This window comes from Panonychus citri, unplaced genomic scaffold (assembly GCF_014898815.1).
Source record: "Panonychus citri isolate SS breed McGregor unplaced genomic scaffold, ASM1489881v1 Contig00028, whole genome shotgun sequence".
NCBI lineage: Eukaryota > Metazoa > Arthropoda > Arachnida > Trombidiformes > Tetranychidae > Panonychus > Panonychus citri.
In genome coordinates, this window is record NW_026515433.1 from 1,965,753 (window position 1) to 2,250,578 (window position 284,826).

At 31.0% G+C, this 284,826-nt stretch overlaps 43 protein-coding genes, 1 long non-coding RNA gene and 1 other non-coding gene across 71 annotated transcripts in view; 20 read left to right on the forward strand and 25 right to left on the reverse strand.

Annotated features, from left to right (window-relative positions):
* Positions 1–1,103: 1,103 nt before the first annotated feature.
* On the reverse strand, positions 1,104–3,815 carry LOC128397039 (MFS-type transporter SLC18B1-like). Its single transcript, XM_053357704.1, is given in 13 exon segments — positions 1,104–1,459; positions 1,528–1,621; positions 1,679–1,753; positions 1,880–1,975; positions 2,104–2,297; positions 2,369–2,508; positions 2,587–2,677; positions 2,745–2,813; positions 2,872–2,999; positions 3,002–3,018; positions 3,097–3,170; positions 3,234–3,329; positions 3,414–3,815. Coding segments are annotated over 13 exon segments (1,476 nt in total). The 5' UTR covers positions 3,648–3,815; the 3' UTR covers positions 1,104–1,291.
* A 2,746-nt stretch (positions 3,816–6,561) lies between these two features.
* On the forward strand, positions 6,562–10,803 carry LOC128396990 (uncharacterized). Its single transcript, XM_053357653.1, has 3 exons — positions 6,562–7,634; positions 7,734–8,402; positions 8,516–10,803. Exons 1-3 carry the CDS (start codon positions 7,214–7,216, stop codon positions 10,597–10,599), a joined length of 3,174 nt encoding a protein of 1,057 aa, XP_053213628.1. The 5' UTR covers positions 6,562–7,213; the 3' UTR covers positions 10,600–10,803.
* Positions 10,804–11,370: 567 nt separating this feature from the next.
* Positions 11,371–14,284, forward strand: LOC128396885 (uncharacterized). The gene is made up of 3 exons (XM_053357533.1): positions 11,371–11,603; positions 11,666–12,318; positions 12,386–14,284. The coding sequence occupies exons 2-3, from the start codon at positions 11,730–11,732 to the stop codon at positions 13,168–13,170; spliced, it is 1,374 nt and encodes a 457-aa protein (XP_053213508.1). The 5' UTR covers positions 11,371–11,603; positions 11,666–11,729; the 3' UTR covers positions 13,171–14,284.
* A 1,239-nt stretch (positions 14,285–15,523) lies between these two features.
* On the reverse strand, positions 15,524–16,638 carry LOC128396887 (uncharacterized). Its single transcript, XR_008326860.1, has 2 exons — positions 16,503–16,638; positions 15,524–16,168 (listed from the first exon to the last, which is right to left on the reverse strand). It is a non-coding gene; the product is annotated as an uncharacterized LOC128396887 (long non-coding RNA).
* Positions 16,639–16,697: 59 nt separating this feature from the next.
* LOC128396886 (motile sperm domain-containing protein 2-like) lies at positions 16,698–19,827 on the forward strand. 6 transcript variants are annotated; one of them, XM_053357539.1, is made up of 6 exons: positions 16,698–16,839; positions 17,322–17,409; positions 17,596–17,661; positions 17,787–17,892; positions 18,208–18,952; positions 19,439–19,827. In XM_053357539.1, exons 5-6 carry the CDS (start codon positions 18,229–18,231, stop codon positions 19,555–19,557), a joined length of 843 nt encoding a protein of 280 aa, XP_053213514.1. In that variant the 5' UTR covers positions 16,698–16,839; positions 17,322–17,409; positions 17,596–17,661; positions 17,787–17,892; positions 18,208–18,228; the 3' UTR covers positions 19,558–19,827. The 6 variants fall into 6 exon arrangements, with proteins under 6 accessions (XP_053213514.1, XP_053213511.1, XP_053213513.1 ...); XM_053357538.1 differs by having other exon boundaries at positions 16,791–17,143; XM_053357536.1 differs by lacking the exon at positions 17,596–17,661.
* Positions 19,828–23,967: 4,140 nt separating this feature from the next.
* On the forward strand, positions 23,968–24,955 carry LOC128396992 (uncharacterized). Its single transcript, XM_053357655.1, has one exon. The coding sequence runs from the start codon at positions 23,983–23,985 to the stop codon at positions 24,913–24,915; it is 933 nt and encodes a 310-aa protein (XP_053213630.1). The 5' UTR covers positions 23,968–23,982; the 3' UTR covers positions 24,916–24,955.
* Positions 24,956–25,621: 666 nt separating this feature from the next.
* Positions 25,622–27,315, forward strand: LOC128396991 (poly(ADP-ribose) glycohydrolase-like). The gene is made up of 2 exons (XM_053357654.1): positions 25,622–26,286; positions 26,337–27,315. The coding sequence occupies exons 1-2, from the start codon at positions 25,721–25,723 to the stop codon at positions 27,274–27,276; spliced, it is 1,506 nt and encodes a 501-aa protein (XP_053213629.1). The 5' UTR covers positions 25,622–25,720; the 3' UTR covers positions 27,277–27,315.
* A 792-nt stretch (positions 27,316–28,107) lies between these two features.
* LOC128397084 (osmotic avoidance abnormal protein 3-like) lies at positions 28,108–32,951 on the forward strand. The gene is given in 7 exon segments (XM_053357758.1): positions 28,108–29,142; positions 29,218–29,373; positions 29,764–30,655; positions 30,746–31,582; positions 31,585–31,821; positions 32,041–32,544; positions 32,661–32,951. Coding segments are annotated over 7 exon segments (2,730 nt in total). The 5' UTR covers positions 28,108–29,067; the 3' UTR covers positions 32,690–32,951.
* Positions 32,952–33,005: 54 nt separating this feature from the next.
* LOC128397090 (minor histocompatibility antigen H13-like) lies at positions 33,006–35,039 on the reverse strand. Of its 2 annotated transcripts, XM_053357767.1 has the most exons (4): positions 34,902–35,039; positions 33,882–34,500; positions 33,505–33,809; positions 33,006–33,412 (listed from the first exon to the last, which is right to left on the reverse strand). In XM_053357767.1, the coding sequence occupies exons 2-4, from the start codon at positions 34,458–34,460 to the stop codon at positions 33,127–33,129; spliced, it is 1,170 nt and encodes a 389-aa protein (XP_053213742.1). In that variant the 5' UTR covers positions 34,461–34,500; positions 34,902–35,039; the 3' UTR covers positions 33,006–33,126. The 2 variants fall into 2 exon arrangements, with proteins under 2 accessions (XP_053213742.1, XP_053213741.1); XM_053357766.1 differs by lacking the exon at positions 34,902–35,039 and having other exon boundaries at positions 33,882–34,748.
* Positions 35,040–35,141: 102 nt separating this feature from the next.
* LOC128397094 (phosphoribosyl pyrophosphate synthase-associated protein 2-like) lies at positions 35,142–36,606 on the forward strand. The gene is made up of 2 exons (XM_053357771.1): positions 35,142–35,330; positions 35,461–36,606. Exons 1-2 carry the CDS (start codon positions 35,144–35,146, stop codon positions 36,345–36,347), a joined length of 1,074 nt encoding a protein of 357 aa, XP_053213746.1. The 5' UTR covers positions 35,142–35,143; the 3' UTR covers positions 36,348–36,606.
* Positions 36,607–36,968: 362 nt separating this feature from the next.
* On the forward strand, positions 36,969–73,677 carry LOC128397080 (Ca(2+)/calmodulin-responsive adenylate cyclase-like). The gene is made up of 9 exons (XM_053357750.1): positions 36,969–39,805; positions 39,950–40,233; positions 66,535–66,619; positions 66,706–66,801; positions 67,068–67,327; positions 68,595–68,715; positions 68,800–68,919; positions 68,992–69,138; positions 69,279–73,677. The coding sequence occupies exons 1-9, from the start codon at positions 38,186–38,188 to the stop codon at positions 73,227–73,229; spliced, it is 6,684 nt and encodes a 2,227-aa protein (XP_053213725.1). The 5' UTR covers positions 36,969–38,185; the 3' UTR covers positions 73,230–73,677.
* Positions 60,268–61,389, reverse strand: LOC128397098 (uncharacterized). The gene has a single exon (XM_053357778.1). The coding sequence runs from the start codon at positions 61,184–61,186 to the stop codon at positions 60,344–60,346; it is 843 nt and encodes a 280-aa protein (XP_053213753.1). The 5' UTR covers positions 61,187–61,389; the 3' UTR covers positions 60,268–60,343.
* Positions 73,678–74,497: 820 nt separating the features above from the next.
* LOC128397110 (syntaxin-8-like) lies at positions 74,498–75,579 on the forward strand. Its single transcript, XM_053357789.1, has 2 exons — positions 74,498–74,693; positions 74,784–75,579. Exon 2 carries the CDS (start codon positions 74,942–74,944, stop codon positions 75,305–75,307), a length of 366 nt encoding a protein of 121 aa, XP_053213764.1. The 5' UTR covers positions 74,498–74,693; positions 74,784–74,941; the 3' UTR covers positions 75,308–75,579.
* Positions 75,580–76,539: 960 nt separating this feature from the next.
* LOC128397107 (nucleolin-like) lies at positions 76,540–78,046 on the reverse strand. Its single transcript, XM_053357786.1, has 2 exons — positions 77,888–78,046; positions 76,540–77,532 (listed from the first exon to the last, which is right to left on the reverse strand). Exons 1-2 carry the CDS (start codon positions 77,918–77,920, stop codon positions 77,080–77,082), a joined length of 486 nt encoding a protein of 161 aa, XP_053213761.1. The 5' UTR covers positions 77,921–78,046; the 3' UTR covers positions 76,540–77,079.
* A 1,675-nt stretch (positions 78,047–79,721) lies between these two features.
* On the forward strand, positions 79,722–81,438 carry LOC128397096 (nitric oxide synthase-interacting protein homolog). Of its 2 annotated transcripts, XM_053357775.1 has the most exons (5): positions 79,722–80,224; positions 80,339–80,667; positions 80,767–80,807; positions 80,881–80,951; positions 81,027–81,438. In XM_053357775.1, the coding sequence occupies exons 1-5, from the start codon at positions 80,049–80,051 to the stop codon at positions 81,202–81,204; spliced, it is 795 nt and encodes a 264-aa protein (XP_053213750.1). In that variant the 5' UTR covers positions 79,722–80,048; the 3' UTR covers positions 81,205–81,438. The 2 variants fall into 2 exon arrangements, with proteins under 2 accessions (XP_053213750.1, XP_053213749.1); XM_053357774.1 differs by having other exon boundaries at positions 79,724–80,224; positions 80,339–80,807.
* LOC128397104 (apolipoprotein D-like) lies at positions 81,372–82,349 on the reverse strand. The gene is made up of 5 exons (XM_053357783.1): positions 82,162–82,349; positions 81,962–82,092; positions 81,818–81,900; positions 81,638–81,733; positions 81,372–81,550 (listed from the first exon to the last, which is right to left on the reverse strand). The coding sequence occupies exons 1-5, from the start codon at positions 82,273–82,275 to the stop codon at positions 81,420–81,422; spliced, it is 555 nt and encodes a 184-aa protein (XP_053213758.1). The 5' UTR covers positions 82,276–82,349; the 3' UTR covers positions 81,372–81,419.
* Positions 82,350–83,991: 1,642 nt separating this feature from the next.
* Positions 83,992–167,494, reverse strand: LOC128397103 (apolipoprotein D-like). Its single transcript, XM_053357782.1, has 6 exons — positions 167,483–167,494; positions 84,780–84,926; positions 84,580–84,710; positions 84,436–84,518; positions 84,245–84,340; positions 83,992–84,170 (listed from the first exon to the last, which is right to left on the reverse strand). The coding sequence occupies exons 2-6, from the start codon at positions 84,891–84,893 to the stop codon at positions 84,040–84,042; spliced, it is 555 nt and encodes a 184-aa protein (XP_053213757.1). The 5' UTR covers positions 84,894–84,926; positions 167,483–167,494; the 3' UTR covers positions 83,992–84,039.
* On the reverse strand, positions 85,200–87,178 carry LOC128397091 (UDP-galactose transporter senju-like). The gene is made up of 2 exons (XM_053357768.1): positions 86,610–87,178; positions 85,200–86,347 (listed from the first exon to the last, which is right to left on the reverse strand). Exons 1-2 carry the CDS (start codon positions 86,701–86,703, stop codon positions 85,299–85,301), a joined length of 1,143 nt encoding a protein of 380 aa, XP_053213743.1. The 5' UTR covers positions 86,704–87,178; the 3' UTR covers positions 85,200–85,298.
* Positions 87,480–89,391, reverse strand: LOC128397095 (syntaxin-17-like). The gene is made up of 4 exons (XM_053357772.1): positions 88,655–89,391; positions 88,145–88,564; positions 87,991–88,077; positions 87,480–87,920 (listed from the first exon to the last, which is right to left on the reverse strand). The coding sequence occupies exons 1-4, from the start codon at positions 88,772–88,774 to the stop codon at positions 87,651–87,653; spliced, it is 897 nt and encodes a 298-aa protein (XP_053213747.1). The 5' UTR covers positions 88,775–89,391; the 3' UTR covers positions 87,480–87,650.
* Positions 89,537–91,231, reverse strand: LOC128397108 (brain protein I3-like). The gene is made up of 3 exons (XM_053357787.1): positions 90,566–91,231; positions 90,265–90,470; positions 89,537–90,007 (listed from the first exon to the last, which is right to left on the reverse strand). The coding sequence occupies exons 1-3, from the start codon at positions 90,666–90,668 to the stop codon at positions 89,879–89,881; spliced, it is 438 nt and encodes a 145-aa protein (XP_053213762.1). The 5' UTR covers positions 90,669–91,231; the 3' UTR covers positions 89,537–89,878.
* LOC128397099 (AN1-type zinc finger protein 2A-like) lies at positions 91,956–93,622 on the reverse strand. The gene is given in 3 exon segments (XM_053357779.1): positions 91,956–92,690; positions 92,692–93,050; positions 93,141–93,622. Coding segments are annotated over 3 exon segments (765 nt in total). The 5' UTR covers positions 93,196–93,622; the 3' UTR covers positions 91,956–92,339.
* On the reverse strand, positions 93,783–97,910 carry LOC128397097 (band 7 protein AGAP004871-like). 2 transcript variants are annotated; one of them, XM_053357777.1, is made up of 5 exons: positions 97,469–97,910; positions 96,078–96,541; positions 95,929–95,984; positions 95,763–95,841; positions 93,783–94,563 (listed from the first exon to the last, which is right to left on the reverse strand). In XM_053357777.1, the coding sequence occupies exons 1-5, from the start codon at positions 97,509–97,511 to the stop codon at positions 94,375–94,377; spliced, it is 831 nt and encodes a 276-aa protein (XP_053213752.1). In that variant the 5' UTR covers positions 97,512–97,910; the 3' UTR covers positions 93,783–94,374. The 2 variants fall into 2 exon arrangements, with proteins under 2 accessions (XP_053213752.1, XP_053213751.1); XM_053357776.1 differs by lacking the exon at positions 93,783–94,563 and adding an exon at positions 94,846–95,468 and having other exon boundaries at positions 97,469–97,805.
* LOC128397092 (uncharacterized) lies at positions 98,761–101,294 on the forward strand. 2 transcript variants are annotated; one of them, XM_053357770.1, is made up of 3 exons: positions 98,761–98,856; positions 99,301–100,209; positions 100,734–101,294. In XM_053357770.1, exons 2-3 carry the CDS (start codon positions 99,525–99,527, stop codon positions 101,156–101,158), a joined length of 1,110 nt encoding a protein of 369 aa, XP_053213745.1. In that variant the 5' UTR covers positions 98,761–98,856; positions 99,301–99,524; the 3' UTR covers positions 101,159–101,294. The 2 variants fall into 2 exon arrangements, with proteins under 2 accessions (XP_053213745.1, XP_053213744.1); XM_053357769.1 differs by lacking the exon at positions 98,761–98,856 and adding an exon at positions 99,121–99,172.
* Positions 101,344–102,324, reverse strand: LOC128397105 (uncharacterized). The gene is made up of 2 exons (XM_053357784.1): positions 102,101–102,324; positions 101,344–102,020 (listed from the first exon to the last, which is right to left on the reverse strand). Exons 1-2 carry the CDS (start codon positions 102,147–102,149, stop codon positions 101,542–101,544), a joined length of 528 nt encoding a protein of 175 aa, XP_053213759.1. The 5' UTR covers positions 102,150–102,324; the 3' UTR covers positions 101,344–101,541.
* Positions 102,589–102,660, reverse strand: Trnac-gca (transfer RNA cysteine (anticodon GCA)). The gene has a single exon. It is a non-coding gene; the product is annotated as a tRNA-Cys (tRNA).
* Positions 102,785–105,367, reverse strand: LOC128397112 (protein SERAC1-like). The gene is made up of 4 exons (XM_053357791.1): positions 104,854–105,367; positions 104,512–104,743; positions 103,278–104,424; positions 102,785–103,190 (listed from the first exon to the last, which is right to left on the reverse strand). The coding sequence occupies exons 1-4, from the start codon at positions 104,919–104,921 to the stop codon at positions 102,865–102,867; spliced, it is 1,773 nt and encodes a 590-aa protein (XP_053213766.1). The 5' UTR covers positions 104,922–105,367; the 3' UTR covers positions 102,785–102,864.
* On the forward strand, positions 105,489–108,384 carry LOC128397085 (polyhomeotic-proximal chromatin protein-like). The gene is made up of 3 exons (XM_053357759.1): positions 105,489–107,435; positions 107,533–107,646; positions 107,725–108,384. Exons 1-3 carry the CDS (start codon positions 105,603–105,605, stop codon positions 107,935–107,937), a joined length of 2,160 nt encoding a protein of 719 aa, XP_053213734.1. The 5' UTR covers positions 105,489–105,602; the 3' UTR covers positions 107,938–108,384.
* LOC128397100 (GTP:AMP phosphotransferase AK3, mitochondrial-like) lies at positions 108,235–110,055 on the reverse strand. The gene is made up of 3 exons (XM_053357780.1): positions 109,824–110,055; positions 109,182–109,596; positions 108,235–109,008 (listed from the first exon to the last, which is right to left on the reverse strand). Exons 1-3 carry the CDS (start codon positions 109,981–109,983, stop codon positions 108,906–108,908), a joined length of 678 nt encoding a protein of 225 aa, XP_053213755.1. The 5' UTR covers positions 109,984–110,055; the 3' UTR covers positions 108,235–108,905.
* On the forward strand, positions 116,016–120,513 carry LOC128397111 (sodium-dependent serotonin transporter-like). The gene is made up of 12 exons (XM_053357790.1): positions 116,016–116,759; positions 117,072–117,203; positions 117,772–118,297; positions 118,374–118,641; positions 118,710–118,749; positions 118,831–119,019; positions 119,084–119,196; positions 119,264–119,386; positions 119,462–119,576; positions 119,659–119,759; positions 119,836–120,012; positions 120,125–120,513. Exons 1-12 carry the CDS (start codon positions 116,165–116,167, stop codon positions 120,314–120,316), a joined length of 2,571 nt encoding a protein of 856 aa, XP_053213765.1. The 5' UTR covers positions 116,016–116,164; the 3' UTR covers positions 120,317–120,513.
* LOC128397086 (dual specificity protein kinase splA-like) lies at positions 120,552–123,892 on the reverse strand. Its single transcript, XM_053357760.1, has 3 exons — positions 121,637–123,892; positions 121,425–121,538; positions 120,552–121,328 (listed from the first exon to the last, which is right to left on the reverse strand). The coding sequence occupies exons 1-3, from the start codon at positions 123,422–123,424 to the stop codon at positions 121,116–121,118; spliced, it is 2,115 nt and encodes a 704-aa protein (XP_053213735.1). The 5' UTR covers positions 123,425–123,892; the 3' UTR covers positions 120,552–121,115.
* Positions 131,876–133,636, forward strand: LOC128397088 (ribonuclease P protein subunit p40-like). The gene has a single exon (XM_053357763.1). It carries the CDS (start codon positions 131,990–131,992, stop codon positions 133,361–133,363), a length of 1,374 nt encoding a protein of 457 aa, XP_053213738.1. The 5' UTR covers positions 131,876–131,989; the 3' UTR covers positions 133,364–133,636.
* Positions 133,621–136,367, reverse strand: LOC128397101 (zinc finger protein with KRAB and SCAN domains 3-like). Its single transcript, XM_053357781.1, has 4 exons — positions 135,717–136,367; positions 135,059–135,202; positions 134,682–134,866; positions 133,621–134,500 (listed from the first exon to the last, which is right to left on the reverse strand). The coding sequence occupies exons 1-4, from the start codon at positions 135,901–135,903 to the stop codon at positions 134,339–134,341; spliced, it is 678 nt and encodes a 225-aa protein (XP_053213756.1). The 5' UTR covers positions 135,904–136,367; the 3' UTR covers positions 133,621–134,338.
* Positions 137,475–145,521, reverse strand: LOC128397083 (serine-rich adhesin for platelets-like). Its single transcript, XM_053357757.1, is given in 5 exon segments — positions 137,475–142,277; positions 142,280–142,529; positions 142,851–143,024; positions 143,894–144,168; positions 145,364–145,521. Coding segments are annotated over 3 exon segments (4,587 nt in total). The 5' UTR covers positions 142,968–143,024; positions 143,894–144,168; positions 145,364–145,521; the 3' UTR covers positions 137,475–138,057.
* LOC128397082 (serine-rich adhesin for platelets-like) lies at positions 147,086–153,880 on the forward strand. 3 transcript variants are annotated; one of them, XM_053357754.1, is made up of 3 exons: positions 147,086–147,478; positions 148,339–148,494; positions 148,800–153,880. In XM_053357754.1, the coding sequence occupies exons 2-3, from the start codon at positions 148,378–148,380 to the stop codon at positions 153,294–153,296; spliced, it is 4,614 nt and encodes a 1,537-aa protein (XP_053213729.1). In that variant the 5' UTR covers positions 147,086–147,478; positions 148,339–148,377; the 3' UTR covers positions 153,297–153,880. The 3 variants fall into 3 exon arrangements, with proteins under 3 accessions (XP_053213729.1, XP_053213731.1, XP_053213730.1); XM_053357756.1 differs by having other exon boundaries at positions 148,368–148,494; XM_053357755.1 differs by lacking the exon at positions 147,086–147,478 and adding an exon at positions 147,817–148,105.
* Positions 153,418–154,953, reverse strand: LOC128397109 (baculoviral IAP repeat-containing protein 5-like). The gene is made up of 3 exons (XM_053357788.1): positions 154,725–154,953; positions 154,353–154,580; positions 153,418–154,062 (listed from the first exon to the last, which is right to left on the reverse strand). Exons 1-3 carry the CDS (start codon positions 154,824–154,826, stop codon positions 153,955–153,957), a joined length of 438 nt encoding a protein of 145 aa, XP_053213763.1. The 5' UTR covers positions 154,827–154,953; the 3' UTR covers positions 153,418–153,954.
* Positions 155,975–164,935, forward strand: LOC128397081 (kinesin-like protein KIF21A). Of its 2 annotated transcripts, XM_053357751.1 has the most exons (6): positions 155,975–159,797; positions 160,525–160,695; positions 161,611–161,730; positions 161,950–162,270; positions 162,503–163,159; positions 163,712–164,935. In XM_053357751.1, exons 1-6 carry the CDS (start codon positions 156,268–156,270, stop codon positions 163,785–163,787), a joined length of 4,875 nt encoding a protein of 1,624 aa, XP_053213726.1. In that variant the 5' UTR covers positions 155,975–156,267; the 3' UTR covers positions 163,788–164,935. The 2 variants fall into 2 exon arrangements, with proteins under 2 accessions (XP_053213726.1, XP_053213727.1); XM_053357752.1 differs by lacking the exon at positions 160,525–160,695.
* Positions 167,495–167,752: 258 nt separating the features above from the next.
* Positions 167,753–176,192, reverse strand: LOC128397038 (G-protein coupled receptor-associated protein LMBRD2-like). Its single transcript, XM_053357703.1, is given in 8 exon segments — positions 167,753–169,552; positions 169,633–169,668; positions 169,671–169,852; positions 170,952–171,391; positions 173,329–173,938; positions 174,015–174,148; positions 174,227–175,504; positions 175,572–176,192. Coding segments are annotated over 8 exon segments (3,534 nt in total). The 5' UTR covers positions 175,746–176,192; the 3' UTR covers positions 167,753–168,872.
* Positions 176,193–178,249: 2,057 nt separating this feature from the next.
* On the reverse strand, positions 178,250–181,629 carry LOC128397089 (aspartate aminotransferase, cytoplasmic-like). 2 transcript variants are annotated; one of them, XM_053357764.1, is made up of 6 exons: positions 181,268–181,629; positions 179,948–180,238; positions 179,366–179,734; positions 179,132–179,297; positions 178,931–179,073; positions 178,250–178,864 (listed from the first exon to the last, which is right to left on the reverse strand). In XM_053357764.1, the coding sequence occupies exons 1-6, from the start codon at positions 181,374–181,376 to the stop codon at positions 178,731–178,733; spliced, it is 1,212 nt and encodes a 403-aa protein (XP_053213739.1). In that variant the 5' UTR covers positions 181,377–181,629; the 3' UTR covers positions 178,250–178,730. The 2 variants fall into 2 exon arrangements, with proteins under 2 accessions (XP_053213739.1, XP_053213740.1); XM_053357765.1 differs by lacking the exon at positions 181,268–181,629 and adding an exon at positions 180,499–180,704.
* A 2,079-nt stretch (positions 181,630–183,708) lies between these two features.
* Positions 183,709–185,325, reverse strand: LOC128397087 (putative E3 ubiquitin-protein ligase UBR7). The gene has a single exon (XM_053357762.1). The coding sequence runs from the start codon at positions 185,242–185,244 to the stop codon at positions 183,778–183,780; it is 1,467 nt and encodes a 488-aa protein (XP_053213737.1). The 5' UTR covers positions 185,245–185,325; the 3' UTR covers positions 183,709–183,777.
* A 12,355-nt stretch (positions 185,326–197,680) lies between these two features.
* On the forward strand, positions 197,681–202,131 carry LOC128397219 (major facilitator superfamily domain-containing protein 1-like). 2 transcript variants are annotated; one of them, XM_053357914.1, is made up of 7 exons: positions 197,694–198,858; positions 198,941–199,048; positions 199,171–199,864; positions 199,937–200,361; positions 200,449–200,551; positions 201,416–201,551; positions 201,635–202,131. In XM_053357914.1, the coding sequence occupies exons 1-7, from the start codon at positions 198,837–198,839 to the stop codon at positions 201,695–201,697; spliced, it is 1,551 nt and encodes a 516-aa protein (XP_053213889.1). In that variant the 5' UTR covers positions 197,694–198,836; the 3' UTR covers positions 201,698–202,131. The 2 variants fall into 2 exon arrangements, with proteins under 2 accessions (XP_053213890.1, XP_053213889.1); XM_053357915.1 differs by lacking the exons at positions 201,416–201,551; positions 201,635–202,131 and adding an exon at positions 201,264–201,409 and having other exon boundaries at positions 197,681–198,858.
* A 1,094-nt stretch (positions 202,132–203,225) lies between these two features.
* LOC128397217 (alpha-catulin-like) lies at positions 203,226–217,082 on the reverse strand. 8 transcript variants are annotated; one of them, XM_053357905.1, is made up of 12 exons: positions 216,976–217,082; positions 216,587–216,809; positions 215,484–216,203; positions 209,767–210,009; positions 209,448–209,626; positions 207,739–207,858; positions 207,140–207,541; positions 206,605–206,808; positions 206,305–206,391; positions 204,802–205,860; positions 204,415–204,621; positions 203,226–203,637 (listed from the first exon to the last, which is right to left on the reverse strand). In XM_053357905.1, the coding sequence occupies exons 4-12, from the start codon at positions 209,948–209,950 to the stop codon at positions 203,491–203,493; spliced, it is 2,589 nt and encodes an 862-aa protein (XP_053213880.1). In that variant the 5' UTR covers positions 209,951–210,009; positions 215,484–216,203; positions 216,587–216,809; positions 216,976–217,082; the 3' UTR covers positions 203,226–203,490. The 8 variants fall into 8 exon arrangements, with proteins under 8 accessions (XP_053213880.1, XP_053213882.1, XP_053213879.1 ...); XM_053357907.1 differs by lacking the exon at positions 216,976–217,082 and having other exon boundaries at positions 215,484–215,521; positions 215,705–216,203; positions 216,587–216,889; XM_053357904.1 differs by lacking the exon at positions 216,976–217,082 and having other exon boundaries at positions 216,587–216,889.
* On the forward strand, positions 217,058–219,177 carry LOC128397220 (transcription elongation factor B polypeptide 3-like). Of its 2 annotated transcripts, none has more exons than XM_053357917.1 (2): positions 217,058–217,205; positions 217,516–219,177. In XM_053357917.1, exon 2 carries the CDS (start codon positions 217,547–217,549, stop codon positions 218,588–218,590), a length of 1,044 nt encoding a protein of 347 aa, XP_053213892.1. In that variant the 5' UTR covers positions 217,058–217,205; positions 217,516–217,546; the 3' UTR covers positions 218,591–219,177. The 2 variants fall into 2 exon arrangements, with proteins under 2 accessions (XP_053213892.1, XP_053213891.1); XM_053357916.1 differs by having other exon boundaries at positions 217,064–217,205; positions 217,282–219,177.
* A 261-nt stretch (positions 219,178–219,438) lies between these two features.
* LOC128397218 (carotenoid-cleaving dioxygenase, mitochondrial-like) lies at positions 219,439–225,055 on the reverse strand. The gene is made up of 8 exons (XM_053357913.1): positions 224,901–225,055; positions 224,299–224,606; positions 221,465–222,210; positions 221,082–221,378; positions 220,901–220,997; positions 220,516–220,622; positions 220,316–220,424; positions 219,439–220,244 (listed from the first exon to the last, which is right to left on the reverse strand). Exons 2-8 carry the CDS (start codon positions 224,588–224,590, stop codon positions 220,054–220,056), a joined length of 1,839 nt encoding a protein of 612 aa, XP_053213888.1. The 5' UTR covers positions 224,591–224,606; positions 224,901–225,055; the 3' UTR covers positions 219,439–220,053.
* A 1,921-nt stretch (positions 225,056–226,976) lies between these two features.
* On the forward strand, positions 226,977–247,289 carry LOC128397316 (unconventional myosin-IXb-like). Its single transcript, XM_053358031.1, has 8 exons — positions 226,977–228,275; positions 228,370–228,540; positions 229,054–230,540; positions 240,456–244,487; positions 244,588–244,711; positions 244,834–244,934; positions 245,012–245,193; positions 245,291–247,289. Exons 1-8 carry the CDS (start codon positions 227,748–227,750, stop codon positions 245,518–245,520), a joined length of 6,855 nt encoding a protein of 2,284 aa, XP_053214006.1. The 5' UTR covers positions 226,977–227,747; the 3' UTR covers positions 245,521–247,289.
* Positions 247,290–248,290: 1,001 nt separating this feature from the next.
* The window catches only part of LOC128396867 (putative polypeptide N-acetylgalactosaminyltransferase 9), a 45,684-nt gene continuing 9,148 nt past the window's right edge, over positions 248,291–284,826 (forward strand). Inside the window, exons 1-4 of one of the 5 annotated variants that reach the window (XM_053357504.1) lie at positions 248,291–249,179; positions 267,453–267,552; positions 267,618–268,180; positions 269,107–269,330. In XM_053357504.1, the coding sequence (XP_053213479.1) occupies positions 267,731–268,180; positions 269,107–269,330 (674 nt within the window). In that variant the 5' untranslated portion in view covers positions 248,291–249,179; positions 267,453–267,552; positions 267,618–267,730. Of the gene's footprint in view, positions 249,180–261,261; positions 261,674–267,335; positions 268,181–269,106; positions 269,331–284,826 lie in introns of those variants that run through there. The other 4 variants (XM_053357507.1, XM_053357502.1, XM_053357503.1 and 1 more) reach the window with 4 other exon arrangements.

Here is a 284,826-nt window from a genome sequence, read left to right on the forward strand (position 1 = left end):
AACAATTAGGTTAACTACTTGCTAGTATTTAATTGATTTGAGGTTTAAAAACAACCAGAAATAAACCAGAAATAAATGACAATCAGTAAATTGTTGGAAACAGGATTACCTTGTAATTACAATCAATTATATTTCCCTAGAAGAGGAAAATTTTAATTGTTGATTATAAACGATAATCACTGATGATGAAGATAATAAATTGGTGTATTTAAATTGTCAAAATTAACGGTTAATGTGGTCAAGTAGATAGAGTAACAATTAACTAATAGAACATGATTATAATCCTAATTAGCATGAGAACCATTTGATTCAAATCAATTTTGATTTAGTTAAAATTAAACCAAATTTATGATAAGGATGAAGGTTTTTCTCAATCTCCTCTGTGTTAATTGTAAACAATAAACGTACACAATTAACTTGTTGTTGATTGAGCCAAAAACGCAATGGAAACCACAATTTGGCAACCCTTTACCCTTAGCTTACGATGATAAGTTAAATTGTTGATTGTTTTGTATCAATTATATTTAAATTGTTGATTGACAGTTTGTTTTAAATGTGTTCATCTTTTGGCAACAGTTAACATTGAAAATTGGATAGTTAAATGTTAACACATGGGATTGTTCAAGTTGATTGCTTTCTTTATGTAATTTTGTTTACACTTTGCTTGATCTTGTTTCTTAATTGCTCAATGACCAAGAATCAAGGTTATAAATCATCAGCGCAAACATGATCAACACAATCAACAGTAACATCACCAACAATCAACCATCATTTTCACTGGAAGTGTAATAACATTTTCCAATTTTCTGGCCTTCGTCTTGGTGAGTTTATCTTTCTACTGATAATATATAACATCAAGTACATCACATGGATCATTTTTAACTAATTAATTAGTTTCTTAAGATTAATGTGGATTAGCTGGAAAAAGAATAGTAAAAACTTTCCAAATCTTTAACTGTACGATTAATGTGTTGGCTTAAACTTGTATCAATGATGAACAATTAAAGTTTCATCATTTGATCACCAGAACAGAATGATGATGAAATTAATGATTATCCCTTTGAGATTATCCTTGAGGATAATGATGAAGATGAAGTTGATAGTTTTTGGTGATTTGAATAATTTACTAGATTAATAGTCAATCGAAATCATGATTTAATACAAGTTGATGAAATTTTCTATTCGAAAATGAAGACTTGAAACTAATTTTCTTTTCGTGTCTTCGATGTACATTTTGTTTGTCGAGATTTGTTGACAATTAGATTGAAACTCGATTTCTCCAGTTATGAGTTTATTTCTGTTCCTTGATTGTATTTCCAGTAACGTCGTTGCTTTTGACTCTCTGTATATTCTGGTGTTGGGTTGATGCTAATCGTTGGACAACCACTCGGGCTGTTGCCACTTTGACTACAGCGTAGGGTCGCTTATGGAAGGCCATTGTCAGTAAGACCAAAACCAACTGATTCGAAATTAATTTAATTACAATTAGGATACAATTTAATATGTATTAGCGATAAATTAACTTACCGCAACCACACACATCACGACTATGAAAACACAGGCTTCGGCAAAGGTGAAAATTTCAATTAATTGTCCACCAGCGATTGGACCTATTGCAGTTCTGTTAGTAGTTATTAGCAAATTGTTTATAAGTAATTATTTAATTTTGATTGCTTACCCTAATGAAAAGGTGGATACAAATATACTGCTGATTATTGATCCAGCTCCAGAATCATCTTTCATATCCGATAAGCTGAAGTTGAAGAAAATAAAATGATACAAATTAATTTTTCGCATTGGAAAATGAGAAAATACGGAAATCGACCGATAATCTGATTGAATTAATTTCTTCAATTCCAATTTAGGTGTTGAAACTTACTCCTTTTCTCTCATTGATTGGGTGAAATTAGAGATGAGACAAATAGATGCGCCAATACCGAAAAGCATTTGACAAATGACGACCAAGGTAACAGAACTTTATACAAAATATAATCAGATGATTAGAAATTCTGAGAATTTTAAATTGACTGTTAATTATCAATCAACGTGCATTTGTCATTTACGCTAAAAGACAAATACAATCGAGACTTGATAATTACTTACGGAGGTACTGGAAGTGGATACATGGGCCCCACGAATATGTATGAAAGAATCACCAGAATTAAACCGATAATACTGAAGAAAGTTGCGTCTTTTATTTTCGGCATTATTATTCCAACGATCCATGTAGATACACCATAGAAAAGGCCGTTGACCAAGAAGATGAGACCAACGGTCGACGATCGTAGGTTAGCAAACTGAGGATAAAAGGGAAAAACAATCGAATTGGATTTACGATGACGATTCGAGAGATTATGATTCAATTTACATTTCGAAGATGAGGTTCCAATGCAACTTCGGAAAATCCTACGATTGTGGTTAGTACAAGTGTCACCAGAATATTGATAAAAATTCTGAAATTTGATAGAATATCTAGAATTCCAACTTTTCCTTTACTTGTTTCGGTTCCTAATCATACAGAATTTATAGAACGTGATAAATATAATCTGATTAGAAATTAAAGGTAAATTACATTGATAAAATTACCTTTTGATTCAGGACAGAGAAAGTAAATCATTGGGAAAGAGATAAACATGAGACCTCCTGAGACGAAAAATGGTAAATCAAAACCACCAAACTAATCAAATGAAATTATCAGAATCAGATTAATCTGAGTGAGAAAATTATCACCTTGATATTATTACCTCATAAAGAACACCACCAATTAAAGGTCCGATTATCATACCAATACCATAGCTCATTTCCAATAGACCCTAAGAAATGTGATGACAACAATTAAATCTCTATGACAATTTAGATCATGAAACTCACAAAAACTTGAGAAATATGATCAGGAAAGAAAATCGGAATCGCTGCATACATGCCAGCGATCAATCCTGCCATTCCGACTGAGCCGAACCCACGAACTAGACCACATGATATAGCGAAAGGATTACCTGGGGCATCCAGTATAAACCACTAGAATCGATAAAGAAAAATTGAAAAGATACTTTTAATAGTTCAATTGTTATCGAAAATATTATTATTAAATATTACCCGAAGCAAACAACTCCAACCGAGGCGATAATAGAGCCGCATAGTAGCGTCGGCCTAAGTCCGAGTTTTGGAAGCTATGGTTTAATATATGAATTAGATTAAATCGCCTCTGAAATCAAAGAGATTAAGAGTCTTACCAAAACGCCAACGACCGGACACAAGAAAAATGAGATAATCTCTTGGACAGAAAATAGGAACCCATAAACCGATGGAGATAATCCTTTCTCTTCAGCCTGATCAGAAATTGAGAGATTAAAGAAAACGAGAGTTCATTTAGCTTCAGGGTTATTACAGTTGATTGTCTTTAATTAACTCACCTCTTTAGGGAAAAATGGAGCTAAACATGAATAGACACAACCGGTCATTATATTCACGTAAGCGTAAGTGGCGATCAGAGCGTAATCTCTTCTGTTTAAACTTCGCTGACCAACTGATTCTTCAGGTAATTTATCGTATTTGATGTTTTCAACTGATTCCAAATTATTTGAACGATTCTCGACTATGGAAACATCCATCTCGAAAGAATTGGCTCCAACCCGTTCACTGACCATGATGATGAAACGAAGTAAAATTCAGTTAATGGAGATGATGATTGACCAAACATAAAGATGGAATAGGAAAAAGTGATATCCAAATTACTACTTAAATTGCTGTGATTAACACACTTAACTCTATGTAATATTTACTATCAACAGTGAACTAAATAAACTACACTGAAAATTGAATTTATATCAACGTCTCGTCTTTATCTCTCATCGTGTCACCTTCTTCCACCTCCATGGCCATCGTCAGGAGCTACACTATCATCTCGAGAACAATAAATTCATATAAAATCATCTACAATCTAATCTACGATTGTAAATTACCTCAGGTGAATCGAAACGCTTGCAAATCAAGTAATCTGAACATAATATTAATATTCGTTCAAATGCTCTTAGCTTATTACAGTTAATGAGACCAATTTACGTTACCTGATCTCTTCATTTATTTGTGATAATAATCCGGTGATAACAATTAACCTTAAAAATGATGTCGAATCGAGAGTTAATATCTAGCTGATTTTTGATTGTTGATTGTAACTGTTGATGATGAAATTTAATGAAAATCAAGTAAATCTAAATGTTTACACAGATTCCCTACTGTTTTTAGCCACTTAAATTGTTTTAATGCTCATTCAAGCAAATAGTTAAAACTGGTAACCAACAACAGCAACAATTAACCAAACAACAGACTCACTAACAAACCAATAAGCTAATAACTGATTCCTAACTAACTTTGGTTAATATTTAATGTTTGGTAATCAAATCAACTTTAATTGCAATTAAGATTATGCAAAAAAAGAGAGAGAGAATGAGAAAGTAGAGAGGAAGAAGATGAAAAAGAAAATGAAAAGAAATAAAAAAAAAGAAACTCAAGTTAACCAGGACCAAGAAAATGGACCAAAGGTCAAGGAGAAAAATGAATGAAAGTAAAACTTTGACAAAGAGCAAATGGACAATAAAGTATTTAGAATATGAGTGACCATTGGTCAGGACATTGGACTTTTTTTTTCTTTCTCTTCCATCTATCGGATTGTTAACATTGTACTCGAATAATATGGAAATTACAATAATGATAATAAGAAGAAGATGAAGTGAAGATGGAGAATAATTTGAATTATTACTTTTTATTATTCTCCATCCTCATCCTTATCCTCATCTTCCTTTCACTCTCACTCTATTTTTTCATCTTCATTATCAACAAATCAAATTGCTTAAGGTCCATTTACTTTGCTTATTGTCCATCATCATCATCATCATAATAATCATCATAATCAACTACATCTTAATCATGAGCATCAACATAATAATGATGATCATCATTTTGTATTGACTTTATTGTTGATGATTGACATTAAATTGTTAAAATGATAAGTGATGATTAGTAATAAATTGATGTTTAACAATTTGATACAAATGTTGAGGAATCATTTTGTGGTTAATTAAATTACTCTAGTAATCATATTAATTTCTTTTTAACCAACTATTAGTCGTTATTGTAAACAAGATGTGATTACTATTTTGATTAGTCGATCAATTGACCTCTAATTGAATGAGAACTGGTAATAAATAATTAAATCATCTCATTGACACTAAATCAACAAACTAAACCAGTTTCACCTAAATTTAGATCACAATCACCAAAACATCAAATGGCAATAACACTCAGAGAGCAATTAACATTTAAACTATCTAGTTAGCAATTAATTCCGATCAACCATTGAAAGGTTATCGAATCCTATCAGTCGAACCTACCCCACCTTCATCTCTCTCTCTCTCTCTGCAAATACAATTTCCGATAAATTATTTCCGATTCGATTGATTTTCATCCTGATGAACCAGAATTTCCTCTTGAACCCTTTCAATTTCCCTCATGAACAAATAAACAATTTAAATTGTATCATTTTCCACCCTTCTCCTTATCCATCCTCCACCATTCTTGTATCTTCACCAATCTCAATTTCAATCATACAACATGTTCAATTGTAGTGAGTGAGCATCTCTGTTCACTTATCTCTCTCTCTCTCTCAACACCCACTATTTTTTACACACTCCACTCTCTTCATCTCCTCCCCCGAGGGTATTTGAAACATTTTTTTCTCTGATGAAACTTTGGATCGATATTCAAATGAGCTTAAAACTCCCACTTTGATAACTAACATGTTCTCAGTTGGTTGATCATTGAAAGAGTAAAATTAATGATGATTAGTTTGATTGTTTCCTTAGATAATGATTTAAATCGGTGTTGTTACAATTTCGAGACCGATTCAGTTTCCTAAATATTAACAAGATATCAAGTTAATTAGATTAAAGTAAATACTAGTTAACTTTTATTTCTCATAAAAGTTGAATAATAACAATGAAAATGATATATGATGATGATGAGAAGGAGGAGGAAGAAGAAGAGGAAAAGGAGAGAGATAAAGGATGGAGATGATGTCTCATCATCATCAATGGTGATTTACCATCTCTTGAAGGGATGAAGATAATGAGGAAGATGATGAGAAAAGGAAGAGACAAAAACAGAAGCAAAAAAGAGAGACCGAGAGAGAGAGAGAGAAGACAAAATCAAATGAGAAGCCACAAATAGCTTTTCAACTGTAGCACTAAGATGATGAAGATGATGAAGATGATGAGGATGATGATGGAAAAAAGAAAGAGATTTCCTCTTATCTCCATCCTCTTTCTTTTTTCATGTTCACAATTTTTGTTTTTCTCACAATAGATTCACTATCAAAATCTTTGTCAAAAAATCTCAAAGTTTCTCATACGAACTCAATTAATTGATTAACCCAAACAATTAGAACAATTAATTTCTCTCTCTCTCTCTTCAATTCTCTGTCTTTTTTATCTTCTCTTTCTTTCCTTTCCTCTGTCTTCTTTTCTTTGGCTCCCTCTTGTTTCTATGTTAGTTTTTTTCTCTTCTTCTCATTTGTAATGTGACTTTTTCCAAACGATTTTGCTCTTGTTTTCATTTAGATTTTAATTTCTTTTTCTCTTAATTGTTATTGTGAATTTGATTAATCACTCGTTGACTTTTTCATCGTATTCAGATAATCACTTGAATTGATTGATGATTAAATTGTGATCTTTTCCATTGGAATCAAAATGTAATCAAATGAATGTGAATCTTTTTGCTTTTTGTCAACATTGAAAATGCGTAAACATCAGTAACGTTTTTCTGGTTTATCATTTATCTTGTCTCATAATTTAATTATCTCCCTTTTCCTATGTTATTTAATTGTTTTATTTTCCATTAATTGTCACCAATTCAACCTGACATTATACTATTTTCACCAATTCCAATTCCAATCCAAACACTACCTTAATCTTGTTTATCTTGACAATTTTATCTTTTATTATATTGATTGTTTTCTGATATTGACTTTTTTTGGTGACGATTTCCCATCTATGTGATGTAATTAACTCTGCTGACTAATTGTGATATTTTAAATCTCTACCTTCTAGTTTACAATTAACATGCTCATGTGATGATCAATTGAGAATCAATTTCAATTACAATTGACTCACAAAATTAATGTCTTTGTGATCTTCAATCTAATTGACCCATTGAGAAAATGTTACTTCCTGGTACACAGGTTAACCTAAGGATCTCCTTTACTTTAATTATCCTGACAATTTATGGATTTAATTGTGTTAATTGTTGCAGTGAATTGTTTGTTAATCATTTGGGTACAACAACAAAAGATATGTCAATAGAAGAAGGAGATTCAATGGAAATCAATTGTACTCTATTCACATCGTCAATGGATCTTCCCGATGGTAGAAACGTTCAAATCAATTCTAAAATGTTATTCTTTAAATATAATGGATCAAGAATTGACTCTTCAAGGATTCAAATTGTTGACAATTTAACAATTGGATTTAAAATATTATCAACAACAACCTCCGAGAACGGTTATTATATGTGCTATTTGGACACTGGTGAAATTAATGTTAAACCCAAAGCAATTTGTGCAACTTATGTTTCAATTTCTCGTAAGTTGAACAATTAATTTATTACCCCCACTGATTAACTAGTTAACACAATTAAATGTCATCTTTTAATGATTATTATTTTATTATCATATCATTTAGGGCCACCAAGTGTTGATGATAATTTCAATCTTAATTGTCTTGGTTATGATTTGAAAAATTTAACTTGTTCATGGGATCTTGAGGATTATAATATCGCCACTAAATATGATTTAAGTATCGTAATTGCTGATAATTTGACCTATTCTAATTGTCCCAATCGAAAGGATAAAAATATTTGTACATTTAGTACAAAGGACGAATCACCTTACCTGATTTCTGATAAAAATTTACGATTTCGTTTGGATGTAAGCAACAAATATGGATCGATCTCCAAAATCTATCAAATAGATCACTATTCAAACGTGATTCTCAGTCCAATCGTCAACGTTTATCCAAATTATATCGGTTCAGGGTTCGCATATATTAATTGGGACCCACCGAACAGTATAATTCATGATGATTACCTAACCAGTATCACTGAATATCAACTCAAGGTTTATCCAGTTAAACGTGATAACTTATCAGTGGAATACAATATTTATTATGATAAAGTGATTCAAGCCAAATATGCACAATCAATTTTAATTAAACAATCACGATATTATAATATAACAAATTTGATTCCATTTACAAGATACAACATTGAGATTCGTTGTCGATTCAAAACCAATGTCGCTTCAGGCCAATGGAGTGACGCTACTTTGGGTTCCATTGAAACTCGACCTGATGGTAAATATAAATTTCTAACTATTGATCATTTATATACATCTAAATGATTACATGGTGACCTTTAAATTTTCTTGGAAATGTTTATTGATTGATTATTACCTTTTCTATTACAGTGCCTTACTTATATCCAATCTTACAACCAGGAGGATTTGAATTGGTTGAGAAAGATTCTCATAAACAAGATGTGGTCATTTACTTTAATAAAGTGGACAAGATAAATATAAATGGACCAAATTTCACTTATGTCATTAAGATTATCCCGTTAAGTGTTATTACCAATACTTCATTGGATTCGATTCAATCATCAGCATTGTCATTATCTTATTCATCGCCAAGTTATTCACAATCATCAATGATTAGCTCTGAATTGGTGGGCAATGTTGGTCAAAAATTATCGCCATCGAAACCTTGTAAATTGTCACTTTCGGTGAAAACGGAAAAGCCGATAATTGAACATGTGCCTGAGGGTGAATTTGATAGTTGTACCTTTGAAAATTTGAATACTTCCTTTGACTATAAGATTGAAATGCTTTCCTACAATTCACTTGGATTTTCATCTGGTTCCAGTGTCATGATAGTTCCTGGTAATTCAATGAATAAAATTCATCCCGGAGTCGATCAATTTTATGCAATTAACTGGAGTGGTGATAATTATACACTCTTTTGGAAAGTTTCATCAACTAAATCAATCAAACGATTCACAATCTTTTGGTGTGAAGTAATTGACGATTTACCTCAATGTGACTTTAATCTTGATTATATTCACATACCTGAAAATGAAACATCAACTCACCTTGAGATCAATTTGACCGAAGTGAAATTTGGTATCTCCGTTATCGATTATAACTATGGACTATCAAGTGGCATCAAATGGGCAAATTGTATCGAGAATGATGGTCCATATTTAAAGGTCAAAAATCGTTTCAAGCGATTCAACATAGTTTCAGATGGATCAAATTCTATTAGAGTAACTTGGAAACTCGATTGTCCAGCATTAGGACATTTTATCGATCATTATGAGATCAGTTATTGTCAAATGGATTCTCCATGTATCAAGACATTTACGAATAACAACATTTCCCGTTCATCGTACGAATACACTATCGAAGATCTTAAATCGAGTACAGTTTATAATGTTACCATTCGAGCGGTGACCATTCGAGGAGAGATTTTGGAAAGTCCAACGATAACCGTTGAGACGAAAATCAATATATTTTCTTTCGCGTTTGGAGTACTCGTCATGGTGATAGGAATTCTTGTAACCCTATTAATGGTTTACTCTCTATTCCTTTGCACAATTAAAAAACGAAAAGACGAACGAGCATTGAAAGAATCAGTTGATTCCAATTGGATTCCCAAAATGCCGTCACGATTAAAAGGAGATGCAAACATTTTACTTAACCCATTGGCTCGAGAGACTCGAAATGAATACGAAAACAAAGAGTACATGAATAGCGGATCGAATACTAATCTAAACAAATTAAACACCAAAGGATTTAATTCGAGATTCGATCAACAATTAACAAAAGATTGTAAAAACAACGTGTTCATTTTATCGACAATCAGTGGGAATAATCAGCTGACCGATATAATCCCATGTACAGCATCATCTTCATCTTCATCTGTATCACCGTCATCATCTTCATCTTCATCAATTACCGGAGAACCGGATGAAGGATTAGAATTAACTTGTTCCATTGGTAATAATGAGAAAATTGTTGCAAATAGGAAGAGTTTAATTAAATCATTTTCTTCTGTATCATCGACATCATCTCGACGGATGAGATGTCGCAAATTATCTGATGGTGGTGGATGTGATTCGGAAGATTCTGGTTATTCAACTAAATTGTCAGATAAAACTGTTTACTATGAAGGTGATAAATTTACGATGGAGGGTTTGATTAAATCAATTGATGAAAATTCACCTTATATTGTTGTACCTGAAGATAAAAGCTCAGGTATGACAGTTGACAAAGTCATCCATTCATCAGCTGATTCAAATGTAAATAACAACGATTATGTAACAGTTAATTATAGTCTTTCTGATTCTGATTTAAGTTATGATCAAACAAATGATGGAACAGCAATAACAATCAACAATGATGACTATCGACTATCAATTAATGATTACCTTCAATCTGATGATGATGAGCCAGTTGATATTAATACAGTTTCCAATGGTTACGTTTATGCTTAACAATTAGTTAATTAATATCCATTCTATCAAATCGTATTATTGTAAAATCTCAATTCCCAATGATTCAAATTCACTTGTCAAATATTTTCACCCAAAAAAAATGATTCTCTCAATTTCCTTCTTGAATCTAAATCAAATATTTTGTATCATCTTTTAATCAAATTTGATTCCCTTTCAATCAATTTAAATCCAATTGAAATTCAATCTCAACGCTTCTTGTACCAAATTTATTTTCTGTAAAAAAAATCTAATCATCTGATTGTTTTCCCATTGAAATTGGAAATCGTTTCGATTACAATTAAAGAGCTAAAATTACCAAATGAATCAATTAATTAGCTAACGAACTGATTTGAATTGATACAAATCAACACAAAACTTGTCCCAAAAGTTTTTGCTCGAAAGTCGAAAAAAAGTTATTCGTTAGCGATAAAATCGAAACCAGTTCAAGGTCATTCCATGGACGAAAAGTTCTTGGCCTCAGAAATCAAGTATCTCGATTAACTAATGAGAGATTCTAATAATAACCACAATTAATAGATGAAGTTATCAACGAGCAACTTTTCATATCTAATCATTAATTAGTCACTTATAATAATTGTTTTCTAAAACAATTAATTTCTCTGCTTATCTTCAGCTAAATTGATTCTCCTTTGATTTAATTGTTACAAACTTGTATCTAATATCTAATTGTTTCATTTAGCATCAATATTATGATTATTGTTGATTTCTATCAGATAGTTAATCTAATTTATTGTTTTTCTATTGTTTTTGCTGACGATTCATGATCTTAATCAGATTTTCCTTCAATCACTATTAATTTAACCAACAGATTTAACCCTAATTCATAGTAATGAGGATGGTTAACTTTTTTCGTGTTAAAGAAACTGTGAGATTAGTGTTAATTGTTTGTTGGTTAGTTAACTGTTCACAATTTATCCAATGTGATGACGATGTTTCCAACGATGATCAAATTCAAACCGCAATTCCCAATGTTAGTCCACCTTGTGAGTATAACAATTGATTGATTCCTGTTTCAATTGACACTAATCCAATTGTTTTCTATTAGATGTTTACACTTTCGGTGATAATTTCACGTTTAGTTGTTCAGGTTATTGTTTCAAAACTTTCACATGTTATTGGGATTTTCAGGTTACAACCCTGAGGCAGTTTATGATTTACACATGACATCAGTTGAAAATTCATCATATTCATCGTGTTTCAACTTAACGGAAAAAGATCATTGTACGTTTGACTTAATTAAGTTGAGCTCGAATTACGTTAATGAAAATAGATTCAGATTTCGTTTGGATGTGATTGATAGATTTGGAACAATTTCCAAATTCTTTGCTTATGATCATTATGCAAATGTTGTTCTATGTCAAGTCACCGAAGTGAAAATCGTCGAACTCGGTACAAGATTCGTTTACCTTACGTGGAAACCTCCGATGGAAATATACACTAGATATTATCTTTCGAAATCAATCACTTATCAACTGGACATTTACCAAATCGAAAACGATCAGAAAACAATTGGCTCTACTTCCAATAAGGTTAAATATCTAAGATCGGCTCAACTAATCGGTGCGACCGATTTTAAGATAATAAATTTAATCCAATCGACAAAATATCGAATTGATATTCGTTGTCAACTCACTTCTAATTCTCATGTTAATCGTTTGGGAGAAAAGGTTACGGTTGATATAATAACAAAGACCGATGGTAATTATCACCTAATTAAGATCATTAATTAGCCGTTTAAATTAATCATCTTTTACCCTTTTCTCAGCTTTCTCGATAAACATTCCCAATTTATACCCTGAAGTATTCGAGTTAATCAAAAAGGAAGATGATCTATTGGATGTTGTCGTTTATTTGGACAGAGTTGACTTGACCCCTGACCTCCAACCCAAATATGAAAAAATAATGATCAAAGTATCACCAATGTTGATCAGTTCGAAAATTAAAATCCCTGTGAATGTTGTACCAGTTGGCCAACCGAAAAAAATACCTGATTTAAAGCCATGGAACTTGAGTTCGATTTCCATCCCCGATTCTTACTATTTCGACGATAAATACGCTGAAAAGTCCAACAGGTCACAAAAAATAACACGAGTAAAACCTGCGATGACTATTTTACCCTGTCGACCATCATTGACGACGAAATCAAATCAGATACACTATTTGAAAGCCTCTGAAATTGATTTCACCAGTTGTATCATTGAAAATTTGAACACTATCACTGACTACCAAATGCAATTAGTTGCTTACAATTCAATCGAGCCCACAATTGGACCAATAATCTCCAAAATTCCCGCTCATTCATTGGATAAAATTCATCCTGGTGTTGATCAGTTCTATGCAATTGATTGGGGTCACCACAATTATACTCTTGAGTGGACAGTCCCATCGATTCAACAAGTTGCAAAATATACAATTTGTTTGTGTGAAGTTTCAAATTTAAACTTTCAATGTGATGGTCGAATTGAAACTTTTGATTTACCAGGAAATCAAACATCATTAGAGTTAACAATCAATAAAGACTACAAATTGTACAATTTGGTATCGGGGTGACCGATCTAACCTATGAACTAGCGAGTGGAATTAAATGGGCTCAGTGTATTGAAAGTGCTTTGGACATACGAGTTGATAATCGGTTTAAACGATTTGATTTAATTCCAATTGGATCAAAGTCTATTAAGGCTATTTGGCAACTCGACTGTCCAGCATTAGATTATTTTATCGATCACTATGAGATACATTATTGTCCAATCGATTTCTCGTGTTCAGAGAAATTGAAAATAATCCCAGTTAATAAATCGACCCTCGAATATATTATCGATCTGGATTCGAGAACTTTTTATAACTTTACTATTCGTGGAGTGACTTCTAATGGTGACAATTTGGAAAGTCCAACAATAACTTTCCAAACTGAATTCGAAGTGATTCCTCCCGCTATGCTCACTATTTTCTCGATTTCGCTAATTTCGTTAATTGTCATTTTTTCTTACACTTTGATTGTAATCAAAAGACGTCAAGTTGAACGGAAGTTGAAAGAAAACGTCGATTCCAATTGGATTCCCAAAATGCCGCCACGATTAAAAGGAGATGCAAACATTTTACTCGATACTTTGTATGAGATGAACACGATAAGTGCCAATAATCATTGTGATAACGAAACAATCAGCCAACAATTAACTAAAGAAAATGTAATTGCAACGATTAATGTGGACACTCAATCAAGTTCATCTTCATTAGATTACGAACTCGAAGGTTCAAGAATCAGAACTCGAAAAATATCTGATTATGTTGAATGTGATTCTCATGATTCTGGTTATTCAATTAACAAATTGTCGAGTAAAAATCAAGCTGATCAAATGGATGAACCAATTGATCAATATTCACCTTATATTGTTATACCCGAAGACTCAAAATCAGTTAATTGTGATCAATCGGATTCAGATTTGAGTTACAATTATCAAGATGATTCTCAACAATCAACTAATTATGACCCATCTTATCAGATCATTTGATTGACTCATTTTCTCGTGTATATTGTGTAAATCTCAGCGATTTTTTTAATTGTAATTAGTTAACTACTCTTCTTATCTGTTGCTATTTCTTTAATTGTAAAATTAATTTCCATCAATTATTATTACAATCAAATTAAAAGATATTTATATTTATATAGCTCTCAAGGATTCTGTTTATAATAATTTTCCTTAATCACAATGTAGCTAATTGTTAATCGATATTGGTAATTACATCATTTCAATTGGTTAATTAACCGGTGGAATTGGTTACATGATGATTATCAAGCATTTGGATAAATTGTTGGTTCAATTTTTGCTTAATTTAGTTTAATGGTCAATCAATTATAGCCTTGTTCTTATGGTTAATGGTTAGTTTACTTTAATCATGATGATTAACTAATTGTGAACAATTTCAAGGTAAATTAATCATCACCGCTAAGTATGAGTTAATAAAATTAACAGAAACTTATAAAAATCTTATAACAATTTAGATGTAAAATTTAAATACCTAAATGATTTCATGTTAAATTGTTAGCAGGTTAATTGTTGGTTAGAATTTTTTCCTTCTCTATTAATAGAAAAAAAAATTTAGCTTAATCGCTAAATTTGATTAACGGTTAAAAGTTCATTGTCACAAGTTAACTGTTACAATTTAATTTCCGTTGACAATTTAACGGTCAATTGTTACCGTTTAATTTGATTCAATCTGGTCACAATTAACTCGATGGTTAATATGGTGATTTATCCTCATTTTAGATTATTAATTATTATAAACCAATCTATTTATGGCTTGATTTAATTGTGGATGATTTTGATTTGAGAAAATGTTCAAAAGTGATTGTCTCAAGGTTTCCAATGTTGTTTATTTCATTTGTTGTTGTTATTTTAAATTGTTGTTTTCGATGATCAAAAAAAGAGAATTAAGTTAACAATTTAACTAAATCAACGATTAACCTTGAAATAATAATTACTATTAAAACAGCAGATTATTGACACAATATAACAACTGAAAAAGGAAATTTAGTTAAATTGTCAACAATCACAATGAGAATAGAAAAAAAATAATCGCCATAAACATGACAATCAGGCGAAACTTGTTTAGTTAATGACATGTAAATAAATTAAGGTTCCATTGATTAACCACCACGATCACCAGCACAACCAATCAATAGAAATCAATCAATGAACAAAGAACAATTAATTTTAATCAACCAGCAAATATTGGAATAAGAAAACAATCACGAAGAAGAAAAAAACCCGAAAAGATTTCCAAGTAATTAGAAGTTAACTCAAAGAAAAGAAAACACATTGACCATAGAAAAACACGTAAATAGAAAAAAAAAGTGTAACAATTAAAGAAATTACGATAAAATTAACTGATCAGAGAGAAACAATTAAAGAAATTAAAATAAATCAATTGACCGGCAAAAAGAAAAACAATCAATATCTTTAATATCTATGCTCGTTTACAGAGTGTCATGTCAACTACATGACTGAGTGAGTTCTGGTCTCACCCTCTTGAGGTCATGTTGTTCCACCTCATGTAATCATTTATATCCACTTGCAAAACATTTTGGGCTTCCACCATGGAGTTTACAGTTACAATTATTTCTAATAGTTTCGTTTTCTTGTTTTGCTATTGAGTAGTTTTCGTTTCTTTTCATTTCCATTATTCCATTTATATGGCCATCCATGAGTATTCTATCATTAGGTGATTCCATGTTGAGTTTCTTTTGCAGCATTCGAATCCTATTCTTTTTCTCTGATTGGATCTCTGAATCTTTACACTATCATCACGGATCTTTTCTGGAATTTTTCAATTGTGTAGATTATTTTCCTTCCTGTTGGTGGTCTTTGCCATCGATTGATTAACCATAACCAGGCGGTTGTTTTGATTTCGTGGCAATATGGTATCCTTTCTTATCAGTGTATCAGCCGATTGAGAATTATATTTCGATCTATTAGAACATTAGAGATCCCTCGCTGTATCTTTTAAGAAGTTCAGATCAAGGAGAATAGATTTCTCCAAAATAATATTGCTTTTCATAAGTGAAAATCAGTAAATTAGAGACTATGAAAAAGCAATGTAAAATAACATTGCTTTTCATGAGTGAAAATCAATGAATTAGAGATTAAGAAAAGCAATGCAAAATAACATTGCTTTTCCTGGACGAATAATAACAGGGAAATACTCGCAGAAACATGGATAACTGGTTGTGGTTATCCATGGCTATTGTGGTCTTTAACCGTATATTTTCATCCATTTCTGGAGTAGTATCGTTTAAAATTCGGTTAAATATCGTTTAATTAGCGTTTGTGTATCGTTTGTGTATGCAAAACAAGCATGGCTTCTTTGGAGGGAGGGGTACTTACTTTTCTTTTCACTTCACTAATAACGTAAATATTATTTCGACTTTATTTTATTGTTTTTACGTTGAGGATACACTTAGAAATTATATTTTTCACTTTTAATAAATCATTTCCACTTATTAATAACAAAATTTAATTCATTAATTATGATGAAAAAAAAAAGAGATTATCTTTTTCTATCTAATCTCTGATCTAAAGTATCCGATACAAAAGAGATTCGGTCAATTAATTTTCGATGATTTTTTGTCCGGTCAATGTTAATTTCCAATTGTTTACGTAATTGATTTTCATTTGTTTTCTTTTGCAATTTTCTTTTCTAATTAGTGATTAGTGATTACAGGTGAGACAATTAAGAGAAAGGAAAAGTTGCCTTAAAAAGAAAGATCCAGATAAAAGTGAGAGAGGGAGAGAAATGATAACGAAATAGATCACATTTTCCTGGTCCCTTCTCTCATTGGAAAGAAGGTCAAGTCTCATCCTCCATCTTGTTAATTCACTTTTACTTTTTAATTTCTATTCCTCCTCCTCCTCCCTCTCCACCTTATACCTTTCTCCTTCAAAAGTATCTCTTTAATTGTGATAAAATATTAATTATATTTGATGACGATAATCAAAAACGTGTATTTAGTGTTCTCGTGTTAATGGTAAACCGTGATTTTATTTTTCTCTCTCTCTCTCTCTCACTCACTCTAAAAAAGAATCAATTTAGCCTTAAACTTGTACCTGTTTTTGGTTGCAATCATTTGTATTGATTATCGGTGATTCCATTTAATTGTTGTTGTTTATTGTGTTTTAATTTTTCTTCTTTTATTGCTGTTTCAGTTCCAAACGGAGGAGGTCACACATAGAAGTTAACCAATTAATCCCTCGGAAATTACTTCTCGCATCAATCATTTCCATTCTTCACCAGGTATTCTATTTCCATTTCGGTGGCTTTTCCCTCCCATTTCCAGTGATTTCTTTACATTTTCTCGCTTCTTAGTCATCGTCTTTGTTTTCTCTTTTCTCCTTTCGTTTTTTTCTCCAATAACTCCCTCTCTTCTTCTCACTTTTCTTCCCTGAATTTTCTATTAAATCGATCATTGAACATTCTCAGGTAACCAAAACTACCAAGTTCCAACTGTCCATTTCTAATATTGGAAAATCTTCTCAAATCCCATTGGTAACCATTCCAATTCTGTTTATTGTTACCTTGGTGTTTCTTGTGATCATTACACTAAATTAATTACGTTGATTAATTTTTTTGATTCTCTTTTTACCTGATCAACCTTTTTCATTCTATGTTAGGTTAATTATCTGTGTGCTAATCAACTTTACCCTACGAAAGGAAAACAATCCCCTGCAATCCAAAGTTTCAATTGAATCATTTCAAATTATTAACAAAACCTGAAAGGTATGTACAATATTTTGATTATATTTATATTTACAATCAACTAATTGTTGCATTAAAAACGCGCCACAGTTAATTAGCAATTCTTCCTTCTGTTTATAGCCTCAAGTAAACAAAACCTTTATTATTTTAATTAATTTTGATTATTTCTGAAATTGGTTCATATTTCCCTTTCCCTGTTTTCTACTGACTAATTTAGACTTAATTTTTTTCTTCTCACCATCAATGATTAACCTCAATTTCCAGATCTTTCATTGGAAATCATTGATTGCAAATGAACATTTAATCAATTTAAATTTCAATCTTTTCATTGATCAGGTTAACGGAAAATTTTTCAAGATGATTCGAGAACGATTAACTGAACCCATTGATAAAAATGCTCTTGACCAATTGAAGAAACATTTTTTCGAGAGAGTAGCCAATGAACCAGATCAATATGATCCAATTGATCTTGAAAGAATCGAGAAAGATGATTGGTGGGTTTATCGTTTCTTAGCCGGTAATTTACTTAATCATGAAACTGCTCTTGAAGCAATGATTGAATCAATGAAATGGCGTAAATCTCATGGTTTCCGTTCATTTAAAATGAACTATTTTCCTGATATGTTTTTCAAAACTGGAGCTTTATTTCAATATGAAACCGATAAACAGGGTCGCCCATCGTTGATCCTACGAATTAAATTTGTCCGTAAGATAAAGGACATTCAAAGTGCCATAGAACAATTTGTTGACCATGTCCTTTGGTCAATCGATGAAGATTCCAATGGAAATGGATGGATTTTAATATTTGACTTTAAAGATGCAGGACTACAAAATGCTGATTTCGATTTGCTTCATTATTTGATTAACGATTTAAAGATTCATTTCCCATTGGGTATTGATGCCGTTCTGGTTGTTGATCTTCCCTGGATTCTAAAAGCTTTCTGGTCAATGGTGAAAACATGGATTCCCAATGAAGGCGGTGATTTGGTTCAATTTACTACACGGAAAAAGTTGAAAGATCATTTTGACGAATCAAATTTACCTGATTTTCTAGATGGTAAATGTAAACGCCCTTACAAAGGTAATGTTGACACTTTGCTGATTTTTTTTATCATTTTATAATCTATCAAACAATCAATTGTCACTCTATTTGATTTTCTTTCATCAATAATATTTACAAACAATTAACTTTCTTGATTAGCTAACAATATGTATTTTCCCATTGGTGAGCTTAGAAAATCGTTGACAACCAATTTAAATTGTAACCAGTAAATATTAATCAAGTTTCCGTTAATTGTTATTAGAAGAAATTATTTCACTAATTTGGTTTAATTTTTTCTTCTTTTCCTCCAACATTTGCAAACTTTTCAATTCGATGATTTATTTATCATGAATCATTATCAACGTTACTGTTACTGTGTAACCATTTAAACACAATTAACGTGTCAATTTGTATATTCAATACACGATAATTGATTGTTAACATTAACTGATTATTAACTATTTTCTGATGATTTACTAACTTTTTTAAAACTTTTTTTTTCGTATATTTTTCCTCTATTTTCAGGTGATCGTATGGTTCCTAATGGTTCCCCTGATGTTTATCATTTCGGTTCCAAGGTTATGAATGTACCTGCCAATAAGATTGAAAGTATTGTTAAAATTTATGAATCAATTATGACTTGATGATTAGACAAACGGGAGAAACTCAATCAACAATCAATTTCCAACAATCGATTTTATGTAAATCTCATTTTCCTATTTTTATTCTGTTATATTGTTTACCAATTTTTATAATTCTTTCAATTGAATCTCAATGACCTTATCTCTTTCTCTATCTATCTTTCTCTCTCTTTTTCTTAATGACTGACAATCAGTCTTAATTGTAGTGATTAAGAGAGAGAAAGATAGACAATCAAAAAGATTTACAAAATAACAATTTTATCCTGAAAATAATTCATCGGATTAATCAACTTTACCATAATCAACGGTTACAATATTTGTAATAAACCGCGACAACAACAACAATTAATATTATTTTTTCACTTAATTGTGATGAAAAAAAAAATCAAAATCTCAATTGAGCAAAATATATTTTCACGGTTCTTTTAATTGTTGAGCCTGTTAATTGTGATTGTAATCATTTCAATTACTCACAATAGATTGTAACTACTGTCAACATTAGGTCAGTAGATTGACCAGTGTTTAAGACCAACTCAATAGTGATTAATTTAATTCTGTTGATGAATTTTTCTCAACAATCAATAGATGATTAACTTGATGATAAATCTTTCCCTTAATCTACTAACCTTAATCTTGACCTTTTTTTTTAAATTCAACAACTTTACCTTTGTCTGGACATTGATTGACCTCTAATTTCGTTATCGTATTAATTTTAACCTCTAATTAACTTACCTAATGATGGTAATTAAGGCTTAACAATTTTCCATCTCATTATTATCATAAGTAATTGGATCAATCACTTATAACTGTCAAGAGATATTTCAATCAACAACAACGATTTAGAAACAATCAAAATTTTCAAAATCGTTTCAAATTGTTACAAATTTTACCGAACAACAATAGAAAGGATTAACCAAGAGGCTTAATTATATGATTAAATGGTCCACCACAATTAAAATACTCACATACAAACCTCTAGATGGCAATACTAACAATACCCAATTTAATTGTTCACCCATCGGAATTGTAAATAGAGTCTGACCTCTAATTTAATTACAGCCGAGCTGCGGCCCTTTCGGTCGTCTACATGACCAAGAATCTTCAAGTTCGAGGGGTCATGCTAATCGACCGTTTGAGATTAGTTGTTTTTGTCGAAACGATTTACAATTTCATCAACAAGAGCACTTTTTGCATTTTTCATTGAATAAACAAATATTTTTGTCCAGGTAAATGTACAGTTAATCTCATATTTTAACTAAACAGGTGAGTAAATCAATAGATGTCACTAGTCTTTAAAGAGATGTGATTGGTGAAAATAAATTAGAAAATGTGTTATCTAATTTCGTATGGGAAGGGTTGAGGACGAAACTAAATATCGATTTATGTATAAGAGTATGATATTATATCTGAACATCACTAATTGTAAACATTGATTAATAAACGTTGATTGAGTTGAATCGTTATCGCTGTTTAAGTTGTTTGTTACGTGAATAATTTTACGTTGTGTTGAATTCAGTTGATTATCATGATCAATAAAGAGCCTGATTGTTGTGAACCATTGGGTGAATTAAAGCCTGGTCCAGATAAGACAATTTTCTATCAATTACCATGGACATCCGATGATAATCAACCGAAAAAAGTTAAATCAGATCAATCAAATCCACTTTTACGCCCATCAAGTGATTATGTTCAAATGCCTTTCGATCAGAAATCTCAATGGACTCGAATAGTTGATCTGTTAAATTCAACTCTAAATGGAAATGGTATCAAAAACTTTGAGCAATTAGGCGAATTGCTCAAATCAATTAACCCTTCATTGGAAAATTGTTCACTCAATTTCCTCAAAAAGGTGATTGATAAGATGAATTTCATTGAGAAGACTCAATTTTATGTAACTTTACCTTCATTTTATCATCAACCTTGAAATTAACTGATTTGATTGAAGCCGATTCCACTTAAACAGAAAGTTAATCATTCTTTGTTTTCAATCAACAACAATTAGTATCGATTCTTGCTAATTGTTTCCTTGGTACATTGACAAACCAGCCAATTCCAAATTGATCATTTCACATTAAGAGTAAGTTTTATCCTAATGTCTAACGAAACATATTAACATTCAATGTTCAGTTTATTTTCAGGTCGGTCAGCATATAAATTTCAAGCCGAAAAGTTGAAATGTATCTTGAACTATTTTCATCGAGTTGCGATTAACCCACCGAGGGGAACGGTTACCTTTCGACGACAATATTTGGCCCCAGAACGAACTCCTGATTGGTCAAGTTCAGCGAAGACTTTGAAAAAGTTTATCGTTTGTCCAAATGGGACAATTGAAAACGATGGACGGGGAATGCTTCAAGTTGATTTCGCTGATGAATATATCGGTGGTTTAACGCTTACATGGAATGCTCCAAGAAGAGATTCGATTTGCGATCAATCCCGTTAATTGTTTCGATGCTTTTACTGAGAAAATGTTGGACAATGAGGCAGTCGTTATCATCGGCGCTGAACGATTTAACAGCTATTCAGGATACTCTGATACTTTTAAATTCGCAGGCGATTTTAATGATACAACACCAATGGACTCATGGGGGCGTCGGTACACTAGAGTTGTAGCGATAGACGCTATTAATTTCGGTTACGATGATTTGATTCAAGATCAATATTCGAAAAGTTTATCGATAGAGAACTAGTTAAATCTTTCACTGGTTTCATGGAAAGGGACATTCAAGAGTCAATCGATGTGCTGTCGCAACGGGAAATTGGGGCTGTGGTGTTTTCAGGTGATCCTAAATTGAAATGCTTAATCCAGTGGATCGCCGCATCGATGGCCCTTCGAGATGTTGTTTATCACTTTTAGTGATCGCCGATTATCAAATATGAAAGACACTATCTCTCATCGAAGCTAAGAAACTGACCACTGGTCAATTGTACAATTATCTTATTGAATATGGACAATATATTGAATCTGCATTCAATAAGATTAACTACAGTCAGTGTCTTTGATTCATCAGGAAAAATACAAAACAATTGAATCTGTAATTTGATAAATTAAAATTAACCAAAACAATTAATTTTTGTTCCAAGTGATTTAGCTTTATGTTAATACAACTACAGATACTAATTACACTAGGAACAAAGGTAATTAACTGATTACATGAAATAGGTCCATGGATTTATTTTGACATATAGTCTAATCTCCGGGTACGGAAATCATCAACTTTCAATTCCTCTTTGTCGAGAACCTCAAGTTCCTGTTCATTATCAGGAGAATTCTCATCCTTATCCTCATGCACATTTCCTATTAATCTCCAAAGGAACCATTGAATTACATTCCTCGATCTCTTTCACATTTCGGTTATTCTGTTGATCGTTGCCTGCACGAAGATGCTCAAAGAGTCCGAAAGAGAAGGTAAATTACCCATTCGTTCATTAATCTACATAGTAAAAGTGTTCGAGAAAAGTTCTGATAACCAAATTTACTATCCATACGTTAGATACCAAAGTGAACGAAGTTTTAATTAGCCGCCTGTAAGCAGCGATTTCAAACCATTAACCTTGAAATTCAAGGCTCGAATGACCATTAGCCGGTACATCGATTATCAGATTGGCTAAAATAAACTGGGTTCTTAATTATTGTATTAAATCGAGCACCATAATTAAAATGCTCACATATCAACCTCTAGATGGCAATACTAATTTATCTAATTAAATTGCTTACCGGGATTGTAAACATTGAATATTACTAGTTGATTAAGTTTCATCGTTACAACTGTTTAAATTGTTTGTTTCTGTGAGTGATTTTTGTTAAATTAAGTTGGTTATCATGATCAACAAAGAGCCTGATTGTTGTGAACCATTGGGTGAATTAAAGCCTGGTCTAGATAAGACAATTTTCTATCAATTACCATGGACATCCGATGATAATCAACCGAAAAAAGTTAAATCAGATCAATCAAATCCACTTTTACGCCCATCAAGTGATTATGTTCAAATGCCTTTCGATCAGAAATCTCAATGGACTCGAATAGTTGATCTGTTAAATTCAACTCTAAATGGAAATGGTATCAAAAGCTTTGAGCAATTAGGCGAATTGCTTAAGTCAATTAACCCTTCATTGGAAAATTGTTCACTCAATTTCCTCAAAAAGGTGATTGATAAGATGAATTTCAATGAGAAGACTCAATTTTATGATGTAACTTTACCTTTCATTTTATCATCAACCTTGAAATTAACTGATTTGATTGTGAAGCCGATTCCACTTCTTAAACAGAAAGTTAATCATTCGTTGTTTTTCAATCAACAACAATTAGTATCGATTCTTGCTAATTGTTTCCTTGGTACATTTGACAAACCAGCCAATTCCAATTGAATCATTTCATTTCAAGAGTAAGTTTTATCCTAATGTCTAACGAAACATATTAACATTCAATGTTCAGTTTATTTTCAGGTCGGTCAGCGTATAAATTTCAAGCCGAAAAGTTGAAATGTATCTTGAACTATTTTCATCGAGTTGCGATTAACCCACCGAGGGGAACGGTTACCTTTCGACGACAATATTTGGCCCCAGAACGAACTCCTGATTGGTCAAGTTCAGCGAAGACTTTGAAAAAGTTTATCGTTTGTCCAAATGGGACAATTGAAAACGATGGACGGGGAATGCTTCAAGTTGATTTCGCTGATGAATATATCGGTGGTTTAACGCTTACTTATGGAATGCTCCAAGAAGAGATTCGATTTGCGATCAATCCCGAGTTAATTGTTTCGATGCTTTTTACTGAGAAAATGTTGGACAATGAGGCAGTCGTTATCATCGGCGCTGAACGATTTAACAGCTATTCAGGATACTCTGATACTTTTAAATTCGCAGGCGATTTTAATGATACAACACCAATGGACTCATGGGGGCGTCGGTACACTAGAGTTGTAGCGATAGACGCTATTAATTTCGGTTACGATGATTTGATTCAAGATCAATATTCGAAAAAGTTTATCGATAGAGAACTAGTTAAATCTTTCACTGGTTTCATGGAAACTGAGGACATTCAAGAGTCCAATCGATGTGCTGTCGCAACGGGAAATTGGGGCTGTGGTGTTTTTCGAGGTGATCCTAAATTGAAATGCTTAATCCAGTGGATCGCCGCATCGATGGCCCTTCGAGATGTTGTTTACATCACTTTTAGTGATCGCCGATTATCAAATATGAAAGACACTATCTCTCAACTCGAAGCTAAGAAACTGACCACTGGTCAATTGTACAATTATCTTATTGAATATGGACAATATATTGAATCTCTGCATTCAATAAGATTAACTACAGTCAGTGTCTTTGAATTCATCAGGGAAAAAATACAAAACAATTGAATCTGTAATTTGATAAATTAAAATTAACCAAAACAATTAATTTTTGTTCCAAGTGATTTAGCTTTATGTTAATACAACTACCCAGATACTAATTACACACTTAGGAACAAAGGTAATTAACTGATTACATGAAATGGGTCCATGGATTTATTTTTGACATATAGTCTAATCTCCGGGTACGGGAAATCATCAACTTTCAATTCCTCTTTGTCGAGAACCTCAAGTTCCTGTTCATTATCAGGAGAATTCTCATCCTTATCCTCATGCACACATTTCCTATTAATCTCCCAAAGGAACCATTGAATTACAAAATTCCTCGATCTCTTTCACATTTCGGTTATTCTGTTGATCGTTGCTTGCACGAAGATGCTCAAAGAGTCCGAAAGAGAAGGTAAATTACCCATTCGTTCATTAATCTACATAGTAAAAGTGTTCGAGAAAAGTTCTGATAACCAAATTTACTATCCATACGTTAGATACCAAAGTGAACGAAGTTTTAATTAGCCGCCTGTAAGCAGCGATTTCAAACCATTAACCTTGAAATTCAAGGGTCGAATGACCATTAGCCAGTACACCGATTATCAGAGTGGCTAAAATAAATTGGTTGCTTAATTATTGTATTAAATCGAGCACCATAATTAAAATGCTCACATATCAACCTCTAGATGGCAATACTAATTTATCTAATTAAATTGCTTACCGGGATTGTAAACATTGACTATTAATAGTTGATTAAGTTTCATCGTTACAACTGTTTAAATTGTTTGTTTCTGCGAGTGATTTTTGTTAAATTAAGTTGATTATCATGATCAACAAAGAGCCTGATTGTTGTGAACCATTAGGTGAATTAAAGCCTGGTCCAGATAAGACAATTTTCTATCAATTACCATGGACATCCGATGACAATCAACCGAAAAAAGTTAAATCAGATCAATCAAATCCACTTTTACGCCCATCAAGTGATTATGTTCAAATGCCTTTCGATCAGAAATCTCAATGGAATCGAATAGTTGATCTGTTAAATTCAACTCTAAATGGAAATGGTATCAAAAGCTTTGAGCAATTAGGCGAATTGCTTAAGTCAATTAACCCTTCATTGGAAAAATGTTCACTCAATATCCTTAATCAAGTGATTGATCAAATGAATTTCAACGAGAAGACTCAATTTTATGATGTAACTTTACCTTTCATTTTATCATCAACCTTGAAATTAACTGATTTGATTGTGAAGCCGATTCCACTTCTTAAACAGAAAGTTAATCATTCTTTGTTTTTCAATCAACAACAATTAGTATCGATTCTTGCTAATTGTTTCCTTGGTACATTTACCAAACCAACCAATTCCAAATTGAATCATTTCACATTTCAAGAGTAAGTTCTATCCAAACGTCTAACGAAACATATTAACGTTCAATCTCTAGGCTGTTTTCAGGTTCGTCTTCCGTCAAACGCAAAGCCGAAAAGTTGAAATGTATCCTAAATTATTTTCATCGAGTTGCGATTAACCCACCGAGGGGAACGGTTACCTTTCGACGACAATATTTGGCCCCAGAACGAACTCCTAACTGGTCAAGATCGGCGAAATGTTTGAAAAAGTTGGTTGTTAGTCCAAACGGGACAATTGAACACGATGGACGGGGAATGCTTCAAGTGGATTTCGCTCATAAATTGATCGGTGGTAAAACGCTCACTTATGGAATGGTTCAAGAAGAGGTTCGATTTGTAATCAATCCCGAATTAATCGTTTCGATGCTTTTTACTGAGAAAATGTTGGACAATGAGGCAGTCGTTATCATCGGCACTGAACAATTCAACAATTATTCAGGATATTCTGATACTTTTAAATTCGCAGGCGATTTTAACGATTCAACACCAGTAGACTCGTGGGGTCGTCGGTACACTAGAATCATGGCTATGGACGCTCTTTATTTCGCTGTTGATAAGGTTCAAACTCAATATTCGAAAAAGTTTATCGACAGAGAACTAGTTAAATCTTTCACTGGTTTCATGGAAACTGAGGAAATTCAAGAGTCCAATCGATGTGCTGTCGCAACGGGAAATTGGGGCTGTGGTGTTTATCGAGGCGACCCTCAGGTGAAATGCTTAATCCAGTGGATCGCCGCATCGATGGCCCTTCGAGATGTTGTTTACTTCACTTTTGGTGATCGCCGATTAGCAAATATGAAAGACACTATCTCTCAACTCGAAGCTAAGAAACTGACCACTGGTCAATTGTACAATTATCTTATTGAATATGGACAATATATTGAATCTCTGCCTCCGTTTAACAAACAAACCAGAACAGGGCCAACAACAATTAGTGTATTTGAATTCATTGGGAAAAAAATACAAAACAATTAAATTTGTAATTTGATCAATTAAAATTAACCATAACAATTAGTTTTTGTTTGTTCCAATTGATTTAACTTTATACAATTACCCTGATAATTACACAATTCAGGTCATGAAATGAGGTGATTAACCGATTGTTGTTTTCAAAAAATGATCTCTCAAAATTAACTAATCAATTTGAATTGCTAACTGATCACTGAATCTAATTAATCTAAATTGTTAGAGTGAATTGTTGTTTATCAACCATTATAATAATATCTTTATTAATCTAAATCTTAACTCTTAATCTTAATCTAAATGGTAACTTTTTTAATCTAATTAAGGTTTTTACCTTAATCATTAAGAGACTTCATCAATCTTTGATGATGATCATTGAAACTAAATACCAGCAATCAATAAATTGTAAAATATTAATAATCGTTAATGATCATAGTTGTAGTTTTAACCTTGACAATTTATCGAATCAGTAGAAATATTTTTTAATCGATTTTAATTGAAATTAAAAAAACTCATTCTTTTACAATAACAATCAAAACAATTAAGAGATAATCATAAAAATGAAAAACTTTTCAATCCAATTTGAATGTTAACAGTTAAGAGATTGACTGAATTGGTTACAATTAGGTAATTAATCAAATACCCTGAGGCGATGAAGCTCACAAAGTATCAACAATTATAAGGTAAAAGAGGCTAATTAAACAATTAGAATGATAATAAGTTAATCAACAGAATCACAAGAGTGACAATTAAGGCGAAAAGATGAACATTTACAGAAAGAATTTGTTTTTTCTCATCAATCTGATTCTCCATTTCCAATTTTTCTCTGATTATTTCGATTCACGAACTATTATTATTATTATTTCTCCATGATGATCATGATGATAATGTTACCTGATCGATGGAAGAGAAAAGAAAAAAGAAAAAAGAAAACGAAAAAACCTTGGAAGAGAAATTAAGTAACTATTAGCAACGAATAGAATTGGAATAGAAAAGGTGAAGAAAATAATTCTAACCAAATGATCCATGTTAAAGGTAAGATTGATTCTTTTTACTAATTGTTACAAATTAAAGAATTTAAATTGTTCAACTCACAATCGACCAGAACAATCAGTTAATTGTCATCGTCCAATCAAATGATCCAATTCAATTATTTTCGCCAACAATTTCTCTTTGTTTTCTATTCTCAGTGTTGATCTTTGTTTTCTTATTCTTTTCTCTGAGTTAATTGTTTCATCAATTCTTTAATTGTGTCTATGTGATTTAATTTTATTCTTTTCTTCAACTAAATCTTGTCTTTCGACTGTTGTTCCAGTTAATCTTCGGGTGTCACCAGAATATTCTGGGTTAATAGATTGTTTCCTTTTCCCTGTTGCTTTGATTTCTATTTTCGATCAATCAATCAACTCTAATTGTTAATTCTCTTGTTTTTCTTATTCTTTTTTATCAATTTTCTAAACCATTATCATTATCCTTTTCTCATCTTCCTCCCGAAGAGTTTAATCATCTCACTGGTCATCTGATTATATCAATTTGTTGATTGGTCACTTTTGTTCCTATTGACCATTTCAATTGTTGATCATAACTGTTTATTGTTTGGACATTTGTCTTTCTTTGCCAATTTCAACCAGGAAATAATTGGATTATCGCTGGTAAACAATCATGATTGATTATCTGCCTGTGATTTGTGTCCACAGAGGGTGAAAGTGTTAATCCATTTGTTGATTATCTCAAATTAACTTAATTCGTTTTATAATCTTTTACATCTTAATGTGTCCAACTGAAGACCTTCAGAAATGAATCATGTCTTCAGAATCTGTCAAAGTAATTGTCCGATGTCGACCTCTAAATCAGAGGGAAAAAGACTTAAAATGCAAGGTAATTAACTAATTGTTACGATTGATTTCTCTCTCTCTCTCATTCTAACCAATTAATCTCCCATTCTTAATCCAGATAATTGTCCAAATGAATCCCTCATTGGCCCAATGTAGTATAATCAATCCCAATGATCCCGAAGCCCTTCCCAAGCCGTTTACCTTTGATGGCGCTTATTTTATTGATTCAACAACTGAACAAATTTACAATGAAATTGTATTTCCAATCGTTGAGGTGAGTAATTAACTCAGTTAATCTTAATCACTCTAATCACCCTTTCCAATTAATCCAAATCAATAGATTCCAAACACCATAGACTATTTAAAATTCAATCTACACTTAATTAGTTCAGCTAATAAAATATAACCATTATTACAATAGATCTAATTTCTTATCGATTATTTGAAACTAAATTGAGTTAATAGATTTCCGAATGTTAATTAATCCAGTTAAATGTTTTACATTTGAAATGACGTAAATTCAACAAGCATATTAATCATGAAATAGTAAACACGAAATCTGAAAGTTTTTTTTTCATATATTCTAATAAGTGATTAAGTTATTTCAAGTTGACTGTGAATAGTTAATTGTTTGTAATTAAAATTGATTCTTTTGTGCCCTTAGAGTGTTACCGAAGGTTATAATGGGACTGTATTCGCTTATGGACAAACTGGTTGTGGTAAATCATTTACCATGCAAGGGATTACGACGCCTTCGAGTCAGAAGGGAATAATACCAAGAGCGTTTGAACATATCTTTGAGGCCATTTCGGCGACCGATCATACAAAATTCTTGGTTCATGCTTCATATCTTGAGATTTATAATGAAGAGATTCGTGATCTTCTTGGTGTTGATTCAAAGAAAAAGTTGGACCTAAAAGAAGCCCCAGATTCGGGTGTATTTGTCCAAGGATTATCTTGTCACCCGGTTCACGATGTGAGACAATGTGAACAATTGATGGAATTGGGGTGGAAAAATCGTTCCGTTGGTGCGACTCTTATGAATGCCGATTCCTCTCGATCTCATTCAATATTTAGTGTACAATTGGAACGGATGGAGACCGGAGAAATGGCCGAATTTGATTCAACCATTCGAAAAGGAAAATTGAATCTAGTCGATTTAGCTGGAAGCGAAAGACAGGCCAAAACGGGAGCCACTGGTGATCGATTGAAAGAAGCGACCAAGATCAATTTATCTCTATCGGCTTTAGGTAATGTCATCTCGGCGCTGGTCGATGGTAAATGTAAACATATTCCTTACCGAGATTCCAAATTAACCCGATTACTTCAAGATTCGCTGGGAGGTAATACAAAGACTCTGATGGTCGCCTGTCTCTCACCAGCGGACAATAATTACGACGAAACCTTAAGTACATTGAGATATGCTAATCGTGCCAAGAACATTCAAAATAAACCAACAATTAACGAAGATCCAAAAGATGCTTTGTTACGCCAATACCAGGACGAAATCCAAAGACTCAAGTCTCTCTTATCGACATCCTCAGTTTCGGAAATAAGTAAGCAGATAATTAATTGTTCATTTGAAATGATATTCGATCAATAATCGAAATGATTTGTTTGTGTTTTCTTTTTCAAACATCTCATAGGTTCTAATGTAATCGATAATGAATTACTCGATAAGATGAAACATGAATATGACCTGAAGATGCAAGAATTGGTTGAGAAACACAAAGAGGAACAGGAAAGAAACGCTCAACTAAAAAACGATATGAACAAATTGAAAGAAACGATGGAATCGAGAATGGCCGAAGAGCAAAATCGTGGGACAATTAACGGAGAAACGGGTGACCTGATTGATGATGTTCCACTTGAAATGAATGGACCAATGGTCTCACCGGTCTCTGACCTGGATCGAGAAAGAGGTAACATCGCACAAATTCAAGCGGAAACGTTAGAGAGGATTCAGGCCTTGCAGGAACGAATGGTCGGCGGTGAGAAGGCCAATGATCCGGAATTGAAAGAGAAACGAACGAAGAGGAAAAAGATAGCCGAAAGACGAATGATGGCCATTTCGGACGCTCTTAAAAAGGTCGACGACGATGATCAACTGTTGCTCAAAGCTTATGGTGATATAACGGAAGAGCTTAGAGCTCGAACCGCTCTACTGAAACGGGCGAAGAGGAAAATTTCAACGCTCGAAAGTGAAGTAAAAGATTTACAAGGTGAATTCGAAACGGAACGGACAGACTATTTGGAGACAATTCGCCGACAGGATCAGCAGATCAAATTGTTTTCTCAATTGTTGGATAAAATTCAACCCGCCGTTCGAAAGGACTGTAACTATGCCAACATCGAGAAAGTAAAAAGCGAAAGTGTTTGGGATGAAGATCTTCAGAAATGGCGGTTACCCGATTGTTATATCGTTCGAACTAAACTTCCCCCGCCACCGGGATCGACGCCAGGACTTATCGGTGGTACATTAGGTCCGGGAGAATTCAGCCAGGCGGTCGAGAGAAGCCGCTTTTCTCTCGGTCAACTTCACCAGGTCGAAGTTTCTCTTCGAATAATGTTGACGATATAATCGACGAAGAGAAAGAATCTCTTTCAGATTTTCGATTGTTACAAAAACTCGAACAAGGAGCTGAAGAAAATATCGCCGCGAATTATTTTAAGCCCAAACGAAGAGAAGAATTGTTGAATAATGTTCGAAAAGCGACAAATCGTAAGTTTCAGTTTCTTTTCTAATTTTCGCTTTTTCATTTTCTCTTTTCTTTCGCTTCAATTGTCTTTGTTTCTCTTTAATTAGTCACAATTTGTCGTTTAATTGGCTTTTAATTGCATGGATTTTGCTTCTTTTTTTCGTTATTTTGTTTTGTTCGTATTCACTTTCGCTTTGTTGTCTTGGGATAGAAATTTTTTCTTACAAATATTAGTTTCACAGTCACCGGAGTTCTCAATGGAATCAGGCCAAATCGATTAACTGGTTTACTATCACAATCGAATTCAGTTAACAATCTATCAAATGGAAACTTGATTAGCAATAGTCAAGAAAATTTATCAAATGGTTTAAAACCGATTGGTAATTTTGGTAAATCAGTTACTACTTCATTTAATCATCAACAATCATCTTCGCCTTTATCTTCATCACCCGTCACGATTAACGATCAACAATCACCAGTAACATTTCTGAACTCTCCCATGTTATCACCACCGACGATATTAACATCATCACCATTAAATAATCATGCAACAATTAAGAAAACGGTTTCTTCTGTGGTGAGTACAAATGTTAATATTAATCCGCCGATTCGACAATTAAGTAAATCACTTCCGTCCACTCGTAATGGCAAAGAAGACGATTTTTCCAATGGTGGATCTTTAAGTGCTGGTGAATTACCAAGGCGTCCATTTAGATTACAATCAATTAGAGTGGAAAGAAAAGAAGGTAAATTAGTTAATTGTTGCGAAATTATTCCATCATATTGATCTATTTTTCCATTAAAGCTAATTATTGATTTTTCTTTTTTTCTATCCTCCTTTCTATCTGATCAATAAATTCAGATCAAATCAACGGAATTTCAATGATGTGAAAATTGGGCAACAATTAGCAGATTAAATTATCGTTAATCTATTGATATTTTAAAGACTGTTTGCTGAATTAACTACTAATTTGTTACCTGTTATCCATAATTAGTTCCCAATTCACCCTAAACAATTTATATTATTTTGAACAATTGTATCAATATTTTTAACAATCATTAATAAATGATTGTTGCTAATAAATACTGATTGAAAAAGAAAATGATTTTACATTTTTAAACCACAAACAAGAGACAATTTGATTGTTTGGATAGTTTGAGTAGATTTATGTGTAATTTACCCGGGGAAAAAATAATTCTCATGAAATTATTTGTTCAAAGATCATACATCAATAAATTAACATTTTTTTGATGGTAGATGTTAATTTAATTAAATAGACGTAACCCATAAATCCAATGGTAAAAATAATAATTCTTTGTTTAGTTGATTAACTGTCCTTTTTGTCTTTAGAATTGGTTTTTGAGGATTTTTTTCCGCTCTCTTTGACTTTCTTTTCCTCCTCTTCAGCGTGATCTTGATAGGTGAACATTGATTTGAGATCTCCCTTGATTAGGGCAACCGCTAATGGACTGAGGACACAGGCGGGTACGAGGTACAGAAGAGCGGGCTGGGCATGATTGTAAACTGTCATCACGACGATGGTCAAGATCAAACCTAAAATGTAGGCGATGAAGGCTGTCCAGAAGTAAAGCTTTGAACCTTTTCTTTTAAGACTGTAGACAGAAAAAAATGAACAATAAGATTTGAATCATGATTATCAAATCAAGAAGACAATTGATTGAGAGGGATGAATGATTTTTCTAACCTGACATCAAATCGCAACAGAAGAGCAATAAAGATACCGGGAACAACGATATCACCGAGACCAAGCATTGCGAAATGTTTTCCAAGAAAACCGGCCTCAATAAAATCTTGAGGGAACATGAGTTTGATTGGAGCTTCGAAAGATTGAGCTACGGTGACCATAACATCAGTTCCAAAGACCCAGAAAACGTCATAGAAGAAAAGACCAATCAATAGGATGCAACCGTTTCCGATTTTGTTCAATGAGAGAAGCTCAATTCCACTGCAAGCAAAAGCAATTCCGAACAAATTGTTTGCAAGCCAATGCTGATAGAGGAAAAAAAAGAAAGATTAATGATCAAACTATTAATTGTTGAATTGGAAAAGTGTGTTAGTTACCTTTTTCATGAAATACCAGACACCGATAATACTGGAAACAATGAAAGCAAAAATGTCGAGAGTGTTAAATTGGAAGTCAATTAAATCTAACGGTTTCTTGTCAGTTTTTTCCTTCTTTGTGAAAGTAAGATGATAATCAATCTTTCCTACTGGACCATCGAGAATTTTGTTAAAAATGGGCATCAGTAAGGTTGTCAAAGCAATAATTCCAAGAGAAAAGAAATAAATACTGAGAAGATAGTTAACATATTCCTTTGAGAAAATGGTTATAACCAAATAGAGACCACCAAGAGTACCAGAGGCAATAATTGGAAAAGTCATAGCGTCTTTTTTGGACATAATATCCGGTCGGATACCCGTTTCTTCATAAGCTTTTTTCTGCTTCTGGTGGAATTTAATTGATCGAAAAGAACCATAGAAAATGGGTAAAACAGCCATTACAACAAGTGACACATAAGCAACGGTTCTTCCCTCAGTTGTAGCTTTGAATTTACTAGCAGCAGAACCAGCACCAGTTACCGAATCATTGGAAGCTTGTGAAATGATGAAATCTTTATAATAACTACTAAGATAATCCATGATTGATTAGTTGACCAAAAAGTTGAATAAATATGTTGTACTAAAAAAAAAGAGAAAAAGGGAGATTAGAAAGGGAAAATGAACCAAAAATACTGAGAAGAAACAAAAGAAGAAAAAAATGAAACAAAAGACACAAAAGACACAGAGACAGTTAAAAGAAAAAGACTCCGAAAGAAAAGAATATGATTTGTCAATTAGTTCACTAATTCATTAATGATGTGGATTAGTTAATTGTGATCACAACATGAGAATTAAAAAGAAAAGCAAATTAAACTTATGCAACGTCCACATAGCGACTCAGTTGCTAAGCAAAAAAAGGGAAGATCAACTAATTACGGAGAAAAAGATTTAAAAAAAGCGCAAGAAAATTGAAACTTAAATTGTTATCACAATTTGATCGGAACAATTATTTTTCCTTGGATCACTTTTTGTTTAACTTACGAACAATTAGATTAATTTCTGTTGATTTAATCTTTTTACTTCTTCTCAATAGATTAACAGTGAGAAGTGAATTGTTATTTTCCTTTGGGCAATTTAAATTATGTAAACAATTGAAGGAAAAGTCAAGGTGGTCGCCACTGTTGCTCTTCTTGTGGGTTTGTTGTTTTCTTGTCTTTTTGATGATTAAAAAGTGAGAGGAAAATATTAGTGTTTTTATTTACTTACAATTTAAATTATTAATTATGTCTCGATCAAATCCTGATTTTGTTCTACTTTCTGGTAATAGTCATCCAGATTTTTCTCAGAAAATTGCTGCCAGATTGAATGTTAAATTAAATAATTGTTCTGTTTACCATACATCAAATAGAGAGACTTTAGTTGATATCACTGATAGTGTCCGAGGTCGTGATATTTACATTATTCAAACAGGTAAAAAATGATTAATATTAATGGTTGATTATGATAAATAGATTAAATTACCTTTTTCTATTCGATTTGGGATTTGCCATTTTCACTTTTTTCATCTCACATTTTTCCCTCCTTGTGTTTAAATCCATAGGTACCAAAGATGTAAACAATAATATAATGGAGCTTCTTATCATGGCCTATGCGTGTAAAACATCATCAGCTAAGAATATTGTTGGTGTAATTCCTTATTTACCTTATTCTAAACAGAGTAAAATGAAGAAACGTGGTTGTATTGTTACCAAATTGTTAGCCAAAATGATATGTAAAGCAGGATTCACCCAATTGATAACAATTGATCTTCATCAGAAAGAGGTTCAGGGTTTCTTTGATATTCCTGTTGATAATTTACGAGCTTCACCCTTTCTTTTACAATACATTCAAGATTCTATTCCTGATTATAAAAATGCTGTGATAGTGGCTAAAGATCCAGGATCAGCCAAAAAGGCTACATCATATGCTGAACGTCTTCGTCTGGGAATTGCTGTTCTTCATGGTGAACCACAGAAAACCGCTGAATCCGATGAAGTTGATGGAAGATATTCACCACCCACTGTGGAACCTGCACCCAAACCATTAGATCCTGGTCTCGATATTATGCCGGCTTTGGCTTCTAAAGAGAAACCACCGATGACCGTAGTTGGTGATGTTTCTGGACGAATCGCTATCATGGTTGAAGATATGATTGATGATGTTGTCTCTTATGTTGCTGCTGCTGAATGTTTAAGAGAAAAGGGAGCAACTAGAATATATGTTCTAGCCTCACATGGTATTCTATCAAGTGATGCACCAAAATTAATTGAAGATTCGCCCATTGATGAGGTTGTTGTCACAAACACAGTTCCACATGAGATACAAAAGATGCAATGTCGTAAGATTAAGACTGTTGACATTTCAGCTCTTCTTGCTGAAGCCATTAGAAGAATTCACAATAAGGAATCAATGTCATACTTATTCCGAAATGTTACCCTTGAAGATTAACTTGTTACTCCTGTTGTAACCAACCAATGGGTTAAATATTTCAATCAATCAATCAATCAATCAAAAAAAAAACAAACAAACTAACAAAAAGCGATTTCAATCGGACCTCGATTCATATTAATCGGAAACCATGTTACTTGTAATTTCAATCACAATTAAATTACCAAAAGATCTTGTCTCCCTCTTTTCTCTTTTTCCAAACAAAACAATTTCGTTATTCAAAATAAAATTAACCACGAAAAGACCAAGAAAAACAAAATTGACTCCAAACATTTTCCAATAAACGAACAACAAAAAACAAACAAAAACTAAATCAAAATTCTCACAAAATTTATGAAAACACAAAATACGATCGAAATTTCATCAAATTGTTCAGAATTTAATTGCGAAAAAGTTAACCAACGATCAATTTGATCTTCGAAAAACAATCAATAGAATTAATTTAATTCAATTGAATTAAATTCTCTTCGTTGCCTAGCAACCGAAAATTCTAAGGGAAAGTTAACTAATTACGAATGGAAAAAGAATAGAACAAAATTGAGATACGAAAAATGCGCAAGAAGATAAACTTGAATTTCTATCATCAACTTATCATCTTTTCCTTTTCTTTTATCAAAACAAAATCATCTTTTTCTTCATCAGAACAACAACAACATAACAAGTGATCAGTTTTCTTTTACTTTCTCTCTCAACTTCCAATTCTAATGAAACATGTTCTCTCTCTCAATGAAATTCTCTCTCAACATAAATCAACATGAACAATTATTTTTCTACTCTTTTTGATTGTTACAATTTACATTCTTCTACCTTGGTGTGAACTTTAATTTTCGTTTCTTATCAACGCTCACATTTTATCTTCTTTCTCTTCATCTCTTTTCTCCTTCTCATCATCATCATCCTTTTCTCTCTCTCTGCTTCTTACTTTGTGTCTCTTTCTCTGTGTCTGCCTGTCTGTCTATCATCTCTTGTAGTTTCTCCTTTTTTGGTTAAGGTTAGCCCATCATCTCAATTTGGGTTTTCTCTTCCCTCTCTCACTCACTCACTCACACAGTCACTTTCTCTCTCTTCTCTTCTCTTTCATCCTGCTCTCTTTGTGTACCTCAATTTCTTGTGATCTTTTCTTCATCTTCAATTTACCCTCATCTTGGTGATAACAAATTTCTAATCTAATTTTTCACTCGAATAATTAACATGCTGGTCAATTTAAACTTCTCAATTACTTATTGAGAATCAAATCCAAGGAGTAGAAACAATGTTACAAGTTTACAATTTAATGGAAAGTGAACCAAAGCCTTTTCCCTCTTGTTTTCCATTGTCAACTTTAATTGGCAAAATTACATTATTATTCTTCAAGTGAAGTGTTGATTATTTTCTGTTGTATTATTATTTTTCTCTTTATTTTGAATCTTCCTCATCTCTACCATAAGAAAGAAGAAGGTGAAGAGAACAGACAAACAAAAAACCAAAACAAAGAAATTTCAATTCACCACCAAGAAGAAATAATTTCCAATCACTTTATTCTGCCCTTCATCATAATCTTCATCATCTTTCATCGTGATTTTTGCCTCTTTTCCCTGTTATTCTTTTTACTACTGTTTAATTGTTGGAACTTGGAACAAAAGCATCAATTATTCGGTAAATTATCTACTTGCAACACTTCGCAATAATAATAATTACTCTTCTATCTTAATCTGCAATAAACACACACACACCATACAAAAGGAGTATATAAATTGTATATAAAGATCTACTCATCAAAAAGTCAAGCATAAAAAAGACAAAGGAATAAGAATAAAAGGAAAAGTAAAGGATTCATCCAGGATCGACAATAAATCACCATGGATCATTCAGTGAAAGCAATGACAAATAATCACCGTAAAGTTGCCTTTTCCCGATTATTGAATCGTGATCGTTTTGAAAACTCTGAACTTGAATCACTTTATCAGAGATACATTTTTAAGCTCAATCAATCATCAATTCTAAGTGTTCTACTTTTATTCTCTTTATTAACCTTTACTTTATCCATCCTTGAATTTTACTTTTACAAGAAAATTACCGTTATCGGTTTCTTTTGTGCTCTTCAGTGTATTACCTTTGTTGGTTTGTTCATTTTAAGTCACACCAAAGCCATGGAAGATGATCATCTGATTAGTGTTTGTTATACAATTATCACCGCTTGTTTACTCTTCTGTCTTCTCTATGCACCCATAGATATTAAACTACGACATCCCTGGTTAGGTAATTCTTGGTGGGATCGAGGTCATAATGCTGCCGAAGGCGTTTGGCAAATAGTTCTAGTTGTTTTCATTGTTTACACTTTGTTACCCATTAAAACCCGATACGCAGTTCTAATTGGGATTTTACTGCCTTCTGTTCATATGGTCATTGTAATTCTGATGGCCAATACATTTATCGAGTATAAAATTCAAGCTCTTTGGGCTAATGGTTTAATATTTACCTGTGTTAATATGGTTGGATTGTTTGTTAATCACCTGATGGAACATGCTGGACGAAAGGCTTTTCTTAACACTCGTAATTGTATCAGTGCTCGTTTGGAGATGGAAGATGAGAATGAAAAATTGGAAAGGTTACTTCTTAGTGTTTTACCTCAACATGTAGCCATGGAAATGAAAGCCGATATTTTGGCCCCCAAAGAATCTGGACAATTTCATAAAATTTACATTCAAAAGCATGAAAATGTTAGCATTTTATTTGCTGATATTGTTGGTTTTACTGTTCTAGCATCACATTGTAATGCGTCTGATCTTGTCCGTTTATTGAACGAGTTATTTGGACGCTTCGATCAACTAGCAAATGATAATCATTGTTTAAGAATTAAAATTCTTGGAGATTGTTATTATTGTGTTTCTGGTTTACCTGATCCAAGGTCAGATCATGCTCATTGTGCCGTTGAAATGGGACTAGATATGATCGATGCAATTGCATCGGTTGTTGAAGCAACTGACGTACAATTAAACATGAGGGTTGGTATTCACACAGGTAGAGTTTTGTGCGGTGTTATTGGCCTGAGAAAGTGGCAATACGATGTTTGGTCTAACGATGTTACCCTAGCTAATGCAATGGAAGCCGCCGGTGAACCAGGTAGAGTTCACATCACCCAATCAACTTATGATTGTCTACACAATGAATATGAAGTAGAACCTGCTGCTGGATCAGATAGAAATCCAACTTTAAGGAAACACAATGTCGTCACTTATTTCATTGTACCATCGCAACAACGGCGTAAACCATTACTTTTCAACACTCTTCAAGTTCGCCATCTTGCTGGAACTGCGAGCCGTCGGAAGTTGTCTTTCAAAAATGTTTCCAGTGTTCTTGTTCAGTTACTTCATTCAATCAAATTCAATGTTGACGTTCCCTTTTCAAACATGGCTATGGTATCATCAGGAAATATGCAAAATGAATCAACTCTGGATGATCAATTATCCAACAAAAAGGTATCAATTTGTTTTCATTTTCTGTTATGAAAGAGAGAGAGAGACAATAAATCATCATTCAACCTTCGTCAGAAATTATCATGAGCATGAAACGAAAACTTTCTAATTTCTTGTAATTTTCTTTTCTTTTTTGCCTGTGCACAGCAAAAAATGACAGATAAACTCCGGAAACCATTTAAAAAGCGTCACTCAGCAACTCATCATCAGGCAACCAATCGTGTTAACAAATATCTATCTCAAGCAATCGAAGCTCGAAGTGTAGACCGAGAAAAGTCAACAAACGTCAATTGGTTTACATTATGTTTCAAAGACAGAATAAAAGAGAGACAATATCATGAAAACAAAGACCATGGATTCGGGATGTCACTATCATGTGCACTTGCAATTCTCATCATGTTAACCGCTGTTCAAGTTGTCATCCTCCCCAGGTAAGTCTACCATTTAATTGTCACCATTTGCCCAGTTTTTATACGCATACATTTATGTACAAATAACACGCATTCAAATGTTACCTAGTTTTCAAAAGAAAGGAAAGTTATTAATGATTTAGGAAAGAAAAGTGGGAGGGAAAAGAGGAAAAGGATGAGAACGTTTGTAAGAGAGTATATTTTGTAAATCCTTTTCTTCCAGTCCTTTGGTTGCCAAAATCATGGATGCATGAAATGGGGGTGGATTTTCAGGAGATGGGGTTGAAGGTAATAATAAATTGCAAATATAAATATACGTACAAATGAACAACAGGAATTCATCTTGAAAATGAAGAGACAGTTCCCTGTTTTCAGAGTAGGATTTATATTCATTCTGAAACTTGTGAGATTGAAGGAGAGAAAAGGTTTTACCTGATCCTTAAAAATTCAGCAAATCTAAATGGCTGCAAAGTAGTTGATGATGATGACGATGATGATGATGATGATGATAAATAAAGAGGATGTTAATATATAATAATATGTTAAGGGAGGCTGAGAAAATCTTCTGATTTGGATTAACTTGATTCTAAAGTTACAGAGTTAGAAAGAAATTAGAATGAAAGTGAGAAAAAAAAAGAAATACGAGAAAATTGTTATTCGAATGAAAATTTTCTTATAAGAAGATCTAACATGGAAATAAGATTTCCAAAGAAAATAACAATTTCGCTGATAATTTTTACATTTTCTTCTTATAACATTAATGCATGAAGAAACATCAACTTATGAACTTTCACTTTAATGCAATTCAGATGCATATACATGTTCCTCTTTTCATGATTCTATGAATCATATAATTCTGATCGAGAAAAAAGTTCTAAACATTAAAGCCAAATCTGATGTTAGGTGGAAAAAGGTTGTATAATCCAAATGGTTGAGTCCTTTTTGTTTACTTGATAATAGTGGATTCGGATTGAGTTAATCTCACTCATTTGTCTTTGATAATGAAACTTGAAATGATTAACCATCTATACATTGATTTAATGTTGATGACATTAAATTGTCTCAAGTTTGTTACTTGTCTCATGTGTGTTGTGTGTCCTATTTACTCTTGTTTAATCAATAACATCATTATCGTTAATAACTATCACCATTTTCATCATTATCATTATCAAAGTACACAATTGATTTCCGTCCGGTTGATAAAATTATCATTAAATAAAATGATTTAACTTTGAACCTAATTTCCAGAGTCTATGATAATTTAATGATTATTATTATAATCAGGATGTAACTCATGTTACTGATGATCAATCTGATGATAGTGACTTTAATGATGACTCAATTCAGAGTAAATATCCTTAAGGTTAATAGATTTCATTTAATGAAAATAGTGATGAAACTTTTGCTATAACTTTTCAAGAATTAATTTCATTCAATGAGTAGATCAATTTTTGAATAACTGAACTTTTCCATGCCCTTTACTTTTTGAAAATCCACTTTTCATACCGAGAGAGATTGAAATTTACTTTTCACTTTGTTCATCATTATCATGTAACATTTTCACAAATTCTCAATGGAAATACTATTTCTATTTGAGAAAAGAAAAAAAAAACTTTCACCATGATAATATACTTTGCCTGAGTATTTTGAATACTCACTTGAAATATCATAATGATTTACCGATTTGGTTGAACGATTGAAAAATAATATCATCCTAATCAGATTGTATCAGTTATTTTTACTTAAAATCATAAGAAATATTCAAAAATAATAATAATAATAACATTCAACATTAGTAATCATGTTTACGTCATTTTTCATGATAAATGTTCATCTCTGATTCTGAACTTGTCATCTCATGATACATAAATATTACACTGAACTTAACATGTTACATATATTGTTTATATTTGCATCTCAAGGACTGAAAAATTATGATAAAAATACATAACGATATTATATTGATATTGATAATTATTATTTTAATTATCATTATTCAGGATATTACAATCTTAGTGTAAAAATTGATGGAAAATAATTAACTTAGCTAATGACGATTTTTATCATTTCCTTTGATAAATTTCATCATGAATAATAATAAATTACTTCACCTTTAGTGTGTTAATTAGCTATCACCTAAGCTTTTCAATAATGTATATTATTTGTTGAATGTGTTTTGTTTTATTAATTAATTCTGTTTATTTAAATTATCAATATAATCCAGATGGTTAATCAATTAACTAATATTATCTCCAATCAATAGCAATCATTTTGCTGATTTACTTCAACACCATGAATTGGGTTTAATATTCAATCATTTTTAACTCATCATGTAAATCATAATTTCATGTTGTTGTTGTTGTTGTTGTTGTTTATCATTTTAACTGTAGTTTACCCTTCAGATTATACATGTTAATCTTATTGTAAAACGATATTTACCCATTTACATGTAACTACCTTTTTATCATCATCATCATGTTTTCATCTTCTTACCTTTATCAATTCTCTACCTTTCAATACTTTTGAATATTACTTCATTTTCACTCTTTATACTCGATTTCATCTTCTCTCATTTCTAACACTTTTTTTCTCATCTTTATCCTACACTCAATGAATTCAGAATTCTCTGACATGATACACTGATACAGAATCACTGAAAGAGTCATCAATCTTGTTGTTTCTCTAACTATTCCATCACTGATTTTTTTTCTTTTCTTACCTCAGAACTTACTCTTCTTCCTCTTTTTTCAGCACCAAATCGATGAATCTTAACACCTTATTTATTCTATTCTTGTTTCTTTCTTTTTTCGAAAAATACAACTTTTTTCTTCTTGATATTTTTCCCTCCTCCTTTTTCTTATCATCCACTTCATTATCATCTTCTTCACCACCACCAGAATCATCCACTTGTTTTGTTCTATCTTGGTTTTATCTTTTTCTTTTCCAGTTAAAATTATGTACTTTCTCTCTCTCTCTCTGTTCGAGTTTCATATTTGATCTGAAATCTTCAGAGATGAAACCAACAGAATCAGATTCCATTGAGAAAACGATAAGAGTGAAAAAAAACAAGAATCAAAGTAAACTAAGAGGAGGATAAGGATGAGGATAAAAAGAAGATTAAAGACTCGAGATTGAGATTATATGAAAAGTTTAGTGAAGAGAAACAAGAAAAAATAATCATCAAATAGATGTACGGAAAGTCCGTAAAATTTACTAGATAATCAAAGTAATTATTTTCATCTATTAGTTTGGGTGAAAATAAAGCAGAACCAGAAACAGTTACAAAATGATAATTATCATTTTGTCTACGTCATTTTAGCCCTGATTATCCTCAGATTTTTGCTAAGTCCATGCCTTCAACCAAAGGCAATAACATTGAAAAAAATAACCTCATCCGCTGTTACTGCTAATTTTAGCCTCTTTTTATCTTCCTTTTTCATTTTCTGCTTTTCGCATCCTCATCCTCATCATTAAAGCTCCATGGCCAGAAAGACACAAATAAATTATCAATATGTATGTGAAAATGATAGGCAAAGATTAACACAGAGACTCTAATCTCTCTCTCTCTCTCTGTCCCATAGTAACCATTACATTGTTTCAATTAATTATGCAAGTAGCTCAACTAATACAATTACAGAGGCTAATCTCATGACTCTTTTATAATTATTGCACACCAGAATAATCTGTTTTAAGTCAATTGTAATTGATCAGTTAATTACAATTGTTTTCACCAATTTGGTTAAAAAAAATCAACAAAGAGAAAAATCTTCCATCGAATTGGAGATTTGATCAACCCAAAACCTACACGAAATAAACAAGTTAGATGTTAATCAGAATAAAATGAAAATGCGAAGACGAAAAAAAAGTAAAAAAAAGCATCAAAATGTGCATGATGATGATGAAGAGAAAAAAATGAAGATAAATCAAGATGAAGAGATTGGAATTACATAGAGAAGAAAAAATTGAAGTACAAAAACAATCAAATCTATGGTAAAATGAGGAAGCAAAAAATTCACTAGACTATAAATCCATCGGTTAATGGATACATGGTATTCATCTAGTTTGTTATTCATTCAGTTTTTTTCCTCTTAGTTATTATCATTGAGATTCCATAGGAAAGATATCGTTACAAGTTCCATCAGTCATCCCTTTGGTAAATCATGTGGTCTTGACATTGATTCACTAATATAATATACGATTAATTTAATTGTGATTCCTCCCAATGAATATCTCACATTTATTGAATTAATATTATCGTTTGGGATGAAGTTAATCTTAAAATGAATTGACGATTGTAAGAGTAACAACAAATGATAATCAATAACACACATAAATATATTAGTTAAAGATAATAATATTAACCTTGGCCTTTTCTTATATATATGTGGCCTTGTTAATATAATATAATAGCATCTTGATGACGATGATAATAATAATGAAGATAAGAAGATGATGCTTAATGATTATCATGATAATCTTGAAAAGGCTCAATGATGCAGCTATGGAAAAAAGAGCGATATTTTCTCATGCATTTTCCATGTAATAATATTCCTTCTTGACAATTTTCTCTATCCATCTTTTGCTTCTGTTAACTTGTTCATCTTTCTCTTCGTCATCATTTTCCATCCTCTTTATCATCACCATCACCATCATCTCTCTCTCTCTCCTTTTCACTCTGTTTACTGATGAAGAGCAACGATCGATATGGTGAGACACTTGTAACAATGTGACTTATCCCTATCGATTATCATTACGAAGACTCACTCACTCACTCTAGTCCTTTGATTTTGATGTAAAGGTCACACTATTTCCTTATCCTTTTTATATTCCCTAATCTCTTCATCTCCCTCCTCTCTCTCTCTCCCACTATCTCCACCCTCTTCCATCACTCTTGCACCTCTTAAACCAAGGCACTAATCGTTACTACATTCCAGTTATAATCAACAAAGTTACTAGACAAAAGTTAGCTAACCATAACCATGATGTGGATCCTTTTGTTTGATAACTTTTTCTGCTTAGTTGAAATTAATGTGAATTCCGAGCTATATTATATCACAAGAAGAGCTACTTTCCTAATGAGATACAATATTTCATCCAATCAATTTCTTAACTCAAGTATCCACTCGTTGAAACTTCTCACTGGGAATCATCATCTTCATCTTCATCTTCATCATCATTATCTTCATTTCAAAGTCGCTAAAATTTAATTTGCTTCCTTCCAATATCACTACAATTTATTAATTTCCCTTCTGATTTATTTTTTTTTCTTCGACTTCAACTTTTTCTTTTCCATCATTTTACTTGATAAATGTTCAACTTTTAATTACGTTCGCACTTTTTTTTATAGCAATTAAACATTTTATTTTATATTTACTCTTTAACTCTCCCCTCATAGTTAATATAACTTACCTGTCACCAAATTTAATGATTCTTAGCAATTTAGGCAATTAATTGGGAGATTTATTGATTATTTAATTTACTATGTAGTCTTATTGAAAATATTTTAATTTCAATCGTTTATACTTGAATTTTACTTTTTGATGACAATTATAATTAATTGTGCTGCGAATTGCAATAACCAATTTACACCCTATTGTGATTTGCATTTGAATAATAATCAACGTTAATATCTAGTAATTAATTAGAGCCATCTATCTTTTCATTCGAAAATTTTAATTATCAACAATTACAATCAAATGATTAGAGAAGCAGAAATAGCAATAATCTTAATTAAAAGTAAAGTTAACCCTTAAATTAAATGTCGATTGTTAATTCATAACAGAAATTTCAATTCAGTTAATCAACTTGAGTTTAAATTTACAATTATCGTTTAGATTTTTTAACGAAAATCAATTGAAATCAATAAGATCACAAATCGCCCTGTAAATTTCAATGAACAATCAATTCATAGTAATATAAGAATCTTGAAACGTTTAGTTAATTGTGTTTGGGGTGTAGTAGTCAAGCCTCTGAAAAGAGGTCGATGGATGGACAGCCGTCGACGGCGTAAGTCCCTTTAATCCACGAAAATTCCTGTCAGGTCGCTCTCCCTCATTCACATTTTGCTCTCAATTAACTTAATCATTACGAATATTTTTTTTTGTTATCCCTTCGAGTTACATAATTGCTAATTGATTAAATCCTATTAAGTAAAGTACAGTGTATTTACTAATTACAATACTTTATTGACGGTCTAACAATTACTTTAATTGTATTCTCAAAGTAATCGTAAATTGCTATGAGCAATTAACACCTAATTTTAATTACTACGTATGTGATGATGATATTTTTCTCTCTTTCTCTGTCTTCATTTTCCTCTTCTTTTCCAAATTCCTTTCTCTTCGCATCTCTCTATTTCCTTTTCCTCCCTTTCACACCTTTTCCTTTCTTCTTCTTTTTCTCTCTTTCTCTAAATTCCTTTTCTCCTTTCGTTTTTCCTTTCTACCTTCTTTCTTTTTCTGTCTTTTTCCTTTCTCTTCTTTCTCGCTCTTTCTTCAATCATTTTACCTGAAGGAACTGATAACAACAAAATTACCATTTTGTTTAGTGCTTTTTGTTGTTACTTATTTAATTAATTTATTTAATTGGTTAATGAATTTCTTCAAATTGATTTGAACAATTTAAAGTAAAATGATTGATTCATTTTTCTCTTTCTTTTTTTCCTCCTCCTCCAATTGTCTCTGTTCTTACCACAACTGGTGCCAGCTGTGGTGGACATTCTGTCCCTTCCATTTATTATTCTAAATAGGTTAACACCAGGTAGCCTGATGTTAACCTATTGTTATTAATAAAATATCAATAAATATAATATTAAATTAGTTCGAAGTAGTTCCATTAGTATTTAATTACTAAACCTCAGCCGTCATAACCTTAGCCATTAAACCTCAGTCGTTATAAACTTAGCCATCAAACCTCAGCCACAAGAATATTAGCCGACTTAATCGCCGAATCTTAACAGACTAATCTTAATCAATTGAATCTCAGCCATTGAATCTCAGCCATCGAGTCTTAACTACAAGAATCCCAGTTATTTAATAGTCAGAAATCATATTAATTCAATTATAATTATTGTTAATAACCTTCAACCGTTAAACTTGATTGAAATTCATCATCATCACCAGAATCTCATCACCAGAATCTCATCACCAGAATCTCATCACCAGAATTTCATTACTAGAATCTTTATCACCTCATCGAACTAACCAGGTAGCCTGATTAGTCATCTTTATTTATCTTTATATTATATTTTATAAAAGGTTACTTAATTAATAAGGTTACAATTCTGTTAGAAAATCAATTATGAATATACAATAATTAATTTAATAGTTAATCAGAAAATTAATTTAGGAAACAACAACAATTAAAGTTAGACCATTAATTATCGGAAATCGTTAATAGTTAACTCAGTAAAATTACAGGAAATCAAATCAATTAACCAATTTAATAGTAATCAGTTAGTTAAGATTCACAGGGTAATTAAATAAATCAATTAGTATAAAGTTCCCATGAGAATCAATTTCATCGATTAGATCAAGAAAATTCGACATCAGTATAAAATCAAAAGTAAATCAATTAGAATCCTCAGAGTTAAATTTTCATTTGACTACTCAAGTTCACCTTATTAATTAATTAATCTTCTTTTCTTTTAATTTGTGTTCAATTGATTTCCATCAATTCTTTTCTTTTAATTTGTGTTCAATTGATTTTCATCAATTCTTTTCTTTTAATTTGTGTTCAATTGATTTTCATCAATTTCTTTCTATTAATCCGTATTCTTATATTTTCTTCTTCTTTATTATATCTTAATCTCTTTATTGTTCACCCTCAATTATAAATCAATTATTAACTTGTGTACCCTTCTAAACATTTTATAAAATTATTACCATTAAACTTTAATTTGCCATATTTAAAACCGTCACAAAAACAAACGTGACAATTGGTGGCAGCGGTGGGATCCGCTTAGTGAAGTTATGGCAAATTCTAATCAACTCATCGAAATGTCAACCTTCCACAATAAAACCAGTGAAAATGATTCAACTCCTACTTATCGAGGTGCAACTAAACAATTTCTCCGCTTCTTTTCGGGTAGCCCGAAAGATCGAGAAGAACTCGATAGTTGGTTAGTTGAATATGATCGAAAAGCAACTCAACTCAAGTGGGATGACGAAGATAAATTCGCCGCTTTTGGATCGTTTCTCTCTTGTTCCGCAAAAATTTGGTATGATGGCTACATGGCCCCAGGAATCGAAGGAGCTCCATCAACTTGGTCTGATCTGAAGAAAAAGTTTAAAGATAAGTTTGCCCTTCCCAATTTTCATAATTATATTTGGTCACAGGTTATTCATATGAAACAAAATTCAGATGAATCAGCTGAGTCTTACATAACAAAGAAAGATGCTCTCTGTCGAAAAATTGCCCTTAAAAACGAAGATAAATTTATGCTAATCGTGGATGGTTTACTTCCGAATTTACAATCGTCAGTTAAAAATGTGCTCATTTCTCGACCTGCTACAAATATCGAAGAATTGTGTAAGATTATTGAGCTTTGTGAAGAAAGTTTACGCTCTCCACCCGTTATAGCTCATCAAACTGTTACATTCAGCACTCCAACTATCGAAAATCCAATACAACCAGATGTCTCGACAATTTTAGAAGAATTGAATAAACTTCGAGAAGAAATAGCTAAATTGAAAAATACCTCTAATCAATCATTCGAACGAAGATCAAGTTTTAATCGAAGTAATAATCGTAACTTTAATGGCCAAGTTAATTATAATAATGATAATAGGGATCGTACCGTTGTTGGTTGTCGTTATTGTAAAGAAAACGATCATGTTATTCAAGATTGTCCCAAATTGGCAAGACAGAGAGAACGTCAACAATATGAACAACAACAACAATATCATTATCAACAACAACCAAGTCAACAACGAAATCAAAATCAGCAACAAGATTTTAATTATCACCAGAATCAATCTCAAAATCAAAATTCTTACTTCCAACGTAATCGGTTTGTGCCAAATCAACCGGGTAGCCCGATTGATCGACCACAACCGAAAACACCCCCAAGATCTGTTTCACCTAAACCATCTACATCAGCTGCATTTACTTCTAATTGTATTCATCACCCGTCTCAATCATCTACACCCTTGAGTTGGCAAGTTGGTAAATTAATTGAAACAACTGTTTTAATGAATGGAAAACCAATTAAATCTGTTATTGATCCTGGTGCAATGATAACAATAATTGATAAAGAAACATTTAATAAATTAGACACACCTCTACAACCTTACGAAGGTCCAATTTCAGCCGCTTCTTGTAACATCATGAAACCTCTTGGTCAATGTGAAGTCACTATCACTTTTGAATCTGGTAGAAAACAATCAACTGTTACAATTTTACTATGGTTGTCGAATCATTAGCTGGATCAATTTCCGCTTTAATTGGTCAGAACGCTAACACACTGCTAAAGTATTGGTCGATACTTATCGTGGATCATCCTTTAGATAATTGTCCAGATACTATTCATGCTGCTGAAGATACAGTTGTCCCTGCTCGATCTCGTTGTTTCATTGTTGTTGTCCCTGGACGAAAGAAACGAGTCAAAATGGAAATTATCTCATTCAAACTCCAGTTTCTTGGGACCGAAAAGATAAAACAGTTTTGGCTAATGCAATTGTTAATTATAAAAATCAACCATGTTTAACTGAAATTTGCAACTTTACTGACAATGATGTCGAGGTCAAATTTGGCTCAATTCTGGAACATTCGAAACTGTGGATAAAAGTCCAATAATCGACATGAATGATGATCATCAAGGTATTCTCTCTAAACAGATCTTTGAGAAAGATGATGATCTCACTATCGACATTGATGTCTTTGGTTCTGATTTCGATAAGATTAAAATTGGAAGTAACCTTGATGAGAATCAAATCTACAAATTAAAGAAACTTTTGGTTCATTACAAAAAAGTTTTTGCCTTAACAGCTGATGATATTGGTTTAACCAATAAATTTGTTCATTCAATCGACACTGGAAACGAACCTCCAATATCTGTCTCTCCATACCGACAATCTTCAGAAAAACGAGAAATAACTAATAAATTAGTTAACGAACTTCAAGAAATCAACATCATCTCTCCATCATCATCACCCTGGGCCTCACCGATCGTTCTCGTCAAAAAGAAAACAGGAGATTGAGATTTTGTTGATTACAGGAAACTAAATTCAGTTACTAAACGAGATCATTATCTCTCCCAAATATTATCGATGCTTTAGATTATTTACAAGGTGCTCGTTACTTTTCAAGTTTAGATCTTAAATCAGGTTATTATCAAATTGGATTAGATCCAAATGATAAAGAAAAAGTGTCATCACCACCGATGGTCTTTATGAGTTCAATGTCATGCCTTTTGGTTTATCTAACGCCCTGCTACTTTCAACGTTGTATGGATGTTGTTCTTTCAGGACTCAAATATAATTCTTGTTTAGTTTATTTAGATGATATTTTAGTCTTCAGTTCAAACTTTGATCAACATTTAGTTCGATTAGAATTAATTTTCCAACGTTTAATTCAAGCTAACCTCAAATTAAACATGTCAAAGAGTCTCTTTGCTTTACCTGAAGTTACCTACTTAGGATTCAAGATTACTAAAGAAGGTCAATTTCCTGAACAGAAAAAGTTAGATGCAGTTAGAGATTTTCCAACACCAACTAAATTAAAAGATGTTAGGGCATTTATTGCCTTCTGTTCCTATTACAGAAAATTCATAAAAAACTTTGCCACTTTAGCCAAACCCTTAACCAGGTTAACAAAAAATGATGTAGGTTTTCATTGGGGATCAGAAGAACAGAAAGCTTTCGACACTTTGAAATCAGCATTAATTAATCCACCAGTTTTAGCTCATTACAATTCTAAATTAGAAATAGAAATTCGACTGATGCTTCAGGTCAAGGATTAGGTGCAGTTATCGTTCAGAAATATCCTGAAGGTTGGAAACCAATTGCTTATGCTTCACGTCAACTTTCTAAATGTGAAAGTAATTATTCGATTTCAGAATTAGAATGTTGTGCCATAGTTTTCGCTCTCGAAAAATTTAAACCTTATGTAGATCACCAACACTTTACCGTAGTAACTGATCATTGTTCTCTGTGTTTCTTGAAAAATAAACGTAAACTCCCTCCTCGCCTGATGAGATGGACTTTGTTCTTAGAAGAGTTCGACTTTAAGATTGTTTACAAAAGTGGTAAATGTCATCAAGATGCTGATTGTCTAAGTCGATACCCTGTCGAAGAACCTGATGATTGTGAAGATAAAATAGAACAAAGGATCAATGTTTTATCAGTCGCTTTAAATACACACAATTTCCAAGAAAAACAACAAGATGACCGATTTTGCTCTTCAATAATTAATCAACTAAACAATTTTCTCAAGTTAAGCAAAAATCGACAACGAAGATTGAGTAAATACAAAATCGTTGGAAATGTTCTTTATCGAATCGTCTGGTCTCCTGAAGGTGATGTTGACTTAATTGTTGTACCAAAATCGTTGAGAAATGCAGTTTGTACTCTACATCACGACTCAGTCTTCGCCGGTCATCCTGGTGTTTCGAAAACTTATAATCGAATTAAAACTCATTACTTTTGGCCTGGAATGAATAAAGAGATAACAAACTATGTCAACAGTTGCATCAAATGTCAGACTCGGAAATCACCTTTCATTAAAACTCCCGGTCTGATTAGTCCACTACCTTTAACTGAAAAACCTTTCGACAGAGTGGGGATCGATGTATTAGGCCCTTTTCCAAGAGCTCATGGTAAAGAATATATAATAGTTGCAATCGATTATTATTCAAAGTGGGTTGAAGCTCAAGCCGTTAGTAGTTATACTGCTGAAATCACAGCTAAGTTTCTTATAACTAATATCTTCTGCCGTCATGGATCTCCAAAAACTTTACTATCAGATCAAGGAACTAATTTCACAAGTAAACTACTTGAACAAGTTAACTACATCCTGGCCATCAAACATAATTTCACTACCGCCTATCATCCTCAATGTAATGGACAAGTTGAACGAGTCAATTCAATCATCGCCACCATGTTGTCAATGTATGTCAATAAATACCACTCCGATTGGGATGAATATTTACCTTTCGTCATTTTCGCTTATAATACTAATCAACAAGCCAGTACCAAATTTGCACCATTTAAAATCCTCTACGGTCGTGATCCATTGTTACCAACAGAAATTGAACTGCCTCTTCTTTATCGTTACGATCAAGATGAAATTGTCGAGTGTGTTTGGCCTAAAATCCAAGAAATGGTAAAAACGAATTTACAAGAGGCTCAAAGTAAATACGCTCAAAATTATAATAACAACAGAGTACCAGTTGAATACTCTGAAGGTGACAAAGTATTGGTCCGTTTTCCCCATACTTTACCTGGCTTAGCAAATAAACTGCTTCATAAATCACATGGTCCTTTCATCGTCATAAAAAGAAAAACTCCATTGACATATCAAGTTCAAGGAACTGGGACAGATAGAAGGAGAATGACTGTCAACATTGAGAGGTTGAAACCTTTCATCGAAAGAAATGAAATGATCGATAATACCAATGTTAGTGATATTGGTGGTGCCGACAATCCAACGACTTTAGATAATAATCATACTTCAATAAATCCAGACATCAATGAAAATGCCTCAACAATCCCTGACATCGATGAAAATGCCTCAACAATCCCTGACATCGATGAAAATGCCTCAACAATCCCTGACATCGATGAAAATGCTTCAACAATTTCTGATAATGACAAAAACGATTCTGAAATCCCTATTGACATAAGAGAAAAATCTAACTGTTCAAATTCCGACCATAAATCTTCATCAACGATCGACGGCATTTCCATGTATCCAGTCTTAAAGAAAGTTAGTTTCAAAGAAAACGATGATATCGTTCCAATCGATGATTCTTCGTGGATTACAATTGATGATAGTATAAAAACAAAATCTTCTACAGTTGTTCCGGGTGGCCCGAAACAATCAAAGAAGAAACCAAAAGACATGAACATAGATTTCGAAAAGTTGATTCGAGATTGGGAGAGTAATGTTGGACCAAGACAAAGTAGTCCAATCAATCATAATCCTCCATCACCTTCTTTTGTTACTCCCCAATCAACACTAAATCAACAATTAACTCCAAAAGCGCCAACAAAAAAATCAACTGGTCTTCATTATACTTATCCAAAAGCGGTAGAAAAGACACCACCAAGTGAAAGAAGAGTTGAAAGAATTTGTGATCTAAAAAGACAAGTCGAAGCCATTCGTTTCGAAAAAGTTAGATCACCAAATAAAAATCCAACAACAACCAATTTAATATCTTCATTAATTGTCATCTCTTCATTGATAATTCAATCTCATGCTAATTTCAATTTAGTAAAACCGATAGTTTGGAGACCATCAAATCGAGACATCACGTCAATGGAAGGTGAAATTTTGACACGATTATATTTGAATAATACTTGTTCCATCATCGCAGATAAACTCAATCTAACCGAGTTGAACAGAGTATCGTTTACAAATTGGTGTGATAATAGTTTCGAACGGAATATCATGCAACCAATAAAAGAAAATTGTAGACATAAAAACTTAATGGAAAAGAGAAAGAAAAGAGAAATCTTTACAATTTTAGCTATTAGTGCTGCTCTTTTTGCTGGAATCGGTGCTCTTGGTTTATCCATTCACAATACAATACAGGATGGTAACCATAACGAAATTATGTCCAAATTAACTACAAACCAGAACAAGGCTCAAGAAGCGATAAATAAATTGGAAGAACGTGTTAATTCATTAATCGATAAAGTTGATAATCAAACTGTTCGTTTAAATACATTTGAAAGGACCTCTCTTCTCGTTTCTCTTACAACCGCAGATTTAGCCGCCCAGTATAGTATAAATCAAGTCCAATTAATCGATGTTTTCGAAAATTGGAAAGATAAAACAATTAGTGCCCAATTATTTAGTCTTTTCAATCTCACTCAACATGATATTCAACTCTATCCGAGACGCTTAATGACTCCAATTAAATGCATCCTCAACCCATATGAAAATTACATTGACCTACTAATCCATGGTCATAAATTAAATCCTGATTATCTTATCATGGAAGCAGATCCATTCATCCTCAAAAAATCAACTAATGATTGTCTATTTTATAAAGGCCCAAAAACAGTGTTGTATAACTTGAAGTCAAATCACATTTGCGATACATATAGTTATGCTTATTCTGGCCCATTACAATTACGACACGATTTTGAATGTAAACAAAAAATGGTTCCGGAAAAAGATACAAATTTTTGGAAAACTTCACAATGCCCAAATCTCAATAATGGAGAAAGTTTACTTCAAGTGAAGATCTCAGAAGAAAAGAGATTTGTTTATTGTTTTGGACATGATATCAAACTAAATAATATCTCTCATAAATGTCCTGCATGGGTTTTCAGTCATTCACTTAATTTACCTCTACAAATCGATAATCATTCATTCCCTTACTTCACCCTAAAATATGTTAAATCAAACATCATTGACCCAAAACATTATGATTGGATTGATCAACAAGTTTTTGCTGGAATTGACCATTCAGAATTATTGCCTAAACTTGAAATAACTAAATTTAACCCACTTCAAGAAGATAGCCATTCTAAGTGGATGATTTTATCATCAATCTTAATCTCATTTATCTTAATCTATTTCTCAATTTGTCTTTTTAAGAAAATTCAACTTCGTTTTCTCTACACTCGACCTGGATTAATTCAGCCAGATCTAGTAAACGAGGAAATCGAAATGGAAGAAAAGGATTCTGAATTCCCTAAAACTAATGAAAATATAAAAGGAATATTAATCCCAAATTAACATTTTAACCAAAATTTATTAATCATTACTAACTAACTAAAATTCATAACTAATTTACCTTCATTCTCATCTACACCTTTATCATCCTCATCATCATCACCATCATCATCTTCAGTTAATTAATCATTTTAATTATATTTTAATCACAATCTTTTTTCTTTTTTTCTCTCTCCTTTATCGTTTAGAAAATGAATCCAAAAAAACGATTAACTTTCACAGAATATAAATTACGCAAAACGATTCCTCAAAATCTAACTACGATTATTGAGAGAATAGATCTCGATTCAGAATCAATCATCGAATATGAAACACCGAAGAATTCTAGATTTCAACTTAATTCTACAAACACCAGCTTCAATGTAATTCCATCGACATCTACAATGTCCACTGTTACTTCAAATTTGGATAAAACCATCAAAGAAAGAGAAGATCTTCGTCGAGAACGTTGGAATTTCATTCCAAATGCTTCTAATCAACCTGACTTACGAAAAGATGAAATATCAATATTCAATTTCTCAAAAACAATCAAAGTTCATTCAGATATGAGATTTTGGATGTCAATTTTTAATGAACATGGAGTAATGAGGATGGGACAAAGACAAAAATTTAATCTACATTCTTCCCGATTTGAAATCTACCTTGGGAGAGAGTCTTTGTTTACCATAATCATCATCCTTTCGAACGATCCAGATGAATATAACAGAGGATGTAGAATTTTAAAATCCATGGCGATAAAATCTGGTTATTATCAAGAATTACCGTGTGACTATTGTTCAATCTGCTATTCTATCCAACATAGTACAAGAAATTGTACATCATGTTCCTTTTGTCATCAACCTTCGCACTTGGCTATAAATTGTGTAAAATATCAACAAAGTAAACGACCTGGAAGTAAATTCGTAAATCCGGAATTAGTTATAAATAACATGGTAACCAGTGATAACCCGAAATTTAAAAACAAAGCAACTCCAGTGGTTAAGAGGCACATCAAAAAAGATTTGAATTTAGGTGTTGCTTTCAGAAATCCAGGACAAGTCATGATGGCAGGTATTTTAAGTCCCGATAAAGTTATTCTCAAACCAATTGGTGATCCTCCATTACAAACTGTTGCACTTGATTGTGAAGGTTGTTCCAGATACAATGGATCGGAAGAGAAAAATACAGTTAGTCGACTATGTTTGGTTGGTTACATCGATGCGACGTTAAGAGTTAATAATCTCTATTATACTTGTGTCAAACAACATAATATGAGCCGATATAATCTGAGTTATGGTGGTGTAGCTCCTCCCGAGTTATTAAAAGGTGAAGAACTTGGAGCAGTACAAAATAAATTACTACGAATCCTCACTGGTAAACGATTAATTCTTCACCATGGTGATACTGATCTCACTCTCTGTGGCCTTAATCAAAAAGATTTAGAAGAAAATTATAAATGTAAAATAGTTTTCTTAAGTGAACTTTTCCGAGATTCAAAAGGACAACATTTTGCTCTGGCTAAACTCTATCATTTCCTTGCTCCAAATGCACAAGATATTCAACAACCAGGAGCAATGCCAGGAGGTAACCATAATCCAGAAAAGGATGCAAGGGCAACATTAAAATGTTATCTAAAATGGCTAAATCATCCTCATCGAGACCTACTAACATCTAAAGGTGACCTGATTCGTGAATTGATCAATGAAGGAAAATCCATAAATGATTTCGATAAAATTCTAAAAACAACAACTTGGAATGGTGAATGGGAATGGGAACAAAAATTATCTTGGGACGGCAAATGGAACTGGGAATAATCTAACGAATTGTCAAAAGAAACAAATATGCTAATAAAGACTGAGGACAGTCTTTTTCCCCCAGACCGGCCAATTGTGATGATGATATTTTTCTCTCTCTCTCTTTCTCTGTCTTCATTTTCCTCTCTTTCTTTTCCAAATTCTTCTCTCTTTCGCATCTCTCTCATTTCTTTTCTCCCTTCCACACCTTTTTCCTTTCTTCTTTCTCTCTCTTTCTAAATTCCTTTTCTCCTTTCGTTTTTCCTTTCTACCTTCTTTCTTTTTCTGTCTTTTTTCCTTTCTCTTTCTTTCTCGCTCTTTCTTCAATCATTTTACCTGAAGGTTGGGAACCGATAACAACAAAATTACCATTTTTGTTTAGTGCTTTCTTTTTTGTTGTTACTTATTTAATTAATTTATTTAATTGGTTAATGAATTTCTTCAAATTGATTTGAACAATTTAAAGGTAAAATGATTGATTCATTTTTTCTCTTTTCTTTTTTTTTTCCTCCTCCTCCAATTGTTCCTGTTCTTACCACAACTGTCAGCTGGTGGACATTCTGTCCCTTCCATTTAATATTATTCTAAATAGGTTAACACCAGGTAGCCTGATGTTAACCTATTGTTAATAAAAAATATCAATAAATATAATATTAAATTAGTTCGAAGTAGTTCCATTAGTAATTTCAATTACTAAACCTCAGCCGTCATAACCTTAGCCATTAAACCTCAGTCGTTATAAACTTAGCCATCAAACCTCAGCCACAAGAATATTAGCCGCCGACTCTTAATCGCCGAATCTTAACAGACTAATCTTAATCAATTGAATCTCAGCCATTGAATCTCAGCCATCGAGTCTTAACTACAAGAATCCCAGTTATTTAATAGTCAGAAATCATATTAATTCAATTATAATTATTGTTAATAACCTTCAACCGTTAAACTTGATTGAAATTCATCATCATCACCAGAATCTCATCACCAGAATCTCATCACCAGAATCTCATCACCAGAATTTCATTACTAGAATCTTTATCACCTCATCGAACTAACCAGGTAGCCTGATTAGTCATCTTTATTTATCTTTATATTATATTTTATGTAAAAGGTTACTTAATTAATAAGGTTACAATTCTCAGGTTAGAAAATCAATTATGAATATACAATAATTAATTTAATAGTTAATCAGAAAATTAATTTAGGAAACAACAACAATTAAAGTTAGACCATTAATTATCGGAAATCGTTAATAGTTAACTCAGTAAAATTACAGGAAATCAAATCAATTAACCAATTTAATAGTAATCAGTTAGTTAAGATTCACAGGGTAATTAAATAAATCAATTAGTATAAAGTTCCCATGAGAATCAATTTCATCGATTAGATCAAGAAAATTCGACATCAGTATAAAATCAAAAGTAAATCAATTAGAATCCTCAGAGTTAAATTTCATTTGACTACTCAAGTTCACCTTATTAATTAATTAATCTTCTTTCTTTAATTTGTGTTCAATTGATTTTCATCAATTTTCTTTAATTTGTGTTCAATTGATTTTCATCAATTCTTTTCTTTTAATTTGTGTTCAATTGATTTTCATCAATTTCTTTCTATTAATCCGTATTCTTATATTTTCTTCTTCTTTATTATATCTTAATCTCTTTATTGTTCACCCTCAATTATAAATCAATTATTAACTTGTGTACCCTTCTAAACATTTTATAAAATTATTACCATTAAACTTTAATTTGCCATATTTAAAACCGTCACAAAAACAAACGTGACATAAAGTACAGTGTATTTACTAATTACAATACTTTATTGACGGTCTAACAATTACTTTAATTGTATTCTCAAAGTAATCGTAAATTGCTATGAGCAATTAACACCTAATTTTAATTACTACGCAAATAAACAGGTATTATTAGTTGATTAGTCGAGGTTTCTATTGGTAAGAGCCATCTACATTTAAATTTACTAACATTTAATTATCAATAATTACAATCTAATGATAAATATATTGTGAAAATGATGCAAACCATTATTACTAAATTGTAATTAAAGGACAATTTAACGAGAAAAAAAAATTAATCGACTCAAGTAAACAGAAAATCTTAGCCGGTAAATTGGTTTACGTTTCATCGATTAATTTCCATCATCACTTTCAATCGACAATCAATTGAAAAAAGTCAATTAAATAGTTGAACTGTAAATTTGTCTCAACAGTAAATCCAATACTTAATATACCAAGTTAACAATTAACTCTAATTGTGTTTGAGGGTGATGTTGGGGTAGCCTCTCTGAACCACTGAATTAAGTGCGTTCAGTTTTCACTAGTTGAATGACAGTGAATTCAAATTTAAATGGCCAAAACAAAACACCCACTCTCCTCATTCACATTTTTTTTTTCGTCAACAATTAGACTGAACAATCAAAAATAGCTCATCTAAATGGTCACAATTAACTTTTTTTTCCATTCACAACAAAAAGATGTCCCTTTATTTATGTATTCCAGTCTAACCCAATGAATCGAATCATTTGATGAATGAAAGTAACAGAAAATACAATTACCTTTATCAATTTAAATTAACCATTAATCCGAATTCTGATCACGATTCTGGTTAATAAAAAGGCGTAGATACAGAATATCAAGTTTTCTCTATGTTTTTTCTTCTTATTCGTTTTCCATTTTCTTTATATTAATAATAATAACTCTCACTAATCGTAATCATGACGATAATAATAGATTATTAATCTTATCCCTTTGAATAAAATATTATTATGAATGAATTTTATTCAACAATCAGGATCTTTGAGTAAAACACACACCTAACAGTTACTTTTTATATAATAAGAAAAACTTACCTGTCAATTTTTTTTCTTATTCCATTTCTTTCTGAGATAACCTTTCATCTCTATCCTGATTTTTAATGGTAATTCTAACAATATATCAACTAATATCATGTTATCATTATATTTGACACAGAACTTTATGTTTATACTTTGAGAGTTATCGTTTGATTGATATTGGATTAATTCATATACTTTCACCACAAATTGAACGCAATTTGCACGATTCAGAATCTCAAGAACTTTCAAGTTTCAACCTTTCACCTTCAGTTCACATATTAATAATCATTATTTTTCCATGATAAATGACAGGTAAACTTTTCATCTAAAACTGTTAACTAATCAAGATAATATTTACTTTAATTATCATCTCAAGAATACTAATCATAATTAGTGCATCATTATTACCGTTATTTTATCATCTTTTCAACCTTGACCCAAGTAGTAAGATTAATTATGCCTGAGGTTAGATGGATGAATTGACTAATTAAGTAAACTAGCGAAAAGAGTTAATTGTCATTCAAAAAGCAAGTAGATTTTAACCTAAAACTTTATCGATTTAGAAAATTGATTGGCCCAAATTGATTATAAAACAATTAAAACTTTTATTAAGAAATTAAATCAGGATTGATACCAAAAGTAATCGAACCTGAAAAACTGTTACCATTATCAATTAAGTTGAGTAAAGTTTCATTTCCATGATTTTTGTAAACCCAATCATCTTCATTAAGGGTAAGAGGTTGATTGTTACTCGAATAAGAATTAACTAATTTAAGTTGATCGGTTAATTTAGGGTCAAAAAATATTTGACCAACATAAGTGATTTCATTTTTCTCGGTTGTATTTTTGTGAAAAACTTCAACGTGCATATGTAAACAACGTCCAGTATACCAACCAGGGACAATCGTCTCAAAGGTAACTTGACCATTGGAATCGGAGATTTGATAACCTCGACCGAATCTTTCATTATTAATTGAAGCGGGTCGACCTAAATCAGCCATTCCATTGTCCCCGGGACCACCATTATTGAGTTGTCCAAATCCACCCGGTCCATTTGGGCCAAAAGGTCCTTCAGGTCCAATAATGGGTAAACTTTTCGGGAAAAGTTCAACTCCAGAGTAAACACCAAGAGCGTTTGATTGCCAAACATGAACGTACATATTTTCCAGGGGATTACAATCATTGGAATTGATTAATTTAATTGTCAATTTCAATGGAAGACCAACTTGACCATCGGTAATATCAGATCTTAGTAAATCACTTGACAAAAAATAAGGTCCTTCAGTGTTAAATGGTGAGAGGACACATGAATGTTGATTGACTTCCCGTTTAAACTTTGCACAATTGACCACAGTCCGATCATGATTCAAATAATTACCAGGCCTATGGTGATCAGAAAAGGTTACATCAAGTATGGACAATAAAACATAAATGAAAACAAAATTATCCATGAAAACAGATTAAGTGTTTATAGCGAAACTTGATTACATTTAATTGTTCAATTGTGAATAATTATATCAAGAAAGATCTCTAAATAATTAAATGATTAGCTAAAACAATCGTTGAGTTTACAGAATTTGACTAATTAACTAATATTCAGGTCAATCGATCATTGTCATGATGATTTTAATAATTATCTTGTTGAGTTAACTTTACAATTAGTTTGCAATTTACCAGGAAAATACATTTAATCAGCTGATCTGTTTTAATGTATTTTCCTTTTATGTTATTTTTTCTCTCTCATAAATAATAGTTTCAAGATTTTCACATGAAATTTGATAAGTTGAGCTGAATTCTGGACTAGAATTTAAATGGTCATTATATATCCTTTTGGATTATCATCTCTGGTGTGTAAAGATTATACATACTAACTCACTGAACTTTTGTTCAAATCATCATGAAGACACAGGTTCCCAATGTTACCTTTGTTTCTGATGGTGTGTATTTTTGTCAACCTTGTATCATTTTCCATGTAATATTTTCAGTCTCTTTGTTTCTCAATTCAATCTCATCTCAATCTTTTATTTTATCCATGATTGGTTTGAATTCGTACCAAAGGAATTGAATTGACATGAATTCTGTGATTGAATTTTTGCTTCTCTCGAATTGAATAAGTTACAAGAGTTCCTCAAATGAACTTACTCCCTATGTTGATAAAGATTGATTGTTCCCATTGCAATGGAAAATGGTGGAAACATAGTAACCCAACACTACCACCCTCACAACCCACCCCACCAACCCACCTTATCCCTCTACCCTCTTCCTTCAAATATAAGAAAATAACTGTTATTTTATCAATAGTGGAGAAAATAGTAAATCGACTTAATCGATTTCCTCGAACCTGTTTTGTTGATATTTACCATTCAACTGAAACACTAGACAGTTTGAAACTTTTTTTTCTCATCTCTTTGAAACTCTTATCAACATCATCTCAAGAATATCACCAATTGGGCATGATAAATAAAAAAAATATATCGAACTGAGAAATATAATAACAATTGATATGTTCAATTGTCTTTAATCTTTTCCATCTTTCTTATTTTCTTGGCTTTGTTTAAATTGTTAAGAAATTGTTAATCATTATCATGATAATCATATTGTTGTGACGATGATTAATTCTCAATTGTTGGCCTCATCTACAATAAACATAATAATATATTTATCAACGATGATTGTGTTATGTTTCTTGGCTTCGAGTCAAGATCATTTTCCCTTGTTAAAAATGATTGAGCATTTTTATTAACAGAGGTTACTGATTCTATCCTCAGTCCTATCTGATTATGATGAATTGAAATGATTACTGTATTTAACTACCATAGAGATGAAGTATTTCCTTTATCCAACAATTTCCTCGACAGAGAAAGAGACAGAAAATTATCTCCTATTGATTAATATTGATAATCATTTAATGTTATTATTTCAAGGTTGACAAGATTCACTTCTAACTATTTACAGAATATAAACTTGATTAACTTACTATGAATTATCCGAGTCAAAGTTAATCTTTTATTTACTCAATTTTATCCAATATTTTAATCAACATGATTAAACTAACTAATATATACTTTCACTCAACATCTTTTAATCTTATAATCTGATATCATAATCGTTGGGTTTTCGTTGGTTAATTTTTAACGATATTCACAATCGATTACGACGAAAATTGTTCTAGAACTTTTTTCTTTCAAATTTTCTCCTGTTTTTGTTTATAATCACCAAATGAATTTGAACATAATGATTGTAATTATCATTAGCAGTTGTTCATCACCATTATTATCATTGTTGTCATTATATTATTATAACGATTTCTATGTTCATTGATGTTTTCTTTTTCCTCATTCTCTTCATCCTTTTTTTATTATCATTTATTAGTTTCTTTCATCATCATGATGATGGTTATTATCATGATAACAGAAAAGGTCACCTTCTTATATATGTTAATCAATTTCGAGTAACATGTTAATTGTGATAACAATAAGATGAATAGTTGTTGATTGTTGAACCATTGAAGATTCATTTGATTATCGATTTGTCGTTTCTTATAAGTTAAACATGGAAATAAAAACAATATAAATTGCAATAGAATCAAATTAAATAACATGATTAGAATTATAATAATATGAAATTGTTGATTATTCTCCTATTCTCCTTGATTGTTGATTGAATACTCTGACAATTACGATGATAATATTATGTTTAGACAACGACAACAACGCCTACTCCAGCATAGTATTAATTGTTGAACAATCAACAAATTTGATCAAAACCAATAGGCGAAAATTGTTGAATATCATCATTATCAATGTCTATGGATTCACAGCCCAACCTTTAATAAGATGAGCTGTCATTAGTTAGTCATTTAAATTGTTAACTCAAGTATTACCTTAATTGCTCAAGTGAATTTAATTTTTTTTTCTTCAAAAAAAAAACTAAAATTTAATCATTTGAATCATTATAATGAAGATGATTAATATTGAGATTTTTTCCCCGAATCATACTCATGTGGGCGATTGTTGTTATTACTTGATTGCGATTTGTTGATTAACTTGATATCTATTAATACCATTTAATTAATTGTTAATCCAAATGATTTAATGCTAATAATGTGTAACAGACAATTATCCTCTTCTCTGTTCAAGTTGATTAATCATTATCAAGGATATAATTAACGTAACGACAATATACTTGAATGATTATCAACATCTGAAATATAAGAAAAACAAAAAAAAATAAACAACCAAGTAAGTGTTATTGAGACAATTGTTGACTATTAATATTAAACTTGACCATCTCTCTCTTGGTCATCTTCATCTACAGGACAATCATTAAATTATCTCATTGATTGATTGACTTTTCCCTCTGTGTTCATGTTGGTATATTAATGGTAACAATAATTGTCTCGATTGTTACTATTGTCTTTTTTTTGTTGTATTTCTTATCCTGTGTTTCAATTTCATTCCTTGTTGAGCAATACAAATTGAACATATAAATGATTAACTAATTGTTCAAGTTACCATTAAGAGTGGAGATAGTTGCTCATTCTTGAAATTAGTTTCTTCCATCAGATGATTTAGAGATGAGGATTCATCTTCCAATTGAAAATCTCCCAAAGAAACTTTGTAAAACAATCAATAGCATCATAACCTCTTGATTTTAATTATAATTATAATTGATAATTTAATCAGATAATTATCACACTAGGTTAGTGTGGTCTCATGAATTACCAATTAACTTTTGAATTTTTCTCTTTTCGAGTTCAATTATCCATAATTATTCATATTTCATGAATACTTTTATCTCCACCCACCATGACCCTCCCTCTCCCTCTGGTTTCCTGAATTTATCAACATTTTGTCAAACTTTTTTTTCTTCTTCCTCTCTTGACTTTAATATCATCATTATCAACCGTTTATTCATGTTGATCAATCATCAGAATGATGAAATTTTCATCAGATTCAACGAAAAATTAGCCCACAGTTTGATTGATTGTTGGCCTGATTATTTCTGATTCTAAGGTAAAAACTTCACTTGCAAGGTAAAGACAAAAAAAGAGCCATTTTTTCATCAGTTATCATTTTCATCTTCATCTCAACTAACCAAAATTGTAATAAATTACATGTAACTGACCTCTGTCCATCCCTCGATAGTTTTACCTGGTTTACCTTGCGTAGGCGATATAGTCACATCCTCTTTGGAAATGTGATTCTTGTTTACATCATGAATTCATCTTAATTTGATTGAAATTTTGGGCTTAAAAAGAAAACTCTTCTTCCATTTAATCAACTACAATCAGAGGAAATTAATAATCACTATAAACACATAATATCATTGATCCTTTTTTATCCTTGTTGATAAAGATAAACGTCTCATAATCATGATGATTATGATTCTCATAATACAGTTACATTTACATTCACTCGAATTTGATTGAATTTCTGACATTAATCTTTCATAGAATAATGTTCAGTACATTATCATGAAGTTCACTAGGGACTCAAATCTTTTCCATGTCAAAAAGAAAGGGTAGATTTATTTTCACTTGATATTTAAAATTCTGAAATAGATATTAAATTAAAATGATTAAATATGAAAATATTATGTTATAAGCAAAATGTTAAACTAATCTGAACGCATAATAGTTAATTGATTACTTTGCCTAAATGTAATGCATATGTAAACAGTAGTATTCATATTGTATGATGATGGATTTAAATTCATTTCAATCATCACAACTTTATCCATCTTAATTTGTGGAGGATATCAATTGTTATTTTCTTTGGTTTTTCATGAAATTTTCAGGGTAAGGTGAATATTATTTTATTCTCATGGTGTTGGGTTATTGTTTGCTCGTTTTCTGTTGATTTCATGGGGATTGGGACTATTATTTACTGAATATCCATCAATATATTGATTTTGATTCAGATTAGGTTCATGTTTCTTGATTCTATTTCATAATGTCCAAAGGTTTTTGGTGAAATAACTTTGATCAGCAAGTGATGGTTAAGTGATGTAATAAGATGGAAGTGTAAGTAAGCAGAAATGTTCAGATTGAATCCATCAGCGATTCCATGTCACGAATTGCATTTTTTGTGTATTTTTTGCCAATTTCAGACAAAATGAGCTACATTTTATTGTCATTATCATCTCTCTCTCTCTCTTTTTCTCATCATGGTAAAGTTATCATCTAACTCAGACTCAACTTATCACGTCTAATTCAATGTTTCATTTACTGTTACATGTTATCCTGTTTATTGCACCAAACCCATGGTAACCTCACGGTGTTTGGGTGAAGTCTTTTTCATTTTGGTTTACCTTTTTTTTTCATTAACTAATCATGATTAGTTGATCATCGGCGTGACAATGCAAAGAGTCAAAGGTTGATTGAAATTGTTAATTTCAACTTGATTGATTAACTCGACACACCTTGGAGCTGTTATTATCATTTACAATATCCTGTCCTTCATATAACATTGTTAATTGAATCCTAGATGATTATGAGATATTGAGACAATGTTAAATTGTTTCATTTAATTACACTGGTTTATTTTACCTTGACAATTTACTGATTGTCATTTTCACCTACATGAAAAAACTGTTTCTCATGTTTACATAATAACCAAACTTTGATTTATCTGATATTTAAATAAATTGTTGATTTATCTATTGATTACCAATCAATTTTAAACTTTAATAATGTGATGTTTTTGTACATAAAAGTTAATTGTTTGACTTATTGCAAAGTTTAATTGATTAATTACTGATGAAAATTTTTTGTTTCTTTTTTTTCCAATACACACAGAACCGTAATGTTGATTTTCCTATTTGTTGCTGCCTTCATTTGGCTCGCAACTTTATTAATTATGATGTTGGCTGCACGATTAAGGGTAAAGTATATTGATTATCACCTCTAATTGTCATAAGTCATGATTAACTAATTAGTTAATTAATCAAATTATTTTCTATTTACCAGTGTATGCGAAAAGATATAGCCAAATATTTCCTAATGAGATTGGGAATCATGATATTTACCGTTGTGATAATTTACGCTGTTGCACAAGTTAATGTGGTAAGCAATTGAACAGTAATCATAATTAAATCAATCACTAATCATTAACCCAAAAGTAAATTGTATCCAAGATGATAGATCAACTCAAATGATTAAATTAACTTTGTTTTTCTCACATCACAATAAGTTTAACATTTACTTTTGTCGAAATGTTTATTGGATTTGTTGTTGTTCTGTGTTAATGTTATCGCATTGAGTTAACATTTTATCAAATTAAATTTGATTCAATTCTATTAATTGTTATTCTCTCTCTTTCTTTATTACAGTTTTCCTGTCTAGAGGAGCCTCGATGTGATATCAACTCAACGATCGCAATTCCTAAGCCATTTATGCAAGATCATCGAATCTGCCCTCTCCCCCAATATATTGTTCTAAGCTGTGTTATTGCATTTCTACCATTGGTTGTATTCCTAAGACTTCCAGTTCTACTTAAAGGAGCATTGATAATTCCAATGGCTGCTGTTTTCTTATTAGTAATTGAATTAACTCACACTCAGTTATTCACTTGTTACGATTTAAGGGTTGGGTGAGTAACTATAATAATAGAAGCACGTTAATTATGAACGATAATGATCTTGAGGTTGGTTTTCGTTAATTAATCTTATATCTAATTCTTATCTGTATTCAGATTTACATGTTGTTACTTTTGAAAAGATTCAATTTGTTGTTGTTCAGTTTTCTCTCTTCATGTTTTTATCATGTTATGGTTTCCTTTTTGGTGAAAATTTCATTTACGAATTTGTGATTCTATGAGTAAACTGAATTAAGATTAAAGGAAGAGGGAGAAATGTTATCATTCCTATGACTTTCCTGTTTTTCCTTTCATCATTTTACTCTCTATCATGAAGATGAGGATGGAGATGGAGATGATGTTGATGAGCCAAACTAAACCTCTTTGTATTTATACCTAATATTAGCTCTCAAAGTGAAATCAAATACTCCAAAAATTGTCTTTCTTTAAGTTTCTCTTACTTATCTTGCAGTTTTCATATGTCAGAGCATCTTTATCTTCATCATCATCATCATCATCATCATCCTCTTTTTTATCATCAAGTTCATCATCTTATCCTCTCTCCCTCTCCCTCTCTCTTTTACTTTTTTTTCTCAATCTATTTCACTTGATGAGATGAACAGTTAAGCTTGTATTGGTTTTTCAATTAAAATTTAAAAATCTCCTGTTAATATAATTTAATTTGATATGATACATGAATTGATTAACATAATTACTTGAAACATGTTTAATAGCAATTTAAATTGTCTCATCAGTTAACTATTGAACTTTTCAGGTATCATCTGAGAATTTGAGATTTTATCATTGGAAAAGTATATTATTTAAATTGATTATAATAATATTCATCTTATCGACAAGTTTCATCGTAGTTTTTTTTATTGAGATGATTATTATCATTTCCATAGGAAATAATTTCTCTCACTGGAAAATTAATTTTCATTCAGTTGAATTAAAACTTTTATCTATTTGATTCATCAAATGATTATAACTTATTTGATTTTCTCACCGTTGATTTAATTCACTTTTGATTATAAATCACTTTATATTGATTATAATTATATATATTCATTGATTGTTACCATCATTCACAAGCTAATGAGTTTATTTCAATGATTAGTTTATTGGTTGAAATATAATATAATATAATCAATTGAATATTGATTATCAATTGTTGAGACAAAGATTTATCAGAGATAAATACATGATTAACTGGCCATGTTTAATTGCATTAATCTTTTGGAAGATTTTCTTTTAATTAGTACTAATTGTTTATCGTTTTCAGATCAATCATACCCATGGATATTGTTGGTATCGTTGTGATTATTATCTTTTCAATTGCTGTTCTTATTCATGGGCGACAAGTTGAGTGGACATCAAGACTTGATTTCCTCTGGAATGCTCAGGTAAATCAGCGTTAATTGTTACTCAATTAAAGGTAGAAAAGTCTTGTTTACTAATTATCTTAATTTCCTTGATTTTTATCACAGGCTAATGAGGAAAAAATTGAAATGCATGAATTACAAGATAGCAATCGACGGATTTTATTCAATTTATTACCTGCTCATGTGGCTACTCATTTTCTTGATAATCAATTACGTAATAATATGGTAAGATAATTAAATTATTCAATTATCACTGGACAATTTATTTAATATAATTTTGTGATCAATTTCCAACAGGAGCTTTATAGTCATTCATATAATAAAATAGGAGTTATGTTTGCATCGATTCCCAATTTTCATGAGTTTTACGTTGAAATGGATGGAAATAATCAAGGGGTTGAGTGCCTTCGTTTACTCAATGAGATTATTGCTGATTTTGATGAGGTTTGTTGACAATTTATCATCATTTATCTTCCGTCTTTTATGTTCATTGTTTTCCTAATGAGAAAATAATAGTAATAAAATGAAATAAAACTAATTGAATTTCCTATCCTCGATTTTTTTTCTCTCTGCTTTCGATTTAGATATTGAAAAAAGATTCTTATCGAAGTATTGACAAGATTAAAACTGTTGGTTCTACTTATATGGCCGCCGTTGGTCTGATACCTGAACACCGAATACCTGATAAAGATGATGCGATTGCCGCTGAATACATGAGCCTATTAGTTGATGTTGTTTTCGACATGAAAGATAAACTTAAGGATATTAATGAAAACTCATATAATAATTTTATGCTTCGAGTGGGTCTCAATGTTGGCCCAGTTGTGGCCGGTGTTATTGGAGCTCGAAAACCTCAATATGATATTTGGGGTAATACAGTTAATGTCGCAAGTCGTATGGATTCAACAAGTTTACCTAATCACACTCAATGTACTGAGGATGTTTACATGTTACTTAAAGATTATCCTTACACCTTTCAATGTCGTGGAACTGTTAATGTTAAAGGAAAAGGCGAAATGACCACATACTTTTTGATTGACCGTCAACGATTTGGTTACAATGGTCGAGCCAATTACCTTCCTCAGGTGTCTAATTTTGATAATGAAAATGGTTCGGGTACCAATAATAATAATAACAATAATAATTCAAGTAGTGGACGAGAGACTAGTGAAAATGGTTCAATGTCCAGAGCAATTAAATCAGGGCGACATGGATTCAATGGACATGAATCAATAAATCAATCCAATGGTCCACGTCCACTGGTCGGAACCGGGGGTTCAGATGATCAACAACAAGGAAATAATGATGTTAATACTCAAGCGAAAATGTTGTTACCCGGTGGACAATCAGGAAAATACTCAATTGAAAATAATAGCAACTCTAATTCAAGGAAACAAAGTCAACAACAGCTACAAGGTGCATCTACATCGTCCATGGATGAAATTGATTCTCTACAATTTGCCGCTATAGCGAATCTTAATCAAGAACTAATTAACCGAACCAAGGCTAATCTCAGTCTATTTAAAAGGCCTTTACCTAATCTTCCACCCACAATTGAAGAATCTCCTAAAAGTGATATGATTTCATCTGAAACTTCATCTCCAATGCTCAAAACTCACCCAAATTTGTGGGAAAATCAACAAAGACACTCTATTGATATTGGACCATCGTCTTCGAAAAATGTTCCAACCACATCTTCTAATCATCATCATCCATCATCAAATGGTTCATCTTCCCAATCGGCCAGAAAACTTAACACAACAACAATTCACAATCAAACCTATGGGGACTCATTTGACTTAACAGAACTTAATTTACTTAATCCAAATCGTCTTCAGGGTGAAAAACCCGATGTGACAATAATTAACATGCCAAATGAATTGTCATTACACAACCATAAACCTTTTGCTCGTCCATCTTCCGGTGATGGATCTTCATTTTATCAGATATCATCTTCCTCATCTTCATCTGAGACTTCATTATCTCCCTCTTCATCTCCTTCTTCAAGTTTATTTAATCGAGGTGATAATCCAGATGATTCTGAACATTGTACTACTAATTGTAGCGATGAAGAAGATGTAAATCCTTCCAATAATCGCCTTTCTAATGATTCGAGTAACTTGAAATGGGTTTATCCCAATGATGTTAATCGGCAAGAAATCAATGCTCATGAAGGAGAGGAAATAGATGTAGATGATTATGATTACGAAGATGATGAAACTGGAAGATTAACTCGAGACGAATCTTCATATTCAATTGATTGTAATCCATCTCAATCAATTTCTTTCAATTCTAAACCTAGGATGGATTCTTCATGTCAAACTGACCCTTCGTTTCTTGTATCAAGTCATTCTCGTCATCATCAACAGCATTCCCAACAACACCCAAACCATTATCATCATAATCATCATCATCAACAATCAAATCATCATCCGAGAAATTCACTTGATTTTACTGGTTCTCTTCATGATTCTAAATCATCTCGACCATCAAAAGAATTAAATACAAATAGTGGTAGACGTCGATCGAAAGCTAATAAAAGATCAGACAATCGTCGAACTGGAACTGCAGTCGGTGGAGTGTCCAGTCTATGGAAAAACGATAAGAAAGATGGACTAGCACCTTTGCTGGGGAAAAAATATTCGAGCCACGAGATGAACCCTAACGATACCGTTACCGATACCGACAATGAGGAAAATGATTTAGAGTCAGATGAATATGGATTAGATAATAATATCGGTTATGCTAAACCAAATCCAATTTCTAAGGTCAATTCCGAAGGCTCCAATTATCAATTACGAAACTCATCTAAGTTACGAAAAGGATCTTTACCTGATTTCAAAAGTACCAATAAGCCGATCGCTAGTAACCATTTTGATAATAGTGTTAAATCAAATCGTCCAAAGATGCATTCATTTGATTATTTTGATGAGCCAAGTTCATCAAAATCTCATCATAATGCTAGAGATTTAAGTCCATTAATTGACCATCATTCACCTGAATATAATAATAAAGAGGATGGTGATGATGATTACAATTTATCTGAATCTGGAGCTGTTGGATTTACTAATCAACCTGACGGACATTCACAAATTGTTGCCCAAATGATTAAACCTGATTTATTTGAACATTTAACTCATCATATGCCAGAGAAATCACTTTATTCTGTTAATTATATTGGAGAAAAGGGTAAATCATTCAATGTTGATAGTTTAATCAACTCTCCAGTTAACTCACCAAAATTAATGGAATCAGGAGCTGTTAAAAAACAATTTTCAATCGAGGATCTTAATGACATCTCAACGACAAGTAATTCGTATCAAAGTGAGCTAATTAATCTTGATTCGAGTCCGAAGATAAGAAAACCATTGGCTTATCGATTTATGGTTAATCATCAATACCAGGAAGATGATAATTCAAATTCAAGAAGTGACCGGACACTTGGCAATGAAGATGATAATACAGCCTCTCGAACATCAAATTTAACTACCAAAGAATCAGAATTGGAATTATTAGATTCTGAATTTACTTCTGCCCTTGATGCCCATCAAGAGACTGAATTTGATGTTGATGATGAGGAGAAGACTCAAGGAGAAAATGTCGTTAGTGATAACGAAAGTGGTGAAATTGATGAAGATGAAGCTCCAGATGATGAGCCAGGACTTGATGTTGACGAATCAGAAAATAGGGCGAACGTTAATTGTAATATTGATCTTGGAGATGAATGTGAAGGAGATGATGAAGATGATGATAATCATTTACGACAAGTTGACAATTTACTTTTAACTCGAACCAATGAGATACGTAAACAAAATGCTGAAGCAGCGAGTGATGCTGATGATGAGAATGATGATCGAAATGAGATTAACAATGGACGTCGATTGGGACGAATCAATAATAAGCCTGGAATTGGGATAAACAATATTCCATCACTTCCGGTAATTAATGATGGCCCTGGAATCATGAGTGACGCTAATTCAGTTTGTAATGATGCTGGAAATGAAGGTGACATTGATGATACAAGTTTATCTTCACGAGCAAGTTCAAGGATTTTCAATGAATGTGATCAATGTTTTGAAAATAATTATCAATCTGATTCGGAAAACAATCAACAACAACTCCAACAACAAGAACCAGATCAACATAATTGTATCGTGATTCCTAGTCCAATGTTAAATCACCGAGATGTTTATGATTGTGAGGCTTCAAGTGATTTCGAGATTAATTATTTTAATGATAACAATTTACCGTATGCAAATCAATCATCTCTTGGTGGACAATTAGGAGATGGACCTCAATTAAATAAGCAATTGGTTGCAATTAGTAACGATAATAGAGCAAATAATTTACTCAACTGTCTTTCAGAATCAAATACAACAGCTAATTGTAATAATTTACTGATGAACAATTATGACCCAGATAATGATGATCATTTTAATCAACTGGAATATGGTAAATTAAATGGTCAACCATCACAACTGGAGGAGCAAAAGTATTCACCAAATCATAACGATAATAAAACTCAAGTTGATTAAGTTGATCATATTAATACTTTGTACAGAATCACTTGATCATCATCTTCCCTTTTAATCACCAAAATTGTGATTTATCATCATACTCACCAAGAAATGTTCATCAATGTGCCAATCAAGTTGAAGTAATTTAACAATTAGCTTAACGGAAATCTAAGGTCTAAAACAAATTCATTCTAATCATCATTATAACTTCATCTCAAACGATAGTTTAAATCATTATATTTATAATTGTCATTGTCATTTGATTCTCATCAATCAATTTTTTTATTCCAAAACCTTTTTGTTTGCAAGAAAAAAAAACTCAAACAATTAGCATAACAAACAAATGTAACAAAAACTGTTTAATCAAATGATTGCAACAACAATTTGTGAATCATTGCCTGAACATCAATAAGACTGAATAAACATACACAATTAATAAATTGCCTAAAGGTAAATTGAAACCTAATTGACTCGTTTTCCATGATTGAACATAATCTTGACTCAGATTAGATTCGTGGTTCAAATCTGCGCGTCAAAATTATGACACAAATTTTCATTCGATTGACTTTTTAGAAACGAAATCTAATAGAATTAGTATTCAGATGTAATTAAATGTTCGATAAGCTAATGCCGTGATTATCGTTCGTGAAGGTTTGAAAATTTGTGACGGGAATCGAGAGCTCGAAAAGATTGCCCAAGACCTCAGTTAGGCCTCTACGGGGATGAAGTACCAGTTGCAAAATGAGTATCGACAACGATAGAGCGAGGATCAATTATAGCTTTCGACTTTTGAACTTAGCACCGAAAGAAATGAGAAGGATAATTAACTCAATTACAAAAGTTTCTCATTACATTAATGATAATTGTAACAAAGAGTAAGGAGCAATTACTCTTTGATTGTAATAATTAAGAAAATTGTCCCAAGGGGCGAAATGTATCTTAACAATTTACTTATGATTACGATCCAGACAATGATGGTCATTTTAATCAACTGAAATATGATCAATTAAATGGTCAACCATCACAATTGCAAAAGTATTCACCAAATCATAACGATAATAAAACTCAAGTTGATTAATATTTCTGTTTGTTTAATCAAATGATTGTAACAAAAATTTACGATTCATTACCAGAATGACAATAAAACTGAATAGATATCGTTAATTGTGAGACAATCAAGCGCTTCGGGCTGAATGAATTTCGCGCCAACAAATGCGAAAGAGAAATAATTTCCCTTACCTTTTCTCTTTCTTCTTCTCTGTCTGAGATTATCTGATCAAATCGATCACTTTTGTTTACTTTTTACTTTGAGAATTTTTTTAATCAATTTCTTAATCATTTCTTTGCTCTTATTTTGATTAATTTTTATTTGTTAATGGACATTTTATATTAATCAAAGTTTCTTAATACGAGTAACAATAAAGTCTCATAACTGTTTGTAACAATTGTGGTTGATAAAGAGGTTTGTTTATGTGACATTAGGTGAGTTTTTTTGTCTTTGTCAGAAATTTTTTTCTACCTTTAATTGTTATGATTAATTCTTATCAATTTATATCCAATTTGTGTTGATAGGTGAATAATTGAAATGCTTTGCATGGTGTTGAATTGTCTCCCATACTGACAGTTTTGGAGTAATCAAAGTATCTGTTGTTGAAGTTGTTAAAGATCAGCTGATCACTTTTTTTTTGGTCTTTGTGTTTTGTATTCAAATATAAACGCGATAAGTTAAAATGGCCTGGAATAGACCTGGAGGTTCAACGAATAATTGGCTCGATGACGTTGAAGCTACGGCCAGTTCATCGGTTGATGATTATGTTTCTATTCAAAGACAGGCCATTCGGGAACAGGACAAAGGATTGGACACTTTGGCCGATATAATTTCTAGACAAAAGTCTATGGCAGCAGGAATTGCAACTGAAATCGATGTTCACAATGAAATTCTTGATGATATTACCGATGCCATGGAAGATACTAATGTACGATTGGTTCGGAATACTCGTAACATCGCCAAGATATCTCGTAAATCGGATACATGCTGTTATTGGGTCATAATTGTCCTTCTTCTTATCGCCATAATTGTTATCTCTTGTCTCTAATTTTTACCAAATTGATCCTTTTCTCCTCACTAATCAAGTCTTTTCGTTACTTTCTATCAAAGAGTTTATTTTCGGTAAATTATATTCAAATCAATGCGACCATCCAAGTCAAGAAAATCATCATAATCCAATCATTTTTTTACTTCATTCAGTGTTTTCCAATTCTGATCAACTGTTTGAGACTCTAGACCTTAATTTTTATTGACTAATTTCTAACTGTAATCATGTTCCGTTATTCAATCACTATAAACACATGATTATAACCTCAAAAAGTTTCAATTTTCTGTCTTCCGTCAAATTACCGCTACAAATTATTCTACATGATTTTTGTTAATTCTAATCAAAATTCTATCATGTGTGCGATAATTATAACACATCTTTTAATTATTATTCCACAACTGAATTGTTAGTTGAGAGTTTCTGATTACATTCAGATAATATTTCTAATTTCTCAGCAGAATCATTCATTTAATGGCCAATAGCTTCATTTTGACATTCGAAACCCGAACGTCATAACCACTATCGATATGATCTGTTAGGTGATCACAAAGATGATCAAGATGACAATTTACTTTTAACTCGAACCAATAAGATACGTAAACAAAATGCTTCGAGTGATGATGAGAATGATGATCGAAATGAGATTAACAACGAAAGTCGATCGGGACGAATCAATAATAAGCCTGGAATTGGGATAAACAATATTCCATCACTTCCGTTAATTAATTATGGTCTTCCTAGAATGATGAAAGATCCTAATTAACAACTTGTTAAATGAGATCGGTGATATGTTACTAATCAAATTAGAGAATCGAGAATTGATCAAAAATCTTTAATTCAGTTTGTTAATCTCTTTTTGATCCTGTTCTCATTTACAATTAAGTCTAACACCAATTTCCAACTCAATCAATAGAGAAAAAACAATTAAAATAATTTCTCGAAAATCTCAAGCCAATTCTGATTCGATGCCGAGAAAAGTTGGAAAACTTTTGCCATTGGAAGAGTTGAACCAATTTGATTTCGATTAGATTTAAATCGTTAACTGTTTTTCTTTGGAACAATTAAAAAATATCTAACTGGATATCGAATAAGATGAATGTAAGAAAATAAGAAAACAAGTTGATCAGATAATCTAATTAGATATTAATTGTGAGCTGATTGTCTATTAGATATCGTTGCTTGTGAGAAAGTCAAGTGGTTTGGGTTAATTAAATTTGAAAGTAGTCAAAGTGTAAGAAGATACCAGATCTTTTAATTTTGTAATTATAACTGGTTGATAATAATTTACAAGAAAGAAAAGGTCCAATTTGATTAACAGGCGAAAATGGGGAAAAATTAAAGGTACAATTTGATTTTGAATGTTGTTGTGTTGTCTACTTTTGGTGAGATGGTTTGGCTTTGAATGTACTGTTTAAGGTTAATTTTAAATAGAAATGAGGAAAATCTGCAGAATTTGGTGATAATTATCAAGTTAATCCAGTTAGAAAGAGACATGAGAAGAATGTGGATAATTAAATGGATAAGTGTCGAAATTGGCTCTCATGTCACTGATGAGACGTATAAGTTAAAAGTATGAAGAGTCTGGTTTCCGAAAGAAAATGAGAAATAAGGTGAATGTGATTTTCTCTAATGAAGAGGTTGAGGGTTAAAAAAGATGGATTGAAAGAGAAAAGAAAAAAAAGCTCCGAAGATGAGAGATGAAAATTTCAATGGCTGATGTTTGTTATGACTTGAGAAAAGATGAAGTTAATCAGTTAATATTAATCTTCTCCTCATTCATCTTCTTTGTCTTGAGCTTTATCATCGTCTTTATTTTCTTCCTCTGACTCTTTTACCGCGTCTTCTTTGGCTGCTTTTTTACTTGGTCTACCAGCTCTTCGAGCTGTTGGGGCTGATGCTGCTTTCTTTTTGGGCGCTGGTTTAGCCTTTGGTCGACCTCGTTTACTTTTAGATTGTTCTTCTTCTTCTTCATCATCAGTTGACGCAGCTCTTTTTCGTTCAGTTTTGGCGCTACTCTTTTCACTGTTTGCTTTTGGTTTTCCTCGACCACCTCTCTTGGGTTTACCATCATATTCCTCATTTTCAGCCTTCTTTGCGCCTAAAGCTTGTTCTTTCATAGCATTAACAGCAGCAGTGGCCGCTTTCCTTTGACTTGTTCGACTTCGAACTGGTTCTACCACATCAACAGGTTTCTCATTAGAAACCTCATTGTCTTGCTTTTCAATCTATTGTTGAAATAACAAAAAATATCCAAGAATAAAAATTCAAATTACAACGGGCGAAAATAAAAAATGAAAGAAAAAATAACATGAAGAACAGGCAAAGGGAAAAAGAAAAAAGAATAAAATAACCATGAGAGAGAAAGAGAGAGACACAGAGAACGAGAAAGATGAAGAGATAGGAGCGAGTAAGAGGAACAGTAAAAAAAAGACAGAGACACATAGAAAAGATAGAAAAAATAGAAATGAAAGGCAGAGAGGGAAAAGAAAATGAGAGAAGCATGAATACAAATAAAATGTCAAACTTGCGAATCGAGGGAATAAATAGAATTCCAATTGATTAAATTAAACTGTGACTTACCTCGTCTCCTTTTACAGAATTTGTCAAAGCCATGATGATGTTGGAATTAGAAATTTAATTTAATTAAACAAATGAAGAACAATTCAATTCAATTGTGAATTATAACCAAAGAACCAGAATGAGATTGAGAAAACCAGAGATACTTTACTCTTGAGTATCGATACTCCATCTTCGATACTCGATACTTTGTGATGGAGCTTTCGATGTTTCCACCTCGTTCAACGGAGAGCGAAACAAGTTCAGTTCGAGAATTTCAATGGTTTGAGATTCCTTTAATTGCCATCCAATGTTCTCCACATAATTAATTCAATCAGTAAATTCCAAGTAACACTCACTTGCACGATAATATCGATACTATTTTTCGAGTACAATACTTTCGATCAATTTTCATTCCAACCAATCGGGAAGCGCGATTTCAGTGGCTCCATCTGGTTGAGGTTCTTTTAGATTCTTTCAAAATATTCACCGGGAAAAGTTGAACAATCAGAATGAAACACTTCGAGAGCTTTTATTTAATTGTCAACCGAATTGCAATTGATTGATAATTATTCTAATTAATAGATTAGTAAGATATTGAAAGACTAAAAATTCACGACGATTAACTAATTCAATTGTAGTAGTGAACATTTTTGTAAGTTTTCACAATGAGTTTTCAGGTGAAGTAATCAACTAATCAACTAATCAACTTTGATGACTTGTAATTAATTGTTGTTTATTTATTTCAACCAATTAACAATTGGAACAATCAATCAGCTGCAATTTAGTTTGATATTGTTTCTCATTCTATTATCATTTTGTAAATTACAAAACGATTAATCAATTGATTGGAAAAGTTGATTATAATTACATTGTCTTCATAGATTGATTAGTCTAATAATTTCAACAGAATTAAAGTTAATTGTCTTTACAATTAAAGATTTATTTACATGGCCATTCAGAGTCTCGAATGACAATTTATATTGATAAAATGGAAACTGTAAAATAAATGTCTAGTTAATTACTGTTATCAATTAAATCCACTGTCATTAACCAGAAATAATTAACTGTCGATATTTGTGACATTTAAGATCAATTAATTAACCATCTTAATTGATAAAGTGGATTAGTTTACACACACGAGATCAAATTGATATTCAAATGATTAGTTAAATTTTTGTTTTATTCCTTTATCAGTGAATACAATTAACTAATTGTCAGTCCACTAAAGATCATATAAAAAGATATCATCAAGAAGCTCTTGTTGGTCACTTGGTTGGTCAGTTTGGTCATTTTTCACTGAGAAAATGGATAAGCACCAATTATATGAATAAATTAAAATACAAGGAACTAGAATAATCCAAAGTAACAATTTTGTCACTCGAATCACGAGTCGGACAGTCCGACAGAAAATCGTGAACTGCCAAAGGACGAAGGCCAGAACAGTACAAACGAAAATAATGACCGGAATCCCGAAGAACGGAAACATAACAACAATTAAGAGTAAACACAATTTAAGAATCATATCTAAATCAATAAAGAAAATCACCTTACCAATAATCTTAAACAGTTAATTGTAACCAAGTAACAATCAATACCTGATCAATATTCAAAACGATTAAGTAACGATTTTAAATTCCAACTCATTTTAAATTATTGATCAAATTTCCTCGATTCGATTGTTAATCTTTTGGCACAAAGTTCACATCAAATGTTAAAAATCATCGTAATCACATTTCTCATTAGTTCATCTTTCATCATTCTCCAACAATTAGAATCAAATTAATTGTTTCCATTTGAATTTGGTTATTTTTCCCTCGCAATTCAAACAGCTGAAGTTGAAGAAAAATTTTCAATCCAATTGACTCTTTTGATTTCATTTGATTGTTTTGTTTTTTCTTCTTTTTTACAATTTTCTCAATTAATTTAATTGTTTATCTGTGTGTTTGTTTGGTTTGATTGCAAATGATTAAGAATAACATCAATGTCTGATCATATTGTTTTCTTTTGGTTGCTCGTTGCTGCTTCATTTTTATTCTTAATCTTGGTCTATCTTATTCATCAACAATTTGTCGGAATTTTATCACCGACGGATCATATCATCAAATAGAACTTTTTTTTCTCGATAATTCGCCTTCTCTTCTTATTTAATTTGGACCTTTTTCTACATATTATAGTTAATTAGATGACTCGACATGCGAGGAACAACACAGCCTCTGCCTGTTACACTTACCATGAACGGCAAAGAGACACGGCGAACAGTGGGTATGGAACAATCCGAGAGCGATTAGCTAAGGACTCAATTGGTGATTTCGATGCTTGTTGTTTGACACTACAACCCTGTCGAAATCCAGTTGTCACGTAAGGCCTGAAAATCCAAATTTCAATCGTCAAGATATTTCTTTAAGTCTTACCATTTTACGAAATTTTTTTGCTGTCTTCCCTTTTTTGCTTTGTTTACCTTTTCTATATCAGCCCAAATGGATATTTATTTGACAAAGAAGCCATTTTGGAATATATAATCCATAAGAAGGCTGAAAATGCTCGGAAATTGAAACAATATGAGAAGGAAAGGAAACGCCAAGAAATGGAAATGGCTGAACTTGCCGACGCCGAAGAGCAAACAAAGGCTGAGAAATTCATCAACATGGAAAGAGGTTTAATCAATCCAAACAAATCTAATCCTAAAAGAGATTTAAATCAACCTGGAACATCAGAAGAGAAATCCGTTTCCAATATGGCCGCTGGTTTAGAGAAAAAGTTACCAAGCTTTTGGATTCCATCGTTAACACCCAAAGATGAAGGTAAAGAATCAGTTAAACCACCAGACACAACAATTACCTGTCCAATGAGCGGTAAACCATTGAAAGCCAAGGATCTAATTCCAGTTAAATTTATTCCAGTTGACCCTAATTTAACTCGAGAACAACTGATCACCAAACAGGTAAAATGATTAAGAAAATAGAAAATTCAATTCGAATTTGTGATCATTCATTTTCTCATCTTTTTCTTTTCAGGAGCGATATTTATGTCCGGTAACTCGAGATGTTCTCGGTAATTCTGTTCCATGTGCCGTTCTCAGAACATCGTGAGTTTCTTGTCGATAGCAATTATGGTCTTCTATTTTTCACCGGTGATTTTAATGTTTGATTTTCTTTTTCAGGGGAAGTGTTGTAACCATGGATTGTATTGTGAAAATTATTCGAAAAGATATGATTGATCCAACCAATGGAAAACCTCTTAAGGATAAAGATATTATTCCACTTCAAAGAGGCGGAACTGGTTATTCGAGTACAAATAATCTCGAATCGAAGATCCAAAAGCCCGTAATGCAAGCATAGATTGTACACCAACATTTCGTCCTCAATTGTAAATCATTTGAAAATCTCCTAAAACACAAAACAATTAAACTGAGATTGGAACGATAATCCAATCTTGTTAATCCTCAACCATTTCAATACTCGATGTAATATTGAACAACTTCCGGATAATTATTAGAATACATGAATTGATAGTTATTAATTTTATTCAGAATATTATTATTTCAGATTGTTAATTACATGGAATCACAATTAGTTTGATCAGTTTCATACATTTGATTAACTCCAATGTCGTATAAAGTTTTTTCCAATGCACTTCTTACACTGGAATCAATGGTTCGCTCTCGAGATAAAACATATCCAAGGACTGAATTAATTGTGAAAGATGAAAGATTTTGAAAAGAAATTAAGTTAATTGTTAGCTAATGAAACTTTGATCAATTAATTTACTTACAAACTTGAACATATTGAGAAATTTGATAACAACAAGCGACAGCAGCATAGTTTTCATAATCAGTATCGACAATCCAATAAGATGCTGGAGGTAATTCTAATTACAATTAACAATTATCAGTGATTAATTTGAGTTGATTTTTAAACGAAAATATTAATATAAATATTTATTGGTACTTACGAGGATCTAGAAAAACGGCAAAGTAATTAGGAATATTTGGCAGAATTTGAGTAGCGATTAAAGTTGTTGCTGTTTCATGTCCACTGATGGAGAGAGAAATTAGTTAATCAATATGATATTATGATCACAATTAAATTGACTTACGTATTATCGATTCCAGAATTGGTAATGTTGATTCCACCAACTGAATTAAGAACATAATTAGCAGTGTTACATCTTACTCCATCTTCGTGGGGAGTTTGTGATCGTTCAATTTCATACCAATTACCAAGATACTAAAAGGATAATTAGAACCGCAATCACAATTAGTAAATTTGGATAGTCAAGGTTAACAATTAACTTACCTTGTTAACCTTAAATCCTTTTTTAGGTGGGTATGGACTCGGACAACCTGGACCTTTAATTATAAGGGCGAAACTTGAAGAGACAATTAAAAGTACAACGGCGATAACTTTCATTTTTAATTCTTTAATTAACTACTGATTGACTTTCACTAATTAACAGTCAATTGGTTGGTGGTTTTTTCCATCGAAATGCAATTGCTTATATACAACTAATCGAAGAACTAAATATGATCGAAACTTGTTCTCATTTTTGAAATTGAATATTATTAATTTCCACTTGAAAAATCAACTAATCAACAACTAAGAACTAATCAAATTGCCAATTGCGATTGAATCGTAATCTCCCTCCCATGATAACTCAATTCCAGTGAAAAATGATAATTGATCAGATTCAATATCTTAGCACAATTGTGATGATTTATTAGATTAGAGAAACAACAAATGTTAATTGTTTATGATTACATTAAATTTAGATATTGTGAATACTGTTATTTATAGTCTTTTGATTGGTTCATCTTCACCCGATTGTTCAGTTCAGCGTAACTAAAATTTTATCGTCCATTAGATGATCAGTATTGGAATCATCCAAATATCCAAATCACCATTAACTTTAACATCTATGGTTCAACGAACGGCGAGCGAGTGAGGACTCAGGAAGTAACAGATTCTTATTTGAAAATTCGAAATCGTTTAATTATTCTAGTAGGCACATCTAAAAAATATTCATAAATGCATTGGAATAATTCAATGTAATTATATGCGATTTTAGATTTTCCAATCGTCGCTGTTGTCGTCCGTTCAACGGAGTCCGCTGCGTCCTAGATGTTAAAGTTAATGGCGACTTGGGCTTTTGTTGATTGGCTTTTGTTTTCTAGGAGCAATTATTCTGGTTAAATGATTTACAATAAGAAAATTCAAATTTTGAGAAAATTATACAAACAACCAAACCAAACATCCAAACAACGTCGATCAAAAACTATCGGGTGACCGAAAATAAGTGAGCATCTCAAGAATGATAGGTCCTAGAATAAAGTTTCAAACGTCATTGAAAGCGCCATTGATCAAATATAAATGAGTAATTTTTTCAAAATTTTCGAAGCTCAAATGCAACTGTGGTTCTTATTAAAAGGCCGAAATCGCGATTTTCTCTATGAGAAATTTATAATGGGAAAGTTAAAGAGCAATTTTCGTTGATTTCGGCCATGTTGGATCTCAATAACCTTACTTCAGATAATGATGAGCTTAGGTATATAAGATAAAGGGTAAAAAAGTATAACTTTTGACCAAAAATTTTGAGTCCAAAGTCAACCGTTCGCTTTTCAGGCCACTCGATTTCTCGAGAACCGTGCGTTCTATAAAAAAAGCCGAACATTTTTGGACTCAGCGTCAAATTTACTTTCTTAAATGTATAGAAACATGAGTCCAAAACTTAAGGTTCGTGAGATGCTCACTCATTTTCGGTCACCCGATACATTACAATAATTAAATGACCAATTTAAAATTTTCAAAGGTTTAAATAATCTTAGGAACCAAAGGAAGAAGGCAAATTATTAATTAATTTTACAAATCTTGTTAGAATTTTGTAATTAAAATCAAGTTTGTATTACTTCAAAAGAAAGAGTGGATGAAAGAAAAAAGAATAATAATAAATAATTAATTATTACTGATCATATTAGTTGGGATGCGACCGACTGATTTATTCAACCGAGATAGAAAAATTCATACAATTAAACTGAAATTGGAACGATAATCCAATCTTGTTAATCCTCAACCATTTCGATACTCGATGTAATATTGAACAACTTCCGGATAATTATTAGAATACATGAATTGATAGTTATTAATTTTATTCAGAATATTATTATTTCAGATTGTTAATTACATGGAATCACAATTAGTTTGATCAGTTTCATACATTTGATTAACTCCAATGTCGTATAAAGTTTTTTCCAATGCACTTCTTACACTGGAATCAATGGTTCGCTCTCGAGACAAAACATATCCAAGGACTGAATTAAAGATCAAACATTTTGAAAAGAAATTAAGTTAATTATTAGTAACTTTGATCAATTAATTTACTTACAAATTTGAACATCTTGAGTGATTTGGTAACAACAAGCGACAGCAGAATAGTTTTCATAATCGGTATCGACAATCCAATAAGTTGCTGGAGGTAATTCTGGTTACAATTAACAATTAAGAGTTATTAAAATCAGTTGATTTTCTAGTTCCAAACAATGGAAATGATAATCAATTGTAATCCATAGTACTTACGAGGAGCAAGAATGACGGAAAAGTAATTAGGAATATCAGCTCGAACTTGGGAAGCGACTAAGGCGATTGCTGTTTCATGTCCACTGATGGAGAGAGAAATTAGTTAATCAATATGATATTATGATCAAAATTAAATTGACTTACGTATTATCGATTCCAGAATTGGTAATGTTGATTCCACCAACTGAATTAAGAACATAATTAGCAGTGTTACATCTTACTCCATCTTCGTGGGGAGTTTGTGATCGTTCAATTTCATACCAATTACCAAGATACTAAAAGGATAATTAGAATCACAATCACAATCAGTAAATTTGGATAGTCAAGGTGAACAATTAACTTACCTTGTTGACATCAAATCCTTTTGTTGGTGGATATGGACTTGGACAGCCTGAACCTTTAATGGTAAAGGCAGCACTTGAAGAGACAATTAAAAGTACAACGGCGATAACTTTCATTTTTAATTCTTTAATTAACTACTGATTGACTTTCACTTTAAATTGATTGATAGTTTTTTCAACGAAATGCAATCATTTATATACAATAAATTAACGAACTAAATATGATCGAAACTTGTTCTCAGTTTTACCTTGATTGTTATTAAATTTCCACTTGGAAAATCAACTAATCACCGATTGAGAACTAATCAAATTAAGTCAATGATAATCTCTCTCTCTCTCTCTCTCTCTCTCTCTCTCTCTCTCTCTCTCTCTCTCTCTCTCTGATGATAATTTAATTACAATGAAAAATAACAATTGATCAGATTTAATATTTTTATGATGATTTATTAGATAAGAGAAACAAAAACAACAATTAATACGAATTAAATTACAACAATATAATTGTTTATGATTATATTAGATTTAGACAATGTGAATATTGTTATTATTTTTAGCCTTTTGATTAACTAGTTCATCTTCATCGAGATTTTTTAATTCAGTGTAATTGATATTTTTATTGTCTATTGAATGGTGAGTTTTTGAATGTGATTTGATTGATGAATCCTGATGATGTGGACTTAAATTAAGTTTAATTGGATGTTTAAACTGTAAATAAATGGCATAGAATATAATTCCAATGGAAATTGCTGTATAAATATCAATTGGAATGGAAAATAATATCCAACACAGGCAAGCGATTAGAATCAATTCAATTGCGGAGGCAAAGGTTTTCAGGATCGAATTAAGTTTCTTCAAGAAAATACTAGTAACGATACCGGAAGCAGCATTATTGATTATCACAATGATCACAGTTGGTTTGAGTAGAGAGACGAAAGAATCAAGATTGGGATACTTTGATTCGGTGCCATCGAAATAGATTAAAGCGACAATATTGCAAATAATTGAATCGATGTACATGAAAATATTGTGCATTCCAATGTTCAATTGAGCTCCGGTGATTTTAAGCAAATATTCATTGAAAACACCGGCGACACAGGAACAGCTGAGCTGAAAGAGTAGAAGAAGTAAATTCTGAAGAAAATGGCTCAATGTTATTGGATTTGACTGATTTGATCCATGAGATCCTAAATTTTTGATTACACATCCAGTGGTTAAGACAATCAATGAGAACCATTGCCATTTGGTTAACTTTTGACGAAAAATACTTTGATAGATAATTCCAGTAAGTACAACTCTAAATTGTAATAATAAATTGTATGTTGTTGGATCAAAATTACGAAGATTAATATAAGTTAAATTGTTGTAACTGCAGTAGAGTAACGATGGGATAAAATAGAGAGCCAAAAGTTTTATATTGCTTTTCAGATCAATGGTAAAATCTTTGATTGAGCTATTTTTCAAGTACCAACAAATTGATGTGATTAATTTAACAAATTCGGTTACCAGAACTGCTCCAATTGTACTGTAATCATAAGTATTGTCCGATGTTTGCGATGATTTCATGAGAATACCTGAGGAAAAGAGAGAGAAAAAACAAAAGCAATTATTAGTAATCACATAGAGAAATCATTCATTTAATCAGCCATTCAATTGGGTTATTCCTTCAATGGATAAATTAGTAGAATTTAATTTTCTATTAGTAGATTTGTATCTCTACCAAATTGGTCTACTCATTGACAATTGAATGGGAATCTCCATTGAGTCACTTGGATTTTCAATACTCCACTGGACAGGGAAAGGTAGAAACAACTGATTAACAGAATATTTAATTACCTTGAAATACAAAGAGCACAATGTAGGCAATGAATGTAATTGTAGTTCCATGATCAGGGAAAGTTTGATTAAGATTTTTACAGAAACGCTTCATGGTGACAAAAACAATTCTCTCTCCAACCCAAAGACTTCAATCAGGTACCATATTCACAACCTTATTAGATTATTAGCTCACTTATTTCTCTTTGTTTAATCAGGATCACAGATTAGTGAGAAACAAGATGAGTGTAAAAGGTAATAAGAATTAATTAAATAGAATAGAAAACATTTACATGTTCTATGTAATTTCCATTGAATTAATTTTCAATAGAAAATGAAATGTTTACATTGTAAGAGAGTAACATTGAATTTCTAAGAAAAGATCACAATAACAATTAGATGATCGAAAGATAATCTTCACCTCAAGTAGAAGATTAACAAGTGAACATGATCACAATTAACAGAACAATTAGGTTAATACAATGAGAATTAAATTAGAATATCAGAGACATTGTTTACTTTTTTCTCTTCTCTGGTTTGATGAAAAAAAGAAAATGAATTTTCCGCTTTTCTTTTTTTCCATCACGTGACTTATTCGAACTCCACCCCTGCGAATTAGTAAATTGTTCACAATTAACATCTAATTGTGAGGTAATTTCTCATCAATTATTGTTCTATTTTCTTGTGTTAAATTTTATTACAATCGATTTAATTTTGATTCGACTTGGAATTGTATCAATTTCGTCTGTTTGGTTTGATCGAAATAAAAACTTTTGATTCGATTTTTTGATTTTACGATTTTATGGATTAAATAAATTTAATGAAATTTTGATTGCTAAGAATATCAATTAATTTTAAGGTAAAAAGTGAAATTTAAGTACAGTATTCACACTAATTTTATGAAATTGTTATTATGGAAAATAATTGTTTTTTTCTTCTTTAAATTGAATGGATACAATTGATTTTAAATTAACGTTAATAACAATTGAAACTGTGAAATTAAACAACATGATTAAGTGTTTAGATAGAGAATTAATCACAAGGAACATAAATAGAGTCAATTTATTTCTGTTTTCTGTCATTTGATTCAATTCTCTTGCTGTTAACACTTTCAACAACAGAATCGGATTCAGCTAAACAAGAATCCGCTTCAGAAATTGTCTTTGAATTAACTTTTTGGATTAGCTTTCCTCCTCCATAGCCCACTGCAGCCGACCCGATGGCCGCTAGGATGCCCACTTTTAGACCCATTATCGCTCCGACAGGACCACCGACACATCCTGCGACAACCGCACTCGTTACAGGGACAAATGCCCTTTTAAGTTTCGCAGCCTGAGGATGAAAAAAAGGGTTAAAAATCAAATTAAACGATTGAATTACAATTAAAGGTGCTTATCCGAACCTTGGACAAATCTCTTGTTCCCTGAGCCATGCTGACCAGAGCAGTTTCAATGTTTGCCTCGATATTGTCAATGGTTTCATCTTGTTCCTAAATCGTGAATGGATAGAAATTGTAAGGATTACAATTGATTGAACAAAGGAAAAAATTAACTTACCGTAACCAAATTAGCAAAAGTTCTCATGGTTTCATCGAGATCACGAATGTCTCTTTGTAATTGTAAATACGAGTCACAGATCCGCTTCTTGTTTTTTATATCTTCAATTAGCTCATGTTGTAGCATTAATTGTTCCGATTGATTGTCAGATATAACAGGAGTTTCTTCAGTATTTAAGTCATTTGGTGCAGTATTTATGATCACTTTACGATCAATTAGATTGGCAAAAGATTCTTTCGAATGTGAAACTCTTAATTTAAGCATTTGAACCTCGTTGTAAAGATGTCCAGCCTCAGGTAAATCGATCCAAGTGGATTCAAAATTTTGTAGATCTTTAAGCAGAATGTCCAATTTTTTCATAGTATTACTACTTTTAAATGTTTCCTTTCGTAATAATCGAGCATCTCCAACAATATCAATCTAATTGAGAACAAAGAAGAAGAAAAAACAAAATGTAATTCAAATTAGCAGAATAGAAAATGAGAAGAAAACAAAGAGAATACAAATTACCTTCTCAAATTTTCGAGAATGTTCATCCAGTATATTGATTGTCGATTCAATGGCTTCATTAAAATCGTTAAGTTTCTTCTTAATTAGTGTAATTGATGAAATTGATTTGACTTGAGTCATGATTCATCCAGAGAATCACAAACAAACCATAGGCCTTTTATATAGGGAAAATAAAGCGTCGAGATCCAAGTGAGTGTAATTGTCTGTTTGTCTTTTTAACAATCAAATTAGAATCTCCAATAAAACAGTAAACCAATGGTTGCAGAACAATTAAAGAAAGTGTTACAATTAATATTAATCAGCTGGTTAATAAAGATCTATAATAAACCATAATGAAAAGAATTACAATTGATAGAAAAATTTTGATTTTCTATTGAGAAAATGACAAATTCAATGGATTAGATTAACTGATTTAGATTAGGAGAGGCACAAATTGACATGACAAAGGCACAATTAGAGATGATGATGTGATCAAGGTGAGAATAACAAATGAGTTAATTGTTAATTAAAAAGAAAATTTCACAAACCAAGTAAATTGAATTTCAAGAGATAAACAAAAAGAAAACAAAATAAATGGTAAACAAGGAAAGAGAAAGAAAAACAAAGCGAAAATCAGCTGATCGAAAATAACATTTCTCTTTAATGGAAATGTAATCCGATGATTCATCTAATTGTTTATTCTTCTCATATTTTCTATTTGATCAATTTTAATTCTTCTCGTGATAATTAATCTAATATTTTCCAATTTCCTTTGGATTAATTTACATAATTTGTTTTCTTCACAAGAAAAAAACAAAAATTGTTTACTTATTATTTTCACTTTATTTCAAATTGGAAACAATTAGATGGTAATTAGATTGTGATCATTTCTTTCAATTTAGATTAATTGGTCTCAGCGATTTAATTGATTGATTGACTTTAAAATTGAGAAATGAAATCGATTTACATGTAAGGTCACAACTTGGAGTTGGAGAGATTGATGATGATGAATATGAGGATGAGAGGGAACAAAAATACACCATTTTATACAGAATTTAAATTGGAGAATAGAAAAAAAGTGTTTGAGAAGAACATTAATTTATGATGATGATGATGATGAGAAATTTCATGAGTTGAGATATCGAATGGACATTTCTTGGGTTGATGGTTGGTCAAGAGTGTTTGTTGCTGCCGTTGAGGTAATGGACAATTCTGAGATTGGTTTTAAGCACTTGGGTTTTGAGATCAGCCGAAGGTTAATCCACATTGATCACATCGTTTTCGAGCTGACATAAGACAACATAAGACTCCAATTGGAAACCAGCATAAAGCAAGAACCCAACATAGGAATGGAAAATCAGTAATCAGTGTGCCCTGAAAGTGAATAGAAGAAAACAAAACAAAAAGAGAAGACAATTAGTGATAGATGACAAAAGAAACAAAATCCATTGAAATTAGTCTAATTTGTTGGAAAAATTTGTCAGGCCTTGAAAAGGTTTATAGAGTTTGACTATTTGTTGGTTATTGACAATAAATATAAATCAAAGGGAACAACTCAATCAACTGGAATCAATTAATGTTAATGGTCGTATAAATTGTTAATCGTAATGATCAACTATCTGTTAGCATACTTGACATATTGGACAGACATCGTTCATCATGATAGGAAGATTTAAATTAGGTTGCTGGTTAGTTGTTGTAGCATTTGGTGTTGATAGATTAGCGGGTGACCTCAAATAGTTGGTAGACTGTCTTGGTATAGATGATAATGGAACCGAAGTACCAGGAATTGCAGATCGGTTTTCCAAGTAGGGTGGTGGAGGGCCTGAGCTAATTGCTAGAGAGAGAGAGAGAGAAAAAAAAAATCAACCGAAAGAGAAGATTAAACAAAGAAAATAGCAAAGGTTATTTAGAATAGAAAATTTTTCAAACCTTCTAAATAGCTTGGAGGTGGCTTATCGTTTCCATACAGATCATCATAACTTGGAGCATTAGCTGAGCCTCCAGGAGCTGTGGTGGATGAAGGATTCATCATTAAGTTGATAGAATAAATATAAATTTAGAATAGAAAATAATGGTCAAATTGGAGCACATTAATTGCGATATAAATAAAACAAAATGGATGTCACTTGATGGTAAATATCAATTAGTGGAAAAGTGTTGCTACATCAACAGAGTAAAAGTCACCACTAAACTGGAGTAAATTGTTTAACAGAATAACAATATTTGCTTGGCAATAATATTAAACAGGAACAATTAAAAGTGAAAGGCCTTCAACAAATGACTACAATTAAATTTAAATACGATGAAACAAATAAAGGAGAGAGAGAGAGAGAGAAAAGCTAAACAAAAACAAGAGAAAAATAGAAAAGTGTAAAAATCAATCTGATTGTTTATCTTCAATTAAATGAATGTTGATGTTTAAAGAATCACAATAAACAATTAAATAAATGAACAGATAACATCATAGATGATAGATGATAATTGTCACCATTAAATGGACACCAATTAATTGTAATTACGAACACAATTTAGAAAGAAATATTTTCACTCCAAAGTGTTGATTCTGTTGATGAACCAGCTGAGAGAGAGAGAGAGAGACAAAAGTGAGAATGAGAATTGAGCATCTCCATTGACTCACTTTGCTCCCTCAAGAAGCAGCTCCTTTATGGGGAGTCGACTCACCTTTGAATGATTAAGAGCAATTAACAATCAAGTTAATCAATCAAGATAATTCAGTTATATCAAAGTCGAAACAATTAAGGTAAACAAATGATTCATTTTGTTCAGAGGAAAAACAATTAACTTTTATCAATTAAAAAGTTTGTTTCTTTTGTAAATTGATTAACTTTAATTTCTCGATTTTTTTTTCTCTCTTTTACAATTAACTAATTCTCATGTTTCCCATCATGTTAATTGTTTGATTTTCTTGTGTGTTGATATGGAATTGAAATTGAAACAGTGGAAATATTAACTTCCAATTGAATCAATTTTGTTTCCGTCCAAATGGTTTACTGATCATCGCCATTAGTTAATTGTCTTTACAATTGAATTTAAAAGTTATCGTCTTGTTATTAAATCGAGAGTAAAATTTATCAAATCTTCAAGTTCTGTATCAGAATCGTTTAATTAAAGAGTATTGAGAATAGACTTTTATTTCAAGAATTTCCAACGGTTAATTAACTTAATTAAAACTGAATTAAGGTGAAGTTTTCGTCTATCGTTGAGAAATTAAGGAAATAGGGAAATTGTGATTGACTTTTTTGGAACAGAAAATTAAATCAATCGGTGAATTATTTCAAAATAAAGTAAAGAACAAATGTTTTCATGTTGATCAATTTTCGTTGAAACTAATCGTTCATTTTCAGGTTTAATCAATAATCTTGATTTGAGTTGATTATTGTAAGTTTGTTACACTTTTAGATCAGTTAGTTACTTAGTTACAATGAGAATTACCAATAAATAATATAACTGAAAAGATTAAATTGCTTGATTGTCATAGATTATGTGGTAATAATAATGGATTAAAATTGTAATGATTAAATAAATTTTCCAAGAAAAGGTGCAATTAGTTGAGATAGAAAATAGGTAAAGAATAGAAATTAGAACATTCAACAAAATCATTCGCTACAATTTAGTTTGAATCATTTCCTTTGTACAATTGTATCATTATCGATAATGAAATTGACCACGATCATTGTCAATTCTATGTGACTGAACATTTGTCTTTGCTTCGAGCGAAATCACTGGTTTCATTGGTTCGATTCGATCTGGTTGATCCTCTTAACGCTGCTCTTGATGATTGATCGTTGAGAGATTGTTGTAGGGCCCAAGCTAATGCTTCGTCCTCAGTATAATCACCTTGAACTGATTTAACTCTTGAAGATGATTTCTGTTGATTAGCAATACCACTGGTACGATTTTCACTATGTCCAAATGTACTATTTGTTACACTAGAAGTGGCCGCTTGTATACGACGTAAAGCGGCCTCACCAGATTTCGATAAGTTACTCCAATTACTCCAATTTCCGGTATTAGATCCATTTGGTTTATTCTCTCCTTGTTGTACACTTATGATCCAATGGATTACGATGTTTAAGACAGAAATTTTTCCTACACACATCACAGGTAATCGGAATTAATTCCTTCTTTTTACATTTCTCGAAAGAACATCGATTCTTGTAAATGGTTGATCGTTTTCTAACTGCTCTACCATCCTGACATTCATCTTCAATATGAGAATTGACCCTTATATCCGGTGATTCACCTTTTCGCAATGGAACAGGTTGATTACATAATGGACAAACGGGAACTTGATTATCTCTCTGGAATGAATTGGGACACGAATGACTTTCGTATGGATAATGAGTGATACAAAAGACCTTATTACATGAGTCACAAACAACAGGTAGAAAATCTGAAAAGAATGAAGAAAATAAAGAAAAGGTTAAAATGACATTCACCAAACTATCGGTCAAGAGATGAAAATATCACAACAATTACTTACCAAGTTGCTTGCAATTTGGATTGGAACAATTTTTACCCAAATCAGGAAACTCCATGATTGAAATGAGCTAACCAGTTGGATAGTAAGTTATATTTATACCTTTGGAATCAATTATTCAAGAGAATAATCTAGAATAGAAAATGTTGAATAGCAAGATTATGAAATGTCACTTGATGAAATAGTTGAAAATTGTTGCACCGAGAACAGAGTAATGACTTTGAAACATTGATTCCAATCCAAGGATTCAACTAATCGAAATAACCACCAATCAACTTAAACAAAGGAATTCCAAGACCTTCGAGAATCATCAAAATTTATATTCGATTAAAAAATAAATAAAAGTAAAGGTGAGAAAAGAATCAATATTTTTCTGATTTAGGCCCAACGAAATTCAAAGAATCACAATAAACAAATGAAAACATTTTAGAATTTGGATCATTTGGATTACCATTAAATGGACACAATTTAAAATTCTAATTACTTTTAACCCAATTTAGAAAATTATTTAAATTGTTGATTCTGTTGATTCATTAATCAGCTGAGAGAAAGAAACACAAAAAGAAAGAAAAAAAATTCTCTTTCTTTTTTGTTCCAAATGAGAGTAGTGAGAATAGACTTTTGCTATTTTAAGAGAAACTTTATTGAAACGAAAATAGTTACAATTTAAATTTCTAAAGTTCTATTAACTGATTAAGAAGCAAATTTGAAGAATAGCAAAGGATGAAATTAACAATTTGTTGATTGTAAGATTTAAATAAAAGGATGTTGAGAGTTGAACTAATTGTTGAATCAAATTGACGACTGGTTGTCCATTTGGTAGAGACAAAGTTTGTTCAAGTTGAACATGATGATCAAAATCGTCACCACAATCAACTAAATTGCAATAAATTGGTTCACTACTAATTGTTGTATTAATAATAGGATGAGAATTCATTTTATCTTCATCAGTCTCTCTCATTTTACCAATTGATTGTTGATACTTGGTAGAAATAAAATTCACAAAGACAACTCTTTCTCCAAGTGAAAAGATGTCAAGAGAAGACAATTAACAATCAAGAAGAACACTGACATTTGATTGATTACAATTAAATGATGAAATAGTAAAACAATCAAGTAATTAAAGGAAATAAATTGTTGTCAGTTTGTGAGGAGAACATTTTGTAAATAGAATTTTTTTTCTTTCGCCTCTTATGTTTTCTTATTCGATAAAAGTTTCGAACTTTTTTCTATTGTTTCATCTTCTTGTCGAACCTAAACTTAAATCTATTGGAACGGGAAAAATGATCGTCGAATTTTTTTCGGTACAAATCGAAGCTAATGTTTGAAGATATCGTAATTGTATCGCCGAACCGGAAGAGGCGAGCATATTACCTGCATCTCTTAAAGCTCGAGATGATTTCTGTTCACCTTCCGCCGCGATTACCTGGACAAAAAAGTAGCAATTAGTAAATTTGGTCAACAATTAGTCTCTTTGATCAACACAATCAATCAATTCAATCTACATCGAAAGTTTCACCTCAATAACCTTTAACCTCGAAAACTTTTCTTTCACTTAAACTGTCAACTCTTTTTCCTTATGTTTATTTTTGTCTTAATTGTTGGATAAAATTGTCAACAATTTAGATTAACTTTGTAGAAAATTGTTTCAAATTATCAAATTAAAACGTTAATCCATCTAAATATTAATCTTTTGCAGAAAATTTACTTCAAATAAAATATTAATTGTTAGTAACCATTGGACAACATTCAGAGTAATTAAGTAATTATTTTGCAACAATTAAATCTCAACGTGCAAGTGATTAATTAAAGAAACAAATTTGTGCATTAGCAGACAAATAGAAACATAAACAAGTACACAATTAGCTAATTGTTGTACAGAAATACAAGATTAAGGATAATGATAAATATGAGGAAATACAAATTGTGAAACAATTAACAATCAATTTGGAGAGAAAATTAAAACTTTTCGATTTGATTAGTTTTGTAAAAGTTTTCGTTCATTTTGATTTTATCAATAATCTAATTATTATCGATCAGAATTGATAATCACTTTACAGGAGAAAAATATCAATTTCTATTAGATTTTTTTCTCAATCCCAAAGTTAATCAACTGATCAGCTAATTAACTGTTTGGATATTTTTCTGTTTCGCTAAATAGGACAACATATCAATTGGAACCGGGAAAACAATTGTTGAATTTTTTTCCGCCGAAATTGTATTCAGGGTTTGCAAATAGCGAAGCTGAAGAGCCGCTGGACTTTGGGTAATTATTTCCGCTGCTTCCTTTAGCGCTCGAGATGCACGATGTTCACCCTCGGCGGCGATCACCTAGATAATCAACGATAACATTGACAACAGAAATAAATTGTCATTCCAATCCATTAATCTACCTAAATAATTAACCATATTGATTGGATATTCATTCATATCTATCAATCCATACATAAGGTGGTAACAATCAACATCAATATTGTTGATCAATACAACTAATTGTCATGCATTCATCCAAGAGTGCTAATGAACATGAAGATACTAATTGACAGTTGGCTAATTATCTATTATTTGATTCATTTCGAGTTTTAATTTTTTCGTTTCATTGTTTTTACGATTTATCATTCTTACCTTTGCTCGAGCTTCTCGAGCAGCTTCAGCTTCGGCTGCCATAGCTCGTTGAAGTTGGACTGGTAATCGAACATCTTTACTGTAAATCACAAGTAATTAGTTAACAACGTTAATTGTTGGGTAAATGTTGTTAATTGTAATTAAGTGTAATTCATGATATTCTTACATCTCAACTCTTTCAACTTTGATTCCCCAAAAATCTGTCACATTATCCAAATATTGCTACGAATCGAAGAGAGGAAAGAAAAAGATTAACATAAATTGAGGTCATTTAATTGTGATTAAAGTGTTTAGACCATTTAAAAAGAGATTAACCTGCATTGAGCTTGAAATTGATTCTCGATCAGAAAGGATTTCATGGAGATTATGAGTTCCAAGCATATTTCTCAATGTGGTCTGAGCAAGAAGTCGAGTTGAGTGATGAGCATTTTCAACATTAGCGACGGAAACTGTCGCATTTCGGACTCTATAATAAACGACCGCATCCACGGAAACGGTAACTGAATCTTTCGTTAAAACCTCTTGTGGAGGGACATCGAAAGTTAATGTTCTCAGGTCAACTTTAGTATAATTCTCAATACAGGGTAGAATGAAAAATATTCCCGGTCCTTTGGCCCCTCCATGTAATAATCGTCCCAATCGGAAGATAACGGCTCTTTCATATTCTTGGACAACTTTAAGGGTCACAAATAGCGAAAGCGGGAACGTCAACAGAAACACTGTTATCGAAATGCCAGTTAGTACAAAGCCGAAAAAATTTTGACCTGAACTGCTTGATTCTAATAGAATGGAAGAAGAAAACAAAATCACAATCAGTTAATTGTTGATGAGATGATTTTTACCAACCAACGGAAAATATACTGATATTGATTGATTAATATTCTGATAGCAATTAGTTCAATGTTTAACTTTTAAGTTTATTTGAGTTTCTATCATTAAGATTATCATTGAACTAATTTACTAATTTATTATCTTTTAACATTTAAGTTAACGTTTTAACCAATTGTTAATATTGATTTACAATTAGCCTAAATCATCATAATCTAAACATAGTTAGATATTGATGATATTGACCTTAAATTTATTTGAATTGTTATTTATGATCGTTAATGAATTGATAAATTATTGAGTTGTTATTAAATTAAGAATCAGTTGATCATGATGATCATTGATTATCAAGTAATAAATAGACGGAAAGTTAATTTCATTGATCGTTTTCATATTTAATCATCAATGGAAACGCTGATTTAAAATTAACGATGAAAAGTTAATCGATTGTGCGTGATTAAGATAATTTAGATGAAAGTCGATTAGCTGAAAGAAAATGACAATCAACGAGCAATTAATAATTATTGAGAAATTAAAAGTTAATCACCAATGAAAACTTGATAACTAGTTAAGTTAATCCAGTTAATCTACTCAGTTTAATCGTTGTTGTTTAATCAGTTGAGTGTTGAAATTAATGGTTAATCATTGGACTTCAAATTGATTGATAAAAATGAAAAATTTATATTAACTAATCAGACAATTATCATGATCAATTTGATTAACAGATTAACTTAATTTCTTTTTCTGATTGATTGTTTATCATCAGCTGATTAACTAATCAACGAAAATAAAAGTCAACTGATTCAGTCAACAAATGAAACAATTAAAAATATTCAGATAATCAATTAACCATTTCGTTAGCATCAATTGAAACTTACCTTCAACGGCGGCAAAGTTAATTTTACCTTCATCTTGTGACATAATAATCTAGTTAATCATCAACAATTAACTTTTACGAACAGAGATTATTCAATAAATCGTAACAGTTAATTAGAATAGAGAAAAATAATCAAATCGTTGATGAAGAAGAAGAAAAAAAAAACAAACGAAAATGAAGATTATCACAGATTAGAAGAAGATTAAGATTAAGGAATAAATCAGCTGAAGAATAACGATGATTAGCTAACAATTTATTGTCGAAATGAAGAAATGAGAAATGAATTCGAAGTGAGAACGAGAGTGAGAGAGAATGTCACCGTTACCATGGAAAAAAAGAATCGAATTTTAGTAATATTCTTTTCTATTTTTTTTACCGTTATTTTTTTATTCTTTTTATTTATTCATTAGTTTTCTTTCAAAGGAAAACAATGAAACAATCGAAACTAAATTAACTTTAATTCTACTTTGTTTTTATTAGATTTTCCAACAATCATCGATATTAAAATAATCTAAATCAAGGTAAGATTCAATTTCGTCCTCTTAATCAATTATCAAAAAGTTAATTCGATTGTTTCGATTAAGAATCTTCTCTCAATCAATCCTTTTGTTTATTTTCTTTAAATCAATTATTTACACTGATTGTTAATCAATGATTATCATCTAAAGATTAATTGTCATCTATTGATTACAAAATTTTCTATTACAATTAAAATTCATCGCTCAGCCAACTAAATAGGATCACCTAACTGCCTAGAAAAACGTTAATTGTTTGTCTTTAAATTCAGGTTATCGTTAAGAAGATGAATTAAGATAATTGATTTAATTTAGTTCCATCCTTGATTTCTTTAATTATCTTATTGTTTCTCATCCCAATTTTCTTAACGGTTCTTTATTGTTCCGAGTGCGAAGTTGATTATCATAAGGATACATTTCGATTTATTCAAATCCGTCTCACTGATTATAATGGTCAATCTAATGTTAGGTCAACATCACTCACTCATTTAGGTCTAATTGATTACTTGTTGATTGTTAAAATTCATCATCTTGACCAATGGTGCAAACAACGTTGACCATTTTGTCAAATACATTTGATATCGATGATTAAACTTTTGATTGTGATGAAAACAAACTGGACTTAATTGTTTAATAGTTTATATCCAAATGAAAGGAAACCTTTTTTTTTACTACAGAAAAAGGGTCAACGGTTACGAACATTAAATTGACCGAAAGAAAAAAAAAATATTAAGGTTAATATGAAACCCGTTTCGTGAACATGGATCATGATAATTACGCCCGAGGGAGAGTTAACCAGAATGAAGAAGATGAGTAAGTGATGGTGGTGAAGATACAATTTATTTTAATCATTTGGATTACAAATTGAATTAAGGTAACGGGTCAAGGGCATGAAACCGGTTCAATGGTGATCATATTTATCCCTTGATGATAATCACCAGCATCATGATCATGATGAAGATGAAGACAATGAAATAAACAAAACAAAGAAACAAATTGATACTGTTTATCATTGTTGACGCTCCCTCATCATCCAAGTCCAGTTAAAGATGATGATGATGATGATAATGAGGATGATAAAGGATAACAACTAGAAAATGGGTTAACTGATCAAGTCTCTCGCTCTCTCATTCATTGTGAGCCTCGTGTTTCATAAACTGGGATAAGAAATCAAAGATTGAGAGCATCAGGTAAACATCGTTATCTTCATCATCTTCATCTTCATCATTAACTACATCAACATCATTAGAATTATCATCATCTTCATCCTTTCTCATTTTCTTCATCTTTTTTTTTCTTTCATCTTCTTTTTTTTCAGTTTCCCTTTTGCTCTATTCAAGTGAACATCAATAAAGGAGAACTCATTGCTCTCTAACTATGATTAATACTATTAATTGTCTCCAATCACCTTTCTAATTAGTTAATTTCCATGGGAAAAGTTAATCTAATCATATGTTCACTTGTGATTCAACCCAATAAGTGATTAACCTTGGAAAATGGATTAACGTGACTTTGAGATTAAGTCTCTCGACAAAGTGGATTATGTCTCGAATGAGACAAGATTTCGAGCTGCTCGTAAATATAACATCTTATATTCGTTTATTTTTAATTACCGGTGTTCTATTAGTTAATTTTATCAGTTTGATTAAATTGATCTTTGGTCAAAGATCAGATTGGTTATCAGATTTTTGTGTCCATCGGATTGTAACTGGATTAATACTCATCTCCAATTTAACGTATCTCTCAACTTGGTTACCTTATCTTATTTGGTCAACGTTCAACGGGATTTGGCCTTTCCTCTCGTCTCGTGAACACTGTATCATTCAAAATTCAACAATTAATCATGTAACCACCCTGTTCTTGACTATATTATCAATCCTTAAACTTTACGACATTTTCCCAACCCAACGAGCTCGTCTTCTTGGATTAGCCTTAATCTTTGGATGGATTATCCCACAAGCACTTTATTTAACTCTCATCGATCTGATTAGTCCAGAAAAATCATCTCACCAATTTGCTGATAGATTATTGTATACACCTAATCACCTAACAATTAACGGAGCCTCACACTCTAATCATATTGGGTTCATGGTTTGTATCACCCGATTAGAATCACCAGTAGTGGCTCAATTATCTTGGCACTATTTAGTAATTGTTATACCATTAACAGCGATAATCTTTGTATCATCAGTTGCTGAAGCAATTAAGCAAAAATCATCTAAATCTGGTAAGTTGATTAATCTTTAAATAAGCAAAATTAATCCAAAAGCTAGAGAAACAATCAAATCTTTTCCCATTGTGTTTGATATAATTGCTGTTACAATCAATTGATTTTCCTACTACTCTTCAATTAATCAACTGAAAAATAAATTTACTTCAACCTTATCATTACAAGTGAAGAGATTTAATTGAATTGGTTGAATTTAGTTGATTAAAATTAAAACCAACACGCTAAGTTTAATCATCAACCAGAATCGAGGGCAATTGTTAATTTCAGGTTAGATGAATATAATAATAGTTACATCAATCTTAATCATGTAATCAGCTAATTCTTAAATTGTTATGGTTGATTTAAAATCAAATGGAGTTAATGAAATTAATGAAATTTGTAGAACCAAAAATTAGGTGAAAATTAATTTTCTCTTGATTGTTAAATTAACCATAATGAAAATCAATTGGAAAATTTTATCCATTGAGAGTCACTCGTTTCATTGTGATCTTTAATTGTCACTAATTGTTTGTTTTCCACAGAATTGTCATGTAATTGTCACCGTGATTTTCCAGTTCTATTGAGCTTATACTTTAATCTAATGTGGTTAATTATCTTACGACCATTGATTATCTTACAAACTCTTATATTGGCCAAAGAAGGAGAAACCCGATCATCAGGTTCACCCAATTACCTTGATTTCGGTACTCATTTGGTTCTAATTTTTTCATCTCTTCTGGTTCCATTTTCTGGTTATGGTGGATTGAGATCATCAACAATTAAAGATGATTTACAATTTAATCATAACGATAATCATTTTAATGATGGATCATCATCACCATCATTAAGCTGTGATTACGATTCAATTGGATCTCAATGTAATTCATCAATTTGTTCACAACAACAACAACACAATCATCAGCACGATAATCAATCAATCAATTCAAACGAATCATATATTAATTAAATACTCTAATTGTGTTGTAAAAACAAACAATTAACTAACTACTGTTCAATACTCTCATTAACTCTGTGATAATTGTTAACCATTGAAACTTTAATTGATAAATAAAAGTTAACAAAACTTTTCGTTGCAAGTTTCAACTAAATTGGAAATTAATTTTGTAACAATCAACAAGAACCATATTTCAATTATATATTAATGTAAATCATTTAATTAGTGATTGATAATTTGCTAAATTCTAGTTTAAAATTGATCCTAAACTACAAATGTTACAAATAGATTTGCGTTCATTATTATCATTATTAGTTAATTTAATGATTGATTTAACAATTAGATTCGGAGAAAGGTTTAACTGTCTCATCAAACGATTGATTAACTATTACAATTTAATTTAGTTGATTGGTTTGATTGTTTTTCATACTTTCTGCCAATGAGGTTACTTGATTTTGGAAACTTTTGAGAAAATTTTTCACTTGATTGTCATCAAATGGATCAAGGAAATTAGGGAATTCAATTAGATTGCAAATATTTTTATCGGTGAACCGAAGAGCGTCCGCTGCTGGACCTGGACCTGGACTTGGACTTGGATTCGAGTTTGGACCTTTACATGGGTTCGAAGAAGCCCAATCAGGTACATCGACAACGACCAGTAAAGTGTTCGTCGTGTCCACAATGTTATAAACTGAACCTTTGGCCGCACAATCGTAACTTTTGGCCATCGCTTGGATCAGTAAACTTTCAATCGGTTCACTGGTGGGGAATAAATTTTTCGTGATCGAAAGTGGATCTTTTCCTAATCGAGCTAAGTGCTGAGAGAACTCACAAAATGCCTTCAATAACAATCCAGAGATTATAATTGCTTCACCTGTAGAGAGAGAGAAAAGAAAACAATTAACCCAAAAATCGAAAAAATTAAATTCTCATTAATTAGTAGAATCAACTTACTTGTTACTAAAAGACTCGCCAAAATCAAGATCATCGGTACTGAAAACATGATTAATTCCGTTAATTGTTACGTCCAACCAAGCCAACAATCAACTAGGAACAAAAGATTCAATCTGTTGCTGTTCAATTAACTAAGTTAATTAACTTGTCGATTTCAATTGTAAGTGTGTTTTTAATTCACTATCTGTGGCCCAAAAGTGAAAATACACCAAACAATACAGAATAACAATTAACTTGCATCTAAAATTTGGTTAATTATCAAACATAAATTGAATATTGAATTAATTTTCCAGACACCAAGAGACAATAATCAAAATCATAATCAAACCAAATGAAATTAATTCTAGTAAATGAACATATTTTCATTTACATAAATATGTTCATCCAAAAATTAACAATTAACCTTAAAATCAACAGCCTGGATCAACAGAGGACAATTAACATAAGTGAAATTTAATTAATCGAAATTAAAAAAAAATAAAAAGATTAGGGGACGCCCGGGATTGAACCAGGGACCTCTCGATCTGCAGTCGAATGCTCTACCACTGAGCTACATCCCCATGGATAATCAAACTCATGTCAGAACTTTGATATTATCCAATTGTCTGTGATTTGGTTAATTGTTCATGTGAATTTGTTTTGATGTTAAAAGTTTTTCTTACCATTTGATAGGATTTAAGTTTCTTTTATTTTTTTATTCATGTTCATGTTTAAATATTGTTTTTAAAAATAGTCTTTGAGTTAATTTTATTACATTGGTAAAGTTAAATGTTGAGGTTGTTTGAAGTGTTGATGCTTTTTGGTGGTGTTGATGTTTTATCAATTATTGATTGGATGAAATCTTTAACAATTGAATAGGATGGTGATGATTTATCGGATGGTTTACAAGTGAGAAAATGATTTGTATCAAGAACATGAAATTGTCCGATATCCAAGTAAGATGATTCAGTTGGAACTAGAAGAGTATTGATTTTAACGCCTTTGATATTAACTTGAACTTGTTCCTTCTCACCGAAACTGATTAAATCTATTGGTTTGATTGCCAATAATGAAATGAAAGATTCATGAAGATTGAGCAATTTTGGTGAATCTAAAAAGGAGAGAATTGGATAAGGGAGAGAGAGAAGATTTAATTAGATGGAATTAACTGAGTTAAAGTTAATTAACTGATGAATACCTTTGATTAATTCTCGTATTTCTTGAGATGGAACGAAAATCCTTTGTAAATTAAGAGATAATTTAGTTGCCTCTGATCCTCTATGAGGAACCGAATAGAAAACCAATCCTTTGACATTATCGAGTAACAAACGACGATCAGGATTATCTTTTTTATCACAATTAACAAGAATTTGTTTAATTAAAAGGCCTCCCATTGAGTGGCCGATGAAAATGATTGGTCTTTGACCTAAACCTGCTTTTATCAATTCATTGATTAACAAATCAGCTCTTTCCTCTAATGATCTCGCTTCAGGAATACAAGTTGATTTCCTTTCAAATAGAGATGAATAATAATCAACAGCGATTATCCTTAAATTGGGCACATCTTGAGGAAGCCAATCTTGAGGCCAACATCGAGTCACCTGATTTCCTTCCGTTAAACTTCCGGTATATTGTCTCCAGGTTCGATAAACGCCTCCCATTAGGCCGTGAATAAAGACCACATCGTAATCAAAGGTTTCGCCAATATAAATAGGATGTAAAAGGTAAAGATGATTACCTAAAATAGTTTCCTTATTATCTAAATTGTGAAGGATTTTAGCTGCAGGTAAACGTAATTCAATGGGAACATCAGATCTTAACCATCCTGCAAGAATCCCAATCCAACCAGTTGAATAGAAATGATATTGACTAAATTGATGTTCACTTAATTGGGCCAATAGTTTAACTATTGTGGCATTAATCTCAAAATCATCGATAAATTTATCTCGTAGATTAAGTAAACAAGACATTAATCCTTTGTCAACCATGAATGAACAAATCTCTTCACTAATCATAGCATAACGGATTAGTGATTGAAGACAAAGTAAATTGATTCCTTGTTTAGATAAATAGCTTTCTCGCAATTCCTCTTCTAAAACTGATTCAACGGTTTTTAATCGTTCTCGTGTTCGAAAGGCCATCAAAGCGAAAAAACTGGCACATGAAGATTCGGGAAAAGTTTTATACAAATCATTTAGAATAGTGAAAATCTCTCCTCGGCGAAGATGAATGTTCAATGGTGGCCTAAATAATCGCAAATCGACATCTTTAATTCGGGCCAAAGCTACGCTAATTTGATAATCACATAACATTGCAATTCGTTGACAATGATAATCTAAAAGAGAAGAAGAAAAAAATAAATAAAAAGGTAAACAAGAGTAACAAAGAACCGATAAGAAATTGATTAAATTCCCAATGATTACCTTCTAGATTTTCATTTTAGCTAAATTGTTGAGGCTAAAGTTTCTCAATTTAGGGTTGTTTGACCGTCCAAATCTCAAGTAATTAAGACTTTTTCGCAATCTTTTCTCGCTCTCGTCAACATCATAGCCTTCAACCAATGGAGCCAAGTAAATATAATCTTCCTCGTTGGATGTTGGTGGTGATGATGATTTTCGGACATCCTCTTTTTTCAAATATCTCTTGGTTCCTGCCAGTCCACCTCTGTAATTAGATTGAACAATTAAAAAGATAAGAGATTAATAGAAAATGGAAAAGAGTAAAAATAATGAAAAGTTGAGATTGTAAACAAGAGGAAAAAAATGAAAACAAACCCAACAACCAAGACGATGGATCCAATTTTGATCAATTTATATTTTCCAAAGCTAATTGCTTTTTGCATTAGTAACTAATTACAAGGATAATTTTGTTCTTATCACTTAATAAAAATTGATATAAAAACAATTAACACAATTATTTGAGAAAATGAAATGATGGAAACAAAAACGTTCTGGTAACAAACAAACAAGACAGTGTCGCCTTAGCAATCACAATTGTTGGAGATTGCATCAGATCTAACTGATTAGTATCTCAACATTTTGATAATAAATCAATTAAATCATGGAAAAATATAAATCAATCCATGATTATATTGACACATTTAAATCTTCAATAATTTCACTGAATCAATGACAAATAATAACACAGAAAAAAAAGAAGAGCGAAAAAATTTGACCGCTAAACATTAACTTCCATTGTTCAGATGACCTAAATTAGGAAAAAAAGCAAAATTCACCTAAAAATTAATTCTAACAATCAAAATTCATTAAAAGGAAGAATCTCAAATAGAAAAAATTAAATTAAATTAAGAGAAAGAAAAATAATCAACAACAATTAAAAACGAAAAAAAAATAAAAAAAAGTAGAATATTAGTTTTCCTATTCTCCGATAGATGTCACTGGATAGAATTTCCTTTGTCCTGAGTTTATTTTTTCTCGGTTTGTTGTTTATTATTTGCAGGGATTTTTTTAATTCTTCCTAATTAATTGATTGATTGTTTGCATTTTTTATGTGATATTATTGCATGAACATGATGCCCAATCAACAGGGTCCACAACAAGGCCCACAACCAACCCAAGCTCAACTGAAAGCTGCTGTTCAACAGCAACAACAAATCCAACAACAACAACTTCAACAAAATCATTTAGTTCAACAACAACAACAACAACTTCAACAACAATTACAGCAACAATTACAACAACAACAGCAACTACAGCTTCCTCAGCAACAACAACAGTCATCTCAACAAGCACAGGCTTCTCCTCATCCCTCATCAGCTATTTATTTACCTCAACAAATTATGCTTCAACCCAATGCTCAGGCTTTTGCTGCGATGCCCAATGGTGGGAATCTAATTCAAATGACACCCATTAAAAAGGGTCCAATGCTTTTACCTAATGATGCTAAAGGACCAAGAAGTAAAATGCAGTTAATTTCATCGGCAGCCCCTCAACTTCAATCAATCAACAATTTTGTGACTGGTCAATCACCACAGACAATTGGTAATCAATATTATACCCTCTCATATCCAAGTCCGGCTGGACAAGTTCAACACGTCAATTCTGCTCTTCTATCTCCAAGTAATCAATATTTACTACAAAGACCTGATCTTCAATTCATTGCTGTACCAAACAATTTTCAGAACCAACAAATTGTCTTCAATCCAAACAATGTTCCAATCTCAGTGGGCAACAATGCTACTCCTGTCATTTCATTAGCTCAAGCTCAAAATCACGCTCGCACTGTTACCAAAACAACACCTTCCGGTTCAAACACTGCAACAATATCAACAACAACACCAATTACAACACAGAGATTGAAGACAATTAAACCAGCAACAGAAAACAATCGAACCTCAATAGGAACCCAAACAGCTCCAGGACAATCAATTGTACAAGGATCATCAACACCAATCACTATACCAATCCACCTACCAAATCAACAAATTCATCAACAGCAACAATTTCAAATTCAACTTCAACCACAAGCACAAGCACAACCTCAATCTCACCAACAAACAAAATGTTCAAAAAACAATTTTGATACAATGACAACAGTTACTCTTGTCTCACAGCGTAACAATACCATCACTGGTAATACCAACAACAACAACATCAACATCAACAACAACAACAACAACAACAACAACAACACTCCAATCAACAATGTCACTCCCAATAATATGATCAACAAATCAACAACTAAAAGTAATAAATTAACCACTACAAATGCTCCATTAAAAGAGAAAGTAATTCAATCTCCTAAAAAGAAAGCGACTACAACAGGTACTGATACTGGTGATTTAGTTGATCATTGTTCAGAGAGCAACAATTTAACCAATGGAGTTAATAAATCAACTGGTTCCAAAAGTCCTCAAAGAGCAATCGTTAAACCTTATATTAATGATCCAAATGTTTTAACTCATGTAATTGATGGATTTGTTATCCAGGAAAGTCAATCTCCATTTGTAGTTAATGCTGATGGAATTGAAAACAATTCAGATGAAACAATTTGCGATACACTTGATGAGAGAGAAAACAAAGAAGATTCAATTATCTTGGACTCATCAGAGAATAATAATCTCTCAATGGAAACACAAATGACCAAAATAAAAGCGACTAAAGGTGATGCTGTTTGCGAAAATTGTCACAAATCAATCACTAAATTCAACAAGAAAAAGAAATTGAAACGTTTCTGTTCAAATCTTTGTGCCAAAAAATCAAATAACAATAATAATAACAATCTCACCGATAATGATAATAATAAAAATGGTAATGAAGATTATGAGATGACAAATTCACGCCAAGGTGAAGTTATTGAATCAACCAAACAATCAAGTCAACCGGCATCTAAGAAGGTAAAACAATTAATCTTTTACTTTAATTTTATTTTAATTTTGTGATCAACTTTATTAATTATCTTTTTTTTGTCTCAATTTCCTTTATACTAATTAGCTTAAAACCGATGTGTCACCAAATTGTAAAGTCACCGAAACAACTGAACCACTTGATTCAAGTATCGATGGTGGTTATATCCCCCCAGGCGGTACCAATCCTAATCTATGGAGTGTAAGTATTTCAATTGATTATTAATTAGAATGGAAATTAACTAATTGTCTTCTTTCGTCTTCATCTTCATCTTCTCAGGTCCAAGATGTTTATGATTTCGTCCGTCATTTACCTGGATGCCAAGAATATGCAGACGAATTTAAATCACAGGAGATCGATGGTCAAGCGCTAATGTTATTGAAAGAAGACCATCTAATGTCCGCAATGAGCATGAAACTTGGACCCGCTTTGAAAATCTGCTCGAGAATAACATCGCTGTTCAAAGCGGAGGCCAATAAATCTCAAGCTTGAATCTTTTTTCCCTCTTCTTTTTTATACTTTTATTTTAGTGAATTTCTTACTTATCTGATTGAGATGAAATTTAATCAATTTTTTCTCTTCTCACAAAATTATTGGACATTTTTTGCATTCGTTTGTTAATCTACTCCAAAACTTAATTTATTCACACTCATCAATTCCGGTGCATAACAATTTCTCTATACATATAATCATTCATTCACAATTCTTTTTTTTCACTACGATCTCTCTTTCTCAGAATGTGTTCTCTCTCTCTCTCTCAAAGTTAATATAAAATAATAATCGACAGAATCAATTGATGTTTCTTTTTAATCCAGACGATTTTTTTTTCTTCCCATGTAAACACAATCAATTTCATGACATTACAATTCAATCTCATATTAATCTCGTCTTTTGGTCTGAATCATTTCATTTTCATTAAAACGTAAACCAATTGCTCAATCAATTTACAACAATCAATCAGTTTGAAAATTGAGATGAAATAAATTGTTGTTGTTTGTTCATGATTAACACTTCATGTTTACAGTTAAACAATGATCATGTTTTTCAATTCTATTTGAAACAGCAATAAATCAGCAATTAATTCAACAGTTGATGATTACACAATAGTGATTGAGATACTAGTATTAAAGTAATGTACATATTATAATAGGATTGATTACTTTGATTGTAAGATGAGAAGGAAACTAGTTACATTGTTATAATTTATAATGATTTGATTGCAAATTTACCTGATGAGAGAGAAAAAAAAAGTTTAAATTGTAAATCCATAATTAGGAATGTTAACAGATGAGGAAAAAATCACTTTGAAATCCAAGCTCGTGGGGCTTTTAGTTTGTGAAGGCACATCTCTTTTATCTTGATTAAATTAATGGCGGAACAAATTTTGGCGAAAATTCTGAGACATGGCAAAAGTCATGTAAATGACTTTGATCGGCACATTAATTGAGTTGCTATCCGGTTTAAGATGACTTCAGGTTGAGATAATCTTCTAGATAACTATGGATTTTAGGATAGAGAACATTTGATTCTCTTCCAGTAAATTCAACGAGAAGTCCTTTTTTCCTGTGATAATATAAAAGATAATAAAGATAAATGGATAAAAGATTAAAATGATGTTAAAGGTGTAAACGATTAATTAATATGGTTAATTGAGAAATATAAACATAGATAAGATATGATATATTGATTAGAATAATTGTTTATCAATATGAATGGTTAGGAAGGAAAATATTTACCCGAAAAACTCAAGAACTGGTAAAGTTGATGCATTGTAAGTATCAAGTCTTTGTTTAACAGCTTCAGGTTTATCATCTTCTCGTTGGATCAAATCATCTCCGGTTATATCATCTTTAAATGGAACCTTGGGAGGATTATATTCAAGATTATAGATACGACCAGAACTTAGGTGAATCCAACGATGCTTGATACGATTGATTATCTCATCATCTGGTACATTTAGATTGATAACCTTATTAATAGTAGTACAGGTTAATAGAGATTGAGCTTGTAATACTGTCCGAGGAAAACCGTCCATTAACCATGAGTTACCCTTGAAATCACCATTAATTGTATCAACCATTAATTTGGTAACTAATTCATTAGGGACCAAATCACCACGAGAAATGTAGGTAGCAGCAACTTTACCTTCATCTAATAATTAACATATACAAAGGGCATACAAACAATACATTAAAAAACCATCAACACCAACACCATGATGACCAACAAAAAGACAGATAAATTAAAAAGAAAACATGTTAATTGACAGCTAAATTTTAACATACAATTTAAACAAAAGAACAACTAGAAAATGATAACTAATGGAAAATAAGGAGAAAAAATCAAAAACTAAATTAAATCAAATCAAATGAACCAACCTGTTCCTTGGGCAATCTTATTTCGCAGCACATCACCACAGGAAATATAAGACAATTTAAAGTTAGAAACCAATTTCTGACTAATTGTTCCCTTTCCAGATCCCGGTGGACCAAGAATAACTAAACGAACATTTCGTAAAACTGAATTAGTTAATCGCATATTGAAAGTAAATATTAATCAAAGAGATGTAACAATTAAAAGCGACAAGTTAACAATAAGCAAACCGAAACCAAAAGAATAGAATTTAATTTTATTTCCGCCAGAAAGTGGCAAATGCCTTATGCATTTTTTGCCCATGGGCACCGAACTAATCGTTCAGTTTACATTATCTGTTTTTTCTTTTAAGATTTTACATATATTAATTAGACTGTCAATCTTCTTTTTGGTGTCTCTATTTGTTGTTAGGTCCCAATCGTCGTTCCAGTAGTTCACGGTACTTCTACATTCTCTGAGGTAGTGGGTTACGTTTCTTCCATGTTTCCCTTTTGCTTCGTTTAGATTTTGTGTAAGTATGGTTATGTGTGAGCAAGTGTTGATTATTCTTTTCAAGCTGATGCCATCAATGCTGTTGTATATTATCGGTAGTTTGATTGGAAAGCAAAGTGTGAATATTGATGGTGTTCGGATTCTTGTTGTCATTGTTTCGATTTTTTCGCTGATATGTTCTTTTACATCTTTCTCCAGGTTGATTCTGTTGTTGATTTCGATGGTTCTCGTAGGGTTTTCTGGTGTTCGTGTGTCGAGCGGTTCGGATGACCAAGTGTAAGTTGTTCTATGTTGTGCCAGAATTCTAATGATTGTTTTGGTGGTCTCAGAATTTGGAAATTTAACCATGTGAACAGGCAGTTGGTAATTGACTCGTTCATCCTTGTGTTTATTTACTAGCAAGAATATGGCTAATAACATTTTTTTGTAGAGGGATGAGTTTACTTTGTAGACTGTATCTTCATCATCGAGTGATAAATGATCTTTTCCAACTTTTACCTTGACTTGTTTTAAAATTGAATTTGTACATTTTCTATTCCAAAAGCTCGTGATTTCATCTGCTGATGGTGGTGCGAAGGTGATTTTTTCCTTAACGATTTGCATTATTGGCCATTTAGATTTGTCTGTTGCTGATCTTTCAATCGCTTCGATGTTATTTTGTAACCAAATTGCGACCGGATTTTTACACCTAAAGACCAAGATCGGAATCCACTTCGGTACCCTTCTCAATAGCCCAAAGGCGCTTTTTAGTTTGGTATCGACTGCGAATTGTAGATTATTGATGAGATTGAGAAAATTGTGATTTTTGTATAGCGAGTGAGGACCAAGATGATATAGCAAATGTGAGTAATGAGCCGAGATTATGGATCTTTGATAATGAATGGGTAATCTGTTGATTACTCTGAGTTGTGATGTGATTTTGGATGAGAAGAGGTTAATTGTTTCAGTCAGTTCTTTTTCACTTAGTGCATAAGAGACAACTTTTCCTACGATTTTTTCATGTGACAATTGTGGATGTTTAATTATTTTTGTTTTGCTTTGATTAATTTGAAGGTTTATTTTTTGGAGTTCGTCGATGGTTAATTTTAAATGATCTTTGTAGTTTGATTCATCACTTAAGATGATCATATCATCAGCGAATGCGAGTACTTTGATGTTAAGTTCTTTGAGGGCTCTTATTGCTTTGTTGAGGCCGACGATGAATAGAATTGGTCCAAGTGACGAACCAGCCGCTGTTCCTTGATCGTCCTTTTTGTAAAGCGTTTCACTTTCAGTTTTGTAACGAAGATAGCGATTTGTGTGGAAGGATTTGATCATTGAGAGTGTACCTTTGTCGATGTGATTAACTAGTTCCTGATAAATTATTTCCATTGAGATAAAGTCGAAAGCTTTCGTAGCATCAATTGAGACAGCGATACCATCTTCGAGATGTTGTCGTAAGATTACATGAAGGTCGACGCTACTGATTTTTGATTGGTAGGCAAATTGTGAATAAGGAACTAGAATTTCTCCTAGAACATTTTGTATTCTTTTTGTTAACACTTTGTCGAATATTTTGAGAATGAAGTTTGATATTTTAATGAGCCGGAGATTACCATCAGGTTTGGGTAGATAATGAGCACCGAAAATTTTGACTGTTGCAGGTATAAGTCCAATGTTAAAAGAGTTTTCAATTGCTGTTATGATTTGTTCTTTGTTGATAGACCAGAATTTTTTCCAAGTTTTTAACGTGAAATCATCGGAATTACCAGAGGTTTTCTTAAATGTCATCGACGAGATTGAGGTTCTCTCCAGCACGCTTAGACTCGATTGGTGACCTGATTCTAATTCTCTATTAGCATAATTCTTGTTAAAGGAGCTGAGATCTGGTTGAGCTTGTTTATTCATGATTGTTGATTGTTTATTGATATTGAGTAATCTATTTATAAATCTCCACATTTCTCCTGAGTTTTTTCTGAATCTAAATAAGTATTTGTATGTCCCTTTTTTCTTGTTTATTCTTAGCCTAACACATTCCTCTTCTAGTGATCTGATAACTTCTCTTGGGGCTTTTGCTCTTTTCATTCTCTGAATTTTTGTTCGTAACCTACTGATTCTCCTGTTCGATGTCACGTTTTGAACTGTTTTTATTCTACTGTATTTTTTCTGAAATTCTGTTACTTTTTCAAAAAATTTGTCAGGATCTGATTCTAAGAAGTCTAATTTATATTTAACCAAAAATTCTATTCTCTTGTTATTGTTTCTACTGTTAAATGGATGCTGCATTGGTACTATTACCGTGAATTCCCTGTGATCGGTTATGATTTTTCCCTCAATTAGTTTCACATTTTGAATGTTGGTTGCAATCAAGTCAATCCAGGTTCGATTTCCAGCGTGCTGATAGGAGAAGTTCTCACTCGTCGGTTTGTTTACCACCTCTAGTTCGTGTGTAGTTAAAAAGGAAGCCAAAGGTGTGGAGAATTGAGGAAGATTTGTTCGCATTGACCAGGCAGGATTTTCACAATTCGAGTCCATTGCAATTAATAACGGGAGGTGGGTGATTGGTGAGATGAGGTCGATGAAGTCACGGATGTTTTTTAATTGTTCATTGTGAGCGATGTAAGAAGCCACTAATACTATTTGTTTTTTCAGGTGGGTGATGATAGCGATAATACAGTTTTTTGTTGTTGTGCTGATTGGATTTATTTGAATATCAGGTGAGGGTATCATTATTGTTTGATCATTAATTATAAGATCTTTACCAATGTGTTTTATTGAGACGAATCTATTAGCCTCAGTCAGAATTAACACCGTGGCTTTGGCTTTCATGGTTCTGGCGATAAAGTTCATAGTAGTTTCTTTCTCCTTCCTCGCATTTAGGTAGTTGAGGTTTATCTTCGGTTGGAAGTAGCCACTCATAATTAATGCTATGGTATTTAGACGCTTCTATTAATCGGTTTCTAATCACAGAACAAGAGGATGAGTAGGAAGAATGATTATTGTCACAATGAAAACACAGGGGTTCAGAAGTGCATTGATCTTGATGTATTTGTGAACAATTTACACATCTTGGAACACAATTATCATGAGGAGAAGGTTCAGTTAATAGACACGAATTTAACTTCAAGTTAAAATTATCATAGACCTTGAATGTCTTTCCCATGAATTTTAGATATCCGTCGTTGTCGAGAATCTTTTCTCTATTTTGGTTGCTGATGTTTAATTTTACGGTTGTCAGGTTATTTATCACTTTTACCTCAAAGACATTGGTTTCATTGTCTTCGATGAACTGATTTGATATTATTATGTTGTTTAGCACAATGTTGAAATTAGTTGCTCTTAAGCCCTTAACTTTGAAGTAAACGGACGATGTCAAGGGAACAAAATCGTAGAAAATGGAACCACTGAAAAATCTCTTGATGGTCGATATCATCTCATCTTTAACCTCCAGTGAGATTGGAATGATTTCGACTCTTCCGTTTTTTCGTAGTCTTATTTTAAGCACTTTTTTCGACGAATTGGAGAGATTACACATTAAGAAAGATATAAACGAAGAGTAATCCGTGACACCGGCGGGTTCAACTTGGAAAGATAATGATTTGTCGATCATGGGGGGTACTTTTATCCAGTTTAATCGGAGCGACTGTAGTTCTCGATGTACTTTGTCCATGACTAAGTTTTCTACTGGCTGATGATTAAGATTTTTGTTTCTAAATTAAGCGAGTGAAAAGATGATTAATTGTTTTTGTTTTAACTGTTTTCATGAGTAACCCTCTTTGATTGGAGTGGTAATTGTAAATTGTTTTGTTTGTTTGTGAACTTTTCGTTGTTAGTTAATTAAGGGTTGAAATCTGATGATTAATTTAGCTATTCATTGTTAATTAAGTGTTATTATGTTTGTTTTAATTGTTAGATGTTGTCTGCAGGGTTCAAGTATTCGCTTAATGGTTAGTGTGTTAATTATTAAAGTTAAATTGTATGTTAATGATCATGTGGATGATTATAATTAGTAATTAGCGAGAGTTATTATTGTTATGAAAAGAAGGATAATTGGTAATTGTTAGTTGTGATTTAATTAGTTGAAAGGTGAGATTAAGTTTGTTTGTTTAGATTACTGGTGTATTAGTTTTAACGATTATCTTTTGGTAATTTTTCTTTGTTGATATCTTTCTTTAGGCCATTATCATCTTGTACTGGAAGTTTCTTTTCTCTAACTCGAATAAGAGTTTTTCTTGAAACTTTTCGCATTGAATATCGAAGGCGCTTTCTCCTCTTTTTTGGCAATTTGGACACCTCCATTTGTTTCTGTGTTCCTTGATTGGACATTGTTCGTGAATGTGACTCTTGTCACCGCAGAATGGACAAATACTTAACTGAGTGCACCTATTCGATAAGTGGCCAAATTTGGTGCAGCGGCGACATTGTTTGATGTCGAAGTGATCGACTGCACGTACTCGACGATAGCCGACAGATACCATCCCATCATGTAGTTCTAACCATTCTCGTAACGCCGGGTCGATCTCAATGATTACTTCAAACGATTTACCACTTCGATAGTAATGTTTTATGTTTACCTTCCAACATTTCTTCCATCTATTTTTCAGAAATAGTCTCTGTACCCATTGAACTTTATCATCCTCATCGAATTTTACACCAAGGAGTTTAATTTGAGGATCGTGTATCGGTGGGATTTTGGTATCCCAATCTGGTTTCATTTTCCTGATGTAGTTGAATATTTTTGTTCTGTCGGCTATATTTGAGCATTTAACTTTCGCCGAATCGAAACCAGGTTGTACCTCCTCCGCTGAGCCTATTTCTTCATCTGCCATTTCGAGTAAATTTTCAACTTGTTCGGTGGTCAGTTCACCTATTTTTTTATCTAGTTGATTTTTCAATCCTGGGATCTTAACGATGATAGTGTGGTGAACAATTAGATGTGCAACGCTGTACCATGTTGATGGAGGGCCTTGTTTAGTGTCGAATTGAACCGAAAGTGTATTTTTTATTTGGTTATTTGAGAGACTCTGAACTTCGATTGGCTCTTCATCTTCCATTTCATTCTTATCACCGTTCAATTGAATCGTTATAAGGCGATCGGTAAATTTAACCAGTTTTAAAATTTCATCGTCACTTAAGGTTGAGCAGAACTTTTGGTCTTTGATTGCATCTTGAAGAGTCTTGATGATGGGGAAAGCTATGAGTTCGGTGTTGATGGTTTCGGTGTTGAGGTTTTTGTCCTGGTTGAATTCAGCATATAATTTTACGATGTTGAACTTTGTCTTCTTTGGTACCTTTTTGTCTTCTGATTGATTTAAGTTAGTGTTTTAAATGATAAAGTTTTTAAATGATAACAATTTTAAATTAGAGTATTTTAGTATCAAAAGATTTTAAATTTCTTTGGTTTTAAATGTTAATGTTTAAATATACACCATAGTGTAGCAGATACTTACTCAGTTTGCGTAGGTCTGAAGAAGATCGATGAATTTCACTAACCATTGACATTTTAGAGCCAATTTTTTGTGGATTGTTGTCGAGTGTCTTGAGGTTGACAGTTTAACACAAAAATTATAATTTATAAATCACTTTTTTAATAATTAAATTAGTTTTTTAACGGAGCACAAAATAAGCGACTTTCAGTCAGGTCAATTCACATGTTACTTGTTCTTCTTTCCAATAGATGGAGACACTTTCAAGTTCTTTTTTAATTCTTTTAGTTTTTACCCTCCAGTTTCTCCCTTTAGATTAACCAATTAAGTGTTTTATTTATAATTAAAGAGAAATTTATTGTCAAGTGTTAATTACTCTTAAATAGATATAATTTAAGTGGAAATCACTTTTAAACTTAACCCGAAAAGTGAGTGTAAAGTTAACCAGCATGGCAACAACAAGATGTGAACCCACCGAGGATTCTGGATGTGTAGATACGTTGACTGAGGTTAAAGAAAGTGTTTCCAATTTATTACCCAAAAGAGTTACAGTTAGAATTGGGAGTGTCGATGATTCCGTTATTTATTATGATCAAAATAAGTCAACAGTTTATGATTACCTAGCGAGTTCATTTAATTCAACTTCCGGTGCGATAATAAGATCAAATTCGTTTACACACCAAGATGTTGGTCGTCATAGGAAAAATATTCAAGCCTCATTTGCTTCCGGATTAGTGACCAATGAAGAGGATGAAGATTTGTTACCATTTCAAGGAGCTCGTCGTCTCTCAAAATCTTTACCTGAATTAAATCAGTTACGTATTTTACCTCATTTTGTGGAAGCCGCTAATCAATACAATGTGATATTTGAATCAGATCAAGATGAAGATGAAGAGCATAATATAAGCTCATGTATTGCCACCGATACCGATTTTCAACCAGCCTGGTCATCAAAATCAGACTTTTTCCTTAGTATTTTAGGATTTTCTCTGGCAATTAATACATTCTGGCGATTTCCATACTATGCTTACATTAATGACGGAGGTTTGTCGTCATTAACTAAACTCTCTTAACTTTCAATTAGCTAATTTCACCTTATTGACAAGACACTTGTCTTCTCAATCTCCCAGATACAGTTTTGTCATTTACGATTATCAATGTGATTTTTTTTGCAAATCATCAAGTAGATAATTAAGTAAATACTCACAAATCAAATTGCTAAATCACAACAATAATTTAATTCTACTTTTCCTTAACTTTACCACTTCTTTGATATTATCTAAATTGTTTTTTTAATGTTATTTTAATATTAATCATTCTTATATTTCATATCAATTATCTTGATTTAATTAACAGGTTCCTTTCTCATGGCTTACACTTTTTTAATGATATTCATTGGACTACCATTACTTTGTATGGATTATGCCATTGGTCAACTTACCCATCGTAATTTAATTGTATTTGCTCATCTCTGCCCTTTAACCAAAGGTTAGGATCCATTATAATGATAATAATTAACAATCAACATGAAAGAAAACTGAAAGAAAATTTTCTTCACCACAATTTACTAATTCAATTATATTAACAACTCCATTAATGTCTTTTGTACTGCAAACAATTTAAATTCAACTCATATTTCAATTTCATTTTCCTTTGATATAACATAAACTTATCATCTCCTTGTCTAATTGTTTAGATTCGCTAAACCATTAATATAATCATTTTGATAGTTATATCAAGATTGTTGATATTATTATGTTTAAGAAATCATAATTATCAAATTGTTTCAAAGCAATTTAAGCTGCTTTTTTACAATCAATTGGAAACCAAGGTCTTTGATGATGTGAACCTGCGATTAAGTTGAATTGATCTTTACAAGTTGTGATAACTTAATTGTTTATTATGATTATGGTTATTATGATACATCCTTTTGTGTATATTTCATGACAAATTTCATTTCATTTTCCTGAGAAAGAATTGAAATGAGCCTTGAATTGGAACACAAAATATAACAAAAATTTTAATTCTCTTTTTCATTAATTCTTAATCATTACAGGAATCGTCATCTCTTTAGCTTTAACGACAAGCATTTTAATACCACTTTACAGCACAATCAATACCTGGTCAATGTTATATTTTTTCAAATCATTTCATCAAATTGCCCCCTGGTCAAGGTGCACAAACAAATGGAACACAGAACCATGTCAACTTAATGATAGACCCAATCAATTAATCACATCATCACCTGTTAATAGTTATCAACAAAATATCACCAAATCAATGGTTAATCATTTAACCAATCCAATAGTTAACATTATCAATAGCACAAGGAACAATTCATTCTCATCTTTAATTACTGAAAATCATTTTTCATCCTCAATGATAAACAATACCACTAATCAAACATCACCATCAACAATCATTCAATCATCAACCATAAGTCCAAATGAATCTTCAATGGTTCATACAATTAGTTTATCCTTTTCAGTATCACCATCATCTTCATCTCCATCCTCATATTTATCATCATCATCATCATCATCAATCATTTCATCACAATATGCATCACAACAATTCTTTGAGTAAGTTTCTTTTTTCTAATATCATAAATAAGATCTAACTGATTTACTAATTGTTTTCTTCTTCTTCTTTTCCTAGTAATCGTTTATTACATTTTGATAACAATGTTTCTCTTCTTGGTGGAATTCGTTGGGATTTAGCTATTTGTCTCTTTTTCATTTGGTTAATTGTCTTCATTTCTCTTCGTAAACCTGTCGTATTCTCGTCCAATCCAACATTCTGCTTGGCGATTGTCCCCTCAACAGTATTCACCATACTCTTTTTTAAAGCGATCTTCTTACCTGGAGCCCAAAAGGGTTTAGTTTACTTTTTTAAACCAACTTGGGAGGGACTTTGTCAACCAGAAGTAAGTTGTCAATTGCTCCAATTAACTCATTTGACAAATTATTTATTTTATATTTTTCAATCGATTAGATTTGGTTATATGCATCAGGATTTACGATTCACTCTTTGGGTAACAGATATCAAAACTTTAGAAATTTAATCAGTGAAACTAATTAATTTAACCATTTGGATGTTTATTCTTTTTATTCAGGTTCTATTACTGGTCTTAGTTTGCGAATGGCAAAATATCATCGAAATCGTAATAATCTAATGAGAGATGCAATTCTTACCTGTTCAATTAACTTTCTAGTCATTTATGCAATTGGGTCAATCTATTTTTCAACAATTGGTCATTTAGCTTATAAACGACAAATGGATATAACACAAGTGGTAACCAAAGGTAAATTACGATTCAATTTACTCTAGACAATTTGATTAATTGTTCCATTCTCATTTAATCACAGAACCTGGTTTAGCTTTCGTAGTTATATCTGAACTTTTATCACTAATGCCGATGAGAACTTTGTGGTCTTGTTTCTTTTTCTTCCTCATATTTTGTCTTGGAATAGATTATCAGGTAAAATCGACATGAATTCGATTTTCGATTTCATCTAATTGTTATAATCTAATTGTCATTTTTTTAGATCGCAATCGTGGCCACAGTAGTTGATTGTATCAAAGATATTTGGAGATCACAGTTTTCCAGTAAAATCTCCCATCAACTTGTAGTCTTTTGCGTTCCATGTGTTTTCTTCTGTTTAAGTTTAATATTCTCACTCAGGTAAATCACAATCAAACTAAACAGTTCAGACAATCAACTAATCAATTTTAAATTTATTTTTCTCTTTATCCAACAGAAAGGAATCGTTTTCATCCGAGTCACTGAACATTACATAACCGTAATACTATCAACAATTTTGGCCTTACTCGAAGTCTTAGTAGTTAGTAATTTCTATGGTAAATTAATTTACAACTCTTTATAACTGTTTATGATTCATCATTTGATTATCATCTTAATTGTCTTATTATTTTCTTTCAGGAGCAAGAAACATGGTTAATGCAATAAGACTGATCACTTATAAAGCTCCTGGATTTTATTTTTCATTTTGTTGGAAGTTTGTTACTCCTTGTACTTTATTGGTTTGTTATTATTAATTGTCATCCATATGATTAATTATCTTAGCAATTAATTTTACCCTTTCTCTTTGTTTAACAGATTATTTTAATGTGTAACTTGTATTACTTTGAGGAGATCAATTTTCGAGGAATCAAAGATTCATTTACTGTTGATCTTTTGGGTCCATTCATCGCAATGATTGTTTTACTTCCTATTCCGTTACTTGCTTGTCATGAATTAAGAAGGAAAGAAAATGATTCCTCTGGATTCTTCAAGGTTGTCTATTAATTTGCCGAATTGATCATGTTGATTCTCTTTCCTTTTTTTTCTCTCTGATTCAGTTTATTCTAAATTCTCACTTCCTTTTTTTTCTTCTATTCAATTTTAGCGTTTAAGTCTGGCTTTCCAACCAATTAACGATCCAATAAGTGAAATGAAACGAGAAAATATCGGACACAAGAGACACAATTCATCTGAAGAAGTTATTAATTCAAGAGGAAACCTTTCCTGTGATATAGTTAATCCAGTAATTAGTAGTTATCCATTGTTACAGAATTTAAATCGTGAAACAACTGTTTGAACAATTGACGGATAGAAACAGTATTTACTTTTTTTCTGAGAAAACCAAAAGAAATCTATTGATTCAAATCGTTTTTCTCCTCAAAATTTGCTCTCTTTCCCTTTTCTTTATTAATCAAACTCAATCACTGGTCAAATTTAATTCAATTTTTCTTGTATTTTGATCATTTTTATTAAATGTTTTAAATATTTTGTAAATTTTGTCTCTTACAACATGATAATAACTTGAAATTAAATTTCTATTGAAAATTGTTACTTTATTTTTAAGAATCATGATCATCATGGAATAGATTAAGTATTCAAAATTAGATCATTTAAAAGAAGTGAATTATCATTTTTTTAGTTAATTTATATTATAATGATAATATTTGGATGATAGTACAATTAAAAGTTGATATTGTTGTACATTGAGCAATTTTCATGCAATTCAGGGGTGACTTGGGTCATAGAGATGAGGATGATTAATGTATCGATGATTATTGAATTTTATGGACGAGAAAAATTATCTAAATCATATTGTTGAAACTAACAGAGCTGATTATTGTAACCATAGTTATATAAGGGATTGGAATCGATGGTCAATAAATTATATTGGGGATAAGATGACGGGAACTCAATTGATACTTAGAAAGAAAGAAAGAAAGAAAGAAAGAAAGAAAGAAAGAAAGAAGAGAGAGAGAGAGAGAGAGAGAGAGAACTGGAATTAGAGAGAAGAGAAAAAATTGATTAAATTTCTTCTCAATCAGATAAGTAAGAAATTCACTAAAATAAAAGTATAAAAAAGAAGAGGGAAAAAAGATTCAAGCTTGAGATTTATTGGCCTCCGCTTTGAACAGCGATGTTATTCTCGAGCAGATTTTCAAAGCGGGTCCAAGTTTCATGCTCATTGCGGACATTAGATGGTCTTCTTTCAATAACATTAGCGCTTGACCATCGATCTCCTGTGATTTAAATTCATCTGCATATTCTTGGCATCCAGGTAAATGACGGACGAAATCATAAACATCTTGGACCTGAGAAGATGAAGATGAAGATTAAGACGAAGACGAAAACGAAAGAAGACAATTAGTTAATTTCCATTCTAATTAATAATCAATTGAAATACTTACACTCCATAGATTAGGATTGGTACCGCCTGGGGGGATATAACCACCATCGATACTTGAATCAAGTGGTTCAGTTGTTTCGGTGACTTTACAATTTGGTGACACATCGGTTTTAAGCTAATTAGTATAAAGGAAATTGAGACAAAAAAAAAGATAATTAATAAAGTTGATCACAAAATTAAAATAAAATTTAAATAAAAGATTAATTGTTTTACCTTCTTAGATGCCGGTTGACTTGATTGTTTGGTTGATTCAGTTATTATATCACCATTGATTTCATCACCTCGATTATTGATATTATTTGAATTATTGTGCAAATTGTTATTTGATTTCTTGGCACAAACGTTTGAACAAAAACGTTTCAATTTCTTTTTCTTATTAAACTTGCTTATAGTTTTCTTGCAAGTTTCACAAGTAGATTCACCTTTAGGTTTAGTTTTAATAGTCTGAGTTTCTGTTGACAAATTATTATTATCCGAAGTATCCAACATAATCGTATCTTCCTTATTTTCTCTCTCATCAATAGAATCAATTATTGTTTCGTCTGAACCAACTTCTAATCCATCAGCATTAACTACAAATGGCGATGGACTTTCCTGGATAACAAATCCATCAATTACATGAGTTAAAACATTTGGATCATTAATATAAGGTTTAACGATTGCTCTTTGAGGACTTTTGGAACCAGTTGATTTATTAACTCCATTGGTTAAATTGTTGCTCTCTGAACAATGATCAACTAAATCACCAGTATCAGTACCTGTTGTAGTCGCTTTCTTTTTAGGAGATTGAATTACTTTCTCTTTCAATGGAGCATTTGTAGTAGTTAATTTATTACTTTTAGTTGTTGATTTGTTGATCATATTATTGGGAGTGACATTGTTGATTGGAGTGTTGTTGTTGTTGTTATTGTTGATGTTGATGTTGTTGTTGTTGGTATTACCAGTGATGGTATTGTTACGCTGTGAGACAAGAGTAACTGTTGTCATTGTATCAAAATTGTTTTTTGAAGATTTTTTCGCTGGATGTGGTTGAGGTGCTAATTGAAGTTGAAATTGTTGCTGTGGTAGGTGGATTGGTATAGCGACCGGTGTTGATGATCCTTGTACAATTGATTGTCCTGGAGCTGTTTGGGTTCCTATCGAGGTTCGATTGTTTTCTGTTGCTGGTTTAATGGCTTTCAGTCTTTGTATAGTATTTTGAGCTGTTATATTGGTGGCTGGAGCAATCAAACATGGTTGGCCAGTGTTTGGACCTGATGAAGTCGTTTTTGTGGCAGTGCGAGCGTGATTGGATGCTAATGAGATGACTGGAGTAGCATTGTTACCCACTGAGATTGGAACACCATTCATTACAATTTGCTGATTTGGAAAAGCGTTATTTGAAACAGCAATAAATTGAAGGTCTGATGATCTTTGAAGTAAGTATTGGTGTTGATTATTTGGAGATAATAAAGTGGCAGAGTTTACTTGTTGAACTGGTCCTCCTGGACTTGGAAAGGTTTGCAATGTATAATATTGATTACCAATAGTTTGAGGCGATTGACCAGTGACAAAATTGTTAATTGATTGAAGATGAGGACCTCCTGATGAAATTAGCTGCATTTTACTTCTTGGTCCTTTAATATCATTGGGTAAAATGACAGGCTTTTTGCCAAATTGTGCCATTTGAATGAGATTCCCACTATTTGGCATCGCAGTAAAAGGATGAGTATTTGGTTGAATCATAATCTGTTGAGGTATCAATGGACCAACCGATTGAGGTAAATAAATAGCTTGTGATGGTTGTGTAGGCTGTTGAGATTGTGACTGTTGTTGAGATGATTGGGACCCTGGTTGTTGTAATTGTTGCTGATGTTGAACTAACTGTTGTTGTTGTTGTTGTTGTTGCTGCTGCTGTTGAAGTTGTTGATGAATTTGTTGTTGCTGTTGTTGGACAGTCACTTTCAATTGAGTTGATTGTGGTCCTTGTTGTGGACCCTGTTGATTTGGCATCATGTTCATCAAATAATATCACTAAATAGAAAAATAAACAAACAATTATATAAAACAAAGATTAAATAAAATCCCTTTCAAGCAAAAACATTTTCACAAATATTAGAAACAAAGACAAAAAATTTTCCAAAAAAGTGTCAAAAAGAACATCGAACGACATCTGGTGTTCGATGGAACAACAAAATTGGAAATTCTTTTTTTTAATTATTCACCAGTTTGAGTTGTCACTTTGTTTTTCTTGGATCGAATTGTTAATTTCTAGTAATTTAATTGTTTCTTTTTACTTTTATTGTCAGATTTTAATTATTTCTTATTCTTCTGTTAACACTTGGGTTGATTAATGTTTGCGTTTAGAATTATTTCAATTTCTGGCGCCTGAGCATCTTTTTCTTCCTTCTCTTCTCTCCCTCTCTCTCTCTTTTCTCTCTCTTCTCTTTCTATTCTTTGTTTCTGGTTTCTCTTCCTTTCCTTTTTTCTTCTTTTTTTTTTCCTTTCTTGATTCCTGTTTTCACTCTGAGTTTCTCTCTCGTTTGGACTGGTTGAATTTTAAATTTTCATAATGGTTTTGTTTATCCACCCTAGGTTGTTACTAAACATTATAAATAGTGAAATTTTCATCATATTCGAAGGTGACTTGTTAAACTTGCCAATGGAGGACAAAGGTGATTCCTGGATTCATGTAGATGGAAACAAGTGCGAAGTGATAATACGAATTAACAAACACAATATTCACCGTAATTTTGATTTTTTGGTTCAACTACTTGACAATGACTTCACGATACAAGCAATTCCCAACTTCAAAACAATTGATCTTAACCACTTAAATGATAACCATGAATATGCACTAATCATTGAGGAAAGAGAACTATTGATTCGGAAGTGAATCTATTAAAATAATTCTCAATATCTTAAGAAAAATGTAAAAGAAAAAAGATAAATTAAATGTACAGACATTTTCCTTTTAACAGACAAATAAATTAAATTAAAAAAGAAATCGAATCTTCAAAATCAAATTTTACTTGAACGTGAAATTATTATACATCAGAATTGTGTACATAGATACTAGTTAAATCAACGAGAAATGGGGAAGACCCTTCCCTTACCATCTCTAAAAGTCTATTACAAAAACTTGCACGAAGATGGACCTCACCACATTGACAACATCTCCGACGCCTCCGACACTCAAGTGTATGGAAAACTCTTGCACAATGACGACATATGATGTCCAAGTTACATTCGTGATTACCAACGTAATATTGTTTACAAAACGGACACTGTAAGATACCAGTGTTATCAAAACAATAAACGGGCTTCCCATTAAATGTTAAAACCATTCCTAAAAGTCGAAACAAATATGTTTAAGTTTTTAATATAAAACATATTTTTTAAGACAAAACTTACCTGCTTGATGAAGCAATTTGTAAACACCCAAATTGCATTTAACGACAACCATCTCTCCAATTGAGTTATTTACTATCTCCTTGAACACAAAACTGTCACTTGAAAGCCCAATAGAACCTGTCATATGTGCCAACATTAAATCGATTGAACGTACACCGACTGGTTTAAAGAAACAAATTTCATTTTCCAAATAAGATATAGGTACAATGTCCATAACGAATTCCTCCTCTTTCAATTTCTCAATAAAATTTGTCGCATTAGAAGAAAACAAATTTATGCCAAAAGTGTCATCAGGGTATAATTTAATCAAATCACGATTGACAAAATATTCACCCATACGATCAAATTCACTCTCCAATTCGACCAAAGAAAAATCAGGATTTGGGATCAACTTCCAGTAACGATAAGGGTAGAAACATCCAAAATTCACTTTTATAGAATAATTATGAATTGACATCTTTGAAATTGAATAAAATAGATAAAATAGTCAAAATCAAAAGAAAATAAAATAAAAGATTGAAATTTTCAAAAAGACCAAAAACAAAAACAAATCCAAAATGAGACAAAAGAAAACAATTTCAAATAAACGGTTGAAAGAAACTAAACGGAAGAAGAGTCTCCACACTTAATAAATCGATCATAGATGGAGACACTTTAGACCAACACTTCCGATTTTCTACCACTTCAAGCTTATTCTCCGTGTGCCATTAGGATAAATCTCGCACTCATCTTCATCCAATTCAATGAAAATCTCCAAGTAGATTAACTTTAAAGAAGCATATATTCCTTTTGGACCTTGGGGCAGTGTCAGAGAACAAGTCCAATCACTATCTTGAATGAAGTAAGGAGCGTCGAAAACTGGATGAATTTTATTTTTGTAGCATAAATACATACAATTCTCAGACAGAACTCTTCTGAATTTTTCACTTATCACCAAATCTACTTTGATCTTGTCCTTTTGTTTAATAAAATCATATTTTTTTATAGCTGAAGGAGGTTGACCATTAGAAGAACATAACATTAAAGCAAAATACTCAAAATCAGTATTGAAACTTAACTCAGTATAATAATAAACAAGGAAAGTATTAGAATCCATTTTATACTTTATTTAATTTTTTTAGAAAATGAACCTTTTTATAAGAAAAACAAAATGTCAACCGGAACAAGAAAATTACCTTCTGACTCATGTTAAAGCTCCACCTTATGGTCCCCTTAGTAAATAACTTTTGAATTTTCATTGGCGCGTTTTGTCAACAGGATTCACAAGCAGGTTCTAGAACAAGTTTATCATAATTGAAATTGATTCTTTCAAGTGCCAAATTTACTCTTGAAGTAAAAACCTTACAGGAATGATCCAATCCAGAATGACCTTGATTCCCACAAGAAGGACAAAGTAAATTAATAGATGTACAACTCAAAGAAGAATGATTTTCGCTACACTTATAGCATCTCAACTCGTTATTACAACTCTTCTCCAAATGACCGTACTGACTACAATTAATGCAGAACTTTACATTTAAATTATCATAAATATAATATCTTTTACCATCCAACATCATAGAACGATCTGTCATCTTCGCCACAAAACTATACATCTCAGGAGTCATACTCAACAAGAGAACATCATTACGAGCCTTAAAAATATAAAAATCCACTTTAACTTGATCTGCATCAAACCACGGATTCTCTTTCGCCAATCTAGAAAGTAGATCACCTTTCTTTACATAATTGTTTACACCATTACATCTCGGAACCAATAATTTTATCACTGGATTTACAAGTTTCGGAATATACCAATCAAATTGAGGAAATTGAGAAACCAATTTTTGACACTCTGACCACCTCTCCTGTTGAGTACCGAAACGAATCTTTAGACAAGAAACACCTTGATCTACTGAATATCCTCTGCCTTTTAACTCGGGTAGCAATTCTCTTAGGTTAAGATAATCATTTCGATTAGCCTTTCTCATCTTCGATTTTACCAATAAACTCCAATATCGGGTACAATCAACCTTCATTACCATAGGTCTTCTAATTAAAGGAAACATCTCAGGAACCACATCGTCTAATCGATAACAAAATAGCTCTTTTAATCTCTGTTGCTCCTCAGTCAACGGACCAGAATAAGCCTGGAATCTCAAAAGTAAATCCATCTGCTTATCGTATGAATAAATTAAATCATCATTACCCAACGTCAAACCCTTTGCCATTTGCTCCAAAAAGACATCTAGAAAAGGGAGATTTGTTTTAAAAAACGCATGTCAATAATTTTTTCCTTTACACTTTACAAAAGTTTCAAGGATAATCAACAAATTACTACTTACCCATTTCTTGTCTCTATTTTTAAAATTCACAAATTAAATAAAATAAAACAATTCACTTCAAAATAAAAATATTTTCTTTATTTCTCTTTGTGTTTTCTACAGGAAAAATTAGTTGTCATGACTACAATTCAATGACTGACTTAAAAGCGGGAAAGATGAATCTAAAATTTGCGTTAAAAAAACCCTAAAGGGAAAAAAGCATCAAAATAGTCATCTTCATACAGATAATTAGAAAATTATAAAACGGTATCGATGGTTAACTCTTTCAAGTTCAGCACCTAAAAGTTTCTGATAAGATGAACACTTGCGATCAAAAGCGTTCTCACCCTCTTTATTACAATTTGGACATTTTTGTTGATCCAATTTTAGTCGTAAACGGCAATCCTTTGACAAATGTCCTGCACAACAGTAACCACATAAAGACAAACGGAAACAATTCCCTCTCTTATGTCCGTACCTACAACAATTTTGGCACATCAGAATTGGAAAGTAATCAGTCACGGCCACCTTACCACTTGGAGTTTTTACAAAACCACCACTTTCTTCAATCAACACTCTTATTCGGGACTCAACTTGTAATAAAATGTCACAATAAGATCCTCTTGACAATAGATTTGCTTTCCAAACGACACGAAGATTGTCGCTCCAACGATTCCAAAGAAATAAATTTTTTACAAAATCTTTAATTTTTTCTTCATCTTCATTAAGATCAACACGACAGTTTGACAACCTGATTAATGGATCACTCAAAGCCGGAAATTTCAGTGTAAAAGTACGAGTAAAATCTTCATGTGAAAGAAATTTTTCCTTCAAAACATAACGATCAGCATCCTTTTCGACATGAATCTTTAAACAAAATTTCCCCATCTTGATCTCATCCAAATAAGGAACAATATCAGGATGACATTCCAAATACGATCGAAATTTATTGTTTAAATCAGGTCCGACAATACTCTCATTTAGAGCGAATAATAAAAGAACAGGCCTAATTGGAACATCTTCAACATTCAACCAATTATCTCTCGAAACTGGTGTATTATATCGTAGAAAAATTTTACTTTCAAAATCCCTTTTCGATCTCTTTTCACTTACGTCAATGGTCCCCACTGAATCAATAGAAATCTCGACCTCAGCTTCAGGAACATCAACTGCTGAATAATGATCATGTAGAGATATAAAATTGATGATCAACTTCCTCTTTGCATCATCCAACAAATTCAACTCATCATTCTCCAAGAAATCACGTAAAAGAGCAACCATTTCAGAAATGTCCTGATTACCATAACACTTGACCATCTCCCTCACCAGATTGACTCCCTCGTAATCAACCATAAACTTTTCGATCACAAAAAGAGAAGCTTCCAAATCACGACAAGTCTCTCCTTCAAAAAGGTCGACATCACTTTTTCTCTTTGCCATAAATAACTGATCTTATAAAATGTTTATCAAAGTAATTAACTTACAAAGGAAAAACAAAACTTATGAACACTACGTCAACAAGTTTCAAACTAAAAATGATTTTATACTAGTGATGAGTGAAATAACCAACAAGATGAACTTTATCACCAACGTTTATAAAAACAACAAAATAGCTCTAGGACTGCCCACTAAAATAAAGAAGATAAGTATTAATTTTAATTTTGAAAACATAATTGTTTGCTTGGCCAGATTATATCACTATCATTTCTTCATCATTGCTGTTTACAATATAAAGACTAAGAATGAAATTTTCTGGGATAGAATATTCGAAATCTTAAACAAAATAGGAAATTATCACATAATCATAGCTGGGGATGTAAACTATGAAACAAAGATTTGGTGTGATAATCCAAGAATTATTAGTAGTAAAATCATGGCGGAAAAAATTTTTTCTAAACTTAATAAGTTTAATTTTAAGTCAGTAAATTCAAAAGACAGACATACAAACTTTACAAGAGAAGATAAAAGAACAGGTACTAAAACAGTCATTGATCTTATTCTAATCAACTTCGAGTGTAGAACGAAATCTAAACTAATTGATACCAATTTAAGTGATCATCGGATCATCAACTGTTGCCTTGAAAATCTACCAATGAACCAAATTAAAATTAATCATTATAACTTCAAGAACAAAAAAGTAGATTACGAAGAAATAAATATTACCACTCAGAAAATATTATGTCTCCCCATTAGAACTAGATTTCAGGGCAAATCTTTCCTTATGGAAACTAATAATCATAATGAGCATATTATTAATCATTGGAAGAATATTGATCAAATCAAAAATCAAAACGATCTAGAAAACATGATACCACCAACTCCTCTCAACATACATACCTTCAATATAAAACAAGCACCTTACTCCTTCAAATACAAGGAAGGTATTAATGAAGAAGAGAAAAACTTAATTAAAAAACATAGAGCAACTCAAAGTTCAGGTTTAGCTGACCCCTACAACTATTACAAATGGAATGATTTCAAAAATATGAATATAAGAACAATAATCAAACTAATTGATGACATTTTCAAATGCGCACACATACCAGAACTACTCAAGATTAGTGGTGGTACTCTTATTCCCAAATCCAACGGGAGCTTCAGAATGATCAGATGTCAATCATACTTAACTAAACTAATAGATGAAATTATCTTCAATAGAATAACAAATAACTTAGAAAATATCATAGATAATCACTATCATTTCGCTTTTATGAAAAACAAATCAAGATTTGACCTCTTAGCAACAATCGAAGAAAATTATAAAAATTACAAAATCGTTTTTACAGTAGATATAAACAAAGCTTTCGATGAAATTGATAAAAAAATCATACTCCAAAAACTTAGTAAGAAAATTGATCAACAAACGTTGGAAATGACTTTTGAGTTTTTTGAGAACAGAAAAATAAGAACGAGGGATTATGATAACTTCAAAATAGAAAAAGACGGAGAAGCAATTATTCAAGGGACATCAATATCACCTCTATTATTCAACATAGGGATTGATGACACAATCAGACAAATGAATAATATTTCGACCTTAGTGCTAACTTATGCTGATGATATTTTCATACTAACAAATGAAAAAATAGAAATAGTCCTTGAAAAACTCCAAGAAAAACTTAAAAATATCAATTTAAAAATAAATCCCAATAAAACAAAAATTCTAAAGAATAATGATAAAATAAAATCCGTTGAATATCTTGGATTTAAAAATCTGTTTACTCTTAACAGTATTAAAAACAAATACATAATTCCGGAAGTCAGAAACTATATAACAAATCTCGACCTTAAAAATAGCAAAATCATAATTGATGCTTATTTCTCTTCTCATCTCCATCAGTTTGGACTATCACCCTTTAGACTAAACAAACTATATGAATACAGAATCAAATTACTAACCATCACAGGCCTTAAGATCATTTTTACGTCAATACACCATCGGAGAGCAATTTCTTTCTGGTTTGCCCATAATCTAAACTTAATTAATCCTATTATTAATTATCTCTGTGAGATCCTAACGAGCCTTTTAAACAATGAGAATGATGAAAAAGATTTTCCAATCATTAATTGGATAAAACCTATTAACCATATTTATACAAAAAATAGAAACTTAGTAGTAAAACAAGTTAATGATCTTGTTTATATAAATATAATTACGGATAAAACAGAGATATGTGTTAAAGCCAACAAGTATCCAAATATTAATAAACATGACCACTACGAAAATAAACAAGGAACAATTAGTATCATTCAAATAATAGAAGAACTAGCTAATCAAAAGAATGACCTTTATATAACCTTCAACAAAAGTTATGCACAGTCCATTGAAAGCTATATTAATCATATAGCAAATAAAAACAAAATATACATTAAGTTAGATAATGTAACAAACCAAAGTAAATGTTTAGACAAATTAAAAATTAATCAAATCAACAGTAATTCGATTACAAAACCAATGCTACGAAACATAATTAAAAATAAAATAAACAAATTACAGTCACAGCTATACAAACAATATGCTCCAAGCTATTTAACTGAATGGTTCCCGAACGAAAATAAATATTTCTTAAAAAAAGATATCAAATATCCATCCTTGTTTATTGAAAATATTACAAAACTTAAATTGGCGACTAAAAACTACAAGTACCACCGATGTAAAGAACCAATGAGCAACCAACACTACAGCTCATGCCCTCTAATGAAGAAATTCATTACCAATTGGAATTTCGAAAGAAACTTTGAAATCAAAACTTTTAAGCTTTTCAAACTCAAAAATGAATTATCAAAATGAAAAATTGATTCTCCAACTTAAAAATATCAACAAAATTTTCTACCTATTCTGTGAAAAAAGCAACCTACCCTTACCACCATATAATATATGGTTAAAAACAATTAGTGATGAAAATCTAATTATCATGGCTATGAAATTAGAAATGATGAGACTAAACCAGATTGATAAGTTAATGATTGAAAGTATCAACGACAACACATACTGCAATATACTTGGTTTCCATCCCTATGTTATATTTACCGGAGATACGGATAATAGATATGTAATGGAAAAAATCAAGGAGATAATAATGGACTGGGAGATAAATGAGTTTTTAATCATCGACCGTGGAAACCTTGAGCTACAACTTGTAATACCTGAGGAACTCGACGAAGAAATCATTGAAATAATCAAAGATTACGTGCCTCTTTTGATTAAAATTAGCGCCAGGGTCATAACGAACCCCTCCCGCTTGGAGTCACTCCTAGAAGAGTGATAATTTTTTCTCTCTCTGATTCTCTGTGTTTATTTATTGAGATTCATCTTCGCTTTTTATTTGAGTGTTTTTTTTCTCTTCACTGTGTTTTCGAAGAAGCTTCAATGTCGTGGCCTAAATTTCCTTCCGTTAAATCTTCCTTGCTGATTGATACATCAGTTCCTCTTGCTAACCTGATGGATTATTCAAATCTCAACAAAACTATAATGAATCATCCATTCAACCAAACAATACAAATAATGATTCCCAACAATCCATCAAAGCCAAAAGATCCATCTGAAAGAGTTGGACCCAGAATGGAATCCAGACTTTATCCAACATTGGGTAAAATTTTCTCTGGATTTGGTGTAGGAACTAAAGATGATCCTTACAATTATTTTATAGTTAAATCAATTCCTCTTCATCTTCTAATTCATCCTGTTCTTATTGAATATTATGTTAAAAAAGGATCACTTTATGCAATGTCAATTGATACTCAAGTTCATTTGGATGATTGTGTTGCCCTTTCATCCAAAACGCTCACCCTTTCAGTCACTGAGCAAACATATCGACGTCTTGGTCTTACGGGTACAAAATCAATTATGGTCAGAAATAAGAAAGTAAAGCAAAAGTACATCATCAACATCAAACTATCTTATGGACAAGATATTGAGGTGGAAAAACGTGTTTATCAATCAACTTTTCGAAAGCTTCGAAATAGTAATTTAAAGTTTGACCTTATCATGAAATGGGAACCTAATCCAGCACTAACAAAAAATCCTTCTCCAGCTTCATTACTCAAATTTTTTGAACATTTAAAATGTACTCCTGGACATCGAGGTGGTTATCTTTTGTGTCAATTGGAAGTGAGCCAAATTCATCTTCATCTTTGTCATCCTTCAATCAAAATTTTCGACCGATCAAATTTACAAGCTCCAAAAGATCTGATTGGAGATGAATGTTTGCCAGATGAACACCGAGCTGTTGGCGAAGATGCTGTTGAACAAGAAGATATCAATATGGAGGAGAAAAAATCAACAACAAGTAAACAATCAACTAAAATTGAGAAACAAGATCCAGCTGATTGCCCATTTTTGGACACAATCGATTGGATTGGAAGTATTTTTTCTGGAGTAGAAATGACCGCAAGTCTAGTTGACCCCGAAGTAACTTCATTCTATCTAAATGAAAGTGATACTAGTTTACTTAAACAATTACTATGCATTCAAATGAGTGGATTTTTCTCACCCAATGACGTTCAAACCTTAATCAAAGAGTTGGCCAAATTAGTCGAAACCAATGACCCTAAAGAAGTACCTTTCACCTCGATTATAGTTAATGGATTCGATCATTGTTGTATCTCTTGGAATGAAACGTGCAATGAACATGGAGCAAAGACAAATGGAGAAAATCTATACGGAATTGTGCTTAGAAAATGTGATAATAATTCTATTTGGAGAATTGCTGAAGAATATGATTTTGGTATCGAAAAACTATGATCACAATTAACTAATTAATCTTCTCTTTTTTACTCTCATATGCAAATAACAGATGCAAATTACAATTAGATTATTTTGCATTTCTTTTTTATTTCTAACTCTTCCTTTCTCTCTCTCTCTCTCCTCTCCATCTCTCTCTCCCTCTCTCTTTTCTCTCTTTCTCTCTCAAACCTCACACATTAAGACAATTAACTCACTACAATCAACCAATTTCAGTGTAACTCTAAGCCAATTAAAGTAACATTGATTTAAATCGATACATTTTCAATATTATCTAATTTATTAAAACGACTCATTTTATATTGACTTAAATTGGTGACAATAAAAAAATCATCTCAAATGATTGGGGGGTTAATTGTTTGCGCTTTCGTATCAACGGTGAATCAAGACATTTAATTATTAATTTGATTGTATTGAGATGCGAAAATTTATCCTTTTCGTTCAAATTAGTTATTGGGTACATTTTACTGTAATAATTATTTTCTTAATTGTAAACATGGATTTGTCAAAGCATTTTATCATTTCAAAGCAGGAGTTGTATTTCATGATGTGATTAATTAGCAATTAAAGTTGATGAGGTAATGCTTGTAATGCTTTTATGTGTATGTGGTGTTTTTTGTGTGTGTGTGTTTAAGTTGGTGGTGTATTGATGTGTATATAGCAAAGGTAGTTGAGGGTAGAAACAAAAAATGTCAAAACGAACAAAAAAATCAAAATTGTCACATATATATACGAAAAAAAAAATTCGGTGGATTATGTACTTTTCTTTAAAGCAAAAAATTCTTGTCGATTAGAGGAAGAAGTGAGATTTAAAGAGAAAAATTAATTAGAAGAGTGTGAGAGAAGTGAGAGCGAAAAAAAATGAGATTGGATGAGAAGTATCAAGATTCGAAGAGTGAAATTTATCATCAATCCTCTAGATATACGATTCAGGAATGAGAGAGATTAATTCCAATTTATGAGACTCTTTTGAGATCAATTAGTCATTGTTGATGTTCCAGAGATTGCCCTGGGTTGTTGTTGCTGCTGCTGTTGCTGTTGCTGTTGTTGTTGTTTGCTGATCATTGAGAGTAAAGCTTGTTGGCTCTGAAGTCGAGCTGCCACATGAGCGTCTATCGAAACTGGGAAGATCTGTGTCTAAATAAGTGAGAAACGAAGAGAGAATAAGTGGACAAATGACCAAAAAGAAATGAAAAAAAAAATTGATCGAAAATTATGATAATGTTTTTCCTCTATCAAAGATTATCGAAAAATAATTGACTTTGATAAAAGGTAATTTTCCAGGTTCGATCTTGATTAAGATGAAAAATAAACGAACCTGAATGTGATTGGTAGTTGGCGCAAAAGTGGAAAGATTGGCGTGAATTTGTGTTTGGCCAACAGTTTGTGGTAATCGATTGTTGAGAAGTGGATTATTCACAGTGGCAACAGTGCTAGTTGCTTGCTTAGCGTTATTAGCATTCGCTTTAGCAGCAGGATTCATATGAACACGACGATGGCGACCTGAATGAACAAAGTTTCGAAGAAAAATAAATGATTGATTAAAAAACAATAACAAAAAAGACAATGAAAGAAGAGAGAAAAAAAAACAAGAGAAGGAAAAAATTAAAGGTAGAGAATTTTATGCTTCATATGAATTTCTATATAATTATTTCGCCCAATTTTTTTTCCATGATAACCAACAGATAAACTTACTTAATTTATCTTTTCGATAGAAAGCTCTGTTACAAATTTCACAAGCGAATGGTCTTTCTCCGGTATGGATCATTTGATGACGACGTAAATGATATCCTTGAGAAAAAGCTCGACCACATGTATCACAGGTAAACGGCTTGTCACCTAAGGGGAGAGAATCAGAGAAGCATTAGAACTGAACATGGCAAGAGAAGGCAAAACCAAGGAAGGCAGTGAGTTAGCATATAGTAAACTGAACATTGAACATACACTATATACAAAAAGGGAATGACAAGAAGAGGTAAAGGATGAGCAGCAGTTACTTAATTTCTAATAAAAACTACGAATTTCAATTAAGTTACAGATGAAAAAGAAACAAATAGTTGGATAGTAAAGGAAATTTAGAGAAAAGAGAAGAAAAAACAAAGACAAAGTAAAAAGAAATTTAAATTAAAGAAAGAAAGAAAGAAAGAGAAAAGAGAGAAGAAAATTAAAAGAGAAAAGAACATCGAATGTATCAACTTGGTGTGTTTTAGATTATTCGAAAAAGAGAATAGAATTTTAAACGAAAAGAGAAAGAGAGCGACTTTGAATTCTTTTTGAAGAATTTTTCTTGTAATTTGATCAACTGTTGTTTAATTTGGTTGTTGGAATTCACAAAGAAAATGGATTCTGTTACCTGTATGGGTCCTCATATGGCCAACCAGTTTACATCGATCAGAAAAAGCAGTTCCACATATTTCACATGCACTGGTCTTTGGACCATGGACTTTTCTCATATGGATCTTAGCCCTTTCCGCAGAGACAAACAATTTACCACATTGTTGGCAAGGCACATTCTTAATTTTCTGGCCGTTCTGATCCATCCGAATTGAAGACTGAGAAAATAATCTCGGGTGAACACAATTAAATTAAAAAGAAAATGTTTGACAAGAAGAAGTAAAAGAGAAGAGAATCAAATCAATACACGGGGGTGAAAGAGACTCAGTAAGAGAGGAAAAGAAAGAGTCTCTCTTTAAAAAAGAGAAAGAGATTAAGAGAAGGGGAGATGAAAAAAGAAAGAAGATGATTGAGAAAGAAAGAGAAAAAGAGAAAAAGAGAGAGAGGAAGATAAACCAGAAACAAAGAAAGAAGAGAAAGAAGAGAAAGAAGAAGAAGAAGAGGAAGATAAAAGAAAAAGATGCTCAGGCGCCAGAAATTGAAATAATTCTAAGCGCAAACATTGAACAACCGAAATAATTACAATTTAAATAAGAATCAATTCAAATTCGCATCCAAGACCAGTTACAATTAAGGTTAAAAAGATACAATTAAATTAACACTTGACATTTACAATTCAATTAAAACAAGTGACAATACAAACTGATGAATCTTATTGATCAGAAAAATTTGATTTCTTTTCAGTTTTGTTTTCTTTTTAGTTCTTCCAGCTGACCCTAGATGGCGCTTTCGATGTTCTCACGAAACTTTAAAGGGAAAAGTATTTAACCATTACGGTAGATGGCACCAAAGTAGATGTTCTAACTTTTGATAGTTCGAGAATTTAATTTGATTAACTTTACCTGTAAATTTAAAATTAAACACTAAGTTATTACTGCTAATTTTGAGTTGAGATGCTAATTGAAAAGTTGAAGGAAAATTGCTATTGTTGCTCGAAATCTCGAAACTGAAACTATCGTAATAACTTGAACCAGTTTTGTTTCCTTTGGATAAATTTGTTGATCAACTTTGGGTGATTAAACTATTAATCTGATTTGACGAATTGTTTACTGTAATTTAGATTCTATTCTCTATATTGTTTGGCACAATTTACTTCACGAGGTTTGCAGCACTTGTCCTGTATTAGGAAATAATAAATCATTACATTGTGTTGAACGATTAAACTTGGAAAGTTTTATCGTTCATGATAAATTGTAATCAAATAAATGATTAACCTTACCTGGTAATTGCTACATCTCAATAAGTTTCACGATTTGAGCAGCAGTTTGATTTCATTTCTTACTTGCTATTGATCAATTTATTGAACTTTTCTTTGATCCCAATCTACTGATGCCAATTTTCAATCTCATCTCTAATTTTTAACTTTTCGTTTGTAACAATCAAACTTATCATGTTGATTTAATGCCGATCAATGTAATGTAATGGCTGATATGAATTACTTTTTCTGAATTACCGATAGTGTAATAAGAAGCTTTAATTTTATGGATTACAAAGTAACTAAAGTTTCATTTGTTATTCTTTTTTTTTCAATTTTCTTTTAGGAGAAGAAATTTAATGACGAGAAACATGAAGAGAAAAAATTATTAAAGAAATTAGGAATATATCAATACATTCGAGGAGATTCAAAGTCTGATACTGACGATGAATAGGAAGAGAGAAAGAGAGAGAGAGAGAGAGAAATGGAGGGAGAAAAGGAGAGAAATAAATTGAGATAAAGTTCTTTTTACATTTATAATCAAATTCATTAATATGTTTTATTATCATTTGCTTATTAATATTATAAATCCATCTTGTGTTTGCATCATTATTAAGTTTTTTTAATACTCAAATAAACCATTCAACATGCAAACAAACATTCACAAAGTCATTGAAAAGCAAATACAAAGGCCTTGAAATTAGTGCTGCCTAATTTTGTTTGTTACCTTAACTTTTTTCACCATCGTTTTTAGAGATGTGATTGTAATTGAAGAAAAAATAGGCTAAGGGGAGACGAGAAACAAAATTGCATTGGAATAGGAATAAGAATCTCTAGTAAGAAATAAAAGAGTGAGAGTGAGAGTGAGAGAGAAGGGGAGAAGGAGAGTGAATAGAAGATTGGATGAATATGGAAGAAAAAGAGAAAAGCAAAGTGGGAGGAAGAGAGAAAAGGAGAGAAAGAGAGAGAGGGAGAAAAAAGGAGGTGGTGGTAATTGTGGTGTTGGTCTCGGTGTTGAATGAGTAGATTAAGTGAGTAAAGTGAATAAAGTAAAGGTAGTGAACAAGTGAAAGAAGAAAATAAAAGAAAAGGATAGTTTCAGGTTTTACAAGTTTCCACTTGGTTCATCATCTTTGGTTTCCTTTATTACGCTTTTATCCTCACATGAGATCGGACTTGCAAGCGCCGCCTCCAATTCATCTTTTAAAGAGTTTGCTGAATTAGGCATCAAATTTTTCTCTCTTTTGCTCGTAATTGCGTCAACGGGGGTGGAACAACTTGTTTTCTCTTCTCCTACTTGTTCACTACTGTAATTGCTACTACTTTCCACCGTCGATGTCATCATAGTGCTCACACTGCTGTTTCCTTCATCTCCTCCGGTCGCTCCAACTGACGATGGAGATGCCGACGATGATTCATTTCTACTTTTCTCATCACCACTCATCTTTTTACCTCCTAATCTTGGTACAGCTACTTTATTGCTCGATGTTGTGCTTGTAGTTGATTTGGTTGGTTTGCTTATTGAATTTTTACTTGCTAATGTCCGATTCGATGATGATGATAATAAACTGGAAGAAGTAGTTGATGGACGAGTCGATGATTTTGATAGTGTTGTTGTCCCAACACCAGGACGAGAAGATGAAGACGATGAATTAGTTAATGAACGATTTAAAGCACTTGTGGTACTTTTATTGATTAATGAAGATGAGGCACCAGGTGAAGGTCGATTTAACATAGTACCAGTCGAGGCTCTTTTAGATGGAGCGACACTCTTACTAGTTGCTCCAATTCCAGTTCCAATTCCAGTTCCAGTTCCAGTTCTAGTTGTAGTTGTAGTTTTCGAGATCGTTGAAGGTTTAGTTCCAGTGGTAGAAGACAAAGTAGACGAAGGATTAGTTCGAGATGTTGCCAATGTTGATCGACTTGTTAATGTTGATCGTATTGGAGCTTTGACTGTTCCAATAGTAGAACTTGACATTCCAGTGGTGGTTTTGGTTCCAATGGTAGAAGAGGAAGTTCCTGGTCTCTTGGATAATCCAGAAGTTGCTGATGAAGTTCCAGTTGTAGTTCGAGTCAAAGGTTTTGAAGTAGTTGATGATGATAAAGAAGATGATGTTCCTCTTGATGATGAGGTTGTTGTCCTAGAGGCTAAAGAAGATACTCTAGAAGTGGTTGATGATGTTCCTGTTGCTCCTGATGCTGTTAAAGTCTGTGTGGGCCTTTTGTTTAATGTTGATGCGCTTCCAACTCTTGATGTGCTCGTTGAGTTTCTGACATTTGATGTTAATGTTGATGTTGATGTGGGTTGACGAGAAGTTGCTAATTTACCGGTAGTTGAACTAGAACTTGATTTAACCGTTGAAGTTAATCTCGAACTAGAGGTTCCACTTGGAGCCAAAGGTTTTCTAGTATTAGAAACAGTTGATGTCGATTTTAACGCTGCTGTTCGAGATGAACTAGTAGTTGTACTACTTTTACTTGGAGGTAAAGTTGATTTTTTCGAAACATTAGTTTTACTAATTGTTTCCTTTTTAACCAATTCACAGCTTTTAGATTCAATTCCAGAAGCAGCGACAGCAACAGAACCCGAAATAACACCAACACCAACAGCAGCGGCAGCGGCAGTGGCAGCGGCGGTGACGGTGACAGCAAGGTTAGAGGAATCATCTATTTCCACACTTTGAGATGAATTATCAGTTGATTGAGAAATAATATTTTCATCCTGATTGATCATTAAATCCTCACTTGTGATTACATTTGATGTAGACTTTTCTTCTTCTAAATTAAGTTGAGATGATTTATCGCCAATACTTGATGAATTTTCGGCTTTTATTTCTTCTGCTTCATAGATTCTCATTTCTTCTATTCCTTTTTCTATTCTTTCATCGTTTATATTTTCACTTTCTCCTTCTTTTTCTTTTTCTTTTTCTCTTTCCTCTATTTCTTCTTTTACTTTTACTTTATCATTTTCTGTTTCGTTTTCTTCTTTCATCTCATTATTCTCTTTCATTTCATTCTCTCCACTTAATTGCTCCATTTTCTCTCCCATTACATCTTCCGTTAATTTGCTTTCGTTCATAATATAATCAGATGTTACATTTGGTGTAATGACTATAGTATTTACTTGATCATCTGAAAAATCAAGTAAACCACAACTATTATCTGGATTATCCTCATACAAAGTTGAGCCTTTTGTTTCATCACCTGTTGAAATGTCAACACTTTTATCAAAAGGATTTAATGATTCAAGTGGAATACTTTGAGTATCTTCAATGTTGATTTTTCCAGTATTTGTATTTTCCTCTTCGTTTCTCTCTTCTCTTTCTTTTTTCTCTTCTTTCTGCTCTTCTTTTTCCATTTTTTCTTCATTTATCTCGGAATAAGGATCAATGGCATGAGGTCCCGAACTAATCACATCGTTACTTTGATTAACGATAATCGATTGTGGTTCAATAGAATCTGCACCAAAGTAGCCACCATGATAAGGCTCAGAAACCATTCCATCTGAAACTGAAGTAATATATTGATTAACATCAATTCCTGAACCACTTAGTTGACTATCACAATCATTTTCTTTCAATTCTGGACGTAATTCTGATCCTGAAATTGTCAATCTTTCTGATGTTGTTCCTGTTGCTCCTGTTGTTGGGGATGATGGAATCTCATTTGGTGTTAAATTACTGACAAATGTTTCAGCCTGTGAAATTAAATTACTCTCCATGGTTGAATATTCTGATTCTTCAAGTTCTTGTAATTGTTGCAATTGTTCAAGTTGATGATTAAGTTGTTGTTGATGTTCACGCTGATCTTGTTGTTGTTCAAAATACACCAATTCAGGAGCAGAAGGTAATTGTTGAAAATCAGTTTTATTCTCGCCAATATCATGAATAATCATCTCCGATGAAAGATTATCTGAGTATTCGGATGACGATAAATTACTAATTGATTGTTGATTAATTAAATCACCATCATTATAACCATTATCATTATCATTATCATTATCATTACCATCACTAAAACCAACAACTTTAACACCACCAACATTACAAGAATTAAAGTTTTCTGAATCACTTAAAACATTATTATCCACTAGACCATCAAACATTTCAATCTTCTTGTTTTGTAGTTGTTGTTTTTGATCATCATCATACTGATCATGATAATCCTCTTGTTTATGTTGTTGCTCTTGTTGCTCTTGATGTTGTTGTTGTTGCTGCTGTTGTTGTTGATGATGATGCTCATGTTGGAGTTGATCGTTGTTCCCATCATCCTTAAATTCACTCATCCACAAATCTTTTTTATCCAATTTCTCGTTTTTATTTGACTCTTCGTCGTCCTTTCTTGGCTCATTTCCAACTTCATCACTTCCAATAATGTTACTGATATTTGGTTGAAATTCATCGGCAAAAGGATTCAAGGTTGAACCCAAATTGACTTTTTCTTTTTCTTTCTCTTCTTTTTCCTTTTCTGGTTCTATTTTAACTTTACCAGCATCTTCTTCTTCTTCTTCTTCTTCTTCTTTTTGATCACCATCATCATCATCTCCTCCTCCACCTCCCTCTGCACTTTGCTTCTTCTTCTCTTCCAATGATACACTAAATCCACCGGAACCAATCACTTCTTCACTCATTAATCCATTATCGATTCTTATTGGTGATCTTCCATCATCACCATTATTATCCAAATGATATTCCAAACCATTTCCATTATTAATAATAATATTGTTATTTCCATTGCCACAATCGATATGACCATTGTTATCCAAACCACTTTTAGTACTATTATTAATCGAACTGGATAGTTCACCACCACCACCACAATTTCCAATTGATTTAACAATCGATGAAACGTCTTTCAAGAAAATAACGATTGTAGTAACATTGTCACATGATCCATCTTTAATTGATTTATCGGAAAGTATTTGTGCTGTTGAATTTACCAATTCGTTTACACTTAAATCACTGTTTTTCTGTAAATGCTCATAAATTAATCCAATTGCATCTTCTGGTGTCATTCGGTCCCATAATCCATCACATCCCATGATCACAAAATCTTCAGTACCATCTAAATTGATAACCTCGAAATCGGGATCAGAAGTCACATAAGGTTTATAATCGGGATCTCCAATAGCTCGAGACACACCAAGAGTACCATTAACTCTCCATGTATCTAAATAGAGAACAGTTCCTCCCATTTCCTCGACTCTTTCTTTTTCATCTTCTCTCTCCAAATTATGTGGATTTGTGATGAAAAAGGGTTTCCCATTACGAGACACAAGAGCCATCGAATCACCGGCCCAATGGATAAAAAGTTTCGATCTATTTCTAAGACACATGTAACGGCGGTACAACCACTTCTACTTGCATGGTCTTCCTCTGCTTTTTCTGTGTATTGCAAATCTGTCAACGCATAAGCCATTCTGACTGCATCTGCAATATAACCTGATTTAAACCAACGATTCTCAACCATATTCTTATGCAAATGATCAGCAGCAAATTCTGCAGCATCCGGTCCGGCATGACCATCGAATATCGCAAAGTAAGAGTAATGGTTTTCGATATGGTTACAGTCATCACTCTAAAATAAACAAATGAATGAATAAATAAACATTATCATCACCATAATTAACATTAAGATAAAAATAAACAAAAATAAAGAGAATGAGAATGAGAAAGAAAATTGACAAGATGAGATATGGAGAGCATGAGATCGGAAATTTAGATAAATTAGAAAATCAGAAATAATTATCGGAATAAATAGAATCAAAAGAGGGACAGTGATGAGAAAAAGGAATAATAATTAACATAAGATTCAACAAAAAGAGGAAAGAAAAAATGACAAATAAAGAATAGGAATAGGAAAAAGATAATTTGTTTGTAAATTCGTTAATCAACTAACCTTATCTTTAAATTGACTAAGAAGATTTGGTATTACAACATGTCGGTCCTCCATTGACCGGCGAGTATTTTTCACTGCATAAACAGAATATTCTGGAGACTCTTTTTCTCCCTCCATTGTGATTACACTTTAACAGATGATAAATAGATGTTTATGATTATGATTATGATTATTCTGTTATATCCATTGGTTTATCCACATTGAAATTCAATCAATTCAACAGTTGAAACAAAAAAGAAAAGAGAACGAAAATAAAAAACGATTAGTTTTCAAGTGAAAAAAGTGATGAAAATGTAGAAAAGAATAAAAGAAACAAAAGAAACGAAAGAGATGATGATGACATTGAACAATCACAATATAACAATTATTACAAAATTAACATTCAAAATAATCAAATTTACTAACAATTTAAACGAGAGTAAAAAAGAACATTTTCTAAACAAAAAGCAACAGATTTTCCATGATCTGGCAAATCGGGCTTGGTTCTTGTTCTTTCTTTTTCTTTTCTATCTCTCTTTTTTTCTCTTTTTTCTCTTCTTCTCTCTTTCTCCTTCTCTCTTTCTGTATAGAGCAAAGGCTTAAAAAACACACCCAACTAACTCCAAAAAGTGAATCTCTATTTCTTCCCTCACCCTTTTGTATATAAGAGAGAAAAAGAGAGAGAGAGAGAGAATAAAATAGAAAGACAAAAATAAAGAAAAATAAAGAAAGAAAAAGAAAAAGAAAGAGAAAAACTAATTCTGTATCACTCTAAACCCAAAAAGAAGATCACATTTAATAGAACATGATGATGAAGATAAAGATGAAGATAAAGATGAAAAGAACAACAACAACTAAAACAAAAAAAGAAGAAAGAAATAGATTATGAAAGGGAAGAGAAAAAATTGTTACTTCCGATGTGTGACATTAAAGTGATCGAGTAGAAAACACAAAACAAACAGTAAATTAAACACTCACATTAACATTAAATTAACATTGAGAAGAGAGAAAAGAGAAAAGAACAAAATTAATGTAAGAATTGAAGAAGAACAGATGAAAATTACCTTGTTGTTTTCTTCTGTGAATGAGGAAAGGAAAACGAATAGATTTTTGATTATTATGATGAATTAAACTTAATTGTCAAGTAAATATTCAACAAAGAAACGACTTAATATCTTGAGAAATGGTAATTGTGTTGATGAGGATATTCACTGTTGCTCTTAAAGATGATTGTTGTTGGACGTTGATGATAAGTTAAATTTGATGTTTTCGTTAATGACGATGATTATAATATTGTTAATGGAAAAGGAAACATAAATGGTGAGTGAGAGCAATTCAGCTAAAAGAGAAAAAAGAAATAGAAAGAGAGAGAAAATTAGTAAAATAAATTAAAAAGGGAAGAAAGAGAAAAAAGAAAGAGAGAGAAAAATTCGTAATAAAATGTAAATCACTTGATATAAATACAGAAAAAAAGTAAATTAAATTGAATCAATTAACGAAAATAACAGAAAATTAATGATCATTATTATCGCATGAAAATAAGATTAATTTGAGTCATTTGTAGACTTGAACGTCTACACTCACACACACCAAACACTCGGTGACTCAACAACTCCCACCACATGTAAGAGTAAGTGGCCCCTTCCACTCGTAAGGAACAACCTTCTTCCTCTCAAATGGCTTCAAGCAAGTGAATTATTGTTCTTTGCATTCATTACGACATCGTTCCGCCATTAGAGCACATTTTTTCTCTCTTTCTCTTTCTTTCTCTTTGAGAACTTAATTATAATCACGTCTCCACGCACCAAAGATCTTATATGTTTCACACTCTCTAAACAAATGGTGCAACGACATCAATACATGATATTAGATCTGTCGATCGGATTGATTTACAGTAAGATGACACTTATTTGAATGAGAAAGAGATAGATAAATAGAAAGATAGAGATAAAGTAAGAGAGAGAGAGAATCGCCTCTCTCCTGATGGATTGATGAAGAGATGTAAATCAATTGGAACACACAATTGAGGAAACTAATTAATTCAAAAATCACTTTTTCAATTGAATTGATTGATCGCTAATCTAAATGACACCAACACTTATTTTTGTTTTTGTAACAAAAAGCGTAATAATCTGTCAACACAGTCTCTCTCCATCTCTATCTCCATCTTTAAAAGTAACAATTACAATTAAAGATACGGTTTGTTAAGAGTCAAATGGATACTTTTTACCGGTGAAACCATAAGGTTAACGCTAATAATACATATGAAAGATAAATCTTCTGATGCTTAACACTAGAATAATTTTCAAAAATAGTAAACACTAAACATGGAACAACAACCAATAACCTAATTTAATCAAAAATAATCGATTAAATTAAACTTAAATTGTTCGCCAAATAGAATAGAAGAAAAAAAGAATCAAAAAACCTCAACTTATCAAAAGATTCAATGTCAATGTATTAATAGTTACATCACATGATTGGAAAACAAAAAGTCACCAAAGGTTAACACAAATTTACCACAATTTACTTACAGTTAATTTTAGAGGTTCCAACGTTACCAATAAACTATTTAGAACAACAATTAAATAAAAACAATTTAGAAAAAAACATTAATAGAAATAAACAAAACAACCAAATCAAATAATCAAAACGAATTAAAAACAAAAACCGTTTTCTTTTCTAAACTAATATTCTTTTCCAACAGATGTCGCTAGTTGAACGCCGAAAATACGAAAATCATTTAATTGTTAATCTATTTTAATTTACAACAATTTTAATTTCCGATTGATCCAATAGCTTGTGTGAACTTTTCTTCTATTAAAAAATTAAATAAAAAGTCGATTATAACAATTAACTAAACAGCAATTCGATTAATTATAAATTCGAACATTGAGCGCCATCTATCGGGCGCCGAACAATTTATCTAAATAATAATAATTATAAAAGTTTTCTTGTTAATGAGCAATGAGAAATTAATTATCATCACAATAGACTTTTAGTGGTTTTAGATAATAGTTGGTTAATTAGCTGATTAAGAGAATGGAAAAGTGTTAATTGAAGTGATTATCGTGCATCAAGGGTGAGATTTTGTGACTCTTTTAATTTCTTCATCTTTAATTGTTTGAAATGTTTTCAAAATTCCTCACGCAATTAAATTCAATTGAATATCGTGTTTACAAGTTTAATGACCTTTTTGTTGTTGCAAAATTGAATAAATATAAATTTTGTGGATTAAATTGTCGATCATGAAAAATTGAACGGAGGTGAAAAGGTCGCACGGAAAAACAATGATAATAATAGTGAAAAAATCAGTAAATACAATAGGGGAAAAAGAAAGTCAATCAAAAGTTGTTCTTAATCAATTCTTAAGTTTGGTTAGTCAATTTTTCAATTGAATGACAAGACAATTAGATAACTTTAAGAACTTCATTGAAAAATCAAAGTTGATCAAAAGTGATCAGATTTATCAAATTGATCAAATTGCTGAATGAAACAAACAAAAAAGGTAGACAGGTTTTGATCAACAATCACAATCAACCAACAACAATAACAACAAATGGTAAGTAGATATTAAATTAATACTTCGTGCTAAACAAATCAAATCAATATTAGGATGATTAAAACGATTCTACTTTACTGATCAATCAGACGAATCATTAATCACTGAAATTGGTTGGAAATATGAAAAAGAAAAAAAAAAAAAGTTTAATAGTAAAAAGATAATTGTGATTAAACCAAAGGTAAATTGTCCCGAGATTATTAAACCAAATGAAACAATTAGAATCAATTTGGTTCTATTAACAATTAGTTGTTACCCAACGAATCTGTAGATTTGTTAGATTGTTAGTTGAGTTGATGAAAAGAATTGATTGTACAAAGAGAGATAATCAAATTGGTATTACAATTTAGAGACAATTTTAATTGTTAGACTAAAGTTGCATGTTGATTGATCGAGACAGAAGATAATTAATATTTATCGTGAGAGTTTAATTGTTATCATTTAGAATCATTTTCGACTGATTTAATATTCAGACAATTGTCGATGAAACAGTGATGAGAAAAATCAGATAACAATTAACTTAATTTTCCAACGCCTACTAATCTAAATTGTAATTAGAATAAATTGTTTGCAATGTTGATTGGAAAATTTAATTTTCTCTCGATTTGAAAGTCGCGCCTTTAGAGAAAAAGACCCAACCCTAAGGAAAGAAAGAGAAAGAAAGAGAAACTTTTCTTTCATTCTAAACACCCAAACAATCAAATCTTGTTAATAGTCAGAGTGATTTGATTAATTTAATTTTGTTTATTCGTTGATTAAATATAATTTAGTGTTTATGTTGAAGTGATTAACATTTAGAGACTTACCTTCCTTTTTGTTATATTGAATATTTTCAAATTTGTTTTCTCTCGTCATTTATATTTCCTTTTCATTAACAATAAAAATTGTCATCATTAGAGTAACAATACCAAATTTTTATTCTTATCATTCAACAACCTCATTTAAAGTGCGACATTAACTTCCTCACAAGTACCATTAGCAATCTGAAGGATAATTTACTTGACAATTAAGTTTAATTCATCATAATAATCAAAAATCTTTCCATTTTCCTTTCCTCCTTCACGGCGAAGAAGAAGAAAACAACAAGGTAATTTTCATCTGTTCTTCTTCAATTCTTACATTAATTTTGTTCTTTTCTCTTTTCTCTCTTCTCAATGTTAATTTAATGTTAATGTGAGTGTTTAATTTACTGTTTGTTTTGTGTTTTCTACTCGATCACTTTAATGTCACATCGGAAGTAACAATTTTTTCTCTTCCCTTTCATAATCTATTTCTTTCTTCTTTTTTTTATGTTTTAGTTGTTGTTGTTCTTTTCATCTTTATCTTCATCATCATGTTCTATTAAATGTGATCTTCTTTTTGGGTTTAGAGTGATACAGAATTAGTTTTTCTCTTTCTTTTTCTTTTCTTTCTTTATTTTTCTTTCTTTTTGTCTTTCTATTTTATTTTCTCTCTCTCTCTCTTTTTCTCTCTTATATACAAAAGGGTGAGGGAAGAAATAGAGATTCACTTTTTGGAGTTGGTTGGGTGTGTTTTTTAAGCCTTTGCTCTATACAGAAAGAGAGAAGGAGAAAGAGAGAAGAAGAGAAAAAAGAGAAAAAAAAGAGAGATAGAAAAGAAAAAGAAAGAACAAGGACCAAGCCCGATTTGCCAGATCATGGAAAATCTGTTGCTTTTTGTTTAGAAAATGTTCTTTTTTACTGTTGTTTAAATTGTTAGTAAATTTGATTATTTTGAATGTTAATTTTGTAATAATTGTTATATATTGTGATTGTTCAATGTCATCATCATCTCTTTCGTTTCTTTCGTTTCTTTTATTCTTTTCTACATTTTCATCACTTTTTTCACTTGAAAACTAATCATTTTTTATTTTCGTTCTCTTTTCTTTTTTGTTTCAACTGTTGAATTGATTGAATCTCAATGTGGATAAACCAATGGATATAACAGAATAATCATCTATTTATCATCTGTTAAAGTGTAATCACAATGGAGGGAGAAAAAGAGTCTCCAGAATATTCTGTTTATGCAGTGAAAAATACTCGCCGGTCAATGGAGGATCGACATGTTGTAATACCAAATCTTCTTAGTCAATTTAAAGATAAGGTTAGTTGATTAACGAATTTACAAACAAATTATCTTTTTCTTATTCCTACTCTTTGTTTGTCATTTTTTCTTTTCTCTTTTTGTTGAGCCTTATGTTAATTATTATTCCTTTTTCTCATCACTGTCCCTCTTTTGATTCTATTTATTCCGATAATTATTTCCGATTTCTATTCTCCATATCTCATCTTGTCAATTTCCCTTCTTAATCTCTTCTCTGCTTGTTATACGCTGCATTTTGTTTATTTTATCTTAATGATATTATAATAGCGATGATGTTTATTTATTCATTTATTTATTTATTTTAGAGTGATGACTATAACCATATCGAAAATCATTATTCTTACTATGCGATATTTGATGGTCATGGAGGATCAGATGCTGCAGAATTTGCTGCTGATAATTTACACAAGAATATGGTTGAGAATCGTTTCTTCAAAGCAGGTTATATCGAAGATTCCATCAGAATGGCTTACGCAGCAACAGATTTTCAGTATACCGACAAGTCATTAGCAGAGCATGCAAGTAGAAGTGGTTGTACCGCCGTTACATGTGTCTTAGAAAATAGATCGAGACTTTTTATCCATTGGGCCGGTGATTCGATGGCTCTTGTGTCTCGTAATGGGAAACCCTTTTTCATCACAAATCCACATAATTTGGAGAGAGAAGATGAAAAAGAAAGAGTCGAGGAAATGGGAGGAACTGTCCTCTATTTAGATACATGGAGAGTTAATGGTACTCTTGGCGTGTCTCGAGCTATTGGAGATCCCGATTATAAACCTTATGTGACTTCTGATCCTGATTTCGAGGTTATCAATTTAGATGGTACTGAAGATTTTGTGATCATGGGATGTGATGGATTATGGGACCGAATGACACCAGAAGATGCAATTGGATTAATTTATGAGCATTTACAGAAAAACAGTGATTTAAGTGTAAACGAATTGGTAAATTCAACAGCACAAATACTTTCCGATAAATCAATTAAAGATGGATCATGTGACAATGTTACTACAATCGTTATTTTCTTGAAAGACGTTTCATCGATTGTTAAATCAATTGGAAATTGTGTCGGTGGTGGTGAACTATCCAGTTCGATTAATAATAGTACTAAAAGTGGTTTGGATAACAATGGTCATATTGATTGTGGCAATGGAAATAACAATATTATTATTAATAATGGAAATGGTTTGGAATATCATTTGGATAATAATGGTGATGATGGAAGATCACCAATAAGAATCGATAATGGATTAATGAGTGAAGAAGTGATTGGTTCCGGTGGATTTAGTGTATCATTGGAAGAGAAGAAGAAGCAAAGTGCAGAGGGAGGTGGAGGAGGAGATGATGATGATGGTGATCAAAAAGAACAAGAAGAAGAAGAAGAAGAAGATGCTGGTAAAGTTAAAATAGAACCAGAAAAGGAAAAAGAAGAGAAAGAAAAAGAGAAAGAAAAAGAAAAAGTCAATTTGGGTTCAACCTTGAATCCTTTTGCCGATGAATTTCAACCAAATATCAGTAACATTATTGGAAGTGATGAAGTTGGAAATGAGCCAAGAAAGGACGACGAAGAGTCAAATAAAAACGAGAAATTGGATAAAAAAGATTTGTGGATGAGTGAATTTAAGGATGATGGGAACAACGATCAACTCCAACATGAGCATCATCAACAACAGCAACAACAACAACATCAAGAGCAACAAGAGCAACAACATAAGCAAGAGGATTATCATGATCAGTATGATGATGATCAAAAACAACAACTACAAAACAAGAAGATTGAAATGTTTGATGGTCTAGTGGATAATAATGTTTTAAGTGATTCAGAAAACTTTAATTCTTGTAATGTTGGTGGTGTTAAAGTTGTTGGTTTTAGTGATGGTAATGATAATGATAATGATAATGATAATGGTTATAATGATGGTGATTTAATTAATCAACAATCAATTAGTAATTTATCGTCATCCGAATACTCAGATAATCTTTCATCGGAGATGATTATTCATGATATTGGCGAGAATAAAACTGATTTTCAACAATTACCTTCTGCTCCTGAATTGGTGTATTTTGAACAACAACAAGATCAGCGTGAACATCAACAACAACTTAATCATCAACTTGAACAATTGCAACAATTACAAGAACTTGAAGAATCAGAATATTCAACCATGGAGAGTAATTTAATTTCACAGGCTGAAACATTTGTCAGTAATTTAACACCAAATGAGATTCCATCATCCCCAACAACAGAAACAACAGGAACAACATCAGAAACAGTGACAATTTCAGGATCAGAATTACGTCCAGAATTGAAAGAAAATGATTGTGATAGTCAACTAAGTGGTTCCGGAATTGATGTTAATCAATATATTACTTCAGTTTCAGATGGAATGGTTTCTGAGCCTTATCATGGTGGCTACTTTGGTGCAGATTCTATTGAACCACAATCGATTATCGTTAATCAAAGTAACGATGTGATTAGTTCGGGACCTCATGCTATTGATCCTTATTCCGAGATAAATGAAGAAAAAATGGAAAAAGAAGAGCAGAAAGAAGAGAAAAAAGAAAGAGAAGAGAAAGAAGAGAGAGCAGAGAGAAACGAAGAGGAAAATACAAATACTGGAAAAATCAACATTGAAGATACTCAAAGTATTCCACTTGAATCATTAAATCCTTTTGATAAAAGTGTTGACATTTCAACAGGTGATGAAACAAAAGGCTCAACTTTGTATGAGGATAATCCAGATAATAGTTGTGGTTTACTTGATTTTTCAGATGATCAAGTAAATACTATAGTCATTACACCAAATGTAACATGTGATTATATTATGAACGAAAGCAAATTAACGGAAGATGTAATGGGAGAGAAAATGGAGCAATTAAGTGGCGAGAATGAAATGAAAGAGAATAATGAGATGAAAGAAGAAAACGAAACAGAAAATGATAAAGTAAAAGTAAAAGAAGAATTAGAGGAAAGAGAAAAAGAAAAAGAAAAAGAAGGAGAAGGAGAAAGTGAAAATATAAACGATGAAAGAATAGAAAAAGGAATAGAAGAAATGAGAATCTATGAAGCAGAAGAAATAAAAGCCGAAAATTCATCAAGTATTGGCGATAAATCATCTCAACTTAATTTAGAAGAAGAAAAGTCTACATCAAATGTAATCACAAGTGAGGATTTAATGATCAATCAGGATGAAAATATTATTTCTCAATCAACTGATAATTCATCTCAAGGTGTGGAAATAGTTGATCCCTCTAACCTTGCTGTCACCGCCGCTGCCGCTGCTGTTGGTGTTATTTCGGGTTCTGTTGCTGTCGCTGCTTCTGAAATTGGATCTAAAAGCTGTGAATTGGTTAAAAAGGAAACAATTAGTAAAACTAATGTTTCGAAAAAATCAACTTTACCTCCAAGTAAAAGTAGTACAACTACTAGTTCATCTCGAACAGCAGCGTTAAAATCGACATCAACTGTTTCTAATACTAGAAAACCTTTGGCTCCAAGTGGAACCTCTAGTTCGAGATTAACTTCAACGGTTAAATCAAGTTCTAGTTCAACTACCGGTAAATTAGCAACTTCTCGTCAACCCACATCAACATCAACATTAACATCAAATGTCAGAAACTCAACGAGCACATCAAGAGTTGGAAGCGCATCAACATTAAACAAAAGGCCCACACAGACTTTAACAGCATCAGGAACAACAGGAACATCATCAACCACTTCTAGAGTATCTTCTTTAGCCTCTAGGACAACAACCTCAACATCATCATCATCAAGAGGAACATCATCTTCTTTATCATCATCAACTACTTCAAAACCTTTGACTCGAACTACAACCGGAACTTCATCAGCAACTTCTGGATTATCCAAGAGACCAGGAACTTCCTCTTCCACCATTGGAACCAAAACCACCACTGGAATGTCAAGTTCGACTATTGGAACAGTCAAAGCTCCAATACGATCAACATTGGCAACATCTCGAACTAATCCTTCGTCTACTTTGTCTTCTACCACTGGAACTAAACCTTCAACGATCTCGAAAACTACAACTACAACTAGAACTGGAACTGGAACTGGAACTGGAATTGGAGCAACTAGTAAGAGTGTCGCTCCATCTAAAAGAGCCTCGACTGGTACTATGTTAAATCGACCTTCACCTGGTGCCTCATCTTCATTAATTAATAAAAGTACCACAAGTGCTTTAAATCGTTCATTAACTAATTCATCGTCTTCATATTCTCGTCCTGGTGTTGGGACAACAACACTATCAAAATCATCGACTCGTCCATCAACTACTTCTTCCAGTCTATTATCATCATCATCATCGTCAGCATCAAGAGCTCCTCTTGGTGGTACATCGAATCGGACATTAGCAAGTAAAAATTCAACAAGCAAACCAACCAAATCAACTACAAGCACAACATCGAGCAATAAAGTAGCTGTACCAAGATTAGGAGGTAAAAAGATGAGTGGTGATGAGAAAAATAGAAATGAATCATCGTCGGCATCTCCATCGTCCGTTGGAGTGACCGGAGGAGATGAAGGAAACAGCAGTGTGAGCACTATGATGACATCGACGGTGGAAAGTAGTAGCAATTACAGTAGTGAACAAGTAGGAGAGGAGAAAACAAGTTGTTCCACCCCCGTTGACGCAATTACGAGCAAAAGAGAGAAAAATTTGATGCCTAATTCAGCAAACTCTTTAAAAGATGAATTGGAGGCGGCGCTTGCAAGTCCGATCTCATGTGAGGATAAAAGCGTAATAAAGGAAACCAAAGATGATGAACCAAGTGGAAACTTGTAAAACCTGAAACTATCCTTTTCTTTTATTTTCTTCTTTCACTTGTTCACTACCTTTACTTTATTCACTTTACTCACTTAATCTACTCATTCAACACCGAGACCAACACCACAATTACCACCACCTCCTTTTCTCTCTCTCTCTCTTTCTCTCCTTTTCTCTCTTCCTCCCACTTTGCTTTTCTCTTTTTCTTCCATATTCATCCAATCTTCTATTCACTCTCCTTCTCTCCTTCTCCCCTTCTCTCTCACTCTCACTCTTTTATTTCTTACTAGAGATTCTTATTCCTATTCCAATGCAATTTTGTTTCTCGTCTCCCCTTAGCCTATTTTTTTCTTCAATTACAATCACATCTCTAAAAACGATGGTGAAAAAAGTTAAGGTAACAAACAAAATTAGGCAGCACTAATTTCAAGGCCTTTGTATTTGCTTTTCAATGACTTTGTGAATGTTTGTTTGCATGTTGAATGGTTTATTTGAGTATTAAAAAAACTTAATAATGATGCAAACACAAGATGGATTTATAATATTAATAAGCAAATGATAATAAAACATATTAATGAATTTGATTATAAATGTAAAAAGAACTTTATCTCAATTTATTTCTCTCCTTTTCTCCCTCCATTTCTCTCTCTCTCTCTCTCTCTCTCTCTCTCTCTTCCTATTCATCGTCAGTATCAGACTTTGAATCTCCTCGAATGTATTGATATATTCCTAATTTCTTTAATAATTTTTTCTCTTCATGTTTCTCGTCATTAAATTTCTTCTCCTAAAAGAAAATTGGAAAAAAAAGAATAACAAATGAAACTTTAGTTACTTTGTAATCCATAAAATTAAAGCTTCTTATTACACTATCGGTAATTCAGAGAAAGTAATTCATCAATAATTCTGATGAAATTGCGTGTTTATCATTGACACTATGAGTTATTTTCGGATCAATTCAAGACTGAAAATTGATGAAATGATTGATTCTAAGGAAAAATAGCCGGTTTGAATTCCAATAATGTAATAATTGAGCAAAAACCAATAGAGATAAATTGTTAGGGGTAATTTTCTTACTACTAAGTTGATTGATCTTTTCTCCATAATGACAAGAAATTGTGGTAAGGTTAATTTATCCTGTTCTAAGCCAATTTTTGCAAATTCACAATCAGGACTATGGTCAAGATGCTCTTTCCAAGGATCTTCATCTGGTTTCCAACCGTCCAATTGTTTAAGACAACAAAAACATTGAACTGCATCATCATTGGTGTTAACACAACATTTAAACCAACCTGCTTTAGCCATCTAAGTTATTAACAGAAAACATGAAAGAAAGTTAACAAAATTAACAAAAGAAAAAAAGAAAAAAAAGACACAGAAAAAGAAAAATTAATAAAAGAACAATCAAAAATAAAGAGAAAAGAAATGACAACTAATAAAATCACTTACATTTTCTTTTGATAGACTAACTGATTTATGAGGCCATCTAGTGAAGCTTTTGACTCGATTCTTTTCGAATATCAATGTGTGATCAGTAACTTGTCTTTCCATTTATTGAAAATCGAAAAAACTATCAACCAAAAGAAGTGGAACACAAAAAAATTAATTAATTAAAATTAATGAAGAAATCAAAATAACATCATAAGGAACAATTATCGTTTATAATCAGATGTTTTCTTATCGAAAAGTTGCAATTCGAGGCCGTTAGATGGAAGCAAAATCGCCGAAAAAATTATTTTCTCTTCTCTCTTATTGGTTCATTTGAATTTTCGAATTTGTTTTCGTTCAGGTTACGCCATCTATGAGAGTTCACCGGCAAAAAAGTAAACCGTTAATTGTTTTCAAGAATCAACTTGATTTGTTTTCCTTTGTCAATGGATTAATCTGTCGATGGAATTTTCTTTTTTTTCTCTTGTAAATTTCTCACATGAAGTATCTTTTGTTTTCCCCATTAAAATCAAGTCTCTCTGGAGGTTAATTGTTGATCTTTCTTTTGAAAACAAAACAATTAACATTTCCACTTGGATTTCAAACTGTTGACATGGTAACGAGTTTAAGGGAAAATTATGAAATTTACTTGACTACAATTCCGGTTAACCTTTTTTTTTAATTCTCTTAACAAATTGTTATTTATAAGTTGATATAATTATCAATTCATCGTCGAATTACCATTCAACATCATCAAAGATTCAATTCCAACGTTTGAATAGATGTTAAAGATCAATTGAAAATCTCGAGTAGGTTAAACTCGTTCTGAGAGTTCAAGTCTTGAAGTCTAACAAAAATTCCAAGAAAACAGATCATATGAATCATAAAAGACTATTGAAAAGCAAAAGAATAATTAAACTTAGAGAATCTATAAATCGAAAGTTGAAAAAAACAAAAGAAAATCAAAGAAAACCAAACCACGAAAAAGTCGAAAAAATTTCATCACATTGAAAATCCAAATTCGAATCTAATCAACTAATCATTTCCATTGGAATTCGAATAAATACAAAAGACCAATTGGAAATTCGAACTTTGAGACATTCAAATAATCAATTAAAACGACAATCGACCAGAGATAATTGGAGATTAAAGTTGATTGTCGAAAAGAAAATGGAAAAAGTTGACTGATTTTCTCTTCTAAATTAGAAAACGTTCCCTTGAAATTCTATTTTCGCGCCAGGAGAACAAAGATTTTGTTCTCTCCTTTTTCTTCATCTTCTTCATTGTTCCACTTCTAATTCCAGTTTCTGTTGTTTATTTCTGACGTTTTCGCTTTGGTGTTCAGTGTATTTTATGTTTTTCTTTTTGTTCGCAATTTGTTTGTGTGCGTGTGTCTATAGTAATTCGCTTGGTTATCGCTTCCAATTATCATCTCAATTTGTGTCAAATTTATTTTGTTTCAATTCCAATCGGTGTCTGATTTTTTGTTCGCTTCTCTGTCTCTCTAATCTCCTTTCTACTACTGTTTCTTAGCTGTTTCCATTTTCCTCTCCTTTGAGACACAATGGAAGCCGAAACAAGTGTTAAAGTCAGTGTTCGGATTCGTCCTCAGGTATCTAAGGAGATAATTGAAATGTGTAAAGTGTGTACAAGTATAACTCCAAATGAGCCGCAAGTTTGGCTTGGATCGACCAAAGCTTTCACATTTGATCATGTTTTTAATATGGATTCTAAACAAGAAGAGGTTTACTCACAGTGTGTTGCCTCTCTCATTGAGGGTTGCCTAGATGGTTATAATGCAACGGTTCTTGCTTATGGTCAGACCGGATCAGGTAAAACCTACACCATGGGAACTGGTTTCGATGTTCGGGTGACCCATGAAAATAAAGGAATTATTCCAAGAGCCGTTGAACATCTTTTCCAAGGTATTCAGGCCAAACAAAGTAAAGCCAAAGAAATGGGTATCCCGCCACCCGAATTTAAGGTTAACGTTCAATTCTTGGAATTATATAATGAGCAAATAATTGATCTTCTAGCTGATGATCTTGGGACCAATTCAAATCAAATTAAAATTCACGAAGATGCCTCTGGAGGTATTTACACTGTTAATACATGTGCTCGAAGTGTTACCTCAGTTGATTCAACATTAGACTGTTTAAAGAAAGGATCACTTTCACGAACAACCGCATCAACCAATATGAACAGTCAATCATCTCGATCACATGCTATCTTTACATTGTACATAAAACAGCAAAGAATAGTGTCTCTAGATGAACATCTGAAAGGTATTCCTACAGATGGACCAATGCCTTCCCATGAATTTGAAACATTAACAGCTAAATTCCATTTTGTTGATCTCGCTGGTTCAGAGAGATTAAAAAGAACCGGAGCTACGGGTGATAGAGCTAAAGAAGCAGTTTCCATTAATGCAGGTCTTCTTGCTTTAGGTAACGTTATATCTGCTCTGGGTGATAAAAAGAAGCAAGGTTGCCATGTACCTTATCGTGATTCCAAGTTAACTCGTTTATTACAAGATTCCCTTGGTGGTAATAGTCAAACTTTGATGATTGCTTGTATCTCACCGTCCGATAGAGATTTCATGGAGACTTTAAATACATTAAGGTATGCCAATCGAGCCAAGAACATCAAAAATAAGATTACTGCTAATCAAGATAAGGCCAGTGAAACAATTACTCTACTTCGTAAAGAGATTCAAAGGTTACAATTGGAGCTTATGGAGTATAAGCAGGGTAAAAGAATCATCGGTGAAGATGGAAATGAACAAATTAACGATATGTACCATGAAAATACGATGTTACAAAAAGAGATTGCAAATCTTAAATTGAGAGTGAAAGCTCTTCAAGATACTAATGAAAGATTGATAGCTCGTAATACCGAATTAACATTAGAAAAAGAAACTGGTGGTTGGATTGTTAATGGTGATGATCAACCAAGTGATCTTAAGGATATGGTTGTCAAATATCTTCGTGAAATTGAAGAATTGAGAACTAAATTAATCGAAATGGAAGAGACTTGTTCACAATTGAGAAAACAAGCTCAACGGTCAACAATGAGTCGAATGTCAATGTCACCCTTTTCATCAACTTCTGTTGCCGTGGTTGGAAATTATAACTTCTCTGAGGAACCTGAATCATATGATACTATTCTTAAAGAAGCTAAAAAAGATCTTGCCAAACAAAAGAAGATAAGCCGTAATTTAAGTAAATCATATAAAGATATTGATACAATTAGTGAGACTAATGGTAATAATAATGGTGATGGTGATGGTGCCAATAGTGGTGGTTCAAATCCTTCACCAACAAATGGTGAATCTGATAGTGGATGTGGCGGTGGTACTACCGATGGTGCAACTGATGCCGGAGAAGATGATGAAGGTGTTAATGGTGCTTCATCATCTCCTGCTTCAGATGAAAGTGATGCCAGTGATGATGAATCTGATACCGAATATCAACTTGTTGAATTATCCAATGAGATCTCAGTTAAAGAAAAGTTAATTCTTGAATTAGAGAAAAGTCAGCGTAAAATGATGTCGATGAAACATCATTATGAAGAAAAGTTATCACAATTGCAAACCAAAATTAATGAAATTGAAACTGAGCGTGATCGTGTATTGGCAAAGCTGACCAACGTTGGATCAGGTGGTAATGATAAAGCAAAAAAGGTCCGAGATGATTACCAAACAAAGTTGAATGCTCTGCAAACGGAAATGAAAAAACTAAAGATGGCCGAAAAGGAACATGCCTCTGCTATGAAAAGTCAATCAAAATATGAATCACAATTGAGAAATTTGAAAAATGAAGTAGGTGAGATGAAAAAGCAAAAAGTTAACCTGTTGAAGAAAATGAAAGAGGAAGCTCAGCGTCATAAAGAAGCAGAATTAAGGCAGAATAAAAAACTCTCACAATTGGCTAAACAAGAGAGACTGAAAGATGTTAAAATCAGAAACTTGGAAACTGAAGCCAATAGAGTTAAATCACTTTTAAAACGGAAAGAAGATCAAGTTGTCGCCATGAAGAAAATGATAAAACCAATGAGCGATAAAGTTGCCGGAAGAGTTAAATCTAGTCGAGTTAGAAAAGGATCTGAGAAACCATCGGTCATTCTATCTCCAAAAGTGATCAAACAAAGATGGCAATCGATTGAACAAGATATCAATAAGGTGATGCTTTACAAGAAAAATATTGCAATACATGAATTACAAATGGATCGTTTCCTTGCCCAACGCCGTCGATTAGTTCGTGAAAGAGAAGAAACCAAAGCAAAACTCCAAGAATCGAAGCGAACTGGTAAAAGTGAAGATATAATTGCTGAACTATCTGAAGAATTGGGTAACATTGAAGATAATATTCTTTACCTGAATACAAATATTGATGAATGTCAATCAACAATAATGCAACTAGAAGAAACTGCCGGTGATACACCTACATTAGAAGTGAACACTTTACTTGTCGATGTAGGATTGGAGGAAATGAAGTACCTTTTCGAGAAAGTATTAACAATGGCAATAAATCAAAGTCTCCTTGCCTGTCAAAAGGAAGAGGAAGCTCACGAATATGAAATGAAATACAATCAACTTGAAGATAGTTCAGTTGCTCAAGAGAATCTACTTAATCTTCTTTTGGATACCACGTTCATTGAAGACCCAAATAAAAGGCCGCCCACAACCAATAGTACCAATAGCAATAATATCAACTCTAATAATAATGGAGGATCAGTTAACGGTAATAACAATCATAATTTGAATAACGAAGCAAAGGACAAGGTCAGCGCTTTGAACACTTACGAAAAACATCACAATGGAGATACAATTTCATCAATCCACACAACTCCTGTATCGACAGTAACACCAACCTCCACCTCTGGTAACACCAATGTTAATAACGAAAATGGATCAGGTCGCCCTGAAAAAGCTCGTCGATTAACTAAAACACCTCAAGAACTTTTATTCGAACAGTCAAGAAATTCGATAAATTTGGCTGACGATCCAATGACACAATCTCTGGTCAATCCTATCTCTCTATTAGCCAAAAACAATTCTGATCTCCATCGAGTTCCAAGTGCTCCGTCCTTAAAGTAAGTTCCAAATTGTTCCTCATGTAATCGCTTCTTTTTGTTCATCTCATATTCGTCTAATTTATATCATATTTGTTCATTCTCTTAGTTTCTTGTTTATATTATTCGTTAGATGAAATTAGTAATCAACTAATCATTCTCTTCTAAACCTTTCACTTTCTGCTCATTTTTCTCACTCAGTCAACATATTTGAACAAATTTCTCTCTCTCTCATTGTTATTCTCCTTCTGTTTTATCATCTGATTTTACTCTTTATTTTTCTTATGTTTTTTAGTAGTTTTTATCAATAACAGTTGAACAATATTAATTGATTGTAGGAAGGTTTTTAAAGTGTTCAACTTAAAACATGATTGATTGATTAGCTTGAATATATGTACTTATCCTACAATTATAAATTTCTTGATTAATTATTACATTTACAATTCCCTCTCTCATATCGACACAAATGTCAGTACTTTTTCAAAAGTTAATCTTTCAGTTTATTTAGTTGATTAGTTTGTTATTTAGTAACATTTGAATTTCCAACCTCTCAGCTTTTTCTTAAACTTTCTATTTCTTAACCTTGCTAATAATTTTTGGATGAATGATTATTTGCCACACACATCATTAAAATATATCCAAAAAGAGCAAATAATAATAAGCATTTTACTTGTAACCTCAACCATAACTTATATATTTATATATTTATGCGTTTACTTGTCTCTTATTTGTAATTGTCCATATTTAGGGATATGTGTAAACCATCATCTAGGATCGAAGCAGCTTCTCCAATCCTTAAACGTAAAACTTTCGAAAGAAATCAATTACTCGAATCAAGACGTCTTACCAAACCAAGTTGTGTCTTGTCTGTTTTCGGCAACAGTCCAGCACAAACTCATGTTACACGCCAAATATCATCGTGAGCTTCTTACTGTTAATCTCTCATTATCCCTCCTCTTCTTATCCATATCTTTTTCTCCTCTATGCTAACCGTTTCGCATCAAGTTTATCTTTTTGACATGATGGGCCAAAAAAGATAAACTTACGTCTATTTTTCTAAAGCCTTTTCCTTATTGTGAATATTGCATGTTGATGTTTTTCTTTCGCTCTCTCATCTCTTTCACCGTTATCATCATCCTCATCATCATCATCAAGGACCAGTTCATTGATTGCACAGTCAAAAATATCCCAATAATATTTTTAAATATAATTTTATAAACGTAATCATCTTTTTCATTCTCTCAAGTTGATGATGGCAAGTTAATTGTTGTTATTCAGAGAAGAAGAGAAGGATGTTAAAAAGAGAAAGAAAGAGAGAGAGCAAGAAATAGAAAACGGTGATTGAATGGTGATCGTGATTAGCTTAATCAGCTTCTCTATTTATTCACTACCACACATTAAATATCTTCTTTTACTCTTCATCGTGATGATCTGGACTAAATGTTGATGATGATGTTGTTGAACTAACACTTATTACATTAGACTATTCTTTTGTTTACCTTTTCATTTTCGTCTCTCTCCTTCTCTCTCTCTCTCTTTTCTGCTCAACTTGTAACCTTATCTTACGTTCTGTATCACCTTTCATCATCTTCTATTTCTCTTTTTTTGCCCATCATCATCCGTTCATTATCATCTTTTTTCCTTCTTTGTCTGATCCTGTAGAACCATTTTTTCAATTGTTTCTTTCATTACTTTACTCATGTCATCCATCGCTATCCCTCCCTTTCCCTTCCTTCCTCCCTCTTTTCCACCTTCATCTCAATTCGACTGTTTTATTAATTTAACTTTTTTACTTCTCTCTCTCTCTCTCTCCCTTTACCTTCTCCCTCTAAAGTGAAACCAATGAAACGACCCCTCCCTCTTCACCACAAATCTTTCGCCGAAACAAGGAAGAAAATGTTTTCTCCCGGTTAACAAGTGGAACCAACACTAACGGTCAAAACAATCCCGACAGGTAATAAGTCAATATAAAGAAAGATTTATTTCTCACGCACTCATCCTTTTTATCATTCAAATCAACATTTACATATCCATTCTAATATCTAGTTGAATTTCATTATTACCTCAACTGTGCTCTTTCAATTGGATATAATTAATATACAAATATATTTATATTTTTTTCTCTAATCAATGATGTAATTTACATTTCTTTATTTTTTTAAAACAATTTCAGGGGAATAATGGTTCCATGCACGAATCGAAGTTATGACAAATATTCACCTCTCATCTTATCATCAACTGCTGAAGGTCACAGTAGGCCAGTTCTTTCAGTCGCTTTGACGGATGATGTTATGTTCTCAGGATCCAAAGATTGTACCGTTAAAATATGGGATCTACATACTGGCCGAGAAATTCAATCTCTCGAAGATCATCCCGATTCCGTGGTTAAGGTTGCATACAATGAATACATTCGTTTGGCTTTCTCTGTTTCCAAATCGATAATTAAAGTTTGGGATACAAGGGAAAACCCTGCACGATGTATAAAAATTTTAAAGTATGAAAATATTAATAGAATCAATTTAATATCTTTCTCTCCTTTTCATCTATTTTTCATCCTTTTTATTCATCTCTCTTTACCTTTTATCTTCTTCATTTTCCTCCTCCCCCTAACCCTATTATTTCTTGTTTACTATCAAATAACAGTTAAAATGATCCATTTATTAATAATACAATTTAATGATTGCTTATTGGTAATCATTTTTATAACTCTTTTTTTTCATTTACAGTTCACTTGGACTTGCTGATGGTTTGGTTGCTTCGGCTGCCTCACGAACCAATGATTTAGGTCAACATGAAAATAGAATCTTAGACATTCAACTTAACAAATACGGGACTGTGCTCTTTTCTACATGCGGACACACCGTTCGAGTTTGGGATCTCAGGAAATACTATTGTATTGGAAAATTGAACACTTCTCACCAAGCCAATGTTATCTGTATGGCGGTTGAAGATTCCGGCAATGATAGTAATATTATTGCAACCGGGTCCAAGGATCATTATATCAAATTATTTGAAGTAATGGAAGATATTGGGGGCATTCATCAGCCCATTTGTACTCTGGATCCACCTCATTATGATGGTATTGAATCTTTAGCCTTATCGGGAGATACACTTTTCTCAGCCTCCAGGGATGCTTGTATTAAAAAGTGGGACTTAACCTTGCCCCATAAAAAGTTGGTTCAATCAATTAACCAAGCCCACAAAGATTGGATTCAAGCGTTGGCGATTAAAAAAGATGCATCAACATTAATTAGCGGTTGCCGAAGTGGGTTTGTCAAACTTTGGTCAACAGATACTTGCCAACCTATTGGTGAATTAAGAGCTCATTCTGGAGCAATTCATTCATTAGATGTTAATTCAAGATTAGTTGCCACCGGATCTGCGTAAGTTTAATAATCTCAATTTACAATACACACGATTTAACAATCTTTTGGCTAATCTTCAGCCATTTCTAAAAACAACCTTGAGTCTACTTCCTACTACTATTATATAATGGTGATAATAATATTATGCTCATGAATTGGATATAATAAGATTCAAAAACAATGAGATAATTGAGATGATAAAACATATGATATACTTGACAGTTTGTAAACAAATAATAAGCAATTCTAAGGTAAAAAGATAAATATCTTACCCATTATTTTCAGAAAGCAACGAGTTATAATCAAAACAACAACAAGAACAAAATAGAAAGTGACAGATAGTGTGGGCAGTAGTATCAATTTGGAAGTCAAGGTTATATCAATCAAAACTAACTACTATTATTATTGAATTTTTTTCACTTTTTTTCATGATCTTCATAATTTTGATACCCAAATAAGATGATAATCTTGTCCTTGCTTTAATATAAATTGTTTTTTTTTTTTAGTTTGTATTTTGTGTGTTGGATGATTATCTAATAATTTATTGTTTCCTCTTCCCTCTTCCTACAGAGATAATAACATTGGACTTTTCAGATGGAGGAGTAGCGCCGATCCATCACCTGATCTTTGCGATTACGAACCATAAAACAAAGCAACAAGTTACAATTGGAAGATTAAAGAAAAGAAAACAATTAAAAATTTACCAAAATCATCTTTACACATCTAATACACATCAAAACAATCAAAACTATTCTTAAAAACAAAATGGCCGTGATATGATATTTAAATGCGATATTTGAAACATATGATTATAAGGAGAAATGGATCTTCTAAACAATCAGAAATGGAAAATTATCAAAGAAAATACATTCTCCTTTTTTCCTTCCTGCCTTTATAATATCTCTTATACATGTACTTTTAACATTTCGCCTTCCTTTTATCATCATTATCATCATCATCATCACAATCAACATCATCGTCTTCATTGGAACCTCATTTTCATCATCGAAATTATCATCAACTACATATTAATATTTCATTATATTGTCGTTGAGGCAATTTTCATGCCAAGCAACTACTAGAAATTATAATTTCTATCTCTTTTTGTTTACCTTTTACCTCTCACCAAGAGCAAAAATGTGAACCCTTTTCTATTAGCATTTACACCACCACAACCACCACCCACTGACCTGTCACAAAAGTTTTTATCTAAGTTCACCCACCCCGTCCCATCTAAATTGTTTTGAAAAAATTATCCCCTTGTGTAAATAGTTTTTAAAGTTTCTCTCTTTTTAGTATATTCAATGGTCAACCAAAACACACACAAAGATATTTACCATTCCAACAATTTTTATCATTTATACATGAAAAAAAAGAGGATATATTAGAAGAAAATTATTACCTCTCTTGTTTTTCCATCTCCATTGTAAAAATACAGGAAAACCAGGAAAAAGACAAAGAAAAAAAGAGAGAGATGGAAAGATGAAGAAAAAGATTAACCAAATGAAACCCAAATCACCAAAAAGAAAACCTAAAGATCTAATGATTGAACCAAAATGTTAACTTCTCATCTCAAACAAAAGTCACCAAAACCACTCATATAATTAGAAATTATTTTGTGAGACTAATCATCAACATCAACTACTACTATTACTACAAAAATTACAACAAATTACTAAATTGATCATTTAGTTTAATTGGTTTTCCATCAAAATCAAAAATCAATTGATAGAAAAGTAAACAAACAATTGTAATCAATCAATAAAAAATTACCTTTGGTCAAAAATACAACAATTTAAACTCGTTGAACAATCAAAAATTTCATCTTATCAAAATACTCGAGTTAATTTGATTCACAAAGATAAACCAGTTCCAACAATTAGATTGTTTTCTCAATTTCGATGATCAACTAATTGTTCCCATTAAACACCTACGATCACAATTAGCAAGTTAATCGTTAATTTGACTAACCTTAATTTTTTACCTGTTCAACTTTTCTTGATTAATTATCTGTTTTCAGTTGACAAGGTTAAGATAATCAATGACAATTAACTTGTGATAACATTTAATCAAACAAGAGCTTTTTATTTGTTTAATTAACAACAATCAAGTCCCAATTATCAAAGGTTAAAATCAAGGATTTATCTTGATTCCTTGTTATTTAAACAATTAGTTTATTTTCAGTTTATTTGAACAATCAGTTAATCCAAATGGTGGTTAATCAAATAAATAAATTGAATAATTAATCAATCGTAACCATTGGAAGTGTTAATCAACAGTAAAGATAACAAGAGCAATTAAACGCTTATCAATTGTAACAATTAAAATAAACAATCATATTATTTAATTGTGGTAGTTAATCAAGAGCAACATTGATTTTGATTAACTGTTGGTACAATTAAATAATAAATTGAGTTTACAATTTTAATCATTTGGTTTTTTTTATTAATAATATTATCTAGTTAATTGTTATTGGGAAGAAGATGAATTGAATTTGTTAATTTGGTTTGTTGATTGAAACAATCAAGGTTAAAATAGTTTAACCTTAAATTGTATAATTAACTTGATGTGAATCTAATTAGTTAAAAACATCAACAACTCATCACCAATCAATTAAATTCAATTGTTGATTGATTCAACATGAAACCAACTTTGATTGTCTACATTTTAATTGAATAATTACAATTTAAAGGTTAATTAGATTCTTATTAATGATAATTTAATCTAATCATCATGGATCAATGAGCTTAATTAATCAGGGATAAACAAAAGAGGACACAATTAGATTCAATTGTGATGATAGATAAAGAAGACAATTAACTAAATACATCAATGGAAAGTTGATTAAAATAGAATCACAATTAATCAAGTTGATGTAAATTAAAATGAGAAATTAGATTTAATCACAATCAATCAGATTGTTAAATGAGTCTCTTTTTCAAAGACAATTAAATTGAACTTAAATTTATTATTATGAATTTGGATCAAATGAAAAAATCAACTAATCACAATTAACCGAGACACAAGCTCCATCTATTGCTAACAATTAGTAAGAAACTTTTAATTAAATGAAATGATATCAATTAACTTAATGGACGAAGCTTAATTGTTAAGATAACTATTACAATGTATTAATCAATTGTGATTGGAAACAAAATTTAATTTCTCACAGTTTTATTGTCACAATTAATTGTGTTTACCTTTTTTCTTGATAATTAATTGTTAATTCAAGGTTGATTAGTGAAGGACATTCACAATTACCATTAATTGTTGATTATATAATAACAATCCTAATGATGTTTTTTTCTTGCAAACTTATAATTATGATTAACTAAGGAAATTAGCTGATTGTTACCTAAATCACTTCCATAACAATCAAGTGATTTCTCAACATAATAATTGTTCAATCAAATTAATTGGTTAATTTTTTGTCTGCTCATCATAAAAATACAATCATTAGTATGAAAGTTAAATGATTAACGATCAGCTAGTTGATTAATCAACAATTAACTTGAGTAATCATTTTGATTTGTTGTTGTGGTTTTCAAGAGTAACTGATTTTGTTTAAAGTGTCAAAACAATTTAACAATCAGATTAAGTTGATTAATTGTTAATTCAATTAGAAGGTCAAGTTAAATGGTTAATCAAAATGAAGTTCAAATTTAATTGTAATCAAATATTTGACCTGAAAAAGTTTCAAACATTTGTCAATTTAAAAGTGATAATCAAACAATCCGGAAGAAACAAAATGAAACTGAGTAGGTCAAAGGTAAATTATTGTTTATCTAATTAATTAATTGCAATCAAAACAATTTTTTCAGGTCAAACAATTTATTTTAATCATAAATTAACAAATTGAATTATATTAAACCCCAATCACTTCATGATCAAAACTTATATTCACAATTAAGGTGATAACAAATTGAAATGTTTCCGATGAGATTTTTATGATTAACTTTTGATAGCAATTAGTTAATGGTTATAATTAACAATCCTCATAGTAATTAACAAGTTAATTATTTTATTTTCAATATTTACGTTGAATTAATAATAACAATCAAATCATATGATTGATTTTATCAACCAGATATACAAATACAGTTGACAATTAACAATTGTGTTTATTATAATATCACAATTAACTAATGATTTAATGTTATTATGTTACAACAATTAAGCTTGATCATATTTACTTTGATTGTTTGTCAAATTTTTGATCATTTTGTAACTAATATTAATTACAATTAATAATTTAGGTAAAAACAAAACATCAACTTTCACTAATCCAGTTTACAATCAAGGAAGTGATTAAAATTGACCTTTTTTTTATTTAAATTGTCCTACTAATTAAATTAGTGAACTAATCATAACTATTGATAAAAATCAACTAATTTCATAATCAAGATGAAAAAAACCTAATTAGTTGATCATTTTGATTATAATTGTTACTTCACAATTGTAAATAATCAATTGAATTAAGGTCTAATCAATAATCTAATTGTCTGGTTGTTAATTACAGGGAAATCCTTTGTTTACAATTAAAATCAGCAAATTATCACAATCAATGAGTTCATTATGATCATTTAATTAAAAAGAATTTTAGAAAATTAATTGCTAATCAAGTGATTCTATTGTTTATTGAGTTTTAATTGTTTAAGTAAAAAAAAAGGTTCTCATTGGAATGATGATTATTTTTATTACAATTAGTTAATCAATGGTTGCAAATTTGAGTTCTAAAAAAGAGAAACAAGTTGATCAACTAAATTGTAGTAGTTGGAAGTTTACATAAATTGTTAATTAGTTGATTTTCGTTAAAAAAAAGACAACAATCAAATTCTTGATTCAACTTTCATCATTTTACCTTCAATGATACTCAGAGTAAGTTTGATAATGTAAAATGATAATCAGGCATCAATTGAATGATCAATTATCTTTATATTATGATACATGTTTAAAGAGATGATTAAGTTGATTGTGAGGATAATTGTTGTTGTTGTTGAGAAAGGAAAAACTTGCTTGTGAATCAAAATTGAAACAACGTAATAAATTAATTATGTTGTTGTTGTTGTTGTTCATTGTTATAAGTTTAGAGCAAGAAAAAAAAGTCCAGAGAGAAAACCATGTCATGTAATTGTTGTTGTTTCTCAGCGTTAATTGTTACGTGATTGTTTAGATGTTATTGTTGATTGTTGTTGAGTAAAATGCAATTTTTTCATCATCATTCAAATTTCATGGTAATAATCCTTTCCAATGTTCCTTTCATCATGTAAGACAATTCAGCGCTTCATTGATTTCATCATGAATTTTTCCTTGTGAATCCAAACATGGCAAAAGTCTTGAGAAATATAAAAAAGGAAGAAAATTTTTACAAGGTAGAGAGAGAGAGAGAGAGAGAGAGAGAGAGAGCAATGAGAAGATGATGATGGGAAGATGGAAATATAATAACACACAATAATCTTTGTGTGTATTTATATAATTGGGCAGGTAAGGGCGAGACAAGTTTGATAATATTTTTTTGAAGTTTCCATTATCATTCATTTTCCTTTCGATTTTGTGTTTAGTTAATTTTGATGATTAAATTAATCATCATTGTGATTCTCACTTATATTTTTGTGTCTTCTTTTCCCTTCTCCAATAATCATCGTCTCCCTATTCATATATAAATAGGAGTTTCCCTCTCTCTCTCTCTCTCAAATGATGATGATGATGATTATTATTACATTCGTATGGATCAAGGTATCTGGTTCATATCATCACGTTTGAAAATTTTCCCCATTGATGGAAGCACTTGAACTTGACAAGGTTCAGCATTGAAAGATTCACCATCGATTGAAATGATTCCATTGGGTGTTAAAGGTTCTAATCGATAAGCACGAACGGGTATCCATTTAAGGTAGGGTAGGTCAATGTGACGAGCGGTTTCAAGAGATGAAAGGAAACGAAGAAGATTTTTAATTGATACTTTACTGGTTAAATATGCTAACCAGATAACACCATCGGCTAATTCAGATTCTGGTGCAAAATGAACAGTAGGTGAAAGGTGAGATTGACTAGATGATTGTACCATTATAAAATCATCTTCAATTGTTACCCAATTGGAGGGTACATCTTCCCATAAGGGTGGAATATAATAATCTTGATTAGGAGATGGAGATGAACGAACATCATCCCCACCATCATCATCATCATTATCAGAAATATCTTGAAGAGTATCTTCAATTGAAGATGAGTTTCCATTTGATGAAGGATTGAATGAACGTTGGATTGTTGATGAATCAGTTACATCACCGCCTTGATTGGTGTTCACCTCGATTTTAATGTTATCCGATGAATTGTGCTTCTGGTTAAGGCTGATTAACTTTTTACTATCAATCGGTAAATAACTTAATCTACCACGATAAGTTTTCGGAACTGGAAGGAAAAAAAAGAGAAGATTGAAATGAATAAGATCAAGGAAAGAGATTGAATTTCAATAGAATGATAATAATTACCAATACTACGGTAGATTGACCATAAAACAAAACGGAACCACCAATGAATCGAAGTCCTTCCGATTCGATGTCAATATCGGCAATTAATCCCCAGCCCACTGAGAGAAATGAGTAAATCTTTTGCCTTGGCATCGCGACTTCAACCAGATCAAGTGGACATGGTTTTCCAACGATAACATTTAAGGTTCCAGAGATTATCGGATCAATCGAGTTGTTTGGACTAAATTATTGGAAATTAATAACATTAATCCAAAAGGATATAGAGAGAAATTAAAATGATTATTAAAGGAGAAGCTTAAAAAAAAAGGTTGTCAATCAATTTGATTTTTTGTTCCTACCTATTAATAGATTGTAACAAAATGAAAATCAAGGTGATTAGTTTTTCTTAACTGTTTCAATTAAAAATTCAACAGGGTAACATGCATGTAATGAGAATCACATCAAAATCAATAAATATTAACAATTTAACTAGTGGAAAGTTTAACTGGAAAGATTTAAAGAGTTGATATATTTTCCTACCCTCAGGCAATATGACAGGTAACTGGTAATTTAATCATCTAATAATTAGGACAGAAAAGTGGATAATTATTGTTGTTAAAGATAAAACAAATAATGGTTAACAATTATAAGGTGTTTAGACTTATTATCTTCAGCTGTAATCTAAAAGATTATATAAATTAGTGGATTATCATTACAATTATGATTAAATAAACCAAAAATTTTAAGGTAAATCAGATTAGATTTGATTTGATTTAAATTAATTGAATACATAAGGTTCACGTTAATCCAGGACAAGTAATAAAAATCCTCTATTGACATTACTTAATTGATCATCTCGGACTAGTAATTAATTTAGTTACAAATTATCATCACTTGATAACAATTAAACAAAGTAAAGTACGAGTATCTAATTTAGTGGTGATATGTAAATGTAATAGATTAATTATCATTGATTGTTGTTGTTGTTGTTTTTTTCCTGTTTACAAAAAAGTGAAAGAATCAATCACCTTTAATATCGTGACAATTAAATTAACTAATTTAAGTTTGTCAAAAGAAATGTGTTGATTAAAGAGATGATCGATGAACCAAAGCACTAATTGTTTGCCAACAAATCAAATTTACTAAATTGTTGTGATCAGAAAGAAAACAATAAACATCGAGGCTATTGATCTACTCGGATAACCAGAATACAAGAAAACCGCATTGTCAACAGGTAGAGAGAGAGAGAGAGAGAGGTTGTTTTTGTTTTCTCTCTCAGAGAATTTGAAACAATAGAAACACTTATTCTTGGAGATTATTAAAGGTTAAAGGTTACAAACCTTGTCTTATATTCAAGAGTAGCTGATAATCCATTCCCTGAGCCAGCAGGAATTATACCAACAGGTATTTGAATCGCTTTCTGCCAATCATCTCGTGACATTAGTCCATTAAAAACTTCAAATAAGAGGCCATCGCCGGAGACAACGACAATACCATCCCAATGGTAGATATCGGTTAGATCTCTGATCAGGTCGAGAGCACCGTTTTTGTAATTGGTTGTGATCACCTGATGGGTAATATCTGCTTCTTCAAGAAGGGGTTGCACTTTTTTCCTGAATTTACCCGGAGCTTTACCAGAACCACTGAAAGGATTGATTAAGATTAACAGTCTACGATTACGAGGTGTTGGTGATAAATTGTGATTAACAAGATTAACGGTTGTTGGTAATGTCATGATGTCGATTGTGAGATTGATTAAAAACGAATTTCTTTTGTTATTCTACAAAAACAATTTGTAGAGGAAGAGGAAGAAAAAAGAATAGAAAATAACAGAACACAAAAAGGAAAATAAAGAGACAAAAAGACAGGCACAGACAGAGAGAAAAAGAAAGAGATGGAAAGAGAAAGAGAGAGAGAAAGAAAAGAAAAGCGTAACAAGATGGAGGAGAGAAAGGATTGAATAATCAAGAGGAAATTTATTCCAATTGATTGTTGGATTAATTGTGACAATTTAGAAATTGTTTAAATTCATATTCTCCAAATAGAAAATAATAAACAGAGAGAAACGAAAACACTTTTGAACCCTGAGGTTACAAAGAGAAGAGAACATGTGACAAAATGAGAAGAGAATGACCGATGACACAGAGAAAGAATTAGAAAAGGTGATCACGTTTAAGAAGAATAGATAATCACAATTAACTATTGTTCGATTGGAAAGTGATTAATTAAACAGCGAAAATGAACAATCCACAAGAACAGAATTATAAATAAATGAGAAACTTTTTCTCTCGTTTTCCAATCTAAACAATTCTCACTCTTCATCTTCTTCTCCCTCTTTTCTCTCTCATTCTCTCTTTTTTTCTCTCTCTCTTTCTTTTCACTTTTTTCTCTTTCTCTCATCTTCTGTCTTCGAAAAAGAGATTCACTTTCAAATTCAGATTCTACCCTGAAATTCACCCACATTTATTTCCGATTAACAATTTGATCTAATTGTTTGTTTACATTTAAGTCCAAATGTCAACAATTAACTCACTTTCTCACTGTCGCCATCTATTGTTTCCGATTTGCTTTTTTTCGTAATTTTTGATTTAATTGTGTTCATTTAATTTCCGTTCAATCATCATCATCATTTTGATTAATTGTTTCCTGTTTTCGAGAGTCAATTTTATTTACAATTAAATCAGGTATTTGAAGGCCTTATGATTGTCACATTTTGTTGATTGTCCAATGTCAATATGGATCATATGTTTCATTGGAAATGTTTGTTGTTCAATTAATTGATTCCAATTAATGATTTACTTTATTCTGCTTTTTTCTCTTACAATTGATTTACAGAATATTCTTAATCAGTTTGTCAATGTTGATGCTTTTCAATTAATTTGATTGATGATGATGACACTTAATCACAAAGGTCTTGTTATTGTTGATCATATGTTTGCTTATTTTATTACAATCAAGTACATCCTATGATGAAATTGTTGTTGATTATGTTTTGTAACAATTAACCTTTATCAATGGTTGATTTAGATAATTTATCGATTTACCGCTTCATTACAATTAATTGAAGGAAAACCATTGATTGGTTCAATTAATTGGTCTAATTGGCGATTTTGTTGAACGTTTAGTTGAATTTTGGGAAACCACTGGAATTATGAAGAAGAGGAAAAATTTAAGCGCAATTTACATGATTAAAAAGATTAGATTAAATCACAGATCAATGACAATATAATGTTGGTAGAAAAACATGATTTGATTGATCGATCCACTACCAATTACAATTAGATGACTGAAAAAATAATTTAACCAGAAGAAAACTGAATCAATTTTTTCCCGGAAGTTTGTAAACTCAACATAATAATAATAATAATAAATTAGATTGATTAAAAATTGGATAATCAAGATGCAAGAGACAAAACATACTGCCAACAATTTACAAATTGCTCATATTTCATCATCACCAATAGAATCGGAATATGATTATAAATAAATAGATTGATTGTCTATCGGATTACAATAGACAGAAACAAGCAATCAGTTGATTGTGTCAAATAATCAGCGGCAAATTGTTTTTTCTTTTGCATCAAGATCATCAATTTGATATTTTTCTTTTCATCTTCTACTAATCAGGTAACGGTAATGATGATGATTCGAAATAAAACAAAATCAACCGGAAATAGAGAAGAATAATAATCACGTTGAAAACGATGGAATGACCTAAACATCATCGAATAGATTAGTCGGAGGTTGACGAGGTTCGAAAGATCGATGATATAAATCTTTCGGTGTTGATGATATACTCGAATAGTCGATTGGTTCAACGTCATTAAGTAATTCCGTCTTACCAGTGTCACGATATTCACCTTGAGATCGATTGGTTCGAACTGTTGGTTCATCGGGTTCTACATTAAATCCTGATTGTGTTTGATTAGTTGATCGAGTAGATGAATATCCAGTTAATCCGCGTCTTTCTCGATTTAAATTACTTCCTTCTTCTAATCGAATTTTTTTATTCTTTTCCCGAGTAACCAATTCTTTACCCTCTCTGATAAGTTCAGAGGTTGTCTCATCGTCCATGATAAATTGTTCAATACCCATGAAATGAAGTAATCGTGAACCAAATTGTAAAACCGTAGCCAAACAAAAGATACACATAACAATTGGAAGATAAATGTTAAAACCATCACGAATAAGTGGAACTACGTCCATGTGACCCATGACCTTAGTGAAAGAAGCTTCTTCCTGATCAGCGGTTTTGGTTATATGAGAATCGAGATTAATCAGGCCAAGAATATTTAGACAAAGTGGAGGAGTTAATCGACATAATAACCTAAAAGAGAGAAAAAAATCGATGGAAAGAAATTAGTTTAATAGTTGACAATCAATCGGAATATTGAAATACTCACATTCCGGAAAAGATGAGGGAATATTCATCAGTTTGATGATGAGGAGCTAAATAGTAGTAATTAAATATTCTTATTTTAAACACCGTATAATATGTACACACACAAAGGTACGCGATGGACATGATTGAGATGAACTAGAGGGAATGAGAGAGAGAGAGAAGGGAAAAGTTAATTCAGTTCGATAATCAGATTGATCGGGTAAATAGACTCACCTCAATAAAGAAATAATTATGATTCGATTTAAGAGAAATAAATATACTAGCGAATATGCTTAAAGGTGGATGATGAATTGAGAAGGTCATTTCAGACCAAATGACCATCAGTGATAAAGCTCCGGTCACATAAGCTAAACACCGGAATAATGGACCTCGAACGGCACATTTCCAGTACCATTCGATTCGAGGTGAGTAAATGTTTTGGTAAAAGAATCGGATTAATGATGATTCGGGTGGATTTCTTTTCAGGGTAGATTTGAATGTTTGACTTTGGCTCAGTTGATTACGTGACACATCCTCCCAATCGATGGCTTTGTTGATTAAATTGTCCCACTGACAATGAACTCGATGATGATCTTGAACGGCTTTTTTAATTTGTTGATTCATCCGAATGAGAGATTTCTCTGTGTAAACAACTCCACTTGAAGATCGTATTGCCGCTGATGAGGTACGATCAAGATTCTGATATCGAGAGAGTAAATTGTTTCTCCACTCGTTTGGACATTTGTCCAAAATTTCATTAATAAATAAACGGAATCGAGTATTATTGGGAGAAATTGCCTGATAGGCACAATTAATTTCATCTAGAACATCTTCCAATCTTTCATCGGCTTCAATTTTTTCCACACTCAACTTGGCAACTCTAAAATAGACATAAGTTTGCGTTCGTCCATGAAGTGAGGTGTTAAAACAACTTCGAGGAATCTCAACCAGACCATAACCAAGAAGCACAACCAATAGAAATAACCCCCAAGTATTTGACGCTGTTGTACAGATCACTTTAAGTTCAGCCCAACCCAATGAAGTTCGCAGAGCAACATAGATAAGAATGAAGAAAAAGATGATGGCAAAGGAACCATAGTAAATGGCATTAGCGACAAAAGCGGACTTTATTTTACCGAATTTGGTAAAATCTCCAGCCATTGAATAGCTTTGCATTATTGGTAAGATTCCCCATGTAAGAGCTTGGATTGACCAATAGACTAAACCCCAAAGGGTGGAAAGAACATCTTTCTGAGCATAGCTCCATGGATGACCACATATCTCCTCAATTATTTTCTCATCATCTTCACCACCACCAGTACCATTTCCTGTGGTGTTACTGGGTGACAATGTGGTAAGATTTTGAAGCGATGGATGAGTTACATTTATAAAAGGTGAAGTTGTTATCGGAGGGACAGTTGTAGTTGTAGTTGTAGTGGTTGTGGTTGTTGTTGTTGTTGTTGTTGTTGATCTGGTTGCGTTTACTTCAAGTAAACATTGTCGATAAGCAGTCTAGGGAAAGAAAAGAATAGAATAAGATTAGTAAACAATTTCAATTTCTCTGAGTTTCTATTCTTACCGAGCTTATATCAAGAGGCAGTATAAAAATCACAATGAAGGAAAAAAACCAAGCAATGAAAACAGAAATTGTCACACCGATTGATTGTTCCGTCCAATTACCATATCGGTAAAGTAAAAGACTAGATAAAAGAAATGTGGTAATAATTTCCAGAGTTAATGGCCATAGGGTCATGGTTATAATTGAGAAGATGATGAGAATTAGAAGAGAAAAGAGAAGAAAAAAAAAATTCCACAAAAAGAACAAAAATTCAACACAAGATTTAAACAAATCCAATTAACCTGATTAAGGAAAGAAATAAACTGGATGATAAACAATTGAATAAACAATCGATGGTTATTTAATTAATTAAATTTTCCAACAAATTGATGATGATGACGATGGAAAAGATAATAATAATTGAATGAGAAAAACAAATGAAGGTAAAATTAAATGGAATCAGAAAACATCAGAGAGAGAGAGAAAAAGATAAACATGAAACATTTGAAAGAAGAAGAGAAAAGGAAAACAAAATCGAAATCCAATTCTCATAAATAACCATCAGATCATAATTAATGTTACACCAATAATCAGATCGAAATTGGTTCACAAATTAACAATTAACTAAGAACAATTAATTAGATGAACAATCAATTCGGAGGAAGAAATCAAATCAACAACAACAACATTTAAGTCCCAACAACATAAGAAGAGGGAGTTACAGTAGAAGGGGAAAAAATAATGAGCTCGATTTAAATTTAGAATAGAAAATTAATTAATTTAATTAATCAAATTGTTCCAAGATTTAAGGTCAATACAATTGATACAATTAGCTGATTGGCAATTTATCTTGTTCGTCGTCTTGGTCGATAACTGAAACTTCCATAAGTTTTTCTCCTTCTCCTTTCTTTGGAATCAACTGTTGTACAACAATTAGTGACAATCGAGCTAATTACTGATTTAATTGCGTTAAAAATTCCACTTTCTGAATAGTATAGATTAAGATACTCTTCACAATATAATGAAGTAATTAGGAAAAGGTAAACTTTAAATGATCTACGGAGAAAATAATGAAAAGGGTTAGCAAGAATTAAACTGCTAATTGGTTGACGATTAATTAGTTGATTGTTGTAAGTTTGGAAATCAATTACTAATATGTAACCATGCCAGCCGAGTGCAGGTAATGATGTCCATAAAATGAAGTCCAGGATTAACGGATTAACGGCACAGGTTAAAAAGATGAGGTGAAGAGCAATTAATCCAATGGTTAATTTGTCTATCAACTCATTTGATTTTGGGTTTTCATCACTAATTAACTCACCAAATCGGTAGGTCAAGTTAATTGCTAGGAATGCTAATATTGTCCATCTAATTATTGGCCAATTGCTGTTATCTAAATAGTGTACAAATCGACCTCGAATCGATGAATATGATTTATTAATGCCTGAGGCACTATAAAGGGTGGTACTTGGGTGGTACATGATTAGAGTTTAATTGTGATTAAAAAAACAACAACAAATGGAAACAATTTGTTAGACAATCAAAAGTAAATGGTCAACAATTTATTAGCAACATTTTTAATCAATCTTTAGTTATATTATATTATACATTGTATTGATTTGGTTAATTGTTAAGTGTATCCTCAGGGATTTGATTTACTATTACGATGATTAAAGTTTACAATTAAGTTATTTTTTTGCTTGTTAATGTTGTTTATTGTTTTAATCACAGTGGTAATTGATTAATGGAAGCACTTTAATCCAGTTATGTTTCATTTTGATTGTTTATCTCTTAATTGGTTGGCAATTAAGCTGAGAGAGAGAGAGAGAGAGAGTAATCAATTAATTAGTTGTTGATTATTAAATTAATCCAGAAACTTACCCAATCCAATTGTATGGCAAATTATATTTCACTGATTAACTAATCACGGACAAAATTGATTGCCAATAAATAGATGATTAAAATTAAAACAAAAAATGTTGAAAAGCAAAGAACTGCTGGTTTCATGATTAACTAATTGTTGTTGAATAGATTGGTTGATGACAATTAACACTAATAGAAATTAATAGCAAACTTTTTAATTTAGTTGGAAAAACAAACTCACCAAACTGATTCAATTACGATCAGATTTTCAACTGAATTAAATTGATGAAATGATGAAGATCTTATATAAGATGATGTCAACATATGAAATGGTGAAAATAATTAATTGTCACAATTTAAATTGTCGATTAAAAGTGATAATAATAATTTGTAAATAGAGGATGGCAAGGAAAAGGTATTAATGCCAAGAAAAGGAAACCAGGGCAACAATTAAATACTATCATCACAATTAGAATCATCGATTCGTGAAGTGAATCAAAATTAAGAAGAGAAAAAAAGTTAATTGTATTCAACTAGAAATTTGGAATAATTAAAATAATAATAATCTTCTAATTCAATTGTTATTGGAACTTTTTTTTTCTATTTGCGGATTTGATTCACTTATCGCAACAGTGACGGCGAAAAGAAGATTGTCTAAGGTTAATTGTTAACAATTAACTGATCCAATTGTCGAAACCAGAGGTGATCTATTATTTCATTTTCTATTCTTAATCATTTGCAATTAACTGGAAAACTTTTTACTCTTATTTGGTTAACTGTTTTTCGAGGGCAGAACAAGTAAAAAGTTAATTGTGTAAACATTGAGAGCAAGTTAATTGTTGGTTGATTGTGAATAATCTCAATCAATTTAGATTGTAAATTGTACAATGAGATTTAATTTTAATTATTATTTGTATCAAACTAAATTGTTTTAAATATTGTTTTTCTTTTACAATTGTTTGTCTAAATTATGCTTTCTTTTTACGTTCATTTGGAATTAAATATTGAGATTAAATTATCATATAAATTATCAGGAATTAGGTTGTTAACAATTAGAAACTGATTAATAATTATAATCATTAATATCTAATAATTATCAAGTTTCATCAATTTCATTTGTAAAATATTATTATGTTATATGAGAATCGATAATTAAATATCTTTTCATTTCCTTCCCGTTGCCATTCAACCCATTAGTTTAGCTTTGATTGTAAATTGATTGTTGATAATTAACAGATGGTTTTCCATTGGAGATTGATTCATTTTCCGATATCCGATTGTGATCATTGATTATCTTTACGATTGGAATCAGGATAATTATTGAGTAACCGCATCATGAATTGATTTGGCAAGATAATCAATATTAGATTTGTTGATTCCAGCCATTGATATGCGAGCACTTTTAGGAAGGTAGATATGACATTGATCGACAAGATAATTAACTTGATTTTCTGTTGAAATTGAAAAAGAATAATTAATTAATCGTCTCAATAATTAAGTTCGCATTGGTTAATTACCAGACAGTCCAAGGTAAGAAAACATTCCAATTTGATCGGTGATGTGATTCCATTTTCCGGATGTTCCAAGAGCTTCGAGTTTTTCTCGTAGCGATTTTCGAGTTTCAATTATTCTATTGGCCATTATTTTGATTTGTTGTTCCCTTTAAATTGAAAAGAAAATTAATAGAGTTTCTAATGATAATTAGAATAATAACTTACCATTCACCGAAAAGTTTAGGATCGGACAAAACTCGCTTGACCACACGAACACCATGAGCTGGTGGATTTGAATAATTACCACGGACAATCAAAGTTATTTGTGCTTTTATATTAACAATCACTTTAGGATCTTTAACAACAATCGTTAAATTGCCAGTTCGTTCATCTGAGATGAGAAAAAAAAAATTAGAATTACTTATAAATCGAACGGTCCAATTGTCGTTCATCACTTACTGTAAAGTCCAAAGTTTTTGGCGAAAGATTGAGCACAGAAAAGTTCGAAACCTTGGTCGACAAAATACCGAACTGCGAATGCGTCTTTTTCCAAATCACCAGAGGCAAAACCTTGGTAAGCACAATCAAAGAACGGGAAAAGTTTCTTCTCTCTCATCAAATTGGCAATTTTTTCCCATTGTTCGGCTGTCGGGTCACACCCAGTTGGATTATGAGCACAAACATGAAGTATAATTACTGATCCAGCAGGAGCCTGAGACAGATCTTCAATCATCCCATTAAAGTCGAGACAAAGATTTGTAGCATCCCAGTAACGATAAGTTTTAATGTTCTTATATCCTGAATGGTTGAATAACAATTGATGATTTGCTGTGGGATGAAAAAGAATTAAGTAAATTAAATGTTAGAAAGTTTTAGAAAAGGTAAGTTTGAATGAGAAAAAAAGTTGATTAACCAGACAATAAAATTAGAGGTTAAACCAACAATAACCTGCAATTTAGAATCAAATCAAAATTGTTTAATGAATAACATCCGAGATGAAAATCTTCCGTCACGAATATTTTTTTCATGAGATTAACTTACGCCAAGATGGTGCCGAGATGTAGACTGAATCAGCTCCTAGACAACTTCGTAAGAAATCAGCTCCGATCCGTAAAGATCCTGTTCCACTTAGAGCTTGAATACCAAAGGCTCGGCCTTCCTTAAGGGCGATTGATTCTTTACCAAGAAGCATTTTAGTCGCAGCAATTGAATAATCTGGATCACCGAGCATATCAAGATATTCATGAGTAAGAGTTTCATCTGCAGCCATTTCTTGTTCAACTTTTCTAACAACAGGTAGAACCCATGGTTTACCATCTTCTCCTCGATAAGCTAAAAGAGAAAGAGAAAAAAAAACAGAAGAAAAGCCAAAAATTTTGAGAAAACAAAAATAGAAAAGAATAGAAAAAACAAATATTCTATTAACGGAACATCAAAGAAATCACCTAACAATTTCTTCAAGTAAAATGTAGGAACTCAAATTCAGTCAGTTAAATAGTCACATAGAGTAAGAAGTAAACAATTAAATTAAAATCCATTAAATGACCAGAGAAAAAAATTGAAAAGAATAGACCAAATTAATAAAATTTTACCTCCGGTGGTTAAATTAATTTTCTCAGGAAAAGGATCAGCATCACATAGACGAGAAAGGTGAAAGGTTTCGACTACTCGAGCAGTTTCAACGCCATTAAAAATACTCATTTTCAATACAATTGAGAAAAACAAAGTTAATTGTTGACACAAAAAAAATTAAAACAAAATTAACTGAAACGATCGACAATCAATAGTTAACTAACTATTCAACCGGTTGAATAACAATCAACAATGAGAGAGAAACTTAGGTCGCTTCTCATTGGTCAATTTAGAAAAGCGGTTAATTCAATTATCAAATAGACGAAAATGATCAACGTTATTTTTTTCAATCTAAAGTGAAAATATCGTCAGAAGTAACATTTAATTAACGGAGTATTTTCGTTAATTTAATGATGATATTGGATTATTGAAGTGAATACGTTGATGATTTAGCGAATTCAACTCTTTTTATGTTGTAGATTGTAAATGAATTGATCTGTTAATCTGTTTGCATGAATGTTAATCCGATAATATTTTCGTTTAATTACTACGATAAATTGAGTTTCTAACGTAAATTCAAGGACATTTATCACTAATTCCAATGTTTTCAGGGTAAGAGAAATCAAGAGATTCTCTCAGATGTAATTGGATGTTCAAGGAATTAACGAGAAAAAAAAGGTACACAAGGTCATTGGAAGTTTTCTTATGTAATCATGAGAGAGAATCGGTGCTAATCATTGATTGTTGATTGATAGCAAATGAATTGATTGTGAAAAGAGATGTTCTTACCTCCGATACTGAGATTCATCTTATTTGGCGATGAATCTTCGGTGAATCTACGAGAAAGAACGAAAATTTCCACCGGTGGGGCACTTTGGACATTCTCAAACATGGACATATTTTTTTCTCAGTTATCGTTTAGTAGATTAACAATTAAGAAAAATTATCGAAAGAAAAAAAGATCACAAATTTGATCAATTCTATTCTGTTGGAGTTAAAAATTCTTAGTGAATATGATTCGAGACCTTGAAGAAAACACTAATTGTTCAATACGATTGACTTGCAAATGGTGACAATCAATCGAGAAGGACAAACAATCAAATATGATTGAAAAGGAAAAGGTTGTTACTAATCAACAAAACTATTGATAATTAAATCAACATTGGAATATAAAAACAGATGAAAACCTAGGAAGACAGAGGAAAAGACAGAGAAGATTAATTTCAAGGTTACCCTGAGTTCGAGGAGGAGATTCAGTTGATTCAATTCAGCGGGTTTTTCAACACCATCAACAATTAATATCATATTCCAATCAATTAAATCACTCATTTGATAATCCACATCCTCACAATCACCACTAATCATCACTAATCACCAACGAATCATTTTGATATCAATGATTCAATTGTTTATCAACCAAATTGAATCCAATTGTTTTCCATAATAATAATAATCATCCTAATCTAACAATCACAATCAATATCATTTCAATCAATTGGAAAAGTTTTTATTCATTTTTTTTTCATTAATCAATTATTAGCATTTAAATTGATCAACAGAAAAAGAACCTTTGATTTACTCGTAACTAAATGCGGAAGTTTCAATAATCAACAAATTGTAGAAAATCAATTCAATCAGAATTGAGAGTTAATTTCCTATTCTATTGGTCAACAGATGAAAAGTTGATTGCTGGTCAAGGAACACAAATAATAAAGGAAGAGATAAACATTAGAAAGGGTTGAATAGCCTAAAGGTGAAGATGACCAGCCCCTTAATGGACATCCCATCATCTTTATCATCATCATGTTATCATCATGATGAAGAAGATGAAAAAAGAAATGGATAAGCCCAAATAAAAGGAAGTGATCAGAATAACGGTTATTTCAATTTCTCCAGGTAAGGTTAACACTTTTAATTAAACAATTTAAATCCAGTTTAAGTGTCCATTTTAAAGAGAGAGGTTGAAACTTAATCATCAACCAAATTAAGATTTTCATCATAATCAAAGATTAACTGTTAATCTGGATCATTGTCGCTCTGTGACACCAACGCAAGTTAATTATAATCATCATCATCATCATCATCATCATCACCGATTCCACTTAAATTAATTGATTAACCGTTTTTGTTTTTCTCTGTTTCAATTACAATTACAATTCCATGATTTGTTAATCAAACTAACAACTAAATTGACGAAAAGTTTTCATTACAAGTTTTATAATAATAATAATGATCGTCATCTGCGGGAAAAGTTTTCCATTAAATTGTTTCAATTTTCTTCTCGTAACAATCAGTCTGTTTGTCTTAATTGCGACGGTTAATTGTGATCAAAAGTGTCGAGTTCCAAGATTCATCGCTTGTAAAAAGGGTGACACTTATTATGGTCGATTATGTGTTCGTCAGTGTAATCGTAAGGGTGTTTGTGTCCCATGTGAATATATTACCGACGAGTACGAAGGTCCAAAAGCCGTTAAATATTATATCAATTTGTGTAAACAACATTACCCTGAGGCGGAAAGTTTTGTCGCTCCGATATCACAATGTTGGGTTCCAGTGGATTAATTGTAACATTTTTGGATCCAATTGTCAATAATTAACATTAATTGTCTCTATGTGTTTGTCATCCTGGTTAATTGTGTTCAACTTTTTTTTCTTACTCGAACTTAATTTACTACTAATTATTATTACCTTAAATGGTTCAATTAAATTGTGTCTTGTTGTTTTGAACCTACACAGTTACAATTAAATTTGATGATAAAAACTTTTTCAACATTTACTGTCAATTAACAGTAATCAGGAAAATCAATGAAATTGTAAATTGTTGTTGTTGTTGATGTTTTTTTATCCGAGAATAAAAATTATTTATCAACTTCTCTAATCATTCAGATCTTGATTGTTGATTATTGTTATTTGTTTTTCATTTTGTTTGCTCTCTCATATAATATCAAGCTCGTTGGTGGTGGTTAGGTCAACACAATTGACCAAACTATTGATTGATTTTCCAGCAAAAGAAGATGATAATTATTGAGAACAATTTTTTTTCCACAAAGGTTTTACATAGAAACAGAATCAAATTTGATAATCTGATTACGAACAATTAAGTCAACCGATTATTATATATAATTTTTTTTTCGTTTATCTTTTACCACTAAATTAATGTACCAATTGTTTGTGTTTTTCCAATTTGAGTAGCAAAAGAATTGTGGTTTATTGACCAGGATACCAATTTCTTTTTCTCTCTCTTTGTTTTCCAATAAATCGAGTAAAAATTTCTTTGGCATTTCTTAGATTTACATGTATTAATATCCATAATTATCGTTTCGAACTCGTTTACGAGCTGCAAGTCCAGCGAAAAATTCATCAATATCTTCTCGTCGAACCACCTTATTATTATCAACAAACTTTTTTAAATAATTTTTCAATTCATCGGCCATAAAGTTACATTGCTGGATGGCTTCAATGGTGGTAACTCGATCCATTTTATTGATCTCATTGAGACCTCGCTCATATTGACTTATTTGGATACTTTTCTCTTTACCCTGTTTCTCATAGAAAGACACAGTGTCCTTTTCGTCGCAAATAAAACCACAACCAAGGGATGAATATTTAGCCAAACAAAGTGGGCATTTACAGAGAGCAGATCGCCAGCCCTCTTCCCAGAAAGAAGATCCTTTAAGACCATCAATTGATATTTTCGATTTAAGAGATTCAAGTTTACATTCATTGGAATTTACTGCGACAACAGAATCACAGGAGCTTTCAATTCCAGAATCACTGCTAATATCGGTGTTACCCAGAGATGAATTGGATTTTTTTTCTTTTTCATTGGTTGAATTTTGGGCTGAAGAAAATGATGATGAGGATGAGGATGGTTGTGAGGAGGATGGAGTGGATAATGAAGATAATGAAGCTGAACTTGGTAAGATGTTAGATGAAGATGAGGATGAGGATGAAGATTGAGAAGAGATTGGTAAAAATTCAACGGATTTTTGATCTTCTTGTGAACTGGATGGCATTGGTTGTGGTTGTTGTTGATTTAATTGAGATGATTCTTCATTAACTCTGAATGTATCTTTAAAATAATACCAAAGGAAATCTAATTTAGCCATACAATGGCTACAAACCATTTCAGCGAACCCTTTTTCCTCAGGTATTTCAGATTCCAGGTGAGCATCATGAAACCAATCTTCACAAACGATACATTGATACATTGGATCATCATTTTCTGGATCAGGATAAGGTCGGTCACAGACACAATACAAGCCCGAGAAATTATGATTGTACACGTTGTCAGGATTAGAAGGGCTTTTGGTTGGGCAAAGATTACATTTGGTTCCACCAGTCATTCGTGAATTACCACAATCACAACGGAAGGAACGTTTAGTATACAATTCGTAAAGATCATGGCCTTCGTGGCAAGCATACGAACAAGCCAAACAGATACCATTTGGTTCACCAGAATTTGACCTACAAGTATTACATGCATATAAAGCTTGACGAGTAACATAACCACGAAGATAAGTACAATCTTTCTCATCTGATCCACCAAGAACAGCGAAAGCATCATCTTCCAATTGTTTCTCTTCTTCAAGAACATCCATCATGGTGATAACATTTTCACAATCTTCTTCAACAGGTAAACCAGATTCACAACCAGGTAAATCATTGACAACAATAATCTCTTCCCTCTTTACAGATCCATTCACTTCTGCTGCTGGTGGCGAGGAAACCATTCCAATAGAAGATAATTTTTCACTTCCAGACATTCTACCAGTAGATGAATCACCTAACAAACAAATTATGAGACAAAACAACAATTAAAAAAGTGATTAAATGATTTAAAATAAAACAAGTGAAGGAGAGTTTCCTATGGAAAAAAAACCCCAGACCCGACTGGCAGCTTGTTTTGCTTTTAAAAAACCGCGATTTACGAATAAATAAAAATAAACCACTAAAATCAAATATTGATGAAAATTAGAATGCTGATGAAAAAATGATGATGTATTAAATAAATTAACACAAATGAATTGATCAATTTAAAGAAATTGATGAACCAGTTCAAATAATTTCAAAATTGAACTTAAATGAATTCAACTCACTAAATAATTAAACAGGAAGGGACAAATTCAGACAGAAAAATTAACAATCATCAAATATAAAACAATAAAGAAACATTAAAAATATAAAAAAAGATTGTAGTAAAACGAATTAAAACGGTACCACTTTTCTGGATTAAAGCGACAAATTCAAATTAATAATGCATTATATTATATCAAATTTATAGTTTATTGTATATTAACAATTAATATAAATTTATATTCGTTGACGAAGATCTTCTCGTATTGCCATCAGCATTTTGTTCATGCAGATGTTACTTGCATCCAGAACTTTGACATAGCTTCAGGGTAGAAACTATGGAAAGCTGAGTTTTGTATTATTACCAAGACATTTAACGTAAATCGTAAATTTAAAAGTTATGCTGTGGTTGTCAATCGTGATAAAAAATCTTTTCGATCAACGAGTCTGATAAAATATTAAACTCAATTTGACCTTCACCTTGATCGCACAGAAACAAGAATCCTATGAATCATTATTTGTGATTAAAATAGATGACCTTCAAATTCTTTACTTTGAAATGTTTTCGGTGAGTAATGGATCATCTGTATAATAAATCATACTAAAATTTACAATTAACTTGTAACGATCCGTTGACCTTCGTAAACATGCGTAACAACACGAGTGAATTTAAATATTTCATTAGATACACAAAAGACATAACAGAAACGGAATTCAAATCAATACACAAGACAATTTAATTGTTACAAAGTGTAATCTAAATCACTAATCAGTGTAATTAACATCAAACTACTCTCCAATTTAGTTCAACTATCCAACCTAACAATGTTTTCAAATTGTAATTGATGAGAATGAAATTTTTTTCATCGAACGACAATGTATTAATGTTTTTGTTTCCATTGATTGTTGAAAATTAAATGTAAAATATTAAATTTACAATTTATTTCCAATGAAACTCATTATACTTTCTAATTAATCAGGTACAGTGAAGTCCGGACCATCAGCATCAAAATCATATTATATCTTTATAACTCTATCATCGTCATAATCAATATGATATTCAACATCAAAATTCAACATTAACAACGGAAATCCTACATCTAATTTATCATTACTTCAGTGAATTAAAATTTATCAGTTGGATTTGATTAAGAGAAATTCACATTCAAAATGAAAGTGAACTATTAATCCCAATAAATACTGATTTCTGCATTAAATTCTTATTCTACTCTGCAAGTTTCAAGGGTTAACTGTAATTTATTTTGACGATAAGTCGAAGAGCAATTCAAGGCCAAAGGTTAATCCAATGACACCTTTAGATTTACTGTAATCAATTATATCTTGGAATATTTTGATCATCTCATTTTTATCAAATTCGTTGATTGTTTGCTTAACATAGTCGCTCAATTGTTGAACAGTTGATTTTTTGTTATTCAAGTTTAAATCTTTTGGAACCAATTGTAGTGTTGCTAAGGCATAAATGATGAATGGTAATGTTTTGATTGTTAATTCAAATGGTTTTGGATTGATTTTTAGTATCTTTGTAATTGTAATTATGGTTAAAGTAAATTTCTCATCAAATCCAAATTGATCCGAGGTGAATTTTAATCCAGTTGGAATCATCATTCCCCTTTTAATCCATAATGGATAGAAAACTTTAATTCAATTAATTAATTTTTCTGGTTTCTTCTTTTATCTTCCTCTTTCTTTTTTGCTCTCTTTTTCTGGTCATCAGGAAGGAAAATATTCTCTGGTCACTTGTTGGCCAGTTTTGATCTTCTAATTCCAATAATTGATATTTATTCAATTCTTTTTATAAAGAAAACTTTCGATTCGATTAACAAACAAAAATCGAAATTAATTATGAATCAATTAGAAAAACAAAAATTCGATTGACAATTAAAATTACAACAATTAAGATTAAAGGCAAATTGTTCACAATGTTTGATGAATGTAAATTAATCTACACCAATAGTAGACTTTGAGTAATTTTGATTGTGAACAATTGAGGGAAATGATTAACCGATCCGATTGTCCGATATCATTGATTTGGATTAATATTGAAGATTTGAATTATCGTACAATTGGTGAACAGCGTTGATGTTAATCTCAACTGAATTACGGTAATCACTAATCTCTTGGTAGAATTCAAATAATGAATTCTCAAAATCAATAGCAACTGATTTAAGGACAAAGTTATCTAATTCAGATGGAGTCCAACTTTCTATTTCAAATGCATCATGTAAAATTAAACAAGAAAAATAAGATGATTCGTATTTGTGTTTAGATCTAAATGATAAAATGTTATTATTTAGAACTAATTTAGACAGAATAGTTTCAAATATCAAATTAACATTAATTACTTGTACCCAATAATTAATTTCAATCAAGACAGGTTGAATTTTTAATTAAGTGATATTCTATTCCTCAATTGTAATGTTATCCTCAGAATAATGAACATTGTTATGCAACCACCTCAAAGCATCACGAATTTTAATTGCGTTCAGAAAGAATTGTTGATCAAAATCACGATTCTTGTAAAATCTTTTCAGTAACAATACAAATTCAGAAGCTTTAGGAGAATATTGACAATATCAGTTAAATTCTGCGGAAAATAACAAATATCACCTTTAAATTGATTAAGTCTTTGTTTCCGTTTAAAACATATCATCAGTTAATCATTGATTACAATAAAATTTTAAAGTTGATGACCGTCAAGGCTGAAATTGATTAGTTACAATTAACAAAAAGTTTAATTGTTTAGGGTTGACCTTTACTATTAATAAACAAACAAGAAGAGAACAAACAATTTAAACAATTAATCAAAACAATGGAAATTCAATGATAATAGAAATTTTAATTCTAATTATATTATTCTGGACTAATTATCATTTAAATGGGACATTTCCGTCCGTTATTTAATTTACAATTACATGTTAAACCTTTTTCTCAATGTGATTTAATTAAGCAAACTAATTACATTAAACAGTTGAATGTTCCTTCATTACATTGAAGGATTAACCAAAATTGAGTTAAAGATTAAATGATATAATTAATGATTGAATTAATTAATTATCTAAGTTTTGAATTTCCACTTTGATCTTGAATACATTTACATTTTGAATTTAAGTAATCAAATTCATCATCAATGCATCAAATAATTATCGTTTTTTATTTTTTAATTTACTTTAATTAAATTAATGGTAAATTCTAAATATGATGAAAGGAAGAAGAAGAAAGAAAGAAAAAAATAGAAAGAATGAAAAGAAAACCAAATTTCCAAAATGAAGATGTGTTACTCTTGGTGATTTAAAAGCGGGATTTTTAAACCACATAAATTTTTAACGTTTTAATCTAATCTTTTTTTAGATAAATTAATCTTCTAAATGGTGTTTTTTTTATATAGAATTATAATGCAGCTTATCTCAATTCAGATTAAAGTGAATCCTTATAATACCCCTTACCCTTCGGGTCTGGGGCAAAGAAAACAGGAGCGAAAATAAAACAAATATTACCAAGAGGACAAAGAAAATGAAACAAAATCATAACCATTGCCGCCATGGAGCTGCTGCCATCTGGTGCCCCAGACCCGAAGGGTAAGGGTATTATAAGTTCACTTTAATCTGAATTGAGATAAGCTGCATTATAATTCTATATAAAAAACACCATTTAGAAGATTAATTTATCTAAAAAGATTAGATTAAAACGTTAAAATTTATGTGGTTTAAAATCCGCTTTTAAATCACCAAGAGTAATACATCTTCATTTGGAAATTTGGTTTCTTTTCATTCTTTCTATTTTTTTCTTTCTTTCTTCTTCTTCATCATTGACAACAATAATCTCTTCCCTCTTTACAGATCCATTCACTTCTGCTGCTGGTGGCGAGGAAACCATTCCAATAGAAGATAATTTTTCACTTCCCGACATTCTACCAGTAGATGAATCACCTAACAAACAAATTATGAGACAAAACAACAATTAAAAAAGTGATTAAATGATTTAAAATAAAACAAGTGAAGGAGAGTTTCCTATGGAAAAAAAACCCCAGACCCGACTGGCAGCTTGTTTTGCTTTTAAAAACCGCGATTACGAATAAATAAAATAAACCACTAAAATCAAATATTGATGAAAATTAGAATGCTGATGAAAAAATGATGATGTATTAAATAAATTAACACAAATGAATTGATCAATTTAAAGAAATTGATGAACCAGTTCAAATAATTTCAAAATTGAACTTAAATGAATTCAACTCACTAAATAATTAAACAGGAAGGACAAATTCAGACAGAAAATTAATAATCATCAAATATAAAACAATAAAGAAACATTAAAAATATAAAAAAAGATTGTAGTAAAACGAATTAAAACGGTACCACTTTTCTGGATTAAAGCGACAAATTCAAATTAATAATGCATTATATTATATCAAATTTATAGTTTATTGTATATTAACAATTAATATAAATTTATATTCGTTGACGAAGATCTTCTCGTATTGCCATCAGCATTTTGTTCATGCAGATGTTACTTGCATCCAGAACTTTGACATAGCTTCAGGGTAGAAACTATGGAAAGCTGAGTTTTGTATTATTACCAAGACATTTAACGTAAATCGTAAATTTAAAAGTTATGCTGTGGTTGTCAATCGTGATAAAAAATCTTTTCGATCAACGAGTCTGATAAAATATTAAACTCAATTTGACCTTCACCTTGATCGCACAGAAACAAGAATCCTATGAATCATTATTTGTGATTAAAATAGATGACCTTCAAATTCTTTACTTTGAAATGTTTTTCGGTGAGTAATGGATCATCTGTATAATAAATCATACTAAAATTTACAATTAACTTGTAACGATCCGTTGACCTTCGTAAACATGCGTAACAACACGAGTGAATTTAAATATTTCATTAGATACACAAAAGACATAACAGAAACGGAATTCAAATCAATACACAAGACAATTTAATTGTTACAAAGTGTAATCTAAATCACTAATCAGTGTAATTAACATCAAACTACTCTCCAATTTAGTTCAACTATCCAACCTAACAATGTTTTCAAATTGTAATTGATGAGAATGAAATTTTTTTCATCGAACGACAATGTATTAATGTTTTTGTTTCCATTGATTGTTGAAAATTAAATGTGTAAAATATTAAATTTACAATTTATTTCCAATGAAACTCATTATACTTTCTAATTAATCAGGTACAGTGAAGTCCGGACCATCAGCATCAAAATCATATTATATCTTTATAACTCTATCATCGTCATAATCAATATGATATTCAACATCAAAATTCAACATTAACAACGGAAATCCTACATCTAATTTATCATTACTTCAGTGAATTAAAATTTATCAGTTGGATTTGATTAAGAGAAATTCACATTCAAAATGAAAGTGAACTATTAATCCCAATAAATACTGATTCTTTTCTGCATTAAATTCTTATTCTACTCTGCAAGTTTCAAGGGTTAACTGTAATTTATTTTGACGATAAGTCGAAGAGCAATTCAAGGCCAAAGGTTAATCCAATGACACCTTTAGATTTACTGTAATCAATTATATCTTGAATATTTTGATCATCTCATTTTATCAAATTCGTTGATTGTTTGCTTAACATAGTCGCTCAATTGTTGAACAGTTGATTTTTTGTTATTCAAGTTTAAATCTTTTGGAACCAATTGTAGTGTTGCTAAGGCATAAATGATGAATGGTAATGTTTTGATTGTTAATTCAAATGGTTTTGGATTGATTTTTAGTATCTTTGTAATTGTAATTATGGTTAAAGTAAATTTCTCATCAAATCCAAATTGATCCGAGGTGAATTTTAATCCAGTTGGAATCATCATTCCCCTTTTAATCCATAATGGATAGAAAACTTTAATTCCAATTAATTAATTTTTCTGGTTTCTTCTTTCTTCCTCTTTCTTTTTGCTCTCTTTTCTGGTCATCAGGAAGGAAAATATTCTCTGGTCACTTGTTGGCCAGTTTTGATCTTCTAATTCCAATAATTGATATTTATTCAATTCTTTTTATAAAGAAAACTTTCGATTCGATTAACAAACAAAAATCGAAATTAATTATGAATCAATTAGAAAAACAAAAATTCGATTGACAATTAAAATTACAACAATTAAGATTAAAGGCAAATTGTTCACAATGTTTGATGAATGTAAATTAATCTACACCAATAGTAGACTTTGAGTAATTTTGATTGTGAACAATTGAGGGAAATGATTAACCGATCCGATTGTCCGATATCATTGATTTGGATTAATATTGAAGATTTGAATTATCGTACAATTGGTGAACAGCGTTGATGTTAATCTCAACTGAATTACGGTAATCACTAATCTCTTGGTAGAATTCAAATAATGAATTCTCAAAATCAATAGCAACTGATTTAAGGACAAAGTTATCTAATTCAGATGGAGTCCAACTTTCTATTTCAAATGCATCATGTAAAATTAAACAAGAAAAATAAGATGATTCGTATTTGTGTTTAGATCTAAATGATAAAATGTTATTATTTAGAACTAATTTAGACAGAATAGTTTCAAATATCAAATTAACATTAATTACTTGTACCCAATAATTAATTTCAATCAAGACAGGTTGAATTTTTAATTAAGTGATATTCTATTCCTCAATTGTAATGTTATCCTCAGAATAATGAACATTGTTATGCAACCACCTCAAAGCATCACGAATTTTAATTGCGTTCAGAAAGAATTGTTGATCAAAATCACGATTCTTGTAAAATCTTTTTTCGAGTAACAATACAAATTCAGAAGCTTTAGGGAGAATATTGACAATATCAGTTAAATTCTGCGGAAAATAACAAATATCACCTTTAAATTGATTAAGTCTTTGTTTCCGTTTAAAACATATCATCAGTTAATCATTGATTACAATTAAATTTTAAAGTTGATGACCGTCAAGGCTGGAAATTGATTAGTTACAATTAACAAAAAGGATTTAATTGTTTAGGGTTGACCTTTTACTATTAATAAACAAACAAGAAGAGAACAAACAATTTAAACAATTAATCAAAACAATGGAAATTCAATGATAATAGAAATTTTAATTCTAATTATATTATTCTGGACTAATTATCATTTAAATGGGACATTTCCGTCCGTTATTTAATTTACAATTACATGTTAAACCTTTTTCTCAATGTGATTTAATTAAGCAAACTAATTACATTAAACAGTTGAATGTTCCTTCATTACATTGAAGGATTAACCAAAATTGAGTTAAAGATTAAATGATATAATTAATGATTGAATTAATTAATTATCTAAGTTTTGAATTTCCACTTTGATCTTGAATACATTTACATTTTGAATTTAAGTAATCAAATTCATCATCAATGCATCAAATAATTATCGTTTTTTATTTTTTAATTTACTTTAATTAAATTAATGGTAAATTCTAAATATGATGAAAGGAAGAAGAAGAAAGAAAGAAAAAAATAGAAAGAATGAAAAGAAAACCAAATTTCCAAAATGAAGATGTGTTACTCTTGGTGATTTAAAAGCGGGATTTTTAAACCACATAAATTTTTAACGTTTTAATCTAATCTTTTTTTAGATAAATTAATCTTCTAAATGGTGTTTTTTTTATATAGAATTATAATGCAGCTTATCTCAATTCAGATTAAAGTGAATCCTTATAATACCCCTTACCCTTCGGGTCTGGGGGCAAAGAAAACAGGAGCGAAAATAAAACAAATATTACCAAGAGGACAAAGAAAATGAAACAAAAAATCATAACCATTGCCGCCATGGAGCTGCTGCCATCTGGTGCCCCCAGACCCGAAGGGTAAGGGGTATTATAAGGATTCACTTTAATCTGAATTGAGATAAGCTGCATTATAATTCTATATAAAAAAAACACCATTTAGAAGATTAATTTATCTAAAAAGATTAGATTAAAACGTTAAAATTTATGTGGTTTAAAATCCGCTTTTAAATCACCAAGAGTAATACATCTTCATTTTGGAAATTTGGTTTCTTTTCATTCTTTCTATTTTTCTTTCTTCTTCTTCTTCATCATTGACAACAATAATCTCTTCCTCTTTACAGATCCATTCACTTCTGCTGGTGGCGAGAAACCATTCCAATAGAAGATAATTTTCACTTCCGACATTCTACCAGTAGATGAATCACCTAACAAACAAATTATGAGACAAAACAACAATTAAAAAGTGATTAAATGATTTAAAATAAAACAAGTGAAGGAGAGTTTCCTATGGAAAAAAAACCCCAGACCCGACTGGCAGCTTGTTTTGCTTTTAAAAAACCGCGATTTACGAATAAATAAAAATAAACCACTAAAATCAAATATTGATGAAAATTAGAATGCTGATGAAAAAATGATGATGTATTAAATAAATTAACACAAATGAATTGATCAATTTAAAGAAATTGATGAACCAGTTCAAATAATTTCAAAATTGAACTTAAATGAATTCAACTCACTAAATAATTAAACAGGAAGGGACAAATTCAGACAGAAAAATTAACAATCATCAAATATAAAACAATAAAGAAACATTAAAAATATAAAAAAAGATTGTAGTAAAACGAATTAAAACGGTACCACTTTTCTGGATTAAAGCGACAAATTCAAATTAATAATGCATTATATTATATCAAATTTATAGTTTATTGTATATTAACAATTAATATAAATTTATATTCGTTGACGAAGATCTTCTCGTATTGCCATCAGCATTTTGTTCATGCAGATGTTACTTGCATCCAGAACTTTGACATAGCTTCAGGGTAGAAACTATGGAAAGCTGAGTTTTGTATTATTACCAAGACATTTAACGTAAATCGTAAATTTAAAAGTTATGCTGTGGTTGTCAATCGTGATAAAAAATCTTTTCGATCAACGAGTCTGATAAAATATTAAACTCCAATTTGACCTTCACCTTGATCGCACAGAAACAAGAATCCTATGAATCATTATTTGTGATTAAAATAGATGACCTTCAAATTCTTTACTTTGAAATGTTTTTCGGTGAGTAATGGATCATCTGTATAATAAATCATACTAAAATTTACAATTAACTTGTAACGATCCGTTGACCTTCGTAAACATGCGTAACAACACGAGTGAATTTAAATATTTCATTAGATACACAAAAGACATAACAGAAACGGAATTCAAATCAATACACAAGACAATTTAATTGTTACAAAGTGTAATCTAAATCACTAATCAGTGTAATTAACATCAAACTACTCTCCAATTTAGTTCAACTATCCAACCTAACAATGTTTTCAAATTGTAATTGATGAGAATGAAATTTTTTTCATCGAACGACAATGTATTAATGTTTTTGTTTCCATTGATTGTTGAAAATTAAATGTGTAAAATATTAAATTTACAATTTATTTCCAATGAAACTCATTATACTTTCTAATTAATCAGGTACAGTGAAGTCCGGACCATCAGCATCAAAATCATATTATATCTTTATAACTCTATCATCGTCATAATCAATATGATATTCAACATCAAAATTCAACATTAACAACGGAAATCCTACACATCTAATTTATCATTACTTCAGTGAATTAAAATTTATCAGTTGGATTTGATTAAGAGAAATTCACATTCAAAATGAAAGTGAACTATTAATCCCAATAAATACTGATTCTTTTCTGCATTAAATTCTTATTCTACTCTGCAAGTTTCCAAGGGTTAACTGTAATTTATTTTGACGATAAGTCGAAGAGCAATTCAAGGCCAAAGGTTAATCCAATGACACCTTTAGATTTACTGTAATCAATTATATCTTGGAATATTTTGATCATCTCATTTTTATCAAATTCGTTGATTGTTTGCTTAACATAGTCGCTCAATTGTTGAACAGTTGATTTTTTGTTATTCAAGTTTAAATCTTTTGGAACCAATTGTAGTGTTGCTAAGGCATAAATGATGAATGGTAATGTTTTGATTGTTAATTCAAATGGTTTTGGATTGATTTTTAGTATCTTTGTAATTGTAATTATGGTTAAAGTAAATTTCTCATCAAATCCAAATTGATCCGAGGTGAATTTTAATCCAGTTGGAATCATCATTCCCCTTTTAATCCATAATGGATAGAAAACTTTAATTCCAATTAATTAATTTTTCTGGTTTCTTCTTTTATCTTCCTCTTTCTTTTTTGCTCTCTTTTTCTGGTCATCAGGAAGGAAAATATTCTCTGGTCACTTGTTGGCCAGTTTTGATCTTCTAATTCCAATAATTGATATTTATTCAATTCTTTTTATAAAGAAAACTTTCGATTCGATTAACAAACAAAAATCGAAATTAATTATGAATCAATTAGAAAAACAAAAATTCGATTGACAATTAAAATTACAACAATTAAGATTAAAGGCAAATTGTTCACAATGTTTGATGAATGTAAATTAATCTACACCAATAGTAGACTTTGAGTAATTTTGATTGTGAACAATTGAAATGATTAACCGATCCGATTGTCCGATATCATTGATTTGGATTAATATTGAAGATTTGAATTATCGTACAATTGGTGAACAGCGTTGATGTTAATCTCAACTGAATTACGGTAATCACTAATCTCTTGGTAGAATTCAAATAATGAATTCTCAAAATCAATAGCAACTGATTTAAGGACAAAGTTATCTAATTCAGATGGAGTCCAACTTTCTATTTCAAATGCATCATGTAAAATTAAACAAGAAAAATAAGATGATTCGTATTTGTGTTTAGATCTAAATGATAAAATGTTATTATTTAGAACTAATTTAGACAGAATAGTTTCAAATATCAAATTAACATTAATTACTTGTACCCAATAATTAATTTCAATCAAGACAGGTTGAATTTTTAATTAAGTGATATTCTATTCCTCAATTGTAATGTTATCCTCAGAATAATGAACATTGTTATGCAACCACCTCAAAGCATCACAATTTTAATTGCGTTCAGAAAAATTGTTGATCAAAATCACGATTCTTGTAAAATCTTTTTTCGAGTAACAATACAAATTCAGAAGCTTTAGGGAGAATATTGACAATATCAGTTAAATTCTGCGGAAAATAACAAATATCACCTTTAAATTGATTAAGTCTTTGTTTCCGTTTAAAACATATCATCAGTTAATCATTGATTACAATTAAATTTTAAAGTTGATGACCGTCAAGGCTGGAAATTGATTAGTTACAATTAACAAAAAGGATTTAATTGTTTAGGGTTGACCTTTTACTATTAATAAACAAACAAGAAGAGAACAAACAATTTAAACAATTAATCAAAACAATGGAAATTCAATGATAATAGAAATTTTAATTCTAATTATATTATTCTGGACTAATTATCATTTAAATGGGACATTTCCGTCCGTTATTTAATTTACAATTACATGTTAAACCTTTTTCTCAATGTGATTTAATTAAGCAAACTAATTACATTAAACAGTTGAATGTTCCTTCATTACATTGAAGGATTAACCAAAATTGAGTTAAAGATTAAATGATATAATTAATGATTGAATTAATTAATTATCTAAGTTTTAATTTCCACTTTGATCTTGAATACATTTACATTTTGAATTTAAGTAATCAAATTCATCATCAATGCATCAAATAATTATCGTTTTTTATTTTTTAATTTACTTTAATTAAATTAATGGTAAATTCTAAATATGATGAAAGGAAGAAGAAGAAAGAAAGAAAAAAATAGAAAGAATGAAAAGAAAACCAAATTTCCAAAATGAAGATGTGTTACTCTTGGTGATTTAAAAGGGATTTTAAACCACATAAATTTTTAACGTTTTAATCTAATCTTTTTTTAGATAAATTAATCTTCTAAATGGTGTTTTTTTTATATAGAATTATAATGCAGCTTATCTCAATTCAGATTAAAGTGAATCCTTATAATACCCCTTACCCTTCGGGTCTGGGGGCAAAGAAAACAGGAGCGAAAATAAAACAAATATTACCAAGAGGACAAAGAAAATGAAACAAAAATCATAACCATTGCCGCCATGGAGCTGCTGCCATCTGGTGGAAAAGAACAAAACTCTGACATTTCCCTCTCTTTGAAAATGTTGACCGAGAAAAGAAAATTAATTTAATTGAACAATCAAATTGATTGTGGTTTAATTGACTGAATGAATTTTCTCTTTTCAGTGAACATGAGATGATTTAGATTCTTCCAGTGAATTGAGGATAATTTTCTTGATGCAAAGTGTTAATTGTGTCCATTTAAATGACCAGAATTTTGTTTGTTTGAAAATTCAAACAACCATTTGTTTACATTTGTTCATTCATTTAATTTAATTGTTTTTAGAATGGTCTTGATTAATTACCGATGGTATTATGACTATTTCTAATTACTATTGTTGCAGTTTTATGATTGTTAATTACTTGGTGCAAAATTTATTTCTAAAGAAAATCAACTTATCAGCTGATTGATTTTACTATTTGCTTGTCACTTTGTTTACAGTTCAAAGTATTCAACTGATAATCTGTTTGATTATCAATAGATTTTAGTTAATTACTTGTGTGATTTTTGATTTGCTATTAATCTTCTTTATTTTGTTCTCTCTTTAATTTCATTTTTAATCTGTGATCAATTAAGTAAACATTTTCTCTGGTTTTCTTTGACCCTGAGACTTGAGAGTCACCAAGTGAGGAGATTGAACAAGAATCACTTTTGGAAACAAGAAAGTGAACCAAGAGGCGTTAATCAAATGGTTCAACTGTGACAATCAATTTATTGTCTTGTCTCTTTTTTTTCATTTCATTCATTTAATCTCATCCATAAGCTACCCCTTAAGTACGCCCTTGATTTAATTGTTAATTGTGTATCCATTTTGTGACCAGTGAAAAGTAAAGAGTTTCAATTAGAGAAGAAGAAAAAAATCAAATCTCTTTGTTTTCCTTGTGACAACTAACACATCAAATGATATTCACCATATTCTTTCCGGTGTAACTTTTCCTGTTCGCAATTAATGACAATCAGATTAACATCGTTCTTTCTGGTCACCAACAATTAATTTGCTCTCCAACAAATTCTTATCTGTGATGGTCAATCAAGGCCTCAAGTGATATCAATCATATTCTCTGGTTGTTTTTTTCCTTCTTCTATTTAGCCTTTTAAAATTTTCTCTTTTGTTCTTTTCTCTTTTACAACATTTCTTTTTCTCTTTGTGTTTCAATTTCTCCATCTTTTACTTTCATTTTGTGATAACAATTATATTCTAATAATATTTTAAAATGGATGAAAGTAGTGACCAATGTAAGTATTACATTAACTATTCTCTTCTAATGACCAGTGACTAATTTTTCTTTTCTTTTCTTTTTGTTCTATTCTATTTTAGATCCCATTCTGGAGAGAAATTATGTCTCTTTTTGGGAGAGATTATCCAATCCAAAATATTCTTTACATCGATATATTGTTCTATGTGTTTTATGTCTCATCAATTTAGGTAATTATCCAATTTCCTTTCGTATATTTCATATATAAATTCATCACTCATAAAGTGACATTGTAACAGTCTCTTAATTTTTCATTATCATCTCTCTTTCTCTCTCTCTCTGTCCTCTTTAGGAAACTATTATATCTATGATAATCCTGGAGCACTTTCAACTGAGATTATCAGAGATTTGGGTGTCACCACTTCTCAATATACGACATTATATTCACTCTACTCTTGGCCTAATGTGATCCTTGGTCTTTTCGGTGGTTATCTAATTGATAAAGTCATTGGTCTTAGAATTGGAACTCTTGTTTTCTCCTCCATTGTTTGCCTTGGGCAATTAATTTTCGCTCTAGGAGCTTTTCTTAATGCTTTTCCTCTCATGCAAGTGGGCCGATTTGTTTTCGGTCTTGGAGGTGAAAATCTTTCGGTTGCTGTTAACGCTTATGCCGTTAGTTGGTACAAAGGATCTGAGTTAAATATGGCCTTTGGCTTAATGATGTCAATCTCTAGGTTGGGTAGTACTTTCAATTTTAACACTATGGTTCCAATCTACAACTATATTCAAAATTCATATTCTGGTTATAAGTGCCTTGGATTAGCTTTACTTGTTGCTAGTCTATTTTGTTTCTTTTCTCTTATCATGGGCGTTCTTATGGCCTATTTTGATCGTCGAGCTGAAAAAATTCTCAAAAAAGAACCACCTAAAGCAGGAGAAGAAATGAAATTCCAAGATATCCTTCATTTCGGTGTAGATTTTTGGATGGTCTCCGGAATCTGTGTTCTCTATTATCTAACAATTTTCCCCTTTATTAGTCTTGGAACGTGAGTTATCATAAATGTTGACACTTTATTCGTGACTTCTAATCTTCTAATATTTCTCTTTCTTTCTTTTAGAATATTCTTTTTGAGGAAATTTGGTGTTACTGAGGCAAAAGCCGATCAAATCAATAGCTCTGTTTACACTATTTCTGCCGTAATCTCACCAATTCTTGGAATTATCATAGATAAAGTTGGACGAAGCATCTTTTTCGTTTTCCTTGGAACCTGCGTAACCCTTTTGGGTCACAGTTTATTAGCTTTCACTTTCGTTAACCCCTGGGTCGGAATTATTTGCTTAGGATTAGGTTACTCAACTATTGCCTGCGCTCTTTGGCCAATGATTCCCGATATTGTTCCAGAATTCAGACTAGGAACAGCTTATGGTGTAGTCCAATGTGTCCAGAATCTTGGATTAGCTTTAGCTAATATGGCCGCAGGTCAAATTGTCGATTCACTGGGTTTCCTTGCATTAGAAAGCTTTTTCATTATTTCACTCGTTCGTAAGTTACAAGACAGAAACAAAATAGAATCAATAACTATTTCAAGCAATCAATTAATCACAAAAACTTTCACTTTCATTTCTACAGTGTGTCTTATCCTTATCATCTTCCTATTCCTATCCAATTTTAACAAAGGTGGACTTCTCAACATCTCTGCCAAAAAACGTAAACAATTAGCTGAGGCTAAAAGGTAAGCAATTAATTATTCTTTCTAAAGTATTTTCTTCTAATAATTAATTTCTGTGTGTTAATTATTACAAGTAAATACTTTACCGAGCAATTGGATCTCATCGTTTTTTTAATGATGATGCAGAATGTCTAGTTAATTGTAACTTGATTATCATCAGCAGTTTAATGTTTTTGCTTACACAATGATAACAGTCAATTGTCCTTTCAAACATTCATGATTAGATGACTAATATTAATAGAAATCAAATTTGCTAAATACAATTTCAACTCACCTTTGTTTTGAAACTCAATTGACTGATGATCATAAACACGCCATGTTAGTAATCATCATAATCTTGATTAAATTAGATCAAGATTTGATTACTTTTATATTGTGTCATATCCCAAATGCTAAGTTTTTATGTTTTATTATATTTGTTTGCTTTTGTTTATTTAGTTAGACTTTTGATTCAATTACTCAACGTGAATTAAAATTTTGTTAAAAGATGATTAATCAATTAGGAATGATTCATTGATTATTAGAGAGTAAATTGTTTTGCAATATTATTCATTGAGAGATATTAATCAAATTTTACTAATTATTATTTACGTTGAGTTGATTGTTTCATTAATTATGTATATGAGATCCATGATTATCTTGTTAGAGGGTGGAAAATATTAAATTGCATGATTGAATTGATAATGTACCCTGTATATCAAACCCACTCTGCCAGAATGAGAAGCGATTCAGAAATTGTTCTGCTGATTCCAATTGCTTGGTTGAGATCTTCATTAAATCATTAAATCAAATTTAACAAACATCGTTAATCATCAAATAAAACAAATGATTTACAATAATAATAATAACACCAAACAATAAATCAAGAATTGCCGATGAAGAAAACCAAAGACAAGATGAACTCATGGTATCTCCTGATGATGGCGATGGGCCGATTGCCGTTGAGATTTCAGGTCACGATGAGAGTACCCGACGACGATACCATTCCAAGATTGGAACTCAGGTAACAATTAACTGACAATTTGTCTGTGGATGAACAAAAAGATAACTAATCTTTTTATCGTTGATTGTTTTCCCTCTAATTAGGAGACAAGTAGTTTGGAAGAGGCTCAAGCGATTCGTGATCAAATCTCTGGTCCATCCTATTGAAACTTAATCATGTTTGTTTTAATTTTGACCTCAACAATTAACTATTCACAACGTTGGAGATCAATCGACCAAAGGACCAAACAATTGACTACATTTAAAGTACAATTTAACTGCTACTACTATTTATGTGTGTGTGTTGGTTAATACAAATTATGATCATTATTATTACAATTAACTAACTATTGTAATTGATATTTGCTTTCAATCATTAGCTAAATAACTAATCTTATTTAATTTGTTTTACAAATTAAACTTGAGTTAAATCAAATGAAACGAAATAATCAAATGATTATTGATACAATTAAATCAATTGTTGGTTAGAAAATTAAATATCAAAAGAAATGGTAAAATTTTTACAATTTAGAAACAAAATTGATTTAATTTTATTTATTTTACATAATTAATTTAAGCAGTAAAACAAAATCAATTAATTGTATTTTTCATTGTATTAATTTTTGAAAATCAGATTTCATTGAATTGATTACAATAAAAATCTGATTATTAAAAGATAAATTAATCAATTGAATAACAATTAAATTACAATTATAAATAAAATGAATATAACAAAGATAAACCAGATCGTTAATAATTAATTTCTCATTTATAAGAACAACAATTAAAAGGCATTTGGTTAAATTTGGTATCTGATTGATATGTAAATTGTTACCAACACAGAATATGCTTAATTAATATGATACAATATACTAATCAGTTGAAGGTTAAGCGAAGTTAAGTAAATTGTTATACTGTCAAGTTAATTGTTACGAAGAGAAACAAAATGTCAACCAAGTTAATCATCGGTAGTTGATTAACATACAATAGTTATGATATATGATTAAAGGTTTTTCTAAATTGACAATTGAGATGAAAATTAACTCACGCAAACCTGATTAACTTTATATACACAATGGGAATCATCATTTAAATCATATGTACATTAAATTGTGATTAAATTTGATTGGCAAGAGTTAACTGAGTTTTCATATGATTTGAGCTTTTGTTACAATTTGTTTCAATGATTTAGAAACAAAAATGTAATCAGAAAATTGTTTCAGACTAATGAGACTTATTGATAATACGAAGAGTGATAATTAATTACTAGTTTTGTTTTTTTCTTCTTAATCAAGTATAATTAAAGGTTTTGGTCTATTTTTATATCGATCATAATTAACTGGTATTCAAATTAAACATGTATAGAAAAAGAAAAGTTAATTTTACCTCAATCAGTTTGAAAGGTTATTTAAATTGTCTAGGAAAAAGTTTACGCAAGATTATGATTAACAACATCAATGGAATGATTTGTTAATTGTTGTCACGATTGATGATTAATTATACTTGATTAATGGATGAAGATGATTAGATGATAAGATGAGAAAGGGTAAAGGGGAGATCGGCTTTTGATCCGGGTCAAAATCTTGGCTCTAAAGGATGAATCTGATTGTAATTAACTGAGAATTAACTGAACTGATTAAAAGAGTGCAATTGCTAGATGGAAATTATAATAATTAAAAACAAAAGAGTAAATTAATTAAATGGTAAAAAAAAGAATAATAAATTTAGAAAAAGTCTAATAACAAGAAATTAAGATTAATCAAAGTAAAGATAAAACCCTGACCAAGGGAAGGGAGAATTCCTATCAAAATTAAGAGATAATAAAGTGAATTAACTGATAAACATAAGAATTGAAAAGTCGCCTTAAGATTTTGACCCTAAAAGAGTAAAAACGAAACCCGAGTTCTTCTTGATTCACTGGATTGCGTTGGTTTTGCCCGGCGTGAGCCGAGCCCTAATTGTCAAATGTTCGGATCGGATGAGGCTGTCCCACCCTTGGAACCCATTCCCGATGATAGGCCTTCATATCCACCGTCATCATCTCCATATCTTCCCGAAGGTGATAAAGTTCTAGATCGAGTTCGAGCAGCACCCATGTCAAGATTATACTAAATAAATGAGAAGAAACAAAAAGAGACAAGAAAACGAAGACAATTAATGTTATTATTTCTCTTTCATAAACTACTATTTAAAATGAAAATTGTCAACGAATAACAATAAACGTAAAGAGACAAAGATGAGGAAGAAAATAACTTTTTCACTTTAAAATGGAACAAAAAAAAATTCTGTCAAAAAGTAAAACTAATAATAGGAAAAGATGAAGGAAAGTATTATGTAAATTATCATCATATTGTTGCATGACATTTGATTGTCAATGATTGCATGATGTTAGTTTTAAATTGGTAAAGGTTATTATTATCACTCTGATTATTATTACATTATGATCACCATTGTTTAAGAGGAAGAGAGTGAGAGAGAGAGAGAGAATGAAGAAAAAAAAATCCATAACAACTTTGATGATAAATGATGAAAGAAAACTATATCATCAACTTTGTCTTCAATATCTTTTACCATTTACCGTTATGTTTACTTTCTCGACCCTTGACCTAGTTCGATGTTTTTAGTTCTAAATCATTCCCTAAATATATTATATCTAATATTTAAACATTGATATGTTTCATGGTTAACACTATAAGTGTATTTATCTATAAATAAATATATTAATAAGATGATCATCATGATGAACATTACAAAACTTAAAAGGTAAATAATGATAACAATGATATCGTAATAATGATGAGGAGGATAAAAGTTTTCAGGATAAAATATTTCATCATAATCATTGATGATTATCAACGATTATGGATTAAGATTGATTTACTTACCTTAGATGCACATCCAAGTGCACTATTAACTGATAAACAAACATAAATCATTAAGTTTTTTGATTCCTTGATCACATTATCAACTTTGGTGAAAGTTGCTGCTTTACCAACGGTTGGTTGTTTAACGGTAAATTGTAATTGTTGCACAAACGTTGGTACTTTATCCAATTGATCAAGTAAATCCTTCTTAGCCAATCCACTAGGAACCTAAGAAATGAGTAAACAAATAAATAAATAATTAGAAACATTGGAAACTGTAAAATGTTCAAATAATTTTCCAATCTTATCGTGGATCATCAAATGTGTAAACAATTAATTTCTTATAAATTACATTGTAGATTGAGAGTATATCATATGTATTATATTTGGTGTAGTTCGGTGATTTACCTGATAAGTAAAATGTCGAACTATCTTGTAGAATTTATTTGCTTCTTCAGCAACAAATTCTGCTTGAGTGAATAAATCCTGAGTTGTTTTCAGTTCACCTTCACCAAAGGTAAATTGATACATAGAAATTGCCATACCCACCATGGCTTTAGCTCTGCGAACCACATCATTATCATCAGATGTTGACCATTTTTCTGGATCAATTTCAACACCATTAGATATAACCTTTAATTCAGATGTTGTTATATGAATTTTATCACCTGAGCCAACCCTTGGTTTACCATTAACAAGAGTTGCTGATGATGATAATGGACCATTAGTTAATTGTGATGTTGACTGTTGTAATTGTTGAGGTTGATGATATTGTTGTTGCAACGATGCTAATTGTTGCTGTTGCTGTTGTTGTTGTTGATGTTGGTGTTGCTGCTGCTGAATGGCTACTTGTGATGAGCAATTAACTGATTTAGGTGAGACTGATGATGACCATTGAACATGATTACTATTGTTATTGAGACAATTGTTATTATTATTGTGCGATTGTAATGATGATGATGTCGTTGTCGTCGTTGTTGTTGCTGTTGTTGTTGTTGATGATGATGATGATGATAATCCTGTTAACGGTGTCATCCTCGTTGAATCATTATAGTAACTCAATGATTCTAATCCACTTGATAAATCCCTTATATCTTTTGAATATTGATGAACATCCGAGTACAATGTTATCCAAAAATCAAGAAATACTTCAAGATTATCCTTGGCAATCCGAGAATTAGGATAATTAGATAAAGTTAAACAGGCATTCAGAATCTGAGTACTGAAAATGTTAACATGAATCTCAGTTGCTTTTGAATAGATTACCAGAGTTTCCGAGGATGAAACATTGTGAAGTAATCGGCAAACCTCATTAACATGATCACAATGTTCATTATAAAGTTTAAAATAATCATTAAGTCTCTCGGTATCACCAGATATTGAATGATTACGTAGATGGTTAATCAAACTTAATTCATCAGTTAATTTGAATAATTCATCAGCTTGATTCAAGGCAGTTCTCCTTAACTATTAATGAAAATCAAAACAAAGAAATAAGATACAAGAAAAGTAATCAATAACATGGAGACAACCCTGATGATCGTTGACAGTTATTACTTATTTTCAAAAGGATGTAGAAAGTTGTTCAGCTAATAGACATTATCATTGATGAAAATTAGTAAATTGTTGTTGTAAATATTATACTGTCAATTTCCAATTTATAAATGATAAAGATTAAAATTTTCAATCAGTTAATTGATTTGGAGGAAAAAAAGTTCTTAATCTACTTGGAAAACAATAATTAAAAATGTTAAAATGTTGATGTTTTGATATCTTTTCCTATGGTTACCTTTTCATATTAAACTACGTTAATTATTATCATGAACTTTTTACGGTTTAGTTAATATAACACAATCAACTGGATTGATTAATGATTAAGTGTCACGTTATTGTTAGTTAACGATAACTAACCTGATATTTAACTTCATTAACGGCTTTAATTGTTTGAACGATGGCTTCCTCTAAATCTTCACTTGGATTTGTTGATCCAGCTTCATCCTGAGATTAATAGTAGTGATAATTAAGAAAAAATTAGTACAATTAATTAAGATTAATGGATTAGGTTTAATAAATTATTGCAATTATAACTTGATGGGCATTAAAATTGTTAGATTTTCAATCAACGATTGTAATGATCGGTAAAGTCAGTTGCTTTTTCCTAGAAAAAAAAAGCAATTTCAATTATTGTAAATTGATTGATTGAGTACTTACGAGGATAATTCCCAGTCTAATTAATTGATTTAGTTCAATTTTAACTTTATCACAGTGGAGTAATATTTTCTCTCGATTATCATGTCGTGTGTATGCAGAATCAGTAAAATGTTGAGTTAATTCAACGAAGTAATCGAAGGCACTTATTAGTCTAACTCGATAAACACCTTTACATAAGGTAACCCGACTCAACTCGACCAATTCCTGTAACAATTAAAGATAAATTGTCTCATTAATTATTTAAATTGATGGTTAATACGCTTATTATAATTTGATTTGTAGGCACATTTAAAGTCAAAGGTATTCTATCTATTAGTATATTGGATAAGTTAATCATGACGGAAGTTAATTGATGCATATTTCAACTTAATGTGTATATTAAATTGTAATAAATAGCATGTTAGTTAATCATTAGACGATATCATGTTAACTACGATTAAGAAAGGGTGGAAAATGAAGTAATTAATGGATAAACTGTCGTAGGAACAAGATAAATGATATCAACGTTTGTTTTTCTTGTTTGCCTCTTTTTTACCTCGAATTGTTTAATTGCATTAAAAGTCGTTGGAATTGGATTAATATTGTCAATTAGACAATTAGATGATGAAGATCCTGATGATGAGGATGGTGGTGGTGAGTGAAGTGATGAATAACGTGAAATATGACCATGTAATCTGGCATGAGATCGTCTTGAATGTCCAGAGGAATCAAATGAATTTGGTATTAGAGTTGGTAAGACTCCATCTTTGATTATCTTATGGATTATGTCAATTGTTTTTCGTATTTCAATCAAAACAGTATCACGATTATCTTTGGCACTTTCACAATCAGGATGACGAAGACAAGCTTTGGCTGATGTTAATAGTAGAATCGTTGATCGATCAATGAATCGACGCGCTGATCCCATTTCTGCTCTTCGTCTTTCATCCTTCAAGGTCTAAACAAGGAGAGAAATGAAAAATGATACATTTTCACAAAGAGGTGAATTAATTGTACCATGAAAAATGATAGAGACAATTGACCCAAAAATCAGTCGATTGTGAAACAAAAAGGTAGAGAAAACAAATCCTCTTCCTCTCTCCAAAACAAAGAAATGACCATAAAAATGACCATTAAATTGTCGAAATTACTCACATTTGAACGATCAGAAATTAGGTGAGCAAGTTCAACCATCTCATAGCCAAATTGACAAAAAGCTTTCACAAATTCAGTGAAATTGGCAACATTTTCCAAGCGATTTAAACTAATTGAAATCTGAATAGGAAATAAAAAAATTAAACCAATATATTAATTTAGTAATCAAGGTTAATTATTTAAAGTGATCAAAATTGTTCAAAGACTGAATTTCAGATCTTTTTTGACTCATTCATGATAATCATGAAAACGGTTACTCTAATTGACTTGAATCTAATCACATTGATTAATTGAATATTCCAATTTTCAAAAAACCTTCAAATGACCTCTAATTACGTTCTGTGCTCAATGAACTTGACCTTTGCATCAAAATTTCGTATTATTTTCGCGATATTCAATTTTCTTATTCTTTTTATATCCTCTTTTCCAATCAATTAGAAACATTGAACTAAATCTTATGGATAAATTTAACAGTCTCATAACAGCTAAAGGGATAATGGTTAGCACTAATTGTTGAATGTTCAAGATAAAGTTAAAATTATTAATCAACAGATAACAATTAAATGTTTACAAAGAGGGCATTTCACCAAATTTCCAACAAGGTTTTGTTGAATAGTTTTTCAGTTTTTTAATACTCAGACCTCCAAATGACCTTGAAACCGTATCTTACTAGAATGACTGGAATGACCTTCATATTGAAATGACAATTGAGTATCGCTCAAACTTCCATAACTCGATTCTGAATACTAAAAAATGAAAAGTTATTCAAGAAAAACTCGTTGGAAACATAGTGAAACGCCCTGTAGAAAGTGTGAGAAAATTTCACAATATGAACGACATAAGGCCAATTAATCACTTCTGCGAAATAAACTTTTTAACCAAACATTGATACGATAAAATGCTAGATTCTCTTATTCTCGTGTATGACTAATTTAGTTTAACATTAACATTAAAATTATCAAAAGCAAATTAAACCAAAAAATAAATCATGGTCAGTGTTACCTCCTTAGAAGTAGTTCATCACGTTTGTGTTTCTCCGTAGATATAGCAAACCTATTTTCAATGAAGAGCAGTGAGCGATTATGGATGTGGAGATAATGACACAAAGAGACATAAATCATTTGAATCTCAAAGGACTAAAAGGGTCATGAAAGGCACCCGTGGCCCAGCCGAACTATTTATTCTACAAGTACGCAAATATACTGCGGCTGAATTGGTCACCTAAGATATAAATTTCTAAGACAATAACTGTTCAACTTTTCAGTGACAAAACCATCAAATGACCTTGAACCCGCACCTTAACAGAATGATCTTGATATTGCAATATGACAATTGAGTATCACTCAAACTTTCATAACTCGAGTCTGAATTCTAAAAAACTAAAAATTTGTTCAAGAAAAACTTGTTGGAAACTTGGTGGAATGCCCTGTAGTAACATCTAACAATGTATTAAATACTTTATTCCTCACATAATTTAATCATGTAATTAAATTAAAAGCACAGAAAATCTAAATCTTACAGAATCTAATTTTCAACTCAAATGACCACATTGAATTAATGGTTCAATCAAACTAAATCAAGAAATTAGATGTGAAAAGTAATCAATATGAATAACAGAATGACACGGGAAAAGTTGGTTACGTCATTAAATGGATAAATTTACCACTAAATCACTTACAATTTTAGGATTAAGTAAACAATTAACTTACTCTGTCTTTAGGTGATAGAAGTTGATTAACTACAACAGCATCAGCAATTAGAAGGACCCGAGTTACAGATGATAAGAGACTCCTAGCTCCACGAAAAAGGCCTCGTTGATCAGAGTAACAACGTGAATTGTAAGCTCCAGAATCAGCAGTTAAATCACATAACTGCTCAAAAATACAACCTAAGCAATTGAGAGACGATTAAGGTAATAGTCACATAAGAAGAGAAAAAAATCAATAATAATCAGCTGATCGTTGGCAAGGCAATTGTTTGTATGTTGATTATCATAGATGATTGTTAATTGCTGATAATTTACGTTACCTGCTGTTCGTACATCTTTACATGAATCAACCATATCAATCTTAATCTCTGGATTATCATCACCAATTGTTTCACCCACCAGAGCAAATCGTTCAATTGATTGATTAATTGATTGTCCAATTCTAACCAGAGCTCGGTGGGTTTTCTCACTTTTGGTTAATTTTTCTCTTCCACCGCTTAACATTTTACTACAGTTCGTATTCCAATACGATAATAATAACTTTCGTAATCAATTGTGCTAACCTGTTAATTAGAAAAGAGAGAAAATATAATTAGATTGATTGGCAGTAAAAGTTTCCATTGATTTTTTGAGAAATCATAAAATCCCATTAATTATCAAAGATAATTGTTTAAAATATTGACCATTTATGAACAATTAGTTGTTTTACTTATAATATAACATAATTAAAATGCTGATAATCAATCAATATCCTTAAAACAGAAATATATTATAACATATACACAATATTCATGTACATTTATATTGTAAGTTAATAACAAGTATGACAGATCATATTGTTGTCGATGACAACAACTCACTAACACCAATCAATTTTCAAATTGTAATTTGATTGATTGACAAACTGATTGACATTGAAAAGAGAAAAACAAAATTGATTAAAAATTAATCAGAAAAACAGAATTCAATCTTGTATCTCAATGGACTCAAGTCATCGTGAATATCGCATTGAAACATACGGTTAATACTAATAGCATTGTAATATATGAAATACTTTAAGAAGAATCAGAAATCAATCAATAAATTAACATGGTAACGATAGAGTAGAAATCAATTGATTAACAATAATAAAACAGAAATAGAGATAAATGTTAATCTAATAACAGAGTAACTCAATTGTGTTAACCTTTCACCTTTTTTTCGTATCTCAATCAGATCTTCAATTGAGTTACTACTTAACCAGAATTTTCGTTGACCTAATTTCCCTCCATGGAAAGTTAGTAAAGAGAGAGAGAGACTAAATCATCTTTATCTTCCTCATCATGGTGATTATCATCATCATCTTAAGATGCTGTCCTCGTCATCATCTTAGATTTTGATGGGCTCACAAGGTGAACTATTTTTTACATCATAAGTTAATTAACAGTTAATGTAAAGATAACCAATTGATGAAATAGTAACAAGAAAATTTGTCAATATGATAAATAACTAATAAATTTCAAGTACAATTAAAGTAACACAATTTAATTGATTTCCTGGTTACCAATGAAAAATTGGCTTCTCAAAGACTTTCAGCAATTTCTGTCTTCAAATCATCACCAACATCATAGCACTTAATACAAATTCAATGGTAACAATTTATTGATTTTACAGATTAAAATAATAATAAAATCTAATAAATTATTAATATTATATTATATATACTCTGTAAGTGAATAGAATCAGGGATTGATATAAATTTATATCTAAATATAATATTACTCATACATAATGATGACCCTGAAAGAATATGAAAATGTATATTGCAAAAGTGAAAAAACATCACCAATAGTTACAATAGTAACTATGAATTCATGATAATCATCATGATTATTGAAGATTAAAGTTTTTCTTTCCATTTACTATGAGTATAGGTAAAAGATATAACAATTTAATAATAAATCAAATTATGAATATGATGATTGATGCAGATATTCAGGATACCTACACACAGAGAGATAGAGACAAGGTAACAACAGATATTGAGGTTATAATGTATTGTTTTTGTTTCCATGCTGAAGATGATCAACTGATTATTATCAAACTTCAATATGATTAACATATTACTCGTATATTCATGAAGACAGTATGATGAGAGAAATGGTAAAAATTTAATTTCCAAATGATTCATCCCATGATATTCAATAGATATTCAATAATCAGTAATTGAATTCTTGATGATAACTTATGGGAATTGCTAGTTAATTTGTTGTTGATGGTTTGTGATTGAGTTGATGGAAACCATTAAGAGATGAACAGTTAATCATTTATCATGTCTAAGAATTGGTTTCACTTGATAAAATTTTGATTAACTTAAGATGAGGTTTGATGATTAACACACACACACACTTAATACACATCCATGGGTAATGAAAAAACTATTTCAATATCAATCAAGGTTATCATTTTAAGATGATAATAATTAGTTTATTATTATTGTCATTTAATTTTCTTGTCATTCCCGAATTTGATTATTGCATCTTGATTATAATTTACAGTTAATTTTCATCTTATTTGAAACGAGATTAAAGTTTATTTAGTTAAATCCATTTTCCATTATTAGGATTATAATTTCAGATTCACGTTTCATGTAAAAAAAACTGATTCATGATGAATGATCAACGAACCAAATAAACTAATATTTTCGTTATAATAAAAGTAATCATTGAACTAATAATAATTGTAATTAACTAGTGATTGTAGTTAATTTTTTCACTCAAGGAATTAAACTTGCACTTCAATTAGGATTATTGCAATTAAAATCTTGGTAGGATTGAAGAAACTCTTGACCAACACAGAATATAAACTCAGTTACTACTCAGGAATAGATAAAATCCAGAATATATAACAAAAAGATTAGATAATAATCTAATTAAAAAGAAATATCAACAATAGAACTATAATAATTACACTACAATTAACAGAAATGTAGGTAAACTCGATTAGGAAAGAATATATTAATGCTGGAATCAACAGAATCAACAAAGAAAAATCATCATAATAATTAAAATAAATACAATTGAATTGAATTAAACTGAGCACATAGAAAGAAAGCAAAAGTCGACGATCTAAGATCTTGAACCTTTAAAATTTTGATTATAAAGTTAATCAACAAAAATTCAATAAGAAAATAACAATGTAAGTCAAACAATTAGGAGACTAAATCAACAGAAATAGATTAGTTGTCAACCTACAGACAAATCAACATTTTCAACAGAAAAATAAAAAAATAAGAGAGAAAGAGAAAGAAAATGATTGTAAGAAAAATGATATTGATGGTAAATTTCCGGTTTCTCTCCGGAAATAGATGATGATCACATTAGTAAAGTAATAATAATGTTACTTAAAATTAATGTTCAATCGATGGGGAAGATGAAAAAATCAACACAGACACCAAACATCAATATATCTTATAATAAACGATAGCAAAGTGATGATGATGAAAATAGCCAATGGTGACAAGAGAGAGAGAGAGAGAGAGAGACAAGATGATGATAAAGATGATATTGGAGATGAGGATGATTAAATAAAGATGATTGAGAAACTTTGATAAGATAAATGATGGTCAATAATGTTAGGGGTCAGTTCATAATTTAATTCATCTCATTTGGTTATCAATACTTATTGTGATTGGAAATGATTGAATCATGTGTTTGACAATCATCTGAATAAAATAAATATTATTAAATTGTAACATTCCAATTACAATTACAATTAAGTTTTGTTTTTCATTCTACACTATTTTGGTTTACTTAATTGTTAAGATTACATGCTTTAGATAATATTTTTAAATTCAATTCTTTTGTAAATTATTTGTTTCCATGGTGATGTTTACAATTTGAACACATAATCACAATACGAGTGTTGGTAAAGAAAAGAAAATCAATTTTAATGATTAAACCAACAATTCAATTGAAATAAGTAAATTGTGCTTATATTATTATAATGAAAACAATTTATTTACAACCCAAGTGATTTAATCAAAGAATTAATTGTAATTATTATGCTATTTATGATTAATATTAATTATCAGATAAGGAGTTGATATTAATCATAGTTAAGGTAAATCACTTGAGTGAATGAAAACAAAATAACTTCCATCATCTCTCATAACAATTGACTTGGAAATTAACCAAAAGTAATCTAAATATTAATAATTGGGTTGAGTGTTAATTCAGTTAATCAAATATCATCAGGATTCAATTGAATTTAATCGAGTAATAAATCAGAAATGTAAAAACAAACGGCAAATATTACCAATCAAATGAACATAATTTTTTTATCTTAACATTTATATTAATGAGTATACTGATTAATATATTAGTTATAGTTAATGAATAAATTAATTAAATTATCAAGCTGAGCATTATGGTTGTAGCATCAATCAGTAACTTTTATCGAGAAAAAAAAAGTTAATAATTGTAAACTGGGAGTGAAACTGGGAGTTAACAATTGCAGTTTAAAATTACATCTACAAGTTTACAATTAACTTAATTGTTGAGGTTAAAAGATGATGAAAATGAAGAAAAATCGATAATTTTCAAGGTAAACAATTAAATTGAATATTGGGAATTTAAATTGCAAGAAATCATTATGATTATTATCATGGTTGGGTTGATATTAATCGTAATGATAACTGATAGTAATGATTATTGTAACAAATTGTTACCAAATTTAACCTAAGATATTTAGATTAATAGTTTTTTAACAATCAAAGTTAATTGTCCATGGTAATAATGTAACCAAATTATCATATAAATTGTGATAAAAGTTTGAATTTTACCAATTTAATTGTGTAATAAAACAACAATGTAACAATTTATTAATAATATGATATTAATAACATTTTGGTCAAATTGAGTTGATTGTAAATTTTTTCTTTGTGATTTATAATCAATGGACATGATGATTGATTAATCATGATCAAGGGAATCAAGTTAATCAGGTTAAATTATAAATGGTTGGTTGAATTGAAAAGATTATTTTGAAAACCTATTGAACCAATTAGGAAATCATTGGTTAACCATTAAATAGCATTGGTTGGGATTCACAATTAAGTTTTAATCATTATCACCATCAGAACGAGATTATTGAATTGTAAATAATTTAAATGATGATTGCAGGTCTTCATTTAAATTATTACAATCAAATTGGAGTTAATCAAAATATTGTCAATAATATTGGTTAATACAGTTAGTAAATCGTTTTTAAAACTATTAATTAAATAATTAAAATTTTAGTCACGGTAAAAATAAATTATTACAATTGTAAATAAAGTTACAATTATAGAGTCTAGAATTGACTGATTTAAAATAGTTCAAGGTAATTGATTATTTTCAGTTTAATTTAAGTGATTTGTATCATCACTTTCAGCTGATTATTGATAATTGAATCCTCTCATTGGGTTGATGGTGATTCTGATCAGATAGGAGTTTGCTGGGATTTGTTTAATTAATTTTAAACAATTGAAATGTGACAGGTTACAACATTAAGTGGTTAATTAATTAACTTTGAATGATTAGTTTTCAAGATCAATTATGAAGTGATTAAACTGTTTCCTCCGTAAACAAAAATAACAACAGAAAAAGGTAAACATGTTAATCATTTAAATGAATGAGATTATATTGTTGAAGATTTTAAATTAACAATTTTCAGGCTTCATTAGAGGTGATTGATTACTTGGAGTTGGTTAGTCAATTGATTGTTGACTTTTAAATCAAACAATCCAAGTTAATTGAATCACCTCTTTTTTTTCAAATACTCTTTGAAACTGTGAGATTTGTAAAGGGAAAATGTTAATTGTAATGATACAACTTGAAATGGTAAAGGATCAATCTAATTGTAGCTAATTCTGTTCAAATTGTAAGGGTTTTGTTTTAACCTAAATGATTTAGTTGAAATTTAATCTATTGATTAATAGATTTACCTGAGGAGAGAGAAAGAGGGAGAGGGTGAGGGAGGGATAGAGGTTGGAATAGGAAAATCTATATTATCTTACCTTTAATTTGTTTGCTTTTCACTATGAGCACAAATCGACTTGAAATTAGAGCAATTAGTTGATGAAATTTTTTGTTAACATTGATGAGTATGAGTTTCAGTAGTAACATGGAAATAGATTTACAAGATTAGAGCCAAAGGTAGAGGTGAAAGGTAAGAGTAAATATCAAGAGATGAGAACGTAAATAGTCAATAGGATTTCCAAAGGTTTATATTGTTTGCCTTTCTTGCTGAGACCAGAATTTTTACCGATTGATTTTCCAGGTAAATTATAAGCAAGTTGATCATCAGCATCATGGAAATGTGACCAGAAGAAGAAGAAGTAAATGTTGATGGTGATGAGAAACCATAGATAAGTCAGTAGGTGGAAGTAAATATTGTGAACCAGGTAGAAAACAACATGGAGACTCTCAAGAAATTAATCTTGTGAGAAAGGGAGGGGATATGATATAAGATATTAAAAGACAATTGAACCGTAGAAAAGGAAAAGGTAACAGTAAATGGTTGATCAAAGATGGCGATCAACTGATTATCGACATCATATTAACACCATCATCCATCAAAAAGGTATAAGTAATTTGAATTTTGTACAACAGCAATTCCATAGAAACATAGGTAACAATATCACCCCTTTAGATGATTAGAATAACAAAACCATAAGAAAAATAATTGAAAGGAGAAAACGTTGACCAGAAGACACTTAGTACAAACACTTAGATCTCTACAAAGAGAAGGAAAGAGAAAAAGAAAAAGATTGTCACATTAATAGAAAAAGAGAAGAAGAGAAAAAATCAAAATGGTTTATAGATTTTGTTATTGTTTCCACCGGATATGTATCACAATTAGAGAATTGATATTAATGTTCTGTTGATATTATTGATGATGATGATATGTAGATGATAAGAGAACAATAAACAACTGTTGTTGATTAGAAAATAAATCTCATGTTCCATTGACACAATCACATAGGAGAAAAAGAGTTAATCGTTGAGAGAGAGAGAGAGAGAGAGAGAGAGAGACAAACTCATGAGAGGTTTTCTGAATCGACTCAGAATTTTTCTTTTCTCTCTCAGGATCAACTGAGATTGTCGATTTTATATTTACCTGGTTCATCCAAAGAGGGCAAAGAGACAAAAACATCCAGGTAAAAGAAAAACCAAAAAAAAGAAGAAGATTAAAACAACAATCTAATCCCAAACGAAAATTAATTCACCAGATTAACCAATCTCTTCTCTAACAATTATCTTTTCCATTGGAACACCAATAGAACAGAAAAAAAAACAATATTCCAACTCTTGAGAAGAGAATAATCGACATTAATTATTCCCTGGAGAAATTAGAAAACAAAAAGACAATTAGTAAAAAAGATCAATTTAATTAGAAACAAATCCAATTAAAAGAGTAAAAATTTGTTCGATAAACAGAATTTAAAAAAATTCTATTGACTGTTGTTCTCACAGAAAATGAGGTGAGAATAGACTTTGTTTACTTACGAAAACAGTTTTTCTCTTGAAATATGTTAACTTAATTGTGATTTTTTCTCCACTTAAATTGTTGATTAATTTTCTTTTAAATTTATTTTATTTTAATTTAACAAGTTTACTTGGATAATATTTAATTTAATTCGTTTTAATTATTTAAATTACCAAAGAAAATGAATTCCAATTAACCAATAGATGGAGCTACAATTTTCTTCCTGATTGAGACCAAGATTTTTGTTCAGGTGAATAAAGTACTTACTATATTTTGTGGACTAATAATCTTTAGTTAATTAGTTTAATTTTTCTTCTTCTAATTAGTTTAATTTGGTTTGGTGTCCGAATAATCCATTTAATCAGTTCACTTTGCTAGTGGATTTGGTTGGAGTCTCTTTTGGTTTTCTTTTCTTTTTAGTGCTTGTTTACTTCGGTCACATTTTCTCTTCAGTGTCTTTCAGTTTTTCTATTTTTTTTCTGTCTCTCTCTCTCTCTCTTACTTTGGTTTCTCTTTTTTTGTCTCTCTCTCTCTTTCTATCTTTTTCGTCATTTCATTAGAAAAACAGAAAAATAATCTAATTTGCTGACTATGAATCGATCGGAAAGTAAAAAATCTAAATCTAAAGTGGCCAAGACAGAATCAAGTGGAGGAAAGAAACGTAAAAGTAGTGATCATCATCACTCATCATCTTCTGTAAAGAAAGAAAAGAAAAAGTCTCACCATCATCATCATCATTCTTCGTCTTCACCACCACCACCATCATCATCGTCATCATCATCATCACCTTTATCTAAGCCTTCAACACCCTCGAAACCTTCTCCAAGCTCTCATCTTCTCTCATCTCTATCAACATTAATACCTCCACCACAATTACCTTCTTCATCTTCATCTTCCTCATCTTCCTCTAGATCTTCTTACTCTTCTTCACCTTCATCATCAACCATCTCAACTGCTTATAACAATAATGTCCAATTCAATAATTTCGCTAAACCCAAATCTGAACCGATTGGTTTTGGTTCAAAGGTAATGACACGATCCAAGGTTTACTCTGGGACAGTTCGTAATGCAACTTATGATGAAATCCCGACTCTGGAAAAATTATGCCTTCAAGTTTTAATGGACAATTATACTAATATAACTCATCTGGGTGACGCTCCATATTGGCTAATTAAACCGGTATTAGAAAAATGTAGCTCCAATCAATTATTCATATTGGAAGATTATAATCCACGATTAACCGAAGATGATGATGAACTTTGGAAATGGCATTGTGAGAAAGAATTTCGAGATTGGAAAAGACAAGAAGATGAAACCTGGAGAGATCTATTTGTCCGAGCCGAACAAGAGAGAAAACGTAAATTAGAACAGATCACCCGAAGTATCGATCTAAAAGAAAAGGCCCGTGGACCAATGCGAAAAACTCAATTAGCCTTCACCGATCCTAAACCACCAAGAAATGTAAAAAGAATTATGGACAAAAAGGACAAGGGATTCGTTAAAGCGACAGCCCCACCAAGTGTATCTTCTAATGCAGCGGGTTCCGCTTCGACTATTACTCCTGCCAAGAAGACCAAAGGTGCACTAATGAAAAACGCCTTAAAAATGATGCAAACTATACGACGACAATATTAGGCAATCCAAATGTACACACCGAAACGGCAAAGGAAAAACAAACACTTCTATTTAATTGGTTTTCTTTTGTGTATATTACAATCAACAACAACTCAATCAAAAAGCAAAATCACCGATTAGAACAAAGAACCGAAAAAAACTTTAACCTAACAAACGATCAAAGCTCAACAATTGAATTACAAGTTTCTAATCCGATTGATCTTTTATTGATAATCTACAATTTAACTTTGGAAGAAATGAAAACAATAACAAACAGAAAACCTTCCAGATCAGTTTAATCAACACAATCAACCCAAATTTTCAAGTTCCATGCTGAAACCTGTACCATCGTATTGTAATTTTGTGCTTCAAAAGTAAATCACCCAAACAAGATTAACAATTGGATTAACCAGAGAGACTCATGGACACATTTAATTGGACATCGTGATATCTTAATTATCTAATTTAATTTGATGGAGATTCTTTTTTTTCCCTACTATTTCCTATTCCTTTTTTTTTCCTCTACTGCCTCTGTCCATTTAATTTCCTCATGAAAAATTATGTTTCAACAATTAGACTTTAATTAAACAAAATGTATTTAACTTTCATCCTTTTGATTTAATTACAAACTTTGGTTTGTAACATGAACAACAATCTAATTAACAATTAACATCTCCTTCCTCCCGTTAAATTTGATTTGTCATTTTCTATGTAAATCTGACCCTGCGAATCATTTATCTCCTATTTTTGCTGTTCCCTTTCACTTTCCTGTAATCAACAATTAACTAATTGTTGAAATGACCCAACAGATAAAATTCTGGTTTAATGGTCAATCCAATAGTTAATATATAAATAATGATTTATATATATAATTGTGAATAAGTTTATTTTGTTTTATTATAATGTGAAAATAATAACCTTAATTAACAACAGAAAATAAAGATTATCCAATTAAAATAGTTAATTACAATTAAGATTATCCATCAAGTGTGTTTATATATATCAAAAATGATTGATAATTTAGAAAATTGAATTTTTCCAAACAATTAGTTTACAATATTTTCACTATTGATTGGTTGATGTTGTTTTGATTGTTGATTGTGACTAATTGTCGAGACTATGATTAAGATGATTAACATTTTGAAATGTGTTATATGATCAAATTGTCACAATTAAATTGTCTTCAAACCTATGGTCATGATGATTGGAATATCAATTGGAAACATTTGATGATTGGTGACAACAATTAAAAGTAATCATTTGATTGCGGAAAGTTGATTAGAGAGAGAGAAAAATAAACATTAATTGTTACAAGATGATTAAATTGTCGAGGATTAAACTTTCATTTTGATTTTGTACTCGAAAAGGCATGAAAACTGTAGCAACAATTAGGAACAACAATTAACAATTAACAATAAGAGCATCTGATGATTGAAAGAGAATTTTTTTCTCAAGGAATTGGATTAAAATCTTTCAATTTGATATCAATTTAATCCGTTGCTGATTATTTGGTCCTTTGATTGTATTGGACAAAAAAGTCCATGGAAATCACTTGTTATCGCCGCAGGCGTTTTAAAATGGGCTCTAGCTAATTCCTTGAACGTTTTACCATCAAGAACAAGGAGAAAACCTTCATTTTCAATTTTCTCATAGAGAACAGCTGATAGAACCACACCTAATCAAGAATATAAATAGAAATTGTAATTAGTTCAATTGTTGACATTTCCATTTAATTAAAACTCTTACCATCATCTTCATCTATCGCCCCAGGCCTCGGGATGAAAACGGGTTCAGACGGAGCGCATCCTTCATCCGACCAGATGATTGTTTGCTTATTACCAACATCACATTTCATCTAGAAAACAAATTACAATGTAAACAATTAGATTAATTATCAAAAACAATCAATTCGCATCATGATTAACGATAAATCATTAATTACGCACCAGTTGAGCCAGAAAATCATCTCGTCGAGTGATTGAGTAAAAGTATCGATATTTTTTACCATTATAATGTCGATAATTAATCTGTGGCATTTCAGCCATGTTTGAACCTGTCGATGATTTAAATTAAAAGGCAACAATTAACTAACATCATCAAAATCATGAGACAATTGTTATCACCGTGTTTACAAATGATTAAAGTGACACAATGACAATTATAATCATTGAATGTGAAACTTGAGTCTGTTGTAGTTTAGTAAAAGTTAATCAACAAATTGTGAAATTCAATCAAAATTTACAGATTAAAATACAAATTCCAAGGTAAAATTGTTAAACACAAAGGGTGAAATTAATTGTTAACAATTAATTTGATTATCAAATAACTTACCAGTAGTTGTTAAAGGTTCGTGAGTAATTTCAATTTCATCTCCATTACGTTTAGCTTTGGCTTTGGAATCTTTCAAAGTGATTAAATTATCAATAGACTATAAGAATTAGAAGCAAAAATGATATATCACAATTAGAATGACAATTAAAGTAAATTAAAGCTAAAATTAACCTCTAATCACCTTATCTGATTTTGAATCAACGTTTAAAGGTAAAACATAGCGACGAGCTTGTGATCTGAGGGATTGGTAATAATTAACTGATTCCTTTTTAGTATCAGCTGATTGTTCACTGATTTTTGAAAGTGTATCAGCAAATAAAGCATTTACAATGGATCCATCTTCGTAACAGCAAATATCACAGACAATGTGATCATCTTCTTGGTATCCATTGATTGTATGAAAGAAAGCAAATGCATCACTGACATAATTAGATGAGATCAGTTTTCCAGTTGATTTGTCAATCACGTTGAAACGAGTCTAATTGGAAGAATGAGAAATTGATAACAATTAAATGAGGAAACAATTAAGGTATGATACATATGTAAGTGTTGACGTTTGGTTACCTTGAACTCTGGTCGCCATTTTAAAGCTTTACAATAAGCTCCGCCGATGAAGTGATTGATCAAAATTGAGGGAATCGATGTGACCAAAGGTTGTTCAATGAAGACGATATAATCTTGAGTAACCAGGAAACTGTGATAATATGAAGGGTACATTTGATTTCGAACTGGAATTGTCGCTAAAAGGGAAGCGGAAGTAAATCCTGATGATACATTTGGATCGATTTTGATTACATTGTAAGTTCCCTTGCCGCTGAAATTTGATCCTAAATTGTAGACGATTCCGTTTGGTTCAATGTGTGGGTGAGCAGTTTGAGTGTTAACGGTTACATATTGGGCCAGGTCAACGCCGTTCATGGTATCGATGGTTTTTGGATCAATTCTATGGAGGAAAGTTGATTCGGTTGAGGCATAAAGTTGATCACCCACCGGGTAGATACTCACTGAATCATTGTCAGTAAATTGTTTGAATGAAAAGTAGCTCATGTACCGTTCGAGTAAATTTTTACACGGATCGGGATAAGCACGAGTACCAAAGTCAGAGACAACGATACGATTTGCTTTTATGTTCCGTTTATAAGCTTCCGATCGGAGAAATTTGTTCCGATAAGTAACATGACCTGAATCAATGGTGAATTGATGAATAAGTGCCAGTCCATCAAATAGATGCCGATATTCATCTGTACCAATTTTCCGTAAACCAGGTCCATTTCGAAGTAGATAACCTTTGACCCAAGATGGAATCGAACCTTAAAAACAATTAGAAAAACGTAATTACCAAAGTAATTAATCAATCCAATCAATCAAATTTATTCACATTTGAAAATATTAGTAATGAAAACTGATCAATAACAATCGGATAATATTGATAATTGATTAACTAACGATTAATTGAGTTTCGATTGTTGAAAAGTTACAAAAAAATTACAATTTGTCAATCGATTTGAATTACAATCAAGTGACAAGGTTTTAACCTGTGGTGAAAAGTTTGGGACTTTTTGATAAAACATTCGTAGAAACCGTAGTATTGAGTGTATTCAACTGAAATTTTATAATCTCATAGCTAATATATAAGAGATAATATTGTATAAATTTCAGGTCATAAAATTTGATAGTATCGCTAATTTTTAAATTGAAGTGCGATGAAAAAAAAATCGACAAAAATATTTTTAAAATTAGATTTTTGAATAACTTTTCGATACATGATCAGATTTTTATGAAAATAGTTTTTTTAGAAGCAGCTCAAAATTTTGTATAAAAATTATGTTGCACTTAATTCTGTCAAGAGATCGAGCGAAGATATTCAGAAAAGAAAGTTCGATTTTTTTGCATTTTGACAAAATCGAATTTTTCTCATTGACAGCCACGTTAAAAGCTCTCATAGACTTAACATGTATTCAATCTCACCGATTTTTTTTCTTCAACTTTGGAACTCAATTTTATCCGAACTAATTGATTAATTGAAATTTTTTCTTTCATCGATAGGTTAGTTAATTAACAATATTTCAAATAAATTTCGAAATTTTACTAGAGTTCGTTCTTAAAATATTACGATTTTAGCAAAAGTTCCCAAACTTTTTCCCCACAGGTTATAATAATTTGTTGAGAGAAAACTGGACCAATTAATTCAGAACAATCTAATTAAATTAAAGGTAATCAAGACAATTAAATTATTTACTAATTGCCAGTTGATTGGGTTGATACAATAATACAAATCAGTCTGGTTAGTAAATGTAATTATCTTAATAGTAATTATAAAGTAATTGTCAACATTGTAATAAAAGTGTTAATATTAATATTATCATTTTGCAATTAACAATAATTAAGTAAATTAATTGGGGAGAGAAAAAGAAAATCAAGTTTTCATTTAATTTGTCCTTTTAATCAATTAAATTAAATTGCTAAAACAAAGATTAAAATTAAATGGCTCAAGTTTCAATAATCTATTGGAAAGAGAGCAATTTAATAACTAATAAGAAAATTGCTTGCAACGATTAAAATTAATCACTAGAGACCATAGAAATGATTGAAATAATTATAATTGATATTATTTCGTAAAGCAATTAAGTGATTGTTAAATAAACACTTAATGTAAAATCAATAATCGTTGATACGAAATCGTGAGTGAATTGGATACAAATGAAATACAAGTAACTCGAAGTGGCAAAGATTAACTTTTAAAGGTAAGATGAGACTAATTTTCTGGGGATTAAGATTAACAATTTAAAGTATAATCAGACTAAATTCACAATTCTGAACAATCATAGAAAGAGATTAGTTAAAGGTCCTTGGTAACACCAGAGAATCCAGAAGATAATGTAAAGAGGTTATTGGTTATTAGGAATGATAGAACTGTCAAAAAATTGGAACTTGTATTATGTAATATCAATGAAACAAACTGAGAAAAGGATAAGAATGAGTGAAAGTTAATTGTAACGAATTCAGTTGAATAGTCACAACAATTTGACAACATGAAAGATTTTGACATAAACAATCAGTCAGAATTATAGTACGATTAATCTTTGGGTGATCTCGAGTGATTAAGAAAAACCAGTAGACAATTAAGACGAGAAGAAGATGAAAATTGTTAATTGTCACTAGAAGTGTTAATGATTAACCATTCAAGAATTGGGAGGAAATGTTTCAATGTAGATTTCAAATTATTAGATTGGAGGTGAGGATTGATCAGGATGGAGATTAATATTAATAATAATCTTAATAATTATTAGAATATAAAATATACGATGAAGAGGAAGATGAGGATGAGAGAGAGATGAGGATGGGAGAGAGATGAGGAGATGTCGAGATTTGTTAATTGTGACAATCACATGACTTACCGATAACTTTGGCATCAACTGGTTCAGAACATTCTTGTTGACAAGATCTTAGGTGTGGTGATCGAGCTTCTTTAAGGTGATGAGCATTTATTGGTTTGGATTGATGATGAAGATTGGAAGATGTTGTTGTTGTTGGAATGACTGTTGCTGGAGAATCCATTGAACCGAATAGTCTGATGGTACAAGGGATGATGGTTCCTCTTCCGAACTGAGAATGGCAAATGATGGAACATCTTGGTGAGATCATTTGGCGGGAGATTATCATCTTCGTGCATTTGTGCAACATCATCATGAGGGAGAAAACGAATCTGTAAACAAAAGGGAGAAAATAAGAAGAAGAGAGAATGAGAGAGAATGATGGAGATTGAGACAGAGACGAAGACAGGATTCGAATAAAAAAACGTGAGTGATAAATGAAATAGTGAAAATCGATACAAACTCCAGTAGATTAAAAGATACATAAATTGACAGAGAATCATATTAGAGAGAGAGAGAGAGAGAGAGAAACCTTATTATAGAATATAAATCAAACCGATGAAATGTTACATTGATTGGAAGGGCGAAGAAATTTTCAAGGAACAATTGATTAGAACGTAACTTACGTTTTTTGTGGAATTAATTAGAAATTAGAATCACAATCAATTTAATTAGTGTGACAATTGATCAATTACCGACTTAAAAAATCAATTAACTTGAAGAGAAAAAAAAACAATAACAATTGATAGAAAATTGATAATCCTGTTTATCTCTGACGTTGGAGTTTCAGTTGAAGCGCTTTTTTCCAATTTAATTAATTTCGTTACGATTTAAATTGAAACTTTGATTCCAATAGTTAATTAAAGTTGATTAACTGTTTAATTTTGTTACAGATTCTTTTCCAAAGGATTTAAACTCCAGGGTAAATTGTAAAGCACCAGGAGCAACGGTAAAGAGTAATTTTTGCTCATCAGGAATTTAATTCCATCTAATTAAATTAATTGTAATTTAATTTCTTCTTCATCTCTTTTATCGTTAGTTAGTTGGTTAATTTAATCACATTTTGATTATATAACCCACTGAGTTGGTGGTGTGACTAATTTTTACTCATGATATTTGTTCATTGGGAAAAGGATTCAGATGATATCGTTAGAATCAAGTTAATTGATTGGGTCACAATTAGATTTTCATGTTTGGTTTTTTAATTACTCTGGAAGAGTATTAGTTGATTGTCAATTTGATTGTAGTTTGACTTACATTTAATATGAAGATCAAGGGTAACAGTTAATGGTTGAAGGAAATTGTATTAATTGTTACAATTAGCACGTTATTTAGATGTTGATTAAATTTGGATAATTTTCTTTTGATTGGTTTACATAAATTATCAGAAAGTTAATCATTGAAATTGCTTTTTGTTAGTTAAATTGAATAATTAGTTATTACGATCAATTGAATTTTTAGTTTCCAATTTCTATTGATCGGATAGTGAAATTGTTGATATTTTGGATGAAAGATCGGAAAATATTACAAAGATTTTTAATTGTCGAAACAATTTGAGAAATTTTTGATCGTCTTATCATTAATTAGTTAATTATTTTGATGGCCATTTACCAGAATATTTGTTTTATATAAAAGGCAAAAGTTGAATCTAAATTACGATAGAAGAAATTGAGAAAATCGTTAGGAAGATTTTGAACCTTTTCGTTTCGACGAATCAAGTGACAAATAAAACTCAACCAACGTTGACGAAATTATCGAAATTGACTTTCGAAAATTTGATTTTTCTAATGTATGTCGAAAATTAAAGGTTCGATTTTTTAGAAGTTACTCAGGACGAATGTTCCAAACTTTAATCGAAGAGAGCTAATGGTCAAAACTATTAATTATTTTCGTTATTCGATCGCTACAAAGTTAATTAGTACAATTCCTAAACTTTTCTGTTGATAATTTATTATTGTTGTAGCGAGTGAATTAATTAACCACCACAGTTAAAGTTTTCTCTCGGGAGTTTTTGATTATCTTTGGTGTTTGTCTACTCTCCATGTTCTCCTCATCATCAGTTGGTGTTAATTAATTGTTCTTTTGTTGTTTATGTTGACCAATCAGTTATTAATAGTTGGTGAATGAAGAGATGATCCTTTGAATAGAAAAAAAGAGAATCAGATATGATGAAAGAAAATAAAACGAATTAACTGTTAATCGGTTTCATTCCTTCAGCTTCTTATTGAACAGATTATTTGACGATTTCTTTTCTTAACCAACCAAAGTAATCAACAAATCATGATTCCTTTTTTTCTTCTTCTTTAATCATTAACAATATAAGGATTAAAAGTATCAATGGAATAATCCAAAAGAGAAACAAAGAAGAAGCCAAATAAACATTGAGAAGAAAAAGGTTAACGAAGCAAAAGAACAAACCAAACACAAACAACTAGATCGATCCACAGATAGATTTACCTTTTTTCCAACACAATAAAACAACAAGAAAAGAAACAATTAAAGACCAATTAGCTCAAAAATTAATTAACGAAAAGTGAAATGTCAACAATTAAGAAAAAAAATTCTATCAAAGTTAATTTAATGAACAAAAGGTGTCGCTTCAATCGATAGAATTTCTTTCGGTTTTTTAGTTACATAAAATTCCAAGAGATGGCGCCCAAAAATAGAAAATTACGTTTACGTTACTTTGGTTTTCCTTTTGTCTTTTCATTTAGAATGAATTTAGTTGAATTGGTTTAGTTTTTTTCTGTTTATGTGATTACCTTATTTTTATCTCAATTATTTTAATTTGTGTCTATTAATTAGTTTTAATTACCGTTAAATTCATGGTTACCTTTTGGTTAATCTTAAAGTGAAGACAAAACAAAATGGTTAAACTCCACCGATGGACTGTGATGGTTACAAAATGACTCCGCCTGTAGTATTGATGCTTAGCTGATGCTCTTTGCTACCTAAGCTCCTTTTTCCTCTTCATCTTTTTTTCTTTTCTTTTCTTTTTTTTCTCACTAATTAGAATTGTTTTTTTTTCTCCTCTCACTATTCTATCTAAAACTTTGTTCTATTCTTCTAATTGGTTTAATATCTCCCTCTGTGTGTATTTCTATCTGCTCTTCTCTGTCTCTGTCTTTGCCTTCTCTCTCTCTCTCTCTTTCTGTCCATGTTGTGTATCAACCATTTTTTGTGTATTGGAAGATCTCACTGTTGTTTCTAAAGAGCGACCAGAAATAATGATGATGACTACCTAAAAACAACCCAAGCCGTTAAGACACCAATCATTTAGGATTTGTGTATATTTGGCTTATATAAACCAAGCTTTTTTCTTATTAGCTTGGAAAGTTTTTTTTCTTTTTCTTTTCTCTCTCTCTCTCTCTCTCTCTCTCTATCTTCGTTTATTTGTTATCTTCTCTCATCATCATCATCACCATCATCATCGGCTCTTTTACCTCAGTTTTCCTTTTTCTCCCTTTTGTAATATGTCAAACGATAGATTTGTCCTCCAAGTCTATGTTGGAGCTTTCAGCCGTTTATATGAGGCCTTGTCCATTGAAGCAAGTAAACAAACAACCACCGAGGAGATAATTGAATGTATAGCTGAAAAATTAAGTCTACGAGATGCCAATAGTTATGAGCTTGCGGAAGTTATTCTTGGCCATGAGGGTGAAGATTGTAAAGAGCGTCGTATAGGACCAAGTGAATGTCCAGTTGCTCTTCAATTACTTTGGCCTCTTAATCCAAAGTGTAACAATAATCAAGGTATACCCAAAGATGGTAAAAATAAGGACATTTTTTCCGGTTTCATTGGACCTGAATACAGATTTTGCCTTCGACGGAAACTTATACAACAATGTATGAACTGGTCTTTCTCATGGACCGATTCAAATGACTCACAACTTTTGAAGGATTATTTTCTTCGATTTTTGTATCAACCAAGGGACAGGGAGTATCCAGATTTGTGCCAATTACCCGATTTAACTGAGCAAACTTTATTGGAAAATCTTAAGGTACTGTAATCAATTTAGAATCAATCACAATTAGTACCTTTTGTAACCTAACTTTTCTCTAATTCATTTTTGTTTTCTCTCTTCTCAACCACAGGCTAGATTTGAAAAAGGCCATATTTATACCTATGTTGGATCGATATTAATTGCCGTCAACCCTTTTAAATTTTATCCTATTTATAACCCTAAATATGTTCAACTTTATCAAAATCGCCGTCTTGGTGATTTACCACCCCACATATTTGCCATTGCGGATGCCGCCTATCAGGTATTTATAAATATAAATATAATTATTTCCTATCAGTAAAATTTAATTAGATAACAATATTGTAATCAAATTGTAATAGTTTTAATGATGATGATGATGGTTGATTTAGATGATTGTCAAACATGAGAAGATATTGAGAGTTAACCCGAATGAGAAAGAGTTGTTGTTGATACAATTGTCATCGAACTGTTTTGTAATTTATTATCTGCTTCTCTCCCTTTGCCTGGGAAAGAAATTACCATTGGTCAGTTGTCCAGTTGATTTGTGAACAAATATGAATGGGTACACGAGAGATTGATTACTTTTTCATCTCATTTACAAACAAACTATTAATATACCAAAGGCTGTTAATGAGCTGTTTCTATCTCTCTCTCTCTCTTTCTCTTGCCATCATCATCATCATTATTACATCAAGATAACTCCCTTATTTTTGTCTATAGAAACAATTTATCATAACATGTTAGATTGAATATGTCAACTAATCATCAATTTATTTCTCTTTCCTTCAATTAGGCAATGCTTCGTAAAAGATGTAACCAATGTATTGTGATATCTGGTGAAAGTGGATCCGGTAAAACAGAAAGCACCAATCTCCTTTTACATCATTTAACTGCTCTTAGTCAGAAAGGCAGCCATGGTAGCGGTGTTGAGCAAACCATTCTCGGTGCTGGTCCAGTCTTGGAAGCTTTTGGTAACGCCAAGACAAAGCATAATAACAATTCAAGTCGATTTGGTAAATTTATCCAAGTTAATTACAAAGAGAATGGTATGGTTCACGGAGCCGTTGTATTAAAGTATCTCCTAGAAAAGTCAAGAATAGTTTCACAAGCCAAAAATGAGAGAAACTATCATGTATTTTATTACCTATTAGCTGGTGCAGATTCAGCTGATAAGGAGGCTTTTTACCTTACAAAAGCATCGGATTATTTTTATCTCAATCAAAGTAAATGTTACACCTTGGAAGGTGTTGATGAAGCTTATGAGTTTAGTCGTCTTAAACAGTCCCTTGAAATGGTTGGATTTTCAAGGGAGAAACAACGTCGTCTTTACGCCGTTCTCTCAGCTGTTCTTCATTTGGGAAACGTTGAGTTTACCAAAAAATCAACCTACCATAGTGATGAAACAGTGATGGTTCAAAATGTTGAAGCCGTTTCAACAATATCTAAATTATTAATGGTCAAAGAGGAGACACTTTTATCCGCATTAACCTGTAAAAGGACCAAAGCAGCCAAAGGGGAGACAATTATAATTAACTATAAAATGGCGGATGCAGTTGCCACCCGAGATGCCATGGCAAAGTGTTTATATGGTGCACTATTTGATTGGATTGTGATGCAAGTAAATCAATCACTTTTATCAAAGAAAGAAGCTCGTGATCATCGTGGTAATTATATTGGTGTATTGGATATTTTTGGTTTCGAGGATTTTGGTGATCAAAATTATTTTGAACAATTTTGCATTAATTTTGCCAATGAACATCTTCACCATTATTTTAATCAGCACGTTTTCAAATATGAACAAGAAGAATATCGGAGAGAGGGTATTAATTGGAAGAGTATTGATTTCCATGATAATGTGGGCTGTCTTAATCTAATTGAAGGTCGCCCTCAAGGGTTACTTTGTTTACTTGATGATCAGTGTAACTTTCCTGGAGCATCAAATTCAACGGTATTACAAAAGTTTGTTAATCATCATCAAAATAATCCATTATTTGAAGTGCCTCCTTGCCGTCAGAGTGCATTTGTGATTAAACATTATGCTGGAAAAGTGAAATACCAAATTAAGGATTTTCGTGAAAAAAATATGGACCTAATGAGGCCCGACATCGTTTGCCTATTAAAGTCTAGTACCTCAGCGTTTGTCCGAGAATTGGTTGGTTCTGACCCATTGGCCATTTTCCGTTGGCAAATATTAAAGGCTTTCTTTAAATCATATTTTGTTTTCACCAAATTAAGGGAACAATCAAAACAACGTAAAGTAGTTCAACGAAAACCAATAACGTAAGTTAATTCAATTGCATATCATTATTATTTATTATTAATTAAAAGGAAAACTGATTAGTTATTTTTTGCTTTTCCGTTGATTACTTGAAATTTTATCTTTTTTTCCAAACCATTAACACCCTTTATATCAAAGTTTCAATTTTACTTCTCACTCAGTCTCATGAGATTAACGTTAATTATTAGGATATATTTTATCTTCATCATGATCATCGTTTTTTTAATGAACAAAAACGTGTTCGTTTAGGTCAAATTATACTCGTGATTTAAGGTGAAGTGAACGGTTGATCGTACCTCGTTTTTTACGCTTATCTTGACCGCTATTATCGTTATTTGAATAATATTGTTGTTCTAATAATTAGATATTCGCTGTTTTGGAACGACAGTTAATTAATTCTAAATAGCCTTATAACTCTCTCATCTTTTTTTCTCTCAAATTTTTTGTTTATTTCTCTTTTCTCTCTCTCTCTCTCCTTGTTTTCTTTTCTGAATAATATACAGTTAATCATCAAGTAAACAAACATCATTAACTGTTGATGATAATAGTAAATACAATCTTGATAGTTTATGATAAAGTCTCTCTATTGATTAAACAACAATAACAAGAAAAAAAAAAGTTAAACATTGTGTCGTGTGTTTAGTCAATCACATCATAATTAAATGTAATTGAATTAGCGATTTATTAAAATCAATGATAGGTCATTTCTTTGAGAATGGTAAAAAAAAATGATTAAGGGTCAGTTCCATCTGACCGGTTAATTTAATTTAATTCTCGTACTTTATACTCAATTTTAAATTATCTAAATTTTTCGCCAATAATTGAAGGTTCATCTTAATGAGAAGATATTTTTGCTATCATGATTATTTGTTATTCTTTCAGAAAAAAAGGGTTTCTTACCTGTCTTTCAATAAGATTTCATGTACATACGAAACTTTAATCATTATCTCATCTATTTGATTGTATAATTGGATTAACTGTTGTCATTTGTGTTGTATCGTTGATTGTTTGAAAACTAATCGATTGAGTGGAAAATTGGATTTTTTTCTCATTATTTGCTTTAATTAATTGACATTTTATTATCCTTCGTATTGTTTGGGTTAATTGTAATTCAATAACATTGACATTGTTTTTTATTTTAGACGACAATCATCAGCAAATTGATTAACTCAATTTGATAGAAAAAAAAACTCATCCAAAATTAAGAACAAGAGAAAACTCCAATTCTCTTGAGAAATTAGCAAAAAATTAAGTCTATCATCTTTTTTTAATTTCTTTCATCAGGATAACAGTATTTTTATATTGTTGTTGATTTTTGTTGGCAATTTAAGGTTGATATTATCCAGAAAATGTTGGTGACATTAAATAATTTCAACTGTAAGAAAAAAAAAATCACTCAAAAAGTTTGACAATGTTTTCAACTTGTCAAGAGTTGATGGTTTTTTTTTCATCATCAACGTTGTTTGCATCATTTTCATCCTACAAGCAAAGTTATTATCTTTTCCCTTACTCTCACTGGCTTATTGCCATTGATTAACTGTTTATCTTTTTGTATTGTTTATATTTTCATCCTTTTCTCATCCTTCAATCATTTAACCGTTTTACTCTAATTTTTATATTAATTGAGTGGGTATTCTTACCATTTACTCATTATCTTAACCATTCTTGACAAGATTAACATGATTATCATTTAATTTTTTGTTTTCAAATTATAAGTCATCATTACCATCATGATTATCAACATGATAATTTACTTATTGGCTCAATTAAATTTGTGTTAATTGTATGATTGCATTGATCGTAAACATAACAGAAAATTGAATGATTACTGTCACAAAAAATTCACCTTATTATTTACTCATGATTTTCACCGATATTCACTTTCATTCACAGTCGACAGCTCTCTCTCTCTCTCTCCTCCCTCATCATCTTAATCTCTATCCTCCTCCTCCTCTTAATCATATTGAAATGATCATTTCTTATGTACACAACCTTAGGCTGATTTACCTTCTCTCTCTCCCTCTCTGCCTGATTCGTTTTGCTTTTGCTTTCTATCTATCACTTTTTGATTAGTTACCTTTGTTTTTTGAACGATTTTGTGTGTGTGAGCGTGCGATTGAGTGCTTAAGCTTTTGCTGACTGGAACGGCTGCCTTAGTACAACGCTCGTCGTTGTTTGAATTGCGTGCCAAGAGCATCAACACGCGTCATGAAGCAAAAAAAACCTACTTCATTAGCGGCTGTTGTTTATATCTATTATTTACTGAACAATAACTGCAAAAAAACGATTGAATTTTTTTTTCTCTCGTATTATTATTTACCTGATAATTTCGTTTCTAAATTTTAAGGATAGACAAGGAATTGAATGAAAAAAATACTCGATTTCGTAGCATGTATCATCATCTTTCATCTTCCTCATGATTGTCATCAGTCTAGAACCAGGTCTACTTTCTGGAAAAAGTTTGCATGATTCAGTTTCTCAAAAGCGATACCTAATTTCAAGGTTAACATTAGTTTATATTATTAATTATGATTTAATCTCCTCTAATCAGTTGGTTTATTTTGTTTCTGGTGTATATTTTTAGGTTTAACTGGTCTCACTCAAAGTTTACTTGATTATAATGATGATGATAGGTTTCAATGATAAATTATTACTCTAATTGTGATTGATTTTGTTTTCAAGTGCTTCAGATTGCTTATTAATCAGATAGTTGAGAGTAAAAAAGAAAATAATGAGAAAAAAAATTGGATCACTTTTGATGTAATTATATTGATAGTTAGTCGTTGATTCTGTTGTATTTATTGAACTAATAAATTACTACCTTAAATATATTTTACCATTAATTTTTTTACCTACTAATTAATGATCAATATAATTAACAAATTTCAATAACAATCATGATTAATATTTGTTATTTATTGTGAATGTATTTCTGTTTGTTTCAGAAAAATTAACTTTGTTTACTAATGAGATATTGTTATCATTAATAATGAATGGTAACAATTGTTGTTAAAAGATAAATATGATTGTAAAAATGTCTAATATATATGATAATTGTGTAAGTTTAACATTGTATCAATTTACAATTAAGTTGAATGATGTTTACACCCGATTCCATTATCCTTTTCAATGAAAACATGATTACAATCACTGACCAAAACCAACAACATTTATGATTATGAATGGAGCATTAGATTAAATTAAATTTGGTGTTTTCTTAGTTGGTGATGCTGATGAAATAATCTCAATGAAATGGATAGGGAAGTTAATGCAAATATGCATTAGAGCGAGAAAAGAGTGAACAGCTCAAAGATGAAGATGGAGATGAAGACGATGATGATGATTATGATGATGATGATGATGATGATAGAAAAAAATGAGAAATAAAGAAAAGGGAGAGGCTGAGAGAAAGTGGTAACACTAGCTAACGATGAGCAGGTTGAAAATGTATAACCTTGGAACTGAATCTATTGATAACCTAAGCCGTAATAAGATTCCCATTATTTAATTCACTTGTTCACTCTTAATCACCATTATCTTCATCATCTTCATCATCATCAATTGACCCTTTTATTATCCTTCTGTAAATAATGGCAACTGCCCAAGTAAATATCAAATTTTTAATTATTTTCAGCATATGATGATGATGATGGAGTTATAATAACACATAGATGATAAAAGGGCGAGTTGTGTATTAATAATATTTAATTGTATGTAATTCAATTGTTAAAATGACAAAATTATTCTGTCTAATTTGATTAAAATTTCTGTGTATCCTTGAATTGTTTATTATAACCGTTAATTCAGTTACAAAAATAATTGCAATCAAAGTCTCATGTATATTTACATGTATATGACTCATCATGAATTCAGGATGATTCTTACCCTTTGATTCAATTTTTTTACCACTTTATTTACAGAAAGATATCATGTTAAGGTACGACCTTGTTCATTTTCACCCAAGAAACCGGAAAAGAAACTAGATATTTACTATTACATGATATATTTATAAATATATCTCAACACAATGCTGATCACTTTGAATACTATTTAAAATTACAATGTTGTTTATGGGATAATTTAAAAGAAATGAAGATGAAAAAAAGTAAAGTCTGTAAATTGGTAAACAATGTATTCAGTTTGTTTGAATGAACAAAAACCAGAAATTGAGATTCAGCTGCATGATGATGATGAAGATGATGATAAATATCAGATTTGATTGATTAAGAAGGTCATATTTATACACATCACCTTGAAATTTTGTTCAATAAGAAGATGAAATTTAAATTGTGTTGATAGTAAACTACTAATAAGACTTTGATTATCTGTGTTACCATTGTTTTAATTGTCATTACTTTGGGACTTTATCCAAAGTAAATACCTTCATAGGAATACTTATAAGTTAACAATCTATCATGAATTTTGATGTCTTTCCATTTAATTGTATTAAGTTAATTTAACTCTCTAACACTTAATCATTTCAAGTTAGTTAACACGCATTTACATTTGTACTTATCTGTTTTCTGATTAAGTATCACGAATATTTAAACAACAACAGTAGCTTTTTAATGATAACTGTTAATAGTTAGGACGTGGTTCACGTTATACATCAACAAAACAAAGTAAATTAGATTCGTAAACTCGTCATCATCCTCATCATCATCATTATCATCTCTGGTTAACCCAAATTGAACCCAATCCATGTGATGATGATGATGATGATGATTTACAAAAAAAAAGTGTTTACTTTTACAAATAAGATGATTTGTTTTTCCGTATCATCATTAAGATGTAATAAGAAACAAATCAAACGTTTTGTATTACATTGAAATGATGATTACAATTAATTAATCCGGTTTGTTATTATCTCTTTTTTTATATATTGTTGTCTTCTTGTTAGCTGAATAAATTTTCAAAGTACATTTTCATTTTAATTGTTGTTTAGTAAATTGATGACAATTTACAGTTAATTTAAATTGGTAAGTTAATTGTACCAGCAGAGTAACTAAGTTTTTATATATTCTTAATAGTTGATGTTATTGTTAATTGTCAACTTTTTTTTTCTTTAATTCTATTGTGTATCATCAGGACAATTTGTTAACTAACTTAAATCCATTCCAATTATTTCAATTAATTGCAAGTTGTCACATTTAATTAATCTGCATTGATTTGGGTGAAACTTTTTGATTGTTGATATTAATTGAGCTTTAATTGTAATACTATTCATTTATGTGTACATATAATTTATTTGTAACAAACAATTGTGTTTATTTATAAATTGTTGTTACTTTTCTGTCTCATTATATTTGTTAGTTATTCTGAAAAAGTTAATAAGTTGATTTGATTATTTAGTTCAAGACTAATCAATTCAGTATTACCATGATTTCTCAGGGTGTTTTATCCTGTTATTTCCTGTTCTATTCATATAGATTTAGTAATTTTAACTTAATCATTACAATTAATACAAGAAACTGGGGGTACATTGACTACATATTATGTTATAGATTAAAGAGTTAAGAACACTAATCTGATAATCTGCTATCATGTTGATAAAACAACTAATAGTTACCCTGGAAACTTGATGAGCTGTTTTTTTACTCAAATACTAATAACCAATGCCGATAGTTAATTGTTGCCAGAGAATTAGAAATTTTCTTAATTATAATCACGTTAATCGTTGATGTACAATTGTACCAATGAAAAACTAATTCTGGTTATATTAACTTTGTCAAATTCATTTCCATTGAGTATGATGATCATATAAATACAACTTCCTGTCCTTCAAACAGATATTATCATCATCATCATCATCCCTAACAACTACCTTAGTATTATTCACTATTCATTGAAAGAGATTACTTTTTTTTCTGGATAACTTTTTATATATAAACTTTCAATGTTTTGGTTCCGGTTCCTTCATACAGAGTAGATAAAAACAAAGCCCATGTAATAACATTGAAACATAATGTCAAATTTTTCCGGGTTTACCTGGACACTTTGATCAGACCAATAGTTGGTTGTTTTTTGCTTTCTCCCTTAGCATTTTGTTTATCCATTGTGGTTAGACTTGTTTCAATCATCATCTCCTTTAACATCATCATTCAATCAGCATGATAAATTCATGGTGAATAGGATCTTCCTGTTTTCTTATTGTTATCATTGTCACTGTGAATCTGTGAAAGTGTTTGTATAACCGGTTAACCCAAGATTACAATTTGGTTTCATTAACAGGTAACAAAGAGATTGATTCTCTAGCAAATTATAAGGAGGTTTTAACTATTTTCTTTTTCTCACTTCTATTGATAATACTTTTCAGTGAGAATATATGATGTGTGTAAATGTTTGTGGAAGATGAAGATAAAATTAAGATGAAGATGAAGATGAAGATGAGAAGATAAAAGTAATATAATTGCTCTGTATGTGTATGTCACAAACTCTTACAAAGGTATTCATTGAACTGATAGATGATGATGATGATGATGATGATGTTTTCTTTTTCATCCTCATCCTTTTATTTTCTAAATGAAGGTTATTTTAGGTGAAATACCCTTCATTTTGCTTCATCAATATACTATTCTTGATAATAATAGTTGGACTGATGTTTATGAATGATAATAATAATGAAAAATAATCATGTTGAAATCAGAGTGTTTGTTAAGCTTTTCTAAATGTGCATCGAATCAATTGTCTATTGAATTGGTTCAATATTATATATTTTTCCTCTCAAAATGTGATCGTTGTTTCCCTTTAAATGACCAATTACAGATGATTAACTTTCCATTGCTTTTATTTATTGTATCTCGCTTTCTATTTACCTGAATGTAATTTTTGCACCGTTGATAATGAAATGTGATTTTAATCATCATCATCTGTTGATTATAGAGAAGGTTGATAAAAATATATGGATGAATTTACCTGAAAACAGGAAAATCTTGATCCGGTTTCACCATATCTTGAATCAATTATCTTTACCCAGAATTTGTCTCATTCATTTGTCTCTTTTTCTGTGTTGTTTTATTTGCCTACTGTTATTTTCCTGTCACAATTTTTGTTCCATCATGAATTTTGATTAATTGTTTACAATTAATCAAACGATCAAATTGTTTCTGTTACTAAATTAGTTGCTTTCCTTGTTTCTCGTTAAAAGAAACTGAATTGATTTATTCAACTATTTTGTTACACATTCAGCTGATTAGGTTGATTTGCTTGATCATTTTTGACAGATATCATCTTAATACTTTTTTTGATAGTTAATCAAATATTAATTCTGACACAATCATCAATAACAATCAACATTTTAAACATTACATCACAACCTTTGTACTTTGAATGTATTATGATTAAGTAATCAGACTGAATGAGATAAAACAACCAACTAATAAGATTGCAATAGTAACGGATTAAAGTGGATTTATTTTTTTCCTTCATGATCTTGATTATCTCTTGATTGTTGACAGTTAGTTATCATTGCTGTTTGCTGATCCTTTTCCCCTGAATTTAGGAATCACACTTTTTTTCTTGTTGTTGTTGTTATTATTATTGTAATATCTCAGATTATATTAGCCCTTATATTATTTTTAAACCTAAAATTTTGTGATTGTTGTTGTTGATTTACCGTTTGACTTGTTAAGCTTTTCATCTGACCTTAATCTATTGTTAGTAAGTCAATTGACCTGTCAACTTGGCACTCCTTTTAATATAACCTTTTATCAATTTCACTCTCTTTCTCATCCACCTCCTACTCCTCTCCCTCTCATCCTGTTTCTCTCTCTCTCTCTCATTGAATGGCTCACTTTAGCTACAGCTGATCTGTAAAGGGGCTCATCTTATCCAAGAACAACAATAATAATAAATAGTAAATACTTGTTAGCATAATAAGAAACGTTTTGTTTTATTTTCACTTTATCTCATCATCCTGATCATCCTCATCAATGCATAAAACAATAATTGGCAACCATCAAATTTACAATTGTTTCATCAAATTGATCAATATCAATTGAGCGTTTACATTTGATTTTAATCAATTGATTATGATTATAAACTTGATTTTATTGTTTTCTATTATTATGTTTCAATTTTACTCTCTTTTTTTTCATCCATTTAAACTTAAATTAAAGGTGAAATTATCAATTAACATAAAACATCAATTTTCAAATTGATGACAATCAAATTGTAATAATCATTATAAACCATCAATACAATTTAATCTTAATTTATTATATTGTCACAATTATTGATATTCAAATTACATACTTAAAATTAAATTATTCATTTAACAATCAACCGTTGAAAAGTTAAATTAATTATTTATCAAATGTATCAATTTAATCATTTCAATCAATGCATAATCAAATTAACCATATCTTACAATTTTTTTCTGCAATTATCCTAATAACAATAATCATTATCTGATTGATTCAATAATTTGCATGATAACCTTTAATTACCGTTATAATATCAACTCAGAACTAATTAATTCGTGGATTCATTTGTTAAGGAGATAGAGAAAAAAATAAATTGAACAATTTATGTTTCTCAATATGAATGTTTTAATGCTCAACTTAACAGTTATTATTTATTATTTATAAAACGATTCCGTATTATTATTGTAACGATAATAATACATATACGAAAAAACTATTATTGTTAAGTTTTTTGACTTTTTTTTGGGTGAAAAAAGACTTAGACTCTGTTCACTGACTATGGATGAATGGGTTTACTTTTACATACGATGATTAAAAAAGGTTTTCATGATTATCTGAATCAGTTGAGTTTTCAGGTTCCAAGTTTTTTTCCTGAATGTTTTCACTAATAAGAATCAAGCAATAAATGTATATGTTTCCATTGATTATTATTATGTTGATCTAGTTACTTTCCTTTTGCTATTTTCCTCATCATCACTTTCACAATTACATCAATATGATTTGAATGTAAAAGATGATCTTCTTTCAACCATATACAACAATCATCAGAAACTTGATTCACAAATTGTTGCAAGTTGATTATTGATTCATAACCTTTTCTTTGACACTTTTTTTTACGCAAAGAAAATGTTGATAATAATTATCCCTTCTGATTATTATTAAGATGACAATTTTTACTTTATATTTTGCTGTTATGTGAATGATGAGGCTATGAGAGGTTCACTATTTCTCAATATCAATTGATACAATCACGGTGATGATGATGATAAAGTTAATCGGAATAACGTTAATCTTTTCATCGTGAAAAAAAGTCATCTTCTTGATGTCTTCAGGGTTAATTGTTGGCACAGTGACATTCACAATCTATTAACGGTTATGTGTTTTTTTGATAGTGGACAAAGTTAATTGCAATCAAATTGTATATCAAAATAATGACCTCGCTGTAGGCTGATGTATCTCTCTCCTTTTAAACGTAGGCTTTTTTCACTAATTTCACTAATTTCATTAATAGCCTTTGGCTACAATTACAATTAACATCGAGCTAATCAACTAACTGTAATATAATCTGCTTTTCCAATTCATTGATCATCTTGATGACTAATTTTAATTCAATCCAATTTTAACAATCATCATTATTATTACACTAAAAATGTTTCATTAATCAGTTTCATCTTGGATAATTTTTCTTAATCATATTGAATCAAACGAAAACTATTTTAATTATTATTAGATAACTCTAGGAGCTTTCTAATTAACAATTTAACACAAAATTAACTTAATCAGGTTTTCTCACGCTTTATATTAGTGGTTAATTGTAATTTAATTGTTTAATCAATCAGAGTGATTTAGACGGAAAATGTGTAACTACCTTTTACCTTATATGAAAATTATTATTATCCAAATACAAGTAAATATCTTATTAAGTTTACTTGATAATATTAATGAGAATTTTTTTTTCTTCTTCTCTATTGATTGATTTATTTATTTCTACAGGAAATCGACTAAATTAACAAAACCATCGAGTTTCAAAAGTAATCGTAATGGTATCGAAAAGAGTATCAAAAGTTTACAAACTTTAAAACTAATTGTGGGTAAAACAAATTATTTACCTCCATTGGGACGAACAGGTCGTAAGCAAACACCTACTGTGACCGCACAGTTTCAACAATCGTTAAATCAACTAATGGAAACACTTAACCAGGCCAATCCTTTTTTCGTTCGTTGTATTAAATCAAATGCCGACAAGATACCTTACCATTTTGACGATATGCTGGTCTTGGTACAGTTACGTTATACTGGGATGCTGGAAACGGTCACAATCCGTCAATCAGGTTACTCTGTTCGTCTCTCTTTTGATGAATTTATCACTCATTACCGGATATTGTTACCAAAAGGATTACTTAGTTCACAAGCGGATGTAAGACATTTTCTTGAACGTATGAATCTCAATAGGGATAATTATCAAATAGGGAAGACAAAAATTTTCATGCGGGAAAGTGAGAAACTTGCTCTAGATGATATGCTCCATCAAGAGATATTAAGGCGTATTATTGTCCTACAACGATGGGTTCGAACATGGATAACCCGGAAACGTTTCCAGCAAATGAGACAAGCATCAGTTGTCCTTCAAACTCACGTACGCCGTTGGCTTGCCCAGCAAAGATTAAATCAACTTAAATGGATTGCCCACCTTGAACATCTTGCGGCCACAATAATCCAACGGAATTGGAGGTGTTATCATGCAAGACAATGTTTCTTAAAGTTACGTCGAGCCACAGTTATGTTTCAAAGTTATGCTCGAGGATTTATCACCCGTAGGAAATACAATTCAGACTATTTGGATCAGCGAGGAAGGAAAAATAGTAATAGTCAATCTCACTCGTATTCTCATTCACATGGAATTTCATCTTCTCTTTATGGATCAGGAGGTCAAGATAGTCATTCATCGCATTCGGATGAAGCCTTCTTGTCAAAAGGCTCCAGTCAAGAGGAACTTGAAGTTGATCGATCCATGACAATTAATTCTCATCAACATCGATATCTTTCTCATTTATCATCATCATCATCATCATCGATGGCGAGACATCCATCGACCGGGAAAAGTCTTGCCAAGAAACAACATTCAAAAGATTCAGAGGATAGTTCAGGTATCCATGAAGACTCCGAGCCAGAAAGTTTCCATGTCGGTGAAAATAGTTATTTACCTTCAATGACAAACACCAAAAGTAGTAATAATACCAATACAACAAAGACCACCGGTAATATCAGAAATCGTAGCTCAGGTGATGAACCACCACCTCCATTACCACCACGTAGACAACCACCATTACCATTGACAATTCCTTCTTCAACAACGGAACATCGTACTTATGCTGAGCGACCTCATCATTTTCTATCCTCCTCTTACAATAGTTCATTGATAACCTCATCTCAACAACCCTCATCTCTTCCACCAGTACCTACATCAATGAGTCAATTTTCACCCCACCTTTCAGGATCATCGCCACCACAATCATTACAACCAATTGTTTCACCTTCATCGACCACCTCTCCAACAACACCACCCTCACCACAACCTCTTAAATCGTTACAACCTAATCAAATACCTTTACCCAGCGATAAATATAATTTACCTTCACCAACTGAAGATCTTGACGATAAACCTCGCCTTGATAGAAGACGAAGTCGACCTTTCCGTAAAGTTTCACTTAAACGATCAAAATCCAATAAAAGTCCAACCAGTCCAATTGCATCAGAGACCATCGGAGGTCACGAAAAGGTTGCCAAAACGCCATCCGAAGCGGATATAACAATCGTTAAGAAACCAATTAAAGAAATGATTTCAGAACCTTGTATTCCCACCTCACCATCCAAGATTCATCCACCGGATTCATTTTTATCTTCATCGGAAAGCGGAAGTACCACCGGTACAAGAGATCAAAAGGGAGCATTTCAAAAGGCAAAGAAACACATTCGAACCTTTATCATCGGCAGTAGTTCAAGTAAAACAGAGAAAAAGTCTAAAGCAGAGGGAGCAAGTCACTCATGGGAACCTGAGAATCAATCATCACTATATCCACCCGAAGAGAGCCATAATAATCAAATAATACTTTCTAGTCAAATAAAATCCAAGAAGTCAAAACCTTCGCCACTTTATTCATCTCTGTTGCCAACCAGTATCTTAACATCATCGACAACTTCAACTCCATCACCACCAACAACCGCTACTCCATCATCAACATGCTCAACCAATACACCCTCCAGTGAGCCTTTATCAGGACCTCATTTTAGCTCAATCACTCGACATAATTTGAAAAGTGCTCTCTCTTTTCAAAAAAGTGATATTTGTGCTCTCTGTGAAAAAGCAATGCTACAAGGATTATCATCAACCCTTCAGAAACAACAAAACCACCATCAACAGAAACAACAACAGAAACAACAACAACAACAACATCAAAAGCAACAAACGGGTAATAGTGGTTTTCGCTGTGGTGAATGCTCCCTTCTCTTTCATACAACTTGCCTCTCCAATGCCAATTCAGTTCCATGTATCGATAAAAGTAAATTAGCTCTTTTTTCATCTTCCAAAATCACTGTGGCTCATAATCCATCTCGTCCACCTCGAAATAAAACTCGCGGCAAAGGATCTAAAAACTATGGTGATCCAGGTAAAGAGAATCTCTCTCTTTCACCTAAACATGATTCAATGTCAATTTCAACTGGATCCTCTGTGAGTGGAAGTGGTAACACCAATGGAGGAGGATCAAATTCATCATCCTCTTGGAATGTCACTCGAACAACAGAATTCATCGATCCAAAGGATATCCTTATAACTGACGTAACTGAACTTCATTATATGGAAATTTTCATAAATAATAAAATCATGGCCATGGAAGAATCTAAGAAAAATTGTTCTAAAGAGTCAATGGTTGACGTAGTCTTCAAAATTGCTCTGAAAGAGTTTAAATCTAACCTTTTATCAACCTATTCGGTGGCCGCAGCCCAAGATGGTCAGCTTCATATCGCTTATAAAAATTTGATTGACCATTTTGGTCAAGTTATTATGAACGTTTGCCAAAAAGAAAATACCTGGAAATCATTTCCAGTTATCATGGGTGTAAATGCATTCCGAGGTTTTCTAGATGAGTTTCGTAATTTGGGTGCAAAAGTGCCACCCGAAGACGCTAAACAAAAATCTAAACGACGAAAACGTGGTAACAATGGTGGTGGAAACAATATTGGCGGTGGTAATAATAATAACTCAAATAAAAAGAAAGAATCTCGAGAAGAGTTTATTATCAAATGTGATCATAAGTTTATCTCAATGATGGCCAATATACCAACGGTGTGTGAAGTTTGCTCCACCCTTATGTGGTTAACGGAAAAAATTTGGGTCTGTCAAGGGTGTAAATTTACCTGTCATAAAAAGTGTACCTCAAAGGTGACCGTTTCCTGTCGGGATAAGACTCTCCTTCAACAGGGTAAAAAGTTATTCGGTGCTCCTTTGGAAAGATTGGTTTCTGATGAGATTAGGATACCAACGATATTGGAAAATTTGATAACTGCCATTGAATTACGTGGCCTGTACACTGAGGGTATTTACCGAAAATCGGGAACAACGTCAAAAATAAACGAGCTTAAGGCAAAATTAGAGGAAAACATTGAAAGTGTTGACCTGGATTCTTATTCGGTTCACGTTTTAACCGCTGTATTAAAATCATTTTTCCGAGAAATGGCCAACCCTTTAATGACCTATCAACTTTACGATGATTTCCTTTGGACAACTGCAATTTCCGATCCAGCAGAACGAATTCAAGCAATTTACTCTCACATAGCTAAGCTTCCCCGTGCCAATTACGATGTATTGGAGAGACTTTTCTTCCACTTGGCCAGGGTGGCCCAACAAGAAGCTGCTAACCGTATGAATGCTAACAGTTTGGCGATTGTTTTTGCACCCTGTATATTAAGAACCGATAAATTAATGCAAATGCAAGATAAACTTAGTGACATTAGTAAGCAAACAATGTAAGTTTGTTTTGGTTTTAACCCTTTTCAACAATCAACTTAATTAGATGTTTCAAATTTAATGATTTGTATATTTTATTTTTAATTGTTAATCTCTTAGATGTATTGAGACAATTATCAATGATCGATTGAAGCAAGTCAAAGATACCTTGGCGGACATTGAAATGTTGGACAGCGTTTATCATACAACCTCTTCTCGGCTTAGCTCATTAAAAATGTCAAAGGTGTGTTTCGTAGGAGTTTCTTACCACATTTAACTTTACACTAATTTAAATTAACGCAATGATTGATTGTTAATTGTAATCTATTTTTTGTTCTATATTATTTTTCTTTGCCTTCATTTTAGTCTCAACTTAATCGTGATAATGCAATCCAAGCTAGTCGAAGCTCTCAGCAGGACGAAGAAGAAGTTCTCACTCAACAAATTGACCATCTACGAAATGAAAAGTATGTTGACTTGATTGAGAATTAATTTCCTAATAATTGAATTATCCTAATTGTTGTTTTGTTTGATTTTTCAACAGAGCTCATCTTACCAATATTTTACCAACATTTAACTTGGTCTCTGCTGGATCCGATGAAGACTTACTCAGCACAGGAACGGAACTTGAAAGCTCCCTTGGAACTAGTTTGGATGAAGTTAGTCTTTATTCAAATGCTAAAACGCCAACCAGTTTAAGGAGCAACCAGAATTGTGATTTACCATGTAAATTAATTTCTCTCTAAATCACCAAGATTTTAAGTCTTTTTTTTCAATCTAAATACTAATTTTTTCTTCTTCTTTCCTTTCTGTTCACCTTTAGCTTTACCATCCATTCAACAATCCGTTAATCTTAATCATCTAACCAAAAGCCGAGTTTCTCAAGCTCCTCAGAATAGGCGATTACCGTCAAGATTTTCTAAGCCCATTCGTGGAGGACCTTTACCGCGATTAGGAAGATCACCTGTGCGACGACGAAGGGACCAAACAAAAGATTCTCAACGTGAAGGAATGAGAGTTTATCGAAATGACGATAACTCTGTTCGTGTTTAAAAAAAATCCCCTGAAGGAGACAAAAGTTGAAATCAAACTGCTTTTACACTTTCTATCCTCATTCTAATCTTCCCCGAACTGTTATTAAATTAATCATAGTTAAAACAGAACCAAATGTCATCGAGATAATACAAGCCGACAAAACATGGATTATAATTAATCTCAACCGATTCCTTCCATAGAAAAGCCATCCAACAATAACCTACTAAATTCTGATACCCAATATAAGAGATATTTATAATTAACCAATACGAAATCAAAATGATCTAAAAAAATGCAACCAATTAACACTAATCCACAATAGGACATGAAGATTCATTACCAAAATCAATTTACAGTACCAACCAGTTACATTATTATCTCATTAGGCCTAAGCTGTTGATCCATACATCGATTAAGGCCACACGATATAAAACTCACTCTCACTCTGCTCAGATAAATAATATGATCATCACTGTCAGATGATTACTCGCCCATTTAGTTTCATATTTTTTTACTCTGTCACAAAAGCCATTCAACTGAAAAGTACTTTGTTTTGTATCTAAATTAACACTAAACCAATTCAAGTCCTCCATCGATCTACTTACAGCTCATCCGATAAACAACAACGATAATAATCAACAATCAAGCAAGAAAACAACAAAAATATACATGGATTGATCTCGACTTTGGAAAATTGCTGTTAACCATTTAGTTTTATAGCCTCTTGTTATTTTCTTGTTGATTAACTGATCATCTCAAGCAAAGTGGGTTGATTATCTTCATCATCTCAATACCTCTTAATCTTAAATCACCACCACCACCACCAATACCTGACTTTGCAAGGACCAATATCAAGGCGGAAAATTAAAGCATTTGATTCAATTGATTTATCATCATCTCTTTGTTTCCATAAAGTCTTGAAACATCATCTTTAAAGCTCATCTTCATCTTCTAAACTTTTCATTTCTCTTTCGTTAATTTAGTGAATCTATTGTCAATCTCGGCCATTTTTCATTCTCATCTCAAATTTCATTCTTTTTTTGTAATTCCACCTAAAATTTGCTCTCTCACTTTCTCATCCTCTTTCTCCCTTTTGTATGCTTAGTTTCTCTGTTTACTTTTTCTCATCTTTCCTTCATCTTCTCTGTATTTTCCTTTTGTGTCTCCCTCTCTTCCCTTTTCATCATCACAATCTTCAGTATCTCTATTTCAAATGTGACACTTGAGGAAAATGCAACCGACCAGAGACTGAATCAACTTTTCGGACACTGGTCAAGATATACAACAAAGTGCAAGACGCTTATGGTAAAAAACTATAAATATATAAAAATGATAATATTAAATTGGGAAGCATCTTCATCACCAAGCCTTACACCTTTCATCATCTTCACCACCACCACAAGACCCACAAAATAGACACAAGCACCAAGCTGCTTAATTAGTAGTTTATTTTATTATGTGATCATTACAATTAACCGTTTTTTTGATTGATCTGATTTTGTTAGAATTGATTATTTAACTTATCATATTCAAGAAAACAGTATATTCAAATTGTTGTTGTTTATGAACCTTTAAAATGTAATTTGAGATTATATTTTGTCAACAATTAACGTAATCCAACAACAGGAATCACCATGAAAAACAACAACAATTAACTTGAAAACAAAAACCAATCAATATTATTAATAATGTAATTTAAATTTGCAAGTCGCCAGCAACAATTTAAAAATCATGTTTAAATATTTAAACTTAAACTTTGGCCAATTAAAATTATATTTAATTATTTATCATTGATCAGAATATTTCAAATTATTTCAATCAACATGAATACTGAGCAATTAAACTTAATTGTTTGAGTTTTTTTCTCCATTATAATTACAATTTTCTTAATTGTCTCCACAACAATTATGATCTTAAACAATTTTTTTTCTCCAAGTTAATTGTTATAATTAATTATCTCAATAGACCGAATCAAAAGTCAAACATCAAGTTCAAGTTTACAATTAAATGATAATTTTAATTACTAATTATGATTAATTTGAATCACAATTAACTAAGAATAGAAATTAATTAAGATTGAAAGTGAACTGATTTTGTTTTAATGCGAAATTTGATCTTAAATTAAATTGTCCATTTGAATTAATACTAAAGTTCAATGAAACTTAAACCAAGAACAATTAGTTGATTGTTTAATTGGCAATTAATTGTTCCAATGATTAGAATTGATTTTTTCCAACAAAAACTATTTTAAATATCTATTCAAATTCAATCAATAATAAATACAATAACAATTAAATTGTTAAACCTTAAACATTGGCACCTAATGACAATCAAAGTTAATCAACTTTGACAATTAAGTTGATGAATAACAACAAGAACAACAATCAAATTAAATTGTTTCTAATTAAAACAAAACGATTAACTTGAAGCCAAAATCCATCACAACAGATTAGTGATTGTAATTGAAACAATCAACATCCAGGAGTTACAATTAGTAAACAATCAAGTTTAAAAATAACAACCAATCAACGTAATCAAATCAATTTTAATTGCGAAAACTTTAATTGTCAACCAATAGGTGCCAGTAATCAAATCGCAAGTGAAGTTAAAAGTTTGCCATTGAAATAGCAAGATATTAGATGGCGTTGGATGGGAAAGGATGATAATGATGAAGAGGAAGATGAGGATGATGAAGATGATGAAGATGAGGATGCGGATGATAAAGGAGGAGGTGAATTAGTGAGCATGATTGGGATACTATGTTGATATCATCAACTCTCCGGAGTTTAAATTGTATTCTGTAACCGGTAAGAAGAGGAAAACAAGAAAAAAAAAGATCTGAAAGAGAGGCGAAAAGAAAGAGAAAAGAAGATGATGATGAGAAGATGAGAAGATGAGAGAGAGGAAAGAATGATGTTCAACTTGCCCTGGGGCAATCTCACGGTGATTCTGTCTTCCATTTTGATTACATCAACCTGATCATCATCATCATCACCACAACAACAACATCACAACAACTAAATTCAAAATCTTTTCACTTTTCACTCGTTTGTTTTATTATTATTGTTTCCAATGGTTAATTTAGCTCTATCTAGTTGATTGTTGGTGAGAAAATCACAATTAACAGTGATTGTTAATTGTTTCACCATTGTATTGGAAAACTATTAACCCTCATCATCATCATTAACTTGAACAATTAATTAATTTTGCTTCATCATCTTTGTTTAGTTGATTGTTGTGTTTACCTTGATTTCTTGTTGATTTAATTTGCTCTTGATTGTGATGATTGTCCAAATGTGTTTTAATTACACTCAACCTAATTGTTGGTGATTGTTTATCGTTAAATCAACAGAAATTAAAATAAACATTAACATTTATTTCTTGATTACTTTTTTAAACTTTGATTAAGTTTTGTTTTTCTTCAAATAATTTATTTTAATTACTAATCAACTTAGTCCATTTTCTGTGCTACTGCTGCTAATCAGTTGATTGTGCTAATTGTTACTCTTGATTGTCAACTACAATTTTTCAATATTTGCTTAATTTGATTGTTATATTACAAGTTTGCCTTTATTATTATTTAATCATCAACAATTAACAACTAAAAGTTAAGGAGGATAAGTGATTGGATTAAGTTCAAACAATTGTGACAACAAAGGAAATCAATTGATCAACAGGTAAGTCTAATCATTAATTGATTACTAATAAACTAATCACAATTGAAGATTGTAATTGTTTCGTAAATGTAACAAATCAATTATATGACAAAAATGAGTTAACGATTAAAATTGATTGTCAATTAACATCAAATCAAAATGATCAACATTGTCAACGATAAAAACACAACAACAACTTTATTTGACTTTGTCTTATATTGAGATTGGTGAATTGCTACTTCCAACAATTAAGGTGTAACTAGTTAATCAGTTAATTGTTGTTCATCTTAAATTTTGAAATTGTAATCACAATTGAATTAAAAGTCAATCGTTAATATTAACCAACGAAATGAAAACGATGATAACGAAATCAGAGTAACAACAATGAAAAAGTTGTCACCAAGTTTTAGTTTTCACCGATCATGACAAAAATTCAATCACAATAACAGTTAATCAGTATCGATAATGAATAACAATCAACTGAATAATTATCTTGTTGACATGATGATAATATTAATTAGCGATAATAATATTATCAATGTTGATGGAAAAATATTCATCAAGTGAGTCTATTTTTCTTGGCAAACATGATAATCGTTATTGAAAACAAGAATTGAAATTGAATTTAACCAACGATCATGATGAAGATGATAAATATAATGATGATGATAAAAGAAGATGTTAAATTTATCATCATTATCATCATCACAATTGGCAAATGATGATGAACATTTTGAATTTAAGTTGTTGTATTGGGTTTTGTTGTGTTTCATTTTTAATACTATTACATCAATACTTTTGCTTTCCTCATCTTCATCTTCATCCTCCTCCTCACCATCATCATCATCTTTATCTTTATCTTCATTCATCTTCATCAGTAAAAAAAGCAATTGCAATTGACAGGGATGATGATGAAGACGATGATGAGGATGAAAAAAAAGCGAATCAAAATAACAGACAAAAGATTTGATTCCTTTTCATTTCTCTTTCTTTTCTTACTCTCTCATCTTCAATCCTCATCATCTTAACCAATAACAACATTGAATGTTTTGAATGAAGATGAGGATGAAGATGATGGAGATGATGATGCGGATGATGATGATGATGATGATCAAGGTAAAATATATTTAAGTGTGAAGACCAGTTTCTTGTTCATGATACAGAAAAAAAAATGAGGAAGTTTTTTTTTCTATCAGAATTTTTTCCTCTCTCATTCAGTTTCTTTCATGATAATGAATAAGACTTGATGATGATGATGATAATTTGTTACTATCATTATAAACCCACCCAGGGAATTGAGATTTGATATAACTTTTTGATTATAAACTAAATCAATTGATTGCCAATTGATTGTGATTACTATCAAACATGATTTCCTTTTCTGGAGAGTTAATTTTTTTTTGGTTACTTCACCTAATCAACTTAATCGGCAACCTAATTAACTATTACTTTTTAATGATTTACTTTTGAGAGGCTAATTGTAAATTATTGTATTCTAATTGTACATGATGATAAATTGTAATTACTTTCGTTAATCTCGTATTACAATTGAAAACTTGGATTGAATTATCATCAACTAATTACCATGATTGTGATTAATTTGAAATGCACAATTGACAATACAAACTTTTCCCATATTCATCAAAATATTAATAATCGTTAACAATTTAATGTTATCATCACAATTAAGTTTTTTTCCTCTTTCAATAATCAACATCCTGACAATTTAACTTACAATCAATTATCAATCACCAGGGTAACAATTAACAAAAATGAGTATAATTTATTAGTAATTTTAGAGAGAGAGAAAAAAATTTAATTAATCAAAATTGAAGAGAAGAGGAAAAAAGTTAATTGTAATCAACATGAAATCCTAATTGATTCATTTACCTTTGGATATAATAAATTAAATATTTTACAATTAATTTAATCCTGTTGTGAATAATTAAATTGTCCCTTCCACCTAACAACATGATTAACATGATGATATTGATCATGTAAATTAGTAATTAGTGTTAATCATGATCAAGTATTTAATGGTAACCATGACACGAGTGAATTTTAAATTACCAGAATTAAACTTAATCGTAAATCATTTGAAAGTAAAACTTATCACGATTGAGGGATTGACCATTGGTCAATATTTCACCTTAATTATTACAATTAAACATGATTCATTACGATCCAGCAAATCGTCACAATCAATTGATTGATTTTATATTGATTACCCTTTGATTGTAATCATTTCATCATCTCATGGAAGAGGAAATGAGAAAGTGATAATCTGAGATTCTCAGATTCTGAGTAATATAAAATATATTTATTTCCCACTCGGTGGAAATTGATTTTCATGATGATTTGGGAATCATCATGTTACTCATTTAATTGCCATCGATTCTGGAAGATAATTTAATTTACCTTTTCTTTTTTCTTTATTATCAATCAACATGATTAGATATTGTTATTAGTTAATAAGAAATAATTTCATGATATTGCTACTTAATCATCTTACTCCTTCAGGGCAATTTAATCAAGATAATTACTTAATCAATGATAATAATTACTATTTTTTTGTGTCAATAATTTTACCAATTTGAATTAATATATAAATACAATACATAATATCATTTCCAATCGTGATGAGAAACAATTAACCGTAACAATTAAAGATAATCAAACCTAATTGTCTCCAAGTATATTAATACATTGAAATAACAAAGTCCATGTTAATCATCATCAGTGATTGTAATTAGTGGGTGGGGTTGATTATATACTCTGAAATTATCACAACTAATTAGTGATGATAATAATAATTCAATTCTCTTCCCAACTGAATTAAATTTAATCTTCATGATTGATATTCAGTAATTGAATTGAGAATATGTATTTTTTAATGGAAATGATAATCTTGAGTTGATAGGATTTCGTTTCTGAACTTTTTGTTTTATTCCCAATACTCACTCACTTACTCTCTCTCTCTCTCATTGAATTTAATATGATAAAAAATAAACCTCAAGGCTTATTGATCATCTATATTTTCATTCATATTTACATGAAATTGCTCAGCTTATTATCTTGATGATTCATGAAACTTTCCTTCTTGTTGTATTATAATGAACTTGAAATAAGATGATGAACTTTTTTTTCTGGTTACAATGATAATTTGATAATTTGTGTTAATCATGAGATTGTCAATCAACTAGTTGAGTTCTGACAGATTATTATATAAGTTGAGTTGTATTCTTATGAGTCAGCGTTTTGAATGAGAGAGAAAAGTTATCATGGAAGAGAGAAAATGAAAAAAAAAGTTCTAATGGAATTTTATTCAATGGAAGATGGAAAATTCTGTCAGAACTTTTCTTGGGAATGATTTTTACATTCTCATTTACATTATCATGTATTATTAACATGGAGAAAAAAAGAAAGAAGAACAAATTTTCTCTCAAGTTCTGTGTTCATTCAGATTCCATGTTGTTTACATTTTGCTTTCTCTTTACTTTTTTTTTCCTTATCATAATAATATATCAGAACTTTTTTGCTATTTCGAAAATATTTTTCTCTCTTTCCACCTTTCAGAACAAAGAAGAGGAAAATATATAAGAGTAACAACCGATAACAAACTTCAACTCGAAAGACTCGAAGTAATTTCACCAATAATAATAATATTCAGATTCTTTTACATGAGAATCGTGAATATACCAAAAGCCTTTAGATTGTGATTCTATTTTCAGGAAGATCATTTTATTTGGAATTGAATTTATCTCCTTATATTATCCTCCTTTGGGTGTTATAACTAATTTCATATGTTTCCAATTCTAGATGAGACATAAATATAAATATCCATGAGTTGTTGATATAAACCCTCAATTCACCCCTGAAGGCTTCATGAAAACATGACAATAATCATTGGTAACACTTAGGAACCAGGAAATCGCATCTTAAACTTACCTGGTTGTGTTTTTTTCACAGGTAAAAATAACAACGACAACAATAAGACTATTCAAGTTGAGTTGATTTTCCCCTGAAATTAATAAAAAATAACTAGAAAAACGATTCAATCTAATTGACAATTTAACTAAGATGAAACCGATATCGAACTCGAGAGTTAGAACTTTTTTTTTCTTTGTCCAATTCAAATTTCGATGGGTTGATTTTTCAATTGTATCTTCTGAACCTTGTTGATTATAGACAATCAGCTTGATTAGTCTGATGATGTCAAAATAATTATCCTTTTAATTAAAACAAAAAAAACAGACAGGTAACCAATTGAATGATTAGTTAATCATTGATCCAACGGTTTGATGACTATGAGAGTTAATTAACCATGAAATTAAATACTAACTGTTTGATCACATTGATTCCCGATCCAAGTGAACAATTTTTTTCCTCCTCATCTTAATTGTAAATAATACTAATTGTCAACACTGAAAACGAGCAATTAAAAAGTTTCTATTGATCAAAGTTCACAACTTGATTGTAAATAAAACTTAATTGTTAATGACATTGATGATGATAATAAAAAAAGAGGAAGTAATTAGATTAAAATAAAATACAAACAATCAACTAGGTAGATTAACTAACCAACTAAATGGTTAATTAAGTCTATCACAATTAAAATTGATTAGTTTTCAGTCTATCAAAACAATTATTAGACACAAACTGAGATATTCAGTTGTAATTATTGTTTCTCAATTGATTGGTTCAAGTTAATCAAGCTAATTGTTAGTCAATTGTTATCCGAAAATTGAATCATCACCATGCTGATTGATTGTGAGCTCGTTTTAATTACTCAAGAACAATATAACTTAATTATCTTGTTTGTTTTTTAAACAAGAATGAGAAAAGTTAATTACAATTTTGATGCAAGTCAATTTGAAGACTAATTTTAAAATGAATCTTAAACCAACCGGCGAGGAGGAACAAGAGGAAACGGAAATGATGAAATGATGTCTCTTAATCTATTTACTTTTATCCACCTCCCACTCATCCACTCCCACTTCTCATCGTATTATCCTGTTAGTTATTTACCGAAGGATTTCAATTATTGATCAATTTCCCATCGATTTAATCATCTCCATTCTTGACCTCATTTCGTTATAAGTCTGGACATTAGAGACTCAATTGTAACATCTCCTAGTGGTAATTTACATCATCTTCATCTTCATCTTCCTCTATCTCATCATCATCATCATCATCAGTTGAACATCAATAAATCAAGAGTAGGAAAAAAAAGTCAAACCTAAATCGAGATTCATTTTCAGCACTGAAAATGTGTAAATCTTTTGGTCAACAATAAGATGACCAATATAACTTAATATCTAAATATTATGATAATCTAATTATTTTGTTTATATCTTGGATAATCTGATGAATGAATTGATTGTGAACCAAATGATCACCTGAAAATCAATAGTAAACTTTTGAGAGTTTCAATTAATTGCTATTCAGTTGATTAATTTTCTTTGGGTATCTAAGTTGAAATTGATTAGTATTGATCCGATAATCTAATGGATTAGATTAAATTGTAACTTTTTGCTTATTCAACATCATTAATACATCACCATGAAAATGATTTTCTCATCAATCACATCAACATCATCTAGAAACATGGAGATGATGATGATAATGAGAAAAAAGTTCTAGATCAACAATCGACTTGACATTAACTTAAGGTAACTAAATAATCATATTTACTGTAAACATTGACACTGAGTATTCATATGATGATGATGGTGATGAAATTAAATCTTGCATGAAAATGATTCTGAATGATAATTATCATTGTAGATAATAAGTTATCATGAATGGTTGAGCTTTTCTGATTGTTCAGTCAACTTTTATCTGTATAAATTGTCTCGTTAATATTAGCATATAAAAGTTAATTGTTATTTCTTGTTTCTAACAATCAAAAATCATCATCAACCTGATTAACTATTTTGATAGACAGGAAACGGAAATGATGAATGTCAAAAGAAAGTCTTAGATTATATTGATAACAATGAACATATAAAGATTAACATTTACAATAGAATCAGTAATTAAAGGGATTAACAGTTTGTTAAGATTAACAATCAATTGATTGGTGAGATGAGATTAGCCTTTTATTGTTATTAGATAATTAAAGTTTAAAGTTATTATTTATTTTCATTGGTGTTTAGGTTTGAAATGGTTATCATAATAAAAGTGAATGGGAGTTTAAACCCACCGCAATCAAAGTGGGAGTGGGAAAAAAACAAAGGATAAGGAAGATGAAAAAGGGAGAAGGATGATAAAAGTCAATGTAATTTATTGAGTGACCATCAACTATGGACACTTCAATGATTCTTGTGGCCATTTGACCTTGTAGGCAGTAACATGTATCTAAACAGATGAGTAACAAAGAGAGAGGAGGAGGAGGGGTGGGTAAGGAAGAGGATGAGGATGAGGATGAGGAAGATGAGGATAAAGAGATGGACGAAAAAAAGGAAAAGTTTTTCAAGTGTATTGATCGGACAATGAGGGTCAAGCAATTTCTATTTGATTATATCTTCCATCATCATCTTTTGATCCTTGGAAATTTTTTTCTTTCCCTTTGTTTCAATCTGATCAGTTGACCATTCACCCACCACCTTCACCTTCATCTCTCTCTCTCTCTCTCTCTCACTCCTCTCTCTCTCTCTCATTTTCTTTATGGGTAAAGAACCAGAATTTGTTTTTCTCTCATTTCTCTCAGAATTTTTCTATCAATTCTTATCTCATCATGTCAGAAAACATGATAACAATAATGTATCAACCAATAGAAAAAAAGAATCATTGAGAATTTCGAATAAAAAAATTTTTTTTTCTTCTCTTTTTTTTCTTTCATGGGTTAGTTTTCATTTTTATCATGAGAATCATGAGAATGAAGATAATGTTCAGTGTGGTTACTGATACTAATGATACTACAAGGGACTAATGACCAACGTCATAAAGATGATGATGACCACTGGTCATTGTGATGATAATCATGATGACGATGAAATTTTGATGAACAACAACAACAACAACGACAAAAAATGATCGCAACGTTGATGACTTCTGAATCTTTGTTCATGATAATCAGAACAATCAGTTTGAAAGCGATTACCTTTGAACGTTAAATTATCTGAATTGAACCATATCATCTAACAGAGTTTTCAATCATCTTTATCATCCTCATCATCTTCTTTGACCAGAATTTCAGCTTATTCGATATAATTTTTTTTCTTCATCTTCTAATGACTTTCAGAACTTTTTTCTCTTTTCTTTTCTACTCTGTTATCATCACATTTTCGAATAGATCAATCAACTAAACTCATATAAGTTCTGAAAAAAAGGACCATGATAAAAGTTCATCTTATTCTGTGTCTTTACCTCTTCTCATGATAAAAACTCAGCTGATTCTATCTCTTTTTTATTCTGGGTCACTAATCATTATTATATTCTGGTTCAACTTTATCCCCTTACACCCTGAATATATATCTTGATAATATATCATTCCTGTGTTTATATCATCATTAACTCTGATGATAAAAATGGGAGGCAAAAAAATTACGAGAAAGATAAAGAGAGGGAGAGATAAAGTTCTGAGTGATTCAGATATTTTCACCTCCCAACTCTGGTCAACATTGGCAAATATCATGGAAAAAATTTCTGTTTTTGACATTGGGACAAAAAAATTCTGATGACAATTATGGTAATTTGAATATATATTATCCTGATGATGACCATCCGGAAGTAACTGGAAGTTTATCCAATGTTATATCAACAGTTTCTCTTTCATTTTGTTCATGATAACTTTCAATTCATCTTGATATTATCGTATGAACATTGACTTGTGAACTGCAAACCAGTTGAAGATTTCAAATAATAGATTCAGAGGAATATGAATTTTCTGATAAATTCTCAATTCATGGGAAATCTTGAAATTTCATCACCAATATTGTTTTTCTCTTGTCAAAATTGTAATATTTTCTTGTATCAAAAAGTTATAATCTGTTTCCTTTTCCTCATCTTACTCTCTTCTCTCCTTCATCATCTTTTCCCTTCTTCTTCCACTGTTGATTGATCGAAATGAGATTTTATTTCTTTATCGAGTTTTCTAACCAAAAGCTACTCGAACGTCCAAAATGAGAGAGAAAAAAAGTTCTAAGTCGAAAAGAAAAAAAAAGATTGATGTTCTATCTTAACCTAAACTCGATATTGGCTCTTAAATCAGTTACACTAACTCGAGATTAACAGTAATCATCAACAACTATCAAATAAATTGCTCTGATTAAAAGCCACAATGTAAATCCAATGATCGCCATGGAAACTTGAACTTAACAATTAATTGTTGATTTCTAATGATATGATTAATCATTCGCAATTTCGTCCATTCTTATATCTCACAATTAGACCCAGAATTGCGAGTAATTTAGAGTTTAATTTGTAAACTATCATTTTTATCTGGGTAACAATTAAATTATTAACTTTATCATGATTAAATTGTAATCTCAATTAATCCAATGTAATCATTGGGATGATGATGATAAAGTTACATGAACATAGAGATCTGAACCTTGAGATTTAACATTGATATGAATTAATTATCATCTTGAAACCTGGTTAATTATTCAATGGTCTTAAGGTTCACAATCAACTAATTTAGTTCCATGTGTATCCTTAATCATTTATAAATGATGATCATAAAGAAAGAGAGTTAATTGTAAATCTAATTGAGTGAAACTTTTTTTTCCTCTTCTCCTTCAATTCAACCAACAATTTAATTTGATCATCATCATGAATCATTAATCAGATTCAGTCTCTCTCTCTCTCTCCTCAGTCAAGATTAGTAATCATGGTTATCATGGTGAGATTGAAATTCAAGGGTTGAACCTACTAATTTTGTGGCTTGAGAATAACCTGTAATTTATAATAATTAACGTGCAACAATTTAAACCATTTGATTCAATCAGAATCTTAGAATTTACGATTTTCAAATGATATCGAAAATAAAACTTTCCAATGAAAAGAAAGAGGGGAAGTTGAAAAGTTCTAATGAGAAAACTTCGATAATAATAATAATCACAATCGATGAAAAAGATTTATAAGTAAGCAAGAAGATGGAGAAATAAAAACGAAATGAATTATCGATATCATGAATCAGTGAATAGAGAAAATTGTGTCTTTCAGAACTTTCTGAACTCAAGAATTTCTCATTTTCATGGAGAATTTTCTCCCCAGATTTTATCATGTTTTATGTCTTAGAACTTTTTTTTTCATCCTCATCATTTGGTTGATATTATTTTGATTAGAATCATCATCATCATTATCATCACAACTATTGTTAACTAAACATCCCTTTTTCCACTGAGAATTATTATCATGATGATTCTGAGCATCCTTAGCATCCTCATCATTTTTGCCTCCTCCTCAAGCTTTTATCACATAATAAACATAATATGAATGTAAGTGGCACAAATTATTATTGTTATCATCATCATCATCATCATTGTTACATCATTCATGGGAAATAGTAGCAACAAACTCACAGAGATTCATGAGATTTCAGGTCGATAATCATGATAATAATAATGAGAGAGATGATAAGATTTAGTTGTGGGTGGTGAGGGTGGAGTGAGAAACTCAATCAATATGATATAACTGATGATAACTCATTTGTTTTCATGGTGGTGATAACAATGAAATGAGCATGATATGTGATACATGATGAAACTGAGTAACATGAAATTCAGGTTACAGTTTTTGTTGGAGGCAAAAGATTTTTTTTCTTGACTACTTTCCATTGTTTCTGAATCCACTTACTCATTATCATGATTATATTATCATTTACTCACATGGAATTGTAATTTTGTCACAACTTCAAGTCCATTAGCATCATCACCAAATTGATATTTTCCCATGAAATCCCATGGTTTAAATTAACTGTTACCTTTAATATTGGAAGGGAAACTTTTTTTTTATTATCAGCAATCAATTATCACCATTTTGTTGATCAAACTCTAATCAGCTGAAACTTTTGGGTGTCATCATCTTCATGAGATAATGATGATGAAGATGAGAGATGAAGATGTCAATGGTTCTCTGAACTTTTCAGAGGAAGATGAAGAGAGTGAGAGAGAGAGAGATATGAAGACGAGGTGATAGTTGAGGGTGGAGGAGGAAGAGGGCGTCATGATTTTCTCATTACAATTCATTCTCATGAATAGTTCTTATTCTGTTGATGAGGATCGGCAATCGATTGAAGATTTAAGGTTATCATCATCTATTTCTATGCTGGAGAAAGTTTCAAATTCAACCTCAGAATTATGATTTCATCTTCTATCATGATTTCCTTTTCATTCTCATCTTCATGATCACCCATTGAAATGAATGAATGATGATGATGAATTCTGAATTTAAAGTTTTGATCGAAAAGATCATTGGCTTCATCTTTCCAGAGAAATGATGATGAGAAGTTCTGATGATGAAGAGAAGGGAAAAAAAGTAAAATGAGAGAACGAGAATAGAAGAAAAAAGTTCTTACTGATTCAGTAGAATGTTTTTTCTCTCCCTCTTCATCGAATTGATCATAATCATCTCAACGATTCTGGTGATGAAATTGATGAGATGAAAAGAAATGATTCTGAAGTGAATCAGGAAATTCTGTGAACACTAACACTTTTAGAACTTTTTTTTCTCATCAAAATCGAAGGAAAAAAATTTCGACCTCGAACATTAATACTCTTTTCGAGCCAAATGTTCAAAATCGCAGAAAATGATTAACTTGATACCAGAATTTGAATCTAATTTGGTTAAGCGATTGAACCGATTGAAACTCAATCCAAATTCTAAGATTGGATTTACTTTCATGTTTTTGTTCGAAAAAGTTTTTCAAATTCGATGAGAAATTTTCTTTAATTAACTGATCAATTAATTAACTTTTTGATTGTTGTTTACTGATGCAAACAATTCAATGGCAAATTTAGTGATCAGATCAACGGTAGTTAATTAAATTGTCAATTTAATTGATCAGTTAAGTTGGAAAAAAAAGATCGAAAGAAAAAGTTTTGTTCTTAAATAAATCGAAAGTGCAATTGGGGGTGAGAGAGAAAAGTTCTAATAATAGTCTTCGATTGGTAACATTGAATGATTATTACGAGTACCAAGAGTAATATGATTTACTTTGATTAGATTGATTAGTGATTTGATTTGATTTGATTGTGACAATCAAATAAAATGAGTAACATGAATCCAACCCAAAGTAAACATGTCAGAATTGGTTGACAATGATGATTAAGATGATGATAAATGATATAGATAAATTAATCAAATAATCACCACAATCAATAACCAATCAAACTAATGAGCAACAATTAAAATGAAAGTCAAATACCCAACAATTAACAAGGAACCAGTAAAAACCCAAACCACAATACCACAAATCCAGAAAATCAAACACCCAAATTGTGACCAAATTAACAATTATCTTCACAATCGAATCATTATCATCTCTCTCTCTCTCTCTCTCTCTCTCTCTCTCTCTCTCTCTCTCTCTCTCTTCGACAAAACCTGAGACACAATCAAGAGATAGAGAATAAAAAAGTTTCGAAAATTAAACAAGAAAAAAATAAAGGAAAAGAATTGAAACATTTCCGATTTTATTTCCTTTTCCTCTTCAACTTTTTTCCCACCTCCACCTCGTCGTACTCTCTCTCTCTCTCTCTCATCCTACCGTATATTGTCAATGTCTATGTAACCTTGTCACTGTGAATATGACAACAGCAAAAAAATAAATTAATAGATACATGAGATAACAATTAAACCCTTGAAACAATTAACTTAATCATAATCAAAACGACAATGAATTGAGATGAAAACAATATGATGAAGTTTTAAAAAAAAATGAAACCTTTCAGATCAACATGATATAAGTTATACCCACAAACAACAACAACCCAAACAACTTTTACCTCCTCTTATCATCCTCATCATCATGGATGACTTATCTTCAAGAGCTGAAGAGAGAGAGAGAGAGAGTCAAGCACGACCGGTTTCTCATCATCCTCATCATCCTCATCATCTTTTTCACTCTCTTACCTTGTTGTTATTTTCACTTATGTTTACGTGTAGGTAACATGTTGGTCTAAAAAGTTTTCACTTTTTTTCATCTTTTTCTTGTATTAATCATGTTAACTTTAAATTGTTCACCATCATTGTTAATTGTTGTCCATCATCATCATTGAATCTGTTAAATCATCATTATTGACGCCATTGGTTAATTTAATTGTTTGCCTGATTGTTGAAAAGTAAAAAATCCTTGACTATTTCTTACCAATCAATTCAATTATCATCATGATTATTATCACCTTGGTACATTTGGATAGTTATTATCATCATCATGGTGATAATCATCATCATTTGTATCATCATCATCATTGGTCTAACCTTCAATCATCTTAATCACAATTAACTAATTTTATTTCATTTGACCAGAAATTTTCATCTACCCAAACACAAACACAACCAAAAAAAAGGTAAACTCATAAAATTGATTGTTAATTAACCGAAACCTTGTCAATTTAATAGTTTGTTAAGTGATGGCTTTGGATAACCTCAGGTAGATGATGAGGATAATGATGAAGATGATGAGAAGAAGATGAAAAAGAAAGAGATTGCCGGTTTCTCTTTCTAATATCATCATCTTCTTATTTACATTTTCTTGTCCAACTTGATCTTCATTCCTTGTTTATCAAGTTCAAGCCTCACAAGTTGATCCTCTTCTACCTGATAGGTAAAGTTATCATCCTCATCTTCATCTTCATCTTCATCCTCATCTTCCAGTTTCAACTTTAATTTATCTCTTTCTCTCAGTTAATCCTGATGATGAATTTTCTCTGGTTTGATTATTTTTAGATGAAAATGATGATAATAAGAATGAAGAAAAAAAATATTTTCTTCTTCTTCTTCTTTCATTATAAAACTTTCACTTGACTTCCGTTTTTGTCAACTTCCTTTTCTGAATAATAATGATGATGGAGAAAATAAATTTCAAAATGAAATTTAAATTACCTTTTTCTAATTATCAACCATAGGAATCTAGGAATAAATCTCAAGCTTTGCAACTCAAAATTTTCATGATAACATGAAATGTATACAAAGAAAAATAATTAGCTTCAAACTTTTATCATCATCATCACCATGTACCTTGACTATTATCATTGTAACAATGTATTCCAAGTCAATTCAATTCTTTTACCATGGTAAACATCGAGTAGAAAAATAAGAAAAGTTCTGAAAATTGAGTAAAATTTTCCCTTCTCTTTTTGTTCCCTCTGAATCTCAGCCAGAACTTTTTCTTCTGGAAATCATGGTTATCTTGGATTTCTTTACAATAACTTTGTGAAATAACATGATGATGACGATGATGATGATGAAGGCTGAGTCAACCATGAATCTCATTCTTACTCCATGATATCATTATTAGATTTGGAGGTCTTGCTCTTTTGACCATGTAAACTGGTCATCGCCATGTAACTTGTATCATTTTTATATCACATGATTTAAAATTATCATCATTGATGATGACATTGACTTGTTGACAGTGAGAGAGAGAGAGAGAGAGAGAGAGATGGAAAGTAACAATCTACAAAATAATGTTATCATCGGGATAATTAACATAATCTAATTGTATTTACATGACCTTGAATTATCATTACCATAATGATCATTATCTTATAATAATCATGATGATGATCCTTTGATTATTGAAACCTTGATTGTTGAAAATTTAGTTTAGAATTTAAAAAACAACTTTTCCTCTTGTTCATCATTAAATCAACTCTGTAGGTATCAACAAATTATCATGATTATCATCATCATAGATTTGATAGTCTATCAGATTGAAAAAAAATAATGAAAAAAACTGAAATTGAGAGAGATTTAAACTATATGTGATAATCCAGGATAAGAATGAAATAAAATAACCACCCACCAACTCATCCACCCGATATCATGAGGATAACAATATGATGAATCTCATCATGAAATCAGTAAGATTTTATCATGAGGAAGTTGATTAATTGGTTTGGAAACATTGACAATGATAATACTCAACAATCACGATGATCAATTCTCTCTCTCTTTCTCTTTCTATTTCTATTTCCAATCGCCATCATCGGATTACCAGAACTTTTTATCCTCCCTGTTCCTCTCACCTTGATATCAATGAAACAAAAATATCAGAAACTTAATCCCACCCCGACTTTATCATGAACCACTACGACTATTACCTTTTTCACCTTGAATCTGTTGACAATAAAGATCCACTACAACCCTTGATGACGATGATTCAATATTATGATCATTACATGATATTATTATCATGAAAATATCATGATAGTTGCTGTTATTTGTTACATTATCATCTTATGTTATCATGATAATATGAAAACAACAAGGTAATTTATCAACTATACTCTGAGTATCAACATGAACTTTTCACAATATTTATTTCAATACAATTTTAATGTTTTACAAAATCCTCATGGGCTCGGGTCTTTTTTCATGATTATGTTTTCCAGTCTTTTCATTTCATGATGGAATTGCATGATATTGATGTGTATAAAGGGTATACATGTATGTATATGTGTTCAGTGTGGAAAGATAAAATATTTTTACACTTTCCACCCTTGAGTAAGTTCATTGAATTCATGGTTACATCTTGAAACTTTTTTTTCACCTCAAGGGGATTTTGTCATGAGAATCATTTCTAGGATCATGTTTATCTTTCAAATGTTAACTTTGACACCTTTTCACTGGTCAACTAGGGGTCAACTTTGGTGATGAGTTGATGGTCAGAATTGACAATCATTGAGATTGAATCTCATCTCAAATTCAGTAAATTGTTACAATGATAACAAAGTTTTTTTTTTCAATCCAATTTTCAATTTTCTAAATCTTTATTGTTGATTGTTGATTGTTGATTTCCTACATATTGCTAATTGTCAGCTAATAGTGTTTTATTCAATCAATTGATTGCAATTTATTGTTTACAATTCAATTTACAATACAAACTTTTCAAGAGTTAATTCAATTTGATACAATTTTTTGTTGTCATTTTTGATTCTTGATTAATTGTTATAATTGTTTGCAATCAACATTGATAAAATTAACTATTAATATCTATATTTATATGTGTCCGTCTGTATTGTTGATTAACCCAATTTACTAATTGTTATAACACAATTGATAAATTTGATACAGACTTGCAAACCAATTACAATTACAATTAAAATTATCATGAAACTGTAATTTAATTCATTGCAATGCTAATTAAAATTACAAGTCAATAACTTTAGTGTTAACAAAGTAATTCAAATTTACAATTAGCAACAATCAAATATCAATGGCTGCAATTAATTGACCTAATTGTGCTCTCGTTGTGTTTAACAAATCATGATTAGGATTTTATAACAAATGATTAACATTAATCAACCATCAATAATCACAGTTTGAGGATTGACCTGATTTTCAAATGATTAAATTGTTGATCAATTGATTGATTAATCTGATGAACAATTTAATACCTGGTGATTTAAATGGTATCTAAACATGATGATTAACAATAATGACCATGGACAAGATTTGACCACTACCTTAACTGACCATTGAGATGAATGGACGATTTTTTTTTTGTATAACAATTTGAATTTACATGGAAAAAAAGTTCTGGTTCTATCATATAATAGATTTACCATGAAAGGTATTCAGAGATATTATTATTTACCATGTAAAAGGTAATATCTTTTGGCTTAGCATTCATATGAATGAGTATTCTCATGGCTATTTGGCTGAATAATTTTCAGAACTTTTTTTTTCTTTCTCTTCTTTATTTCCAACATGTTTCAGAACTTTTCCCCTCTCTTCATGATAATCTTAAATGTCATGATAATACATGGGGAAAATATGAACTCTGAACATTTATATTTTCCGTTATTATCATTATTACTCATATTTATATCTTTTACCATGAAAATGTTTTCATGAACCAGAATTTTCATGTGTGTTATTTAATGAGAATCCATTTTTTCACCATATTATGAGTTGAGAATCATTATCATCAACATGGTATCTTTATGACGATTATTATTATTGTTAGAACTTTTTTTCTCTCTCTTTTTCGAAGTGAAAAAAGTTCATTTTCTTTCGAGATGGATTAAAGTTTCGATTTGGATTTTTCTTTTTCATTCAGATCAACTTGATATCGTTTCGTGTTTAGAATTTTCAATGAGAATGAAGAAGATAAAAAGTTCGATCTTTAAAATTTTGAGGTTAGAACTTTTTCTTCTTTAATATCGAAAAGATTTCGATTCGATTTTGTACTTTTCCGATGCTTAAATTGTTCCATAATGACAAATAATTCGGTTCACTTGATTAACTATCAATGTAAATTTAATGTTGATAAATTGTCACTCTAATTGTGCATCAGTTAATTGTGGTTACATTGATTGTCTTGTGGCTTCGGATTTGTTTGGTTAACTAATGATTAAGTTACAATTTAATTTGATTAACTTTTCTTGTTGTATATCAATTGTTGATTTAGTTTCAATGATCGTTGATATGTTGATATTATTTTCCGCTTTTCTGATCAACAATTAATTTCAATAATTTAAACAGACAAACGAAATTAAATTAAAATTAATCATCAGTTAAATTTACTTTTCCATTGATATTATTAGTTTTTCCAAGTCAATTAACTTTAATCATTTATGATATAAAAGTTTCGTTATTTTCTTGATCATAATCATGGAGAAACTTTATTTCTTCATGATAAATTGAAACACCCGTTGAGAATCAATTGAACTTTTTTCCCTTGATTGTTTCCCTTACAACAATCAATTTTAATCACAATTTTCTGGCATAATTTAATAATAACAATGATGATTAACTTTAATCACAATAAGATTTTGATTATTGTTAATTTAATAATGAGAGAAAACAAAAAACACAGTTTCAACTGTTTAAATATTTAGCTGAATTTCATGATAATCATTTTCAAATTATTCAGTAACTTTATCATGAAGATGATGATGATGATGATGATGATGATTAATAGAGGAAAGAATTAGAAAATTAAAATTAGAACTAAAAAGTTTTTCTTTTACAAATTCGATATTCAAATGTAAAACTTTTCTCACCTTAATCATGATCACTATTCATCTTAATTTAATCACAATTTAATTTGATATTAATTGTAACTGATACCATGTTCTAACAAGCTGATCAACTAATTACTCTGAAATGATCAGGTTACAATTAGCAATTTAAAATTAACTTTAATCAAATTACAATGTTTCCAATATGTTTAATCAGATTGTATCTATTCAATTAATTGACTATTTTTAATTTGATTAAACAGCTAATTAAAGTGATTCACTTTCTAATATAATCAATAACTTATTATACTAATTGTTAATTAGTTGATTAATTATATCGGATTGATAATAAAGTCCAACCTTTGATTAATTGATGATAATTTTATTTTTTTAATATACAATCTCAATGAGAGCTGAAAGGTTGATGATTACAATTAGCTAATTGTTTCACTTGGTCATCATTAACCTTCAATCAATTTTGATTAACTTTTTGTTTCTTGTAATCATAATTAACCATTACCTTGATTATCATTAGACATCATTAACAGTAAATCAATTAAATTTAATCATTAAGAGTGAGAGAGAATGAAAAAAAAAACAAAACTTTGATTAATTTCCGTTTCCTTTTTGCTAACTAATCATTTGCAATCGTAATAATTAACTAATTTTATCACAACTTGATTGAACAGAAAAATTAATCATGATCAAGAGTACGATTAGTTAATTGCAAACAACAACAATAACAACTACAACAAAGATATCGATTAACTTAATCATCGAGTATTAAAATCCTAAATTGTTTGTTGATTAAAAATGATTGACAATTGTGATCATATGATTTGAACCACAAAAAAAACATAAAACTATAATTAACTTACAATTAGCTAATTGTATGTAATCAAATTGTATCTTCATCTACTTGACAATCCAAGGATTCTGTATATAAGTAAAATCTAATGAGGATGATAAAGTATCAACGTGTAAATGATGATAAAGATGATGAGAGAGCGAGGAAGATAAAAAAAAAGTCATCATAATATTAAATCAATCCCCCATTTTCAAAGTGATTCAATTGCAATAAAACTTCAACAATTAAGTCAACAATTAACGGATAACAGTTAACTAACCTTTTCCTATTTATTTCCTTGTTTATTTTCAGGTTATTCTCAAATACAAGTGAAAGTGATGTTTTTAATTACCACCAAAGTGGATTAGTTAATTGTTACAATTGATTTTCTCTTCTCTCCCAACAACGAAAAGTAAACAAAATTGTAAATTGTCACCAGTGAAAAAGAAAAGATATTCCCTTTGTTTTGGAGATTAGGTTCAAACCTATTCGATTTTTCTGTTGACCTTTAACTGGACATTTTACCGTTATTTGGATCATCAGCTGATCGATATTAGAACTCTGGACAAAGTGTTTACCACCGGTGGGAGATGGTTTTTGTTCCCCGGAGGCGAAGCCTTTACTTTAAAGTGCTTCTCCTCATTCCAGCCTCATGGTTTCTATTAACACTTTTAATTAACCTTAATGATAAAGCCAAACAACATACAAACAATTTACCCGATGTTGATTTAATTGTATTACAACAACAGCAACAATCACAATCATCAATTTCATCCTCATCATTATCACAACAACAACAACAACAACAATTGAACAATCATTATGATAATAATAATAATGTTATTATACAGAATCGTGTCAATAGGTTAACTAATATAATTAGTGAAGTTAATTCAAAATTAAATAACAATCATGTTGATGATTTAGATGATAATAGTTTAATTCCTGGGGAAAATGTTGGTTCCGATAAAGTCAAATTGCCTCCAGGAGTAAATCATAAGAATCATAAATTGTTTCCAAATAATGTTAACAGTAAAAAAGTAAGTTTACTTTAATTAGTTAATCACTTGCAACAATTAATACACAATAAACAACAAATTTCAATCCAATCAACTTAAGTAATAATAATAATAGGATATGATAATATATTCACTTAGCATTTGGTGTTGTTTCAAATGTTTGTTTCATTTCCGTTTCCCTTGACGTTGATGATGTTGATGATGATGATGATGCTTCATTAGCATGAGAACTAGAAAAATTTATCAATTAGCAATCAATTGTGAATTTATTTATAACAATTAGTATCTGTAGTTATGTAATATACTGGATAATTTAACTAATCGCTGTTAACATGAAGTTTAACAAGAAAAAGTTCATTTCTGGTTCCGGTTTCTTGAGGAGGATCAACATCTCATATTCAATCACATCATTTAAACTCATTTTTTACCTCTTGCATTTTCAAACATCATTATCATCACCATGAGTATCATCATCATCATCATCAACAGGAACAATAATCATCATGAACATTACTGATGCATAAAAGGTGTAAATGATTTGAACAACTTAACGTGCATCATATTGATTATCATTATTAGTTAGATTAAATTGTAATCAATGAACCAACGGCAATTTACAAGATACTGAGAGAGAGCAAAAAATAGTAAACCAAATCAAAGTAAAAAGATAATCACTTGATGATGATAATGATTATCAACAAATTGCAATTTACAAATTATCATCATGATAATGATTAGTTTTCAAATGTAATTGAAAATCATCTCGATATGAAATTTGCAAGTAGGAAAAGTTTTTTGTTCAATGTTAATGTTGCAAGAGAAAAAGTTTTTCAAGTTTCGTTTTGTTATTCACTGAACAGGTAAACAAAATATTGAAAGAAAACCTAAAATTAATTTCAATTTCCGGATCCTGTTTTTTTTTGTTTCTTTATTTTATTGATTTTTAGGTTGATATTAAACGTTTAAATGAAAATGCTGTGATACCAATGCCAATTGATAACATTAGTAACAAGGGTCCTGGTGAATTGGGTAAACCCGTTGTCCTACCGACTAATGTGACCTCCGAAGTGCAAAGTTTAATTAGCAAAGGCTGGCAAGACAATGCTTTCAATCAATATATTAGTGATATGATTTCATTAAGACGATCTCTTCCTGATGTTCGGGATCCTCAGTAAGTTGTTTTCAAATTTTACTCAAAAAATTGCCATGAAATTCTGGATTCTGTATATGTAATTCCTGGTGCAAAGTTCACATTTCCAAAGTTGATATTGTCTTGGAACAAAAAATCCAATTCCTTTTGTATTATTATCATGAAACTTTTCCCCCTGTCAACATGAGGTGTAAACAGTATATAATATGAAAGCTGAGACAACAGAACTTCACACCATGAAGATTTCCAGCTTTTCCAATGCTGAATTTGCTGAATTTTCCATGAGATAGATTTTTTTATTTTTCTTATGAAACTCATGTTGATTATCATTTAATTTCAACACGAATAACGTTCAACTTAACCTCTTCCTTTGACTCTACTCTCTCTCTCTCTCTCTCTCTCTCTCTCTCTCTCACCTCTCTGATAATGATATGATTGCAGGATAATGATTCAAATGAAATTGAATTTCATAGTTTGTTGTTACAGAAATGAAAAGTTTTCCATTTTGGTTGAAAAAATGAAGAGTTTCCTTTTCCTCCTCTCATCAAAATTGCATTTTCAATGATATTAAATGTTCATATATGAAAATGGGTTAGAATAAAAAAATAGTTCAATATTTTTCCATCAACACTTAAGCAATTGAATTAGATTCTGGAAATGGCCAACACCCATTAACTTGCAATTTACTTCATCTTTTTCATTCTATTCTTGTTCTTATCATCATCATTATCATCATCATCATCATCATCATTATATTATATATTTCAACGTCTCTTCATCACCATAATCTAATATTTTATTGTAAAAATTTTTTCCTTCATCTTAACTGAAATGCTTTTTTTTTGTAAAATCTACAAAATTTATTGACCATCAAGACGAGTGAGTTGATTATCGTTGACAAGTACAATTAATCAACTAAATAATCAACATGATTGAGTTGATGATAATGATGATGATGACAAAAAATGAGCTGTTGCTTCAATGAAAGTTTCAACAAGAAAAGGGAAAAAAATTTCAAGATAATCAAGTTAAATCAACACAAGATTAAGGTTGAAATGAAAAAAATTGTAAAAGTTTGTGATGGTGGAGGAGGAAGATGCTGTTGATGACAAAGATGAAGAGCAAAAAAGGATGATGATGATGATAATTATGATGATAAGATGATGGTAGTTACCTGAATAGCATGAAAAAAATGAGATCTTTTCGTTTACTCTCTCATGTTGAGAGATGACATTTATTGTTGTTACAATTTCTTACCTTGATTAGTTTTTGTCTCTTTTTTCATGTTCACTTGATTAGTTTGCTGTTTGTTATCATTTTGCTGCTTTCACTCATTTTTTTTTCATCTTAAATATCAACATCTCGTGATGAAGATGAAGATGATGAATGAAGATGCAATTGATGAAGATGAACCAGTTTTGTTGATTGTAATAGTCTAAGTGTTTGCAACACCAGCAGCAATTGAGCAACAGTGAGAACAGGTAACAAGAGACAAAGGTAATCAACCCTGATTTAAGTTGAATTTAATTCAATCAGTAATCAAGTCAATTAAACGCGAAGAAAAAAAAAAGTTTACAAAATAAAATTATTATTATCAAGAAACGAATTGCAATTGAAAGATAATTTCAATGAGATGATTATGATTACCGGAAGACTTTAAATGTTAATGTCCTTTGAGTTTCTATCGGTCATCTTGTTGTGATTCTGATTCTGAGATTGTGATTCATTTCTCTTTGATTTCTTACTTTCTGTGGGTGGTAATTAAAGGTTGACCTTTAAGCACTTGAAGATTTTGAGATGAACATGAAGATGAAGATAAAAATGAGTTAAGGTGATGATGATGATGATATTTAGCTCACGCACTTTGGACTTGCGTGAGTTGAAATTGTTAAGCTTAAACGTTTACTCAGCACGTGGTAATTGAAATAGACTCGTGATTAGGTGAGTTGATTGTTTTTCCTGGTGATGATTAAAGATGAACTTGATATTCATTATCATTGTTATCTTCATCTTCCTGATCCTCTTCATAGCCTTTACTTTTTGATTGATTCATGATTATCAAGAGCCTGAGTTTTTCATTCATAAATTATCAAGATGATGATGATCACCTTACTTTTTGTTTAAAGGTAAAAAGTTAATTGATAAAGATGAAGATGAAGATGATGAAGTAAAAAGGAAAAAGGTGAAAACTTATCATCATTTATCATCATCTTGAGAAAAACTGTAAACAATTGGCACACAAATTTAACAGGTCAAAAGTGATCATCATCTGTAATCAACCAACAACAACAATTAAGAGTTAAATCATTATCCAAATGATTACAATTGAACAACAATTAACAAACATTTTAACCTTGATTTTTCATTTGTTAAACTAATAGACTTACAAAAACTAGAGATCAAAATTTCAAGATGAAAAAAATGATTGAGTACAAATGATGAAAGAGAAAATGAAAGATGATAAATGAAGATGAGGATGCAAGGTAAAAGACCTTCATCTTCATCTTCATCTTGATCATCTTCTCATCTTCATCTTGGTGTAAAAATGAAAATGAAAAATGTTCATAAAACGAGTTGAATGTTAACCATTCGTTGACCTTAGAACTGGTTTCAAGTTGAATATTATTTTCATCTTCATTTTAATCTCTTTCTTTCCCCCTGATCATCCTGATCATCCTCATCATCATCATGATATAAGAAAACTGTATTCATATAAACTGAACTTTTTGTGTGTATTTTCACATGAATTTTTCAGGTAATTCCCATGGAACCAGTAATTTGGTCTAAGTTTCAGTTCTGTTTTTTTCTAAATTCTGGTTTTCTCTCTCTCATCTTCTTAAATCGTCACTTTTTTCATCTTCATCTTCATCATCACTTTCTTCATCTATTAATACTAATGGAAGATGATGATGATGCTACAATAATAATAACATTTAGATGATAATCTTGATCATTTTCATCTTCCTTGTATCATCTTAATGGATAGATTGAGTTCATCTCTTTATCTTCATCCTGTGAATTTTGCAACTCAATTTTTCAATCCATAGACAACAATAGTTACTTTATCAATTGTATTTCTATCACTTATTAAGATGATAAGGATGATAAACTCTTTCCTATCATCCTTATCATCTTCTTCAAACCTTTAGTTTACTTTCACCTTTTTTTCCTCTCTTGCATATTTACTATTTTTTCACCTTTTTCGTTGACAATGTTTGTCTATCGTTAGTAAAGGATCAAGTTATCATCATGATCGTTATCGTTATCACAACCTAACGATGATGATGATGATGAAATCAACAAAAATGTCATCATCAGTGATAATAGCATCAACTTTGTATATCCAGAACCATTATTATTATTGTTAACTATCATGAAAGATTATAAATACAATGAGGAAACAAAAAGTTCTGAGTTCCAATCCATGTTAATCCCTCTTTGAATATCACTTCATATGTTTTGCTGAGTTTGTATAAATAGACAGAATCTTCATCACCCTGTAGAAAACTTTTCTCATGTTGATATTATTCAGTTGATCATCATCATCATCATCATCCATCGTCTCCATTGAGATGAAGCAAATTATATGAATATTTTCATCTCATCACAAGAAAATCATGATGATAATAAGCAAAGATTTCAGAACTTCAGAATCCTCATGTTCACTTTTTTCCCTCCTTCAAGAGATGTTGATGTTTACATTGTTAAAAAAACAGATTCAAGGATGAAGATGAAGATGGAAAGATGAGATGTGATGATGATGATGATGAATAGGATGATAAATAAACATTCTTAAAAAGTCAAGGAAAAAAAATCAAAGATCTTTGGATATGATCAACACATGTAATCGTCTCCAGTTCAGAATTGAGATTCAGTTCTCATGGAAATACATGCAACACACATGGTGTATATTCATACAGCTCAATAATAAATCAAGGTTATCATCCTGATCATCATAATCTTGATGATTCAGATTCATTGTGAGATAGATTATTCAACCAATACACAACAATTATAATACCATCAACTTTTATTCTGAAACTCTCAGTTCGAGGATATATAAATTTCCTAGTAAAAAGTTAATTTGAAATGAGATTTTTATCTCTCTTTCTATCTCATTCTGTTTACCCTGAAAAACTTGAAACTTTTTTCTCTTCATCCTGAACTCACATGAAATCTATTTACATATATGTACATACAGGGAGTTTTAAACTCCAATCTTATTATTTTTTTTTCTTCCTCTTCTTGGTGTTGTTATTTTTATCCAATAATCAAGTGAATTTGTGAAAAGTCAAGTTCAAGAAATTCTGATGATTATCATGATCACAATAATCTTACCCAATGATTAACAAATTATCCTAAATGTTACTTCAATTCCAATGTTCCAATCGATTTGATTTCTTATTCTTATTACTATAAATTCATTGATGCATCATGATTCCTTCCAATTGCTATTTCATCCATTCTTCCACCTCCACCCTAGTGTGAGTTTCCTTTTCTCCGCCTCAGATAATTCATTCATATTTACTCATTACCATGAATTCTCACTGTGAACGATTGATGAAACTTTTTTTTCTTGTTTCTCTTTTTCCTCCTTCTTTACTTAACCCACCCCACTGCCTCCACTTTATATTAATTTATCGTCTCTCATACTATTTATAATGAATTTAGTTTCAATTCAGTTGATATAATCTCAACACCGGTAATATGAATGAAAAGTTTACTCGGCGAGCAGAAAATTCAATTTACCTGGTGATAACTGTCCAGGTAAACTATTAGCTTGATGAATAATCATTCAGTCCATTCATATATCATTTTGTTGGTGAAATTTGATGAAATATAAAAGTTACAATTTATTATCATGAATTTTCATGAAAATCTCTTTTCTTTTTTGTCTATCCTTGCATGAGAATCTCTTTTGATAATTCAGTACTTTAGGAATCATGTTGATTATCTTATCATGAATACCACCGATTCATGATGATGAATCTGATTAAATCTGACTCTTAATTCAGGATTAATCAGATGATGATTAACATGATCTTTTTTCAACTCATCTTCCACCTTCACCTTATTACATCAAGTTCCAACTCTCATATATATATATTTACCTATTTATCTGATTCTTTTTATCTGAATAAATTCTGAGAAGATTTTTTTCTTCTCCAGTTAATGCTCAGTTGATTGTATTCTCCTATTAGAATGGTAATCATGGAATAATAATATTATCATGATGATCATTTTCGACGATACCTTCAACATACTTTCAGAATAATTCAAGAGAAAAAAAAAGTTCTGTTCCAACCTTAGGACAGAAAAAAAATCTTCCAAGCTCAGAATTCTGATTAGTATAATATGATTGGGTGATAATGATCAAGTCTATTGACTGAATAGATTATCGGTTGACTTTTCGCTTATCATGATGATGAAATTATCTAGGAATTTATCATGAGAGGAAACAGAAACTTCTCAACTCAACATTAGCCTCGAATTTTTTTATTCGCTAAAGTAACTCATGGAGATTATCTCTCCATGATATTTTTCCATCATATTTTGAGCATTGGAACTTTTTTAACTTTTAATTCAATCCGATGGAAGAAAAAAAAACAAAAAAAAACTTATAAACAGGAAAAGGAAGTTAATGGAATTGAAAAGTTTCAGGATAAAATTCAGCACCATGATGATTATTATCTTCTTTATGATGATGAAGGTACATGAGAAAACGTGAGAAAAAGTTCAATTCCAATTTTAAGTGGTTCGTTTATCTTTAACAATAGAGAACATGAAAATCGAAAATAAAGTTCTAGAGTAAACAGATTCGATCCATTTACAGTTATCTTCATCTCTCGGTTTTTAATTGAAGATTAAGATGAAGATAAAGATGAAGATGAAGATAATAATTGTGTTCATTTTCAGGCGATTAAGGTGATGATAGGAGATGATGATGATAATCTTAATCTTCTTATCATTAGATAATAATAGTTTAATCATTTTCACCTTAATAATCAATCAATGATCATCATGAAACTCTGATAATTAGGGTTGAGCTTATATCCTGAATAATGATTTTAACAATTTACTGAATCATATTAATCGTTGAAACTTTATCACCATGTCACCTGAAGCAATTAATTAATTGTTATAATAATAAATCAAATCTCTCTCTCTCACCTTCTTCCTCTTTTGCTGTTGAATTTGAAAATATTTTTACTCAGTTTTTCATGATAAGTGTAATCACTTATTCATGTTGATTGACTGAACTTTTTTTTCAGTTCTCATATTCAGTTAAATTCATATCCAATTGCGTGACTTGAATGATATTTTATCCCATGTAATATAATGATGATGAAAAACTATTTCATATTGTTTATCATCATTTACAGTTAACTTTTATTATCATTGTGAATATAAATCAACTAATTCCCAATGAATTTCAAGTTTATGAATTATTTTGACAGTTTCAATCCTGACGAGTTGTTATCTTTTTTATATTACTTGATATGTGATTATCTTGATTGTTGCTTTAATCCTAAATTGCTCTGAGGATTAAGGGTTTATCTTGACATTGGATTTGATTGTGATTTGGATTGACAACAATTGAATTTATATTATCACATAAAATGTAACATTTTTTTTACATCTCATGTAATATTATTGACATGGTGACATTTTTAGTATTCATTGAACTTTTGATTATCAGAAACAGTCATGATAATAATAAAATTGTTCAACTAATCAAATTTGATTGTTATTATGTGTTTAATTTAATCATGTGTTCAAATTTGTTTTGACAATGATCATCAATCAACCTTTTACCTTTTTATCATTTCATGATTAGGATAAGTCATTAAATTGTAACCATGTTAATATGATTATGATGTTAATTGTTACCATTTCATTTGGATTTGAGGTTGAGCATCATTGAGAATCTAATTGTTACCTGAATGGTATCGATGATTTAGCTTTTGATAATTAGAGATGAATTTGATTAAGTTGATATTTGAATAGTTCTGATTGGAGATTATTAGGAATTTGAATCTAATAAGTTCATCTTGTTCAGGGTACTTGGAATTGTTGACATTTGTTTCATGAGAAAATTGTAATATTTTAATCGATTATAAATTAGAGAAGAGCAGATCCATTAAATCAGCTGGAACGCCCTGAATTATATTCATATTATCATGATGATGATAATGAGAGCATCGTTTTGTTGATAATAAGTTCTGGTGATAATAAGTTTAACCTCTTTATGGTAACAGTGTAACCTTTTTGTTTCAAGTGATAATTTTGAATAAACTGAATTGAGTCTCAAGTGTATTTTTCATGATGTTCATGATAAGATTAAGTCTGAACCATGAGAAGTTGAGGAAAAATATTATCACTTTCGTTTCATTTTTAATGGTCTATTTTAATGGATGGAAAGTTTTCCAACACGTATGAACTTTTCGTGATCGTTAAGTATGTTATCAGAAAAATTAGAAGAAGAAAAAAAAATTTCCTTCGAACTTTTCAAAGTTCTAACTATTCTTGACTTGAACAGTTCGAGTTTGTCAAAGTTGGAACTTATTTTTTTCTCTTTCTCTCTTTTGATTCCAATAAATCATATTGATCTAATTTTCTTTATTCAATATCACATTCGATATTTACAAGTGATTATATTCACAGCGATAATTTTCATGATGATTGTAAGGGGATTAGCTTTGTTTAGATGTAATTAGTTAACAACCCCTCTTATCTCTGATTACATCATTTCTCCAGGGATTAACCCACAACAATTAGTATTTAAGGTGCTTGTCGAAGACTCTTCAACAAGCACACACAGAAGTAAGTACTAAAACTTACTCATTTAATTTGTGTTTCAACTTTAAATTCATGTTTAATTAATTTCCCCTAATCATCTTAACCCAGTTCCCTCCTTTCAGTATTTAACTTCCGACTTTTGTACTTTAACTACTTCCGTTTAACTATTTAGTATTTGATTCAATAAAGTGTTCACCCGATACCAGATCTTGAGTTAAAATTGTAATGTTTGATCCCCGTGATATCTTACAAAATGGTGGAGATGCCTCCGCTATCTAGTGAACTTTAAACAGCTTTATTAATTGGTGGCCACCCCAACATCATTGTCTTTATTTAAAGCCTATTGTGTTGGTAAAATCAAATCTAATTTTCCATATTAGAGCCGTAGATGCTACAGCTCTAGTGGGGTTAAATTGACTTGACCTTCAAAGTTGAGTTGTTGGGTTGTTGAGATTGAAGATTCTTCATCTCTACAATTTAAATCAGTGCTGCTTCAGTCCTGATAAGTACATTTTTGTGTCAGTGTTAAAGAAAAAAGGAACCTGGTGCAAGAAGATTCTTCCTGTTATTCATTTAAATTACCTGTCCTTATTTTCCCTGTTAAAATTTCAAAAAGTAAAGAGTAAAAGTGATCGCCATAAAACCATTAAGTGAAAGATGGCTGATTCTCAAAAGACTCTTTCGAGAATTGAATTAATAGAAAAGTGTGCCGAATGGGGTATCACTAATCTAAATTGTAAAAGTAACCAAGTGTTATTAAAAGAGTTGGTAGAGGCAATCGCGATCCAAAAACAATTTGAGACGGATGCTGAAGTCGACGATCTAAATAAAATGGATTTAGATACACATTTCCAATATAAATGGGAAGATGGTATCACTTTAAGAAGGTTGGGCTGTGACTACGAAACACTGTCAACTTTACTATCAAGCGGTATTAAAAATATCGATCAATTAATGATGTACACAAAGGAGAATTTGGTGGACTATGGAGTGTCTACACCTCAAGCTCAAATGTTACACAACAAATACAACAAAATGATGAGTCCAGTGGTGATGACCAGAGAATCTCCGGTCAGATCACAAAGGATCTCACCTGCTGAACAGGCTTCCATTAGAGTTAATAAAAGAAAATGGCCTAATGGTAAGCAAAGCTTTTCTGAATTTATTGATATTCTGGAATATGATCTAAGAATTATGGATTATACGAAAGAAACGTGGATGGATCAAGTGCTTGTTATACTGGAAGGTGATACCAGAAAAACAGCCGAGAAAATTAAAACCGAAAACATTTACATTACGTATGATGAATGGAAAAGAGAGTTAATTAAATCAACAATTACGTCGATGGAAATAACTGAATCGTTATTTACCCTTCTACAAAGAAAATATAATGTGTCAGAAAATCCAAAAGAACATTTTGTTAAAATGGAAACTGCCCTGAAAATTGTTATCCCTAATGCTTGTGATAAAACAATTGCTTTAATTATGTCAATGACTTTACCTCAGGAAATTCAAAATGAATTAATACCTGATCATGATGTTTTGGAAACGGAAAAATTGAAAAGAAATGTGTTAGGTCTTTATCAAAAGTATAAAAGTCCTGCCAAATTACCTGAAAATCAAAATGTAAAAATCTTCAATAAAAAGCCGTATGAGAAAGGTCCGCAGAATCTGCAGACACCTTTAAACTCAAGTGCAAATAGAGGTGACCTTAAAGGAAAGACAACTTATCAACCTGGATATGAAAAGCCAAGGTGCCCTTGTTGTTATAAGATTGGTCATTCAAAGGATAAATGTTGGAAGTGGATCGCTTTAGGTAAACCCGAAGTAGAATCTACTTCTCAAGGTAACAATAAAAGTGAAAATAAAACAAGTTATGTTAACACAGAAGACCCAATTCAAGAAGGTCAAGCTAGTGTAACAAGGTTAATGATAAACTCACATGCCATTGGTGTTCCTGACAATGTGAGATATCCAATTGTTAATATAAAGGTCAATCAAAACCTAGTGATGAAAGGTTTAATTGATACTGGTGCGTGTACTACTCTAATTAGTCAATCAGTTGCTGCAAAGATTGGTCTCTTAGCTTATCCTGTTGATATAAGATTCCAATCAATTGACTCATCAATGGTCAAAAGTACATATTTTGTCCCAATAAGAGTTTACAAGGACAATCAAGTTACAATCATGGCCGCTTACGTTATCAATGGTTTATCCAATGAGATAATCATTGGTGAGAACATCATCAAATTTACTCAATTAATCATTCGTGCTAAAGGTCCAAAGCAACCTTATGAGTTGACTCAAGGAGATCTAATTACGCCGTATAAATTGGAAATTGAAACGCCTAATCTTCATGAGATTGAGTCGTTATTGAAAAATTGGTACAAGGATAAATACGATATGAATCGATTGTTCCTGGTAACTAATAAAGATCCAAATGAAATTCAAAGAGGAAGCGACGAGGTAAATAGACTAAGAATCAATTTGGTTAATTATCTCACCGAAGCTTACCCAGATCATTACCCTAATTTGGTAAACAAAATTGAAACATTTCAAGAAACAATTGCTGATTTTCCTGGAGATGTTAAAGATCTTAATCGTAGACTCTACGATCAGATTAACCCAGAGTTAACGGTAGAGGAAAGAAAACAAATCCATAAAGTGTTAATGGAGGAAAAAGAATCTTTTTCCTCATCCAAATATGATTTAGGATGTGTTCCTGCTTCAGTTACAAAATTCAAGATTGATATCAATGGTAAAGCTATTCCAAAGAGTAAACCATTCAGGTCATCAGAGAAAATGAAAGAAGAAATGAGAAAAATCATTAAAGAGTTTAAAGATAATGATATAATTGAAAACTCCGATGTTGGAGGAGGTGCTCCATTCGTGGTACCAAAGTCAAATGGAACATGGAGGATGGTAACATCCTACATAGAGTTAAATAAATTGGTTGAAAAGCGTCAATATCCAATGCCAAATATTGACGACGCGATCAACAAATTAAAAGGAAATAAATATTTCACAACTTTAGACCTTGCCCAAGGGTATTATCAATTGGAGATACCTGAGGAGGAACGAGATAAAACGAGTTTTGTTACAGAGGATGGCTGCTATCGGTACAAAAGGTTACCAATGGGATTGGCAGACGCTCCTTCTTATTTTCAAGAGGTTATCAACAAAGTTCTTGGTGAATTAAAGTACACATGCTGCTTTGGGTACTTTGATGACATTGTGATTTATGGTAAATCGATCACCGAATTATGTGATCGAATGAAATTGGTAATTGGTGCTTTGAAAAGCTATGGTCTTAAAAACAGAGTTGAAAAGCTACAAGCCGGAGTGACTTCGTTTGTTTGTCTGGGTCATTTGGTTTCGGTAAAACAGTTCAACCAGACCTGAAAAGATTGAGAGGATTAAGAATCTTAATCCTCCAACTTCTCATTCTCAAGTAAGATCTCATTTAGGTCTTTTTAATTACTTTTCCCGCTTCGTCGAAAATTATTCTTCCATTGCTGCTCCACTTCAAGAGTTAGTGAAGAAACAATACAAAGGAATAAAATTTACACTCGAAGATGAAAGATTGGAATCATGGAAAAAATTAAAAGATGCGTTAACAAAACGATGTATGTTAACACACTTTTATCCCGAACGAGAAACAAAAATAATAGTGGATGCAAGTGCTGTCGCAATTGGTGGAATTTTAACCCAGAAAGACGAAAATGGCATTTGGAACCCGATATATTTCTTTGGTTGTAAGCTACAGAAATATCAATATGCTTACCGAGTTACAGAAAAAGAGTGTGCTGCTGTTGTTTACGCTTGTAGACGATTTGCTCATTTTCTCCGTCACAAAAAATTTACAGTTGTTACAGATCATCATGCCCTGTGTGAGTTGAAAAAGACTCTATTCAAAGTTACAAGAATAATGAGATGGCAAAATGATCTAAGTGAATTCGACTTCGATGTTGAATATTTAAAAGGTGAAAAACATCCGGCAGATTGTTTCTCAAGGTCTAATGAATGGTCTCATAGACAAAAAGGAGAAATGCCTGATGATCATTATGATCGTTATTTAAATTGTGTGTTCCCTTACAAGGACGATGTTATCATGGAAGATATCGAACTTGTTGAAGAATCTTCAACAATCGAGAAGGAAACCCAGAAGATTCTTCTAGGTTTAGTTCGTGAATTCGATTATCTTGACAGTGAACAAGAACGATGGTTTTTGAATCAACTTAAAACTCCAATGATTGGTAAACAATCCGAATTAAAAGAAAAACAGTTAAGTGATTCTCGTTGTAAAATGTTAAAAGGCGAATTGGCAAAAGGTCGTCTAACAAAGAAATACGAAATAAGAGATGGAATCTTATTTAGAAAGAATAAAGATAAAAGTTCAAGTTTTTATCTCCCTGACAGTTTAATCGATAAAGTGTTTGAACAGTACCACTCATCAATTGAGGCTGGTCATTTTGGTTTCAAACCAACTTTCAACAAAATCAAATTAGATTTTTGGTTTCCTCATATGGAAGAGATAATCAAAGATCGTATCGCTTCCTGTGAACGATGTCAAGAATACAAGGTGAAGACAACAAAAGTTGGTAAGGCGAAAGCTATGAAAATTCCAAACCAACCATTCGAAAGGATTCAAATGGACATGATTGGCCCATTTCCAACAACGAAAAGTGGAAATCGAGTCGTCATTGTTTGTGTTGATGTGTTAACAAGATATGGTATTGCTAAGCCATTCAAGAAAGGAACAAGTAAAGAAGTTGTTTCAATGTTAGATTGTATTGTGAATCAATTCGGTACACCCAAAGTGATACAATCAGATAATGGACAAAATTTTACATCAAAAGAAGTTAAAGAGTTTGCTGAATTGCATCAAATCAAGTTAATCAATTCAACTGTCTACCATCCTCAGACTAATGGTCTTGTGGAAAGACTAAATGGAATAATTAAAACAAGGATGTCGCTCTACAGCGAAGACTCTTCGCAGTGGGACCGAATGCTACAACAAAATGTGTACAGTTACAATACTTCAATCAAATCAAATCTTGGTAAATCACCGTTTCAACTGTTGTTCAATTATGAACCAAGATCATCTTTACACAACGAGCTTGAAATTGATCCACTATACAAAGAGGAGGACATTAAAGAAGTTCGAAAAGAAGTGAAAGAAAAATTGGAAGAAAATTCTGAGAAATCAGCTTATGAAAGAAATAAAACAATGAAAGAACCTGATTACATTCGTGGTGATATTGTGAAAGTTAAGCCTATTCCATATACAACTGGTCCGGCAATGAGAAAGAAAAAATTCAGTGGTCGATATATTGTTGTCCAACCTTATGAATCCACCGCTAAATTAGTTTGTTTATTCAATGGAAAAGTGAAAATTGTTAATTACGATAGGATGAAGAAGATAATTTGTGATCCTCCATCCAATCTAAAACAAATCATGGACAAACATCCTGAAGAAACAAGGAAAACGGAAGAAGAATCTTCTCCCGAATTTCAGCAACAAAGTGTTGTGAATGTAAAGACAAATGAAATTGTGAATGAATCAACTCTAGATGAAGAAGAATCTTCTTCATTGAAAGTGAAACACCGTAAAGAAATGAATGAAAAGAGAAAATCTAGTCAAAATGAAATTATTTGTGAATCAACTGAAAGTGATGATGATTTTCATGACGCTAAAACGGATGAAGAATCTTCAATCCATAAAAGCCAAGTGAAAACAAGAAAGAAATTGAATGACTCTGATAAACAATCAACTGTTTTGAATGATAATTCAAATTGTGATAAGTGTTCTGATGAAGAATCTTCATCAAATAAAGGTGAAGAGATTCAATGTGAGAACAATGGAAAAGGTAATGATGAAGAATCGTCGTCATTTCCTGAAGCCATTGATAATTATGATGTTACAACAGAAGAGGAAGAAGAAAGTGTTGAAATTGCTAAAAAGCAAAGAAAGAAAAGAGAGAAAAGAATTTGGCCTACTCATCAAATGGAGAGAAGGACCAGATCATCTTTAAATCATCAAATTTAATCTATATATTTGGGGTCAGATACTAACTTCTAACGGGTTAGGTTAGGTTAGGTATCTTCAGATTAGCCGGAGAATCTCCGACCATCTAATTAAATAAAAATTAAATTCTTAAAATTAATTCAAATTACAAAAAAAAAAGAAAACCAAAGTTTAAATTTCCCAATTCTCAAATAATTAATTAATTAATTCGAAATTGAAACAAAAAGCAAATTAATGAAAATAAGCTACCACTAGGTGTCACCAATATAGATAAAGCCAATCAACCATAACCTTGGCGACAACCCATTAATCATTCAATCAGTTAAAGTTAATTGGTGACCATAATTAATTCATCGTGGTGAAAATCTAATTTTAATTAATTATTCATCATAATTTTATGTGTTTTTGTGTTAATTGAACGACGGAGAATCTCCATCTTCAATCGAAATCAATTGTCAACGTGAAAATCAACAAGTTAATTAAATCGTTCTCATCATCAATTCAACCATCCATTAGAAATAGAGAATCTCCATTTCTTTTGTTCTTGTGATCGTCTCCAAAAATGGAAACATTTGGATCATTCTGGAAAGTGGACAGAGAATCTCTATCCATTCTGGTGAAAGATAAATTAACGAAAACCTTCGGTGTTGATCGAGCTACAATTCCGCTCAGTGATTACAGACCAGGATTAACTCTAGATGAGAAACCAAGGAACGACAACAACCAATATCTTATTGAAATTTCTTGCAAATTTTGTAACCATGTTGCTGTTCACCCTTTCAAATGTGATTCATGTAAGGAATATTACTGCCGCTGTTGTGCTGTTCTACTACATTCAATCGACCAGAAATTTCGAGGCAACAATCAACCAAATTTGGAACAAATCGAAGGGAAAAATTTTCTTTGTGTCTCTTGTCCATCATCACGTTTAACCAAATTAATAAGACTCAATAGTGATGAGATAAAAATGTTTAGTGAGCTGAAAGTTAAGTGTAGAATCTACGCTTGTACATTCGCTGGAAAATATTATGAAACGTTGAAGCATCTTCAACATTGTCAAGGAGACGAATTTAAGGTCAACTCGATTTTGAATTACCTGTGGTTCGAAACTAAAGAAGGATCTCCAAGACAAGGAAGACAATTGGAAGGAAATTTCAAGACTCTACAAGAGTTTAATAAAGCCTTTGATGTTCGCCTCATGATTCAAGATCCTCAGAGTTTGGAATCAGTCGATTTCCGAGCTGAGAAAATTATTTGTGATAAAAACAATCCAAAGATCCAAAAGAAGATTACTATTGGATTACCAAAGAGAGAAGTTATATTGGTTCGACCACCAACAAGAGCTAAAGAATCTTCAGCTCAAGTTGTCAAGCCATTGTGGTGTTTACCAGAACAACTCATCTATTCGGATGTAGACTCTACGCCGAATTCATCACAAGAAAAAGATAATGAAAAATTGAGTTTAAAAGCTAAAGAAGCTGAGAAGCCAATTAGAGAAGAGTCTTCTCCGATTCCATCAACTTCAACTGGTTTAGTCGAAGAGAGATATAAGCCAAAAGATATTTCATCATTTTCTGTCGAACAACCGACTGATTGGAATTCTGAAGCTGCGATTGCTGCTAAAGCTACTGTGGTAGAAGTTGATTGGGATGAAATCAGTAGAAATTGGCCAACAAATGAAACAATTAA

Bases quoted from the DNA above. Each gene is read 5' to 3' on its own strand.
- LOC128396990 (XM_053357653.1), top strand. From the start codon at position 7,214: ATGTTACTTCCTGGTACACAGGTTAACCTAAGGATCTCCTTTACTTTA. The intron at 7,635-7,733 runs GTAAGTTGAACA...CATATCATTTAG, and splicing joins AACTTATGTTTCAATTTCTC to GGCCACCAAGTGTTGATGAT. The intron at 8,403-8,515 runs GTAAATATAAAT...TTTCTATTACAG, and splicing joins CATTGAAACTCGACCTGATG to TGCCTTACTTATATCCAATC.
- LOC128396885 (XM_053357533.1), top strand. From the start codon at position 11,730: ATGTTATTGGGATTTTCAGGTTACAACCCTGAGGCAGTTTATGATTTA. The intron at 12,319-12,385 runs GTAATTATCACC...CCCTTTTCTCAG, and splicing joins TATAATAACAAAGACCGATG to CTTTCTCGATAAACATTCCC.
- LOC128396886 (XM_053357539.1), top strand. From the start codon at position 18,229: ATGATTCGAGAACGATTAACTGAACCCATTGATAAAAATGCTCTTGAC. The intron at 18,953-19,438 runs GTAATGTTGACA...CTCTATTTTCAG, and splicing joins ATGTAAACGCCCTTACAAAG to GTGATCGTATGGTTCCTAAT.
- LOC128396992 (XM_053357655.1), top strand. From the start codon at position 23,983: ATGTTCAGTTTATTTTCAGGTCGGTCAGCGTATAAATTTCAAGCCGAA.
- LOC128396991 (XM_053357654.1), top strand. From the start codon at position 25,721: ATGATCAACAAAGAGCCTGATTGTTGTGAACCATTAGGTGAATTAAAG. The intron at 26,287-26,336 runs GTAAGTTCTATC...TTCAATCTCTAG, and splicing joins AATCATTTCACATTTCAAGA to GCTGTTTTCAGGTTCGTCTT.
- LOC128397090 (XM_053357767.1), bottom strand. From the start codon at position 34,460: ATGGATTATCTTAGTAGTTATTATAAAGATTTCATCATTTCACAAGCT. The intron at 33,810-33,881 runs GTAACTAACACA...TTCCTCTATCAG, and splicing joins TCTGGTATTTCATGAAAAAG to CATTGGCTTGCAAACAATTT. The intron at 33,413-33,504 runs GTTAGAAAAATC...TTCTGTCTACAG, and splicing joins CTGTTGCGATTTGATGTCAG to TCTTAAAAGAAAAGGTTCAA.
- LOC128397094 (XM_053357771.1), top strand. From the start codon at position 35,144: ATGTCTCGATCAAATCCTGATTTTGTTCTACTTTCTGGTAATAGTCAT. The intron at 35,331-35,460 runs GTAAAAAATGAT...TTAAATCCATAG, and splicing joins TATTTACATTATTCAAACAG to GTACCAAAGATGTAAACAAT.
- LOC128397080 (XM_053357750.1), top strand. From the start codon at position 38,186: ATGGATCATTCAGTGAAAGCAATGACAAATAATCACCGTAAAGTTGCC. The intron at 40,234-66,534 runs GTAAGTCTACCA...CAATACACACAG, and splicing joins CAAGTTGTCATCCTCCCCAG to AACCGTAATGTTGATTTTCC. The intron at 66,620-66,705 runs GTAAAGTATATT...TCTATTTACCAG, and splicing joins TGTTGGCTGCACGATTAAGG to TGTATGCGAAAAGATATAGC.
- LOC128397098 (XM_053357778.1), bottom strand. From the start codon at position 61,186: ATGGATAATTTTGTTTTCATTTATGTTTTATTGTCCATACTTGATGTA.
- LOC128397110 (XM_053357789.1), top strand. From the start codon at position 74,942: ATGGCCTGGAATAGACCTGGAGGTTCAACGAATAATTGGCTCGATGAC.
- LOC128397107 (XM_053357786.1), bottom strand. From the start codon at position 77,920: ATGGCTTTGACAAATTCTGTAAAAGGAGACGAG. The intron at 77,533-77,887 runs GTAAGTCACAGT...TTTCAACAATAG, and splicing joins ATTCTGTAAAAGGAGACGAG to ATTGAAAAGCAAGACAATGA.
- LOC128397096 (XM_053357774.1), top strand. From the start codon at position 80,049: ATGACTCGACATGCGAGGAACAACACAGCCTCTGCCTGTTACACTTAC. The intron at 80,808-80,880 runs GTAAAATGATTA...TTTTCTTTTCAG, and splicing joins AACAACTGATCACCAAACAG to GAGCGATATTTATGTCCGGT. The intron at 80,952-81,026 runs GTGAGTTTCTTG...TTTCTTTTTCAG, and splicing joins TGTGCCGTTCTCAGAACATC to GGGAAGTGTTGTAACCATGG.
- LOC128397104 (XM_053357783.1), bottom strand. From the start codon at position 82,275: ATGAAAGTTATCGCCGTTGTACTTTTAATTGTCTCTTCAAGTTTCGCC. The intron at 82,093-82,161 runs GTAAGTTAATTG...TTATCCTTTTAG, and splicing joins AAGGATTTAAGGTTAACAAG to TATCTTGGTAATTGGTATGA. The intron at 81,901-81,961 runs GTAAGTCAATTT...TCTCTCCATCAG, and splicing joins AATTCTGGAATCGATAATAC to TGGACATGAAACAGCAACAA.
- LOC128397103 (XM_053357782.1), bottom strand. From the start codon at position 84,893: ATGAAAGTTATCGCCGTTGTACTTTTAATTGTCTCTTCAAGTGCTGCC. The intron at 84,711-84,779 runs GTAAGTTAATTG...TTATCCTTTTAG, and splicing joins AAGGATTTGATGTCAACAAG to TATCTTGGTAATTGGTATGA. The intron at 84,341-84,435 runs GTAAGTACTATG...AATTGTAACCAG, and splicing joins TTCCGTCATTCTTGCTCCTC to AATTACCTCCAGCAACTTAT.
- LOC128397091 (XM_053357768.1), bottom strand. From the start codon at position 86,703: ATGAAGCGTTTCTGTAAAAATCTTAATCAAACTTTCCCTGATCATGGA. The intron at 86,348-86,609 runs GTAATTAAATAT...TCTTTTCCTCAG, and splicing joins TGTGCTCTTTGTATTTCAAG to GTATTCTCATGAAATCATCG.
- LOC128397095 (XM_053357772.1), bottom strand. From the start codon at position 88,774: ATGACTCAAGTCAAATCAATTTCATCAATTACACTAATTAAGAAGAAA. The intron at 88,078-88,144 runs GTAAGTTAATTT...TTCACGATTTAG, and splicing joins CTTTTGCTAATTTGGTTACG to GAACAAGATGAAACCATTGA. The intron at 87,921-87,990 runs GTTCGGATAAGC...TTTCATCCTCAG, and splicing joins GAACAAGAGATTTGTCCAAG to GCTGCGAAACTTAAAAGGGC.
- LOC128397108 (XM_053357787.1), bottom strand. From the start codon at position 90,668: ATGATGAATCCTTCATCCACCACAGCTCCTGGAGGCTCAGCTAATGCT. The intron at 90,471-90,565 runs GTTTGAAAAATT...CTCTCTCTCTAG, and splicing joins ACCTCCAAGCTATTTAGAAG to CAATTAGCTCAGGCCCTCCA. The intron at 90,008-90,264 runs GTATGCTAACAG...ATTCACTTTCAG, and splicing joins ATGTCTGTCCAATATGTCAA to GGCACACTGATTACTGATTT.
- LOC128397097 (XM_053357776.1), bottom strand. From the start codon at position 97,511: ATGTCACAAGATGAAGGTAAAATTAACTTTGCCGCCGTTGAAG. The intron at 96,542-97,468 runs GTAAGTTTCAAT...CCATTCTATTAG, and splicing joins TAACTTTGCCGCCGTTGAAG to AATCAAGCAGTTCAGGTCAA. The intron at 95,842-95,928 runs GTAAGAATATCA...TGTGATTTACAG, and splicing joins AAAGTTGAAAGAGTTGAGAT to TAAAGATGTTCGATTACCAG.
- LOC128397092 (XM_053357770.1), top strand. From the start codon at position 99,525: ATGTCTCGAATGAGACAAGATTTCGAGCTGCTCGTAAATATAACATCT. The intron at 100,210-100,733 runs GTAAGTTGATTA...TGTTTTCCACAG, and splicing joins GCAAAAATCATCTAAATCTG to AATTGTCATGTAATTGTCAC.
- LOC128397105 (XM_053357784.1), bottom strand. From the start codon at position 102,149: ATGTTTTCAGTACCGATGATCTTGATTTTGGCGAGTCTTTTAGTAACA. The intron at 102,021-102,100 runs GTAAGTTGATTC...CTCTCTCTACAG, and splicing joins GGCGAGTCTTTTAGTAACAA to GTGAAGCAATTATAATCTCT.
- LOC128397112 (XM_053357791.1), bottom strand. From the start codon at position 104,921: ATGCAAAAAGCAATTAGCTTTGGAAAATATAAATTGATCAAAATTGGA. The intron at 104,425-104,511 runs ATCTAGAAGGTA...TTTTTTTCTTCT, and splicing joins ACAATTTAGCTAAAATGAAA to TCTCTTTTAGATTATCATTG. The intron at 103,191-103,277 runs GTATTCATCAGT...TCTCCTTTTTAG, and splicing joins AATACGAGAATTAATCAAAG to ATTCACCAAAATTGCTCAAT.
- LOC128397085 (XM_053357759.1), top strand. From the start codon at position 105,603: ATGAACATGATGCCCAATCAACAGGGTCCACAACAAGGCCCACAACCA. The intron at 107,436-107,532 runs GTAAAACAATTA...TATACTAATTAG, and splicing joins GTCAACCGGCATCTAAGAAG to CTTAAAACCGATGTGTCACC. The intron at 107,647-107,724 runs GTAAGTATTTCA...TCATCTTCTCAG, and splicing joins CCAATCCTAATCTATGGAGT to GTCCAAGATGTTTATGATTT.
- LOC128397100 (XM_053357780.1), bottom strand. From the start codon at position 109,983: ATGCGATTAACTAATTCAGTTTTACGAAATGTTCGTTTAGTTATTCTT. The intron at 109,597-109,823 runs GTTGGTTCATTT...GTTAATTATTAG, and splicing joins TAAGATTGCCCAAGGAACAG to ATGAAGGTAAAGTTGCTGCT. The intron at 109,009-109,181 runs GTAAATATTTTC...ATATTATCACAG, and splicing joins CCAGTTCTTGAGTTTTTCGG to GAAAAAAGGACTTCTCGTTG.
- LOC128397111 (XM_053357790.1), top strand. From the start codon at position 116,165: ATGGCAACAACAAGATGTGAACCCACCGAGGATTCTGGATGTGTAGAT. The intron at 119,760-119,835 runs GTTTGTTATTAT...TTTGTTTAACAG, and splicing joins TTACTCCTTGTACTTTATTG to ATTATTTTAATGTGTAACTT. The intron at 120,013-120,124 runs GTTGTCTATTAA...ATTCAATTTTAG, and splicing joins ATTCCTCTGGATTCTTCAAG to CGTTTAAGTCTGGCTTTCCA.
- LOC128397086 (XM_053357760.1), bottom strand. From the start codon at position 123,424: ATGAACATGATGCCAAATCAACAGGGTCCACAACAAGGACCACAATCA. The intron at 121,539-121,636 runs GTAAAACAATTA...TATACTAATTAG, and splicing joins GTCAACCGGCATCTAAGAAG to CTTAAAACCGATGTGTCACC. The intron at 121,329-121,424 runs GTAAGTATTTCA...TCATCTTCTCAG, and splicing joins CCAATCCTAATCTATGGAGT to GTCCAAGATGTTTATGATTT.
- LOC128397088 (XM_053357763.1), top strand. From the start codon at position 131,990: ATGTCGTGGCCTAAATTTCCTTCCGTTAAATCTTCCTTGCTGATTGAT.
- LOC128397101 (XM_053357781.1), bottom strand. From the start codon at position 135,903: ATGGATCAGAACGGCCAGAAAATTAAGAATGTGCCTTGCCAACAATGT. The intron at 135,203-135,716 runs GTAACAGAATCC...CTCTCCCCTTAG, and splicing joins CCATATGAGGACCCATACAG to GTGACAAGCCGTTTACCTGT. The intron at 134,501-134,681 runs GTTCGTTTATTT...TCACTTATTTAG, and splicing joins CAACTACCAATCACATTCAG to ACACAGATCTTCCCAGTTTC.
- LOC128397082 (XM_053357754.1), top strand. From the start codon at position 148,378: ATGGAGGGAGAAAAAGAGTCTCCAGAATATTCTGTTTATGCAGTGAAA. The intron at 148,495-148,799 runs GTTAGTTGATTA...TATTTATTTTAG, and splicing joins TTAGTCAATTTAAAGATAAG to AGTGATGACTATAACCATAT.
- LOC128397109 (XM_053357788.1), bottom strand. From the start codon at position 154,826: ATGGAAAGACAAGTTACTGATCACACATTGATATTCGAAAAGAATCGA. The intron at 154,581-154,724 runs GTAAGTGATTTT...TTAATAACTTAG, and splicing joins TTAGTCTATCAAAAGAAAAT to ATGGCTAAAGCAGGTTGGTT. The intron at 154,063-154,352 runs GTAAGAAAATTA...ATTTTCTTTTAG, and splicing joins AAAGATCAATCAACTTAGTA to GAGAAGAAATTTAATGACGA.
- LOC128397081 (XM_053357751.1), top strand. From the start codon at position 156,268: ATGGAAGCCGAAACAAGTGTTAAAGTCAGTGTTCGGATTCGTCCTCAG. The intron at 160,696-161,610 runs GTGAGCTTCTTA...CTCCCTCTAAAG, and splicing joins GTTACACGCCAAATATCATC to TGAAACCAATGAAACGACCC. The intron at 161,731-161,949 runs GTAATAAGTCAA...AAACAATTTCAG, and splicing joins GGTCAAAACAATCCCGACAG to GGGAATAATGGTTCCATGCA.
- LOC128397089 (XM_053357764.1), bottom strand. From the start codon at position 181,376: ATGTCCATGTTTGAGAATGTCCAAAGTGCCCCACCGGTGGAAATTTTC. The intron at 179,735-179,947 runs GTAAGTTAATCT...TTCATCCCACAG, and splicing joins CATCTCGGCACCATCTTGGC to CAAATCATCAATTGTTATTC. The intron at 178,865-178,930 runs GTAATTAACCAA...CAATTTCAACAG, and splicing joins TTCTTACCTTGGACTGTCTG to AAAATCAAGTTAATTATCTT.
- LOC128397087 (XM_053357762.1), bottom strand. From the start codon at position 185,244: ATGTCTGGAAGTGAAAAATTATCTTCTATTGGAATGGTTTCCTCGCCA.
- LOC128397219 (XM_053357914.1), top strand. From the start codon at position 198,837: ATGGATGAAAGTAGTGACCAAT. The intron at 199,865-199,936 runs GTGAGTTATCAT...TCTTTCTTTTAG, and splicing joins CCCTTTATTAGTCTTGGAAC to AATATTCTTTTTGAGGAAAT. The intron at 200,552-201,415 runs GTAAGCAATTAA...CAATAAATCAAG, and splicing joins CAATTAGCTGAGGCTAAAAG to AATTGCCGATGAAGAAAACC.
- LOC128397217 (XM_053357905.1), bottom strand. From the start codon at position 209,950: ATGTTAAGCGGTGGAAGAGAAAAATTAACCAAAAGTGAGAAAACCCAC. The intron at 209,627-209,766 runs GTAACGTAAATT...TCAATTGCTTAG, and splicing joins TAAAGATGTACGAACAGCAG to GTTGTATTTTTGAGCAGTTA. The intron at 207,542-207,738 runs GTGAGTAATTTC...CTCCTTGTTTAG, and splicing joins TAATTTCTGATCGTTCAAAT to ACCTTGAAGGATGAAAGACG.
- LOC128397220 (XM_053357917.1), top strand. From the start codon at position 217,547: ATGAATCGATCGGAAAGTAAAAAATCTAAATCTAAAGTGGCCAAGACA.
- LOC128397218 (XM_053357913.1), bottom strand. From the start codon at position 224,590: ATGATGATGTTGCACAAATGCACGAAGATGATAATCTCCCGCCAAATG. The intron at 221,379-221,464 runs GTAACCAAACGT...TCTTCCAATTAG, and splicing joins AATGGCGACCAGAGTTCAAG to ACTCGTTTCAACGTGATTGA. The intron at 220,245-220,315 runs GTAAGAGTTTTA...ATTCTTGATTAG, and splicing joins GGCGATAGATGAAGATGATG to GTGTGGTTCTATCAGCTGTT.
- LOC128397316 (XM_053358031.1), top strand. From the start codon at position 227,748: ATGTCAAACGATAGATTTGTCCTCCAAGTCTATGTTGGAGCTTTCAGC. The intron at 230,541-240,455 runs GTAAGTTAATTC...TTATTTCTACAG, and splicing joins GTTCAACGAAAACCAATAAC to GAAATCGACTAAATTAACAA. The intron at 244,935-245,011 runs GTATGTTGACTT...ATTTTTCAACAG, and splicing joins GACCATCTACGAAATGAAAA to AGCTCATCTTACCAATATTT.